Source organism: Leopardus geoffroyi, chromosome X (assembly GCF_018350155.1).
Source record: "Leopardus geoffroyi isolate Oge1 chromosome X, O.geoffroyi_Oge1_pat1.0, whole genome shotgun sequence".
Lineage (NCBI taxonomy): Eukaryota > Metazoa > Chordata > Mammalia > Carnivora > Felidae > Leopardus > Leopardus geoffroyi.
Window position 1 is genome coordinate 113443009 of NC_059343.1, and position 287240 is coordinate 113730248.

The 287240-nt window shown below is 45.8% G+C and overlaps 5 protein-coding genes and 1 non-coding gene across 17 annotated transcripts; 2 read left to right on the forward strand and 4 right to left on the reverse strand.

Moving 5' to 3' along the window:
- The first annotated feature begins 235 nt into the window (after positions 1-235).
- On the forward strand, positions 236-12230 carry CD40LG (CD40 ligand). Its single transcript, XM_045472012.1, has 5 exons — positions 236-530; positions 1925-2056; positions 6438-6492; positions 8270-8332; positions 11069-12230. The coding sequence occupies exons 1-5, from the start codon at positions 375-377 to the stop codon at positions 11443-11445; spliced, it is 783 nt and encodes a 260-aa protein (XP_045327968.1). The 5' UTR covers positions 236-374; the 3' UTR covers positions 11446-12230.
- Positions 12231-22989: 10759 nt separating this feature from the next.
- On the reverse strand, positions 22990-124535 carry ARHGEF6 (Rac/Cdc42 guanine nucleotide exchange factor 6). Of its 9 annotated transcripts, XM_045472001.1 has the most exons (22): positions 124116-124535; positions 122868-122951; positions 94410-94494; positions 91661-91782; positions 90104-90305; positions 79302-79372; positions 66603-66697; positions 63528-63623; positions 61762-61884; positions 44348-44486; positions 41747-41806; positions 39265-39411; positions 36436-36522; positions 35687-35765; positions 34937-35082; positions 33819-33944; positions 32328-32348; positions 31126-31219; positions 29757-29846; positions 27706-27805; positions 25967-26021; positions 22990-25386 (listed from the first exon to the last, which is right to left on the reverse strand). In XM_045472001.1, exons 1-22 carry the CDS (start codon positions 124278-124280, stop codon positions 25246-25248), a joined length of 2328 nt encoding a protein of 775 aa, XP_045327957.1. In that variant the 5' UTR covers positions 124281-124535; the 3' UTR covers positions 22990-25245. The 9 variants fall into 9 exon arrangements, with proteins under 9 accessions (XP_045327957.1, XP_045327958.1, XP_045327956.1 ...); XM_045472002.1 differs by lacking the exon at positions 33819-33944 and having other exon boundaries at positions 124116-124320; XM_045472000.1 differs by lacking the exon at positions 32328-32348 and having other exon boundaries at positions 124116-124319.
- Positions 124536-153739: 29204 nt separating this feature from the next.
- RBMX (RNA binding motif protein X-linked) lies at positions 153740-162807 on the reverse strand. Of its 2 annotated transcripts, XM_045472010.1 has the most exons (11): positions 162612-162807; positions 161380-161508; positions 161077-161183; positions 160426-160597; positions 159673-159825; positions 159218-159332; positions 159000-159125; positions 158830-158912; positions 156964-158191; positions 155979-156061; positions 153740-155020 (listed from the first exon to the last, which is right to left on the reverse strand). In XM_045472010.1, exons 2-9 carry the CDS (start codon positions 161486-161488, stop codon positions 157881-157883), a joined length of 1176 nt encoding a protein of 391 aa, XP_045327966.1. In that variant the 5' UTR covers positions 161489-161508; positions 162612-162807; the 3' UTR covers positions 153740-155020; positions 155979-156061; positions 156964-157880. The 2 variants fall into 2 exon arrangements, with proteins under 2 accessions (XP_045327966.1, XP_045327967.1); XM_045472011.1 differs by lacking the exon at positions 156964-158191 and having other exon boundaries at positions 162612-162782.
- On the reverse strand, positions 161262-161330 carry LOC123595551. The gene has a single exon (XR_006711239.1). It is a non-coding gene; the product is annotated as a small nucleolar RNA SNORD61 (small nucleolar RNA).
- A 24709-nt stretch (positions 162808-187516) lies between the features above and the next one.
- Positions 187517-277097, forward strand: LOC123594577 (transmembrane 9 superfamily member 2-like). Of its 3 annotated transcripts, none has more exons than XM_045471390.1 (17): positions 187517-187918; positions 197863-197930; positions 199516-199609; positions 204510-204637; positions 205313-205442; positions 221036-221163; positions 226220-226331; positions 239453-239532; positions 243386-243494; positions 244731-244859; positions 246104-246227; positions 246429-246486; positions 256147-256306; positions 258147-258295; positions 260819-260930; positions 262823-262994; positions 276381-277097. In XM_045471390.1, exons 1-17 carry the CDS (start codon positions 187841-187843, stop codon positions 276446-276448), a joined length of 1899 nt encoding a protein of 632 aa, XP_045327346.1. In that variant the 5' UTR covers positions 187517-187840; the 3' UTR covers positions 276449-277097. The 3 variants fall into 3 exon arrangements, with proteins under 3 accessions (XP_045327346.1, XP_045327345.1, XP_045327344.1); XM_045471389.1 differs by lacking the exon at positions 187517-187918 and adding an exon at positions 188069-188427 and having other exon boundaries at positions 244731-244863; positions 246108-246227; XM_045471388.1 differs by lacking the exon at positions 187517-187918 and adding an exon at positions 188069-188427.
- A 6225-nt stretch (positions 277098-283322) lies between these two features.
- Positions 283323-287199, reverse strand: GPR101 (G protein-coupled receptor 101). Its single transcript, XM_045471840.1, has one exon. The coding sequence runs from the start codon at positions 287150-287152 to the stop codon at positions 285656-285658; it is 1497 nt and encodes a 498-aa protein (XP_045327796.1). The 5' UTR covers positions 287153-287199; the 3' UTR covers positions 283323-285655.
- Between the last annotated feature and the right edge of the window lie 41 nt (positions 287200-287240).

A 287240-nucleotide genomic window follows, 5' to 3' on the forward strand; every position in this document is an offset into this window, starting at 1 on the left:
CGATAGGAAAAACACTGCCATTGTCTGTGAAGAAGCCTATGACATTTCAAGGCAAGAATGAATGTATGGAAGAAGAAACTTGTTTCTTCTTTACTAACAAAAGGGAAAGCCTGGAAGGGAATGATATGGGTAGAATTAAAAAAAAAAAAAAAAAAAAAAAGAAAAGAAAAGAAAAACCTTTACGTAACTTTTTTTTTTTTTTTTTTTTTTTTTTGCTGGGAGAGAAGACTGCGAAACACAATTTCCAGGAAGTGTGGGCTGCAACGATTGTGCGCTCTTAACTAATCCTGAGTAAGGTGGCCACTTTGACAGTGTTCTCATGCTGCTGCTGCCACCTCCTCGGTCTGAAGATCTCATTCCAACTCTAACACAGCATGATCGAAACATATAGCCAAACTGCTCCCCGCTCCGTGGCCCCTGGACCACCCGTCAGTATGAAAATTTTTATGTATTTACTTACTGTGTTTCTCATCACCCAGATGATTGGGTCAGCACTCTTTGCTGTGTATCTTCACAGAAGACTGGACAAGGTAAGACGAACCACAAGCCCTTATTAATTACGTGGGGGGGGGTCCTTACCGCCGGGCGGGTCGGTTGGGGTCCGTTCTGCCCCGATGGGCAATGGTAGGAACCCAAGTAGAGACATGGTCTTGTGGCATCACGTTCGGCACCTCGTCCTGGAGGACAAGGTGTCTTCTTCTGGTCTCTGGGCGAGAGCCTGGGCTCTGGAGTCAGACTGCTTGGGTTCAAACCGCGACTCGGCTCCCTATTGGCCCCGTGATCCCGGGCAAGTCATTTTTTATTTCTAGGCCTCAGTTTCCACATTCGAGAAATGGGGACAAGAGTAGTGTCCACCCCGCAGGTTAAGTGAATCTGGCCTTTGTAGCAAGCTTCGAACAGGCTTTGTCCTATGTGGACATTAGCTGTGGTTATTCGCTCAAGTTTTGCTTAAAAACTACACTTTTCTTCTGCTAGAGACAACTTTTGTTTTTTCATTGCCGACTAGAGGAGAGTGTGAATTTGATCTGAAACGTCCTAGTGCTTCAGAGCAGCGCAGACACGGCTAAGTCCCAGACTTTGCACACTTACGGCAAACGTGGCGTTCTCTCTATAATTCTTCAAACACTGATGGTAGCTGCCAGCCCCTCAGTCTCCCTCTGAGGGGTTTTACCTTCTTAAGCGGCTGGACTTCCAGGAACAGAACAGTGGAGCAACTTAGCAGGCGGTTTTGCATCCCGAGGGAAAAGTAACCGTTAGGATTTATCCTGTCTCCGTGTGTCTACCCACTTCCCCCGCGGGGCATTGCCGGCCGGGCCAACAAAACATCGATCATATATGAAGAGGAGAAATTTGATCAATTATCTGGCTGGTCCGAAAAGTCCGGGTGTAGGAATGGTGGGCGTTCGGCCTCCGGAGGCTGCATGTTCCCGGGGATGTTTGAATGCCCTCTGTTGGGAGGCCAGCCTAGAACTAAGGCCGTGAAGGTTACCATCAGGATAAGGAGGGGCAGGGATGGTCGAGGCCATCCACTGGGTTAGTCGAGTTTTAGCTTTCACGGCTGCGAAAAGAGGGGGGGTTCTGGGTCTGTTTGTTTGTGTTTGGCCTGGTGGGCTCTTTCAGTCAAATGCACAAACTAAAATGAAGTAGGCAAACGAGCTCAGCAGAAAACTGTTTTATAGACTGGGCTCACAGTGACCGATCATTACTGGACCAATGAGGGATAGATCATTCTAGAATATTGCTGCTTCTCAGACGTGGACAAAATGCACACTTCGTGATGGAAGTTTATTAGAATGGCTGTGATTTCTACCCGGACTTTCAGATAATATGGCGTTTTAATTGCTGCCTTTGGTTATTACACTGACAGACGTCATTAGCAGCATGTTCCAGAATTATGTTTCTCATGTCCCTTGTCCCTTCACAGATAGAAGATGAAAGGAATCTTTATGAAGATTTTGTGTTCATGAAAACATTACAGAAATGCAACAAAGGAGAGGGGGCCTTATCCTTACTGAACTGTGAGGAAATTAAAAGCCGGTTTGAAGCCTTTCTCAAGGTAAGGAGCCCAGTTGTTCGTTAAAGTGTCATCGAAACGCTTTACTGCTTTTGCTAGGTGGGGAGACGGAAACCTGGCAAGGTAAAAGTGTAGACATTTGTTTCATATACCTACATACGTAGGTGCATACATACACGTGGGTAAAGGTATCCCCCTCTCCCCCCTCCCCCCCCCCCCAAAAAAAAAAGGAAAGGAAAAATGAAGCCGAGATCCCATGTTAAAAGGGAAAGGAGAACGGGAGGGGCGCGTGTTCATAGGAATGTTCTCGAGAAGAACAAAAAGGCCTCTCCCGGGGACATTACGCGCTCTCACGGCCGCATTCGCACACATCGTGGGCTCACACATGCAGCCGCCTCTGCGAACATGACGAAGGACACCGACTTTGTCCTCCGGTATTTTCTTGTCTTTCCATCCAAACCTCGATGCCTTCTCACTGGGGACCTGGGGCCACGGTACGGTCCTGCCTTCACCACGCTAGGTGGCTACAGTGGGTACCAGGGACGTCGCAAGGCTGATGCTCTCACACTGGAAGGAATGTTTCTCCGGTGACAGAATTTCAGGCGCCACCAACGGGAGGTCTTTTCCTTTGCTCGTGGGGAGAGGTGTGGGGAAAGGGGGACGGACTTTCTCGGTGCCGCTCACACCAGACCCCACATAACACCACTTGCTGGGGAAGCCAGCCCACCCTAGGGCCGGGCAACACCTGAGACGGACAGAGGACCCAGCAGGAAATCGCTGTAGTCACTGGGGCCTCTAAAGGGTACCCCAAACAAGAAGTTTTAGAATGTCATTTACAACATGGACTCCATCATCACGGACAAGGAGTCTAGAAGCTCCTTCTCCTGAGGCAGAGCATCAGAAAGTCTTTCTGCCTGTTCTGCTCTCAGAACGCTAAGTACCCTTGGCCCTCAGCTCGCTTTGGGGCCGTGAATAGGAAGCAGCTCCCCACGTTGAAGGCAGTTTTGTGCCAATTGGGGGGGGGGGCGGTATCTAGATAAGCCAACAGGAGTTGGTTCTCGCGTATAAATAAATAATGTATAGTTTAGGGACTCCTGGGTGGCTCAGTGGGTGAAGCATCCGACTCTCGATTTCAGCTCAGGTCACGATCTCACGGTTCGTGAGTTCGAGCCCCGCATCGGGCTCTGTGCTGACAGCGTGGAGCCTGCTTAGGGTTCTCTCTCTCTCTCTCTCTCTCTCTCTCTCTCTCTCTCCCTCTCTCTCTCTGCCCCTCCCCTGCTCGCACTCACCCTCTGTGTCTCAAAATACATAAACATAAATAAATAAATAAATAAATAAATAAATAAATACATATGTACATGCTCTGCAATTCAACCCGGGAGTAAAGGGCTTACGATGCAACCTGAGCTTACGCCTGTCCTCCTGCACTGTCCCTGAGGTGGAATTTAATCCAATAGCAAAGACTCCCAAGCCTATGAAGGTGTCACCTACAGGAATCAGAACGCAGCCCAAATCTGCTGCTGGCTTTTGCGTTCTTTACGCCAACCTGGGGTTTAGATGGAGACTCCTCTTTCTCTGCCAGGCTTGGAAATGTCTTGAGTTTCTCATGACTTGAGTTTCTCTGGTTCTTCAAGGATTCTCGCCAGACCCACGGGGCATTGGGAGGTGTTGCAAAATTAAAGCCACTTTCAGAACAACAGTCAGTCATCCAACTGGCCTACTTAACGCGCTTGGCCGTGTGACCTTGGGCAAGTGACTTCACCTCCCTGGGCCTGTTTTCTCGTCTGTAAGTGAGAGGGCTGAGATTATCTGCTCTGCCGTCCTGTAATTATACGATCAGCCTTGCGTTCCCTCCAAGGCAGTGCGAGTGGCTGTTGGGTTTTCTCCTCCCTCTTTCTTACTGAGAGTTTTACAGTTCCACTGCCCATTGCTAACGGCTCTATTTTAGGTCAGATGTGTAAAACTTCCCAAGCCAGCCTCCCAGGATAGGAGCGAGGAGGACAGCCGGCTTGGCCCCTCCAGCTGCTTGCCTAAAAATCGTGACAGCTCCAAAGTCTCACATGCTAGAAAGGCAGACCTTCTCAACATGCCACCCAGGGCTCCTTGCGTGTAACAGAGGAAGCCCCTTGCCTCTCCTCCACAGGGGCGGGATCCAAGGCAGCGCCCTGTGGACCTATGATACACACAGTGGCTAGACAACGAGTCCTTTTCCAAGACCGACCCCCTTTCCAATATCCGTTCTCCCAAATTTCTCATTCTAAACAATATTTTGGAATCTTAAAAAAAATCCAACAGGTCAACCGCATAGTAACCCCAAACTGGATTTTAATATTCTTAGTGAGCGTTAACAGTCTTTCTTTCTGGGTTTCACGGTCTGACTGGTCCAGGGCAACCTAAGGCTTGATTTTGGGGGCTCCAAATCATAGGACTTGAAGGGGTCCTAGAAATCACCGGATCTAAGGGTGCCTGGGTGGCTCAGTCGGTGTCTGTCTCTTGACTTCAGCTCAGGTCTTGATCTCAGGGGCGTGAGTTCAAGCTTTGCACTGGGCTCCACGCTGAGTATAAAACCTACTTTAAAAAAAAGAAAGAAAGAAAGAAAGAAAGAAAGAAAGAAAGAAAGAAAGAAAGAAAGAAATCACCAGATGCAATGATCAAGCCAGGACTTCAGTTTTCTCCCCAGTAGTCCCTACCCAGAGGTCACCAAACTCTGGACACCTCTAGTAACAGGCAACTCATTATCTCCTGAGGCAGGGAACACCTACCTGTCACTTGGACAGGATGGGATTCAGGGTTTATGCTAGGGTACGTGGAGGCAGCATGTCGAATACTGTCATTTCACACTGAAACATACTACCCACCCCACCCCGCTAGACTGGTCAGTTCCAGGGTCGCCTGCCCACTGAGGCCTGAGACGTCTTTGAGGTGTCAAAGCATTTCCTCTTCAAGGTAAAGGTCCGCCTGTCCATCCCTGGATTTTCTGAAAGTCAACTTTAAGAAGTCTTTCAGTCGAGGTGGGGAGTGAAGCAAGGGGGAAAAAGGCTCTGGGGAGTGCAGCTGAGGGAAAGTTCACAGAAAGGCAAGGCGGGGCACATGAAAGACAAACTTTGCTGACTTCACGTTTTCACGTAGCCTAAAAGTATCTCACCCTCGATCATCACACTCCATTTTTGAAAAGACACTAAATACTCATTTGTTTACTCGCTGTCTCCCAAACATTTTCCTGTCACCGCACTTCTCAGCGCCACAATCTAGCTCAAGTGGAAAGTTAAAGCTCTGCGGGCCCCTGTGAGCATTTCGAGGCTCAGATTCCCCGCTAGGGCTCTGTGGCTTACACCCTCACATCTGGCAACCGAGCTGAGCCTACGACGAGACCCTCAACAGTACCGCCACGGATTCCTTCTGGGGAAGAACGGAAAAGGAAGGGCCCTCTAGAAAATGGGGTCCGGTGATGGGACTTTGATGCTCAGATGTCAAAATACTACCGTGTTCCTCCCTTGTATTTAGAGTCCAGAGTGATGGTGTGAGCTCAGTCGGCCTCTGAATGTGATCTCATGGTTTCTGCTCTTGGCTTCCACCCCAGACCCCTTGGGTGACCTCATGCCAGCCAGTTAAGCCCTCTAGGCCTTGTATTCAGGATCTTTAAAATGGCAGCCGTAGCCATTTTTACCTTCCTGCTTGCGTTGAGGGCTGTCCCTGTTAACTTCTTTGAGTACCTCCAGCTTTCCCCAGTTGCTAAGTGAAAAGAAACCCCTTAAGAAGTGTTGCATTTGCCTTTGAACGCTGGCATCACTGGGAGATTATCTGTGTTTCCCATCTGCTGATTACTCTAAATAAATACAGGCCAAGCAAGGCGACCAGCAACCAGAGAATTTCCTCATCCCCTTGACAGGGATAAAAAAAAAAAAAAAAAAAAAAAATGTCTGAGGGTCTTTTCATAGTCTGGAATTTCTTCCCAAGGTCGAACTTACTCTTACCATTTCCTAAGAGATTTCAGACCAATTTTATTCCAATAGACACACACCATGCTTCGTGTTTAATATTATTCTATATACTAGTTCCCAGGGTAGAAACGTCTCCCCATTCAGCATTATTTGTCAATACCTGTCAGAGGCAGGGAGGCTGGGGTCATAGGAAGGGTCAGCGCCACAGCCTCTGGTCTGGAGAGAGCACCACAGTGGAGATGAATAAGGCCCAGATTCTGCTTCCAGGTTCGCCCCTGGGCTTTCTGGGCTGTCAGCTCATCTGTCAGAGCCATGGGCTCCCGATCGGGATGATGGAATTAATGACAGGATCTAAGTCCGTGTGATAATCCTCACCAGGAACAGGCGATAAAGCAATGACAGACGCCCAATGAATGATACCTCTAAAACCCCCACGCCCGATTTCCTGTCAAAATGACCTTTTGCAATGATTCTTATTTTAGGAGATAATGCTAAACAAAGAAACGAAGAAAGAAAAAAATGTTGCAATGCAAAAAGGTAGGTTGCTCTCTACTCATTTTTATGAATACTTAAAAACTAAAAGGAAGCTTTGGGCTGATGACACTGAACAGCCCAGTTGACGAATGAGGGAACTTTTAGCCCTAAAAATAAAACAGGAATACGATGGCCAAATCGACACCTTCTCTAATGCCTGCGATTTGGGAAGGCTTTGTTTATAGGTGTCTATGGGGAAGTCATCATTTGGGAGCAGGGGCGTTCACCGCTCAGCGATAACAGGTTTTCATGGGGGACCGTGGCCAGTGGAGCATCTGGGATCGAGGAACGATACCGTGTGATGACGTTCTACTCTTCGCCCTGTTCTTGATGTCAGAACATCTCAAACATCTCAGGGGCGGAAAGGGTCTCGACTGGAAGGGTTCTCAAATGTAGCACCACCCACACGATACGCATCTCCTTCACAACGGCACTGACCATCTGTCCTCTGATCCAACATGCCTAGGCACCTTCTGTCTCATTAATCATCTGGGTCCATTTTTTTTTTTTTTTAATTTTTTTTTTTCAACGTTTATTTATTTTTGGGACAGAGAGAGACAGAGCATGAACGGGGGAGGGGCAGAGAGAGAGGGAGACACAGAATCGGAAACAGGCTCCAGGCTCTGAGCCATCAGCCCAGAGCCCGACGCGGGGCTCGAACTCACGCACCGCGAGATCGTGACCTGGCTGAAGTCGGACGCTTAACCGACTGCGCCACCCAGGCGCCCCAATCTGGGTCCATTTTTAAGTGGCTCTAATAATGATAATAAGATTGCTCTACCACTCGAGAGAAATCTTTTCTCCTCTGGAGTTGAAAGTCGTTCCTGTAATCTCCCACTCACTGGACCCAGTTCTGCTCTTGGGGGCCGTACTGAGCAAAGCAGACTTCTTCTTCTTATGCAGCAACTGTCCAGATGTTGAAAACGGCAGTCGTGGCCCTTGAGCCTTGTCTTCTCCCGGCTGAACACCCCCAGTGTCTTCCACTGTTCCTCCTATGATGATTTCTAGGGCCTTTCCTCTCCCGCCCACCTCCTTTTCTGGACACTCACAACGGGTCATCTGATTTCCACGAAGGTTTTTGTCCTCAGAATGACTGTAAGATGTGTTGAGTGGTACCATCGTGTCTGCTACTTAGAGTGAAATTTGAGGAACCAGTTCACATGAGTGCTGTCTAGCGGTCTGCAGGGAAAGGATCAACTTGACGAAACTGCTTATCTAGGTCATGCAATTTGATTCAATATTTATAAGGCACCTCCAAGGTGTCTGACATCAGGCCCATTACTGGGGTGGGGGAGGGAGGAGGAAACTTCCTCATAGTCTCTGCACTCAGGAGATCAGCACATCTGATTAAAAAGCAAGCTTTCTACACGAGAAACAACTCGAGATAGGCACAATAGTTTGGCCTGTTGCCTGACCACATCAGAAACGGCCTGGGCGCCCAGTGAGATCCCCAGCGGATGGGAGCTGTTTCCAAAAGCAAAGCTTCCAAATATGTTTCATGGAGACCAGGAGTTTAGCCAGAGTCCACGTAGGTAGAGAGGAGTCGGGTATCGAAGAGCCATTAGGGGAACAGCCTCGGTGCCAAGAGCCGGTTCAGGCGTTCAGATTCTAGAAACCAACCTGTCCCTGTGGCAGGGACTTCAGACCACTTTACCTTTCCTTTTGCGTAACCGGTTTAAGCCCGGCCTCTCTTACGTGGCTGCAGAACTAGATCCAATGGCTCTGCGGGCAGTTTCGCCTTGCTCTTGGCCTGACAGTTGGCTCTTGGTTTCAATTTCAGGCGATCAGGATCCTCGAGTTGCAGCACATGTCATAAGTGAGGCCAGCAGTAGCACAGCGTCTGGTAAGTCCAAAGCATCTGAGTCGGGCACCCGGGCGGGAGGGCGGGGATGCTGAAGCGACACGGCCTACTGGGCAGGTTCCTCTCTTCCTCTGGGGCCCAGTCTACCAACCCACCCATACACCTCTCGTCGGCCCTCCTTTGTCTTCAAAGTGAGCTCCGACGGACAGATGGGCCTTGAAGGGACAAAAGGAGGTGGGAAGCAGTCCCGATGTCCTCATTATGTTCTTGTTCAATGGCCGATTCCAAATGATGAATCGCTGGGTGGAGGGACCATTATTCTGACAACATAGAAGAGATGGCAGGGAGTGAGTGACCTCCCGACTGGGAGCATCCCTCATGCTAACTCCTGTTCACTGTGCGTAAATGGGCCTCCGGAGGTATTTCCCGCCATCTGTCAATCCCTGTATGATTAACCCCAGGCTCGCTGGGGCCAACCCTGGGGAAATTAAAAGTAAAATCGTTCTGCAAAGATCGATCGTTGCCAGGACGTTAGCTTTTCCGATGAAGTAACAACAGACGACACGCCGTAATCTTTGCCACTCTGAATGATTTTATTTCCATATGTGTTCTGCCATCATCCTGGCTCTGAGATCGTTTTCAACCAAACGTGTGCCTTGAGATAGCCAGTGCCAGAGAGTGTGTTGCATCTGACAAATGGGTGGAAATGTGCACACGGGCGTGAAACAGCACAGTGCTCCAGAACGGAGTTCGACACAGCATGTGTATGTGTGTGTGTGTGTGTGTGTGCGTGTGTGTGTGAGAGAGAGAGAGAGAGAGAGACACACCCACAAGGAGAAAGAGACAGAGGTAGAAATAGAAGACAGAGAGAGAGGAGAGGAGACACCACCTCATATCTGAGGCAGCTTGGGCGTCTCAGTGGGTGTAACCCATAAATGATTGTCGGAGATCATGATATGGAAGGAAGAGCACCGGATAGGAAGCTTTTGAACCCTGAGATTCCAGGACCGTGACTACCACTTGCTAGATGAGCTCGGGCCAGTGCCTTCACCGCTGTTTCCTGCCTCGTTGACTCACGGGGTGGCTCTCAGCCTCACATCAGCCAATGTGGAAGAAGGCTATACTGTCATGTGATCTACAAATGTAAGGTGTCGTTCCTGAGCTTACTTTACTGTGCTTTTGATGGCGGAAGAGCCGCGTGAAGCCCTTCGTTCCTACCCCTTGTTCCTACAACATTTAATAATTCTGCCAAGTAGCCATTCTCAGAAAATACACTTATGGGAAAACATCACAGGTCGATGGGTATGTCCGGGGTGGCTGTTCGCATGACACTGGCACATCCAGATCGCATGACAGCAACAGAGCCACCACCTAGAAGAGTAGCTTCCCACTGGTCTTTGTCCACCTGTTCCTAGACCCTGGCCCTTGGATATATTCCACGGCGCTCAGATTCTGCCCAAAGACCCATGATCGGTATTGGTCCTAGCGTATTTCCCCATCTGCATCCCAGGAGGTCCACAGGCGATCAGATGCCAAGACAGTAACATCCCTCACCCCACCCCGGTCCCAAAGCCGTCACTCCTGCCCGCTCATGCTGCCACAAACTTGACCTGGATCCCACAGCAAGGACAAAGATTAGGTAAAAGGGCTTAGGAAAATGATGTTGGTGGACTAAAAGATAGAGAACCCGCGCCCTTGTTTTGTCAAACGGTCCCAAAGTGAAAACCCCGTAATGAAGCGTCCTTTCTGGAGTGGTCTGGAGGGCCAAGAAATGTCAGACATTTCAGGACGCCTTTCCTGTTACCGAAGGATGAGTCTTGACAGGTTGAATCTGACACCCCGATAGACCACCAAATAGGAAATTAAAAAAAAAAAAAAAAAAAGAGCTCCAGGAAGCAAATGATCGATACTTTCACTTCTCCCCAACCCCCACAGCCGGCAGTCTAGCTCTCTGTGGGAGCTGAGATTTGAAATCGGGCGCACACACTACTTTGAACCCACTCAACATCTCAGCCGAGAAAATGGCACACTGTTGGTGGGTACTCAGGTTTCGCCACAAGAACGCAGGTACTTTCAAGTTGGTGACGCCCCACTACAATGGAAGATCAAAACACACAGTGAAATGACAGGTTTATTTTCATACTTCCTTGCCTAATTTTAGTCCTTGCTGTGGGAGGCAGGTCGGGCTTGCGACAGCACGATCAGGGAGGAAGAAATGGGGTCTCTCCCCTTGTGGGCTACGGCTGAGCTACGTGGAACGGGCAGCTCTCGGACTTGGTGAAATCCCAGGAGAGCAAGATGCCAGCGTTCCCGTTAGCAAGGGCTTTGTCTGACCGGGTTAGCGTGCGTGACTTGTGACGTGGAATTCTGAAATCACTCACCCCTTAAAGTTCACGGGCAAATCGGCTTCCAAAGCTCTAAAGGAAGAAGGAAACTCACCGCGTTCAGTGGCTGTACTTAATCCTCAGAACAAGTTTCTGAAAGACGCTGTGCTACCCAGCCCCGTGTTACAGAGGAGGAACTAAAAAGCTCAGAGAGGTTAAGTGACCTGTGCGGGCTTGCACGACGTCCGGATTGGAACCCAGCTCCGTCCGAAGCCGCTGCCGAGTTGTCAGTAGCTGCTCCGTGGACGGAGGTCCGGAAGGGTCCTCAGGAGCCCCTCTCCCCCCAGACTCTCATTCGTAGAGGAAGCCAGGGTCCCACATTAGACTCTGTGTTGTGTTAGAACGCGAACCACGTACGCGTCATCTCACCACGAATCTCCCCTCTCCATTGCAGTTCTCCAGTGGGCCCCCAAAGGCTACTACACCATAAGCAGCAACTTGGTAACCCTCGAGAATGGGAAGCAGCTGGCCGTCAAAAGACAAGGACTCTATTATATCTACGCCCAAGTCACCTTCTGCTCCAATCGGGAAGCTTCGAGTCAAGCTCCGTTTATGGCCAGCCTCTGCCTGCATTCCCCGAGTGGATCCGAGAGAGTCTTACTCAGAGCTGCAAATGCCCGCGGTTCCTCCAAACCCTGTGGGCAGCAGTCCATTCACTTGGGAGGAGTCTTCGAACTGCATCCAGGTGCTTCGGTGTTCGTGAACGTGACTGATCCGAGCCAAGTGAGCCACGGGACGGGCTTCACGTCTTTTGGCTTGCTCAAACTCTGAACACTGGCACCTTGCAGGCCGCGGCTGAGCTCATGCTGGTGGTCTTCTAGTACAGCAAAGCAGTTAAGCCCACTCCCTGTTGAACTGCCTATTTATAACCCTAGGATCCTCCTCGCGGAGAACTATTTATTATACACCCCCAGGCCTGCAGGGCTGCGACTCGCGAATCGCGGGGCCGAGCAGCCCAAGCAGGCCCCGGTCCGTCAGAGTCTATAGTCTGAAGCGGCAAGCCCCCCCCCCCCCCCACCACCCGAGGCAGACGTCCGGAGAGTCCCATGAAAAGACGAGACCATTATGCACAGATTGAGTTCAGAGTAAACGGCAGAAAATTCGTCAAGTTTAGTTTTGTGTCTTTGCGTGCAGTGTCTTTCAGTGGGTGATGTCTTTGATTACTGAAGACGTTGGTTCCGGGTTCCTATGGCCCCTACGATGGAGGGGGCAGGCTCTAGAAAGTCTGCTGCAGCAGAGAACTGAAAAACCCTGCCCCCCCCCCGCCCCGCCTCTCCCCGCCCCACACTCATTCTCTCCCTCCTCCGCCCCCCTCATCCGCACACAGTCAGGCTGTTACTACTCGGTTCTCTTATTTCAACCCTGTCCCGTCTCCACCACTGTAGGTGGGAGGAAGAGAGCAGAGGCAGCCGCTCTCAGCCTGCCCACTCCTCCTCCCGAAATGACTGTATTTAAAGGAAATCTCTCGTATCTACCTGCAGTCTCCATTGTTTCCAGAGTGAACTTGTGATTATCTTGTTATTTATTTTTTGAATAATAAAGAGCCCTTAACATTACTGCTGTGATCCAGCCCCTCGAGCCCGCCGCCACCGGGTTGGGGGCGGGGGTGGGGGGGGGGATCTTTCCGAGGGGGTCTCTTTCCGACCTTGCTGATGTTTTTGCAAACTCGGTTCTCAAACTCGGTTGCACCACAAAGTATCTCGGTGACAGCACAGTCCCCGGAGGTCTGCGATAGCCTTTGATGAATGATGTGAAGCCCGTTCAGGGAAAAGCGATCGGGGTCTTTATCTCCAGCCTGCTCTGGAAAGGCTGCAGGGGATTAAAAAGAGACTTTGTTTTTCCCTTGATTAATCACAGTTTAGCGAGGCTGGAGGTGAGGGGGAGTGCTTAGATGAGAAGCAGTTGCCTTATCTTTTGATTTTTAAGTTTTTTTCTAATGTTTATTTACTCTTGAGAGAGAGAGAGAGAGAGAGAGAGAGAGAGCATGAGCAGGGGAGGGGCAGAGCGAGAGAGGGACACAGAATCTGAAGCAGGCTCCGGGCTCTGAGCTGTCAGCACAGAGCCCGACGCGGGGCTCGAACTCACAAGCCGTGAGATCATGACCTGGGCTGAGGTCAGACGTTTAACCGACTGAGCCACCCAGGCGCCCCTGCTTTACCTTTTTAATAGCTGCCTAGGTGGTTCTACCTTAGGCGAGAGGGCCTGGAGCTGGGAACCTGGCCCTCCATCCTTCCACCGAGGCCGACAGGGCCATTCTTTGTCCCTTGCGATAGAGGGATTTTTCGCGTAAGAGACCCAGAGTGGCTGTTCTTGCTTGGCTGCGCACTTTCTTCGACAAGAGAACTTTGGTGTGAGCAGAGGTGACATGTGTTGACTCGGGGACCCACGTACCGATACGGCCACAGTGCCGTCTTGTCCCCCGGAGCCGAAGATCCTGCTTCCGCATTGTCCTCCGCGTGGGATGCTTGAAGGAGGTGGGGCAGCGGCCATGACAGCAAGCAGACGTTGCTCGTGAGGTTCCTATAGATGTCAGGCTCCCGTAGGAAGGCCAGGACCCCAGGTCCAGCTGAGAAGAGGGCTTGGCCTGGTCCAGAGAGAAAAGAGACCATACACTTTGTGCACAGCCACACTTGCCTGGCGGGGTCATGGGGGCGGGGGAGGGCGAGAGGCATCACCCCTTTGGTAGGCTTCCTCCAAAGGGAACCTACGTCCAGCCTGGACGAAACTTTTATTTTATTTTATTTTATTTTTTAATTTTTTTTTCAACGTTTATTTATTTTTGGGACAGAGAGAGACAGAGCATGAACGGGGGAGGGGCAGAGAGAGAGGGAGACACAGAATCGGAAACAGGCTCCAGGCTCTGAGCCATCAGCCCAGAGCCCGACGCGGGGCTCGAACTCCCGGACCGCGAGATCGTGACCTGGCTGAAGTCGGACGCTTAACCGACTGCGCCACCCAGGCGCCCCTGGACGAAACTTTTAGTCTTCGTATCCTCACCTCCCCGGGTTTAAACATCGCCCCTGCACGTCACCCCGCCTTCTTCTTCTTTGGGAATGGTATCTCCCCGTTATCTTGGCCTCTGGCGACCAAGTTGCTGACCACATCTGTTACCAGAAGGAATGCTCTAGATACAAAGACTACATTTTCTAGTCTATTTCTCCTGCGCTCATACCTCCTACTGCTCCCTAAAGGACACCTCCCGTAGCTCCGGCCCAGAACCTTCTTTCCCCTGAGCGTCAGCCTCACCAAGCCAACTGCCTTCACCCCCCTCAGAGTACTTCCTCATGAGATCAGCCTGTCCTTTCCAAGAACTCCAGGTCCCACCCGTTACCCTCTTCTCTTCCTGTCCCACATGCTCGCAGCAGGCCATCTCCCCCCCCCTTTGCCAGCTCATGGGTTCGAGCACCACCTTCATGCCTGTAGTCCTGACCTGCCCCCCTGGAGTCTGTCCCCAACTGCCTGCATCTCCAAATGGTGGGCCCAGGCCCCCCAGCCCAATGGGTCCAAAGGGAACTGTTGACCCCTCCCCCAACACAACGAGACACTTGCTCCCCAAGCCAGAAACCTGGCTCGACTCCTTCCCACTGTGCTCACTCCACGTCCACACCGGCATGAACACAATCAGCTCTCTTTCTGAAACAGTTCCTACGTTAATCTACTTCTTTCTTTCTTTCTTTTTTTTTTTTTAATTTTTTTTTTTCAACGTTTATTTATTTTTGGGACAGAGAGAGACGGAGCATGAACGGGGGAGGGGCAGAGAGAGAGGGAGACACAGAATCGGAAACAGGCTCCAGGCTCTGAGCCATCAGCCCAGATTAGGGGCTCGAACCCACGGACCGCGAGATCGTGACCTGGCTGAAGTCGGACGCTTAACCGACTGCGCCACCCAGGCGCCCCTAATCTACTTCTTTCTATCTCGGCTGCCACTATCCTAAGTCCGCGTCACTGTCACCTCGCTTCCGGAATGCTACACCAGGCTCCCAGCCTCCCCGCCTCCACTCTTGCTCCCTGTCATTTGACCTCCACACACAGCCAAGGTGACTTCTTGTGTGTTTTTTTGTTTTTAAGGTTTATTTACTTTTGAGAGAGACTGAGACAGAAGGCAAGTGGGTTAGGGGCAGAGAGAGAGGGAGACACGGAATCCGAAGCGGGCTCCGGGCTCTGAGCCGTCAGCACGGAGCCCGGCGCGGGGCTCGAACTCACGAGCCGTGACATCGGGACCTGAGCCGAAGTCGGCCGCTCAGCCGACTGAGCCACCCAGGCGCCCCCAAGGTGAGTTCTTAAACACAAGTCTGATTTCTCCACTCCCCTGCTTCAGCGTCTCCTGCCAATACGCCTCTCGGCGTCTTAAGTTCCAACCCTCGGTACCGCATGTGGTTTACTCTGCTTGGAACACCCCTCCCCCTCCCCCTCCCCCACCGCGCCCACAGCTCTTAGCCAAGTGGAAGACGTTCCTACTATTCTGTGAACTTTTTGAGGACCAAGACTGCGTCCTATTCACCTGTTCATGGTGACTTCAGTGTCTACCACAGGGCCTGACATAGAATCGGCCCTTTATTTATTGCATGAAGGAAAAATGAATAAATGCAGCTGCTTATCACTCGGTGAAGTAGCTCATGAAATAATTCTGGGGGTTGGGTAAAGCAAAAAAAGAAAATTTGCAATACTGTAAAAATAGTTTATGTCAACAACATTTCTATGATAAAAACGTACTCGGGGAGTAGAGAATGAGAATTATAGTGTAGATAAAAATAATCTATTTCTATGGGGCGCCTGGGGGGCTCAGTCGGTTAAGCGTCTGACTTCGGCTCAGATCATAATCTCACGGTCCGTGAGATCGAGCCCCGCGTCGGGCTCCGTGCTCACCGCTCAGAGCCTGGAGCCTGTTTCCGATTCTGTGTCTCCCTCTCTCTCTGCCCCTCCCCTGTTCATGCTCTGTCTCTCTCTGCCCCGAAAATAAATAAATGTTAAAAAAAATTAAAAATAAATAAAAATGAAAAAATAAAGAATCTGTTTTTATTATATAGTTCATGGTAGTTCGCAAAACGGTACGTGCAGTTGTTCCAAACTTGAACATTTTCAAAGTTGTTCTACTAAATGAGGACAGACATTTCTGGTCTACCTATAACATTCTGATTATAAATTATCTAACTTCATTCCATTTTTTTTTTTCTAACAAACATGTTACTTTTACATTCCCTCTAAAGGTTGGGGGAGGGAAGGCTTGAAATGACCAATGCTTTTTATTTCCAAAGAAAGAGAAAATGAGCCTAGTATGAACTATTAGGAAGCAAATGTCTACAAAACGCAGTGTGCTCCTTGTACGGGGAAATCGCAGTTAAACGAAGGCAACGGAAACGCGGAACATGAAACTAAGTACAATTTTTTTCTCTGTGAAACCTCCAGTTAAAAAAGAAAAAATTGGAGGGGAGCCTGAGTAGCGCAGACTCTTGATTTTTGGCTCGGGTCACGACCCCAGGGTTGTGGGATCGAGCCCCACATCGGGCTCCATGCGGAGCGTAGCACCTGCTTGGGATTCTCTCTCTCCCTCTTCCCCTCTCCCCGACTCTCTCTCTCACACACATTCTCTCTCTCTTTCTCTCTCAAATTAAAAAAAAAAAATGTTTTAAAGCAGAAATACTCACTGCCGTGTAATGATTGTGTCTGGAGTCAGACAGATACGGTCTCGATCTAGGCTCTGCTATTTTACTAACTTTATAACCAGGGCAAATCACTTCTCCTCTTGTGGGCCTCAGTGTCCACATCTGGAAAGTGGGGATGGTAATACCTGCTTGACAGGGTTGGTGAGGATTTAATGAGGTCGTTCCCCGAGAGCGCCCAGCAGAACCTGGAGTTGGGAACGGACCGTCATAGACAGCGGCGCTCAGGTGGGTTTCCACGCGGCCCCCAGAACACCTGCCTGCACCCAGCGGTGCAAATACACAGGAAGGCATCTTAAAATGGTTGAGATGTAGGAGACCAAGGAAAATAGGCCTTGCCAGGCAGTAGACCAAAGACCACACCCACATTGAGGGTATTTAGGAAGGTTTCTTTTTTTTTTTTACATTTTTTTTTGTTAATGTTTTTATTTATTTTTGAGACAGAGAGAGACAGAGTGTGAGCGGGAAAGGGGCAGAGAGAGAGGGAGACCCAGAATCCGAAGCAGGCTCCAGGCTCCGAGCGGTCAGCACAGAGCCCGACGCGGGGCTCGAACTCACGGACTGTGAGATCGTGACCTGAGCCAAAGTTGGACACTCTCAACCGACGGAGCCACCTGGGCGCCCCTAGGAAGGTTTCTTTTTAAAAAGACTGTAATCTGGGGCGCCCGGGTGGCTCTGTCGGCTGAGAACCTGACTTCGGCTCAGGTCACGATCTCCTCGTGAGTTCGAGTCCCGCCTCAGGCTCGCTGCTGTCAGCGCGACCCTCTGCCTCCCTGTCTCTCTCCCCTTGCCCTGCTCACACACACTCTCAAAAAATGAATAAAAAAGTCTGCGACCCTTGATTTCCAATCTAAAGGACATCAGCACGCAAATGTACCCCCTCCAGACCACACTCCTCTGAGTAACCCCAGCAGGCAATTCGGCAACTCTCAAGAACGCCAGTGAAATACACAGGGAACTTCCCACGGCCCGCTCCTGGAGCTCCTCTGAATTCTCCTGCACGCTTTCCTGTGGACTCGAGCCCCACTTGAGTCCAATAATCCGTCACAAACCCTACTCCTCTCTCCTGCACCTCTCTGCTGTGAATGTCTCGAACGCCCAGCCTTCAACTCAGATTTGATGCCCATTTCTGGTTACTGCTTCTTTTTGTTGTTGTTGTTGTTACCCATCCAGCCACCCATCCAACACTGATCGACGGTACGTGCAGTCTTCTGCACGACACGTGTGCAAGCTCCGGGAGCGGTGGCACAGTCTGGGTCCTAAAGGATGTTGGGGTGGAGGAAAGGAGCCCCCGGGGGAGAGCACGGAGCACACAAGACCGCAGAGGTGTGCGCGTGGATAAAGGGTCCGGGGGCGCGGGCAGGAGTCAGCTCACCGCGGGCGTCGTGTGCAGGGCAGTCTTGGTGTCTGGGCTGACTTCCCACGGCATCCTGCGCGACAGCGTGGCTCAGGTGGCTGGCGGGGCAAGTTGTGAGGATAGTGGCCAGGAGGCTGGGTCGCTGGCAGACCCTGCAGGCTTGGAGGACGCAGACAGCTTAGACCCCCGGTTGGCTTCCACTATAGACACTGAGGCAAGCTTTCAGTTTTCCCACCGCAATTATTTGGAACATTTACTCACTCAACACATACGGCGTAGGTACTACGGACTTGACCCTGTATCGGGCTCTGAATTTACGAACAGGAAAGGAGAGAAGCCCTCCTCTTAAGGTACGTCACGTTTGGTGTGGAAAAAGACACAAGCAAATGAAGTGGGGACACGGAAAAGGGGTGTTGGAATCTGGATTCCCTGAGGACGCAATCAATACTTGAGCTTTTTTTTTTTTTTTTTTTTTTTTTTAGAAATTATTTCAAAGTTACGGAAAAGTTGCAAAACTACTAATAAAAATACCAAGTGTATCTTTTTTCTGAACCATCTGAGGTTTTGTACATCATGGCCTCGCCCCTGAATATTGCCCCCTGAATATTTCGGCGTGTATTTTCTAAGAAGAAAGATATTCTTGTTTATAACCACAGCCCAGGTGAGCCTCAGATAACACAGGTTTTAAGTATGTGGGCACACTTACATGCAGGAAATAGGGTACAGTACTACAAACGTATTTTCTTTTCCTTAAGATTTTCTTAATAAATTCCCTTTTCTCTAGCTTACTTGGTTGTAAGAATATAGTGTATGATACATACAACATACAAAATATGTGTTGACTGTATGTTATCAATAAGGCTTCTAGTCAATAGTAGGCTGTTGGTGTCGTTTGGGGAGAGTCAAAATTATACGTGGATTTTTGTGCGGGGCAGTTGGCGACCTTGCCCCCCGTGCCGTTCAAGAGTCAACTCTACACTTCATCAACTTCCGTAAATTTAACGCTGATACTGATCTGCCATTTGTATTCCTGAAAATTCTGTTCAGTGATACAATAATGTCCTTTAATATCATTTTCCCCTTCCAGTAGTTGTTATGTCTCTTTAGTCACCTTTAATCTGGAACATTTCCACAGCCTTTCTTTGTATTTAATGACATTGACATTTCTAAATAACAATCTCTCCCCCTTTAAAACAAAAAAAGAATGTTCCAGGGGCGCCCGGGTGGCTCAGTCAGTTAAGCGACCAACTTCAGCTCAGGTCATGATCTCACAGCTTGTGAGTTCGAGCCCCGCGTCGGGCTCTGGGCTGATGGCTCAGAGCCAGGAGCCTGCTTCCGATTCTGTGTCTCCCTCTCTCTCTGCCCCACTCATTCTCTCTCTCTCTCTCTCTTTCTCTGTCTCTCAAATAAACATTAAAAAAAAAAAAGAATGTTCCTTATTTTGTCTGATGTTTCCTCATGCTTGAATTCCAGTTATGCCTTCCTGGATGGAAAACTACATACACGATGTTGTGTGCTTCTCAGGGTTCCTACCACATCTGGACGCACACAATGGCCATCAGCCTCTCATCGCTGATGTGAATTTTGATCACTCGGTGAAGGTGTTGTCCAAGGTCTCCATTCTATCGTTACCATTTTCCCCTTTGTAACTAGGAAGTAGTCCTAGAGGGAGACACTCTGAGACTACGCAAGTATCTCTCGCATCATCATCTCCCCCTTGATTTAGCATCTGACAGTCATTTTTGCCTGAATCAGTCTTTAGTACGCTGGTGGCGACGTGATGGCTTTCCCGCTCCGGTGTCCCTTGCGCGTTTACGAGTCAACACTAACCAGGGTCTGTACACAAGAGCTTGCTGTTTCTCCCCACTTATTGATTAGTATGGACTCACAGACTTTTACTGTTTCCAATGCTCTCTAATTCATTACTGTTCTTATTTTGGTGCCCAAACTTTCCTTTATGTGGCCAGTGGGAGACTCTTCAAGTTGGCCCCTGCGTCTTTGAAACATGGCTCCATCGGGTTCTTTTTTTAGCATTCTGTTACTTTCTGGCACAACAAGATGTTCCAGGCTCATCTAGTACCTTCCCTGCTTTAGCCATAGACTCAGCCATTTCTTACTGCTCCCGGGAAACATATATATATACACTAATTATATAGTGAGAGACTAAATATATATAAGAATAAACTAAGAAATACAAATATATATTTTATATACACGCACACATACAAAAGCTGTCAGAGTTAGCAAATAAAAATTCAGGAGACCCACTTATATTTGAATTTCAGGTAAACACTGAAAACCTGAGTATACATACATCCCATGCGATATTTTGGGACATGATCGCTACCAACATTATTTGTTGTACAGCTGAAACTCAAATTTTTAAAAAGTGAGTGAGCTCTACGCCCTTCGTGGGGCTTGAACTCGAGACCGCAAGATCAAGAGTCACATGCTTTACGGACTGGGCCAGCCGGGTGCCCCATCTGAAATTCAAATTTAACTGAGCACCTTGTATGTTGTCTGGCAATCGTAATACATACAGACACACATACACATGCAAAGACACGTCTATATGCACGCGTTTTACAAATTGTGAGTTCACATAGATACTCAAGCTGCCCCCTAATGGAAAGGGAAGAATTTGCTCAATGGACAGTTACGGGAAAGGGATTTTAGGAAGGACAAAAGGCATATTACAGGACTTAGGGGAAATTCGTGGAGACTAAATTTTGCTGTGTGCTGGGGAATAGCGAGAGATTAAATTTTGAAACAGATGAGTGACATACATCTTGCAGGTAATCACTCTACTGGCACGAAAGAGGACAGACTGGAGAAGGTGACACAAGAGGGAAGGAGGTGACAAGTGCCAAAAATAGGTGATGGTCAGGAGGATGGAGAGGAATTCAGAGGATACAAGAGAGTCAAAACTGGTAAGATGGATGGCTAGACTTATAAAGCATTGATGTATAAACTTATACACGGTTGATGGAGAGGACAGAGTGGAGGAGAATGCCCATTTTCCTGGCTGGGGCAACAAGGTGGCCAGGGGTGCTGTTCACTGGGATGGGAAACACTGGACGAACAGACCTGGGAATGCAAAGGAGGAGTCCAGCTTTGGATATGTTGAGTTTGAGGTGCTGAAGGACACCCAAGCTGAGACCGTCCAGCAAAAAGCTGCATCCATGGGTCTGGAACTCAGGAGAAAGATCGCGATGGGAAAATACGGATGCGGGAGTCACCTGCGTTGTGATAAATGAAGTTACAGGAGTAGACAAGGCTGTCCAGGAAGAGGCTATAGAAAGGAAGAGGAGAAGAAAAGTGTCGAGGATCAGCCAGTGTTCAAGGGACAGGCAAAGGAGGCAGAGCCAGCAAAGGAGACGGGGTTGGTCAGGTTGGATGAATGCCAGAAAAGTTGGGCTCCTGCAAGCCGAGAAGATCTATCAAGGAGGCAAGGGTCAAACACTGTGGAGAGATCAAGATAAGAGTTGAAAAGGCTTCCCTGGATTTTCCAATTAAGAGCTCAGTAGTCTGAGGGTTGATGGGGGGTGGGATGGAGGGGAGGGGAGGTGATGGGCATTGAAGAGGGCATCTTTTGGGATGAGCACCGGGTGTTGTATGGAAACCAATTTGACAATAAATTTCATATATTAAAAAAAAAAAAAAAGCTCAGTAGTGACTTCAGGAGAGTAGATGGCTGAGGCAGAAGCTTACTTAGCAGGTGCCAAGTATAGAGGAGGAAACGTGGTAGAGACGGCACGGATCCGAGAGGCAGACAGACCAGGGTTTCACGTCCCGGCTCCACACACCCCGCTATCTTGTTCAACATCTGCGCCTCTGTCCATTTGTAAGACGGGGATAACCAATACCCCATAGGGTCGCTGGGAGGCTTTTGTGAGCTTAGCCATGTAAAACACTTAGGATAGAGCCTAGCACCCGGGAGGCGCTGCGTCGTAGCTACGACTTCAGAGTAGGAAACGTAAAGTGCCAAAGGCATGGCGAGCAGAAAAGTCATACTAGGTGCCTGCAAAGTCACTGGCTACGGAAGTGAAAGTCGGGGGGCCTCCACTGGACGGATGGATTCAAGGTCATGGTTGCTGCTGCTACGGTCTCCCATGCACAAAGCTGCACCCTCTGGAAGCTGGGGTACAGAAACCAACAACACGTCCCTGGAACCACCCACATTGTATACGGAGCCTTAGCTGCAAGGGAGCCTGGGATAGGTCTTTTTTTTAAGGCTTCTGGGGAGAAACATAAGAGGGGGCACAACTCAGGAAACAGGTGTTGACGAGGATGCGGAGAAAGGGGAACCTTCGTGCGCTGCTGGTGGGAATGCAAACGGGTGCAGCCGCTCTGGAAAACGGTATGGAGGCTCCTCAAAAAATTAAAAGTAGGACTTCCCTCCGACCCAGCAGTCGCACCACTAGGTATTTCGCCAAAGGATACAAAAATGATGATTCAGAGGGGGCACAGGCGCCCCAACGTTTATAGCAGCGCTCTTGACAACAGCCAGATGTCCATCGACTGACGAATAGATGAAGAAGACGTGGTATGTATACACGGTGGAATATTACTTGGCGAGCAAAAAGAACGAACGCTTGCCACGTGCAACAACGTGGATGGAACTAGAGGGTATTCTGCTAAGTGAAGTAAGTCCGTCAGAGGAAGACAAGTACCATATGATTTCACTCATGTGGAATTTGAGAAACACAACAGATGAACATAGGGGAAGGGAAGGAAGAACAAGATAAAAACGGGAAGGGAGGCAGGCCATAAGAGACTCTTATATACAGAGAAGCAACTGAGGGTTGCTGGAGGGGTGTTGGGTGGGGAGATGGGCATGAAGGAGAGCACTTGTCGGGATGAGCACTGGGCGTTATACGGAAGCGATGAATCTCTGGGTTCTACTCCCGAAACCAATGCCACGCCGTATGTTCACTAGCTTGGACTTAAATAAAATGAAAAAAAAATTTTTTTTAAGGGGGCAGGAACAGATGCATCTGTCTTGAGGGGGAGCAAATATTTTCATCGTGACTGCTGACACCAGCATTCCAACTGTGGGCAAGACAGAGGCTACCACTGGTTGACAAAAGCCCGATCCCGGGCGGAAAATGGTGTAGACAGGTCGTAGGCTGGGGCCAGAAGGAGGGGGGCGGAGAGGTTAAGGAAGGTCCCGTCTCATGGCATGAAGTATCTCTGTAAAGTGGGGAGCAAACGTCCCCTGCCCTGAGTGGAGACACGCGGGAGGAAACTGCCACCAGCTGGTGGGGGCGGGGGGAGAAAAGGAAAGAAACACAGGACTTAGTTTATAAAGCACTGTTATTCTTGTTTATTGAAAATGTCCGTTGGAAAAGTCTTCAAAATAAAAACAAGTTAGAAAATCTGAGCTTGTGTCAGAAGGGACGCGACGGAAGAGGAGCTACAAAGCCTCTAAGGGCAGCGGTTTAATTACAGGGTGACAGGAACCCACTTATAGAGTATTGTCAACAACACAACTACGGAGACACTGCTCTCGGGCTAACATGGCTTCGTTTCCTTTATATTATTGTTTAACGTGCGAGTGTGGACATCACTCGGCGCAAGCTTCAGTACCCAGCGTACCGAGGGCCTCTCCTGAGAAGGGCTGGGTTCCAGACACATGCATAGGTACACGTCACTTTAAAATAAAGACCTTTCGCTATGCTAAGCAATCCTACACCTTATCAACTAAAGGATTTCGCAATCGCAACAATGTTCCCTAGGGGTATAGTTTGTGCCATTCACTGCAAGCCATTGGTTAACCCCCGACGGGGCGGACGCTAAGATCTGTGTGGCTGTTGTTAAGTTTCAGGTGAAGGACAGCACATCTAGACTGCTGGGCTTCCACACAGCTTCCAAAGGCGGCCGCCTGGGGTTGGCTGATGGTGGGCGGCGGGAACAGTCCGTTTCCCGTGGATGGCGTCATTTCTGCCGGGCGGCAAGCAGTCAACAGCCCCGTACTGTGTAGCTGTGGGAACTTGAGACCCCCGGTACCAAAAAAGGAAAACGGGCTTAGCAGGCTGGGGGTGTTCAAGCTTCAAGTTTGGTTTCTAGACAACACTTGCAAAACCCACATTTATAGGCACCCGTCAAACGTATCTGGAAGACAACCTTGACCGGTCCATTGGCCCTTTGCCTCTCTTTCCAGTGATCGTCCCCGCCTGCCCAAGGGCACCTGTCTTTGGGAGAGAGAGGGGCGGGTTGTGCTGCTCTGTCCCAGAGCCTCGTGCCAACGTTCGATTGTGTCGAATTCGGATGGATGCTCATTTTTGAGACACTTACAGAGGCGATCACTTGATTCGAAGGGCAACTTTGGCAAACCAGTTGCAAATACTCAGCTTCACTAGTAACCAGCGCACGACCACTGGAGGGGTCCTTTCTTTCTGGATATACAAACCGGACCAATAGCACATCTCTGCAAATGATGCTTCGAGCCCTACTCGAAGAGGCTGATGAACATACAGCTTCTCACAGCGTACCTGGGAGAGCAATACGGGGAATTAAAGCTGTCTACTAGGGCACAATATCTCCTCAATGCAGATCGTTTTGAAGGATGAGAAGTCGCGAGGCGAATACGCAGTGTGGATGAAGGAGCGGCTCACAGTCCGTATTTTTTAAAAGTAAGCAAAGCGCACACTTACTAGTTTACGCACCACTTGGTATGGTTGGCTTAAAGCACTGGGGAGACATAAACCTTATGCGGGAGGCAGAAGGTTAGGGGAGGAAACCTATCATGCGCTGGGGAAAGATGGCCAGCTCTGCTGCTGAAGGGGAAGATTGTCTAGTGCAATTTGCTAATGGGTCTGGTGTTGGCATGGATGCGTGGGGCTTCTGCCCTGTAGAGTGAAAATGTCAACCCGCACAAAAGAAATAAGGGTGCTACTGTCTTCTTGGCCCTACAGACAACACAGGGCGGTAACAACAACAACAATAATAATAATAATAACAATAAAAAGTGTGCATTGAGGGGTGGCACATGATCACCCGGGGAAGGGTGGCTGGGTCATTGGGCAAATGTGCTAGTCTTCTACTCACCCTACCCTAGTCACAGCTCGGGGAGCTTCGCCTTCATTAAATTGGGTACTGAGGGGCTTCCAGATACAAGAAAGCGTTCGAGAAAAAGTCAAGTTCACATTTACTAAGCCACGGCCAGCCACTTTGCTCTGGTAGCCAGCCGCAAAAGAGTGACCCAGGGGTAATGGCTGGTAAAGAGGCACTATGAAGTGAAGGCCATCTGAAGACCATTTAAGTCACTTGCCTACACTAGGTTTCCCTTTTCTCATCAGATGGAAAAGACTCTGGGGAGATTTCTACCACCTGTCAGAAGGATCTGTCAGAAGGAAAACAACCAACCAATAACCAACCAACCAACACTCAAGCAAACAGGGAGACAGAGAGAGAAAGCGAAGGAGAGAGAGAGAGAGAGAGAGACTGACTCCGATACAAAATGAAAACCGAAGAAGTGAGCAAACAGAGCGTTTGAAGCTGGACATTTCAAGATGTCCCGAAGGCAACATCTGCCCAGCTGCACAGTGATGGTTACGGAAGGATGGAGATCTTGCTACTGGACTCGGCCCGAATACACTCATCAGTTTGCTTCAACAGCCTCCGGACGAGCTTTTCTAGGTCCCTCCTTGATTTCAATTCTTCTTCCAGGCATTGCTTCATTCTTTTATTTTCCTGCGATGGGAAAAGACTTGTCAATTCCCAACCCAAGTGGCCCCTTCTCAGGGCTCCTCCTGCTTATCCTGTACTTTCCTTTCTCGTGCTCCTCTGTCTCACCCTGAGTTTTGTGACAACCTCCCGAGTGTTCTTCCAGTCTCTGTTCTCCCCCCTCCAGTCCATCCTTTACCCCGTCACCAGGCACGGCCAGTCCCCAAACACTGGGAAGAGTGTGCATCATGAAACAGCGGATCACATCTCTAGAGGAGCCCACAACTCAAGATTTATGGTTCTCTTTACACTTATCCACTCACGGATGACTTAGCTTTGTAAACAAAATTCTGTTTACAAATGTCCGAGAGCGTGAAAGTTATAACTAAGTTGGGGGCCCTTTTGTAAACTGCTAAATAGGTATATGAGCAATCCTGAGAAATTTAAACCCAAGACCACATGGGAAAACCAACAAGACCCACCTTGAAGGCACAAGGAAAATAAAAATCCCTACCTCATCACCTCGTCCCTGGACCTTTCCTGAGAACACCTACCAGTGCGTGGTCCTGTCCTATGAACTGAGAAAATGACTTTTATATTTCATTACCTGTTTCAGTTCTTTGACCTCATCCTTCAAGGCATAAACAGTATCGACAAGACTCCTAGAATATAAAGTTCGGAGTTTAACAGCTGGCACTGAAATACTGTTAAGCAAAACGTAACAATAAAAGCAGCTTTCTAGAAATACAGATCCTGAAAAGCAGTGGACTTTCCAGCTGGTCGGGAGACATAACCGCCAAGAACGGTCCTCGTGGGGCCCTATTTTTGTGGGTGAACAACCATCAGCACACGTGGTCATTCAAACACGATGTCATTACACCTTTTCTATACTGCCCTCCTCCTTGGCCACTAGCTTCCCAGCTGGGTGAACACAAAAGAAGAGACTAGGGCTCATCAGAAGGTTTCGATTCTTTCTCTGGGGCAGGAATGAACATCACCTAACATACAATGAGGGCCGTCATGAGGTCCTGCCTATCCTACAAGATCTGTGCCATGGCATTGCACTTTTCATCTCTCTGACCCTACATGACACAAAGTCAGAGGCATTATTTCTGGAAGATTCCATCTATTCCGAAAGAGAATTAAAGTGTCCTGGCTGAGTCAGGACAGTCACTTCCCGGCTGGCTCTGCTCCTGGACAAGAACTTTGGAGATCTGGGTTCCAGTTCTGATCCTACCACCTACCAGTCCTCCAACCTTGGGTAACCTTGGGTAACCTTGGGTACCTTGGGTAGTTTCTTTCTCCTCCTCTCCTTGTCTTAACTTTCTTCACAGACAGAATGGGGATAATAGTACATTCCCCAAAAACCTCACAAAGTTATCGTGGGGATTAATATAGCTACAACAATTATAATGACAATGATTATCATCTATTAAGTGATTACCATGTGCTAGCCTTTGTATTTATTTTTCCATTTAACCTCACAACAAACCTTACAGTAGTACTATCATACCCATTTACAGATGAGGAAACTGAGGCACAGAGAGGTAAAGAGGTTTGCACCTAGGCCATACAGCTAACATGATGCAGAATTTGGCCTTGAACCAGGGCTGTCCCCTTGAGCCCAAGTGCTTTACCATTTTGCCACATCACTTCATGTACCAGATGGAAAAACACATCGACGATGTCAAGCACTTTGAAATATGCTGTCCTAGGCAAATTTAGGCCTGACTTCAGAAATGACTCAAGTTTAAACAAACCATTTGGCTGGCCACTTTGTGTTTATTTTATGAGCCCATGGGTACTTAACCCGATTCTCGCCCGTTAGGTCACCCTCACTACCGTGCAAAGGTAGACCAGGGACATCATCTCCCTGAACCCCACCTTCCGCGCCTATAGAAGTGGTGAACATAAAGCTTATCTCACTGGGTTTCTGTAGGATTCCAAATAGGTCAAGTGTGTGAAAGTCCAGTGTTTGACTCAGTATGCATGAGAAGCATCCATCTGGGCAGGGAAATCGGTGCTGTGGCCTTCCCCAGCGCCATCTAGATTCATCTAGAGTGCTATTCTTGTGTGCCCTGAAGCACCGTACCGTATGAGGGAGCTGATCCCAGGGGCAGCCACCAAGCAGAGAGTTCTGCCCGCTTGGCCTCCCTTTCCCCCTTCCCTTTGCTGGGGGGGGGGCAGCCCTCCCACCGCTCCCAACTGCATGAGAGCAAAGAGGGCTATATTCCCAGAGAAGGACGGACCATCCTTCGGTGCAGGCTTTGCAAGAGACCCACTGCCCTGCCAGAACCTTCTTTCCGGCCCCCAGGCAGATCAGAAACAGCAGCCTGCTCTACTCACTTCTCTTCAATGATGGTCTGGCCGTTGCTCCTGGTTTCTTCAATGATGAGCTTCTCTTCCTCGGGGAGTAAGACCTGTGGAAGCGAATCTTTGCGAGCACCTACAAACAAGGATTGAGAGAGGGCGGAAAGGGGACAGTTACTGGAGGCTATTCTAGGTGTTGGCCCCTTCCACTGTTGTCATCGAGGGGTCTTTGTGGATGGCATGCTGCTGCCTTGCACCCCAGAGAGCAGTCACCCAACATTTGGTGACTACACCTTCCCGATGGAGGAAACGGCCAAATACACCGATTCAGTCTCGAAGCGGGGGGCCGGGGTGGGGTGCGTTCAGTCAGTCAAGGCCATTTTGGTCAAGGGTAGAGCGGGGGTTGGGGATTATCACATCAGCTCAAAGATGTGGGCATCCTTAGGGCTCTGCTCAGACTGCCCCGAGGCTCTGGGACAGAAGAGGTGACGGAACAGACAAGGGACCTGGCCAAACAGCTCCCCTGTATGTCCAACCTCCCCCTCACTTCCGGATCCTTCCTTTCAGAGTTCAAGCCCTTAAACTTCCGTCTCCCTGAGCCACTGGCGTCCTCTCCTCGAAGCCTAATTCCTTCAAGTCATGAGTGCTCACTGCCTCCCCTTTGCTGAGGTGGCCCTGTGTCTGCCTTCCACGGGGCCCAGCACTTGGTAGGTGCCTAATAAGGAGACAGCGGACCGACTGACTGATCGGTTAAATGCAGCAGGAAACAACAGCAGTCATTTCCAGGGAAGCACGACTTCTGGCCGGAGAGGGACAGAGGATGGGAGGTCACCATGATGCTAGACGCTTGCCACGTGTCAGGGGCAGGCTGGGCAGGAGGGGCGGAAACGTGACTCTTTAGGCCACAACACCTGCCTGCCCCTGTGACACATCTACAGACACTGTCGACATGAAGAGAGCAGGTTCGGGGAGCAGGTGAGGTCAGGTTTTGCACGAGGGAGCCTTCTTCTGGGGCCTCCCTGTCCCCCTCGCTTTCCTAGTTTTCACGACAGACATTGCTCTCCCTTTCCTTTCCTGCCTCCTTGAAACTTGTCCTCAGAGCTGGCCATGCCCAAGGATTTGTCTGTGAACTAGATGGTGTGACAGTCCTCCCTTCACCGTCAAACGTGTCAAGTTCGACATCAAACGTCTTCCTCCCACCAGCCTTAGGGACAAGTTACTCCGAAGGCATCGGTCAAGGCAACCCACCAAAGCGATCCCCTCCCCCCCCCCCCCCACCCAAGTGATTGGGCAGTGGCTGTGTTACGGAGCACTCGTGTCTTAGGCAAATGCAGACAGCAGACACCTCACTTGTGGTCCCCTGAACGCCTATAGTCACGGAAGACTCGTGTCTATGTGACTCGGTTTGGAAAAAAAAAAAAAAAAAAAAGCTCAAGGATCAATCAGAAAACATCCGCTTGCTTTCCTTTGGTGCCTGAAAGTTGCTGGGGGGAGGGGTGCGGGGAGGGGGGGGGATTACCCTCCCCCGATAGCTCCCTGTAAATTGCACACATTCCAAACAGCCCCGGCTAAGCAGCTACATTTCCAGAATTTCAGAGCAACTTTGAAACTTGAGCTTGGTGAAGCACTGTTCGCTTAAATATGCAGCTGATCGGAGATAGTATTGTGACTTCCTTTCCAAATCTGCCCATGAGAAGAGATTAGCATCAGTTCACAGGCACAGGAACTCTCTGGGTTCTTTAATTCCTAACTAGTGCTGGTGAAGGCATCTGCGTACTTCAAAGGAGAATGACTTTTTAAAAAACTTCTTTTGTTTTCATTTCTATCACCTCCAGCTTTTTTACTCTTGCGTGTCTCTTTCTCTCCGGGTGAAAAGAAAACACTGCGTAAACAAACCGCCGGGCAGCTAAAAGCCCCTTATCGGAAAGATGCAGTTCTGCTCTTCTGCTCGCTGCTCCTCGGCGCACGAAGTCACCTGCTCTCCACGCCCTGCAACCCAGCTGGGCTGCTTTTCTCTTCTTCAAAGAGGCGCCGAGCAGTAAAGAAGAAACAGGGCTCATTAGAGAAAGTGGTTTGGGGGAACCTACTTGAGCCATGGCCTTGTTGAAAGTTTGCGCTGGTGCAGTAGGCTTCGATCACTTTCAGGATCTGAGCATCTTCTTCCAGAGCAGCCGTACCTGTGAGATTGAATTACCAATGAGTTTGCAGAGACATCTACGCCCCTGGACCCTCAGAATCATGCACTGCACTCAACTGCTAGGGACTGGCCTCCCGGACCGGAAAGCTTCCTCCCCCAGTGGCTTTCTTTCCAATTTTCTTTCCTGAAGAAATGTCCTCATCACTTTGGGGCTTTTGGTTTTAAGTTTATTTTGAGAGAGAGAGAAAGAGAGAGAGAGAGTGTGTGTGTGTGTGTGTGAGAGAGAGAGAGAGAGAGAGCGAGCGAGAGCGGGGAAGGGGCACAGAGAGAGAGAGGAAGACAGAGTCCCCTCCACGTTGTCAGCACAGAGTCTGACGCGGGGCTCGAACTCACGAACCTCAAGATCACAACCTGAGCTGAAGTCGGACGCTTAACCGACTGAGCCACCCAGGCGGCCCTGGGGCTTTTACTCGACTCTTAGAGGTCGCAATGACAGCCCTAGCCTCAGTTCTCATCCGATATATACCACAACCTGCCTCTCCCTCAAACTTCAAGGCTTCCCTTCTCTAGGAAGCTTTCCCCCATAGACCTCACCCGTTTTTCCAACCAGCCAGCAGAGTCATTGATTCCCCCTCCTGCCTCTCCTCCTCCAACTCATTCTTGAAATGACTGGAGGGCGAAACCCTGCTAGCTAGCGGGCGGATGCGCACATCCCGGTGGGGGGTGGGGTGGGGTAGATGCAGAAGCTGGAGTCCAGCAGATCTTTCCAGACTGTATTTTTGGCCGGGACGCACAGATCCGTCACCCCTTGGTGATCCGTCACTTACTCCTTCATGTGTGTCCCAAAGGACCTCGTTCCCAGCCACAGAGGCAAATACATACATATCCACTGACTGACCTGACTCTGCAGCCTGACTCTGAATCCAGCTGCTTCTATGTAGCAGCTGCCCGATTCCTCGGCTAACTCAGAGAACGTCACTGAGCATTAACCTTCCGGAAGGATTTCAGCCTTCAGGTCTATTTAGTGTATCCTGGTAGAGGAAAATATCTTGGGCATCAGAAACTAAGGGAAAAAATGTATCCGTAGCAAACAGATCCCTTTAGTGGTTCTCAACCAGGTGGGGCAAAATATTCAAAACGAAATCATACAGGCGGCCGCTGACTCAAAAATCTCAGAGGTGACCAAACCCTTGAATGCATGCATTTTTTCTTCATGAAACAGGGGGTACGGAGGACAAACTGCTCTAATCATCTGCTTTCAAAAAAATCCTTCTGCTAGTTCATCCATAACCGACCTTCCAAAAGTACAAAACACGTACTTTTCCGAATCACATACTCCTCCTCCGATGGCTTTCTTTCCGTCTTTCTTTTATGAAGAAACTTCTTCATCGTTTTGGGGCTTTTACTAGACTCCTGTAAGGACAGAGGTTTGTTTAGGAATTAAAATTCTCCCCCCAAGACAAATTAAAAAGAGCAAATGAAATGAAACCGAATGGCTCTCTCTTATTTTGACAGTCCCCAAAGGGCATCAAAGTTTAATCATGTACACAATAAAAAATGGCTCCAAGAAACTCTAAAAGCTTCCATAAAACAGAGGCAGCGACACTGGCCTCTCAATCGCCATAGGGACGGGTGCCGTGTGCAGAGAAAATAGTGGGTGTAGATCCTAGGGAAACAACCGCATTCCTAACTTGGTTTATAGTCCTCGCTGATACGGTTTCCAGGGAATCAAGTAACGGTTGTAAATACTAATATGGTACATACTGCTTTTCAAGGAGCTTCAAAGCTTTTTAAATACATTTTCCTTAGCGACAGTCCCACAAAGAAGAATATTAATTTCCATTTGTCAGATGGGAAAATTAAGGGACCAAATAATTTCCCTGAACTCAGACAGAAGAGCCAAATGAGGGATGTCCTGATAAATAATTTGGCATCAGGAGCGATGGGTGTAGACCGAAGCTTAAATGTACATACAGAAAGCCGTATTTTTAATTAGCAGACAAAAGAGCCATGGGTTACTGAATTTGCTTTTGCCGGATAAGTAACCGGTGCTCATTATCGGGTATCCAAACAAAGAGATGAGAATCTCAGACCCTAGTGACCGTCTTATCCCAATGTCCCATGCAAGGTATATACGTGATGTGTGGGTCCTAATTAGTACCTTAAAATATATGGGACAAAAGCATTTAATTGCTTCCACTTAGCCACAGCGACCCACTTAGACTTGAAAACGGACATGGAAAACTCACAGGTGACAAAAAGGATCGGAAAAAACAGCGTTGACCAAAAAGACACAAGGAAAACAGGCATTTTCAAGGCGGCTAAGACAACATTTTCATGTGGATTTCACAAGAGGCTGCTTTCTGAAGAAAGTACTTACATGTCAGAACTGCATCTTCGTACTTTAGCCACCAATGAGAACAAGGGACAAAACAAGCATAAAGGAAAAGCTTCATTCATCAGGGGTGACAGCACAGCATTATGAGGCCACTGTAAGCCAAAGATATTGTTCTACCCTTACCTTTAAGATATAAGACATCCTCTAAAGTGAATATGTAAAGAAAGAGAAAATGAGCGTGAGAGGTCGATGGTTATAATGATCAAATCCATTTATCAGTCATTCTAAAACAACAGTCAAATGTTAGTGTCATCATCAATTACACAGAACATCATCATGTTTCCCGCATTAGTCTCAGATGCAATACTGTCATGCGAAAGCCCAAGGAATACAGTTCTGTGCAGAATAACAAATACTGAAAATAACTGAAATACACACTATACGGTAAGAGTATATTAATAGCTCTCTTCTCCCAGCAGAAACAACGTGATCATGCCTTAGTTTTAATGGATTAGTTCTGCGAAGGATTAAGTTAACTGGACCCTTCCAGGCTCACCTGAATTCGAACTTAGGAACTGACAATTACAAAATAGCGATCGTTAAAAAGGGGACCCAGATAACTACGATTTTCCCGGGGCGATTTCCACAGCAAACCTGTGGGACTGTTTCCTGGCCCAATTCTGAACAGAGGTACATAATAAGGATTCAGCTCCGGCATTGTTTCTCCTGTCATGCCCAGTTGAAACGATCAAAAATTCCTCCGGTGTCAATACCGCTCTATTTTTACCGCCCTCGGAGGCAACAATTAATCGAGACAGTAGCACAGTGTTTGAAATCAAAACAAACTTGAGATTGAGCTAAATCTGTGTCGCGCATCAAAACACACAGTCGACATGGCGATATATGCTGTCTTTGCTCCCTAATTCTAAGATGCGTCTCATAACCACCACGATCTTAAACCTTCACTCAGGAAGACCTGGTTAAAGAACAGTTACTTATAAATGAGGCTCTTTACCGAAAGCTGAAATGATGATTAACATCTTAGGGAAACAAAACAAAACAAAACAAAACAGCGTTTGCATGGAAAAACTAACACTCCACACAGTTACAGAAGCCAGTGACTGACATTTCCTGACTGCGACTTTCAGGAAAAAAATAGAAAGAACCTTGAAGTCCCCACACTACCCAAATATCCAATGTTGCTTAGAAGCCTCACTTGAAAAGACACTCTTTTCATTAAATTCTTTTCCCTTTCCAACTGCAGCAGAAGGTCCAGACTCTCATAGTTCAGACTTATGGCTTGGTCCCATAAGACTTTCCTGATTTGGCTTTAATAGATCAAAATGATCCAAAATGCAGAACTGGGTCTGCTTGGTCGCAAACTGAACTCCAAGGAAGTGGCTTCTGTTTAAGGTGTGTGGACATTATATACAATTATCAGGAAGGGACTGGGGAACCGAGGCAGTGCACATAAACCCTTCTGGATAAATATTTGCACAGGGACAATGGGGAAATGGAGAATTAAGAAATAAAAACATCCCCGAGTCTTACGATTCACGACTGACTGACATGTATCACCTAGCATAAATTCTAGCACATCCCCACAGAACTCTTCGGAATAAGCTGTGACATTAGCTTGACAGACACATTTTATACCATATGTAGCAAAATTACCTCTTTATAACCTAGTGCTGCTGATGGTCTAAGTGGAGGTGCGGGTCGTAGACAACTTAAACTCCACGGTTTTATAATTTGAGGAGGCTCCAAGGGTCCTCGGGGCTGTCCGGTAGAGCTAAAAGACTGGGAAAATGTCTGATGAGATGCTGGCGATCTGCCACCTGAACCCGACCTTGTGCCAACCACAGGAAAGGAAAGGTGGGAAAACAAAAGTCCAGATGATGGGGTCTCTAAGGAACGGCACAAAAGCGACTCAACATCCTACGGGCCTGTCTTCCCTCTCTCTTCTGGAATTTGATTCACTAAAGTCAGGGGTGGCTTTCCTTCATAAGAGAGGAGAGTGGAGTCAGCACTGGATGGCTTCAGTCGGGCGCTTGGCCCTCTATCAGGTGCTGAAATAGGTTATCTCAGCAGAACTGCCTACGACAAACCTTAGCGAAGCGAAGTAACTAACTAGCTGGCAATTGACAAAGCCAAGACTTGACCTCAGATCTGATGCCGGAGCCCTTGTTCTTCCCACCAGATCGCACAGTGCCTGAGACTGGAATTTTGGCATCACCGGTTGGAGTGTTAACAGCACTGCAATCTTCGCTCTCACTCAACAAGTACAGTAAAATCTCATCAATTCCAAGTCCAGGAATTCCAAATTCGTGAAGTACTTGGGCAGGTAAACTATCTGTTTTTTGACTCAGCACACAACGAATAGGAGAATAACGGCTGCTAATTAACCCGTTGGGATGAGCACTGGGTGCTGTAATGGAAACCGAGTTGACGATAAACTATATGTAATAAAAAAAAGTGAAAGAAAATAAATCTCGTTTACCGCTAAAACATCTCAGTGGGACTTCTGATTAGACAAAACTTTGCGGGCAGTTGGCAGGAGCTCCTCAACACCGTCCGACAAAGCCGCACACCTCTGCGTAAAACCTTTCATTAATTTGGATGGACCTCCCTCCACAAGTAATCAGAATTAGTGAGGTTTAACTGTACTTCAAGACCTACGAATATAGACAACCCAAAGACTAAGGGCATGCTCACTGCTTCTTGTGAGTCCTCTACAGGCAGGTGTGACGAGAGACTCAGTAGTCCCCGGACCGCACAAGTGGACAACTTACGGAATGAGCACCAGAAGAGGACGACGATGTTTTGGATAATGAGCTGCAAGAGGCAGGTCCCCTGATCAGTCTGCACAGCTGCTCCAGCCATTCCTGGAAGTCCTGGCTGTTGTTGCAATGGACCACAGTCCTCTCTACTAGGTTACCTGCATTGCCCCATTGGGAGCATTTGGAGACAAAAGACACGGAGGGCCTTGAGTTCACCTCATTCATAAACGCACGTCGAGCAACTAAGGCTGGGGTGTCTGTTTCCATGAGTGTCCACACCCTGTTGAAACCCCTGCTGAAGCAAGGCCAACATCCGATGTCGGGCTCCCTACTGGGGAACGAAGGGGGTAAGGCCCGGGGCCACCATCCCAGCGTGAGCTGCTGCGCCCTCTCGGTGCAGAGTGCAACCGTCACATGGAAATCCCACGGGCCTGGCAAAAGGGACCGTAGGCCAAAAGGTCGGGCCTTACCAGGCCTGCTCAATTTGTGCCTCTGCCTCAGTCCATTCTGTTAGTTCTAACAAGTAGCTCCGACGCAAGAAACGATTGAAACCAATGGCCACGCTGAGGCTTTTGAGTGGCCAGGAGACTTGGTTCTGTCGCCGGACCCTAATTATCCCAGAAAATGGAAGACACCTTGCTGTGGCCTGGTAAAACTTGCTCACGGACTTAGAGCAGAAAACAGTAGCTTTTACTTACTCGAATCCCACTTCATTCCAAAAAGGATTTCAAGTAGCTACTTGAAAAAGACAAGAGTGCCTACCTGTGATTTCAAATGTGTAGTCATTCCCTTCGATTTCATCTAATCTGGTCACCACGATTCCCGCGACTGGTATTTTTCCCTATCAGAAAAGGAACATTCCCATCAGTTCTGTGGTTAGATGTGCCCCGGCTTACGTCTATTAGATTTTCTGACCCTCTCGGAAATCACTGCTGATTCAGGGCTCGACATATTTCTCTGGCCTGCATGCTTCCCTGCTTTCAAATGTGATCAGACGAGAAAGCAAGGGGGCAATGTGGCTTGTGTTTTGCTAACACATCCTAAACCATACGGTCAGGCTTTACAAACAGACTTACTTGTTTTCTAACACATTTTCCGGAGAATCAGTCAACAGAGTAAAGATTCAAAAAAAATTTTTTTTTCCAGTTTCATGAACATTAGTCATTGCCAGGCCAGCTATAATAGGCAACAGTAACTTATAGCACTCCATATTTGGGGAGCGGACTGAAGGAAGTTTAATTTCCCAACGAGTGGAAGGACTTCTATCGGAACATTCGTAACCTAGCTCACAGCCAGCACGATGGACGTTCAAGATAAACTCATTACAGCAATACAAAGGTTTTCCATCTAAGGAACATCTGCTCTTATAAGCTGTATAATTACAACAAAGGGTCAGGACATTCTGCATTTTCTGGCTGGAGCTTTTAGTGCCATAGAGCAGATATTGCAACGGGATGCAAACCTGTTTTCATTCTGGGTCCTGCTGTTTGTTTTATATGAAATCTACTGACCTGATAGATAAAGCCACTCATCCGAGGACTTGCAGATAACATTATCAAGACACTTGAAAACAACATGAGGTACCGCTCCTCTTTTTCCTAAAGTGAAATGGAAAATATTAAGTGGAGGACAGAAAGTGGACGTTTTGTTTGTTAAGAATTTCTGGAGTCACGAAGGCAACAAAACATGTACAGTGACCTTTAAAAAAAGATACCCAACTTAAAAGCACAAGACTGGTTGAATTCGACTTCGAAGTGAATATAAAGCCACGGTTTTTCCTATACATAACGGTTCAATACAAATAACGTGCCTGTTTCCCAGGTATGTATGCCTGAGCAGTCCCACAGTTAATGCCCTTCCTACGCAAGCTGTAGCCAAAGCACAAGTCTCTAGGTTCACAAAATGAAAATGATTTTACTCTGAAAAGTAGCAAAACAGAAGGGGCTTTCAGGTAGGAAAGCCTGAAATAGGAAATGTATTCTGCTCTGGCATGTGTGTTAAGATCTTATCCATAAAATCACTTTTAATCAGTAAGAACATGAAAACTATCGTACTCATGTGAAACAAAGAAATAAATACCTTTTGAAAATGGCACCAAGGGACATTTTGCACATGAGGGCTTCTCTGAACTCTAGAAACAGATGCGCATGTAGTAGGTGCGAAAAAAATTACATCCAGGGGTGCCTGGGTGGCTCAGGTCACGATCTCACGGTTCGTGAGTTCGAGCCCCGCATCGGACTCTGTGCTGACAGCTCAGAGCCTGGAGCCTCCTTCGGATTCTGTGTCTCCCCGTGTCTGTCTCCCTGTCTCTGTCTCTGTCTCTCTCTCTCTCTTTCAAAAATAAACATTAAAAAAAATTTTTTTTTTAATTACATTCGGCTTCCATGTCCAGCCATGTTAGCTCCGATTATCTCCATGCCCTTCTACAGACACTTAATCTCCTCTTCCTCCTTCCAGCAGCGTCGCCTGCTTAATGAGCTTTTCCTCTTTTGCCTTTAACATCCGCACATCTCCTGTCCTAACAGGCCTTCCCGGGCCCCTGTGGCGCCTTCGATATAATACAGGCCTGCCTTGTTTTCTTGCGGTTCACTTCATTGCGCGTCACAGGTAGTCGTGTTCTTTAACAGACTGAAGGCCTGTGGCATCCCTGCGTGGAGCAGGTGTGTAAGTGCCATGCTTCCGGCAGCATTTGCTCGCTTCATGTCTGTCGTGTTAGGGTAATCGTTGCCATATTTCAAGCTTTTTCATTATTACTGTGTTTGTTATGGGGATCTGCGATCGGTGATTATGACTCACGGAAAGCTCAGACGATGCTTAGCACTTTGTAGCAATAAAGGATTTTTGATTAAGGTAGGCCCATTTGGTAGACTACATGGCACTGCACACTTAATAAACCACTGCGTAGCGTAGAGATAACTTTTATACACACCGAGAGACCGCTCTGGAACCAAACCCCCAGGATCTCCCGAGGTATGTCAGTACCCTGTTTCTCGGTATTTTATGGCCAAATGACTTGCTGCCTTCATTTTTCTCATTGATTCCTCCCTAACTGCAGCCCCACCGCTGTCTCCGAGCCATCAATAACTGCCTTCTAGCAAAATCCGATGGCTTCTTCTTGGTCTCCATACTGCTTGACCTTTGAACCTTCTGCAGCACCCACCAACCTTCCCCAGGGTATCTGCGTCTTGAATGAGATTGCTTATTAACCCAAAGTAATGAATCTCTGACAGAGACCTGCCAGGGAGTATAGGAAGATGTCTGGGGACGGGGAAGGCAATTCTAACAGCCGATAAATCAGGCCAGGTGACATAACCAACCTTCCCCCCCTCGCTGGACTGCCCCCTTCCTAAAAGACCTATTCCATCTCAGCCCTCCGTGCTTCTCTCTGGATACTTACTTCCTAGGAAGGCACATCTGTCAGGGACATCTAAATCCCTGCCTCTAACTCTGACCTCCCACCCACGTTTCTCTACTGTTTTAATGGCCACCCACAAGACATCTCCCCCTGGAGACCCACGGTCACTTGGAAGTTAACAGGTCTAAGATGGCAGCCATCATCTCCTCCAGCCCATAGGTCACTGCTTCCTATCGGCTTTCCCTCCTAAATGGGGCTCAGATTTGGCCCTGAAGTTTCATTTTCTGCCCCCGCCAGCTTCGTGGGGAAGGGGCGGGGGTACTGCTCACTTGCCAACCCAGCTGGTCCTTCTGTTTACCTGACATACGTGCCAGTCAGGTTAAGTATCATAAACACCCCTTTGCTCCCGTGTCTCTACTACTCGAGCCTCTAACAGTTCCTTGTTGCCCGCTGGGTGGATCTGAACGACTCTTTCCTGACGCCCAGCGTTCTCATAACCTGACTCTGTCTCGCTCCATGGCTTTCCCTCTCCCAACACACTTCCTCTGCTCCCGAGAGACCGGCTTCCTCGCCTTCCTGCAGCAAAAGGCCACGCTCCTGTTCTCTCCTGAGATAAGAATGACCTCTACCTCACGACATGCTCGCCTTTTCCCTTCGTGGCCCTCCTCCTCGAGTCCCCTCTCCACGGCCTCCTTGCTCTCTCCCTTCTCTGAGCTTCCGTGCAACCCACTGTGGAGGCGCACCATCTACACTGACTAGCTGGGTTCGTTTTCTGGCCACAGCCGGTGTTTTCATCTGTTTTTAAGGCACGGCTCATCGTGTGGTCTCTCCTCCTCTCTCCCACAGCACCTAGCAGAGTGTGGGGCAAAGAAGAGGCACTCGGTTTCCCGGCACGTTCGAGCAGCCTGGCCTGGACGGACGAACGAATCAAAGAAGAACAAGAAGAAAGATGGCAGCAATGGCGTTGAGCTGTGAAACCTCTTACCTCACATGTTCCGTACTGCACCATTACTTGTGACATAAACAGAACATTCCCCAAGGTTTTAATACTCTCTCCTTCCCACGCCTGAATAGGTTCAGAAAGTATCTGCAACTCCAGCTGTTTTCTCTTCCTTAGATCTTGGCACTGCCCCTAGGGAACCAAAGCAGAACACACTGGAAGAGGAATTCTTGCGAAACAGACCGAAAACAAGAGCAGAGTTAGAGGAAGCTTTGGGCTCTCAGATTTCCACAGCGTCCTGATTCCTCACCACGAATCCCATCACCAGATCCGTTCCTCACGGACAGAGAGACCCACGGCCCTGAAGCTCTAGCCTGGGGCCCCCAGAGGTTTTGCGAGGAAGGGCTACCTTTCGCCGTGCCAAAACGGCAAGACAAAATGGCAGAACGGGCTTGCCTCTCCATCACCGCAGGTGTATGAGGAGACGAGTGGCTGGCTGGGGTCCCTGCGCTAGCTCCTTTCCAGCTCGTCACCAAGCCGTTTTATTTTCCTAACACATGCTCAGTTTCCAACCAAGCGACAGCTTACTAAAGCAAACAAACACAAAATGACTCCAGGGGCTCTAGAAAAAGGGAAAACTAAATTTCTCCTGCCGCAGTGAATCAAATAGACCTTACCACAAAACAGAGGCACTGCCTATACTTTGTTTAGGGACTGGGAGTAGGTTGGTATGGAGAAAAAAATACTACATTAATTCTGTTCCTAAAAGAATTGTAAGAAAGAGATACAACTGAATTTTATGAATACAAAGTGAAAATACAAACCAGGAAACAAAATGTGGGGTATGAATACTATATCTATCTATCTATCTATCTACATATAGATAGATATAGATCACTGTTTCAGAAAATGTGAAGTCATCTTAGAATAATTTTTAACAGTATTTACACATTTGTTAAAAAATGTAACAGCATTTACTCCAAATTGAATATGAAAATAAGCATATGGTTAGTTATGTTACTGTTTCCAAATAAACGTCACAGTTCCTTGGGGGCTGTGTTTTCCATAAAATCTCTGCTGCCCCTTTCGGCTAAATGGAAACTTGAAGAAATCAGTTCACTGGACACATGTTTCTGAAGCATCTAAAGTGGGAATAAATATACTAGAACCATCAAAGCAAGCTTCACAACATGTACTACGGTCAGAAAGAAATATTGTTTTCAAAAGGAATTTTATATTCAATTTACGTAGGACAAAATAAAAGGGACCCAAATAGTAATAAATGCCATGTAAAACTGCCAAGATTAAACTGTTTGTGACCTATGACAACAAAAGGTATTTAATGTAATACCTTACTCTGGACTTCAACTTGCTGTTTACCTATGGACGCATCAGGTACTGATCTTTCAACAGCAATAAAAATGAGGTGATGGCGAATGTTGCATCACAACCTTATAGCAAGAACCGACAACTAACCATGGATCCCAATCCCTTGGAATGCTACATTAATGTCTAGAATGGTGGCACCTGGGTGGCTCACTAGGGTAAGCGTCTGCCTCTTGGTTTCAGCTCAGGTCATGATCTCACCGTTCGTGGGTTCGAGCCCACACTGACAGCCTGCTTGAGATTCTCTCTCTCTCCCTCTCTCTGCACCTCCCCTGCTTGCTTGCTCTCTCTCTCAAAATAAATACATAGACATTAAAAAAAAAGAGGGGCGCCTGGGTGGCGCAGTCTGTTAAGTGTCCGACTTCAGCCAGGTCACGATCTCGCGGTCCGGGAGTTCGAGCCCCGCGTCGGGCTCTGGGCTGATGGCTCAGAGCCTGGAGCCTGTTTCCGATTCCGTGTCTCCCTCTCTCTCTGCCCCTCCCCCGTTCATGCTCTGTCTCTCTCTGTCCCAAAAATAAAATAAACGTTGGAAAAAAAAATTAAAAAAAAAAAAGAAATGTCTAGAATGAAGCTAACCTTAATCAATCACCCAAAGTGATGCTTTGTTTTCTCCTAAAAGGCCACCAAGTGCTTTTACATCAGTGGGTTCAAGAAGACATTAACAATCATGCTCCAGATACAAGATTACAAAACAATTGCATTTTAGTAGGTTTTTTTCCTTTTAGATTTGATGAAGGATTTCTTTTTCATACGCAAAGAGTAAAACTCACACCCTTTGGCATAAATAGATGAATCCAGCACCGATGGCAATCAGTGAGTGACAAGTTGCACAGACACAAGGTGAACGACACGGGGGTAAAGACAAAGAGACAAAAGGAAACCCCCCACCTACACAACAATGCTTAATGTGGCAGAGACTTCAAATGTGAGTGCTTTATACCCTCGGCCTGGCAACCTTTCATAGGTAAGCATGATTTTTGGAAGACAAAATTAAATGAAACAATCACTGCGATACTGTCGCCAAAGCTTATTGTTTCCACTGTAAAGACCTTTGCATTGGGAAAGAGACGTTACACACAAATCACTCTTTTACGAACAACGCATACACAACGGAGAATTATAATTTGAGAGCATCACCTACCATGAGAGTTTTGAATGCTACGATTGCTTTCAGAATATCCTGATGATCTGGATGCGTATCCTAGTAAAGGAATACATTGTAAAACAATGTTAAAGGAGAACAGATCAGTGGTCGCCAGGGGTTAGGGGTGGGAGGAGGGTTGCGGCTGCAAAGAGAGAGGAAATCCGAGGGGATGACGGAACCGTTCTAGATCCCCGTTGTGGCGGTGGTAACACAAATTTAAAGATTACATAACACAACAGCACTTGAGCCTTTGGAATCTCAGCACCTCCGATTATCAGGCGAGCAAGAAATTAAGACAGCCGGTAACACATCATGGGTTTGGCAACAACACACTAGGTGCGGTTATGGGGGCCAGAGCTCTCGTTTCCCCTTTTGCTGCTATACTTGAGATAAGAAATAACCATTAGTTGGTGGGGGGGGGATCGTCAGGCCATGTTGTTAATAAGTGACCAGAGGTAGGGAGTTGCGGAAACAGAGGAGTGGTCGGAGAAAAATCAATCCAATCTCGTTTCCTAAAACGTCTCCATTTTCTTTCGGCGGGTTCAACGTGGCAGACGGGGAAAACGATTCCAAGCTTCATACCGTGTGTTCTTTTGCAAGCGAGGTTCTTCCGTGTGGTCCGCAATTCCATGGTACTTACAACCCCGAAGAGTGGACAGCTTCAAAAACTGCTTGAAGGGACGCACATCTTCGTCACTGTCCACGAAGGGAAAGGGGTGATGCTTGGGGAAGCTGTGTACCTAACATGGGGGGCACGTGGGGTGCAGCTGCGTACCTCACCTTGGGGGTATATGTACACCTAACCTTTGGAACAAGGCTGTATTCCATCTTCTCCTCAAACGGAGTGCATATTAGTGCCTCAGCCCCGAGCAGTAACAGAAACTGATGCTGCTGTTTTCTGGATTTTTGTGATAAGCAAGGAGGGGCAAACCTCAAACGGTTCCGGCAAACTGGTCGAGCTTTTGGAAAGGCATCCAGAGGTCAACACCTTCCCAAGCCCTAACTGAAATTTCACTCGGGCAGGCTTTACTCACTCACGGGCTCCCCACTGCCTCCAGCTTTCCGGCAGGTCAGATAACCTGAGAATGTGGTTTTGCTCAGAGTACATGCTTTCAATCCTTACAAATGCTGACGAGACCGGCAGTGTGCAACCTTTTTCTTTAAAGATAATCAAGCCCTTTAAAACCTCAAAACCTTTCCCCAGACACAGGAAGAGCAACTAGGGTAAATGCAGCCTCCCCCAGAGGGCCCTCCTCTCCCACCCACACCACCTCCGGCGCCCATGCTCGATGGCACAAGGACAATTCTAGAAGCTATCCCTGTTGATTGGTTTTTAGGAAAAGGATTGGGCCTCGCAATGAAATAATATTCAGTTATCAGGCCTCGGTGCAAACCTTACTATTCAGAGAAGATTATAGCTATGCCACGGCTGGGGCAAGCCAACTAGAAGTTGATAAACAAAAATGTGAGGGAACTTTGGTGTAGATCTACGATGCGTAGACAGATAAACTAATATTGGACCCGTCTATGAATCTTTAAGGAAATACCAGAATCTTCCAGTGTCATCCAGGGTCAGAAAGCTGAGTGATCACAGGGCTGTAGAGATATCGACCCCTGTCTATAGTGAAAGTGGTATTTCTATTTTCTGACGTTTTGCTCTGTTTGTCTCCCACAGTCAGGTTGGTTCATATACCGGAACAACGGAAGATCTCGGTCGATTTTGACTGAACTGCCGTCTACAGATGAAGAAAACCTAAGTCAACCGGTTAGCATGGGCTTGAGAGAAGCGGCTGGACCGAGAAGGGGAACGATCATGAATATTGAGAAGTGAAGGAGGTGGGACCTTTGGTTATAAGATGAATAAATTCTTGGGGCGCCTGGGTGGCGCAGTCGGTTAAGCGTCCGACTTCAGCCAGGTCACGATCTCGCGGTCCGTGAGTTCGAGCCCCGCGTCGGGCTCTGGGCTGATGGCTCAGAGCCTGGAGCCTGTTTCCGATTCTGTGTCTCCCTCTCTCTCTGCCCCTCCCCCGTTCATGCTCTGTCTCTCTCTGTCCCAAAAATAAATAAAAAACGTTGAAAAAAAAATTTAAAGATGAATAAATTCTGGGGATCTAATGTGCAGCGTGGTGGTCACAGTTTATACCACTGTGTCGTTTACTTGAAATTTACTGACAGTCTATCCTGAGTGTTCTTCTCATCCTCTCTGGGAGGTGATGGAGGTGTGAATTCACTTGCTCTGGGAATCATTTTACAATGTATACATATATTAAACCATCACATTGTAACACTTTCAAACTCACAATGTACCACCTAAATATACACAATTTTTATTTGTCAATCAGACCCCGGTAAAAGTGGGAAGATTCAATAAACTAAGTAAAACTTTAAAAAAAATCTCCAGGAGGGGGAAATAGAGGAATGCTCCCCCTCCCCTTATCTTGCTGCATAATGAGGAAAACTAGAAGCCCAGGGAAGCGGGAAGATTGAATCAGGTAAAATTTGCAACCCAGGCCTTTTCTGAATTCCTCGGCAAGCTTAGTCTGGAAGGAGACTGGCTGCTTCTTCCAGAGCACAGGCCCATGCGTGGCCTTCCCTTACCTCCATATGGCGTTCCAGCTCTTGCAAGAGAGTAACATACTTTTCCAGTCGCATGAACGGTTTGCTGAGGCTGGTTGTTAAAATGAGGATACCTGGGCTGGACGCACCTTGACTTTCCATAAATTGTTCCAGCTCATCGCTAGAAAAAGAACGAACGTGGCTTTGGTATTGCTTCATGTTCTATGCAAAGAATTGTCAACCAAGCATCATTTTCCTATATTTCATGCAATATAAAACCAAATAGAAGTTAGTCGCGCTAATCCAAATGCTGTCCCATTCACGTCAGTGCAAGTGGCGGAGGGGCGGACAGAGGGAGGCACAGAGCCCGACGCGGGGCTCGAACTCACGGACCGGGAGATCATGACCTGAGCCGAAGTGGGAAACTCAACCGACTGAGCCACCCAGGCGCCCCAACATACGGTTTTAAAAAGTGTTTTCTCAGTCGCCGCAAACATTCAAGTTATTGGCTGGTCAAAGGCGCAGGGTAGCGACTCACCACATGCCCCCTATCACCGGGCACCCACTCATAATGTTCAGAATCAAGATGAAAATTCGGATAGCTGCGTGTTTGTGTGACTAACCACAAAGTCACGGAGCCTAGGGTCTGAAACCAGTGCAGCAGGCGACACAGACAATTCCCATAAGGCAACAACTCGGTAAAAAGAAAAAGGCCATTCATATGTTGTGAACTGTGCCCAGGAAGCTCGTGCTTCGTCTGCCTTTTTGCACCGTCTGGATCGTCTCCTTTCCCCCGGCGTGATATTGAGGCCTGGGGCTGAAAGATCATTTTAATATTCATTTATGCAAAATAAAATTAAAGAAGGACACCCACTGCCTACCTGCCAGCCTATTCTGAAACTTCTGCTTATTACTTGGCCCCTTTTACCTCTTTGCTTGCCCGGGCGTATCCAATCAGTCTCGCGTTTATTCCTTTGCATTCCTGCTGCCACTGCCTTGCTTTGGACCTTTCTTTCATCCCATCTGGTTCACTCCACGAGCCCAACTGGTCTCCTGGCTTCCGGGCCTTTTTGCTTCCAAGCCGTCCTGCAGACCACGGCTCCAAGCCTCTTCCTTTCTCACTCAAGAACCTCTGCTTGCCTCCAAAGCCAAGCCTCAACTTTGTAGACTCCTACTGGTCCCACCAATCTTTCTCATCACCCTCGATCAGGAACCTTCTCCTACAGAATGACCTACTTCCTTGTGTTCGAGGAAACTTGGGGAGGGGGTGCATGGCAGGTCACCCCTGTTAAGAGACACCCTCCCTCCTTGGGCTTTTGTGAGTGAGAGAGAAAAGGATGGCGTTTCAGCTGATGTCCCAGGAACATGCCGTGCAGGGAAAACGGGCTGGGAGTCACTGCCTTAACGGAAGCTGGATCGCATGGGAGAGGTCACACCTGACAATCCACACCGAGTACTGTCATCGGTTGTTGCAGTCTGGCCCCCGAAGCCCCTGAGAGGAGAGAAGTACCCTGACCTGCAGTCATAAAACAGGTCTGGTCACCCTGGATCGCTTACCTAGCCTCAGCTGACTCATCTGTACAACAGAGATAAAACCCACTTCCTAGGGGCGCCTGGATGGCTCAGGCGGTTAAGCGCCCGACTGAGGCTCAGGTCATGATCTCATGGTTTGGTTCGTGAGTAACTGTTCGGTTTATGAGTTGGAGCCCCGCATCAGGCTCGCTGCTGTCAGCACAGAGCCCCCTTTGGATCCTCTGTCCCCCCTCTCTCTCTGCCCCTCCCCCACTAGCCCGCGCGCGCTCTCTCTCTCTCTCTCTCTCTCTCTCAAATAAATAAACATTTTCAACAAAAAACCAAGGGGGCCTGGGTGGCTCAGTCAGTTCAGCGTCCAACTTTCAGTGTCAGCTCAGGTCATGATCGCACAGTTCGTGAGTTTGAGCCCCGCAGTCGGGCTCTGCGCTGGCAGTGAGGAGCGGGCTTGGGATTCTCTCTCGCCCTCTCTCCCTCCACCCCTCCCCAACTCCCGCTCACGCTCTCTCTCAAAATAAAGAAAGAAACTTAAAAAAAAAAAAAAAGATAAAAACAAACAAAAAAAAAACCTACTTCCTACTAAAATTCTGAAGATTCAGTATTGGGGTTTAGAAGGCTACTGTTTCATGCTAAGATCTTTGCACACATTCATTCTTATTTAATATGGATGCCGACACTTCAAAACAGATGTTATCCTCATTTTACAGATGAGAAACCTGAGATTCAGGAAGAGAGAGTACTCCTAAGTAAGTAGCTAAGTTGGGGTTCATGCCCAGGTCTGAGGTCAGAGCCTCAAGTCTTCCCATGATGCCACACTGCCTCTGTACGGAAAAGTATTTTGTAAACTTCAGCCCGAAAATGCATCTTTATTACTATTATTACTATGCCAAGGCAAATACCTTGCTAAAATCACATCTTTAAAAACTACCATTAAGCTGTGATTTCCAGCTTAATGGAAACTCAATTGATGTTAAGTTTCCAACCAAGAGCCCAAAGTGGACAAGGAGGTTTAAAAATTCATTACATAAAAAATATAAATAGGAAAATAACTTGAATGTGGAGAATGCATCTGAGAAGAAATGTAATTTAGAGAAAATCACTTTCCTAATTTCTTTTCAATGTGGTAAACAAGTCTTTCTGTGACTACAGAATTGCCCGCATCCTCAATATTCTAACTCTAATTGATACAGGGGTTACAACAATTAAAAGCAAATGTTAGCATGTACTTTGTTATTACTTTCTGTGCAGCATTCCAACTTCTAGGCTTGCTTAATATTATAAGAGAATTAAAAATTTTTTTCCATTTAACATGAGATCATCGGCTATCAGGAAGAAATGAACATTTGATGAGTGCAACGGAAGAACAAAATGGTCTTAATAAAGCCACTGCCCATTACAATTAATAGGTCCTAAAAGGCACATTTTACTTAGCCCGATAAATTTAATGCACAAATTAATATTGTTATACAAAAATGAAACACTCAAATATATATTGTGATACCAAAGAACAAGCTGTCTTGAAAATGCAGTTTTTAACTTTATGCAGCCTATTGGAAATGTCAATGGGTTGACTTGTTTTTCAAGCTTAACATGTTCTGTACACGTGATATTATAAAACACAAGCAGTTGTCAAGGTATGGAAGCTGTTTTAGACTCAACATATAGTGTACCTCACAGAATGCATGGTGGATGGGGCTCTGGGACGTTCTGGGTTGGGCTGGAAAGCTCCAGAAAACGATCTTACCTTATAGTACCTATACAGAGCTTAACCACATCATATAAGAGTGTTTCTGTGGAATCTTTGCAGAGATTTCTACTTTGTTTTTTTTTTTTTTTTTAACATTTATTTATTTTTGAGACAGAGACAGAATGTGAGCAGGGGAGGGCCAGAGATAGAGAGGGAGACACAGAATGGAAGCAGGCTCCAGGCTCTCAGCTGTCAGCACAGAGCCCGACGTGGGGCTCGAACCCATGAACCGTGAGAACATGACCTGAGCTGAAGTCGGATGCTTCACTGACCGAGCCACCCAGGCGCCCCAGAGATCTCCCCTCCACAGCCCCCTCCTTCCCACTCCCCTTTCATGGAAATCACTCTGTTGGAGGCCCCGGGGTGGGGGTGTGGAGTCTGGCCAGCGGAAGATCCCAGGGATGCCACTCAACTGGGCTGGGTGGATCCCTATTATTCCTTTTTCATTCACCTCGTCCCACAGACCAGGCTGTCTGCTTCTTTTCTGTTCCCACCACTTTTTTTTTCTGACCAGTCTCACTTGACCCCTTCCCCGGTTCCTCAAAGACACAAACGGAACAGAAGCTACTTTCAGAATGTTCCCAACGCTCCTTGTCCCGAAGCAAACACACAACACAGTTCTTTGGGTTTTTCTCAAAGTCTTCTGTTGCTGACAACATGGTAAACAGAGGGTGAAAACTCACAAGAGGGAAAGGGCCCAGCGGTGTTTGTCGCTGCAATGGAGACAGAAGTAGGTAGGGTTCAGACCTGTCTTAGCGCTCATTCTCCCATCTCCTGGCTCTCTCTTTAAATCCGGGCCCCTCTCTCTCGTCAAAAGGATGGGAGCCACACCAGAGCGCGGGAGAGAAGTGGGTATTTTTGTAAGGGAGAGGTTAATCCCAGGAAGAAGGAAGAGCTTCAGTAATAAGCCTGAAGGGGAGAGAGAGGGGAAATCCCAAAAGACCTCAACCAGGGGATAACAAAAGACTGGGGCAGCCATTCAAATATATGTAAATATGGGGACACATCAAGGTGGGGGTCTGCCTCTATATCCAAATTCAGATAATACATTACTGCATTTTTCACCAGGTGCTAACACGCCATGAATTTTAAAGCCTTAGACCTCATGGCCCATTGTCAGGCGCATTTCTGGTATGATACTGCCACCTGCAGGCTGAAAGGGAGAAGTTCGACTGACTGGCCTGCCCAGGCTCTAGTGATTTTCCAGCGTCTGACCATCCACAGATTCGGCAGGCAAAGAACAGAAACCCACCAGAGTCCTTATTTCAGCTAACAGCTTCGTCTAAAACAGGATTTTAGACTGAAATTTCTGGAAATTTCATTCAACTACGCCTCGCCTTTACTGTGTCAGCATAAATCGCCACAAAATGCATGTAAAACAGCTGAGATTATGTTAGAACCACGTCTGGGGAAACCCCCCGAGTATTTCAATTTAATTTTCACTCCTTACATGCAAATCAAAGGTTCGATAAAAATTCCATTCTATGGGACTCCAATGAGTCCTCCATCATTTCAAGGGATAGTATAAAATTCTCAAAAAACATCACCAACCCAAAGGAAGCAAACCGGATATAATCCCCCCCCCCCCACCAAAAGTTGAGAACCTCTAAATTAACTACGTGACAAACTTTAAATCATAATGTTTGAAGGCGTTTCTATGGTTATTCATAAAATTAAATTCCTAATATGGGGAAATGCAGTCAGTAACATTTTAACACACAGTTACAACAGAAACTTCTCTGAACACTATGCTACTTGAGGCACACTGTTTCTGGAATTGCTACTCTCAGGTTAAAAGGAAAAGAATATGTGCTCATAAAAATGGTAAGCGAACATGAGGGGGATCTCTTTTTTCCATGTTTAGTTTATATTTGAGAAAGAGAGAGAGAGAGAGAGAGAGAGAGAGAGAGAGAAAGCAAGCAGGTAGGGGGCAGAGAGAGAGGAAGATACAGAATACGAACCAGGCTCCAGGCTCCAAGCTGTCAGCACAGAGCCTGACACGGGGCTCGAACTCACGAAATGTGAGATCATGACCTGAGCCGAAGTCAGACGCTTAACCAACTGAGCCACCCAGGCACCCCAGAGGGATCTCTTTTTATTGGTATTAAAAAATTGCCCTTTGGGCACCTGGGTGGCTCAGCTGGTTAAGCGTCCAATTCTTGGTTTGGGCTCAGGTCATGATCTCACAGTTCATGAGTTCAAGCCCAACGTCGGGCTCTCTGCTGTCAGCACAGAGCCTGCTTTGGATCCTCTGCCCCCCTTTCTCTGCCCCTCCCTTGCTCACACTCTCCCTCTCTCTCTCAAAAATAAACAAACATATAAAATTTAAAAAAAAAAAAGAAATTTGCCGTTTTACACACAGGATGTTTATGTATCCTTATGTTCAAGAAAAATGTCTCTGAACCATTTTTTTTTCTTTATTGAAGATGGGTGGTAAAGTATGAGAGCGTTCCTGGAAATGACAGAAACAAATCCAGGACTGCGGTCCCCTCCAGTGAGGGAGGGAGAAGCAGGAAATACGAGGGAGCACACACACAGAACTCCAGCTGCAGCTATATTTTGTTTTATAAGCCGAATGGTGGCTACCTGGATGGGATTTATTTTATCTCTGGTTTTTGTGTGCTGGAAATATTACACACCTTTTTTCTAAAAAGGAACTAGCAACTCGCAGCAGATGAATAAAGTCGAAATAAGGGGTGGTGACAACTACCTTGGTTTTGCTTTAAATTTGTTTATTTTGAGACAGAGAGAGGTGGGAGGCAGAGAAAGCGGGGGGGGGGCGGGGGCGAGAGAATCCCAGACAGGCTCTGTGCAGTCAGCACAGAGCCCAATGTGGGACTCGATCCCATGAACCATGAGATCATGACCTGAGCCGAAATCAAGAGTCGGATGCTCGACGGACTGGGCCAGCCAGGGGGGGGCCCGAAGCCAGAGACTTTGGTATTCATTACTTCACTTAACCCACAAACCTGCAAGCTGGTGGAAACTATAAAAGCAACCATTTAAGGCCTCTAGAAACTGTCCTAATGGCATAACGATAAGTGAAAAAATACGTATTCGAGAAAACATTCTTATACTCACACAGAACGGGGAGAGTTCATGGCCTCTGAGCCAGGACCTGCTCCCCTCGCCTCTCCTTCCTTCCCAGCTCAGCCTGACAGAGACCGTAGTGGCCAAGAAGACAGGTGTCCCTCTCCCCTTCGCTTCCAATCCAAGGACACCATATCTCACTAGCATATCTCATGTGCTTCAACGTTGAACTGAAAAAGCCAATTCCTGGCAAGGGTGGCTGAGAGGCCGGAGGCTTCCTTCCGTGCTCAGCACCCCCACAGACATAGGGAGGGGGCTCTACCCCAGGAGTGGCAGGCTGAAAATACCGGGGCCCCGCACCCTCACCCCCACTCACTGTTGGGCACAAGTTCTGTGCGGGGTGAGGCAAGCAGAGAAGGGCAGAGGCTAGTGCCCTGCCCAGACCACTGGCACAAAGATTCTGCCAGGGGAGGAGGGCAGCCTACAAGAACAGAGGGCTCTGGAGCTCTCCCCAAAGGAACTGGTTTTAGTTGAAAAAGAGCGTGGGGAGGGGCGCGGGGCTGGCTCCGTCGGTAGAGCATAAGACTCTTGATCTCTGGGTCATGAGTTTGAGCCCCACATTGGACACAGAGCCTACTTTAAGAAGAAAGAAAGAAAGAAAGAAAGAAAGAAAGAAAGAAAGAAAGAGGAAGAGAGAGAGAGAGGAGAAAGGAGAGAGGAGAGGCTCTTGCAAAAACAATGAAGATTTTGGTGGTGAGCAAATGAGAGGGCGCTGGCACCTTTTCTTAATTAAGAGCAAGAATGTAAACCATAGGCCACTGAGGTCACTAGACAGAACCAAGGAAAGAGACAGCTAAGAACGGTCAGAACAAACTTCAAAGACTGGTCTCAAAAACAACCCCTGCGCGAACTTAATTGGATCAGATGACAGATCAATTTACGCCCCCAGGGAATTGTCAGAAACATGAGAGCAATCAGCTGGAAATCAGTGGATCTGGCACTAAATCAGCTGGATGTGGCATTAAATTGGGGTAAACAGCTTAACAGGAAAATCAGGGAGAGATGGTCAAAGAGAACCCCGCTAAAACCACTGTCATTTCGGGGTGACTGTGTGTGCACGACCAAGGCTGTGCCCTCTGAGGCGTGACCTCAGCGGATGCACGCTGTGGGCAAAACAGACCTCACTAAGACAGTCCAGTCAAGTCACTAAACAAACAAATAAGCAAACAACAACAACAACAAAAACATCCCCCTCCAAGACGGGAGAAAAGAATCCGTATCCAGAGTTGCTAAATCTAAAATTACATAAAGTGCCTAGTTTTCAAAAAAAAAAAAAAAAATATGTACGACACTGGGGCACCTGGGTGGCTCAGTTAGTTCAGTGTCTGACTTCAGCTCAGGTCACGATCTCGAGGTTCGTGGGTTCAAGCCCCGCGCCGGGCTCTGTGGTGACAGCTCAGAGCCTGGAGCCTGCTTCGGATTCTGTCTCCCTCTCTCTCTGCCCCTCCCCTACTCATGCTCTGTCTCTCAAAATATGAATAAACGTTAACAAAAAAAAAATTTTTTTTAATGTAACACACAAAGAAAAAGGAGTGTGTGACCCATACACAGGAGATAAAAAGAGACAACAGAAATTGTGAGAGTGACAAAATGTCAGATTTTTTTTTTCAACGTTTATTTATTTTTGGGACAGAGAGAGACAGAGCATGAATGGGGGAGGGACAGAGAGAGAGGGAGACACAGAATCGGAAACAGGCTCCAGGCTCTGAGCCATCAGCCCAGAGCCCGACGCGGGGCTCGAACTCACGGACCGCGAGATCATGACCTGGCTGAAGTCGGACGCTTAACCGACTGCACCACCCAGGCGCCCCCCAAAAAAAATTTTTTTAATGTAACACACAAAGAAAAAGGAGTGTGTGACCCATACACAGGAGATAAAAAGAGACAACAGAAATTGTGAGAGTGACAAAATGTCAGATTTAACAAAGACTTCAAAGTAGCCATTATAAATGTGTTCTAAGAACAAAAGGAAACCATGCTTAAAGAATTACAAGAAGCTATAATGACAATGTCTCATCAAACAGAGAGTATCAGTAAAGAGATAGAAATTATAAAAAAAAAGAACCAAATGGAAATTCAGGCTATAAAGTACAATCATTGTGGGGCTCCTGGGTGGCTCAGTCGGTTAAGCATCCGACTTCAGCTCAGGTCACGATCTCTCAGTTTGTGAGTTTGAGCCCCACACTGGGCTCTGTGCCGACAGCTCAGAGCCTGGAGCCTGCTTCATATTCTGTATCTCCCACTCTCTCTGTCCCTCCCCCACTTGCACTCTCTCTCTCTCTCTCAAAAAAAAATAAACATTAAAAAATTTTTTTTTAAGTACAATAACTGAAATTTAAAAATTCACTAGAGGTGCTCAGTGGTAGATCTGAACTGGCAGAAGAAATCAGTGACTTTAATGATAGATTGATAGAGAATGCAATCTGAGAAAACAGAAGGGGGTTAAAAGAATAAAGAAAATTGAGGGGCGCCTGGGTGGCTCAATCGGTTGTGTCCGACTTTGGCTCGGGTCAGGATCTCGTGGTCTGTGAGTTCGAGCCCCGCGTCGGGCTCTGTGCTGACAGCTCGGAGCCTGGAGCCTGCTTCACATTCTATGCCTCCGTCTCTCTCTCTGCCCCTCCCCTGCTTGTGCATGTGTGTGTACATGTGTGTGTGTATGTGTGTGTGTGTGTGTGTGCGCGCGTTCTCTCCCTCTCTCTCTCTCCCTCTCTCTCAAAAATAAATACACATTTTTTTCTAAAAAATTAAAATGAAGGGCACCTGGGTGGCTCAGTCAGTTAAGCCTCGGACTTTGGCTCAGGTCACGATTTCGTAGTTAGTGAGTTCAAGCCCCACATCTGGCTCTGTGGTGACAGCTCAGAACCTGGAACCTGCTTCGGATTCTGTGTCTCCCTCTCTCTCTGCCCCTCCCCTGCTCTCTTTCTCAAAAATAAATAAACATTTAAAAGAAAAAAAGAAAAATGAACAAGCCCCAGAGAAATGTGGGACATCTTTAAGCACAACAACACGTGCATCATGAGAGTCCCAAAAGAGAGAATGAAGCAGAAAAATATTTGAAGAAATAATGACTGAAAACTTTCCCAAACTTGAGGAAAATGTTAATCTACACATCCAAGAAATTCAATGAATTCCAAGTAGAAAAAATGCAAAGAGATCCATATATAAATTATCGTAAAAATGCTGAGAGACAAAAGCAAAGAGAAAATCTTAAAAAGAGAAAGAGAAAAACAATTCATGGTGTGCTAGGGAACCTGAATAAGATTAACTGCTAATTTCTCACCAGAATTAATAAGGGCAAGGAGGCAGTGAAATGATATACTCAAAGTAAAGAAACAAAACTGCCCACCAAGAATTCTATATCCATCCAAACTATCTTTCAAAAATTTAGGTGGAAAAGGGGCACCTGGGTGGCTCAGTTGTTTAAGCATCTGGCTCTTGATTTCGGCTCAGGTCATGATCTCTCAGTTTGTGGGTTCGAGCCCCACATAGAGCCCTGAGTCAGACTCCATGCTGACAGCACAGTGCCTGCTCAGGATTCTCTCTCTCTCTCTCTCTCTCTCTCTCTCTCAAAATAAATAAATAAACTTAAAACAAAATTTAGGTTGAATGAAAATATCCCCCAATAAACAAAAACTGAAAGAACTCTTTGCTGGAAGACCCACCTTACAAGAAATACTAAAGTTACTTAAAATCAAGTAAATCCAGATGTAAACTCAAATCTACCTGTAAGAAGAAGAGAGATGTAAACCGACCTATCATAAAAGACAGTAAAGGGGCGCCTGGGTGGCGCAGTCGGTTAAGCGTCCGACTTCAGCCAGGTCACGATCTCGCGGCCCGTGAGTTCGAGCCCCACGTCAGGCTCTGGACTGATGGCTCAGAGCCTGGAGCCTGTTTCCGATTCTGTGTCTCCCTCTCTCTCTGCCCCTCCCCCGTTCATGCTCTCTCTCTGTCCCAAAAATAAATAAACGTTGAAAAAAAAAAAAAGTAAAAATACATACGTCTCCTTCTTCTCTTAACTAATGTAAAAACAATTGCATAAAGCCTGCAACATATAGAAATGTAATGTATTTTACAACCACAGCACAGTAACTCAAATCCACAGGAAGAAATAAACACATAGTCAACGAGAATGTTAATGTAACTGATGCTATAAATACATCCTTGCCCTCTTTTCTTCTCTCATGTTCATTATTACACATAAAATAATATTTGTAGCAATACACTATTGGGCTTGTAACTTACAGATGTAATATGTATAACAATTGTAGCCCAAAAAGGGAAGAGGAAACAGACTTATACCAGGAATCACATTCGTATATCTCACTAGAATTAACTTAGTGTGACTTATAAAGGAGATTCTGATAAGATATATTTGGAAAGCATCAGAACAACTACCAAAGAAAGAATTAAAAACAAAAACAAAAACAAAAACAAATCACTGAAGGACTTCTGGTTTCAGCTGTGACGTGTAGAGTTCGGAAGGCATCATTACTATTCTCCCAAGTAAAAAACTAATTGAAAAATCAATGACTTTTCTTAGATCTACTAGGAATTGGGATCACAGGGAAACCACCACCCCCAAATCTGGAAAGACAGGTAAATACAGAGACTTAGAACAGAGATATGTTTCCCTGAAGGACAAACCACTGGCTCCAGTAACTGGCAGAAACATTCAAATGCTAATTTTAAGAGTCTGTCGGGGCCTGGAGCCGCTTTGGATTCTGTGTCCTCCCCCAACCCCAGCACTCTCTCTGCCTCTCCCCTGCCCATGCTCTGTCTCGCTCTGCGTCTCAAAAATAAATATTAAAAAAAATTTTTTTTAAAGAGTCTAAGTGTGGACAACCTGGACAGTTAAAAAAAAAAACCCAGCAACTCAGTCTCAGGATCCAAATATTTTTGTGGGTTTTGCATCCAAGAGCCCAAGCAAGTTCTCACGGTAAAGATCAGGGGAAAATCCTCTCGTGTGCTGATCTTTACACTTCAAAGTTTGTTAAGAGGACAGATCTCATGCTACATGTTGTTTTTTTGTTTTGTTTTGTTTTGTTTTTTTTTTTTTTTTTTTTTTGGTTACCATAAAAATAAAAGAGAAAAAAATTAAGTAGAAGAGAAATAAAACTTCCCCAGGCACGCAAAAACTGAGGGCAACTATCGCCAATAGACCACCTTGGCAAAAATTGTTAAAACAAGTTCTTCGGAGAGAAGGAAAGTTGGATCTACATACAAAAGGAAGAGTGTTGGGTCGCCTGGGTGGCTCAGGTGGTTAAGCGTCCAACTCTTGACTTTGGCTCAGGTCATGATCTGACAGATTGTGGGATCGAGTCCCACATCGGGCTCTGTGCTGACAATGTGGAGCCTACTTGGGATTCTCCCCGCTCTGTCTCTGCTCTCCCCTGGCTTGGGGGAACACTCTCTTTATCTCTCAAAATAAATAAATTTTAAAAAAGGAAGAGTGTTAGAGAATAATAAATGCAGGTAAAAGAAAACCTTTTCTTCTGCTGATTCTTCGTGGATCTAATAGATAACTTTTAAAAGTAATAATAGTGACAATATATTAGGTGGTTTTACCTTATGGAAGAATAAAATGAATGAGCACAATGTTATAAGAGATGACGGAGAATTGAGAATACTCTTTTATAAAGTACCTACACCACCTATGAAATGGTAAAGTGTTATGTGAAAGTGCTGTTAGATTAGTTATAAATGGATATTATAAACTCTAAAGCACTAAAGTTTTTTTAGAAGTATAATATGCTAGGAGAGAAGATAAACTGAAATCATAGAAAACATTTAACTAAAATCAGAGAAGTCAGTAAAAGCGGGGAGGGGGGGCGGATAGTAAAGAAACAAAGAACACGTGCAATGAATAGAAAAGTTATAAACATGGTAAACGTGAATCTGACTATATCAATAAGCACTTTAAATGTAAATGGTCTAAATACACCAATTAAAAGACAGAGACTGTCAGGGTGGGTTAAACAACAAGACTCAACGGCATATTGTCTACAAGACACAGACAGAATACAAGGAAAAGGATGCAAGAGATATATCATATTAACGGTAATCAAAAAAATAGCTGGCTTCAGGGCACCTGGGTGGCTCAGTCAGTTGAGCATCCGACTTCGGCTCAGGTCATGATCTCTGGGTTTCTGAGTTCGAGCCCCACGTCGGGCTCTGTGCTGACAGCTCAGAGCCTGGAGCCTGCTTCGGATTCTGTGTCTCCTCCTCTCTGTCCCTCCCTTGCTCATGCTCTGTCTCTCTCTGTTTCTCAATAATAAATAAACGTTAAAAATTTTTTTAAAAATGCTGGATTAACTATATTAATTTCAGAAAAAGCTGATATCAGAATAAGGAAAATTATCAGGGATAAAGAGGAAGCATTACATAGAGATAAAAGGGCCAATCCCCAATAAGACAAAATAATCCTTAACATGAATACACCTAAGAAGGGAACATCAAAATACACAAGGCAAACATTGATAGAACAGACAGGAGAAATAGATAAATCCACTATTATGGTTAGAAACCTCAACATCTCTCTATCAATAAACAGATCCAGCAGATAGAAAATTAGTAAGGATATAGTTGAATGGAACAGCACCATCAATCTAGTGATCTAGTTGACATTTATAGAATACTTTATCTAATCACAGCAAAATATAAATTCTTCTCAAGCTCACATGGAACATTCACCAAGAAAGACCCGATTCTGAGACATAAAACACAGTATAACAAATTTACAAGAATAGAAATCAACAAAAGGTGCTGGGACATTAGACATACACACACAAAAGAATGAAGTTGGACCCCTACCTCATACCATATGAAAAATTAACTCAAAAATAGATTAAACCTGGGCACATAGGTGGCTCAGTCGGTTAAGCATCTGACTCTTGGTTTCAGCTGAGGTCATGACTTCAAGGTTCATGAGTTCAATCCCCACATCGGGCTCTGCGCTGACAGCTGTGGAGCCTGCTTGGGATTCTCTGTCTCTCTTTCTCTCTCGGCCCCTCCCCTGCTCACTCTCTCTTTCTCAAAATAAATAAATAAATTCTTTTAAAAATAGATTGAAGAGCTAAAGGTAAGAGATAACACTATAAAATTCTTAATCAGGCATAAATCCTCATGACTTGGATTAGGCAATAGTTTTTTTAGGTAGAACACCAAAAGTGCAAGCCACAGAAGACAAATTCGAAATTAAAACTTTTGTGATTCAAAAGACACCATCAAGAAACAAACAAAAAAGGACCCCATCAAGAAAGTGAATAGAAAATCCACAAAGTGGGAGAGAATTTCTGCAAATCATATATCTAATAAGAGGATATAAAGAAGAATATATAAAGTGTTGCAAGTCAACAATGAAAAGAGGAATAACCCAACTGAAAAATGGGCAAAGGATTTAAAAAAAATTTTTTTAATGTTTATTTATTTTTAAGAGAGAGAGACAGAGTGCAAGCAGGGGAGGGGCAGAGAGAGAGAGAGAAAAGGAGGCTCCAGGCTCCGAGCTGTCAGCGCAGAGCCCAATGCGGGGCTTGAACTCACGAACCGTGAGATCATGACCTGAGCCGAAGTTGGAAGCTTCAACGACTAAGCCACCTAGGCGCCCCCAAAATAGGCAAAGGATGGAGGTACCTGGGTGGCTCAATCGGTTAAGCGTCCGACTTCATCTCAGGCCATGATCTCAGCGTTCATGAGTTTGAGACCCGCATCGGGCTCTCTGCTGTCAGCGCAGAACCCACTTCAGATCCTCTGTCTCCCTCTCTCTCTGCCCCTCCCCCACTCACTTGCGCGCGCTCTCTCTCTCTCTCTCTCTCTCAAAAATAAGTAAACATTAAAAACGAATAAAATAGGCAAAGATCTGAATAGACATTTCCCCCAAAGAAGCTATGCAAATGGCCAAAAAGCCCATGAAAGATATTTAACAGCATCCTTCATCAGGGAAATGCAAAGCAAATCACAATGAGATATTACTTCACACCCGTCAGGATGGCTACAGTCACAAACGCTGATGATAGAAAATGGCGGGAATGAATACAAATTGGTGCAGCCACCTTGGACACCAGTCTGTCAGCTCCTCTAAAGGTGAAACATAAGTTTTCATATGACCTAGCGATTTCACGCCTGGGTGTCCACCCCAGAGAAATGAAAACATGTCCACACAAAGACTTGTAGCTAATGTTCATAGAGGCATTATTCACAATCCATATGTCCACCACCTTGAATGGAAGAATATTATGCTGTATATTGCATATAGTATATTGTATATTGTATGCTGTATATTGTGTATCTAAACAATGGAATCTTTTTTTTTTTTTTTTTTTTTTTTTTTGGTGATTTAAAAAACAAGGTACTTAGGGGCACCTGGGTGGCTCACTCGGTTGAGTGCCTGACCCTTGATTTTGGCTCAGGTCATGATCTCACGGATCCTGAGATCGAGCCCCGTGTCATTGGACTCCAACAGGGTGGAGGCGACTCTCTCTGCACCCCCCTCTCTCTCTCTGCACCCCCCACTTGCATGCTCTCTCTCTCTCTCTCTCTCTCTCAAAAATAAATAAACTTAAAAAAATAAAAATTAACAAATAAAGACCAAGGTGCTAATAAGTGCTACAACACGGATGAACCTGGAAAACATTACGAGAAGGGAAAAAAGCCAGACCCAAACGGCCCTGTGCTGTGTGATTCCACTTAAATGAAATGTCCAGAGTGCCAGCGAGTGCCTGGCAATTAGGATGGGTTTGTTTCGGGAGTGATAAAAATGGTCTCCAATTGATTGTGGGGATGGTTGCACAACTCCGAATATGCTAAGAATAATTTAACTGTATGTGAATTCAAACCCAGTAAGCCTGGTGTATAAAAAAGGAAGTGGTAATGTTTTATTTCTTAAGCTGGGTGGTGTGTACCATGGGTGTTCACTTTATTGCAATTCCTTAAATTTGCATTTAAGTTATTCTTTGTAGGTAAAATATATATCTTAACAAACATATCTGTTTAGAAGTCTGGCAGACCTGGGTTCTAATTCTGGCTCAACCGCTTAACGGCTATGGGTTCTCGGGCAGATTCCTTGACCTTCCAACGTCTTATCTGTAAAGCAGAGACGGTAATAATAGTAATTCCCTCATAGGCTCTTACATCATGTGCCTGGCACACTATCAGTGCTATTATTAGCTAATATTAGCTCTAAGGAGTTGAGCCACTTGCCTAAATAACTCAGATTCACGGCTCTGCTTTCTTTAAACTCCAACTTCCGGGTTTGCTATTCTACAAGAATTCACGACGTTGGTCAGGGAAATAAAAACTGACCTTCGAGTAGGACCCACTGAATTCTACCTTAAAAATGTCCTTACTGGGGGCGCCTGGGTGGCGCAGTCGGTTAAGCGTCCGACTTCAGCCAGGTCACGATCTCGCGGTCCGTGAGTTCGAGCCCCGCGTCGGGCTCTGGGCTGATGGCTCAGAGCCTGGAGCCTGTTTCCGATTCTGTGTCTCCCTCTCTCTCTGCCCCTCCCCCGTTCATGCTCTGTCTCTCTCTGTCCCAAAAATAAATAAACGTTCAAAAAAAAAAAAAAATTAAAAAAAAAAAAAAAAATGTCCTTACTGGGGCGCCTGGGTGGCGCAGTCAGTTAAGCGTCCGACTTCAGCCAGGTCACGATCTCGCGGTCATGAGTTCGAGCCCCGCGTCAGGCTCTGGGCTGATGGCTCAGAGCCTGGAGCCTGTTTCCGATTCTGTGTCTCCCTCTCTCTCTGCCCCTCCCCCGTTCATGCTCTGTCTCTCTCTGTCCCAAAAATAAATAAACGTTGAAAAAAAATTAAAAAAAAAATGTCCTTACTTAACGGCTCTATGAAGTCAATAACGCTCTTAACAGAGCAGGACAAAACCCAAAATTCCGCCACCTCCGAGGGTTGGTGTTGACTAGTGTTCCAGTCCGGCTCTGGGAGTTCAAGTCTGAGCCAGATTGAGAGAAGAATATTCCTTTTGGCCATGAGCAGTCTCTACAACTCCTATCCATTCTGAATCTAGTCTCCAGGTTAAGTCCTGAGAGACCCTGTGTGTCGTACTTGCTACTGTCCCCACCACATCAGATTTCTAGCACATGATTTCGAAGTTCAAACGGCATCTTTAAACCTATCGCACCTGAGTGGCTCACTTGGTCAAGCACCTGACTCTTGATCTCGGCTCAGGTCATGATCTCATGGTTCATGGGATCGAGCCCCATGCTGGGTTCTGTGCTGACAGCGCGGAGCCTGCTTGGGATTCTTCCTCTCCCTCTCTTTCTGCCCCTCCCCTCCTCGCTCGTGCGTGCTCTCTCTCTCTCTCCCAAAATAAAGAAATAAACTTACAAAAAAGAAACCCACCATACAGCGTGCTGGCCCAGATGAATGCATCAATAAATGTGTCAGGGACAGGGAGCCCGAGGGTCAGGAGGGGTAGGAGAGAGAAGCATTTATCAAGGTCCCTTGCGAGGACTCTGAAAGGAGACACTATTCTGTTATTCCCCACGAATCTGAAACAATTTCTAATCCTGTACAATTATTATCACAACCCACTGCATAAAGTACCTGCCTGGTAGTTCACACCGCTCGTGTCCTTCCGCCCTCCATGTTAGTAAATATCTGCCTTCCAGTCACAGCACTGCTTGAGATGTCCCCCACCAGACAAAGGGAAAGTGAAAACGAGATGACCCCTGGCACTTGAGCTATTTGTCAGCAACTCAGAAAAACCATTCATGGGGGCACCAAAGGATCCAAATAGAGTTTTGCTTCAGGAAGGCCTTCCCTGAGCCTCCCCTCCCCCCACACTCAGCTGATGCCATGTCGCACAGTCTCACCCCATCCTTTTCATTACCCTTTTGTCCTACAACATGTTTATGGTGTTTGATTTCACGTCTGCATTGCTCTCAAGAGTCTATGCTCTGAGGGGAGGGACTTCCTCTTCCTTGCTTACTGCTGTATCTCCACCAGCCAGTACAGGACCTTGCACATAGCAGCCGCTCGGTCATCAAAAGTTCAGCTGGCGACCTTGGACTTCCAAACGAAGCAGTCCTAGGAAAGGATCTCACCGTAAAGCAGCCTATTTGGGGAAATGGTAACAATTTACCTGTGCTGTGTGAGTACGTTGACAGCTGAAGGGTGGTTTGCGCAGTAAGCCAGATACATAGATTTAAAATGAGGCATGAGGTTCAGTAGACAGCCTCCTACTTTGTGTTGGTTTTCTGGAAACCTGTAAGTAAAAACAGATGAAACACAGAATGTAAAATAATAAACGCAATAAAGGAAGATGGTTCCGATCAAACCTGGCAACGTGCAAACCTTTGGAATTGTTTTGCCAAAATTAAAAGAGAAACTCTATTATAATCACTTCCTCCATGAAATGTAAGTTCTTGACCACCAAACACAGCACCGATACATAAGGTCAGGTACTTACCTGGAATTACGAAGTAGGATGTTTTGGGTTTTTTTTTTTTTTTTTTTTTTAAGATATTTACTCAAGGGCGCCTGGCTGCCTCAGTCGTTAAGCATCTGACTTGGCTCAGGTCGTGATTTCATGGTTCGTGAGTTCGAGGACCACATCGGGTGAGCTCGAGCTCTGCTTCGGGTGAGCCTGCCTCTCTATCTCTGCCTCTCCTGGGATTCTCTCCTTCTCTGCCTCTCGCTCACTTGTGCCTCTCTCTCTTTCTCAAAAAAGGTATTTATTCAAATTATAATATTCAAGTTTTTGGCCAGGCACACACAAAAATACTGTCGGCTAATTTATATGAAATTCAAGTACAGACACAACTAATCAACTCCAAAAATGACATATCACAAAAGAGTATTATGTAGTCTTAGTGGCCTGGTGGTCCCTAGGCAGGATGGCCTCAAGATTTTTTTAATTAATTTTTTTTAAGTTACAAGCCACCTGTTTTTATTTGTAGAAAAATCAGAAACGTGCAAGAAAGAAAAAATATTACCCAGAACCCCACCATTCAGGGATAGCTATTATAATTTTGGCATTTCCCTTGGACTTGCTCCTACCTCTTTCTCTATAAAATGGAAAACGAAGATTACAAATCTAGTCTGTGATCTGCTCGTCTCACCTGGTGACTTCTCTTCCCTCATCAACAAGCTGGATCCCTATGCGCATTGAGGATGGCTCCACAGGTCTCTTTGGTGTGGGCTCTTACCATCTTCCTTCCTGGATGACCACCCGTGTCCCAGAAAGCTCAAGAAACAGGCAATCCCTCCAGTTTCGCTATAGACGATGAAAGGTGCCAACTTCTCCAAGATACACTGCTTGGAAAATGAATCTTGCTACAGAAATATACTGCCTGATGATCATTACAGCCCATTCCATAGTTGAACACTTCAACCATCGAGCTAGCCATCAAATATGTCTTGTGGTTCACACAAAGATATACTTTCCTTTCCCCACTTCTTCAAGTTTCAACTGTTAATATAACAGATAAGATCCTGGGTGTGATTTAAAGAGAAGCAGCAGCTTGTGCAACCAAATGAGTCATCTGACTAATTTTCCATTTGCAATGTACAAAAGAAAATACCTAATCAATGTCAAAGGCATCATCCGCGGTCGATCGAGACCTTATTTGGCTCTTACACTGCCCAGGAGCAGTAAAAGCAATACAATTTTTCAGTAAAGTCAGGAACAATTTACTGCACGTAGAGCCCTGATATATACAACTAATGGTTTGGCCCTGTGAATGCCACCACCTAGCGTATTTTCTCTGTACCGGGACCGTTTCTCAGAGTTGTAACAAATGAGTAAACATAAAATGCCCTTAATCTAAGACAACAGTTAAAAGGAAAACAAAACACGCCAAGGAAGCGATGTTGCTGGCTATCTTGATGGCAATATGTGACACTTACTTTGAACATTCTTCCAAGGCTTGGCAGAGCGTCTGTTGAAATGAGCATACTTCTTCAAAGTTCCCCAATAAAGATGTAAACTCCACACTACTGAGACTGGAAAAAAAAAAAAAAAACATACATAGTTTCAGTGGCTAGAATTTAAGGATGATTCTAGTTATCTATCTCTGGTCTAGTGAGCTGATGATTTGCTAATAACTGGCAAAGGGGACAAGGGAAGCAACCCCTAGATTTTAACTTTCGCTTTTTAATTTACACCAAGTCCGTGTTCTTAAACAACTTGTAAAAGCATCTTTACTTGGGGTGCCTGGGTGGCTCAGCTGGTTAAGCGTTCGGCTCTTGGTTTCGGCCCGGGTCGTGATCCCGCGGTTTCGTGAGTTCAAGCCCAGCGTCGGGCTCTGCACTGGCAGCATGGAGCCTGCTTGGGATTCTCTCTCTCCCTCTCTTTCTGTGCCCCGCCCCCCGACGCTGTCTCTGTCTCTCTCAAAATAAGTAAATAAACTTAAAAAAAATAAAAGTGAAAGCGTCTGTCCTTGATTTTCTTATCCTGCAGTAAGAATAATGATCGTCAAGCAAACGAGGGTTTATAAAAGCCATTTAGGCATTTTACAGTGCAACGAGTGAACGAAGTACAACTGCATACTATCTAAATATCTTAATAGGCAAAATGCATCATAACGGGGGATAAACGTAAAGCATTTTGAGTCTTCTAGAGCCGCTGGGAGAGCAATCGAAGGATAGTATATATGCTCGCAGAATGCACAGGGGAAAAATCACAAAACCCAGTTTCTCCCAATTTGCAATGCTCATAAATCAACGAAAGGAAATGTTTAGGAGAGGAGGTCCAGGAGAAGAAACTAATACTGATTTGTCTGTGGAGTGGAACGGAGCAGATAAAGGCAAACGGAACAGTTTTATCCAGAGCTTCTGCGCTGTGACTTCTGTCCATTCCTCCCCTACCAGACAGTACATGATAACAGAAGCGCCAACCACACTCACCCGGCACTTAACACGGAGGCGGGCGTTTCACACATAACGCATCGTAACCTGCCCACAACTTTATGAGGTAGGGACTGTTGCCTCCGTTTTTAATTAGTTTTTTAAGTGTTTTTTTAAATTTATTTCTGAGACAGAGAGAGACAGAGCATGAGCAGGGGAGGGGCAGAGAGAGAGGGAGACCCAGAATCGGAAGCAGGCTCCAGGCTCGGAGCTGTGAGCCCAGAGCCCGAGGTGGGGCTCGAACTCACGGACTGTGAGATCATGACCTGAGCCGAAGTCGGACGCTTCACGGACTGAGCCGCCCAGGCGCCCCTGTCGCTTCCGTTTTACAGGTCAGGAAACCCAGGCACAGAGAGGTCCAGCAAATCGCCCGGAGGCACAAAGCCAGTGAAGGGTGAAGCCAGAATGCCAATCAAAACGTTCTAGCTCCAGAGTCCATGCTCTTAGACCGTTTCGGGGAGGAGGCTTTTCTGAAGACTTAAAAGGCCTTTCTTCTTCATGTATTAATACCAGGGGCGTGTTTCCCAGAGAGTCATTTTTGCTGACAAAGAAAAGGAACACCCAAACAAACGTTACCCGAAACCCCTCGGGCATAAAAAGCTGCCAGCTTCTCTGCCCCCATCGCCCTCCTGAACCACACGCTGGAAAACCCCTATGATGGGGAGTCAAAAGCAAAACCTTCAGCCAGCCAGCTTCCCTTTCCTCTTACTGTTTCCAGCTTGCTAATCAGTCACTCCTTCATTTGAAATCTCACCATCTCCCCTCCCAGGGTCACCGCCTCCGTGTCCTGCCTCTGCCTGTCACCTCCGCGAAACGGAAGGCACATGTCACTGGTGGCAGGAGGCACAGTGGGTCGAGCGTGGCCACTTCCTGGCTGTGTGATGGGTATGGCAGTAGGCCCTTCTGGGGATGGTGATTTCTTCCCGGGCGCTGGACCCAGTGATTCACTGGGGTTCCTTCCATTCAGCTCAAAGAAGCATGATTCACAGAATTCACTTCGTGCTTTACATAATAATAACAAAGGACACTTTGTTGTTGATCGCGTTTAAGCTCTTACAAAACATAGGACTATAAAATCCTTTCACGCTGGAGTAATATTCCCACAGTGCCGTGGAAAATTCCCAATTGGGAAATTCTGCCAGGCTTTACGCCTTAGCAAACATGATGTGGAAAAAAGGGAGAAAAATCGTGAAATATATGAAACATATTTCCCTGACTGAAGCCCAAAACTTTAGGCAGCTGTCCAGCAAAAGTAAACTCTTCCCGAGGAAAAAGAGGAGGCTTTTGTCCCCCATTACATGGGCCAACTGCTACATTTTCTATTTGACTTATAGATCATAATCTCCAGTAAAGGGTAATCAAGTAAGATATAAACACCAACAAATGCAGTTAGCCACTGTTTAATATGCTATTCTAGAAGCACACACACACACACCCCCAAAATGAGCGGTCGATATTTTTCTTTCACGAAGACTAAGTTTTCAATTCCAGCCTCAGACAGTCACTTCGAAGACCAGAATAAGGTTTGAATGTTTTGTTTTAAAAAAAAAAAAACAAAAAAAACAAAAAAAACAAAAAAAAAACATTTTAACATCTCTATCATTCTCTTTTTGCCTGGCTGAAATACAGGCTTGAAGTGCCCTTATGAACATTCACAAAATGCCACACTCTTTCCGCTCTCAGACCGCGGGAAAGAGTTTCTGCCCTGGCAAGAAAAGGTCACGGGGAGCACAAAACTTTCCAGTTTACATGTTTGCTGCATAGAAACACCAGCAGGCCCTCTTGGGGCGAGGTAAAACCGCATGTGTCGCTTTTAGGATGTACAAGATAAAAATTGTGACAGACAGAAATGCGGATCCGCTCATTCCTTCCACAGCCCAAAGAGACAGAAAGCCAAGCTCTCCAGCGGCAACATCTTGCGTAATTTCCGTTGCCTTGACCGTGTTTCTTGGCAACCTGTGATCTGTGGAAATTCTTCTAAAGGGCAAAATCAATTATTCAGTGACATAAGAGTAATGACTCGATGCTGACATTATCTTGCTTTATTTAGCAACGGGTTTAAAACGTAAATCTTACTTGTTATTGGCCTGCAGGGGTCTTAAGTAAGTGACAAGTAGAGACTGAAGTTCTTTAGCATAATCCTTTTCCGTGTCCAAAATGTTCTGTAACACCTATGGAGAAACAAAGGTCAGGGTCTTGTATTTGTCAGGACAGTCCCAGGTAAGAAAGAGCTTTTAACCAAATTATGAGGCTAGCACTGTAAGTGAGAAGCACAAAATCTGAATGCCCTTTGTTTCATTCTAGCAAACTACTTTAATGATTATGGTTATATTGCATAAGTCATATGAATACAATTTTTCAAAGTCACCCATAACCGGAGGGGCCTGGCCATTTACACAGTACTGTTGAGAATGCTTTTGTTTGGGTACCAATTTGACAGTAAAATATATTTAATAAGAAAAGAGAGAGAGAGAGAGAGAGAGAATGCTTTTGTGTGCTTAAATCACTGATCCTCGGGAAAGGGCTCAGTTAGCTAACAAAGGATCATTATTCCCATTTTATGGAGGAGAACGTTGAGACCAGCCACCTTAGAACGCGCAGATTCAATGTCAGGATAATTTAATGAAAATGGACGTCAAATGCCGTCAAATGTCTTTACGTTTTTGGTAAGACCTTTAGGGGACAAAAATCTGAGGCCACGGTGAATTTTTAAGTAGAGTTAAACCTAGTCTTTCAAAAAAGGTAAAAGGTGCTGGGATGAACGATTCAAAGGGAAGAGGAAGCAGGAGTGTGAGGAATTTGGCAAGGGAAACAAAGCCTACCGGTGTTATGAATTAAAACCAAATTAAACTCCTCTGGGCAAAACAACCCACGTACGGTCCACAGTCTCTCTTGCCCCACCAGTGCTAGGGGCCCGGTCCATCCCCCAGCCTCTTCCGGGGGCAGCTCCAACCTTCCCTTCAAGCTCCTCGAGACACGCAAGCTAACATTTTCGTACCTTTTCTCTCCTACCTCCTAATTCATTCAACAAACATGTACCGAACGCCTACTCTGGGCCGAATGCCGCGCGGCCTGCCGGGAGCTTCCTCTCCGTTCGCAGGGCCAGACAGCGTGAGGCGTTCTTAGCTGGGACGTGTACTCACAGGACAGTCCATGACGATCTGCCTTCGAAAGGTGGAGTGAGCAAGGCGAGCGGAGGCCCGGGCGACCGTGGGCGTTTGGGGGGACACAACCGGACTGGAGGGTGGTCGTCCGGGCTCTGCTCCCGACTGACAGCCTGGCTACAGTTTTAAGGCTTCACCCGCCTCACCTCAGATTGTGACATTTCACCTACCTCAGGGACCATTGTGAAGAGGCACTGAGACACTGGACAGGTAGGTGCTAAGTGAGCAGGAGACAGTCCCACCAACGTAAGGGGGCAAGCAAAGGTTTCTCCACGGCAGCGCTATTGACATTTCAGACCAGATAACTGTCCGCTGTGAGGGGGGGGCCCTGTGCGTTACAGCATGCCTAGCAGCATCCCTGGCCTCTACCCGAGAGATGCTAGACGCCACTACCCACCCCCTGCTCCAGCCTGGCGATGACACACGTGTCCCGGCATTGTTCAGTGTCACCGAGGGACAATACTGGCCCTAAGTCAGAATCCCTGCTTTAGAGGGAAGCCGCCCACAGGGTGGCTTCTGCAGCGAGGACTGAGGTCACACGGCCTTCTCCTCAGCCACTTCTGTCTCCTTTCAGTTCCTGTCTTCCTCAGAAACCACTGTCGAAAGGTGTTAGTGGAAACAAATCCCGGGGCCTGGAGGTTCCACTGCTCCCTGAAATTAATCCAGTGACGGGCTGGCGATGCTTTCCTCCCCCCCCCATAGAAAGTTTAGGCACCCCAAAGGAAGTCAGCAACTACCCTGAGATGAACAAAAAAAGAAAACACAACGTAAAAACATTCACGGGATGCCCTTAAGGCAGACGATATGCAGCTATAAATGTCTCTATCGAAAAATAAGCAACAGGACTTCTGGTTTCTGGGCCAGCATTTAAGGAGCTTGGAAGTCATTACTCCAGCCTAACAATCAGCAGATTAGCTGAACTAACTGGGGAAAAAAAAAAAAAAAAAAACAACTAACTCTTCTTCTCAGGGAATTGAGGTCACAGGGGACAATGCTACCCCCAGAACTGGAGAGACAGACAAGCGGACACTGAAAATCAAACTTGCTGGAGCAGAAACCCATGAGCAGAGGCCTCTGTGGAACTCAGCAGCAGGGCAGGAGAATCCAAACTGTGACCGAATTGCTGGGGGGCTCAGCGTGGCCCAGTCTGAGAGTTGAAAACCCCAGGGGGCCCAGTCACGGGACAGCCCGCCCATCTTTTGTTTTACCTCCGCTAGCCACTAGGTTGTCTCAGTGAAGGAGGAGGAAAATCTCCGTCCCACTTCAGAAGGGGAGCCATCTTGAAATACGCCACAGCATTCTGTTCATCCTAACAAGGTCTGCCCTCAAGAGAGAAACTATTTGACCAGAGCTTGATCTATCCGGTTTTTCGTCAGAGCCTAACCCACCTAGGGGAAAGGAAATACCCTATCCCAGTCCCTCTAGCCTTCCTGTCCCACCTAAGGGAGGAAAGCTGCTGAGAAGCACTGGTGAAGTTCGTAATCCAGAGACATAAACTCACCAAAAGACTGAGACCTAATCACCGGGCTCCAGAATACTGCCCCTGCCCCCCGTGCCATGCCACCATATTACTAAAGACCTATCTACTGCAGTTCCTTTCAACTAGTACCTCATGTTTGGCTCTCAACAAAAAGCAACAAGGCGTACTACAAGGCAAAAAACGCAGTTTGAAGACACAGAGAAAACATTAGAACCATGGTCAGATATGGCAGGAATGTTGGAATTAATGAGACTAGGATTTTAATATAACTATGTAACATGCTCTACTGAAAGTAGACAACATACAAGAACAGACGGGAACTGTAAGCAGAATGAGAGAAATACTTGGAATAAAAATGAAACGGTAGAGGTCCAAAACACTCTAATAGAAATGAAGAATGCCTTTGGTGGGCTCATTAGTACACTGGCCCACTAAAAAAACAATCTCTGAGGGGCTCAGTCGGTTAAGCGTCTGACTTAGGCTCAGGTCATGATCTCACAGTTCGAGCCCCGTGTCGGGCACTGTGCTGACAGCTCAGAGCCTGGAGCCTGCTTCCGATTCTGCGTCTCCCTCTCTCTCTGCTCCTCCCTGCTCATGGTCTGTCTCTCTCTGTCTCTCAAAAATTAAAAAAAAAATTTTTAATTAAAAAAAGAGTCTCTGAACTTGTGGATATGTCAACACAAGATTTCAAAACTGAAAAGCAAACAGGAAAGAAAAAAAAGACTAAAGAAAATGGAACAAGATACCAAAGATGACATATGTTTAATGAGGCTACCAGGAGAAGACAAAGAGAAAGGGACAGAAGAAATACTTGAAACAACAATGACTGAGAATTTTTCCACATTCATGTCAAACACCAAACAACAGATCCAGGAAGCTCAGAAAACACCAAGCAGGCAGATCATATTTAAACTGCAGAAAAAAACAATGATAAAGAAAAAGTCCTGAAAGAAGCCAGGGGGAAGGGTGGGGAGGGTTGGGAACAGCTTACCTAGAGAGGAGCTAAGATAAGAATTATATTCAACTTATCCTCAAAAACTATGCAAGTAAGAGAGGAGTGGAGAGAAATGTTTAAAGTGTTGAGAAAAAAAAAAAAATCTCCCCAACTTGGCACTCTGTACCTTGTGAAATTTTCCTTCAGAACTCAGGCATATAAAAATTGAGGGGATTTGTTGCCGGTAGACCTGCCTTGCAAGAAATGTTTCCCAAAAGGTTCTTCAGGAAGAAGGAAAATGCTATATAGGTCAGAGACCCAGATCTACATAAAGAAAGAAAGTACGAGAGAAGTAGTCAGTGAAGCATCTGACTATTTCAGCTCAGGTCACGATCCCAGGGTCATGGGATCAAGCCCCGCGTCAGTCACGCACTGAGTGTGGAACTTGCCTGGGATTCTCTCTCCCTCTGCCCTTCTCCCCATCTCTCTCACTTGCACACTCTCTCTCTCTCTCTAAAATAAAAAAAAAAAAATGAAATAAAATAAAAACTCGAATTTTTTGTATTCTTTTTTTTTAATGTTTATTTATTTATTTTGAGGGGGAGGAGGGGACGGGAGAGAGGGAGAGAGAGAAGCCCAAGCAGGCTCTGTGCAGCCATCACACAGCCCTCTGTGGGACTCGAACCCACAAACCACGAGATCATGACCTGAGCTGAAACCAAGAGTGGGTCGCTTAACCGACCGAGCCACCCAGGTGCCCCATCTACTTTTTTTGTATTCTTAATTGATCTAACAGATAACAGTTTGTTCAAAATAGTAACAGGAACAATGTATTCAATTATATATGCTTATCTACAAGCATATATATGATGCCTACGTATAAGTTTATGTATAAATGAAATGAATGACAGTAATGATGCCAGGGGTGGGAAGGAAGAATTAGGTATACTCTGTTATTATAAGGTGCTTGTGCTACCTGTGAAGCGGTATAGTGCTCTGTGACAATGGACCCGGATTCCTTCTAAATATATATTGCAAACTCTAGGTCGACCACCCAAAAAAGTAAAAAAAAAAAAAAAAAAAAAAAATCTACAAAGATACAAACTACCAAAACCGACTCACAAAAGAAATAGAAAATCCAGGAGCGCCTGGGTGGCTCAGTCGGTTCAGCGCCCGACTCTCGATTTAGGCTCAGGCCATGATCTCACAGTCATGAGATTAAGCCCCACGTGGAGCTCCGTGCTAGGCGTGAGGCACGCTTAAGATTCTGTCTCCTTCTGGGGTGCCTGGGTGGCTCAGTCGGTTAAGCGTCCAACTTCAGCTCAGGTCACGATCTCGCGGTCCACGAGTTCGAGCCCCGCGTCGGGCTCTGGGCTGATGGCTCAGAGCCTGGAGCCTGCTTCCGATTCTGTGCCTCCCTCTCTCTCTGCCCCTCCCCCGTTCATGCTCTGTCTCTCTCTGTCCCAAAAATAAATAAACGTTGAAAAAAAAAATTAAAAAAAAAAAAAAGACTCAAAGCACATATTTCTCATCTGTTAATGGAAACTCTTTCCGTTTTTTTCTCCCTGACCCCACGTCCTTACCCAGGATGGTCCTTCCAAACTCTAGTTTGTCCATCAGTGAAACTGCCTGCCCAGCTGGGCTGGGGTCGCCTGTGGTACCTCAGCTAATCGCTTACATAAATGCGCTGCACTCATATTCATTTTGTATTCTTAGAAATGGGGAGAACTACACCAGAATTCAGCAGCACCGTCTTTTAGTAAGTAAGAGGGAAAACATACGCAGACTGCTTCATTAACAAGATTTATTTGTCTACAGCATTTGTATCAAGGGTGGGAAAAGGCTGGTAGCGTGCCTTCCTGCTAATGTTCAGGAAGGGATGAAATCATCTAATCATCTCCTTTTGTTCACATTTTTCTAAAAAGACCGGGTCTGGATACGAGCCATCTCACATCCTCACCCTCCTTTCGAGCACTGTTGCCTAGAGCTGTGACACTACCCAAATCATCACGTCTGTTGAACATAAGAGAAACAAAAGAAAAAAAAAAAATCAAACCGAATCCGCTCACCCATTGCCCGAAGGAACTTTTTAAATTAGAAACTGCAGGCGTTATTTACCTCGTAAAATGAGGTTTTCATTTTCTTTTTTTACTTTTTTTATCTTATTTTAGAGAGAGCGTGCACTCATGTGCCCGGGGGAGACGGGAAGAGTGAGTGAGAGAGAGAGAGAGAGAGAGAGAGGGAGAGAATCTTAAGCAGGCTCTACGCTCGGAGCAGAGCCCGATGCGGGGCTCAATCCCATGACCCTGGGATCATGACCTGAGCCCCAGTCAAGAGTCGGATGCTCAATTGACGGTGCTCCACAGGCGCCCCATAAAATGTGATTCTTAACACAATTAAACAGCATTGTTTGAATCCGACCTCCCTCTCACCACTGAAACAGCGTGATTGTTTCAACGTCCTTCAAAACGCTATCATCTGGGGCTTCTTCACAAGAAATCAGTAGGATTTTGCAAGAAAGGTGCCAACTGTCCTGCTCCAATGGCTGTATTTGCCAGGTGAGGCGGCGCATTTTCTAGAAGTCCCACTCTCGCTGGACCCACCAGCCTGGGACACGCAGAAGGCAAAGGTGAGGGAAGCAGGGATAGATATCTCCCGCCGCCTTTCAGTGAGCAAAACTGAAACAAATTTCATAGCTAAACATTTCCTCCTTCAGAGCTAAACAGAAAACATATTTTAACTCCTATTGTTGAAAGTTTTGTGGGTGGCTGAATGCCGACTTTACAAAACTGAACTGACAGGGATGATCCACGATTCCTTCACTGAATAATGCAAAAAACAACAACAACAACAAAAACCCAATTGAACGGTAACGTGTTAAATAGCACTGCCCTGGCTGCGGTCTGACGAGCAGAAATGCTCACCAGGGTGGACACTTAGGATCGTTTCTCAAATTCATTTGAGCTTTTATTGCTTTTCTCAATCTCAAAAGACCAACTGATGAACTTCTGAGACTGGTTCTTTATTTTTCAGGCCACAGGGCATGTACTGTAAAGGGATAAAAAGGGAAGCAGACAGAGGAGGCTATGTGTTCCCAAACAGAAGGCCTCAGTGGTGAGTCAGAAAGCAAGGGCTTTGGCAAGCCAAACAGCAGCACAGTTTGATCGAGATGAAATCCATTCAAACTTACTAAAATAGACTGCATCCAGACATTGCCTTTGCCTCCCTGACTCTGTCTTCACAAGGGCGACGGAGTATTCTTTTGCTCAATTAACCTTTGACTAAATTCAGAGCGAGACAGATGGTAAGAAGCCATAGAAAAACAGGTGGGCTATTGATTTTCCAGTAAAATATATTTCCCACATTTCCTGGAAAGGCTTTAGAGTGAGTTCATTTTTATAACTCTTCTTCTTTTTTTTTTTTTTTTCCAAAGGGAAAGAGTCATAGAATATGAAGAAATTATTTTAAGAGGCTAAAATGCATAAACAGCCGACCCTTGAACGACACGGCTTTGAACTGCGGGTCCGCTTACTGTAAATGTCTTTTCTGTTCCTTATGATATTTACATTTTTTTTAAAGTTTATTTATTTTTTAGGGAGAGAGAGAGAGACGGAGTGTGAGCAGGGGAAGGGCAGAGAGAGAGAGAGAGAGAGAGGGAGACACAGAATCCCAAGCAGGCTCCAGGCTCCAAGCTGTCGGCCCAGAGCCCGACGCGGGGCTCGGACTCCCGCACCGTGAGATCGTGACCTGAGCTGAAGTGGGACGCTTAACCGACCGAGCCACCCGGGAACCCCCCTGTTCCTTATGATATTTTAAATAGCATTTTCTTTTCTCTAGCTAACTTCACTGTAAGAAGACAGGATGTAATACATATGACATACAAAATATGTGTTAATCAACTGTTCGTGTTAGCGGTAAGGCTTCTGGTTAAGCTCTTGGGGAGTCAAGAGTTCTACATGGATCTTCGACTGTGCAGGGGGTCAGCGCCCCTAACTCCCGAGCTGTTCAAGGGTCAACCGTATATGGATGAGGAAGACAGGAAATGGGTAGGTAAAAAAAAAAAAAAAAAAAAAAAAAAAAAGTACAGGGAATGTGGAGAAGGAATAAATGGGCAGATGTAGGGAGTAGTTCAGGCTGGTAGATTTAAAAGGGGAAGGTTCACAGAGGATTTTGAGGACAGTGAAAATACTCTGTGTGATACTATAATGATGGATACAGGCCATTATACATTCGTCCAGACCCACAGAACATACAACACCAAGAGGGAACCCCAATGTAAACGATGGACTTTGGGAGATCATGACGTGTCAGTGTAGATCCTTCGCTTGTCACAAGTTGTCACCGATTCCGGTGGGAGACGCTGGTAGCGGGTGAGGCTGTGCGTGTGTGCGGGTGGGAGGGGTACGTGAGAAATGTCTGTTCCTTCCGCTCGATTTTGCTGTGAACCCCAAACCGCTCTGTAAAATAAAGTCTTAAAAAAGAGGGCGGGGGGGGGGGGCGGATAAGCGCTAAAAAGGTAGAGAAAACTCCGGGTGGGAGCAGGTGGGTAGAGAGATGAGTAAGAGGGAAAATGGGGTAAGCAGAAGGTGGGTGGTAAGAGCAGAAATGGCAGGAGGCTTCCTGGGATTTTTATGTGAGGTCACATATTACACACTCCCCACCTTTCCCACTGCGTACGGGTTCTCCAAGGCATACCCTCTAGGCATCTGCCACAAGTTACAATGAAGTAGAAGAAAGTTAGGAGAAAAATAAATTGTGCTGGCCACTACTCATTGTACCTTCCTGTTTGGAGGTAGGGAGAGATCATCTCTCCCCCTGCAGACGGATAGGTGCTCACGCCCAGAATCGAATATTCGGATCACTGCGTGTGAATACAGCACTCCACCTTCCCGGGGGGCATTTTGACGGGCGAAGAAGACAGTGCAGTCCACTCTATGACCAGCAGGGAGGGATCGCGGGCGCGCCCACTCTTGCCCCGGGGGGGATGCGCCCATGTAGCCCCCCCTGCCTGAATTCCCTTCCAGCTCTTCTCTGCTTAGCTAAGTCTCGACACGCTTGAATCCCGCCTTCCACTGAACCTTTCCCTTTACTGGTTCTCCAACCTCAGTTTAGTGGGCAGCAGAATCAGCCGTTTCCTGGGGCGCCCGGGTGGCTCAATCGGTTGGGCATCCGACTTCGGCTCGGGTCATGATCTCACGGTCCGTGGGTTCGAGCCCGGCGTCGGGCTCTGTGCCGACAGCTCGGAGCCTGCTTCGGATTCTGGGTCTCCCTCTCCCTCTGCCCCTCCCCCACTCATGCTCTGTCTCTGTCTGTCTCTCTCTCAAAAATAAATAAACATAAAAAAAAGTACTGTTTCCTGAGATCTATGGCCAGAGATTCTGATATACAGCAAGTCCGGTATGGGGCCCGGACGTGTGCACTTTTAACAAGCTCCCCGGGGCCTTCTGAGGCAGGATCCCCCAACCACGTTTTGAGAAGCCCATCTTAGGACACTTTATAACTGCATCATTCTCTGCCACGTGGCTTCCTATCACGTCTGTCCTACGTTCCCAGTGAGACAGACCATGGGCATGAAGAGCTAAGCGCTGCGCACAGATTCAGCCTGATCGCTAAGCCACATAGATCCCTTTTCCTGTTCTTTGTTTTCTCAGTTTTACTGAGGTATGACTGACAAATAAAAAGTGTCTATGCTTGAGGTGTATAACTTGATATATTTTTGAAAGATTTTATTTTTCAGTGATCTCTACACCCGACAGGGGGCTCGAACCCACAACCCCGAGATCAAGAGTCACACGCTGCTCCGACTGAGCCAGCCAGGGGCCCCTATAACTTGGGCTTTTGATATAGGTACGCAGTGTGCAGAGATCGCCACAGTCAAGCTAATTAACACCAGCGCCTCACATCGTTACCATTTTCCTTTGTTGTTGTTGTTCTTTATTTTTAAATGCCTCCTGGCACGTCACAGCAAGTTATGAAGGGCAGAGAAAGCCAACAAGCAGCATAAGATTATTAGAAAAACAATGGATAGAAAAATGGCATGCTGTTTCTCAGTAGTGAGAGAAGTTTAACAAACGGCAGTGAATTTTGAGAACGCGGAAGGAACCACGGTCAGGGGCAGCAAAAGCCTCCTCTGGGCTGCCACGGCCCTAAAGGATCCTGAGCACCTATTCCAAGCACCAGGCCAGGAGTGGGCAAGCCTCAGTTAGACACACTGAACGTGGCTCATGGCACATGCAGGTCTGGGCTGGGTACCCAAAGCCACTTTGGTCACACTGGAGAACTTGCATCAAGGCCCGGGTGGGGCAGAAATCAGCACACGGTCCCCTGGAAACTTGAAAAGGGGGAGACAAATCTACAGACTTGCAAATTCAAGGAGTCTCTATCCTGCCCAAATTTATCGGAGGCGATTGGTTCATTTTACATGTCCACTTGACTAGGTCACAAGGTACCGAGCTTACACATTATTTGGGTATGTCTGGGAGGGTGTCTACAGATGGCATTGGTAGGTTGAGGAAAGCAGACTGCCCACCCCAGCGTGGCTGGGCATCATCCAATCTTTTGAGGGCCTGGAAAGAACAAAAAGGGAGAAGAAGGGAGAATGCGCTCCCTCTGCCTGACTTCTTGAGCTAAAAATATCAGTCTTTTCCTCCCTCAGACTAGAATTTACACCATTGGCTCTCCTGGCCCTCAGGCCTTTGGATAATTGAACTTCCAGGAATCCAGCTACAGCTCTTTGTATGCCTTGCCAAAGTCCTACGTGGAAGATGTTCACTGCAGAATTGTTTAGAGTAGTAAGGCACGAGAAGCTATGCACATGGCTTTCATATCTCAACTATTGTAAATAATGCTGCAATTAAACATAAGGGTACGTGTATCCTTTCGGATTAGTTCTTGTATTCTCTGGGTAAATACCCAGTAGTACAGCTGCTGGATTGTAAAGTAGTTCTATTTTTAACTCTTTGAGTTAAACACACACACACACACACGCACGCGCACACACACACACACACACACACACCCCATTGGAATATTATTCGGCCATAAAAAAGAATGAAAAGAATGAAATCGAGCCATTTGCAATGACACGGATGGAGTGAGAGAGCATAATGCTGAGAGAAACAAGTCAGTCAGAGAGAGACAAATGGCATACAACTGTATTCATCAAGAAACAAAACAAACGAGCAAAGGGGAACAAAATAAAAGAGAGGAAAACCAAGAAACAGACTCTCAACCATAGAGAACAAACTGACGGTTACCAGAGGGGAGGTGGGGGGGGGGGAACAGTTAAATAGGTGATGGACGCGCACAGTTAAATAGGTGATAGGAGGGCACTTGTTGTGATGAGCACGGCGTACTTTATGAAAGTGTAGAACCACTATAGTGCACACCTGAAACTAATATAACACTGTATGTTACGTAACGGGATTTTAAATACAAACTTAAAAAAATAAATAGAATCAGCAGAGGCAGAGACAGCTCCAAAGCAGTGTGATGGCATACTCCAGATGCAAAGAGAGAAGAAGCTACTGCAACGTTTTCATCCACCATTTGACTGCATACTTTCTTTAAAAATTAAATCACGGGGGCGCCTGGGTGGCGCAGTCGGTTAAGCGTCCGACTTCAGCCAGGTCACGATCTCGCGGTCCGTGAGTTCGAGCCCCGCGTCAGGCTCTGGGCTGATGGCTCAGAGCCTGGAGCCTGTTTCCGATTCTGTGTCTCCCTCTCTCTCTGCCCCTCCCCCGTTCATGCTCTGTCTCTCTCTGTCCCAAAAATAAATAAACGTTGATAAAAAAAAAAAGTTAAAAAAAAATTAAATTAAATCACGGTGGGGAGGGGGCGCCTAGGTGGCTCAGTCGGTTAAGCGCCAGACTACAGCTCGGGTCATGATCTCACGGTTCGAGAGTTCGAGCCCTGCATCAGGCTCTGTGCTGATGGCTCGGAGCCTGGAGCCTGCTTCGGATTCTGTGTCTCCCCCTCTCTCTGCCCTTCTGCCGCTCATGCTCTGACTCTCCCTCTCAAAAATCAGTAAACATTAAAAAAGAGGTTTTTTTAAATAAAAAAAAAGAAATGTAAGAAGAAAAATAGTGACAAGATTGTCCCCTATGATTATTGCCCATGTCCCCTATGAAGCTTCTTCTTGAGTTTTCATACCCACGACCACTCATGTCATCATTATGGAGCAAACTCGTGGAAGGGTGCAATTCTGACTTTTGGAACGCTACGTATAGAGATGTTGAACAAGATTATCCATGTGCAAAATGAAAGGAGTATGCAGTCCAAATGCACGTCCAATATCGGGTGAAAAGTGACACTAAGGAGCGCCTGGGTGGCTCAATCGGTTAAGCGTCCGACTCTTGATCTCGGTTCAGATCACGATCCCACGGTTCGTGAGAGCTGTGCTGATGGCACAGAGCCTGCTCGAGATTGTCTCTCTCTCTCTCTCTCTCTCTCTCTCCCCCTCTCTCTCTCTCTCAAAAGTGACACTATTTCAGACAAGAAAACTTAGAGCTTACAATGATTTGTCCTTTTCATTAGTGATCGGGCCGAGTCTGGAAAGGAGACGTGAAGGAAAGCAGAGGGAAGATTAAGGAGAATAATACAATTTTTTTTTTCTCAAATGGGAACTTATTTTGAGTACTGTATCTGTCCTATTTATAGCTAATATATTTTGACATATCTGTGTTCAAGCCAGAGTCATTCCACGCCTCCTGCTGTGCCAGAGGGCAGTCTTCCCTCCGGGCTCTCCTCAAATACAAGGTTCATAATATTTTGGAGGACACCATAATGGATTGATGGATTCGAAAATAAAATCACAGTATGCGATCACTTAAAACTAATAGCATTAGAGGAACGTGGGAACTCGCCTTCTTAATATCTGGTAAGGCTATATCTAACTGCTGGGTTTCCCCATCATGCCTACTTATGAACCAATTTCTCTTTTGGTGCCGTTTAACAGGCCTTGCTCCAAATCTTTGGGCTACCTTGGAATTTTTCAGTACGGTGGATGTAAAACTTCTAGACATCTGTAAGAGGCCTACCAGCAGAAGAGCTCCACGGTAGCACAGCTGACATTAGACCCTTGCGATACTTTACCCAGTCTCCTGTGAGCGTCACCTCAACGCATCGGTGGCTCAGCAAGTGAAAAGGTTCCATACAGAGAGTCAAGAAATTTTGTTAGTTCTGATCTGAACACTCACCACAGTATAATAGTTCTTGGTAAGTGGAGTAGTTTCGAATCCTTTGCCAGCCTTGGGGGAGAGGGGTCTCTCTGTGGAATAGACATTTAAATTATGTTAAGATCACACAGATCTAAGATGAACATTTTATAACTGAAGTCAACTCACATACTATAAATTTTGTCAAATGGAAGGATCAGTGGAAATGTACATTCCCCGACAAGTGACACTCTAATTTTACTAAACTCTAGATGGTCCAAGCTAGGGTTCTTGTCCAGACCCCTTCAATTTCCGAGAAGTTAAGGCCTAGCTAATGAATGGCAGGGCCAGACCAAGAACTTCACTCCATTCGGGCTCGTTTCTTTACTCCAGTCTGCCTCTCCACTCACCTCATTCAAAACAGATAAGCCAAATTAATGCTAACCAAATACACATATTTGTAACTTGTAAGTTACTATACAAGTATAGTATAGATATATATTACAACATAGGTAATAGCAGCCATCCTTTCTTGGGGCTCTCTACTGTGCCAAAAATAAAATAATCAGAATCTCTAACACACTGAAAACGAGCAGAAAATTCTTCTTTCTTTTATGTATCGTTTGAGTATCATGACATCGTGCTACAAAATGCTGCCTTTCTTTTACCAAGCTAATCTTACCTATTAAACTCATGACTAAGAGACATCCTAACACATTCTTTCTTAAAAAAAAAAAACAACACCTCAGGAAAATACAAGATGGCGATCATAAATGTTTAACAGTGTCACTAACACTATCGTTCCTCCCCTCATTTTCTCCTTTGCTTCATTTTGTTTTACATTCCATGTTTATCTTGCTATATTATATGCTGCTTTAAACTCTTTCTGAAGTATAGTCGAGTATATGTAAGTAACCACTTCATAAGATATCAGCACACTTGATTTTTCTTTTTAAAAAATATTTTCTAGTTTTAAATCTATTACATCCCAACCCTAAAAAATGCAAATTATAGAGAAAACATAAAAACCAATGATTAGTCAGAGTTAACCATCATCAGAGTAACATTATAAAGCATGTCTTCTCATTCTTTTTATATATGTATTTGTGAACACACACACATACACACACACACACACACACACACACAGAGGGATCTTTCTTACTTTACTTATGGTTTTGTAATTCTCCTAACAACCTTTTTAAAAATTTTTTATTTATTTACTTATTTTTAAGTGTTTTCTATTTATTTTGACAGAGAGAGAGAAAGAGAGAGAGAGCCCCAAGCAGGCTCCGTGCCATCAGCACAGAGCCCGATGCGGGGCTTGATCCCACCAACTGTGAGATCATGACCTGAACTGACATCAAGAGTCGGACGCTTAACCGACCGACCCACCCAGGTACCCCTTTAATCTTATGTTTTTATGTAAGCTCGAACCCCAGTGTGGGGCTCCAACTCATGACCCCAAGGTCAAGAGTCATATGCCCTACTGGCTGAGCCAGCCAGGCGCTCCTCTGTAATTCTATCACATTATCGCATGAATATTTTCTCATTTAACCTTGACTTTTAATTATTATTATATTTAAAATATTATCATATTAAAATAATCCTTTTATTTATTTGGCACTTAATAGCTTTTCAGACATTTTATTTGAGCCTCACGCCCCTAGCAGGCAGAGATGATTGCATTTTGCAGAGAAGCTCACTCAGGTCCAGGGAGGTGAAGTTAGTTACCTAAGGGCATGTATCTAGGACGTGGCAGGGCCAAGACTGAAGCTCAGGCGTGCCTTGGCAAGAGCCTGTGCTCCTAACCAATATGATGTCCAGAGGTAAATCTACCAAGAAGGGCTTGGTCAATGGCATTTGCAGTGATTCCTACTGGCGTTCAGAGAGGCCATCAGTTTGAGCTGGGATGCTCAGAGAAGACCTTGCTGGGCAGGAGGCACTCGATCTAGTCCTGGAGGGTGGTGAGAATTCAAACCAGGAGAGAAAACAGTAGAGAACTTTCTGGGCAGGGAAGATTCCAGAAGCACAGTTGTAGACATGGCAATGCTCAAGGCAGGACTGTTCCTGTGCCAATCAATTGTCCAGCTGGGCCTTGCTGGGTAGGGTGAAAACAAGGCAAAAAGGCAGCCCTCTGGGCCAACTGTGTCACGTCCGAGTGATGACAAGTGGGGTACAGCCAGTTGCTGGAAGCTTCACGCCATTTCAAGATCCTCCTGGATCTACCTGGTGGCTTCACAAGATTGTAAGTGGCAGAGCCAGAACTTGAAATCAAGTATTGTACCAAGCCGGCTGTGCTTCCCAGGCACCACTGTTGGACTCTTAGACTTATTTGAAATTGACAGTTACCAAATTCTTTCAGTGTTTAGAAGGCCAGTTTCCTATAACGTAGTGATAATGGTTCTACTTAGAACTCATAGCTGAGAGCACCTGGGTGGCTCAGTCGGTTCGCCCCTGACTCTTGGTTTCAGCTCAGGTCATGATCTCCCAGTTCCTCAGTTCGAGCTCCACACTGGTCTCCGTGCTAATGGTGCGGAACCTACCTGGGATCCCCTCTCTCTCCCTCTGTCTCTGCCCCTCTCCTGCTCGCTCGCTCTCAAAATAAATAAATAAATAAATAAATAAATAAATAAATAAATAAACAAACCTAAAAACATTTTTTTCTAAAAGAACGCACAATCGTTTTGTGCGACTGTAACGTAAGCCAGTAGAGATACCGGCAAGATAGGGTCAGCTTTCAAAAGCCAGGCTGAAGGGGAGGGTAAACAGTAATGGAGAGCCTGCCAAGACGGAGAAGCAGGAAGGAAAGGCCACAGGAATGGGTGATTGCAATGGAAACAAAATGTTACCTATGCGGAGTAGGACGGAGAAACATGAACCGAAAAGAAAGGACTGGCTACATGGAGGTTCCTGGGTGGCTGAACAGGATGCAAAAAAACAGCTGGTGCTTTAATAAGATCAATACCATTGTCAAACCTCTAGCAGGATTGACAGAGGCCAAAAGAAGACACGAATTACCAATATCAGGAGTGAAACAGGGGCTGTCACTACCTATCAAAAAGATGACAGGGGCACCGGGGTGGTTCAGTCGGTTTATGATCCGACTCTTGATTTCAGCTCAGGGCATGATCCCTGAGTCATGGGATTGAGCCCCGGCGGGCTCTAGGCTGCTCGTGGAGCCTGCTTAAGATTCTCCCTCTCTCTCTCTCTCTCTCTCTCTCTCTCTCTGCCCCTCTCCCCTACTCGCACTCTCTTTAAACAAAAAAAAAAAAAAAGATGATAAAGCAATACTCTGAGCAACTCTACACATATTAACTTGATAATTAGATGTGAAACGAACCAACTCTTCGGAAAACAAAAACTACCACAACTCACCCAGTATGAACTAGACCATTTGAACAGACTTAGAACTATTAGGGAAATTGAATTTCTTTTTTTTTTTTTTTTAATTTTTTTTTTCAACGTTTATTTATTTTTTTTTGGGACAGAGAGAGACAGAGCATGAACGGGGGAGGGTCAGAGAGAGGGAGACACAGAATCGGAAACAGGCTCCAGGCTCTGAGCCATCAGCCCAGAGCCCGACGCGGGGCTGGAACTCACGGACCGCGAGATCGTGACCTGGCTGAAGTCGGACGCTTCACCGACTGCGCCACCCAGGCGCCCCTGGGAAATTGAATTTCTAAACTTGAAACTCCAGAAAAAGGAATCTCCAGGCCTATATGGTTTCACTGGAGCACACTATCACACGTTTAAGGAAGAGGCAATACCAATTCTTCACAATCTCTTAGAGAAAATAAGAGGAGGGATAACCTTCCGACTCATTTTATGAAGTCACTATCACATGGACACCAAAGCCAGACAAAGATAGTATAAAAAAATGACAACTGCAGACCAATAGCCCTCACGAATATAGATGCAAAAAAACCTTAACAAAATAGTAGCAGATACAATTCCGCAACATTTTTAAAGCATTGTAGACCACGGAATCCATCCCCATGGACGCCAGGTTGGTTAAACATTCCAAAATCAATCAATGCAACCCACAATATTAACAGTCTACAAAGAAAAATCGCATGATAATACCCATCAGTGCAGAAAAAGCACCTGAGAGGGGCGCCTGGGTGGCGCAGTCGGTTAAGCGTCCGACTTCAGCCAGGTCACGATCTCCCGGTCCGGGAGTTCGAGCCCCGCGTCGGGCTCTGGGCTGATGGCTCAGAGCCTGGAACCTGTTTCCGATTCTGTGTCTCCCTCTCTCTCTGCCCCTACCCCGTTCATGCTCTGTCTCTCTCTGTCCCAAAAATAAATAAACATTGAAAAAAAAAAAATTTAACAAAAAAAAAAAAAGCACCTGAGAAAACTCAACAATCCCTCAAGGGGAAGAAACTCCCACCTCCTGTCCCCCCCGAAATAGGAATAAAGTGGAACTCCTTTAACTCAATAAAGAGTATCTACCAAACACCTGCAGCTGGAGTAGACCTACATGGCACAAGATGTAAGGCTGAGCGCGGTCCCCCTGAGATCAGGAACAAGGCAAGGTGGTCTCTCTCACCACCTCTTATTCAATTCAGTTCAGCTCAATTCAATTCAATTCGACTCAATCACTGACATCAACCAACGTCATGAAGAATTCAAATGGGTTACCTGGGATAAGATAACTCCAACAACAGCACTATCCCACAGATAAAGCCATAAGAAACCCTCCTAATCCTGATATAAAGAGCCTTTTCCAATTAACGTTTGGTTCTTTCCCCTCCCCTGCTGCTGTACAGATTCCTATTGCCTGTTGGTGGTGATGGGACAAAAAGAAATCTAGTGACAATGGGTTTCTCTGGATATGAAACATCTATGTGACATACCCAGGGGATTACAACAGGAAGTCTAAATATAAAGCTCAATCTTAGTTTTGGTTTACAATCAGCAGGAAGAGTCATTTCTTAAGCTGCCTTAATACAAATTTAATTAGCCAGCTACCTAATCTCCTCATCTGATAACTATATTTACCTGCTAATAAAAAGTCTTAGGAGGATTTAATGACCCTTTAACGGAACCAGTTGCAGAAAACAGAATTTGCTTAAAATATCTGTTCTGATCATACTTGCTTCAATATTTCCTTGGCATGGACATTTGCCAGGAAAATTTTAATGCAAAGTCCTTAGCTTTTCTCTAAGACAAAAACGAAAAAAAGATACAATTTATGGTGTTACTGATGTATTGGCAGGAATTTTTTTTTTCATGCACAAATAACACGTTAATTTACAGGTCACCACTGATTTTTAAATAAAGGACTGAAAATTGTTATCAACGGCTAATTTTCTTATTTATAATGTATCTGACTCAAACAAAGGAGCAAAGGCCCTTAATATATCCTCTGACGCTTACATAATGCCTAATTGATTCATACATATATTTTTCATGAAATAAAATCTTTGAGAAAATGTTTTTGTTCAAAAGGGTTTATTTTTCTCGTGCAACAAGAAAACGAGAGGTACGCAAGCAGGACTGGGAACAATGGCTCCACAATGTCACCACCGTCCAGGTCCCATCATTCTTGGTGAGAGGCTTTTATCATCACGGTCACCAAATCCTACCCTACCTTCAGCCTCAAGCTCATGTTGAAAGGAGCCTCGTGCGTGCGTGTGCGTGCACGAGATACTCAAAGATTCTACTTCCTCACTTCTACGGTAGTAGACTGGTGGCTTCACAGGTCCTCTGAAACCAGCCTCCTCCTGATGGGAGGGAAGAAGCTGTCCCCCAGGGCCTTGACCATAATCATCTTCTAGACAAAAGTTACAGTGGAACCTCAAACTTAACATGCCACTCCCCGAGGGCAACTTCACCAGAGCACAAAGTGCTCCTGTCCACAGCAGGCTCAAGGGAAGAAAAGCGGGCACAGCACTCCCATGGCACTGAAATCTGCAGGGTGGGGGTTTGCACAGGGCCAGGGTTGCTTTGTTCCGTTTTGAAGACAATACAAAGGCACGTGGAATACCGGCCCGAATGAAAAGTACCCCAGGCCACCACGAATGAAGGTCAGAATCGCTGACTATTCAAGTGACCTCAGCGTTACCCGCTTGACCCAAGAGTAAACGGAGATCACAGGAGTTCTTGACTTCCATGCCTGATTCAACCTCCCACACGACCCAAGAGTTTGTGTGGCCGTGGGGTTTAAAACTCTAAATGGATGGTTTCATTTCAATGAAAGACGCATTTAATCTAGGAGTCATTTTTTTAAAACTCCTTACAGACAAATCTTCCCTAAGCTTATACATCAGTATGAACTTCATGAAAAGAAATAAAACATTGCAGGGCGCCTGGGTGGCTCAGTCGGGTAAGCATCCGACTTCGGCTCAGGTCATGATCTCGCGGTTCGTGAGTTCAAGCCCCGCGTCGGGCTCTGTGTTGACAGCTCGGAGCCCGGAGCCTGCTTCAGATTCTGTGTCTCCCCTTCTCTCTGCCCCTCCCATGCTCATGCTCTGTCTCTCTGTCTCTCAATAAGTAAACATTAAAAACAAATTTTTTTTAAAGAAAGAAAATGTTGACAGGTGTATTTTCTACACCAAACATAAAATAGCACAACACTGAACTTAACGTGTCCCTCGGCAGCATCCTAAATAGGTTCCGGCCAACTTGCCACCCTGTGGAGGCAGCGAGAGGTGGTATGGGCAAGAATTCGGGTCAACAAAGACTCATCACCTCCTTCCCAACAAGACATTTTCATTACGCCGAGCTGATCTCCTCCACCACCCCAAGCTCCCTCTGCTCAGTCCTACCACGGATCCTCTGTGGCTTTGGTCCTCCCTGACCAATCACTATGGCTTGGATTGTCCTCCCCTCTCATCTGGACCTATCCACAGCCTACATGTCTCAAGCCCTACCTCCTCCACGAAGCCACTTCCAACCTCTCCAGCCACAGCACACTCTCTCTGTCCGCTGACAATCTGCTACGTATTTTTATGCTTTACCATCTACCACTTTACGGCGTCAGTTGTCAGTTTCATCTCCGGCTGTTAGCTCTGCCCCGGACTCCAAATCAATAATGGCAGCTACCTGCTGGAAATCTTCAGAACGATGACTCTCTGGTGCCTCCACTCAACATGCCCAAAGCAACTCATCATCTTCAGTGAGATCTCCCCGTCACTAGACTATAAACATGAGGACAAAACTCATGTCTTAGGTTTCTCTGCCTCACCAGTGCCGGGACAGAGCCTGATATCCCAGTCATGGCAAAGAAACCTTTGCTGGCTGGCTGGGTGCATGACGCCACATGCCCTTAAGGAGCTCACCCTCAAGCTGCACCTCTAGACTTGGAATTATCTTCACCTCCTCCCCTCTGCTCATCACAAATCATCAGCAAATTTTCCTGATTGTTTTTTAACAGTATCTACTGCATCCGCCCACTTTTTCCGCTCCACTATCACAAAAGCAGCCCGCACGGCTCTCTGGATTGCCAAGATCTCAGCAAGAGTCTCTACTGGCTTCCCCACATCCTCGTTGGTTACCCCTACCACTTCTCTGCCATCCAGCCCCCACTTGACCACTAGAAACAGCTTTCGAAACCACATACTGTCCCCTACTATCTCCTGCTTTGTGTTGACACCCTTCTTCATATAGCTCCAGCCGAAGCCCCACTCCTCTTTACGTGCCTTACCCTCAACCCAAATCACCCTACCACCCACTCCACACCTTCCTACCTCCATGCTTTAACTTACTAATGCCCTCTAACCTTCTACCTGTCAGAAGCGTCTTTTCATCCTTCAAGGCCCGATTCAAGTGCTTCCCCCTCCCGCCGAGGTTATTGTTCATAGAATCTTTTTTGTTTTTTTGCCTGCACCAATAGCATCTTGTCTAGACTTAGAGCTTTGTCTGCGTTACTTATCCCGTGCTACCCTGTTACAGTTGTCTATGTACACACCTATCTTGACCACTAGACTGTAAGGTCATTAGAGGCAGGGTCCCCGAGGACAGACTAATATAGCCCCACCACCACTACTATCAAGTATCTAACTGATGCTCAGTGAACAAGCTGAACAGAATATAATGACCTGCCCCACGGTATGCATCCATTTTACAGATACTTAGAGAGCCTAAACAAAACAGAACATCTCTGCCCTCATGGCGCTTACATTCTCATGGGAATATACAGATGGTAAGTGAGGTAAATAAGCACACGTACACTATGTTAGGTGGAGAGAAATGGTTAACAAAAAATAGAGCAGGGAAGGGGGAGAGGGGCAATGGGGATAGGGTTCCATTTTCTTGGGTGACCAGGGAAGGCCCTGCTGCAAAGCGGACAAGTAAGCAGAGACCCGAAGGAGGTGAGGGAACCAGGCATGTAGACATCCAGGGAGCGTCCTAGGCAGAGGATCAGTAAGTGAGGTAGGTGCCCTTTTGGCACAGGAAACCGGGAGCCAGTGTGGCTGAAGTGGAATGAGTGAGGGGGAGAAAGGTCAGAGAGGAGGTCAGAGGGGCAACGGGAAGCTGAATCCTGGAGGACCTTGTAGGCTAGTGAGATGACCTTGGCTTTTACTCTTTTTGAGATGGGGAGCCATTACCCAAGTTCCATTTTGAAAGAATCACTCTGGCTGCTGAGTTTAAATTCGGTTTAATTTAAGTAGCAGGCTTCCTGGCCCCAGCTGTCCAGACCTATCCTTGATGGCTGGGTAAGACGCTTCAAAGGGTTACCTAGGTGCTCCAATCAGAGCCAGAGATTGCCACGTGAGTCCTTAACTGAGCTCCAAACCAAAGAGGGTATAGAAGAAACCCTAAGGGAAGGGTCCAAAGCCCAGAACAAACAGCCCAGGGCAGTCCACAATGCAGCAGCCAGACTGTGCTACAAGGCATCTCAGCGAGGGACGTGATGATGAAGGCATGCTGTCTGTCCACTTCCGGTGTCCTCGCGACAATGCTTGGACAATGCCTTGGGGAATCCCCAGGCAAGGCGGCCAGACCTGTGGCTTTCAATCTGGGGGATGAAGACACTGAATCAACGAACAAAGCTAGAGTGAATCTGGAAAGGTGGAGACCGTAACAACCAGACCAAAGCAACTGAAAGATGTAGCGAGGGGTAAAAATCAGCTGTGAGAACCATCAAAACCAAGGAAATTCCAAGAAGGCCTGTGAAAATATTTCAGGGATCAACAGAAACATCTCCATTCCCGGTAATAAAAAAAAAAGCTAAGGGGCACCTGGTTGGCTCTGTCGGTAGAGCGTGCAAGTCTTGACCTTGGGGTTGTAAGTTCGTGCCCAATGTTGGGTGTAGACGTTACTCAAAAATAAAATCTTCTAAAAAATGCTAAGAAGTCTACACATACATATATAACTATAAATCTTTTAGTAAACATTTATTCCATCAAGGGAGGTGCCCCCTGCCTTAAACCAACACACGACACAGAAAAGCGTGCAAACCAAACTTTCTCTTAAATGCATTCGGGGAAAGCTCCTAAGAGGGGTTATCTGGGGGAGGATGCAAAGGAGAGAGGAATTTGTATCGCCTATATTATACATCTTTGTAATTTTTTAGTTTATTTACAATGAGCCTATGATTATATTAGCCGATAGTATGGGGCGCCTGGGTGGCTCAGTTGGTTGAGCGGCCGACTTCGGCTCAGGTCACGATCTCGCGGTCCGTGAGTTCGAGCCCCGCGTCAGGCTCTGTGCTGACGGCTCAGAGCCTGGAGCCTGTTTCCGATTCTGTGTCTCCCTCTCTCTCTGACCCTCCCCCGTTCATGCTCTGTCTCTCTCTGTCTCAAAAATAAATAAACGTTAAAAAACTTTAAAAATATAACTTACTTTATATTAGCCGATAGTATTAATTTTGAGTCATTAAAAAAGCAATGAAGACGTCTACGAAAGAAAAAGCACACTGAGCAGCTAACCACTCAAAGGAGCCCTTGGGTAAATATTTTGGGGAAGTGAAGAGATATAACAATGTGAATAACCGAACACTACTTTATCTGTATTGTGACATATTTTTATATATCAGGGTTTTTTTGGTGATATAGGCAGGGCCTCCTTGCTTAAATAACAAAAGGCAAGGAAGTGACCTAAGAAAGTTCTAGAAAGACTACTGAAGAATTCTTAGATTTCATTCTCCCGATATTATTACAAAAGAGGATAAGCAGTTAGCAGTACGTAAGAGTTAAGGGCAATTGTATTCAGAATCAAAGCAGCCAGACGGCTTCCTGCAGCCCTATGATTGTTATTTCTCGAACACATGTCTGAGGCATTTAGACTTAGGTCTGCTTAAAGAGCTTAGGGCTAAAAAAAGGAAGTTAGCACATGGCCTCTCTTATTATTCTTTTCTACCATGGTGATTCTTAGAGTGGCAGGAAGGGGACATAGTTAAGGTGGAACAGTTGTCTGAGCTTTGAATTCTTTAGCTTTTTTAGGTTTTTGCTGTCTTGATGTAATCGAAATGCAACTTCGTTTCAAAATATCTAATCACCGATTTTTCCCAGTTCCCTCCTACCCTAATTGTCGGCTTATAAATGCAAATACAAACAGTTTCTGTTGACCAATTAAAACTACAAGATTGTCAGTAGGGGGGCGCCTGGATGGCTCAGTCGGTTAAGCGTCCTACTTCGGCTCCGGTCATGATCTCATGGTTTGTGAGTTCGAGCCCCGCATCAGGCTCTGTGCTGACAGCTCTGAGCCTGGAGCCATGCCTTGGATTCTGTGTCTCCCTCTCTGCCCCTACCCCGCTCACGCTCTGTCTCTCTCCTTCTCTCAAAACTGAATAAACGGTAAAAAAAAAAAAAAAAAAAAAAAAAAAAAGATTGTCAGTAGGAATACAAGAGAGTACATGAGTCACGTTCCAAAAGGCTTTTGAAAGATCCACTTACCACTGGACTTAATTTCTCGGACATAATTACTAGGGAACCAGCCTGTTCTGCCATTTAATGTGCCTTCCCACCAGCCTCCTTCTTCAACTCTGGTGACATAAATGATGTCCCCTTTACAAACTGACAGTTCATCTTCATTAGTCTGCTTAAAGTTGAATCTTGCCTTTACTATCAACTGGTGGCCTCCATTTTCCATCATCTCCTGGGGAAATAAAAGCCACACCAGATTAAGCACCCATCTACATGGGGCAGGGGCACAAATGACATGAATTGAGGCAAATAACGTGGGATGCGCAAGGACGGAACCCCAGGTCCACAGCCGTCTTGAGTCTTTAACTTAGGAGTGGGGCTGGGGTGGGGGAGGGTAATAAACGGCGCAGAAGGGCATGCAACCTTTTGTGTTTACGAGAATGTGTATTTCGAAGGGGGCCATAGCTTTCATTCCCCTCTCCCCTCACCAATTGCCTAAAGATACTTGCTAAGTGTGCCAGGAAACAAAGTAGAGTGATAAACTATTCCACCCTGCCTCTCCCCAACACCCAGACACGGTCTTACATAATTATAGGGCCAAGATTAAGTACTAATCTACACATAAAATCTGCCTCCCACCTCTCAATGGCTAAGAATATCTTAAATTGGCTGATTTAGTCATATGCAAACATCAAATATCCCGTAGATACCCAAGGCGGAGTTGTTAACCTGTCACGGGCCCCTTTGAGAAGCTGATGCGCACAGGGCTCTTTACCTAAACCACCCGTAAGTTCCTGCACAGGAGGTTTGCACACAATTTGAGAGGGTCCAAGGGGGCGCGGAACCGTAGTGTTCATCAGCTCCCCAACGGGAGCCGGGAGCCGTGATCTCAAAAGGTTAAGGGTAGCGTTCATCAGCTCCCCAAACGGAGCCGTGATCTCAAAAGGTTAAGCGCTTTGGAAGTAATTAAAGTCTTTGGAAGTTACAGCTCCTGATGGCTTAAAGCGAGTGGGTGGCTTTTGACAAGGAATAAAGGTCTCCAAAGAGCCAGCCGAGGGTGAGGCGGTTCCTCCCAAATAAAAGCTCCTATTAAGACCAAATGCAGAGCTAACTGGGCTACCCCACGAGGGGAGTTCATCATCACAGGCTCAATAGGAAGGCACAGAGAAAAAGCAAATGACGGTAACGATGATGATGGCAAGTAATGCATATTGATTGTCTGTTATGTGCCAGGCACTATCTAGTTCTCCTAATAAGCCAGAGGTAGAGGAAATGCCAGCAAGCTGCCATCAGGAAGCCGTTCTAACGACTTCCATTTGCACGGCATTCCCCGCTAAACGAGTCACTCGGTCCCAGGAAGGGAAAGAACTCTGGGACCTCAGCCCCGATTTTCTGACCCTCTGCCCCACATGCCTTTGATGCGCGCCAGCGGGCCAGCCCGAACTGGCGCTAGGTTTCAAGTAGTTTCACCGGCGACGCCCCAAACGCACAGGACGGCTATCTCGCCACACGGGGAGATGAAACCAGGATATCGATTTCATTTGACAGACTGTGAAACAGGCAAGGGGAGTTGGCTTCTATACTTACCACTGCCTTTGACTGCCTCTGCAGCCCTGGAGCTGTGCTAACAACTGCTCCCTGTGGGCTTGTCTGAGAACTATTAGCACTAAGAGAAGAGGAACGTCCACATGGTCTTTCTGAGAGCTGATCTGTGAAAAGAGGAAAAGGCAAGATAAAGGGAGCCACTCATGTCAGAAGCACGTCTAGAACATAACACAGTCTTTCACGGGACATTAGCACGGGCGCCCTGGCCGCAATCCTCACGGTTACCATTCGGAACGTGCCAAGTGAATTTCCTCCCCCCGCCTCCCATTTTGGTGGCCAACTTCTTCATAGCCTTACTGGCCATCGCTGTCCAGTAGAATGAAAAACAGCGACAGAGCCACATTTTCTCTTAACCCATTTCCCTACGGCTCTCCCCTCTTGAACCGGTTGAGACAGTACGCCCTGTTATCCAAGGCAGAACTATATTGGGTACCAAACAGCTGTTTGTGGCTCTTATTACTTTGAAATATTTCAAACTTCTCTCTTTGTGTTTTGGCCCTTAACTGGGTGGTTCTTGTCTTCCTCATATGCGGTAACATGTGTAGCGTATGTAATGTAAATTCTCACAGAAACTGGGGGTGCGGCGGTGGGGGGGGGGGCGGTGGGCGAGGCGAAGGAGAATCGGAGACAGAGTGTGTCTGGGAAAGATGCGATCTTCAAAAATTACACTCGAGAATCTTCTCTTCCTTGAAACCTTGTGAAATTCGATCAGACCAGCGCTGAGCTGGGTGTTTTCCGTACGCTGGCTTCTCGACAAATTCAAATGAGGGCTTTTTTCCTCTCCGTTTATTTTTAAAAGACATAAACTGCAAAAGTCTAAAGCCCAAACATTCCCTAGGCGACAAGCTCAGTATCCAAGTAATTTCCTTGATGCTGTGGGTTTTAACTTTCACCTCCTTGTATTTTATAAATATCCGCGGCAAGGGAAGAGACTATAAAACTTGCTAGCAGAGTTTGGCAAAGGAACGTATAATTTGGATGGCATAATGCTAGAATGATACGATCCTCCCTGCCTAGCACTGGCTAGTTGTCATATGTCTTAAATATAGTTACTCGAATTAGCTGTACTTCTGCTACACGCCTTTGCAATAGCTCAAAAGCCTCCTTTTTTTTCCCAAATAGCAAAAGAACAACTCTAGAGAAGTATTTTTACATTTATTGCTATTATGTACAGCTCTTTTGACTAAAACTATAATTACTTGATAGCTTCCTAGATGCTCCATTCCATTTGGCAACTCGACTATATTGTCTGCTCTCGTGCGCTAATTGTTTCACGTGGGTAAGTTGAGTCTCCCTAAATAGATGGTAATTTTCTCAGGGGCGGGGACCATATCTTACACTTCCTTGGTAGCACCTGGCGGTGCTGGGCGCACAGCCTGTGGACTCTCCAACAGTCTGAGCACCAAGACCTATGTTTGGGGGGCGGTCAGTCCGATGTGGGTTTGAACCCCAGCTCTGCCACTTACTTCCCGGTTGGGCAACTGTGGGCCGGACTTCCCTTATCTGTAATACGGACCTAATAATAATACCTACCCCCAGGGTCATTTCAAAGAGGAGACCACCGATGATTCTTAGAATTGCTTAGACCCGTGGTGAGGGCTCAGTGCATCTCAACTATGCTTATTCCCACCCAGCTGTAGGAAAGATGCTGTCTCACAGGAGTAAAGTTATACTCCAAGGCTATGGGGCGTTTTCTTCACATTTGCTAGGATTTATAGTTAATGCCTCCAATGTGGTGGGTATTAAACATTTAAATAAAAAATATTCTTTTCACTCACTACGACCCTGAGGTTTCGTTTCCAGGGCAAGGTTACTGACAAGTTCTTTTTTTTCTTTTTAAAGTATGTGGATTTCTTTTTTTTTTTTTTTTTTATGTTTATTTGATTTTTTGAGAGAGAGATTGACAGAGTGTGAGCAGGGGAGAGGCAGAGAGACAGAGGAAGACACAGAATCCGAAACAGGCTCCAGGCTCTGAGCTATCAGCACAGAGCCCGATGCAGGGCTCGAACCCACGAACTGTGAGATCATGACCTGAGCTGAAGTCGGGCGCTCAACCGACTGAGCCACCCAGGCGCCCCACTGACAACTCCTTTTACGTGGACAGACACATACAAAAATCTATGAGAAAAACATGGCTCTAATGGGGAAGTAACTGCTATCTTCTGTAAACTTTATGAAAAGGGGAACTCATCTTTTCCTTTTCATTTTCTGTCTTGTTGTTCTCAGTTGCGTATTCTATAGCTTTGGACGAAATAGTTCCTTGGTTCTTATCATTATATGAAGGCCATTACAATAACATCTGTGATAGATGTGTTTAAATCCTAAACTCTGAACAGTTAAAAGGGGCGCCTGGGCGGTGCAGTCGGTTAAGCGTCCAGCTCTTGGTTTCAGCTCAGGTCATGATCTCACAGTTCATGGGTTCGAGCCCTGCATGGGGCTCAGTGCTGGCAGTGCAGAGCCTGCTTGGGATTCTCTCTCTCTCTCTCTCTGTCTCTCTCCCTCTCTCTCTGCCCCTACCCTGCTCACTCTCTATCCACCCCACCTCAAAATAAATAAGTAAACATTTAAAAAAAAAAAAAAAAGCATTTGACACCCACTGGGGTTGACTTGCAGGGAGGGGAGAGATGTGCACCGATCGAACAATCGTGGCCAAAGTTGGCTCCTAGGGGAATGAGACGCCCGTGGATCCAAACGTGTCACGCACAACTCACAAATCGCAAACCCAGCTCACCTTCTGTTGCTTTGTTGACAGCTAAAAGCGTGCTCAGAACCTTGGAGAAATTGACCCCTGCATAAAGGTCATCAGGATCAAACACCTATGAGAAAGGAAATTGAAACTGTCAGACGCCGTTAAGGGTTCAACTCAGCAAACCAACCTATCGAAAAGGCCACTCCCTCCAGCTCTCAGGAGAAAACGATGTAAAAGCCAAGAGCCAAACCTCCGTAGAGCCTTGCGAGAAGTGAAAGCGGCAGCTGAGCCGCCTAATGACATGTGGCAGGGCCCTCGGTGAGTCAGAGCGAAGCAGTGCTGGGAAATGAGAGCCGAGCCGAGAAGCTGAGCCCATCAGCAGACGCGCGCTCTGGCCCTGAGCGTGTCAATGCTCGGCCCCGTTACCGGAGCCCCGTAGGCACCTGTTACAGTTCGTGCCCGCCACCTACACAACGCCCTTCCAGCCCACGAAGAAGGTGCTGGAGCCCTTCTGACACGTTGCCACCTGCACAGTTCAATCGCTGGGCTCAGGAGGGCCACTGGGGCATGCTGTCTCTTCCTCTGCTGTCCTCCCTGCTGCCACCCACCGGGTCCCAACGGCCTGGGATCCCAGCTCCGTGGTCACTCAAACTTTTCCAGGTGGGTCTTTTGCTCCCAGCCTTGGTTCCTGGTTTCTGCCGTTTGACCTCGCCCCTCTCAGCTCATCCTCGTGGATTTGAACCTGTGCCGGCTCTTCCTGGCCTCAGGTGACTTTTCCAGACGTGCCCTCTGGCCTTCCTAGTACTCCGCAAGTGTCAGCAACAAAACATGAAATAAATACGGTATTTCACTTCGCCTTCGTTCTGGTATGCCACCGTCCCTGGTGAAGACTCCTATCGGTTGTTGTCTTAAATACAAATTAATTGTTGATTTGTAAATGTCTTCAATGTATTAAAATGCACATAGAATTCTTCTAGTCTCATATATGAATAGTTGAAGCTAGCAATATTCTCAAACACAGGCACAATCTATTCATCTGCCAGCCAGCCCACAATGTAGATATACATATCTATAGGTAACCAGATGCCCAGGTTCTGGATGCAAGTTCACCTTCTAAAAGCATTTCATTCTTTGGGGCGCCTGGGTGACTCAGTCGGTTAAGCCTCCGACTTTGCCTCAGGTCACGATCTCACAGCTCATGAGTTCGAGCCCTGCATCCGGCTCTGTGCTGACAGCTCAGAGCCTGGAGCCCGCTTCAGGTTCTGTGTCTCCCCCTCTCTCTGCCCCTCCCCTGCTGGCACCCTGTCTCTCTCTCTCTCATTCTCTCAAAAAATAAACATTAAAAAAATTAAAAATAAAATAAATAAAATCATTTCATTCCAGGCGGGTTAGAAGTCTGAATCTTCTTTTCCCAGATGCAGTGACAAGAATAAAATGTACCTTTTCATGTGGGCCGTCCCATTAGATGGAGCCATGTGTTTCATTCCTAATCTGCGTGTTTTCTGAAAGCCATGTCAAGGCAAAATTTTACCTTCTTTGTGTACATATTCTCCAAGACCTAAACTCTGTCTCTAGAATGAAGGTACATAGTACCCATTTTTTTCGGGGGGGCGGGGGGCATCAATATAGATAATATATGCAAATGTGAACCTATAAAAGTCTGTGTATTCTGGGATTGACGAGGATACTGTTCATTTAATCAATGGATGTTTCACATTCAAACTTAATATGCCTGAAGAGCCCAATCACATCTAAAAATGACGCACTAGGGACGCCTGGGGGCTCAGTCGGTTGAGCATCTGACTCTTGATTTCGGCTCAGGTCGTGATCTCACGGTTTGTGAGGTCGGGCTCCGTGCTGGCTGTGGATCCTGCTTGAGTTTCTCTCTCTCCCTCTCTCTCTGCCCCTCCCCTGCTCATGCTCTCTCTCTAAAAAAAAAAAAAAAAAAAAAAAATGACACACTCATTCTACTTTTAGTAAAGGGGTAATCCCAATTATTACTAAAGAGTCAAATGACAGTACGATCCAAATATGTCTCTGAATCCCACAATATGAAATTCAAAGTTGTCCAGGAATAAAGGGGTAGGCACTCTGTTTTAGTCTGCCAAAGCCTGGGTGAACAAGATACAACAGACCCTGGAGAGCGTATCTAGTATCCCAGAGGATTCCAGATTCACTGAATCTCCCTTAGAGCACGTCGGTGGGGAAGTCTTAAGGGCACGGGTGCCACGATGGTAACCAAGCCAAAAGGTCATTTGTTTTTAGCCTCTAATTCCTAACGGGAGCGCGAATACGTGTGCGCGTGTGGATGCGGGTGCTGGGGAGGTGTGGTGGGGATGAGCAGCCTAAAATAAAAACCACCAGTAAATATTAGTAGGATGAGACATGAGAGCCACAGCTGTGAGAAAAACGTCCCCCCTTTCCTTTTCTGTTGCTCCCTGATCCAGGTGAATTGACTGCCTACGTGCGGCAGATACTGGGCCACATCAAGGGCACTTGACTGAGATTAAGACAAATAACCCGATCAGAAAATGAAACACGCATCCACAAGAGTCACCGCCTGTGCTTGTGGGAAGCTGCCGGGACTCTACAGGGTTTCCTTTTTAGAAAACCCCCATATGCTAGAGTTTACCCACGGACACTGTTTTTCTCCCTGCAAGCCTATTCTGTAGCAGCAGCAACTACACAGGAAGGAGCTGGAAGAGGCCTCTAGGGAGTAGCAGAGACAGCAGAGCCTAAGAGTTATGATTTCAGAGCAGTTGGAAGATTAAATATAGCCAGGAACACCCTCCACCGCACCACACCCTTCCAAACCTCAAACTGCATGCTATTAAAAATTCCGCCCCAGACTTTTCTTCCGCGCACCGAGATGGGTCCCTTACTAAAATGGAAACACTGGGAGGGAGCCTAACGCTTTCAGCTGTTAGCAGTCTTGTAGACCTTAATGGAAATGACAGGCATGAGACCAAGTTTAGAGCTGATGGTGTGGAAAACGTAAAGACATTAGCGCCCAACTTGGGAAAAAGCGAGAGAGAACGGCCGGACGGACGTGGAGAGGGTAGGGGAGAACGAGGAGAACTGGACCGCAGTACGGGGCCGCTTGCCTGGGAGCGATCCCAACCATTTACACACACAAAATGGAGAGCCAATTCCCCTTTTCTGTCCGCAGAGCCCCGGGGCTTGTTAAAGGAAACGCACATTTGCACATTTACGGCGTTGGTGCTTTTCCGGGAAGCCGTGATGTTACTACTCCCCGTCTGCTACTCCGCGTGAGCCCGAGTCCCGGATTAGCTGAACTTGCTCTATACCATTTGGGTCCAGAAATTAGCTGGTTAGTCGGCAGTTGGGTCTGTGAGGGTCGGATGAACGGCAGGATTCCTTCCCTCCATCTACCACGACTGTGATGCAGACAAGAAAGGGCGGCTTCTGGAACTACTGCGAGATGCTTTCAAGGTCCTGCCTCCTGCAACGGGGAGGGGGGGGGGGGGCGAGGTTCAAGGACAACAACGACGGACGTTTACTCTACTCTGGGTAAGCAACAGGAGAGACCGAGATTAAACCTCATGAAAGATGTTCTTTTAAGTGCCGCTGACCCTTGAACAACACAGGTTTGAACTGTGCGGGTCCACTTACACGTGGGCTTTTTTCGATACGGTACAGTACTGTAAAAGTATCTGCTCTTCCTTATGAGTTCTTTTTTTTTTTTTAATGTTGATTTATTTTTGAAAGAGACCGAGAGAGAGCAGGCGGGGGAGGGGCAGAGAGGGAAGGAGACCGAGGATCCGAAGCGGGCTCTGCGCAGCAAGCACCGAGCCGGATGCGGGGCTTGAACTCATGAACCGTGAGATCATGACCTGAGGCGAAGTCGGAGGCTCCACCGCTGAGCCACCCCCGCGCCCCTCTTCTTTATGACTCGGTAACAACATTCTCTAGCTGACTTCATTGTAAGAATGCAGTATATAATACATCTAACATGCAAACTGTGTGTTAATGGACTGTTGGTGTTATCAGTAAGGCTTCGGGTCAATGTACATAAGGTCAATTTACATAAGGCCCAACACGACATCAGCGACTGAAATCAGACAAGGCATTTAATTTGTAAATGTTTCCTCGCATTTTTCCATTTCGGATATCCACAATGACCGCACAATTTCTTTTCCGTCCACTAAACACCAGGTGTTAATTCTGGACTGTTGGGCATCTGGCAGTATAAACCACGCAGACATGTAATATTTTCATGGTTTTACAAGTAGACCCTGTGGGGACAGTTTTCACTTTCAATCGGCACGCCGTTCGATGACGTTTTCCCAAAATCGACCAGCGCAAGGAAGCACATGAGAAGAAAATCTCCAAGCCCCCCTCCGCCCCCCCCCCCCCCCCGCTCTATTCCCTCACTAATCTTACAGGCACACTGTACTGATTTACTGAGCCCTTGCGACACGCCGACACCGTGCCTGGAGATATTTATATGTCTCCATTCACTGCACACGATTCTCCCAGCAAGCCCATAACGTGGGCACGTTTATTTCCCCCATTTTACAGATGAGCAGACTGAGACTCAGAGCGGTTGCATCACCGAGCAAGAGAGTGATGGAACCAATGCAGATACACGAGAGAGAGCTCTGGGGGACATCTGAGCCCTGTCTGCATACTTCCCACTGTCACGAGGCACTAGAAAGAAGAGGAAGAAATCTGTGGGTTTGTACCCAAAAAGAAATCCCTGCCTGCTGTCAACACAAGTTCGTTACAACCGCTACGATGACTAATTCGACTAATCGTGGCAAGGAGAAAACGTCCCACAGGACCAGACTGTCTCCGCAGGGGCTGTGCCACATTCCCGTGCTGGCCTTCTCCTTTCAAGCCCCGACCCGGTAGGCACCGGCTCATGTTTGCCGGAAGCGGGGAAGGGCTGCACTGAGCCACTCGCTATGTGTTCATCTGGTTCCACCTTGCGAGCCGCTGTCCATATTTGTGAGGTGTTGCTTGCGCGGGGGTTCAGCCCGGGGTTACAGGGCAAACCTAAACTACTCCTTGGCACCTCGCTCTAACCACCTGACATAACCAGTGACAGCTCCGGCCACGTCCTCGTTAAGAGAAGAAGCCACACCATAGAACAGGGTGTCGGAACAGGGTAACGTCTCCAGTGTCATGAGGCTTCAGTACCCCTCAATCGACTTCCATTTAAAGTTAATTTAGGGGGCGCCTGGGCGGCTCAGTCGGTGGAGCGTCCGACTCTTGGTTTCGGCTCAGGTCACGATCTCACGGTTTGGGGGTTCGAGCCCCACATCCACCAGTGCAGAACCTGCTTGGGATTCTCTCTCTCTCCCTCTCTGCCACCCCCCTCCCCCCACTCATGCTCACGTGCTCTCTCTCTCTCTCTCTCTCAAAATAAAGAAATAAACTTAAAAAACAAATGAAGTTCATTTAGGGTCTGGAGTGATCCCAATAGGCTCCATCACTCAACTGTTAAAATCTAATCAATTAAAAAGCAAGTGATTCAGTGGAACCACATGGACACAGCTTCTGTTTCGGGCCCGTTAAAAAAAAAAAAAAAAAAAAAAACAGACTCCAAATGTTTTAAGAACATTCCATCTCTCCCTTGTTCCTACCGCGTAAAATCTGAAATGCACTTAGCCCGTCTTGAATCACAGCCTCCAGTTCTCACCGCTGAGCGCGCTGCCTCTGTTGACCCCTGAACTTTGGAGGAAATGTCATTACGCGGTGCAACAGAGCAAAGCAAATCCGAGCCGCTTAGTCGTATCTCACGGGGTGGCACCGCTCCCGGCTCCGTGAACCCGGGATGCTTCCGCACGGCTCCTCCTGAAAGCACTCGCAAAGTCAGCAACAATGCCACTTTTCTGCGGCTCTGTTTCCCACGAGGGACGTGAGCGACGTCTTTCACCAAACCAGCACAGCGAAAGGCTCGCCGGCCCATGATCTGAATAGGGGACTCTCAGGGGCAGCACCTCGGCCGTGTCCCCGAGGTCCAGAATCTGCTCTTCAATTCTCATGGCTCTGGAGAATGGACTCACGCGAACCAAGTTCGCCCAAGGCCAATGCATAACGCCAAAAGGCCAACCTGCATAGTTCTGCTAAAAGAAAGAAACCATTAAGAAGATTGGATACTGCCATTTTATGGCCAGCGTATCACTCTCTCCCGAGAGAGAGAAATCCGCATGAGAAGCCAAATCAGAAATAGAAATTTGTTGGGTAGTACAGCATCTAAGCAGAGGGGTTCTGGGAGATCACAGGCTAATGCCACTACCTGTTTACAAGTGGACTTGTTCAAACTGTCATTAAAAAAAGAAATGACCGATTTGGGGCACCTGGGTGGCTCAGTCGGTTCAGCGTCCAACTCTTGATTTGGGCTTGGGTCATGATCTCACGGCTGATAGGCTCGAATGCCGTGCGTGCTGCCTGCTTCGGATTCTGTGTCTCCCTCTCTCTCTGCCCCTCCCCGGCTCACTCTGTGTCTCTCTCTCTCAAAATAAATAAAACTAAAACTGTTAAAAAATAAAAAATAAAAGACGCCCTACTTATAAACTCTGGCTCTAGCTTTGACCATCTACGTCCTTGCGTCTCTGTGGATTTGTGTGGCGTCGTTCTCCAGAACTAATGTGGGCTTCTCGATTGCCTGGACCTTAGAGAGTTCAGAGCCAGGAAGTTCCGCTGCATAGAGCTCCCGTGACAGGAGCGAAGACCTGAGTGCGACCCCCTCGTTGCTCACGTCTCGTCACAACATCACCAAATCCTGATGGCCGCTTCAGAATCGCCAACACCTCATGGCCTCCGATCTTCCTTGTTAGCCCTCCTCCAGGGGAAAAGACCCTTTTGCTCCCCAACAGGGAGTTATCATCAATCGACGACTAAGTGTTCGGGAAGGAGGGGGATGCCTGAGGAATGATCTAGGCATCTTGGCCGGGATGGTCACAGGATTAAGAAGAGAAAGAGACAATAAAGGGCTTTGGATAATTGCCCCAAGAAGAGAGTAGGCATCAGCGGAAGGGAAAGATGAAATCTCTCTTGTTAACAGGGCTTGCCAAGCCGAGGACAGGAAGCAGGGCGCCCAGAACCAGCTGCTGTTCAGCCAGACGCCATCGCGGCCCGCCCCGCCACCCCTCCTGCACTCCCGTCACCAGAGTCTTTGCAGGAGCCGCACTGGCTGCCGCTTCTGAGGGGCGGGGCGGACGGGTGATTCCTCAGCTGCTAGAAGCATCTGGGTGCCAGACCTGGGGGTGTCCTCCCCAAGCTCCTCACCCCCACCCCTCCGGAGAAGGGGACTTATTTCCTAGCGTTCCAAATTGGAATGCGGAACACATTTTCCCAGAGACACAGGGTGAATTCTATAGTTCGGCCGCACTTATTAAATAGGCTGTTGTGGGCCAGCCAGAAAACATAATCCCTGCGTAGAACCTGGTTTCTAGGGGGGGAAAAAAAAATGTCTTCCGGGTTCCTAACAATAACTTGCAAATCAACCTTCGGAAAAGAGCCCGCTTTACGGTGAAGAATGCCTGGACGTGTGGTCCCAGACGAGCGTCCACATCCTTCATACTTTCTCCTTGTCCTCGCACGTCAAGGATGAACGATGACTCCAGACACCCCGAGCACTACACCTGTTTCCACGCTGCCCGTAACGAGAGAATCGAGGGATACAACAGGAAGGTGAGAAGAGCCTCGGAAAGTCTAACGGTCGACCAGTCCTGGCTGTTCGGCGGGCCAGGCAGTTGAGGAGGAGACGCACGTGTGAAGACAGGGCTTCTGCAGCCCCAGCTGGCCTAGGAGTCCGCTCGGGTTCAGGGTGGGAGCCCTGCAGCCCAGCAGAATCCACGGCTTCACCACGAGTCCCAGGCACCGGAGACACTGGCGTCAGATGCACCCCACACGGAGATTAGGCAGGGAGGAGCACCGCGGACAAAGGAACCACGGCGCGGTGGCTTTACACGCCCTGGCCTGCTCATCCGCTGCCTTCCCCCAAAGTCCCACATCCGCTTACCCTCGGGCTTCCGTCTTCTGAACTGCCACAGCCTTCCGGTCCGTACGGGCGCTGTACAGTTCAGCCCTCAACCAGCTACCGCTGTAACATTCTCTGTTTATTCGGTGGGCGTTAAGATCACGTCTGCGTTTCCAACTAGAAGGCGGGCTCTTGGGAGTCCAAACTGCCCCACAGACGCGGCCCGGTATCCAACGCATGTGAGACGCTCGATAAGGGATCATTCATCGGCCGATCGACAGGGAGTGCTGGCAGAGACACTTAAACACAAACGATGCCTCGAGTGTGAGCCCCATGAAGCCAGGGCTTAAAAAAACGTTTTCACTTCTGTATCCTCGGGGTCTAGAAGAGTGCCTGTCACGCAGCAGGCGCTTAATACGTATTTGATGAATTCACAAGGGTTGAGAAGCTCTTGCCAATCGATGATTAATCCCAGCTGAAGAAACAGCATTGCCGAAATTACGGTAAAGTTAAAAAAAAAAAAAAAGCATACGATTAAATATAAAAAGTCAGGGGGCACCGAGGGGGACTCAGTCGGTTAAGCGTCCGACTTCGGCTCAGGTCACGATCTCACGGTTCGTGGGTTCGAGCCCCGTGTTGGGCTCTGTGCTGACAGCTCGGAGCCGGGAGCCTGCTTCGGATTCTGTGTCTCCCTCTCTCTCTACACCACCCTTGCTTGCACACTGTCTCTCTCTGCGGCTCTAAAATGTATAAACGTTAACAAATTTTTTTTTTTTTTTTAAAAAGACAGATGATTGTATTGAGGAGGGCACCTTTTGGGATGAGCACTGGGTGTTGTATGGAAACCAATTTGACAATAAATTTCATATATTGAAAAAAAATAAAAAATAAAAAAAAATAAAAAGATGATTAAGGAAGAAAAACTCAACTCCCACGTGACTTGCCAGGAAACACGTATCGGCCAAAATAACATACACCCGTATCTGTCTGCAAAATTAAGCCCTGCGACTGTGAGGTGACCTACGTACTTCAAATTCCATGCTTGTGGATTTCACTGAGTTTCTGTGCCCAGTCTGGGCAGAGTCTGCAATGGCTGGCCTGTCCCAGTACCGGGGCCTTTTGGTCTCCCCACAAAGCACCAGGACCTACGAAGCAGACAGCAGGGAAGCACCAAAGAGCTGAGGGGTTTTACCACTTCGACGGCGGTTGGCTCTATCGTTTGAACTGTTTCATTGTCAATGGCTTAAATGACAAACACCATAAGCCACACTCACCTGTTTCACACCTCGCTCTAAAACGGGCTCTGCCGAAGGAACTCAGGAGAAGCAAGAAGGGGTGACAGATGGAAAGCCTCCGATCCACACCCCCGAAGACCCCCTTCCACCAGCTCATCAGGGTAGGAAGGATGTTGTGCCAAAGAGATTACCGTCTTCTTCATTGAGAGATCACCCCCCACAACATCCTCGGCAAAGACTTTTGGCACCCCCCGCGCACGGCCACATGCGAGTCACATTTTCAAAAGTAGGTCCTTTTCAGAGATGCCCCATCAATGCCCAATTTCCTCCACCCGATCCCAAGCAAGATGTCCACGTGGGATACAATCCACGCACGGCAAGGTGGGTGTTTGCGAGCTCTCATAGCAGACACATGATGCAATGGTGCTTTCCACGAACACCCAGGTCTCTCAGCCTGACGGAACCCCGCCTGCAAGTGCCATTTCGTCTCAAGCCCGTCATTTCTCACCGTGGTCTCCTCCTTTGCCCCAGAATTCTTCACGTTCTTCACCGTGCCTCTCTCTGACAGGTGCACGTCTCCTGATGGAAAACTTCCCTCACCCATTTGGTTTGGTTTTCTTTTTAGTTTATTCATTTTGAGAGAGAGAGAGAGAGAGAGAGAGAGAGAGAGACAGCAAGTGACCCGCTATTTCAAGACCCGAGGCAAAGTCAGACGCTGAACTGACTGAGCCACCCAGGCACCCCTCCTCAACCATTTGAATCCCCCTTGTCCTTTGGGGCCCGAACAACGTCACTCCCGTCCACAGGGTCTGCCCCAAACACAGCACCTCAGGCTACAATGGGCTTCTTCTTCTGAACTCTGTATTATGTTCTAGACCCTGGAATCACTAAGCTGGATACCTCGGCATACACGGCAATCCGCTGTTAAATGCGGCGAGTTCCCACAATGCCAGGCATAGCACCCACCCTAGAGACAGTGAACGAGTACTTGCAGATCATTAGTCTTTGCTTTTCCACCTAAAAGCTAAACAGGTATTTCTTCCACCAGAAACACCTGCCCTTTTGGTATGCCTTCCCCCGAAGGAAAGACAGAGAAAAGGTTTTTTTTTTTTTTTTTTTTTTTTTTTTTCTCCTGGCAGAACTTGATAAATCGGGGCTTATTTATTTTCCATCGCTTGGTAAAACAGATTCTTCTCCTTGAAGACGGTGATTCAGAGAAGGGAAGAACGTTGAAGGAAGCGAAGGTAGCGCCTGGGATCACATTCCAGAATCAAAGTTACCGAGTCCTAATGCGTGCAAGCGTCACGCCTTGAAAACCCAATGAAATCAAGAGAGTTTGGGTAACGTAAGAAATAAGAGGCGAGCGGAGGACTGGAAAAGCAGAAAAGGTCTTCCCTTCGACATGATGGGACCTAACTCGCCTACCATTAACTGTCTTTTCTTTTTTTCTTTTTAATTTTTGAAAACCACGAAACAGGTAGTCCAGCTTGGCAGAAAGAAGTTGAGTAGGTACTGTATTAGAAGAGACTCAGCTTTCTCCTTACCCTTACTTACACTCACCAAAGAGTCATTTCTCCGAATAAAAGTCAACTCCTGAAATTGTACACACAGACTCTTAGATACACAAGCTATCTAAAACAAACTTTACAAACATGCATCTGGTCATTCTCCATTGGACAAATACTTACCGAGCCCCTGGGAGACGCCAGGCACTAAGAGAGACATTTGTTGTAGGATGAAAACAAAAAGGATAGAATGTAAAATGTAGCAAATAAAGAAGCCACCCATGTATGGGCTCACCAACCACGAAAGCATGGTTTTCCATCCCGTTGTCTTTCCTGAAAAGTCATTTTTCGATCCCAAATCAAGATTTTCCCCAATCCATAACACATTCCCAAACATCAGCATGTCTTCAAGGAATGCTATCACAACATTTGTGCCCCCGAAGAAGTGGTTACATTTCTTTTGTTGGTAAAATACTGGCTGGCAGACGCTTCTCACAAATTATTGGTAAATATCCTGTTTGCTGGAGACCTAGCCATAAACAATAGACGAAGGGGCACCTGTGTGGCTCAGTCAGTTAAACGTCCGCCTTGGGCTCAGGTCATGATCTCCCGGTCCGTGAGTTCGAGCCCCGCGTCGGGCTCTGTGCTGACAGCTCAGAGCCTGGAGCCTGCTTCGGATTCTGTGTCTCCCTCTCTCTCTGCCCCTTCCCCGCTCCCGCTCTGTCTCTCTCTCTCTCTCTCTCTCTCTCTCAAAAATAAACATTTTTAAAAAATAGACGAATTACAAGATGAAATGTTCAGGCCTGCTTCCCAGGCTGGGCTCTTCATAAAAGATGCTAAGAGCTTAACGCCTTAAAGATGCCTTGTAAAATGATGTCCGCACTTCCAAGGGTAGAGAAACGTGTCTGCTATTGTCCAGGGTGAGACAAGCCCTTAATAACCGTGTCACTCACTGCTTTGCAAAGTGCTGTTTCCACCTTTCCCTTAATTTAATCCTTCCTTTTCCCTGTTGCCCTTTTCAATCCCTCAACTGATACGGCTGATCTCTGTAATAATATTCAAGTTCCCAAGAAAGTATAAAGCTGGGATTTGACTCTATTTGTCTAAGCAGAACTTAATTAGGAAGGTAGATCTTCTGCCAGAAGGCAAATAGAAATGATGGGTGGCTCTGTGTTCTCTCGGATGAGCCAGCTCTCTGAACCCACACACCCCTCTGTGTGGTGGGGTCCAGTCTGCCGGGGCCTGCCTGAGCCCGGGGCTAAGCAGACAGATGTCTGGCGCCCTAAGTCTTTCTTCCAGATGAAATGCAGATATGGAGCAGCTTCTGAACCGGGTGGACATCTATCCCCTCTAAAAAGTGGGTAAGCAGAGGCCCTGAAAAACTAGCAAGTGCCCTCACCCTTCTTCATTTGCAATTCAAAGGCCAGACCTTGTGCATCTTTTACTAGGAACTCCAAAGTCATCACCCCTCACACTGATCCCTGGGGGCTCCCGCTCCGGGATAGCATATGACCAGATTAGGAGGGGGCTGGAGTAGGGGATAGCTGGCCTACATTGTGTGGTTTTAGTAAAGAGCTATATTGTGTTCTGTTGCCCCCCGAAACGGCCTGGATTACAATCAACGTTAAAACCAAATTAGAGGGGCGCCTGAGTGGCTCAGTCAGTTGAGTGTCCGACTCTTGATTTTGGCTCAACTCATGATTCCAGGGTGTGGGATCAAGCCCTTTCCCTCCACAGGGTCTCAGCGTGAAGCCTGCTTGAGATTCCCTCTCTCTCTCTCTCTCTTTCTCGCTCTCTCCCTCTGCCCCTCCCCTACTTGTACTCTCTCTCTCTTTCTAAAATAAAAAAAAATTTTTTTAATTTGAGTGAGATTTAAAACAAGATAACTTGTATATCTCCCGTCAGAAAGATCCAATTGATCAAATTTTCTAACAAAACACATTCCTTTTGGTATTATCAATATATATTCAACCCAGGGGCGCCTGGGTGGCTCAGTCGGCCAAGCATCGGACTTCGGCTCAGGTCATGATCTCACAGCTGGAGTTCAAGCCCCGCATCGGGCTCTGTGCTGACAGCTCAGAGCCTGGAGCCTGCTTTGGATACTGTCTCCCTCTCTCTCTGCCCCTCTCCCACTCATGCCATGTCTCTGTCTCTCAAAAATAAACATTTAAAAAAAAATTTTTTTTTTAATATATATATTCAACCCAATTCAGAAATGACATGCTTCCTTTTTAAGTACTGCCTACCGTGGTTTTTTGTATAGAGGCAATTGGTTTTGATTTCCCCCCTCGACTACGCCCAATTCATCAGCTTTATTACTTATTTCCCAGGGGCAAGGGAAAATGTTTTTTGTCAGTCGTCACCAAACATAGAAAGCCATTTGTCGGGGCGCCTGGGTGGCGCAGTCGGTTAAGCGTCCGACTTCAGCCGGGTCACGATCTCGCGGTCCGTGAGTTCGAGCCCCACGTCAGGCTCTGGGCTGATGGCTCAGAGCCTGGAGCCTGTTTCCGATTCTGTGTCTCCCTCTCTCTCTGCCCCTCCCCCGTTCATGCTCTGTCTCTCTCTGTCCCAAAAATAAATTAAAAAACGTTGAAAAAAAAAATTAAAAAAAAAAAAAAAGAAAGCCATTTGTCGAATCGTTTAACTAAAACAACAAGCAAAAAACAAAAACAAAACAAGCATCTTGCTCTGGAGTGTATTTTTATTTTTTTAAACCTTTTTTAAAAATTATTATATTTTATTTTATTTTTGAGACAGAGAGAGACAGAGCAGGAGCAGGGGAGGGGCAGAGAGAGAGAGGGAGACACGGAATCCGAGGCAGGCTCCAGGCTCCGAGCTGTCGGCACGGAGCCCGACACGGGGCTCGAACTCACAGACTGTGAGATCAGGACCTGAGCTGAAGTCGGACGCCTAACCGACTGAGCCACCCCGGCGCCCCTGGAGTGTATTTTTAAGTTTCAAGCTACTGTAATTAAGAAATGAATATGTTGGTCTTAAAAGACACAAAAGTTAAACTATCTCCTCCAGGTAATCAACGCGAGAAACTGAAAATATTCCTTTTTCACATTCTTCTAGCTCATGCCTAGACTAGAAAAGAGTGAAAAGCGTTCCTGATTTTTCGATTCCAAGAGGAATCCGTCCAAACGGTTTCTATTCCTCGCACACAAAATGGCGGCTGAGGAAGTTCCTGTGGCCAACAACTGAATAATTCGTAGTCTCTGAAGAATTCGGTGGTTTTGTCTTCTCCAAGTCCTCCGTGGAATGAGAGCCCCACACACATTTCTAGTCCTGAGTTCTTACAAAGGAAACCATATACGAATTGTCTTCAGCAGTTAAAACTTGGCCACGCTAAGCATCGAGAACAACAGTAAGACAACCAGCCAGAGACCTTAACGTGAACTTTCATAACCAGTTCATAAAACTCTTAAGATTGCACATAAATTGACAGAAATGACAGTTAACGTTTCCAACCTCTGCTCCGGGGACATCACTGAGCCACGATATCACAGAAATTTCAACCGCCTTCATGTAGCCTTCCGAATAAAATACGTAAACAAATTAAATAGGACATAGGAATAATTTTAAACACACTTCAACACACTCTCATCTAAATTCAAATTGTTGTCTGTGATGTGAGGCACAGAGAATTTCAAGTACAAGTGAAAAGAAGGAGCACTTCAATTAGTGAATGAACGATATTAATAACGGTCAAAGGACTGATGTCTGCTGGTAAAGACAAGGAGGGCTGCCACTATTCATCCAAAGTTTCCAGAAAATGCTCAACTTTGTTTTGCCTTCAGAAGAGGGCTGTGAAGTATTAGAAAATATGTGGAGATTTTACCATCCACTTTACTTTTAAAAAATGTTCTTTTCCAGGGGCGTCTGGCTGGTTCAGTCAGTCAAGCATCTGACTTTTGGTTTGGGCTCAGGTCAGAATCTTGCAGTTTGTGGGTTGGAGCCCCACATCGTGCTCTGTGCTGACAGTGCAGAGCCTGCTTGGTACTCTCTCTCTCTCCGTCTCCCTCTCTCTCAAGATAAATTAAAAAAAAAAAACCTTTAAAAAAGGTTTTTTTTTCCCAAAATCACGCGGTCTCTGTCCAATAAATCATGGAACGAAGGAACAAGATGGCTGGATTTTGTTTTCCTGTTTTAAGCTTCCTCCCTGTTTAAATTCTCAAAGTAACTGGTGTAAAAGCTCAGAAATCTAGGAGACGCTATCATTTTACAGAGGCCACAGTCTACCCCTGCCTGTGTCCCAGTTGGGTTTTTTGTTTGTTTTTACTTTTTTTTTTTGTTTATTTATTTTGAGAGAGGGAAAGAGAGAGAGAGAGAGAGAGCATGAGCAGGGAAGGGGCAGAGAGAGAGAGAGAGGGAGAGAGAGAATCCCAAGAAGGTTCCACAATGTCAGCGCAGAGCCCAACGCAGGGTTCGATACCAAGAACTGTGAGATCATAACCTGAGCTGAAATCGAGATTCGGAAGCTTAACCGACTGAGCCACCCAGGCGCCCCTGTATCCAAGTTGTTTTTAATGTTAAGATTTCCAAAGAAGATCTTCTCTCTAAAGCATGACTCACTTCTTAATAGACTTTGCTTAACACAGCTAAAGACTTAAGCAAAAAAAAATTTTTTTTTGATAACACGATGTTATCATCTGCAAATAATCGTCTACTGGGGGGGGGGGTTGCCTGACCCCACGCCAAAAGGCCCCGGGTGGTTATGTATTTGGGGGTCTGCTCTTTTTAGAGTTTTCCTGGCTCCTTCCCTGACGCGCGGTTGACTTCATTGCCTCCATGTGGTACATGGACGTGAACTTTCTCTACCCCTGCCGGTACGTCTAGTCCCCAGCAGCCCCCCCCCCCTTCTCCCTTTATCACGACCTTCTATCCAGATGCTGTTCCCCAGTTTACAAAGTGCTTCCACAAACCTTATCTCATCTAATCTAATTTTCTATTTCTAATCCGTTTAGGGATGAGCAACCAGATGACCCATAATGCCAACGAGCTCAGTTAGATAAGTAAAAGTCATCAGGCTCCGAGTGAGATCCTGAAGCAGTCTCCCAGGAATAGAGTGCGTAAGCCTTAAGGCAACGATGCGGTATCTCTCTGCAGCCCAGACTTTCCCTCACCGTTCAGTCATTCTATTGATCACTCACTTCATAAACAGTTCCTGAGTACCTGCTCCGCGTACCTGTTAAACTGAGGGCTGGGATTCTAAGAATGATCAAACCCAGGTTCCTGCCTTCGAGCAGCACCAAGACTAGGAGAGAGATCGACGTGTCCACAGTTCCCCATAGTGAGAATGGCCCATCAGCATTAAGACAGCTTGGCCCAGGGGCGCCTGGGTGGCTCAGTCCGTTAAGCATCTGACTCTTGGTTTCAGCTCAGGCCGTGATCTCACAGTGGGTGAGTTCGAGCCCCAGGTCGGGTTCTGAGCTGTCAGGGCAGAGCCTGCTTGCGATTCTCTGTCTCCCTCTCCCTCTCTCTCTCTCTCTCTTCCCCTCACCCACTCGCGCTCCTCTCTCTGTCAAATAAATAAACATTTTTTTGAGTGAAAAAAAAGATAGCTTGGCACAAAGGATTACGAGAACGGGAATGATAGTTCCCCAATCCGGCAGAGAAGATTTTCCAGAAGCTCTCAAGCTGCGGAAGAAGCTTGGCATGTCTTTCTTTATGGTTCTCAGCTGAGTGACGGACCCTGGAGGTTGCTAGACTGAACTCTAGACACACCACGGAAATGGTTCTCAAATCTGGCTGCACATTGGAACGGCTGGCGGGACCTCTCGAAACAAAATAATTACAAGACACGGTGCCTTTGGGAAACTGTCGGGCGGTACCTACTCAAGCGATGACCCAGCTGTGCCATCCGTAGGTACAAACCCCACAGAAACGCGTACCAGAAGACATGCCCAAGGCCAGCACTGTCACAGCAACCAAAACCTGGATACCACCATCAACAGGTGAACGGATAAACCAACCATGGGACGTCCACATGATGGGACAGTACCAGCGATGAAAAGAACGAGCCACTAGTATCCATAACGTGGGTGACTTGTACAAATGTTACCCTGAGTGAAAGAAACCTTATATAAACGAGTGCACGCTGTATAATTCCACTCATATAATGTGCCAAAGCAGAAAAAAAAAAAAATGTATCTATTGTCTTAGAAGTCAGGGCCGTGGGGCCCACTGGTAAGGGGTGGTGACTGGGAAGGGGCACTGAAGGTGGTTTCTGGGTGCTGATAATGTTGTGTTTCTTTTTTTTTTTTTTAATTTTTTTTATGTTTATTTATGTTCAAGAGAGAGAGAGAGAGAGTCAGAAGGTGAGTGGGGGGAGGGGCAGAGAGAGAGGGGGACACTGAATCCGAAGCAGGCTCCAGGCTCCGAGCTGTCAGCACAGAGCCCCGAGGTGGGGCTCGAACCCACGGACTGCGAGATCATGATGTGAGCTGAAGTCGGACGCCTAACCCACTGAGCCACCCAGGCGCCCCAATGTTGTGTTTCTTAATTGGTGTGCTGATTACACGGATGTGTTCAATTCGTAAAGATTCGTCAAACTGTATACTTAGGATTTGTGCGGTTTCCTGAACTCATGTAATATTTCAATACCAAATTTATTTAAACGTTAGAAAAAAAAAAAAAAAAGAAGAAATACCTAGGCCTGGGCCTCACCGCAGGCCAATTAAGCTCAGCGGGGGGGGGGGGGGGGGGGGGTTGGGGGGACCACAATGTCTGTATTTTGTAGAAGCACCCAGGTGGCTCTGATGTCTGGCCATATCTGAAAGCCAAGCAGCTTGGTGTTCCTATATTTATCAATAGCTCCTTTGTGGGGACAGCCTGGCACATGGCAAAGGGAATGAGCCCTGGAGTAAGGCCCATCAGCAGCGCCGTTCTGATTGGCGCATTTGCCCGGATCATCCCCAAACCTCAGTTTCCTCCACTGTGTAATGGGCACAACACCACCTCCCTGCCAGGACTGTCGGGAGGATTAAACAAGGTAATATGCCTAAAGTACCTAGCACAGTACCTAGAACACAGTAGGTGCTTCAGAAGCGGTAGGCACTCCACTCCTTTTCCTCCTTTGCATCTTAAGTTCCTAAGCACGGTGATGAGCGGGCCGCTGTAAAGGAACCAAATTCGCGCTCTCCAATTTCTCCTCCTGAATGAGTTTCTTTGTAAAGACTGAAGTAATATTATACTTGGACTGATGACGTCAAACAAATAGTGGACATTTCCGGGCCCTGGTTTGCTGACTCTATTCAGCACCTGCTGTCCCCAAAGATGCATGGGGAGGACAAAGACAGCAGATACATACAACAACCACAGACCCCCCTTTGGAAAGCTTTACTCCTGTCCTCACCCTTAAGCACAGCGCCAGCCCTGTGCGAGCAAAGACAAGGCCAAGATGTGAGTTGGCAGAAAGAATCGAAAAAATGAGTAGCTCAAAAGACGTACCATCCATGAAATGTGCCAAATGAAACACTTTTGTATAAGAGTGTTTTAGGGGTGCCTGGGTGGCTCAGTCAGTTAAGCATCTGACTCTTGGTTTCGGCTCAGGTCATGATCTCCCGGTTCGTGGGTTCGAGCCCCACATCAGGCTCTGCGCTGACAGCACGGAGCCTGCCTGAGATTCTCTCTCTCTCTCCCTCTCTCTCTCTCTCTCTCTCTCTCGCTACCCCTCTTCTGCTCTCTCTGCCTCTCAAAATAAATAAACTTAAAAAAAATTTTTTTTTTAGCTTTAAAATGTCCTCTATTAGTAAAAACAAACCAAACAAACTCCTGGGTAGAGAGCAGAAGACCTATATTGGAGCTTTAACGCTACCACGGGTAAGCTGTCTGTATGACTTCGGTGAACTAACTTTTCCGTTTCTCCGGCAAATGAAAAGTAATGCCACCTCTCCTACACGCTTTTACAAGGGCATGGCGAGTTTCAGATAAGGTTAAGTACAAGACATTCTGAAAAATTAAGCAGCAAAGAAACCCAAGCTGAGAATCCAAGCTGCAAATTTCACTTTGTTCCAAACTCCAATCACCAACCACCACCACCCCCGGAGACTGAGAACTCTCTGATATGAACTGCTCCAAGCACACACCCAGAGCCTGGAGCCGGCTTATGTAAGAGTGAACTGCGGTACCGCCTGGCATGTAGCATAATACTTTGCTTCAGAGAAATCCTTGGAAATGCCTCAGCTGAAGTACAAGGGCAGGCCCTGGCCTTACGTTTTGGAGAGAGGTGCCCTCAGTCACAGAACACCAGGACCGTGGCTGGAGCAAATGATGTCATCCCAGCTCCCCTTACCGTGGTCAATGTCAAAATTAAGATAGGAAGTTCAAGGACAAATTGTGGGCTTTCCAGGCAAATAGAAGTTAGAAAGGCAGTTGGCACCTTAGGATCTCACAGTTTAAACTGTTAATACTTTGCAGAACCTCAACCGAAATCTACCCGTTTCGGTGATGGTTTTTAGGTTATATAAAGCTTTTTATTCACAAAAAGCTAAGTAGCCGCATAGACAAATATATTCCCGTATTCTATTTTTATTCCCGCTACACGTTAGGAAAAGAAAAACAAATCATGTGAGTCACCCCTGTAGCCCCAAACAATAACAAACCAAAAAATGAAAACAAGGTTTTTGAAGAGACAGAGATAAACTTGAAGGCTCTCCACTCGAGAGCTAAGAAACGAAATAGCTCAAATACCTGTTGGGTTCCTAAATGACTGGAAAATGAAAACTCGAAATTAACTACGGGCACGTTGGTACACCTTGTAGAGTACAGCCACAAACCCTTCCTGCGACAGACCTGTGTACTCGACGCCAAAGATATCCCCAAACGTGCGGATGCCCGGGACTGAGGGGGTGGGGAGGGGGAGGCATCAAATTAGTATCGAAAATAGTGCTGTTGACTCCCGCCCTGGTTGGGGTTGGGGGGTGGGGGGGAGAAGGACTCCCGTCCGCCGCAAACCCGGCGGCCAGGGCCGGACAACTCGCCCCTAAGTTTGGCGCGTCCTCGCTCCGCGCCCTCGGCCCCCCGCCCCCCCCCCCCCACTCCCGGCCCCCGGGATCCCAGGGCACCGCCAGGCCCTGGCCCAGCACCGACCCCGCGGCCGGAGCTGCGAGCCACGGCAGGGGGAGGAAGGGCGGCTCCTCCGCAACCCCGGTCCTGCGGCACCACCCCGGCCCTCGCGCTCTCCCCTTCCCCTGACCCCTAGCCCCCAGGCAGGTCACCTGGCTCGGCCGCTGCCCGCTGCTCCTCCCGCTGCTCGCTCGCTCGCTCCGGCCGCGCCGCCGTCGCCGCCGCCGCCGCCTCCTGGAAGCGGCTCGCCCTCGCGAGTCACGGGGCCGGCGAGCGGGCGGGCGAGCCCGTGCCAAGGCTGCGGGAACCGCGCGCCCCGGCCGGAGCTGGGACCCTGCGCTGAGCGCGGCCGCCACCCGGGCGAAACTGGAGAGCTGGGGCTCGGCTCGCCCGGGCGGGGAGGGGCGGCTGCAACTTTGCTCCCGAACGCGGGCGAGGAGGGGGCGCCCGTCTCCAAACTCCGTGCCGCGCCCGCCACCTCTCCAGCCGAAGGATTTTCTTTATGCCTTTTTTTTTTTTTTTTTTTTTTTTTTTAAGATCTAAAGGGAAGCCAGATTCTCGCCCTCAAGTTCTTGCTTCCAGGGCCGTGCGGCTCGGCGGGCGGAGGAGCGCGGTGCCGAGCGGGGTGCGGGAGACGCTCCCGCCGGGTGCGCTGGCGGCGAGCCGGGCCGGGGCGCGCGGGGCGGCGGGGCGGCGGGGCGGGCGGGAGCGGCTTCCCGGGGACCCCGCTCGGCCGCCGCGCGCTGGCCCCTCCGGCCCGGAGCCGGAGCCGGGCAGGGAGAGCGGCCTGGAGGGACCGGGCCGGCGGCGGGGAAGCGGTGACCCGGACCTGGATCGCCGAAGTAGGAACTGGAAGTGACAGCGGCAGGGCAGAGCAGCCGCCGCCGCCGCCGCCGCCGCCGCCGCCGCCGCCGCCGCCGCCGCCCGGGTAGCCGTGGCAGCGGCAGAAGCCGCGGCGAAGCGGCGGCAGCATGCGCAGTGTGGCCGCCGCCTGCTCCGGCCGAGCCCGGGGCCCGCTGGCGCCCGGCCTGCCGCGGGCCACCGCCGGGGCCTCGGGCGGGAGTCCCGGCCTCCCGGACGCGCCCTTCCCGGTGGCCTTGCTTCCTCCTGCACCCCCGGACCCGACCAGGAACCCCCCACCCCCGCCCCCCAGCGCCGTGCGGAGCCGCTGAGACCGCCAGAAAGCAAGCGCTCTCCGGCGGCCCTCGGCATCCGTCCCTTCCCCAACTCTCCTGGATGCCCTTCCCGGGCTCTCTGATAACAGGACCCAAGTCGAATGGTCCCTCCGGGAGAGCCTCACCACGTTCGTGGGGGCGGGGGGGGGGGGGTATTTACCGCCTTCCTCGAAGTCTTTTTACAGAAAGACAATGCAGTCCGTAAAAGATGAGGCTGGCCAGAGCCCTGTCAGTTCCTGTAACTCATGGAAATTCCATTAGGAGTGTCAGATTTGCTCAACAGACCAAAAAAGAAAAACTTACCAAAATCCTCCTTAGTCTTCCCACTGGCACAAACTGAGCAGCTAAATATACAAAGCTTTGCCGGGCAGAAACTCCTGGAATTGGGCCAGTTAAAAACAGAGTGTCCAACAGTTAGACGTTACCAGTCCCTACTCTAGTCTCCTCTTTCACAGATGAGTCAACCGAGGCCTAGGGGAGGGGACTCTGACTTCACAGCGATGGCAGACTGGGGCTTGAGGGAGGGTCTGATACCCATTACAGCTATTGGTTAGTCGCGTGACCTCATGCCTCACTCCTCCAAGATGGTTTTGCTCTCCTAGAGCTGGAGCGCTCTTAGGGGAGAGCCAGCCTTGACTCTTGGTCATCAGTGGACCTGCCTTCCTTCCAGAACTGCCTCCCTCTCCCCGCAGAGCAGCCCCTGGGAAATGGCAAATCGTCCATCCCACAGGCCCCACTTTGGGGACGGCACCCAGGCTGTTCCAGTGACAAGGCAGATGGAGTGACTCAGGGAGACAGGAGGCAGTGAGGGGGTGGGGGCAAAGAAAAACCATACTGATACCAGCTGGTACTGGAAAGAGAAGGAGAGAGAGAAGAAAGAAGGGAGGGAGAGAGAGAGAGAGAGAAAGACGCACTAAGGGAGCCACAGATACATTCAATGAAATCCCTCATGAACAAAACATCTCTTTATAAAAGTAGGCTTGGGGGCGCCTGGCTGGCTCACTCAGTGGAGCGTGCAACTCTTGATCGCGGGGTCGTGAGCTCCAGCCCCACGTTGGGTGTGGAGCCTACTTAAAAAAATAAAAAATAAATAAAAGTAGAGTTGGCCCAGGAGCAAAATAGGAGATAGCAGGGTAAACCTGGCGATGGGTTGGTAATAAGGTGGGCTGGGGACAAAGCAGGAGTACGGGGGGCGGGGGGGGGGGGGATGAGGCCAGGAGGAAATCACAGAGGCCGTAGCCAAGAACAGCCCAGAGAGGTATCAATCACTCAGGCCACTCTCAAATGATCGGAACAACTGTATCTGTCCCTACACCTCCCAAGTTCAAAGGCAGAATGAAAATAAAACTACCATCGCTAGAATAGTGTTGTCAAAGGACTTCCTGGTCGCATTAGTGACACTCTACCTAGACATCAGGGTTTTTCCATGCGCTCTAGAACATTTTCTCTTGAGGCCTGAGTGTCCTCCCTGCCTTCTCCATTTCTATAAAAAAGATCTAATTGGTTCACAGGAAAGGAAATACAAATGGACCATAAAAGGGTCAGAAGATGCCCAAACTCACCAGGAATCATGAAATTCAAATTACAGCAGTAAATCAAATACCATTTTTCACCCAACATTTGAGCAAACATTGAAGATAAATAATACCCAGTGCTGCCAAGGGCATGAGGAAGAAGGCACTTCCTACTCTACTGGTGGGGGTATAACTTCACAGGGCGTTTTTCTAGGGATTTGAGAACAGCTATCAAATTTGACACAGTAATTCCATTTCTGTGAAGAAAGACGTTTCAAGAATAATCACAGATGTACACAAATCTATCTCTATGTGCACATACTACAACGTGACCCACTGGGATTTATCCCAGCAATGCAAGATGGAACTAACATATGAAAATCAATCAGAGTAATACAACATATCAATATAATAAACCAACGGTCACCTTAACAGATACAGAAAAAGCATTTGACAAAATCCGGCACCGTTTCATGACAAAACAAAAGACAAAACAAAAAACAAAACTCAAAAAAAAAAACTCAAAAAACTAAGAATAGAAGGGGAACTCCTTCAACCTGATACAGGGCATCGATGAAAAACCCACAGCTAACATCCTACTTAGTGATGAAAGACTGAAAGCTTCCCCCTAAGATTAAGAACAACACCAGGCTGTCCGCTTTAATCACTTCTATTCAACGTTGTTCTGAAGGTTCTAACCAGGCAAATTAGGCAAGAAAATGAAGTAAAAGGCATCCAGATTGGTAAAGGAGGAAGTAAAACTATCTGTGTGCGCAGATGACATAATCTTGTACAGGAAAACCACAAGGAATCCAAAAAACTATTCAAACTAATAAATAAGTTACACAAAGTTGAAGGATACAAGATCGATATGCAAAAGCCAATTGCATTTCTACACGCTTGCAGTGAGCAATCCAAATATGAAATTAAGAAAACAATTCCATTTACAACAGCATCGAAAGGAATCAAATACTTTGGAATAGATTGGACCACGGAGGTACAACACGTGCACACTAGAAACTACAGAACAATGTTGAATGACATGTTAAAAGGCCCAAATAAGTGGAAAGACATCCTGTGTCCATGGATCGCAAGACTTAATATTGTTAATGTGGCAATACTCCCAAAGCCATCTACAGATTGTACACAATCCCTATCAAAATGCCAGCTGGGTTGTTGGGTTTTTTGGGGGTTTTTTTGTTTTGTTTTGTTTTTTCACAAATGGACAAGCTGATCCTAAAATCCATATGGGCACACGAGGGATCCAGAATAGCCAAAATGATTTGGAAAATGGAGAACAAATTTGGAAGGCTCATGCTTTCCGATTTGAAAACTTACTACACAGCTACATTAATCGAGTGGGGGAAGGAATGGTCTTTTCAACAAATAGTGTTTCAGAGAATACGGTTGGACCCCTACCTCACACCATATACAAAAAGTAACTCAAAACGAATCGAAGACCTAAAGGCAAGAGCTTAAACTATAACACTCTTAGAAGAAAACATAAGGGTAAATCTTTACGACCTCGCATCAGGCAATGATTTTTAAAAAATTTTTTTTTTTTCAACGTTTATTTATTTTTGGGACAGAGAGAGATAGAGCATGAACGGGGGAGGGTCAGAGAGAGGGAGACACAGAATCGGAAGCAGGCTCCAGGCTCTGAGCTGCCAGCACAGAGCCCGACGCGGGGCTCGAACTCACGGACCGCGAGATCGTGACCTGGCTGAAGTCGGACGCTTAACCGACTGCGCCACCCAGGCGCCCCAGTCAATGATTTTTTAGATACGACACCCAAAACGCAAGCAACAACAACAAAATAGATCAATTTGACTTTGTCGAATTTTTTAGGGAATCGTTTCTTTAATGTTTATTTATTTATTTTGAGGGGCGGGGAGGGAGGGCCAGAGAGAGAGGGAGAGAGAATCCCAAGCAGGTTCTGTGCAGGCCTGAACTCAAAAACCATGACGTCATGACCTGAGCAAAAATCAAGAGTCAGACACTTAACTGACTGAGCCCATCCAGGTGCCCCTGACTTCATCAAACTTAAAAAAACTTGTGTGTTTCAAAAGATACCATCGGGGTGCCTGGCTGGCTCAGTTGGAAGACCCTGCGAGCCTGGATCTCAGGGTCATGAGTTTAAGCCCCACGTTGGGGATGGAGAGTCCCTAAATAAACAAAACTTGAAAAAACAGATACTATCAAAGTTAGGAGGTGCTTCAGCGAGTGCTTTGTTTTTCAGATGTCTCAGCAAACCTCCCTGACCACTTACCAGCTGTGCGATCTTCTAGACACCCTCGGACACTACCGCCATATGAGCACACAACGACGGAGGTCCCTTGGAGAGGCCCGCTGGACCCCTGGAGATTCAGAAGGCAGCAACTCTTTAATGGGGCCACCATGCCCCACAGCCAGCACTCGAACTGTCATTCTGCTGTATCTCTGGCTTCATTTTTCTGCATTTCCCAGCTGACCATTTCAAACTGGCACTCTCTCTTTTGATAAATAATAATGTGTTCTGGGCAACAGTCAAGCCCTACTCTCCTTGCGTTTTGTACATTTACAGCTTTGTGGCATTAATCAAAATCTATTGAGTATGTCCTATACTAGGCACTGTTGCTAGGTAAGGTAGGCCTGAGAGATACTGTAGCTGAAGCGACGAGAGATGGAAACAACTTAAATGTCCATGGATGGATGGATGGATAAAAAAGATGTGGTATGTATACACAATCAAGTATTATTCAGCCACGACAAAGGAGCGTATCTTGCCACCTGTGACAACACGGATGGCCCCTGGGCACATTACGCTAAGTTAGAGAAGTCACAGAAAGACAAGTAGTGTGTGACCTCACTTACACGTGGAATCTAAAAAAGTCAAACTCGAAAAACTGGGAGTAAAATGGTAGTTACCATGGGATGGGGAGGTGGGGGGATGAAAAGCGATATGGTTTAAGGTACGAACTTGGGGTGCCTGGGTGGCTCGGTCGGTTAAGCGTCCGACTTCAGCTCAGGTCATGATCTCCCGGTTCGTGGGTTCGAGCCCCGCGTCGGGCTCTGTGCTGACCGCTCGGAGCCTGGAGCCCGCTTCGGATTCTTTCTCTCTCTGTCTGTCCCCCCTCCCCATCTGTCTCTCAAAATAAAATAAATAAGCATTTAAAAAAAAAAAAGAAAGATTTGTATCCGAAGTGGGTGAAAATAGTTTAAGCATTGGTACTTACAGGAGTAAGCTTTATTTATCAGAAAAATCCACTTTTGTGAAACGACTCATTCTCCAACAATGCCGGCTAGACCCAGGAGGTGTTTCTGTATCATCTAGTATTCTTAGAACTGCAAAGCAGCTCAGGATACCTTCTGGCAGCTTCATAGTGCAGAAATCATTGGCAACCTCACCATGTTTTTATTTGTCAAATAAAAAAGAAAATACCACGATCTGTTCCGTAGAAGACACTATTCTATAAGACACATACAGTCGTCCCAGGCTCCACTTACCTCAAAAACCATACACACACACGTGCCCGTGCATACATACGCAGCTAAAATTGGGCAACGGGGACACCTGGAACACGATCTTCTGAGACAAGCGTAGCCTGATGCTGTGGCTAGCTTTAGGAAAAAAATCCTGAAGCAAGCCAAGTTTTATCTGGGGCAAAGCGACTTGCATTACTACTAATAATGATAGCTAACACTTGGAGGATAGTTACTATGTACGAGGCACTCCTCTGGGGACATGAATTCATTGACATCTTACACTGGTCCTATGAGATGTGTGCTGCTATCCTTCCCATTTTACAGGTGGGCAGACTAAGGCGTAGTCAAGTCACATGCCCAAAGCCACAAAGCTACTAGTAAGAAGAGAACTGAGATTTGGACCCAAGCAATCCAGCATCGGAGGGCATGATCAACCCACTACTAATAATTCTCCACAAATAACACTGCTAATACATGTCTATACTTCTTATGTCCCTGGTTCTCTGCTGAGGACTATACATACATTACCTCACAGATCTTTTTCAGGTTGGAGCTCTTAGTTCTAAATTATTATGTAGTATCTCATTTAATCCTTAAAACAACCCCTATGAAGTAGTAATTATTGTGTCTGTTGTACAGATCAAAATACTGAGGCACATACCCAAAGGGGGGAAAAGCACAAATTCAAAAAGATATGCACCCATATGTTTGTTGCAGCATTATTTACAATAGTTAAGATATGGGAGCCACCCAAGTGGCCACTGATAGAAGAATGGACACAGATGTGTATATAAACCATTAAAAAAAGAATGGGGGTGCCTGGGTGGCTCAGTGGCTCAGTCAGTTAAATGCTCGACTCTTGATTTTTGGCTCAGGTAATGATCTCAGGGTTCGTGAGTTCAAGCCCCACATCGGCTGCTTGGGAGTCTCTCCCTCTCTCTCTGCCCCTCCCCTGCTCGTGCTCTCTCTCTCTCTCTCTCTCTCTCTCTCTCTCTCAAAATAAAAAAATAAACATTTTATTAAAAAAAAAAAAAAAAGAACGAAATCTCGCCATTTGTGACAACACGGATGGACCCAGAGGGCATTATGCTAAGTGAAATAAGTCAAGACAAAGAAAGACCATCATCGTGTTATTTCAGCGATAACGTGGAATCTAAGACACAAAACAAACAAAGCAGAAACCGACAAATGCAGAGAACAAACCGGTGGTTGCCAGAAGGAAGGGAACTGGGGGGCTGGGTAAAAGAGGTGAAGGCGGTCCAGAGGCACAAACTTCCAGTTATAAAATAAGTAAGTCACGAGGATGGAAAGTACACCATGGGGAATATAGTCAATAATGAGATAGTAACGTTGTATGGTGTCGAACAGTAGCTATACTTATAGTGATGAGCGCTGTGTCATATACAGAATTGGCAAATCACCACGTTGTACGCCTGAAACAAATACAATATGATATGGCGACTGTACCTCTATTTTCAAAATTACAATCTTTTTTAAATGAATGTATAAGACTTCAGCATCATTTGAATGTACTATAATTTATTGATTTGACTACTCCCCTATTGCTAGATACTGACGTTTCCCTGGTTTTTGCTTCTGCACATAAAGACGTGATACACACACACACACACACACACACACACACACACACACACACACATTGAGGAACAGAAAAGTGAAGTCATTCAACACTCAAGCAAAGTATCACCTCCTTTCCAGCAACGCCCCCATATGTACCGTAAGGATCCATATAACATAACACAATGCGATGTAATTTCATATACAATTTCTACCACAGGCCCACGTTCTCTCAGCTCTCCAAGGCTTCTGTTCTAAAGGGTTAATGGGAGGGGCGCCCGGGTGGCTCGGTCGGTTTAAGGGTCCGACTTTTGATTTCGTCTCAGGTCATGATCTCACGGTTCATGGGATCAAGCCCCGAGCTGGGCTCTGTGCTGAGCAGGAAGCCTGCTTTGGGATTCTCTCTCTCCCTTTCTCTCTGTCCCTCCCCCACTCACACTCTTTCTGCCTCTCTCAAAATAAACATTTTTTTTTAAATGCCCTTAAAGTGTTAATGGGAAAAAGTGACAATATACTTTCCTCTCTTCCCAGCTCAGGGGGATTATGGTCAAGGCTTGGATGCTGTATTAAAAGATAATCCTATTCCGGGGTGCCGGGGTGGCTCGGTCGGCTGAGCGTCCTACTCTTGATTTCGGCTCCAGGCATGATCTCGCGGTTCGTGAGTTCGAGCCCGGCGCTGTCAGCACAGAACCTGCTTGGGATTCCCCGTCCCTCTCTCTGCCCCTCCCCTCCTCTCTCTCAGAATAAATAAATAAACTTGAAAACAGACACCCTATTTAAAAAAAAAAAAATATATATATATATATATCTATCACATTCCGAGTTTTAGATTTTGTTTTCCTTTGCTTCGGAACTGGTTTCTGGAAAAGACAGACTGACGAGCCACCACTGCAGACCACCAATCTTAACCACGGTCTCCCTAAAGCGCTACCTCTGTTCAAGAGTCAAAATCAACCAAGCGCTTTTAGTACAACAGCATCTTCCTTAGCAGGGCCTGGGCGGGCTTACCTCCACCTGAAGGGTTGCACATCCTTTCAGGAAGTCACTGATGTTGTTGAGGCAGTCAGCTTCGGTTTGCGGCTCCAAACAGAACTAGGGAAACACAGTCAAATGTCACTTGGATGCTGTCATCCCGTGCCAAGCACGCCACATTCCTCATTTGCTGATAATCCGAGAGGTAGGCTTTTTAAGGCAGGGGCAACACCGCTGTCAATCCAGGAAGAGAAACGACCACCGGAGGAAGTGATGTAAAAGTCTAAACGGTCGGTCCCGTTTCAAATGTCACTAAACCCCTAGTCCCAAACCATCTATCTCTGCGTGCAAACTTTCTTCGCCTTCTGCCAAAGTGTGGCGATAGCGAATTAGATCCAGGCTGTTTTTTGAGCTTGGTTCTTGCTTTTAATCTAAAATTATACTTTCCCCTTGGCCGTTTGCAACATTTGGTCATAGTTCTGTGTGTTTTACCACCATGTCAGCAGTGGTTTTCAAGTTTCAGAAAACTTCTGAGTCAATCAGTTGGCTCACTAAAAATGCAAACTGGTTCAAGGAGGCAAAAGAAGTCACGTTACGCTCATGGTCATGTTCCCTGCCAACCTAAAGAAAGTGACAGGAGGACTTGACCTCTAAACTCACTTAAAGTGCCTACTTTAGAAATTAGCCATCCTCGTGATCATGGGTTCCCAACATTAAAACTTTTGGAGTTTAGAGGAGAGTAAGGTTAGTTTCGCTTTGAACGCATGTTGCATTCAAAACCTATATTTGGTTTCTATTGTTTTACCAAAGCTTTCCTGACATTTTGGATTATTTCTCCCGGTTGCTAAATAGCCTCTGTTTCAATGGATATTTTCTTTCTTTGAGAAGAAAATCGCCATGGATTTTAGTCAAACTGTCAATAAACACCATTAGTATCTGCTCTAAGTCATGCCATGATTACACAGACTCACATAGACCCCAAGTTCAAAAGATACCTTTGATACACAGGGAGGTACCACATGGATCTCTATGACAGAGCAAATGATAGCAGTATTTTTTCCTTGTCCCCTGGCACCAAAGGTGTATCAGTTGTATTATATTTGCGGGCCCATCGTTAAAGGAGAATATTTCACTTTCAGAGTTTTTCAAAGTAGAAAAACAACAAGACAGAATGCCAAACTCTTAGCGATTAAAAGTAGGAGAGTCCCTGGCAATAGAACACCTCCAGAGTTACATTATTACCGCTCTCTGGCGGTAAGCAATGCCAAAGAGCCTTTCTCTTACCTTTTCTAGAGAGCCAGGCCTAAGTCTGTTGATCAGTTTGCACAGCACTACCCCATTTTTCAGCGAAGACTTCAAGAACTCCTCCGGATCACAGATGGTCTTTTTGGGGGAATCTAAAACCCCCAAGGATATAAGCCATGTCACGATTTGCTCTTCTGGGTTCATTGCTGAGGACTGTCTGCTCTGAACAGCTCTCTGGGGCAGCTGCAAAGACTAAAGCCACATCCGCGATTGCATCTGCTACTGTCTTCCGTTTTTATGAGTTCTCTGCTGGTGCTTGCAGAGCAAAGCATTTAAACAACTTTTCTTAGATAACGGGGGAGCCCACTCAACTTATGGGATCTTAAAGCCACAGAGATCACACGTAAAAGATGCAGAAATCGAATGCATAAAAATCCTGGAGAACGCTGGGCTTCTTTTTCAAAACCTGCAAAACAAATTCACTAGGATTAAAAAGAAGAAGAAACACACGCAAACACCGCCCCTCCCCCCCCCCCAAAAAAAACCCCACAGTGCAAGAAGCTGTAAGGGAAGGAAGTGAAGGAGAGAGTAGGAAGCAAGTGCTCTCGGAAAACAGAAAGGACCTTGGAAATGAGACACCCAAGGGCCAGTCTGGGAGAACACTGTCAATAAATAGTCTAGCCCCGGTGAAAATCTGGCCTCTGTCAGGAGGAAGATGCCAACTGGCTCTTAGGTCAGACAGATCTGAGCCTCGTGGGGAAGGTAGGCTGAGAAAACGTGCCAAGTGAATGAAGACTGTGCCTGCTGTCAGCCATCACGGTGTATACGCAGAGGCTAGAAGAATGGCATTTTCCTTTGCAGCCAAAAAAGCTATGTTTAGGGAAATAGGCTAAGGATAACATCTGACATCCTGTTTACTTGCATTCTTTGGCGATTCCTTTTCTGGACCTGGTTCCACTACACAATGCAGCCGCAGTACCCTTAGCAAAGGCTCAGACACAGTCCCATAAGTGGGTCCAAAACACTTGAAAACAGAACTTTGGAGAACAAAAGAGCCCTTGTCCTCTGTCTATACTACAGTCTGGAAAGTGCACGCTTCCCCCAACAAGAAACACTTTGCATTAAAAATCCTGCTCTGACTGTTTCCGATTCTGTGTCTCCCTCTCTCTCTGCCCCTACCCCGTTCATGCTCTGTCTCTCTCTGTCCCAAAAATAAATAAACATTGAAAAAAAAAATTAAAAAAAAAAAAATCCTGCTCTGAGAAGAGAAAAAAAAAAAAACTGGTGTATAACAGACCTTGTTACCCTCGAACATTGTCACCACCCAGTTGAAATAGTCATAGAATTGGGAAACTTACGATAAGGCCAGTGTGAAGAGCATAGTCTTTTTTTTTTTTTTTTTTTTTTATTAAACATAACTTATCGTCACATTGGTTTCCAGACAACACCCAGTGCTCATCCCAACGGGTGCCCTCCTCCATGCCCATCACCCACCTTCCCCTCGCCCCCACCCCCCCATCTAGCACAGCCTTAAACTAGCCAATGCACGGTACTCCCCATCAGTCACCACCCCTCCTCACACAGAGGATCTTCCTAAGCTTCCGAATCCTTCTCAGCACAGCTTTAGACATCTACCACCAAATAACCGGCTTAGATGAGGTTCAAAACTTCCCCTTCTTGCCCCGTCCTAACACTTAACCACGCTTTACTATTATTACTTTTTGATACGTCTCCCCCACCAGAACGCAACCTCCCTAGAGCAGAGAGAGGTCTTGTCCGTCTGGTTTAACACCGTTCTCAGCAGCGCCAGGGGCACAGATGTTCCAAAATGAATGAATGAATGAATGAATGAATGCGCACATATGTCTTAAGACAAACATGTTTTTTTTTTTCCTGGCCAATGATTTTTACTTTTGAGATATAATTGACACGTAATAAATCGCACATATTTAAGATGTACGATATAACGAATTGTGACATACGTATATACCTGTGATAGAACCCCACACACACACTCACACAATCCAGATAAAACTTTCCATCACCCCCAGATGTGCCCTTGTGCCATTTCAATCCCCTCTTCCCCCCCCTTCCCTTCCCATCTGCTTTCAGTCCCTGTACATTAGTTTGCATTTTCTGGAATCACATATAAATGGAAGCATACAGTATGGTACTTCCTTTTTTTGTTGTTAAGTATATTTATTTATTTATTTTGCGAGAGAGAGAGAGAGAGAGAGAGAGAGAGAGAGAGCGTGTGAGTGAGGGAGGGGCAGAGAGAGAGGGAGAGAGAGAATCCCAAGCAGGCTCCACGCTGTCAGCACACAGAGCCTGATGTGGGGCTTGATCCCACAACCACTAGATCATGACCTGGGCTGAAATCGGAAGTTGGACGCTCAACCGGCTGACCCACCCAGGCACCCCTGTGGTACTTCCTTTTACCTGGCTTCTTTCACTCAGCAGTATCATTTTCAGATTCATTCATGTTGTTTTGTCTAATAATAGTTTTAAAAGAAGGATTTGACCTCCAAATGTTTGATCTGATGTAATCATACTTAGAAGCAAAATACGTACAGTCAATCAAAAGTTTTTTTTTTTTATTTTTTTTAACGTTTATTTTTGAGAAGAGACAGACAGAGCATGAGTAGGGGAGGAGAGAGAAAGAGGGAGACACAGAATCCGAAATGGGTACCAGGCTCCGAGTTGTCAGCACAGAGCCCGACGCGGGGCTTGAACCCACGGACCGCGAGATCATGACCCGAGCTGAAGTCTGACGCTTAACCGAGCCACCCAGGTGCCCCCCGTCAAAAGTTTTAAGTGACGGGGTGCCTGGGTGGCTCAGTCGGTTAAGTGTCTGACCCTTGGTATCGGCTCGGGTCATGATCTCACGGTCCGTGAGTTCGAGCCCCGCATCAGGCTCTGTGCTGACATCTCAGAGCCCGGAGCCTGCTTCAGATTCTGTGTCTCCCTCTCTCTCTCTGCCTCTCCCCCACTTGTGCTCTCTCAAAAATGAATAAACGTTAAAAAACTTTTTTTTTTAATAAAAAAAAGATCTGCAGGAAGTAAGGTCAGTGTTAACATCTGCTGGGTACCAGTTATACTGTTTACTTTTACACGTTTGAAACGTTCATAATTGATGTTTAAATTTTTGGATCTACCTGGGCACTTCAAAAACAGAGTTGGGAGCCGGAGTCCCCAGTACCCTGCTTCAGAAGATCTGCCCTAAGGCACCGGAATCTAAATTACTAAACACCCCACTTGATTCTGACACAGGTACACCAAGGTCACACTTGGAGACACAAGTGGGTTTATAACCTTCCACTCTGCCCCAATTTCCGCCAACACCTGGGTCACGACCACCCGGTTCCTTGACTTTCCCTACTTGCGATTGATGGGTTACCTCCAGCCCTTCTGTGAAAACGGACCTGGGCCTTTACATCATTTTTACTTTGCCAGCTGGCACGAGAGGAAGTTTTATCGGTAGCGGTAGCCGGTGACAGACATTGCAGAAGAAGGGGTTTTACTTCCTGTTTCCTGTGTGCTCGCTCCACAAGCTCTTGCCGGGTTTCCAGCTTTCCGAGTGCTCCCCTTCTGCATCCGAGTGCTCCCCTTCTATGACACTGGCTCCCTCCAGTGCTCCAGTGCACAGTGGGGAGCAGGTTCTCCTGGCAGCCAATTTGGCGGGGGGGGGGGCGGTTTCTAAAGCAAGATGCCTTTGGTGAGACACCTCCCCCATGAATAGGAAACAAGCACCGTAAAGGGCACATTTTCAGCAAGTTCGAGAGGGCAGATGTCCAGCAAGTTCCATCGACTCAGCCCCATGGCAGCTTCTATAACAAGGCCTGGATTTCAGCTGCCTATTTTTTTAGAGTTCCCTTTCCTTCTTACTAGCCAATCCCTCATTACTCCAATCCCCTATTACTGTTCACAGTCCTGTTCAAATCTTGCTGTGGTTTCTCTGTCCTGATTGGACCCAGACTGACACGCCTCTTCATCTTCAATGAACACTCTTCCGTGTTAGCCAACCGCTTGTACTTTGTCATCACAGATTTCTCCGCTTCCTAAATCGTGAATTCAAACATCACCTGTCTCTAACCACAACCTACCGTCTTTCCAGCTGCTTGTTTGGTTTCTCCCACTACAATTAGCCCCTAACCTTGTAGGGGCCTTCAAAGCACTGTTTTCCAAAATGATTATACCATTTCAATAATCAGGGTCTGATTGCCCATTGCTCCACATCACAGCTAATACTTGATATTTCCAACGTTTTTTTATGTTCGTGGCTGTGAAATTTACTTTTCTATGATTACTAATAAGGTTAAAGCATTTTATCATATGTTGATTGATAATGTTCGTGGCTGTGAAATTTACTTTTCTATGATTACTAATAAGGTTAAAGCATTTTATCATATGTTGATTGATAATATTTCCTCTTCTGTCAAATACTTGCTCATTGCCATTATCCACTTTTGTACTGGGTTGTCTGTTATTACTGTCTTGTAAAAGTTTGTTATACATAATGGATACTAAACCAATGCTAATTGTATGTGTTTGTACATAGCTTCTTCTTTTTTGAGTTTATTTATTTATTTTGAGAGAGAAAGAGAGAGAGAGGGAGACAGAATCCCAAGGAGGCCCCGCTCTATCAGCGCAGAGCCTGACATGGGGTTCGAACCCACGAACTGTGAGATCGTGACCTGAGCTGAAGTCGGACGCTCAACCGACTGAGCCACCCAGGGGCCCCTGTGTATATCTTCCTGTACTCTTGTCTTTCTTCGTGGTGTAACATGTAGTGTATTTTAGGAAACAGAAGCTCTTGATTTTTAAAAATAAGATACTTTATCTCAGTCTCGGGTGAAATAAATCCAGAATTGGGCAGCCCAAGGCCAGCATGCAGCTTCACAGTCACGAGAGACCCAAGACTCTGCTCTCTCACTACCTCACCGTCCTTAACTTCCCACCTCATAGTTCAAAACGACTGTTTATGTGAACGTGGACCAGACAATGATTTCTTAGATATCAGACCAAGGCCACAAGCAACAAAAGAAAAGTTGGTCTTCATCAAAATTGAAAATGTTGCGCTTCAAAGGACACCATCAAGAAAGTGAAAAGACGGGGCGCCTGGGTGGCGCAGTCGGTTAAGCGTCCGACTTCAGCCAGGCCACGATCTCGCGGTCCGTGAGTTCGAGCCCCGCGTCGGGCTCTGGGCTGATGGCTCAGAGCCTGGAGCCTGTTTCTGATTCTGTGTCTCCCTCTCTCTCTGCCCCTCCCCTGTTCATGCTCTGTCTCTCTCTGTCCCAAAAATAAATAAACGTTGGAAAAAAAAATTAAAAAAAAAAAAAAAAAAAAAAAAAGTGAAAAGACAACTCCAGAATGAGAGAAAACGTTTGCAGTCATATATCTCATTAGGGACTTGTATGCAGAATATATAAAGAACGCTTATAACTCAATAATAAAAAGACAAATAACTAAAAATAGGCAAATTATCTGAATAAACGTTTCTCCAAAAGAGATACACGAACAGCTAATAAGCTCAAGAAAAGATGCTCAAAATCATTAGCATTCAGCGAAATGCAAATCAAAACTGCAGTGAGGGGCACCTGGGTGGCTCAGTCGGTTCAGCATCAGACTCTTGGTTTTGGCTCGGGTCATGATCTCACGGTTCCTGAGTTCCAGCCCCACCTTGGGTGAGCTCAAGCCCCGCTTCAGGCTCCTTGCTGACAGCTTGGTGCCTGGGTAGGATTCTCTCTCACTCCCTCTCTCTCTGTCCCTCGCTCACTCATGACCTCTCTCTCTCAAAAATAAATACATAAATAAATTAATTAATTTTTAAAACCCCCCAATGACATTGAACTTCATACCCATTAGGATAGCCATAATCAAAAAGATCGTGGGGCACCTGGCTGGCTCAGTCAGAAGAGTATGTGACTCTTGATCTCGGGGTCATAAGTTCGAGCCCCACGCTGGGTGTAAAGATTACTAAAAAGAGAAATTTGGGGGGGGCACCTGAGTGGTTCAGTTAAGCTGCGGACTCTTGATTTCAGCTCAGGTCACGATCTCGAGGTTCATGGGATCCAGCCCCGCGTCCGGCTCCGCACTGGCAGTGCACAGAGCCTGCTTCTGATTCTCTGTCCCTCTCTCTCTGCCCCTCCCCCACTCATGCTCCCTCTCTCTCAATAATAAATGAATAACCGTAAACAATGTTTTAAAAGGAACCCCAAACACGTGAAGTTTAAAAAAAAAATTTTTTAATTAAAAAAAAAACAAAAACAAAAAACCTGAAACGATAGGCGTGCCTGAGTGGCTCAGTTGGTTAAGTGTCCAACTCTTGATTTCAGCTCAGGTCATGACCCCGTGGTTCAGGAGATCAAGCCCCACGTCGGGCTCCGTGCTGACAGTGTGGAGCCTGCTTGGGGTTCTCTCTCTCCCCCTCTCTCTGCCCCTCCCTTGCTTGTGCTCTCTCTTTTTCTCGAAATGAATAAACTCAAAAAACTAAAAAATAAAATTTAAAAACCTGAATCGACAGACAATAACTCGTGTTGGTAAGGATGTGGAGAAATTAGAACCCTCATACATTGTTGGTGGGAATGTCAAATAGCTGAGCTGCTGTGGTAAACAGTTTTGCAGTGCCTCACAACGTTGACACAGTCACAATATGACCCAGCAACTCCTCTCTGAGAAAAATAAAAACGTGTGTGCGCCTACGAACTTGTACACAAATAATCGCAGCAGTATTATTCATAATAAGCAAAAAGTTTAAACAACCCAAATATCCATCACTTGATGAATGGATAAGTAACGTTGCAATCAAATATTACTCATGACAATGAATGAATAAGCCTTGAAAACACTGTACTAACTGCCGGGAGCCAGACACAAAAGGTCACACGTTGTGTGATTCCACTTATACGGAATGGTCAGTAGAGGCAAGTCCGAATGGACAGAAAGTAGGACAGCAGTTGTCCGGGACTGGGGTGGGGGGCAGAGAGGAAATTGGGAGTGACTGCTAAGGGATATGAGGGTTTCTTTGGGGAAGAGGTGAAGAAAATGTTAATGTTGTAAACTTGATTTGGTGATGGTTGCACAACTCTGAATATGCTGGAAGCCATTAAACTGTATGCTTAGAATAAGTGAGTTATATACTCTCTGAATTATGTGTCAATAAAGCTGTTATTTTTTAAAATTTTTTAATGTTTATTTATTCATTTTGAGAGAGAGAAAGAGCACGAGCAGGGGAGGTGCAGAGAGAGAGAGAGAGAGAGAGAGAATCCCAAGCTGTCAGTGGAGCCTGATGTGGGGCTCGAACTCACGAACGGTGAGATCATGACCTGAGCCAAAATCAAGAGTGAGATGCTCAACCGACTGAGCCACCCAGGCGGCCCCAAAGCATTATTTTTTATTTTTTTTAAGTCTACTTATTTATTTTGAAAGAGAGAGAGAACACACACGAGCGAGCAGGGGAGGGGCAGAGAGAGAGAGAGAGAGAGAGAGAGAGAGAGAGAGAGAGAGAGAATCCCAAGCAGCCTCTGTGCTCACAGCAACTCAGGGCTCAGTCTCACAAACCGTGAGATCATGACCTGAGCCGAAACCAAAAATCGGACGCTTAACCAACTGAGCCGCCCAGGTGCCCCAAAGCTATTATTTTTTTTTAAAGGCAATTGTGAGTTAAAAAAAAAAAAATAGGCTGCTTGAACTCCAACCATGTCTGCATTTCAGCCACCAGGAAGAAAGAAGGGGAAATTAAAACGATACACACACACACACACACACACACACACACACACACACACCATTTACTAGGAAAAATTTATAACATACTGGAAAATTGAAAGAATAGTATGATGACCTCCTTTGTACCCAGCATCCAAATTTAATAATTAGCAACATTCTGCCATATTTCACTTGCCTCCATAGGTGCAGTGGCTATATTTTTAAAAATAAACTATGTTGGGGCGCCTGGGTGGCGCAGTGGGTTAAGCGTCCGACTTCAGCCAGGTCACGATCTCGCGGTCCGTGAGTTCGAGCCCCGCGTCGGGCTCTGGGCTGATGGCTCAGAGCCTGGAGCCTGTTTCCGATTCTGTGTCTCCCTCTCTCTCTGCCCCTCCCCCGTTCATGCTCTGTCTCTCTCTGTCCCAAAAATAAATAAACGTTGAAAAAAAAAAATTAAAAAAAAATAAATAAATAAAAAATAAACTATGTGCAAATACACCGAAGGCATCATATCACTTCAGCCTCTCCTAAAATTAAGGGCATTTTCAATGTAACCAAAGGTCTATTATCACAACTAAGAAAATTAACAGTAGTTCACGAATGCCTTCTAATTTTCAGTCCATATTAAGATTTCTCCACGTGTCCCTAAAAATGTCTTTTAGAGATTTTTTTTTCCCCAAAGCAGCATCCAATCAATCTGCCCTTCTTTGGGGTCGTAGTACTGAATTCGTTTTGAGGCAAAACAATCTGAGTGACCCTCGAGGTCTTCATCCCTTGTTTCCCTGCTTGTTGTCTCAGTATTTGGAAAGAGCTCATTCGTATACTTGGTCCAGTTTACTAGTTGTTTATGTTAGGGGAAAAAGTCCATACCACATAATCTTTTATGGGTAGAAGCAGACATTGGCTTAGTCTACTTTTTTTGCAATATGCATTTATTTTTGAGAGAGCGCAAGTGGGGGAGGGACAGAAGGAGGGGAACAGAATATCCAAAGCCAAGGGGATCCAAGCCAAAGGAGGGGAACAGAAGATCCAAAGATCCAAGTTCGACGTGGGGCTCGAACTCACAAACCGCGAGATCGTGATCTGAGCTGAGGACGGATGCTCAACCGACTGAGCCACCCGGTGCCCGAAGTCTACTTTTAATTATTCTTCCACAGCATGCGACAAATGAGACCCAATACAGTTCATCGTTGTTACGAGGGCTCTTTAGATAGTCAGAATATTGACCTTTTGGTTGTTTATGTTTTAAATTTCGGCTCAGGTCATGATCTCACAGCTCATGGGTTCGAGCCCCACGTCAGGCTCCGCGCTGTCTCTGCACTGGCAGCCCAGAGCCTGCTCGCGATTCTCTCTCTCTCCCTCTCTCTCTGCCCCTTCCCTGCTCGCTGTCTGCCTCAAAAATATATATATATTTAAAAATTTAAAAAAAAAAAAACAATCTCTCTCAACACTCAACAGTTAAAAAAAAATCCAATAGAAAATGGGCAAAAGACACACACAGATATTTCATGAAATAGAATACATAGATGATAAATAAACGCACGGAAAGATGATCAGTATCATTGGGCAATGAAAATTAAAACCACAGTCAGAGATCACTGCACACATATCAGAAGAGCTAGAATAAAAAACATTGACAACACCAAATGCTGCCGAGGATGCAGAGAAACTAGATCCTAACTCATACGTTGCCGGCGGGAAGGTAAAAGTGTTTATAACCGCTCCAGAAAGTAGTTTGCAGTTTTTCACTGAACTAAACAGGTTATTGCCATACAACCCAGCAATTGCACCCTCGGGCATTATCTAGGGATATCAGATCTGACTTCTGCACTTTGTATCTGTAGATGCCAGCTTTCTGTTGGTCTGTTAATTCAATGTTTGGCTTTTCTGCATCGACCTTCCAATCAAACCAGTTAACGAAACACTCCTGTGTTAGATTTAGAGCTTGAGTATGTATGTAGACGCATACCAGCCACGTCTACTTTGCTATGATCAAGAATTACTAAGAAAGACGGCCCCGCTTGTACTGTGCCAATTATCAGATTGCTGGATTTATAAACCCAGATCATGTCCATACCAAGAGCGCAGAAGGAAAAGGCAGTGTAACAACGCTCGTCTTCTTAGTAAATGTGATTTTTAAAATAATTTTTTAATGTTTGTTTATTTTTTGAGAGAGAGAGACAGAGAGACAGAGACACAGAATCCGAAGCAGGCTCCAGGCTCCGAGCTGTCAGCACAGGGCCCGATGCGGGGCTCGAACCCACAGACCGTGAGATCATGACCTGAGCCGAAGTCAGACGCTTAACCGACTGAGCCACCCAGGCGCCCCAGTAAATGTTATATGGGTGATCAGCAGCATTTGAAAGTGTCCCTTTCAGGGGTGCCTGGCTGGCTCAGTCAGAGGAGCATGCAACTCTTGAGCTCGGGGTTGAGGGTTCAGGCCCCACGCTGGGTGTACAGATTACTTAAAAATAAAACCTTAGGGGCGCCTGGGTGGCTTCGGCGTCTGACTCTTGATTTCGGCTCAGGTCACGATCCCATGGTTCGAAGCGCGAGCTCCACGTCGGGTTCTGCGCTGACAGTGTGGAGCCTGCTTGGGATTCCCTCTCTGTCTCTGTTTCCCTCTCTCTCAAAACAAATAAATAAACTTAAAAATTAAATTAAATTAAAAAAAAAAAGAAAAAGACAATGCACAGACCCGCCAAAAAACTAAGTTCAAAGGGAGAGCCCCTGCTTGCTTCCAGAGGCCACTTTAATTTTTAATAAGGCTCTAGGTCATTTTAACCTGGTAGATTGCTGAAGCTTGGCCAAGGAGTTTGACGCATTTGATCTGCATATCCAGAGGACTGAGGCTTACAGGAACCTGCAAACGTCAGCAAACAATTCCTGGACAACAAGAGAAATAAAATGACGTCCTCTGTCCCACTCAATACGCTGCAGGATCCCCAAAGTGGGAGTTACGTGCATTAAAAGAGCCTTTGCCACTGTCTGCAACATCAGCTTTTCAAGTGGGAAAAAATTCAGGCCACCTAAAGGCCATACATACCATAATGAGACAAAATCGCTTACCTTCTGCAAGCATTAGTTCCATGAAATCCAACTGCCACCAGGCTCCTGGTAAAAAATCTGGTTAGGGAGATCTTTCTGGGCTTAGCTTGGGAGTGGCCTGGAAAGAATTCTGCTGATAGGGCTGCCTGGGTGGCTCAGTCGGTTAAGTGTCTGACTCTTGGTTTCGATTCAGGTCATGATCTCACAGCTCTTGAGTTTGAGCCCCATGTGGGGCTCTGTGCTGCCAGCTCGGAGCCTGGAGCCTGCTTCGGATTCTGTGTCTCCCGCTCTCTGTGCCCCTCACCTGCTTGCAATCTCTCTCTCTCTCTCTCTCTCTCTCTCTCAAAATAAATAAACATTAAATTTAACAAAATTATTTTAGTTTTTTTTTAAATATTTATTTATTTTTGAGAGAAACAGAGACAGAATGCGAGTGGGTTAGGGGCAGAGAGAGAGGGAGACCCAGAATCTGAAACAAGCTCCAGGCTCCAAGCTGTCAGCACAGAGCCCGACGCGGGGCTCGAACTCACGAGCCGTGAGATCATGACCTGAGCTGACGTCGGACGCCCAACCGACCGAGCCACCCGGGCGCCCCTTAACAAAATTATTTTTAAAAGAAGTGTTGTCAGGTAATTCCCAGTCAAATTCAGCTTCTTTCTCAATCCGTTTGCCCCTTTCCCTTGGTAAAGTACATGATTTATTTTGCCCATTTTTTTTTTAGTCAACACAAGTTTCTTACTGTAGGAAGTTATCCACGAGATATTGTTTTCCGTGAGATATGCTTTCGCTCAACAAAGTAAAAATGCTCTATTTTTTTTTTTTTTTTCAGTCGCGCTGTTGCACGACCGACACCAAAGACAGATCTGGTATTAGTAGATTTTATACGTCTGTTCTAAGTCCAGAACTAAAAATGGCAGCTGTAGTGTAACTAACTGGTATTAACTTGTCGGCCTTGCGCAGGTTCAATTCCAGACCCAACATGAGTTTCCGGGGCCGTATGTTAAGTCATCGCAGCAGAGGAGGCCTTAAGCGGGCCGCTTTTAGCCACAGCACCTTACCCATTGGTAAATACTATTACATCTGCATTTGGAACAAGAACATCATATAAATCAGGTCAGAGTTTTCAAAATTTGGACGCCTCAAAGCTGGGAGAGAGCTGGCAGCTTCAGTTGTCCAGAAGTCTCTTCAGATTCTAGGCACCACACGAGAAGGTCTGGTGGATTATCATGCAATTGTTTCATCCGAGGTTTTACACACTCTGCCAAGCCTGGAATCCACTGTCTACGGTATTGTGCTGGTCTCAAAATTGTCTAAGTTTTTTTTTTTTCTTTTAGGAGGCTGTTTGAGCTACAAAATGGGTGGCCTCCTAGACTGTCACACTCTGTGGCTTACGGCTGACAACAGACGCCTTAAATATTCCACCTCAGATAAGCAATACTGAGACTTGTCTAGTGAGGCCTTATGCCCTTGTAAAGCAAAGAAGGAGAACCAAGCCAATGCATCAACCAGTTTTCCATTGTTCTTTGGCTTCTAAGGCTGCCAGCAAACCATCTACATTTTGAAAATCGTTGATCCCTCCTAGTGGAACAAATTTCTCTAAGTTTTCCTGTCAATGATGAGAAAAAACAGGAGGGAGTCTCAAAACCCTTGAGGAATTCTTTGTCATAAATCCCAGACTCCCCCATAAGCAAAAGCAAACAAGATTTCGGATCCACCTGCTACTGGAACAGAAAGAGGAAGGAAGGGAAGGAGGAAGGAAAGAAAGAAGGGAGGGAGGGAAGAAGGGAGGCAGGAAGGAAGGAAGGGAGGGAAGCAGGGAAGAAGGAAGGAAGGAAGGAATGGAGGGAGGGAGGGAGGGAGGGAGGGAGGAAGGGAGGGAGGGAGGGAGGGAGGGATGTGAGCCAGGACTGTAGGCCTGACCCACAGGTATCTAATGAGATGACTCATAAAACATTGTGTCCTAGGGGCAAGATATAAGAACAGCCAACAAGGGTATTGCTTTATATGTGTATAAATATATATAAATATATTTATTTAATAAAAATTAGATAAGCAGATGTCTGAGGTGGCTATAGTTGAATGTTTGTGTCCCCCTCAAAATCCATATGTTGAAACCTAATCCCCAATGTGAGGGTATTTGGAGGGGGGGGGGCCTTATAAAAAGAAGCCCAGAGAGCTCCTTCGCCCCTCCTGTCATATGAAGTTAGAGTGAAAAGATGGCTGCCTGTGAACCAGGAAGCAGATTACAACAGACAATGAATCTGCCATCACCTTGATCTTGGATTTCCCAGCCTCCAGAACCATGAGAAATAAATGTTTAGTTTATAAGCCACCCGGTCTCTCGTGTTTTGTTCCAGACGCCCAAACAGACTAAAACAGAAGTCAACTGCCCCAATGGGAAGTCACACCCCCATTCCAGAACTAAGCCAGTTTGCAGACCCCAGAACCCATAAGTAAAGGAGAGGCCAGGTTCCCATGAGGAAGCACGGTACAACATGACAAATGTATTGGTAGCAATTTCCCCCGTCCTTCTCCAAAAGCATCTGTGACCGTTTACTCAGATAGCCAGGGAAAGGAGAATATACACAGAGCTTTTGAGGTCTCCTGGAACCAGGAAGTGAAGGAGACACTGATACTGAGCCCAAAGTGGATAGAGAGAGGGTTTACAGTGGTCAGGTAATAATAAGGAGGATAAGGAGTATTGGCTCAGGTCTCACAGTAGGTCCAGTGGTCATTTACGTGGCTCCCAGATGAATAATGGATGAATATATTAGCAGTTACCAGAATCCTTATATATCAGCTCATTGATCTACAGATTAAGAGCTATCATAATAGGAAAGGTCCTGTGGAAGCCCCCGAAACCTTTCCCCTCACAAAAAGTCCCCCAATGACCAAGAGAGTAAATAAAAACCAGTATCACATCCCTGGGCAGGGGTGGCAGGAATGGCAAAAATTAGTGTCACCCTTAAAACATACAATGATGCAAGAGTCACGGTCCCCATCACATCCCCATTTTATCAGTCTGGCATCTGCCCAATAACAGTCCCAGTAATGGAGCGCCTGGGGGGCTCAGGTGGTTGGGTGTCCAACTCTTGATTTCGGCTCAGGGCATGACCTCAGGGTCGTGAGATCAAGCCCCGTGTAGGGCTCAGTGCCGGGCTGGGTGTGGAGCCTGCTTAGGATTCTCTCTCTCCCTCTTCCTCTCTCTCTCTCAAAAAAAAAAAAAAAAAAAAAAATAATAATAATACTCCCAATTACATTTACTGAGCTGGATGTGGTATCTTTACTAGAGCAGATTAACACAGCCTCTGGCAAGTGGCAGGTGGCTACAGATTTGGGAAAATATACTCTTCCATACCCACCAGGAAGAAAAATCAAAAACAGTTTCCAATCGCATGGAACAGACACCAATATATATTCACAATCTTACCCCAGGGCTATGTAATTTCTCTTGTTCTCTCTCATAATAAAGCACAAAGGTACCTAAGCCATCTGGATATTTCATAGAACACCATAATGATCCCTCAGATTGATGGTATCATGTTAATTCGATCTGATGAGTAAAAAAGCAAAAGTACCCTGGATGCTCTAAGACATATGCACTCTAGAGAGTCAGAGATAAACCCCACAAAGATTCAGGCACAGATAAGCCACATGAGTGAAGTTTTTAGAGATCTAGGGTCTGGGGAAGGCTGAGGCATTTGCTCCAAAGTGATTTTGAACTTTGAATCTCCTACCTCTAAGAAAGAATATAAAAGTGGACCTCTTCGGGTCTGGAAGCAGCACGTTCCAATGCTTGGGAACACTGCACCGGTCCATGTAGTGAGCGGCGTAGAAGGCAACTTGTTTGGAACGAGGCCCAGAGCAAGAAAGGGCTCTGTAGCAAGTTCAAGCTGTAGTAAATGCAAACCTGCCACTTTGGTCATATGATCCAGAAAGATCCATAATACTTGAGGGATCTGGGGGGTGGGGGTTACGTTTATGTATTTATTTTTTTCAGTAATCTCTACACCCAACGTGGGGCTTGAACTCAAGAGTTGCATGCTCTTCCGACTGAGCCAGCCCGGTGCCCCAAAAGGTATCTGTGGCTTAAAAAAAATGCTGACAGGGGCACCTGGGTGGCTGAGTCGGTTAAGCATCCCACTTCAGCTCAGGTCATGATCTCGCGGTTCGTGAGTTCAAGCCCCGCGTTGGGCTCTGGGCAGACAGCTCGGAGCCTGGAGCCTGCTTCGGATTCTGTGTCTGCCTCTCTCTCTCTGCCCCTCCCCTGCTCATGCTCGGTCTCTCTCTGTCTCAAAAATAAATAAAACATTTAAAACACTTAAAAATAAATAAATAAATAGATAAATACTGGCAAGCCCAAAAAGGAGCAGGGCAATGCAGATCCTCAGGGTTCTGGGGCAAGGCCAGGCCATCCAGAAGCAGAGAACTATGTATCATTTGAAAAGGAGCTCCTGACATGCCAAGGGCCCTGGTAGAGATCTGAGCACCGACCTTGGGACATCAAGTGACATCATGTTCCCAGAACTGCCCATCACTAGCTGGGTTCTGTGAGATCTACCCAGTTTGGACAGACCCAACAGCAATCCATTGGAAGATAAAGTGATACATGTAGCAGGATGAGGCTCAAGCAGGCCCAGGGGACACAAGCAAGCTGCAGGAACAGGTGGTCCCGACACCTATGTCACCTGCCACTGTTGTGCTGGTACCTCTCCCTCGACTCACACCTATGGGCATATGGACCGTCTGACGTAAAAAGGAAAGAGCTCAAACTTGGCTCATGGTTGGGTAGGCTCAGTCTGGGCACAGGCTGAAGATGTGCATCCCACCCCCCTCCCCATGGCCACACGCGAGGATTTCTATGAAAGACACGAGCAGAGCTTTCGGTGGTATCCTTGGTGTGGGGTATACTTGGTCATCCACCTTGTGCGGAAGAAGCGTCCTGGGGTTACAACACGTATTGGTTCATGGCCACAGGGAATGGTTAGCTTGGTTGGTCGGGGGCTTCAAAGGGAAAGATGGGAAGATTGGGGTCAGGGAGGTCTGAGGAAGAGGCATACGGGTGGACTTAGGGGAATGGGCACAACGTGACGGGTTTTGTCTTTTCACGTTAACACCCACCAGAGAGCAGAAGCAGCACTAAATGGCCAGGGAGACATGAAGACCTGGCCGGTTGGTATCGGCCACAGCGGCAGAGATAGAGGCTACGCACGGGCCCAACAGCACCGTCTTCCTCTTGCAGAGCTGATCTACACATGGCCGCGGCCAAATATCTGACCTTCCAGCAACAGAGACCAACACTAAGTCCCCAAAATGGCACCATCCCTTGAGGATAGCAACGAGTTGCTTGGTCCCAAGATGATTATATTTGACCCCATCCCGTTGGAAAGGTCAGTGGTTCCTTCCGACAGAGACTGACCCGTGTGCCAAGTATGGACTTGCCTTACCTGCCCACAAAGAAGGCTTCAGCTGGCACCACTATCTACGGGTTCGCGGAACATCTGATCTATCAACATACACCAAATTTCTAGTCCTCAACTCACAATTCAGCATGTCGGTCCTCCTCCCGTGGGGAGTAAGTGAGGGGCACAGAAGCCTGGAGTGTTACCTCAGTAGATGTCCCTCAACCTGAAAACTGGGGGAATACGTGACCCGCCTTGTCCCAGGGTGGGTTTCCCGGCAGCAGATGCGGAGATGAGAATTCCCGTACGTGCAATTAATTTAAAGAAGTGCTCCCAGGAGAACCTGATACGAGAATGGAGGAAGCAGAACAAGAAAGGGGAAGAAGCTAAACCCGTGGGTAATTTCTGGCAGCATCTTGCGGAAGGTGGTCGCTTCGGCATGATCCAATAGGGGAGCTCTGAGTGTCAACTCTGCCTTGCCTGATGCAGGTGGCGAGGAAGAGGGGTGTGCAAGGGTGAATGTGAACTCACGCGCACGATCAGCCCTCTGCGTGCACGAGCCAAGCAGCTCCAGCGGGCCTCACAGACACCCCCACAAGTGTGTCTTTACCGGGGCATCCCTTAGCCCCCGTCCAGTTGCCACATAAAACGAACCATCACAGGTACCCTGTGGGTTGGAGCAATTAACACGTACCTTCTAAGTTCTCAAACGTAGGAGCGGCCGGTTGTTCCTGACACTCCCTTTTGTATCCTTTCAGGGTCTGGAGATTCCGTACTGATTTCCCTGTTTGGCTCCCGATATTGGTAGTTGTGTCTTCTCTTGTGATCAGTCAAACTTGTTAGAGGTTTATCGAGGTTATTGATTTTTTACAAGAATCACGCCTAACATCACTTATTTCTCTACTGTTTTCCCTTTTTCAGTGTCAGTGCTTTCTGTTCAGATTTCTATTAGCTCCTTCCTTCTTCGGTTTCATTTTGCTTTCTGTTTTCTGGCTGCTTAAAGAAGGAAACTTAGGTTATGGATTTGGGAACTTTCCTCTTTTCTAACGTAAACAGCATTTGGTGTTAAAAAGTTCCCTGTCGTGGGATTGTAGAGTGGTTGTAGCCACTGTGGAAAAGCATTTTGTATTAACTCAAAATGGGAAAAAACTGGTTACTATATGATCAGATACTATATGATCTGGGTGTCTAATACCCAGGAGAACCGAAAACACGTTCACACAAAAAGCGGCACAGGAATATTCACAGCCGCACTATTCACGATAACCAAAAAAGGCGCAAACTACTCAAACGTCCAACCGGTTGTTGAATGGATAAACGAAATGCGTTATATCCAAACAATATAATTATTACTTGATTCATAAAAGGAACGAAGCACTGGGGCGTCTGGGTGGCTCAGTTGGCTGAGGGTCCGACTCTTGATTTTGGCTCAGGTCATGATCCCGGGGTTATGGGATGGAGTCCCACGTCCGGCTCCACACTGAGTGCTTGAGACCCTCTCTCTCCCCCACTTTGTGCCCCTCTCCCCCACTCACTCTCTCTTTCTCTAAAATCGAAAGGAACGAAGCACTAACACATGCTACAACAGGGATGAACTTTGAAAACATGTCAAGTGATGGGGCGCCTGGGTGGCGCAGTCGGTTAAGCGTCCGACTTCAGCCAGGTCACGATCTCGCGGTCCGTGAGTTCGAGCCCCGCGTCGGGCTCTGGGCTGATGGCTCAGAGCCTGGAGCCTGTTTCCGATTCTGTGTCTCCCTCTCTCTCTGCCCCTCCCCGTTCATGCTCTGTCTCTCTCTGTCCCCAAAATAAATAAACGTTGAAAAAAAAAAATTAAAAAAAAAAAAAAAGAAAACATGTCAAGTGAAAGAACCCAGTCACAAAAAGCCACATATCGTAAGATTTCATTTACATGCAAGAAAACGCAAACCCATAGAAACAGAAAGCAGATTATTTATTTCTAGGGGCAGGGAGGAACAGAAGGAATGGGAAGTAACTGCAAACAGTTACAGGACTTTTGGGGTGATGAAAATAAATTAGTGGTGATGGTTGCACAACCCTGAATATACTCAAAACCACGGAACTGTAAAGGATAAATTATATCTCAATGAGGCTACTATATAAAAAACATTTCCCCTCCAGCACCGCTTTACATGAGTCCCACATATTTTGATATGTTGGATTTTCATTTTCATTTAATTCTAGGTATTTTAAAAATTTCCTTTGAGACTGTCTCTTTGATCCACGGATTGTATAACAGGGCTAAAGTTTTATTTCCAAATGTTCATTGATTTCCCTGCTGCATTTCTGTTGCTGATTTTTTTTTAAGTTTATTTATTTTGAGACAGAGAGAGAGAGAACACGTGCAAGTAGGGGAGGGGCAGAGAGAGAGGAAGAGAGTCGAGAACCCCAAGCAGACTCCGCACTGCCAGTGTGGAGTCGGATGCGGGGCTTGAACCCACAGACCGTGAGATCATGACCTGAGTCGAAACCAAGTGTCAGACGCTCAACTGACGCAGCCACCCAGGCGCCCCTCTGTTACTGATTGCTAATTTGGTTCCATTACAGTTAGAGAACGTACTCAATGTAGTAGGCAGAACAATGGCTCCCCACAAAGATGCCCATGCCTTGATCCTCAGCCCCTGTGAATATGTTATGTTACATGGAAAAGAGCTAAGGCTGCAGATGGAATTAAAGTTCCTAATCAGTTTACCTAAAATTGGGAGAGAATTCTAGATCATCCACATAGGCCCAATCTAACCACATGAGTCCTTAAAAGTAGAAGTGGGGAGCCGAAAAGCTCAGAGGGACGCAAGACGATGAGGACTCAACCTCCCTTTACTGACTCTGAAGATGAAGGGGGATATAAACCAAAAAACCAAATGGGTAGCCTCTAGAAGCTGGAAACTTGCCTCAGTTTACAGCCCGCAAGTAACATGGACGTCAGTTCTATAACCCACAAGGAAATAAAATCTGCCAACAAGCCAAACGAGCAAGGAAAGGGATCTTCCTGGTTGTGTCATTATCGTTTGTCCAGTTGTACAATTGTTTACGGTGGGAAAGTAGGTTTCGGACCAATTACTCCATCATCATCACAAGTGGAAGTTGCTTAGTTTACTCTTCTGTGTGCTATATTTCAATGTTATTAATGTTTTTAAAAAGTTAAAGGAAGGTTAGTACCACATACAGCTAGAACCACAAAGGGGGCTTACCCCTCAGAAATAAAGGTTTAGGTCATACCACCAAGTAAATAGCACCCTTAACAGAGGTAAAAGGGAATATAAAGTGGATCTTTAAAAAAAAAAATGTTTAATGTTTATTTATTTTTGAGAGAGAGAGAGAGAGAGAGAGAGACAGGGACAGAGACAGAGTGAGCAGGGGAGGGGCAGAGACAGAGGGAGACACAGAGTCCAAAGCAGGCTGCAGGCTCTGAGCTGTCAGCACAAAGCCCCATGAGGGGCTCGAACTCATGAACGGCGAGATCATGACCTGAGCCGAAGTTGGATGCTCGACAGACTGAGCCACCCAGGTGCCCCAAAATGGATCTTTTAGAAAGAACATTATACAGACCAATATGGTCTTGTGACCAGTTACCAAAACAAGTGTTGTAGATTACATTCGAATTTTGCCCCCTGCTCTGTAACATTCTTGTTTCCTCCCAGTACTTTACATAGAATATTTGGAGATAGGGGTGCCTGACTGGCTCAGTCGGTGGAGCATGCGACTCTGGATCTTGGGGTTGTGAGTTTGAGCCCCACGTTGGATGTACAGATTATTTAAAAATTAAATCTTTAAGGGGCACCAGGGTGGCTCAGTCAGTTAAGCATCCAACTCTTGACTTTGGTTCAGGCCATGATCTTATGGTTTGTGAGCTCGAGCCCCGCATCGGGCTCTGTGCTGACAGCACGGAGTCTGCTTGGGATTCTCTCTCTCTGCCCCTCCCCCACTCATGCTCACTCTCTCTCTCCCTCTCTCAAAATAAATAAATAAAACTTCAAAAATAATAAATAAAACATAAAATCTTTAAAAAGGAAGAATGTTTGGAGATAAATTTAACACGTTTAATACATATATTAGAGAATATGAGATCGGTTCCCAGAGATTCTGCACTTAGGAGCTGAATGTGATTATTCACAAACTTTGGGGTCTTTCTTTGGGGTGGCCGTGAAGCAGTACATTCGCGGGATATATGTGAAATAAAGTGTGGTAGGCAGATACATTTCTGGAAGCATTGGTCTGAGGAGTAAAGTATATTCATTCATCCGACACACATTTGTTGACCTCCTACTGTGCCAGGCACTTTTTTAGGCTTTGGGGGAGACATCAATAAACCAAACAGGTGAAGTTCTCTGATCTCATGGAGATTATATTCTAACAGGGGAAGACAGAAAAGAAACAATGGATACAGTAAACAGGTAAATTATATGGTATGTATGGAAGGAATAAGCATTACTGGGGGGAGGGACGAGAGCAGGGTAACAGTTCAGGCATGCTGGGAGTGGGGTGAGACGGGATGGACAGATGGAGTATTAAATAGGACAGTCAAGGTAGGCCTCATGGAGGGCATGGGTGAGATGTGAACACAGACTTGAGGGAGGGGAAGGAGGGAGTCAAATGAACACCTAGGATAAGTAGTGGGTCAGAAGCCCAATCAGGCCCTGCCGGGGCGAGGGGGGGCAGGGAAGGTAACACGTAAGACTAAAATCAAGGTGTGGGCCGGGGTGTTCTCTGGAGCTTCTGGGGGAAGAATCTGCTTTCAAGCTCACTTAGGCTGACGGCAGAATTTAGTTCCTTCCCTTTGTTGGCTGACAGCCTGGAGCTGCTCTCAGTTTCTAGAGGCTACCTTTATTCCTTGACACGCAGCCCTCTTTCCATTTGTGAGCAAGCAAGAACACAAGAAATCCTTCTCGTGCTCTAATCTCTGACTTCCTCTTGGGGCAACCTGGGTGGCTCAGTCGGTTAAGGATCTGACTTCGGCTCAGGTCATGATCTCACGGTTTGGGAGTTTGAGCCCACGTCAGGCTCTGTGCTGACAGCTCAGAGTCTGGAGCCTGCTTCCGATTCTGTGTCTCCTTCTCTCTCTACCCCTCCCCTGCTTGTGCTCTCTCAAAAATAAAGAAATGTAAACAAGAATTTTGAAAACAATCTCTGACTTCCTCTTTTGCTACCCGAGACCATCCTTGTTCTTAAAGAGCTCCCATAATTACAATGGGCCTACCCAGATAATCTCCCTTCTGATTAACTCAAAGTCAAGTGATTAGTAACCTTAATTATATCTGCAAAATCCTTTACCTTTTTTCTAATTTGTTTTTTGTTTCTGTTTTTGTTTTTAGTAATCTCTATCCCTAACGTGGGACTTGAACTCATAACCCCAAGATGGAGAGTCGCATACTCTTCCAACTGAGCCAGCCAGGTGCCCCTCCCTTTTACCTTCTACATAATACTATCATGACTATGACATATCCTATCCACAGCCCCGAGGATTAGGGAGAGAAATCTGGGGAGCCACTTTGGAATTCTGCCCACCAGAGACACAAAAAGCAGTAGAAAACCTGAAAAGACCTGTATCTACTCAAGAAATTAAATCTAAAACAACAAAAATTAATAAACAAAAAGCACAATCAGACCTATAAATACAGAGAACAAACTGATGGCTGCCCGAGGGGAGGGGGTGAGAAGCTGAGCAAAATGGGTGAAGGGGAGTGGGAGGTACAGGCTTCCAGTTATGGAACGAATGACTCATGGGAGTAAAGGGCACAGCATAAGGAATATAGTCAATGATACTGTAACAGCAATACCTACACCTGTGGTAAACATAGCATAATATATAAACTTGTCCAACCACTAAGTTATGCACCTGAAACTAATGTAACACTGTGGGTCAACTACACTCAAATAAACGTAATTTTTAAAAATAATTTAAAATTTGGGGCGCCTGGGTGGCTTGGTCAGTTAAGCGTCCGACTTCAACTCAGGTCATGATCTCACAGTCTGTGGGTTCGAGCCCCGCATCGGGCTCTGTGCTAACAGCTCGGAGCCTGGAGCCTGCTTCCCATTCTGTGTCTCCCTCTCTCTCTGCTCCTCCCCTGCTCACACGCTGTCTCTCTCTCAAAAACAAATAAAGATCAAAAAAAAAAAGTATAAAAAATTTTTTAAATAAATTTGCAATAAAAAAAAAACACTCTTCCCACAGAGAGAATTCCATGCCCAGAAGATTTCATTCGTGACTTCTATCAGACATTTAAGAAAAAGACAATACCAATCCTAAACACGCTCTTTCAGAAAACAGAGGAAGCATTTTTGAATTCATTTTATGAGGCGAGCATTACCCTTCATACCAATTATTGATTTATTGCCTCTCAGCTCCAAATTCACTTTTTGCCTGCTCTGTGAAAATGAATCTGAACCCTTTAAATATTTTCCTTTTGTCAGCTGGCATAACATTATGTACAAGAAAAACTTGTTTCCTGTTACTTACTACTCTCAATAACTCTGGCCACCAAACGTGGGGTTTTCCCCCACATTGACCCATTGTCTGACAACAGCTGGGTGGCCTACAATTCGATTCTATCTGGAGTTAGCATCGGATTCTACAAGTGAAGGGTTCAGTCCCACAAGGCTGCCCTACTTTAGATGCCAATCACAAGTGTGTCTATAGATTGATAAGTTGCTAGAACGGCTCACAGAACTCAGGAAGAGCTTTACTATTTACTCATGTGTTATAAAGGATACGACTCAGGAACAGCCAACCTGAAGAGACGCATAGGGCCAGGGACGAAGAAGGGACTGAAAAACATCCATGCCCTCTGGCAGGGCACGCCCCCTCCCTAGCAACTGCGTGGGTTCACCAGCCAGGAGCTCTCCAAATTGATGGTTTCCGTAGGCAGGTAGGACTGATAAAATCATTGGCCACTGGTGATTGGCTCATCCTCTTCCCAAGGTCAAGGGGGTGGAGCCGAAAGTTCCAAACCTCCACAATCACGTGGCCAGTTCCTCTGACAACCAGCCCCACCCCTCTTAGGGACTTTCCAAAAGCAAATTTAACGGAATGCCTAAGTGGCTCAGTTGGGTTAAAGGCCTGGCTTGGTTTTAGCTCAGGTCATGATCTCATGGTTCATGGGTTCAAGCCCTGTGTCGGGCTCCATGCTGATGGTGTGGAACCTGCTTGGGATTCTCTTTCTGTGCCCCTCCCCTGCTCAATCTCTCTCTCTAAATAAACTTTAAAAAGAAAAAAAAGTAAACTTAACAAACTTGGGTGTGGCTGAAAGGGGCTTTTTAGGAATAAACAAAAGGCATTCTCTTCTCCTTTATCATTATGGAGCTATTTCAGGAACTGGGGACAAAATCCAAATAGAACAAAAGATGAACCTCTACCTTTATCACTGCAGAGTTGAAAGACCAAAAGAGGTCTTTTTTGTTTGTTTTAAAATTTATCTCTTTTGAAAGAGAGAATGTGCAAGTGGGGAAGGGGCAAAGAAAGAGGGAGAGGGTCCGAAGCAGGGATCAAACTCATGAACCGCGAGATCATGAACTAAGTCCTGACACAACCAACTGAGCCACCCAGGCACCCCCAAAAGATGTATTTCTTAATGTATCACAATACATTAGGTTTTGTCGGTAAAGGCCATTAAAGAGACACTTGTAGGAAGAAAAAGGGTTTTTGCTTCCCGGTTCAGGTATGCTTCCTTGGAAGGCTCTTATAGGAAGGATGTGCTTCTCCAGCTTGGGCAACTCCTCAGGTCTGGCTCCTGCAGTGAGGGTGGGTTTCTCCAGCCTCAGGCCCTTAACTGTGCTCAGAGCCTGTCCAGGGTCCGGGTCCTGCAGTATTCAAGTCGCAGTGGCTTCCCCAGAAAGCCTCCCAGGCAGTTTTAGAGCCAGGTACCTCTGGTGAGACCGGAGAACCACCTTCTCCAGTACCCTGGAAAATCGTTCTAGTAAGTTCTGTAGGTTGGGGGCAGGGAGACGGACCCCCATTCCATAGGCCACAGCCATGCCTCTCCAACATGGTGTAGAGATTGGCCCTGGGGTGCTGGCAGGGCTCTTCTTTGATCACTGCTCTTGGCAGGAGTGGGGGGGGGGGAAGGAGAGGTTCCTGCAGTACTCACTCCGTCTCAGCCTTAGGAGTAGCGGTTATCACGTATACTGTATGTTGTTGCATGTTCTATTACATCGGTATTCTTTTAAGAGCTGTTTTCTTAGTAATCCCTTATTTTCCTCTCCATGTTAAACTTTCTATAAACCTTCCCTGTTCAAACTACTGTGTGACTTCTGATTGGACCTAAACATAGACTGCATTAACCTAGCGATAGACCCTGGAGTGGCAACTGGAAATGGACCCGGCAAAAACAGGATTTGGGGGACTGGTCTGTTCATGCCTTTGGGCTTTATTGCAGTTTCTGCCACACGGGAAATGGGATGCTAGTAACCCATGCAGGCAGGAGCATCACGATGAACTAGTAAGAAGTGCCAACCGAACCACGTGCTCCGAGTGCCCAAATGCTTGCTGCTTAACCTTTATACCAGTAAGATGACCAGAAAGACCGTAGCGTTGGGTGGAGTCTTTGGAGTTCACGTGAAAGCTTCTGAAGAAGCAATTACAAGCCCAAGTCCGGTAACTCTCAGCTCAAGTCAGTCTGGGAATCAAAGAGCTTCCGTAACTAGGGTCAAATCTCAGCCTGCTCTAGGCAGCCAGGTATACACTACAACCCAGGAAGGAATGGCTTGCACACCAAACTGGCAAGTGGATAGACAAACTATGGGGGATGCACACCATTAAATACTATACTTAGAAGCAGCGGACACGATGGATGCTGGGTACATGTCCAAAACACGGTGATGAGAAGTTACGAAGGGATATTTAAATACCGTAGCGTTTAAGTCAATTAAAAATACATGCATATAAAACATCGATATCCATTAAATGCATTAGATGTTTCCCACTGGGGAGGGGCAGATGGTGAATGGGAATAGGAATGGGAATAAAATGTGAAAATAAAATGAGAAGGGCCCTGTATGGATTAATCACCATAGTGTCCCCCAAACAAACAGACGACTAGGACTCAGAAAAAAAAAGGAAGAACCTTGGCTTATAATAGGGACTTCCAGTCCTTGACAAGATTCTACCATAAGGCGCTGGGCTCCCTCCCCCAAATCCGGCCCGGATGAGGACACACAACAGGAAAATTGACAGATGATGATGAAGTCTACCACTTAGGCGGCATTTTCTATGTGCCCAGCACTATTAACTCATTTAATCCTCGCGCTAGGAGACGGATACTATGAGCTCCACTTTACAGGTGAGAGAACAAGTACAGAGAGGTTCAATAAATTGCTTGAGGCCACACAAACGGTAATGCTGGAGTTCCAAGTCCAATTCTAGATAGTCTAGATAAAAGTGAGAAACACCTAGAGACTGGAGAAGGTACGTCTCCAGCAGGGATGGAGGTCAGGAGAGCGTGGCCTAAAATAGAACAGAGGCAGGCACCACAGAGAGGCCAGAGAAGAAATCTCTAACTGTGCCTTTCTTCTCCCCCAACATTACTCTGGAAAGATCATTCTCCTCCCCATCACCATGGAAAGACAAAGAACAGCGCTTCCGAGCCACCCGGAGATGGGTTACATCAAGGCGGCACTGAAGCCGCTGCCGTGGGGGGCAGACCTCGTGTGCAAACACGGGGCCAATCACCACACACCCGTATGGCGAAACCCCAACCTTATGTATTAAACCAGTAAATACCCCCTACGCCCTCAAGGTAGGAACTTGGCCAAGATTTCCTTGAGGTATCTGACTAGCCCAAGAGCAAAGCCTTTTAAAGGCGCTGGCCTCAGGGGTTCCCCAACGAACAGCCCCACAGTGAAGCTCAGCTCAGCGTTGAAAAGCCCCCGGAGCTTACAACTTCATCCCCTACCCCTTATAGTCAGGAGCACAAAACCAAAAACCTCCATTTGTTTAAGAAAGCCTCGAACAGGGGCACCTGGGTGGCTCGGTCAGTTGAGCTTCCGGTCAGTTGAGCTTCCAACTCTTGATTTCAGCTCAGGTCATGATCTCAGGGTCCTGAGACTGAGCCCCACGTTGGGCTGAGCGTGGAGCCTGCTTGGGATTCTCTCTCCCTCTCTCTGCCCCTCCCTTGCTCGCTCTTGCAAAATAAAAATAACAGAAAACCTCTAACATAAGATGGTTTGAAGTAAAAAACAAAAACAAAAACCCAGCAACAATAACTTCAAGGAAGAAAAACATCCTACACACACACAAAAAAGAATTTATCTTTAGTCAGCTTACGATACATACTGACAAAAATTAAGATCAGACACGTTACTAAAAAACACATAGTAATGGGGCCAGTGTATACAATGTTCCTACAAAGACAGAGGCAGTAATCCAATGGAAAAGTAGTCTTTTCAACACACATTAGAATAAATGGTATTCCTGGGGCGCCTGGGGAGCCTGGGTGGCTCAGTCGGTTAAGCATCGGACTTCGGCTCAGGTCATGATCTCGTGGTTTGTGAGTTCGAGCCCCGCGTGGGGCTCTGTGCTGACAGCTCGGAGCCTGGAGCCTGCTTCAGATTCTGTGTCTCCCTCTCATTCTGCCCCTCCCCCTTGCGCTCTCTCTCTCTCTCTCAAAAATAAATAAATATTAAAAAAATAATAAATAAAAGATTAAATGGTATTCCTGTTTTTTAAGAATTTCAACTCTTGCCTCCCCAAAGGAAAAGAAACCCAACTCAAAATGAATTATACACCTAACAAAGTTAAAACTACCAGACTGTAAAACATATGCACCAACGTTCATCTCTTCGTTTTGACAAATGCACCAAAACGATGTAAGATATTGAAATCAGGGCAGCCTGACTGCCGGATATATAGGAGCTCTACCCTATCTTTGCAACTTTTCTGTAAATTTAAAATGATCCCAAAATAAAGTTCATTTTTTTTAAAAAAGCACTCCGCATTAGTCATCAGGGAAATGCAAATTAAAATCTCAATGTTATACCACCTCGCCCACCCACTAAAATGGGTAAGAGGAAATAGACCAACAGCGGCAAATGCTGGAAAAGCAACGAGAACGCTCATAAATTGCTAGGAGGGCATCAAATGGTACTCTGGGAACACTATTCAGCAGTTTAAAAATTAAACATATATAGTCCACTGTATTACTCATCAATCCCTCTCCAAAATTTATCCAAAAGAAACGAAACTATATGCTGAAGACTTACACATTACTCACAGCAACATTATTCCTAACAGTCCAAAGCTAGAACTCCAGATGTCCATCAACAGAACAGGTAAACTACATATACAATGGGGTTCTCTGCACCAAAAAGGAATTCATACAAACTACATAGAGGAATCTCAAAAACATGCTGAAAGCAACTAGACACAAAAAGTACGTTGCGGAAGCATTTAACTTATATGCAGTCCTAAATATGCAAATATATCGTACAATAGAAACCAGATTAATGCTGTTTCTCTGGGCATGGGAGAAGAGATACTGACTGGTAAGGGACACGCAAAAACTTCCTGGACTGGAAAATATTGCATCTTGATGAATAGGTAAACAGTCTTTTTCAAGACTGAACACAAGATCTGTGTGCATTTCACCGTAAATTATAGATTTTTAAATACAAACGGTACTCCTTCATCAGGGATATACAAATTTAAACAAGATGAAATGCACCCACCAGGATGGCTACATTTAAAAGCACCAAATACAGGGGCGCCTGGGTGCCTCAGTCAGTTCAGCGTCCGACTTCCGCTCAGGTCACGATCACACGGTTCGTGGGTTTGAGCCCTGTGTCCAGCTCTGTGCTGACAGCTCTGGAGCCTGGAGCCTGCTTTGGATTCTTTGTCTCCCTTTCTCTCTGCCCCTTCCCCACTCGTGCTCTCTCAAAAATAAACAAATGTTAAAAAAAATCTTCACAAAAGGGGCACCAAATACGGATACGGGCAATGTTGATGGCAAGTAAAACATGTTTGGGAAAACATCTGGCAATTCCCTATGAGAGGAAGGATCTACCCTACAATCCAATTCCACATTCCATCTCCTTGTGTACAGACTTAAATATTAGAATGTTTTCCATCTCCTTGTGTACAGACTTAAATATTAGAATGTTCACAGCAACTTGTTTTCACCTCATTGTGTACACAGACTTAAATGTTAGAACATTCACAGCAACTTCATTACTAGCCAAGAGCTGAAAAAGGCCCAGGTCTCCATCAACAGGCAAACTGTACCATGCTTCTTCTACTTGGCAATAAAAAGGGAACTGATACACTTGCAGAATCTTAAAGCATTTTGTTTAAAAAAAGTTAAGAAAAAAAAAAGCTTTGCGCAAGGTTCCACTTTTATGATTGCATTTATTCTAGAACAGACAAAACTAGTCTCCATCTTTGAGGAATGATGGCAATTGTCTGCAGCAAGTCACAAGGTAACTTGGCCTGGGTGATAGCAATGTTCTCCATCTTGATAGTGTGGACTTTTGCTAAATTACACATACTTAAAACAATCCAAATTAAAATTTTAAAACTCATCTTCAAAATCTGTAAATATTGAGGTCACTGTTTTTTAGGGAAGCGCACAGATGTGTGCAACTTAGCAATTGATGGGAAGGCCTAGTTCCTCTAGAAGTGGTGTGGAGCTAATTTATTTACAGGTCAATACTTAGGGCTTTTTCTGCCATCCTAATGCTCAACTAACCTTACTTTCCCACGCAATGATTTCTGTTCAACTGACTATATAACCCAAATCCACATTTTAGGTGCAGACGAATTTAAGGGGGACCCAGAAAACAGAGACTGCCCCAGTGGTCTGGCCCATGTCTCAAATCTAAATGTCAGATGTCTAAATGCACGCACAGAAAACCTAAAATATCAAACAATCCAACTTAGCTTTACCTCCCCCTTTACCCTAGAATATAGGACCTTGTAGCCAGCCAATCGTGCCTTTCCACACCTCGAAATACTCTATGAAACTCACTCATGCCCCAAACCCCACTGGGAGCAGTGCCTGTTTGAGGTACTACACTCCAAACCATGGGTGGCCTTCCTTTGAATAAAGGACACAGGTGAGCAGTGCAGGAGTCAGAAATACACAGAACAGTAGACAAAAACAGAGAAAGCGGTCAATACAGAAGCACGTTAATCAAATGGCGCTGTGTTTAAGAACATCGCTGAAGATCCCCACTGGGATTCGCTACCAAACTGAGCCAATGGACCTGTGCCTCCCCCCAAGAGTTAAGCAGTAAAATCCAGAGTATACCTTCTAGTCTTTTAGCTTCTGGTTCTTTGGTGTCACTGCCTATGTAGGGGTAGAAATTAAATGGGCTCACCTCATTTACCTTGATACCTACACCGGAAGCTCACTCCCCTAATAAAAGCAGCCTAGTCACAGAAGAGGCCACCTTGGGGACTATGTTCCAAGGCAACCGCTCAAGATGGACACAAGGAGGTCATATGGAAAAGCCTAAATTCCTTATTACAAAAGAATAAAGAACCCAGGGGCCACAACATATGCATGTTAAGTTTTATTAAGTTTCAAATACAAAACATTCCAAAGAGAAAAGTGATCTAGGATACCTAAGTTCTGTATTCAACTACCAGTTCAACAAAACATTTTGTCATTGTTTCTTTTACAACCAGTATAAAGCCAGAAGACTCAAGATGGATTCTTTTCCCAACGGGAGAATTAAGTCTGCTGGGTCAGTAAACTATTTGCCAACAGCTGAATGGTCATTTGGGTATGCTTAATTTCGACTTCATATTAATGATCACTATGTTTAATTTCTATGTTCTACACTATTTTCCAGATACCTAAATAAAATCTCCAGAGCCCAAGTCATCAGAAGCATAATCCCACGTACTTTACATCATAGGATTGAGGAAGACAGCTATGTAAGTGTCAACAGCTATTTAAATTTGGTCAATACCCTCATGGTCTGGGATTAGAAAAGCCTGTCCGAGGAGGGTTAGAATTTTGGGGTTATTTCCCACAATGACAAAGATCAAAGATGATAGCGCTGATTTTACGATGAAGAAAAAAAATCTTAGGAGTTGAGTTGGTTTTTCTAACCCAACGACTCAAATCTGTTTCCTTTGGAAACATTAGCTTTTTTATACTACCAGCTCTGGTCTCCAACACAATCGGTTTGTTTCCAAGACAGGTGGTGGGGGTAAAAGCAGGCTTACCAAACAATAGTTTAAAAAAAAAAAAAAAAAAAAAAAAAAAAAAAAGCCAAGCGGCCCAATTTTGTTTCCAGTTTTTAAAGTGTGCTTTCAATCATTTTAGCTGTTTCCAGTTACTCTAAGTTTCCAGACACTACTCCCTTGGTTTTCTGACTAAACCCCACTTCGGGATAAACTGCACCAAAATGTTCCACTTGCTGAAAAAAATCAAACAGTTTACTGGATAAAGAGTTACCACTTATGCCTTTCATTTTTCTACTTCAACTTTCTGACAGTAGTCATCAGCCAGTTCTAAACTGCAGAGTCGTCCCCCAGGACTTTAACAGAATGAAAGCCAAACTTGTCAAATCCACGTGAAGAACCGCAAGAACTTCCTACCTCCACTTACCAATTTCCTTAAATGCTCCCCTTTATCTGGTCAATTACTTTTTTGAAGTAACTACCACTCCCTAGTTAAGAGTGCTAATCAACACTGGTGCCTTCCTTCCTCAGATCCACAGGAACCCTCGAAGGCAAAAACTCTATTGCCTGCACCAAACCAATTCTGAGGAGTACTGCTTATGCAACTGTTGTGCCTTATCGACAATCAGCATTCTTCTGCTTCAACAACTCTGTAAAATGAAAAGCATGTGATCAGGTCACAAGATAATTGTTTTATACTGGAAATTACTCCCCTCTTACCCATTCCCTAAACACATACTTTGTAACTGGCAACATTTCCTTTAAGCTGCAAGCTCCAAGATGCAACCGTAAATACTAATTCCTTTATCACTTTGGGAATATTAAAACCATGTCACCATTATGCCGGTAACATTACTCGTAAGTGGAACTTAGAAGCAGCTGCATCTGTTCTCCCTTTAGACCATCTGTACTGTGGCTGAGGCGGCACGAATAAAAAGGGCGTCCTCTTACAAAATTCACAGGACCAAGTATGAACCTCGTGGAAGTGGAAGTCGTGGAAGTCCGTGCACCTACCAAAGCACTAACTGTACAGCTCCAGTCAACAACTGCTTAAGGAGACTAGATTAGCAAGCTTTGTAATACACTCAGAAGTAACTAACACAGGGCATGAAGAGGTACCAACTTCCAGTCGTAAATAACATGAAAAGTACAGCACAACGTGGCGGGGAGGGGAGCTAAGGGGCACCTGATTGGCTCAGTTAAGCATCTGGACTTTGGCTCAGGTCACGAGCTCATGGTTTGAGATCGAGCCCCCATGTCTGGCTCTGCGCTGAGAGCGCGGAGGCTGCTTGGGATTCTCCCTCCGTTTGCACACACGCTTGCTTGCAAACTTAAAAAAAAAAAAAAAGAAAAAAAAGAAAAGCTAAGATCACTTGACTGAGCCACTAAGGGCAACCTACCTGTTTAACCTCACCCTCCATTCTAATGGATAACTTAACGCGCCAGGTGTAAAATACATTACAGCACTTTAACTTTATCCTCCTCACCCACGTTAGGTTATCCTACCCCTATCCTACCCCGTAGGGAGAACTTACAACTATCACAGCTATGCAAACAGGCAAAGCTACAGAATTTGTATCTATAAAGGCCATGGGTTTTGAAACTTACCTTAGCATTTGATTTCTCTTGCTGTGAGGTTTATGTAGTGTGAATAAATCAGCACTCCAACCATAAGGACCAAAATCCTCAACCTGTAAAAATTAAATAGGTAAACTAGTTATCTCTCTTAAAGGAAATTCTTCAACACTTGCCTACAACTGCTCTTTTCCAGAAAGAAAAGGCAAGTTCAGACTTGCAGCTTAACGTATTTCATGTTCTACTAATTCTCTTAAGTGGTGGAAGATTCACTGGCTTGGGATGGACTGGAATGGCTTAAAATGGTTAAGTCGCATGGCTTATGGATTCTCATTCTGTTCCAATGGTGCACTGCCATGTTAAATCCATAAGTTGAACGGACAAAACTTATTTGAAGGAATAAGTGCATTGTAAGGATTTTTAGTTGGAGGTCTTCAAGTTTACTATATTCAAGAGCATCTTTTTCAACTTCATGGCTGGACCTGGGTCATGCTGCCTCAGGTTTTGCTTTTTAAAGACCACTTTGCAATAGATTTTCTCCATACAGTGTAGTTCCATAGAACTAAAAACAAGTCAGGCATCCAACTAAATGTCAAGTTTGCAATGGCTTACAGGGGCAAGAGTGGGACCCCAAACTTAAGCCATTTCCTATATTGACTAAAAGGCTATTTTGAAAAATGTTAAAACATACGAAGCATGTTTAAAGGTCTTCATCAAAAATACTTTAAAAAAAAAAAAAAAAAAGGCACCCCCTCCCAAGCCCCAGATCGCTATTGGTAAACAACAGCTGTATTATTAAGGCCTTTAAGTGTCACACATGCTTTTAAAAAAAAAAAAATCCATGTGTTGAATTTGGAGAACTTCTAATATGCTATCGAACACTTTGCTTTTCCAAAAGTTTTTTTTTTAATCTAGAAAGCATTTCCATTGCCATGAGGTACAGTATGTCTCACTGTACTAGGAGGAAGGTAAGTGTTCAATCTCGACTTAGACGGAAAAACTAGTTTGCTTTGCTTACCATCTTTGCTGTTTCACAGGCATTTGATGCTTTAAATCTGATGTGGAATGCTGATAGATTCACTTTTTAGAAGTCATAAGCCTTTGAGAAGTTGGAGATAACTTCATTGCTTATCTATTTTCTCCTTTGCAATCAAGCTGTTCCTTAAAAGTGAGACACTACAGAGTTGCAAAAATTTGAAACAGTAAGAGCAAGCACCGTTTGCAGCTTCATGGTTGGTTTTGGCCAAACTTTTTATTTAGTATTCTGTAGTTGCTTAACACACACTTAAATGGTCTTATTGGGGGAGGGGGAAGGGGAGGTTCTTGTAGATTCCCAAGGAAATGTCAGAAAGGCAAAATATGGCCAGCATTATCCATTTGCTTTTTTGGATTTACTGGGTGAATAGCACTTTCCTTACATAAAAGCATCTGATCTCAGGTTTTTCATACTGAGAACATGGAGATTTCAGTTTGAAGACACTCTGAAATCCTAAGAGTAGCATATCCCGACCACCCTCTAATAGCTAGCTTGTTTGTATAGGCAGAAGAATTCCACCTCTCCATTTTAGATGGCTAGATGTTTGTGGAAGGTCCTAGAATTGCTTGCCTCATTTACTGGGAAAAATCAAGATATAGGAAGTGACCTTTAGGGACACTTTTACTTGGAAAATTACAACACTAGTACACAAGTCAAGTCTTAAACACATTTAACATTTGCTTACTGAAAGCAATGTCATAAAGTCAAATAAGATTAACAGATTTTACTTTTTTCCCTCACAAGAACATAAAAATCATGGAAGGGGAACTTAACAGGAAATTTAAAAAAGGTAACACAATTTTTCCTTTTAGTAGTCCTTGGGTAGTTATGACAGAAAAGGTTCCACTGTTTTGTTTGTTTCTTTGAACGGGGATTTTGGTCCAAAGTTTTGTTTGCTTTTAATATCTGCTTCTGCCTCCCCCTCTATCAGATCGGCTTCCTCCACGGCCACCACCTCTTGGTGCTCCGCGGCTTGAACTGCTGTAGGAATCACGTGGAGGAGGGTACCCCCTTTCCATAGAAGGGGGAAGCCCTCTTTCTTGTCTGCCAACCCGATCACGACCACTTGAGTAGAGATCACTTCGGCTGCTTGAGTAACTGTCTCGACTTCCACCATATCCGTCACGTGAGCTGCTGTAATCATCATAGCGACTGCTTCCACCATAAGATGGCGGGGGCCCTCGTGTAGGTGGAGCACTACGTGAGTTACCTGCAGGGTCAATGGTCAGGTAATATGGCAACACTATAAATTGTATATATACAACATTTAAATCTGAATTTACAGAATTCTTGTATTAAACGTTTACTTTCTTAACTGGAAGGTTTTAACCTCTGCCATTGCTGGCCATTAACAGGGATTTGCTCATCTGCTGAGATACGGAAATGGATGGGTTTTAATGTTTGTTTGCAAAGACTGAAGACGGTGTGTATTTCAAGAGGATATTCCAGACAGCTTGTTATTTTAGAGAAGACACTCAGACACTTTCCAGTGATAAGTTGCAATTTTGAACTGTAGACTTTCCTTCATATTGCAATGGTAAACATTTGATCTTGTTAATAAAATTTTTAAATTGTATTTTCACTGTTGGGGGAAAACACATAAGGCTGCCAATTTAAGCAAGCAAAATCCCCTCCAAAGCAAGCAAACAGCCTCAAAAAAAAAAAAAAGAAAAACTTAGAAAAAACAAAAGCCCTTCACAAAACTAGGAAAAGCCCAGCTGATAAAGTTACCCCTTAAAAGCAAGCAAATATCCCTTAAAAAGCAAGCACCACACAGCCTAATAAAGTGGCTCATGAACCTAAAAACTCAAGCTGGTGATACTCGAAGACCCTCAACCAGTATCTTACCATAACTCTCATATGAATCTCTGTAGGAGCCTCCACTCGGATGATCTGAATAGTCACGATCACGACCATAGCCATCTCTATCACTGAAGAGAAAAACTCGTAAGCCACAGGGTAGCAATATTCAGAGCAATTTTATTTACAAGCTGTCGCAGGCTGCAGTATCACTTTACCTATAGCCTCTTGATGGGTAGTCATCACGTGAACTGGAATGACCATAGTCACGGTAAGTATAATCTCTCGGGGGTGGTGCATAATCTCTTGTATCACGAGAACTTGGGTAATCTCTGCTTGAATAGCTACAAAAACAAAAATTAACTCGGTTCACACTTTTGGCAAGTTCTCCCTTCAACCGAAATTATGGAGACAAACTACTACACTTGTCTGTTACCTGTCTTTAGTAGAATATCCGTCATCTCTTGGGGACAAATAAACATCTCTACGAGAGGGCAGGGGTTCCCTTCGAGGTGGGCCTCCATAACTGTCTCTTCCACGTGACACAGGAGCTTAAGACAAAATAACCATTTTTAGAAATACATCCGAAGTGGGAAGCTTCGGTGAATGTGAATTTCCACCCAGATAATGAAAGCAGGGCAGTTCACTCAGATAGGACAGAGGGTATGGAACTCAAAGAGTTTCTTCCCTAAAACCCCCTTGTTCACAACTCAAGTCTTTTCAGTGCATGTTAACTTCATGTACCTACAGCACCCCTAGTCCACGAGTCCCTTTCACAAGCATCTTTTATATTGAAGATTTTTATTTTAAACCATCATTTTTTTAAATCCCTTGTCAACCACGTGCAGGTCATGGTGGCAGAATGGATCATTCTATAAATCCAGCATTTACCTCTTCCTCCCATTCCACTGCTACTGCGAACTGGTCCTGAAGGGGCTGATCTTTTAGGAGGAGGGCCGCCACTTCTTGGTGGAGGTCCTCTTTTTACTGGAAGTGGTCCCCTGGAAGAACTCATGTTAAAATTCATGGAATAACCACCATCATCTACATTAAAATAAAAAAGAAAAACCTGTTAATCGTCGTAATAATCAGTAGGAAGCTGTACAAGTTCTTTTTTGCTCTATCAAGAATGACCATTTTCTGCTCAGTTGGGGAGTCTTGTTTTCGTTTTCACTTCTACAAGACTACTAAGCAGAAGGGAGTCTATCTAGACCAACCAAAAAACGGTAGCCTTTAAATTGCTTCGAAGAAAAAACACGAATGGTTTCATTTTTATATACTTAAAGTGAAGGCCTAGATCAAAATTTTTCTGTGAAGTCTTCTGCAATTTTTCCCCCCACAAACTACCTAGTTCTGGTGCCCATTTTCATATTTAAATTAGCTCTATGCCCAATGTGGGGCTCAAACTCACAACCCCAGAGATCTGGGGCTTTGAGCCAGCTAGTTACCCCACCCACTGTTTTTTTAAACACAAACTTATAATGACTTCTAGGTGTCTTAAGTCTCATGGACTTCAATATACGCATCAAGTGTTCTCAGTATCAGGTGGAGTCTTTACACAAGGACTTAACCAGCGCACACACTGGCGTGAGGTCTGCAGTTCCCAAATTCCACACCAAGCCTGAGGCAGACCCAAGTCATTACCCATGTGCCCTCCACGTGAGGGAGGTCCCCTGGTTCCTCCACTTCCTCCTCTTCCGCCCCTAAGACCTCTTGGGGGGCCTCTGCTTCTTGGGGGTGGAGGTGGTCCACGTCTGCCACTTTCAAATGACGGTTTAGTGGCTTGTTCTACCTTGATGGCTTTTCCATCTAAGGACTAAATAATATCAAAATGTAATTCCATCAACATTTAAAGAAAACCTGCAGATCCCTTCACTATGCAACGTGACGCCAACGCACCCTTCAAAATAAAGTTTGTAGGTAAATTTTGCTCAATAAAAATACAGGGTCGTTTTTCCATTGAACTTTTTGAGAATGCTACGGAGGAGTTGAACCCAAACATAAGGTCCGTTGCACTACTGATCAATAAAACATAAAACGCCAGTCAAGTTGTTAACAAACTGATAACCGAAAAGCCAAGTTTTCAAGTAGAGGACAGAGTCATGCAACATTCTGAACTGAGACACTTTCAGAGCATAATCCCTAACTTTGCAAATTGTGAATTCACAAATGGCTAAGATCAGATGCATCTAGAAAGGTATACACTCAAACACAACTCAAGAGCTACCCTCGACCAGATTTCAAGAACACTGTGCCAGTTTATGCACTAGAAACGGGATCATTGTGCAATCTCACCTTTCCGTTCATGTCTCTGGCTGCATCCTTAGCATCTGCTGGGCTTTCAAAGGTGACAAAAGCAAATCCTCTCGATTTGTTGGTTTCGCGATCTTTCATCAACAGAACTAAAACACAGTTTTGGGGGGGGGGGGGAAGCGTTACTCTAGTTCAAATGAAATAACCAAAGCTAGTCTATAAAATGCAAGCTCAGAACTTCTTAGAGGACAAAATGTATCATGTCAGACGATCAACGTAATCAAATTCATCACAGCTTACATTTTTAATTATTCACAGCTCCGCGTATGCCTTCAGAGAACTCACCTTCCACTATTCGTCCATATTTGCCAAATACGGCTTCAAGGGCTTTTTCATTTGTTTCTGTATTGAGGCCACCAATGAAAAGCTTTCCTGGGCGATCTGCTTCAACCATTTTTTCCCCCTGGTGAGAGTCTGTTGAAAAAGAACAGTATTACCTCCCTAGAAAAAGTTCAAGCTTATGGGACACATGTATTTATTGGCACATCTTTCTTGTTATACTATAAAATCATCATTCCTTAAAAACTGAAAGCACCAAAAAGCATTCTCTTCTTCCAAGCGTCAGCAGGAAACCCACTTAAGTAGTTTAGTGATAGCGCAGTTTGCATTAGACCAGTTAAAAGGCCCAAGTTAACTTATGCCTCCATCCTTAACCCACCTTGGCAATTTTAATCAACTACTCAACGTTTGAAAAAGCAGTTCTAGTTTTAATCCTACACGTGTTGCCTTTTAAGGATTCAACGATCACATCCAAATTACCCTGATGGTTTTTTTTTTAAGCGTGTAGCCTCATTCAAGGTCACAGGCCAGTCGGAGGACCTCTTCCAAGAACTTTGTCTTTCCTCGTTAGGATTCCCTAGTAAACCTAAGCAGAAATCTCAAGTTTGAGCCAAGTTATACCTCCCCTTCTCCACCAGCCCCTGCCCCGCCGAAAAGGTTTAAAAATAAAAAAAGGTTTCGGCATCGTTTCATAATAACGGAAGGTGGAAGCGCGCATCGTACCACTCAGCACTCCATGACTGCAGCAGAATCCAATTAAAACCCGTCATTAAAAAGCGCGTGGAAAACACAAAATGGCGACACTTGGATTCAACCCAGAAAAGCCTACACCGGCCAGGGGAGTAACTTTCGCTATCGGCAGTGGCTGGGAAAATCCGAAGGGCTTCCTCTCCAAGGCCGCCAATGAACAAGGACCCGCGTAAAAGTGCACGTGCCCGTCCGTAGCGCCAGCGCCATCCCAATGCAGGTACCGCGGTGGCGCGGTCGGCCCTCGTCCCGTTCCCACCCCGGCCTCCGCCGCCACCCCCGCAGGCGACAGCCAAACTTTCTCGAGAGGCACCCGGCCGAACGGAGCCCCCACGTCCGTTTTCCCCGGACACGCTCAGCCTCATCAAAATAGGTCGGCACCTCTCGGTTCTTAAAATGGCGCCCGCCACCCCCATCTCCGGGGAGATAATCCCAAGTTCTAACGTGGCAGGAACGTAGGCGCAACGGGCGAAGGGCAGGGGAACACGTACCGGAGGGGTGACGACGGTTCCAAGCTCCTACGAGCTCGCCGGCAGGGGCTTCGTAGCAGCCCAGCACGAGGGAGGGCCGCTGGCTCCGAGAACGGAAGAGGGAAGCCGCTAGCACTACTGCGCAACGAGGGCGAACAAAGGAGACAGCAAACTTTATACTGCCCGGGAACGAGGCTGAAGGACCCGGATGGAAACCGAGCTTAGAATTTGAAACGCTATGGGAGGGGGAGAGGTTCCCAGCCTCCCCATTGGCTGTCTTCTCTGTCATTCGCTCTTCGCTCCTCCCCTTTCCCCGGGCCCCTCCGCGTTTGGGCCGGCGCCCGTTTCTAACCGTTTCCCCAGCCCCCACCCGTGCTCCACGAACCCGCGTTTTTGCTTTCCGCTAAAATGGTTCACGGGCTGCCTTTGATACCGAGCTGAAATTTATTGCGTGTTCTAGGGGGCCGGGCACCGTGCTAAACTTTACAACCATTAACTCGTTTAATTCTCAGAACAACGTGATGAAGGTAGATACTCCTAACTGCTGATTTTACATAAATGGGAAACAAAGAAGTTTAGATAATAAAATAGATCTTCCCCAAATATCTGCAACAAGAATTGCCGGTGAATGGGGACAATTCTGAGAAATAAATGTCACTTGGGGAAAAAGAAGTACAAAACGACAGACTGATCGTTCCTTCATATAGAACAATTACTGAACACCTACTAATAAATGGCAGGCTCTGGGCTTGGCTGTCAGCATACAACCCAGAACAAGGGAGACAAGGGCAAGGCACTTACTTCAAAGGTGAAGCTCCCAAATTTGGCAGATAAAAATACAGGATGCCCAGTTAAGTTTGAATTTCAGAGAATTTTTTTCAGTATGCGTATATCCCAAAATCATATACCAAAAACTTCTTCGAGGTGTATCTTTAATTCAAGTTTAACCAGGCATTGTGTATTTTATCTGCGGTAGTCTCCTGGTGGGGGATTACAGAAATTAAAATTGTTCTAATTTATTTGAAAAAGAAACAAATCTGAATACAATTAACAAAACAGTTACCTATTGTGGTTGGGGCCAAGGAGGAAGCAAACTAGGTGCTTTGGTGGACAATACATGGGAGACCAAATTTGATATTAGATGTCCCATCAGATCTGAATGGAGAAAAGAAACCAGCCATGGGAGAGCTTTTCAAGAAAAGCAAGCAGTTAAGTGCAAACTGGAAGAAAAGAGCGTGCACCAGCAAGGGGACAGAAAGAGATCCAGGGTGACAGGAATTGAAGGGGCATAAAGAGAGAACCGAGTTAGAGGTAGGCAGAATCTTCGAACCCATTAAGATCGCAGGGGGTTTGAGTGCGGAAGAAGGGGCCCCACTGGGGGCGTGCGAACAGACCTTGAGAGAGAGCACGGGGACTTGAATTAAGGTGCTGGCAGTGGAGAGAGGGAGGCAGGTGTGTGTAGCAGGTAGCATAGAATTTGTTAAAGAATCAGATGGAAAGGGGGTGGGATTGAGGTGACTGAAGTCACTACGGAGGACTAGGTATCTGGCATAAATGGGGGGGTGGCCACTTACCAAAATGGTTGCAGACGAGTAAATTTGGGCTGGGGGGGGGGGGTCGGGCGGTGGAGAAAGCTGACGTCCAGAGTAAGGATCAGGGCTAAATTGTCGCTTTACAAATGATAATACAAGCCATCCGAATGAATGAGACCACCAAAGAAGAGAACAATGGGAAAAGAAGGCCCAGGATCACACAGTATTAACTACAAAATACATACTGTATATGAAGAGAAATAACTGTATAGGCTGAAATGTCACTAGTTCATCTTGGTGGGGGTAGGGTCTGTTGACAATTGTGACTTGACTTCTTCCCAGTTACAATTACTCTGCTTACAGGTGCATGATGGTATATGCCAGGCAGGTGGTAGTCAATGATGTTCAGGTCACGGGTGAAAGCCCCAAGGAGTTTTGGAACCAGTTCTGAATTACTGACATGACTGGAGGGAATAGTAGTCAGTAGGGTTACAATATGAGTTCTTTTATTTCCTAGCCAAATGATGACAAATAAAGCAAAAGTTCTGTCCGTTTGCCTTCAGAATGAGTTATGTAAATTACTTGCTGTGGTGATAGTTGGGAATTGGCCAGGTTGGCAAAAACCACTTAAACGCCCGGCTCAGCAAGCAGTCTGCACCCCCAGAAGGAACCAGGAGAAATCCCTCCCCCCCTGGATTGGCAGGCACTGTCTTTTCTCTGTCTCAAATCCAGACCGAGCACGACAGCGCCTTCCCCGAGGCTCTGATTCTCAGCCAGGCCTCCCCCAGCCCAGGGCAGAACAAGGCCAACTCTACAATAAATGTCCCTGTCCCCCTCGGTCTCAAGAGGGAAATGTGCATCTCTGTGAACCAGATCGGTCTGGTCTTTGCAATTAGTGCCCAGGGAGTGTGGAGGTGGCGGAACAGGACTTCCGAGGACAAGAAGCCAGAGCGGGGGTGGCGGCGGGGGTGGGGGGGGGAGTGGGGAGGGGGGCGCTCGTTGAGGGAATGGCAGGAGGGCATCAGTATGGCTGTAGTGCAAGCCAGGACTGAGAGGACAAAAGAAGAAGCTGGACACGGGGAGCGCAGGGCCTACTGACGAGATCCAGGTGGCCATGAAGAGGGGAGCCTTTTTTAAGAGGTGGAGCAAGGTAATCAGATTTCATATTAAAGAGATCACTGTGGCTGCAGTCTGGAGACTATATTGGGGGAGGGAGGAGCCGGAAGCAGAGGATTGCTGATGTAATCCTGGAGAGGGGAGGTGGGCCTGGCGAGTGTGAGAATCTGGCCAACGACAGTCCTAGAAGCAGGTCTCACGCTGCCCAAAGGGAATCTCTGAAACCCATCCCTCCCCCTCACGGATCCTCTAGATTTTTCCCTTGGCTTCTTTCTTTCTTTCGACTTCCTCCTTTGGATTATCAATAAATAGAGTTATAGGTTCTCTTTACTCTAATTTGTCCCTCCAGATGCCATCTCAATGACTGGCTGACAGACTGAGACGGTATCCGGTGCATAGCAAGTACTTAATGAATACTGGTGGCCTTGTCTCAAATCTCAGTTTGCCTGCAAAGGGTTCACACTTTACTAAAACAAACAACAACAACAGCGCAGCACTCCATTCAGTGTTAAAAGCTTCAAGCAATGAAATGATTAAGAGAGAACCCTAACTTAATTCAAGAAAACGTTTTTAAGAAGGAAACTTGGGTCATCAAACTAAGGATCACTCTGAGACGACTAAAGTGGGACTTCTGGCAGCCCTGCATTTTTACACGAAGGGCAAATGTAAGGTCGCTCTGCACCCAGTTATGCCTGTTTTCCCAACTACAGAAAGATATCCTGCCACGAGTTCTAAAAATGTCTGTTATCTGGTGTCAAGCAAGAAAAAGGAAGGGAGGGAAGAATTTTATGTGATTAAAGGTTGGGAGACGTTCCAGTCCACTGAAAGTAGCCACTCTCCGGAAGATGGCCTTCTTCGCGACAATAAGTGAAAAATAAAAACTTTCTCAACCAGTGTATAGCTCTGATATCGCTATACGCTGGCTGAATGAGTGAAGGTCAAATTCCACCGGACCTTTCTTTTCTTTTTTTTCTTTTTACATTTATTTATTTTTGAGAAACAGTGAGACAAAGCGTGAGCGGGGGAGGGGCAGAGAGAGAAGGAGACACAGGATCTGAAGCAGGCTCCAGGCTCTGGGCAAGGGGTCAGCACAGAGCGTGACGTGGGGCTCGAACCCACAAACTGTGAGATCATGACCCCAGCCGAAATCAAGAGTTGGATGCTTAAACGACTGAGCCACTCCGGTGTCCCAGGAGATAATGAGTTTTAACTAAACTTAATACTTGATTCAAAGGAGGTAAGGTATGTCTTAAGAAACATTTCAAATGAGGGGGTGGGGGAATGGTGGGTTTTGCAATAAATTGTGTTAGGACAATTAGCCATTGGAAGGGGGGAGGGGAATTTGGATTCATGCCACACTTTTTAGTTCCAGATAAATTCCAACTCAAGGACTGAAATGTAGAACCGCTGAAGTAGGAGAAAAATGGGTAGGCGCTTTTATAATCTTGTCAGGCAGACCATCCGTGCATTCATTTTATTCCCTTAGCAAGTACTTGTTCAAATACGGTGCCTACTCTGCGCCAGCCCTGTTTCAGTGCTGGGAATACACCAGCGAACAAAAAGATAAGAGTTCCCGCCTAACTGGAGCTAACATTTTAGTTACAGGGGGGAGGTACAGTAAACAATCTAAATAAATAAATAAATGACACAGTACGTTTGAACTTGAAAACTGCTGTGCAAGAAACAGTGTACATAGTAAGGAGGGAGGGTCCAGAGTATGGAATGGAAGGGTGCCACCTTGAAAGAGCGGATCCGAATTGGCTTCACTGAGGTAACATTTGAAACAAAGATACAGGAGGAAGTAAACCGTGTGGATATCCTGGGGGAAAGTAGGCCAGAAAGACCAAAGCCTACCTGCCATGTTCTAAGAACAGCGAGGAGGCCGGTATAGCTCAAACGGGGTGAGGAAACACAAGAGTGGTAGGAGAGGATGAGAAGTAGCAGAGGGGCCGGATCATGTAGATCTTTCTAGACCATGGAAAAGCCTTTTTTTTTTTTTTAATGTTTATCTTTGAGAGAGAGAGAGACAGCGTGAGCGGGGAAGGGGCAGAGAGAGAGGGAGACACAGATTCCCAAGCAGGCTCTGAGAGACTAAGAGAAAAATTACCAGGTGTACTCACAACTGCAAAGAAAAGACCCCCCCCTCCCCCCGCTGTTCCCGAAACCAGCCAGGCCGTGCCCGGTTGTGGTCTGACCTAAAGGCGGGAACCAATCAAGTTCTGCTGAGTGGTTTGAAAAAAAGGCGGGAACCAATCAAGTTCTGCTGAGTGTTCAAATTTAAATGTCAACCAATAACAGCTCTGTAACCGCGAAAAATCCCTAACTTGTTTGTGCCTGTCTATAAAAGAAGCTGTAAGATCCTCGCTCGGGGCCTCTTAGCGTCACCGGCAACAAGTGTGCAGAGGACCGGGTTCGAACCTGCAATAAACGACCCTTGCCGCTTGGCTTTGACTCTGGACTCTGGTGGTCTGTTTTCGGGGGGTCTCTCGAATCGGGGCATATCATTTGGGGGCTCGTCCGGGATCCCCCCAAGCCCACCAGACCCCAAGTCAACGGGTCGTCCCTGAGACCAATCAGTAAGTGAGCCGGCTCTGTCCGTTTCTGTTTGTTCGTTTCTGGCTCTCCCGTGCGGGATCTGTATCGGGGACTGACACAGCCCTGGTGGACGCGCTATAGGGCAGTAAGTCGGGTCCAGTAGGAGACGTCCACTGGCACCCGTCTGGGGCACCTTTTTGGGCCCGTCGGAATTCTTCTGTTCGGCTGACTGGCACCTGTCTGGGGCACCTTTTTGGGCCCATTGGAATTCTTCTGTCTGGGTGACAGACACCCGAAACGCGCTAGCGATCTAAGTGTTGTGTTCTCTATTCTACAACCTTTAAGTGTTAAACCCCTTCTCTTTCGCAGGTGACCTGGCCTGGCCCAGCCAGAAATCCTCATAACTTTACTGTTTCTCCTTTTAATCCTTTCCTCCACCTCCAGGATACAGATGGGCCAATCTCAAAGCATTCCCCTTTCTCTCCTCGTTGCTAACTTCAGGGATGTTAGAACCAGAGGACAGAATTTGAGTCTAGACATCCGCAGGGGAAAATTAATAACCCTCTGCTGCTCCGAATGGCCAACCTTTGGCGTTGGATGGCCAACCGAAGGACCTTTTTGCCTCCCCATAATCGCTAAGGTGAAGTCAAAGATTTTTCTACCGGGTCACAAGGGGCACGCGGATCAGATTCCCTACATTCTTGTATGGCGGAATTTAGTGGAAAATCCACCCCCTTGGTTGGCCCCCTTCCTATCCTCGGGAACGTGTAAGGTCCTTGCCATGCGGCCTGCAGATCCCCCAAAATCAAGGACGCCAGCCACGCCCTTGTATCCCATATTACCCGATAGTCAGGACCTACTATCCCTAGACCCTCCACCCTATCATTCCCCTCCCCTCGTACCCCAGGCCCTGCCCGCAGCAGCCGCCCCACCAGTCACCCCGCTAGTCGCCCCCCTAGGGGAACTGGGAGGACGGGAAGTGGCAGCTGCGCCGGAACCAGGAGGACGGGAGGCAGCAGCCGCGCCGAGCCCCATTGAAAATGTAACCAACCACGAGGGGCCAGCAGGTCATACCCGCGGGCACACCCAGCGGGAGCCAAACCCTCGCCTCCCTGACTCCACTGTGGCCCTACCCCTGTGGGAAATAGGACCCCCAGATGAAACAGACAACCCCCGACTCCAGTATTGGCCCTTTTCCACCAGTGAGCTTTACAACTGGAAAACACAGAACGCTCGATTCTCTGATAACCCTAAAGACCTAATAGCTCTTTTAGACAGTGTCATGTTCACCCACCAGCCCACCTGGGACGACTGTCAGCAGCTCCTCCGCATCCTGTTCACTACAGAGGAGCGAGAGAGGATCCAATTAGAAGCAAGAAAGCTGGTTCCTGGAGACGACGAGGGTCCATGAAGATGTATGGCCCAAATTAAAAGAACTTTATGAGACTGGACCCCCGCCTATTCCTCATCAATTCCGACCTGGGGATTGGGTCCTCCGTCAAACGTCATCGGCAGGAGACTCTGGAACCCAGGTGGAAAGGACCCTTCCAGGTCATTCTGACAATGCCTACGGCCATCAAAGTGGACGGAATTGCCACCTGGATCCATTACACCCACGCCAAACCGGTGGACCCGTTCTCAGACCTCATCGGACCTTCAAAGACAACCTGGACTGTTGATCGGACTAAGGACAATCCTTTAAAATTGACCCTACGCCGCCAACGGACTGAGCCGTAACTATGGTACTTGCCCTCCTCTTGATTGTTCTGCAAATTCTGTCTGTAAATCCAAACCCCCCCACCCCCTATAATTTGACATGGGAAACTACTAACTTAGAGACTCATGAAATCTACAACAAAACCCTAGGAACTGCCCCATTAAATACCTGGTGGCCAGATTTATATTTTAATTTAGAAAAAGTTAGTCCATTAGAAGAAACGGAAGGAGGTAAATGGAGGCAACTGCAAAGGAGGGTATCAATACGTAGAAATGGATTTTATGCATGTCCGGGATTTAGGACGGGGGCGATGAGGCGCACATGTGGAGGGCTTGAAACCCTCTATTGCGCAGCCTGGAGTTGCGTCACCTCCAATGATGGGGAATGGAAGTGGGAAGTAAAACCCCAATTTATTGAAATGTCCTATGTCCAACCATGTACCCGCACCAGGTATGATGAAAACTGTAACCTTATTCGTGTAAGATTTACAGAGAAGGGGAAAAAGGACAGGCAGTGGGTCTCAGGACTCACTTGGGGACTCTACTTATATCAACGTCCCCTCGTTGGGACTGCCATTCAAATAAAATTAAAAGTCTCCCCTCTTGTACAACCAGTGGGGCCAAATCAGGTATTGAAAAAAACAAACAAACAAACAAACAAACAGATAAGCTTATCCCCGGGCAGATCTCCACTACTCCCTCCAGCAGGACCCCCATCCTTACCCCAGGAGGAAAAGCACAAGCTGTCCGAGAAAATCAGAACCCAGAAGGCATAGACTCCCTATGGAAATTGCTAACAGCAGCATATGAGGCCTTAAACCGATCGGACCCTGAGACCACAAGGGCCTGCTGGCTATGTTATGATATAAACCCCCCCTTCTACGAAGCCATAGGTCTAGCTGCCCCTTTTTCACAATCAGGAGAAGAGTCGCCAGCAGCTTGCAAGTGGAATCGAAAGGGCCCCGGCCTCACACTGCAAGCGGTCACTGGCAATGGGACTTGTATAGGAAAGGTCCCCTCTAGCCACATCCAGCTCTGTGCCCCGACTAATTACTCTATAGATGAATCTAAATGGATAATTCCAGCTCCTGACAGTTGGTGGATTTGTTCTAAGACAGGGCTCACCCCATGTGTTAGCAGAAATGTTTTTAATTCGTCAACTGAATATTGTATCATGGTATTAGTATTTCCAAAGGTTATTTACCACCGAGAAAATGTTGTATATGATCTGTGGACAGAAGGGACGGAAGCAAGAGAGTCGATAAGAACAAAACGGGAACCCTTTACAGCCATAACCTTGGCCACCTTATTTGGCCTCGGTACCATAGGGGCAGGAACAGGGATCTCATCACTAGCCATCCAGCACCGGGGGTTCAATAGCCTAAGGGCAGCCATTGATGAGGATATAACCAGACTTGAGGACTCAATCTCGCACCTCGAAAAATCTCTGACCTCCCTTTCTGAAGTGGTCCTACAGAACCGAAGGGGGCTAGATCTAGTCTTCCTCCAACAGGGAGGTTTACGTGCAGCCTTAAAAGAAGAATGTTGTTTTTATGCTGACCACACCGGAGTAGTCCGAGAGTCCATGGCTAAAGTTAGAGAAGGCCTGGCCGAACGGAAGCGTGAACGAGAACAACAACAAGGCTGGTTTGAGTCTTGGTTCAATCAGTCCCCATGGCTAGCCACCCTGCTTTCTGCTCTAGCTGGGCCCCTTATACTCCTCCTTCTCCTCACCTTCGGGCCTTATATTATTAATAAACTAGTTGCCTTTATCAAAGACCGAGTTAACACCATCCAACTGATGGTCCTTAGGACCCAATACCAACCTATCATTACCGAAACATTTGAGTCAGACACATAAGATCCAAGATTGGCTCTTAAGGCACCAAAGAAAGGGGGGAATGAGAGACTAAGAGAAAAATTTCCAGGTGTACTCACAACTGCAAAGAAAAGACCTCCCCCACCCCCGCCATTCCCGAAACCAGCCAGGGCGTGCCCGGTTGTGGTCTGACCTAAAGGCGGGAACCAATCAAGTTCTGCTGAGTGGTTTGAAAAAAAGGCGGGAACCAATCAAGTTCTGCTGAGTGTTCAAATTTAAATGTCAACCAATAACAGCTCTGTAACCGCGAAAAATCCCTAACTCGTTTGTGCCTGTCTATAAAAGAAGCTGTAAGATCCTCGCTCGGGGCCTCTTAGCGTCACCGGCAACGAGTGCGCGGAGGACTGGGTTCGAACCTGCAATAAATGACCCTCGCCGCTTGGCTTTGACTCTGGACTCTGGTGGTTTGTTTTCGGGGGGTCTCTCGAATCGGGGCATATCAGCTCCAGGCTCTGAGCTGGCAGCACAGAGCCCGATGTGGGACTCAAATGCACGATGTGGGGCCTGAACTCACAAACTGGGAGATCATGACCCGAGCCGGGAAGTCGGACGCCCAACCGGCTGAGCCACCCAGACGCCCCGGGAAAAGACTTTACCTTTGTTGGGAAGGAAACATAATTTTCCTTCTAGCCTGCTAAATTCTTGGCTGAGGACATGCCCCCTCACCCCATAATAAAAGATGAACAGGAGAAAAACAAGTTTAGTAACACGGATACCTCCTATAGGCATGGGAAAGACCAGGAAATCTGAATTATTCTCTCAAAAGGTCCTAGCCTTCGTTTTAGGTACCGTCTTCCGCTAACAAGAAAAAAAAGGTTGGGGATTGGGGAGTCAGTTACAGGATGTTAGCAAAAATGCATAATAAACAGAGTAAGGTTGTTATGCAGATTGAAGTCATTGCCTTCTCCACTGATAAGAGTTTCTAGAGATTTAGTGTCATCCTTCCCAGTACAAAGAGGGAGAGCCCTTAAAAAATGTAGGTTCCCGGGGCGCCTGGGTGGCACAGTCGGTTAAGCGTCCGACTTCAGCCAGGTCATGATCTCGCGGTCCGTGAGTTCGAGCCCCGCGTCGGGCTCTGGGCTGATGGCTCAGAGCCTGGAGCCTGTTTCCGATTCTGTGTCTCCCTCTCTCTCTGCCCCTCCCCCGTTCATGCTCTGTCTCTCTCTGTCCCCAAAATAAATAAAAACGTTGAAAAAAAAAAATTAAAAAAAAAATGTAGGTTCCCTTCAAAATGTTAATGTGTCCTGCAAAAAGGCCACTTCTACTTGCGTTTTTAGAGCTTCTCCTGTGAAGTTTTTAAAAATAATTACATTAGGGGCGCCTGGGTGGCTCAGTGGGCTAAGCGTCCGACTTCGGCTCGGGTCGTGATCTCACGGTTTGTGAGTTCGAGCCCCGAGTCGGGCTCTGTGCTGACAGCTCAGGGCCTGGAGCCTGCTTCGGATTCTGTGTCTCCCTCTCTCTCTGCCTCTCCCCAACTTGTGCTCTGTCTGTCTCTCTCTCAAAAATAAATAAAATGTAAAATAAATAAATAAATAATAAAAAATAATTACATTAAAATCATCCTTTTGCCAAAGAGGCACAGGAAACTCTGCTCCTTCACCTTTTACTGGGGTTGAAATCGGGAGGCGCTCGAGGGCCTTGAGCAGAGAAGAATGTTCTCATCATACCTCATTACAGAATCTCATTGGCCGCTCTGTCCAGGATACAGTGTCTGGAGACCTAGGAGAAGACTATTGTGGTAGTGCCTTGGATGGAGGGAAGAGCAGTGGAGGTGGTGAGAAATTGTTACATTCTGGATGCATTTAAAAAAATTTTTTTTAAATGTTTGTCTTTGAGAGAGAGAGAGGGCACGAGTAGGGGGAGGCAGAGAGAAAAGGAGACACAGAATCTGAAGCAAGCTCCAGGCTCTGAGCTGATACACACTATGCATTGGGCACCAAGGTTGGGACTTGTACGATTGAGGAGGAAAAATTTTCTCTGTTCTTTGTTTGTTTGTTTGTTTTCTCTGGCTGGTCTAAGAATTAAATTGACATGAAACAGATTAAGAGGAGAAAATCTGGGCCACCTTGGGACACCCAAGAGTCAGTTAAGTGTCTGACTCTTGATTTCGGATCAGGTCATGATCTCGTGGTTTGTGAGTTTAAGCCCTGCATCAGGCTCTGTGCTGACAAGGTGGAACCTGCCTGGGATTCTGTTTCTCTCTCCCTCTCTCTCTGCCTCTCCCCTGCTCTCTCAAAATAAGCTTATAAAAAGCTTATAAATAAGCTTTAAAAAATGCCAATTTGCAGACTCCACCTCCAGACCTACAGAATGACAAACTCTGGTGGGGGGAGGGCAGCAGCCTGTGTTTGGACCAGCTCTCCAGGGAACTCTGCTGTACAATCAAGTTCGGGGAAGCAATGCAGAGGAGGAATAATGGCTCTTCTCATCCAAGGCCAGTCCTTCTATCTTTGCCTTAGACAATGTCCTCCCCTGCTTTCTTGGGAATTTTATGTCATTAATTCTTTTTTTCTTGTGCTCATTCAACCACTCCTTCTCAACTGGAACTTTCTCCTGCACGTTAAAACATGCTCAAGCCTTTCTCATACAGAAAAACGACTCTGCGGCACCTGGCTGGCTGAGTCGGTGGAGAATGCAACTCTTGATCTCAGGGTTGTGAGTTCAAGCCCCACCTGGAGTGAAGAGCTTACTTTAAAAAAAAAAAAAAAAAAAAGGAACGCTCCCCTCCCCTCGGTCTCAATATTTCATCTCCTTCTGGCTACCACGTGATAGTTTTCCTCGCTTCCACAGCCAAACATCTTGAAAGAGTTGAGCGTGTGGGACAGTGGTCTCATGAGATGCCCAGTGCTGGTGGGAAGGCAAATTGGTACAGTCATTTGGGAGGGCAGTTTGGTAGTAGCTATTAAAATATCAGTGCACCTGGGTGGCTCAGTCGGTTCAGCGTCTGACTTCAGCTCAGGTCATGATCTCATGAACCGTGAGTTCGAGCCCCACTTTGAACGAAGCCGGCTTCAGATCCTCTGTCCCCTACCTCTCTGTCCCTCCCACTCCCCCCCTAAAATACATAAATAAATAAATCTTAAAAAATATATCAAAAGCACAAGCAGTGTCAACTAACATTTAAATGAGGGGCGCCTGGGTGGCTCAGTCGGTTGAGCGTCCGACTTCGACTCAGGTCACGATCTCGTGTTCTGGGAGTTCGAGCCCCGCGTCGGGCTCTGGGCTGATGGCTCGGAGCCTGGAGCCTGCTTCCGATTCTGTGTCTCCCGCTCTCTCTGCCCCTCCCCCGTTCATGCTCTCTCTCTCTCTGTCTCAAAAATAAATAAACGTTAAAAAAAAATTTTTTTTTAAATAAAATTTAAATGAACATACCGTTCTTGTTGCCTTCAATGCCCAGGCCAGTGTGTCTAAGGCAGTTTTGTGTGCAGAATTGTTAGTAACTGGGGAGAAAGGTGGAAACAACTTAAACGATTGCCAATAGAGGAATGCCAAATAATGATATACTCGTAGTATGTAATACCTGTAACGTATTTGTTAAAACACTGAAGTACATCGTTCTATACATGTTATACATATGTAAACTAGGTACACGTAAAATATTCATGAGTATATGTGTGTATGTTTATGTGTAAACTAGGCTATATGTGTAACCCCAACATGTTAATACATACAAAAAGGCCAGGAAGGACACACCAAGCAAATAATAATGGTTACTTCTGGAAGACGGAGGATGTGGTGACAGCGGTCGGAGGATTTCAGTGCTCTCTGCGATGTTTCAATTGTTTTTAATGTTTATTTTTGAGAGAGAGACATAGTGTGAGTGGGGGAGGGGCAGAGAGAGAGAGAGGGGGAGACACAGAATCTAAGGCAGCCTCCAGGCTCCAAGCTGTCAGCACAGAGCCCGACGCGGGGCTTAAACCCACAAACTGTGAGATCATGACCCGAGCCAAAGTCAGACCCTTAACCAACTGAGTCACGCAGGCGCCCCCCATCATTGGCTTTTTCGACAACACACATTATGTCCTCTATACTTTTCTTTGAGAATCTAATCGCAAACTTCCAAACTTGCTTTTGTTTTTAAGTCTATTTGTTTATTTTGAGAGAAAGAGAGCACCAGCAGACGAGGGGCAGAGAGAGAGGGAGCCTTCAAAGCAGGCTCCAGGCTCTGAGTTCAAACCCACAAACCGTGAGATCATGACCTGAGCTGAAATCAGATGCTTAACTGACTGAGCCACCCAGATGCCCCTATAGGAGAAATACATTTATGTATTAGTTATGCAATTAAAAGCTAATCAAATAATAGAGTTGTCTATACCAACTACCTTCATTTCACTACCTGTTATTCAACTCTGAATCTGCTCTAATTTGGCTTTTATCCCAATAATTTCCCCTCACATAGCTCTCTCTCATGTCACCAATGACATCTGTGTCACCAAATCAAAAAGATAAGATGTCGGCATGCCTGGCTGACCCAGTCAGAAGAGCATGTGACTCTTGATCTCAGGGTTGTAAGTTCGAGCCTCGCGTTGGGTGTAGTGATTCCTTAAAAATAAAATCTCTCTTTTTTTTTTTTTGAGGGGCTCTTGGGTGACTCAGTGCTTTAAGCGTCCGACTTCAACTCAGGTTTGTGAGTTCGAGCCCAGCGTCGGGCTCTGTGCTGACAGCTCAGAGCCTGGAGCCTGCTTTGGATTCTTGTGTCTCCCTCTCTCTCTGCCCCTCCCCCGCTTGTGCTCTGTCTCTCTCTCAAAAATAAACATTGAAAAAAAAAATAAAATCCGTTTTAAAAAAAAGATAAGATGCTCTGTGCTATTTTACTTGGCTTTTTTTGTTGTTGCCGCTCTTGACCACTTTCTCCTTGAAATACTCTCTTCCCTTGGCTTCCAAGCCCTTTTATATTTAACATCACATAGTTCTGGTTCCCCCCCCCCCCCCACCTCCCTGCCTGCTACTTCTCTAGCAACTCTGTAGCTTATCACGCGCCTAAACCACAAATTGTTGACATTTTTCAAAGACTGGCCATCCATTCTCTACTGCTCTCGCTCTGTAGTCTCCCAGGATGTGACTTCTTCTATCATCCAAAAGCCACCAATTCCCAAATTTGTATCTCCATCCCAGAGCTGTAGATAGCGCTGCGTGCTTGATATCTCCGTTTGTAACCCTCAGCGTGTCCTCAGCTATAACGGTTCCAAAAACACCCCTCCCGATCTCTCTCTGTCACCCCTAAACTTGGTCCTCTTCCAATGCCATGTCTCAGTGAGTGGCTGCACCATAAGGCCACGGGTGCAACTCACACTTCCCTCTCCGTCCACCCCCAGTGTGATCCATCAATCACCAAATCCTATCAGTTTTCACTCCTAAATAGCTCATTATATCCATGGTCAACACTAGTGTAATGCTCTAGTTGAGAGGTTATCAAAGTTTGGTTTGAGAACGCTGGAGGGGATCTGGAGACGCTTCTCGTGCATTCACGAGATGAAAAAATGTGCATAGTAACACCAAGATATCACGTGCCTTTTTCACTCTTATTCTTTCTTGAATATGCAGCAGTCCAGAGGCTATGTGACATGCGATGTCACAACAAATTGAATGCAGAAACAAGTAGGGGCATCCGGCTGTCTTCTATGAAGCCAGACATTAAAAATATCTGCAAAAATGACATGCTTGTTTGCAATGCTTATTTGCAACAATACCACGCTTCTTGCTACTCTCTTTTGTTTTAGAGGATACAGGTGTTTTTAAGAACCAATAGACAATAGGGGCGCCTGGGTGGCTCAGTCGGTTCAGCGTCCGACTTCAGCTCAGGTCATGATCTTGCAATCCGTGAGTTCGAGCCCTGTGTCAGGCTCTGTGCTGACAGCTCAGAGCCTGGAGCCTGCTTTGGATTCTGTATCTCCCTCTCTCTGCCCCTCCCCTGCTCATGCTCTGTCTCTCTCTGTCTCAAAAAAAAAAAAAAAAAAAAAAAAAAGCAGTAAAAAAAAGAACCAAGAGACAATAGAACAAACAATTCTAATATTTGTATTAACCATAAAAGTCCCAGAATAGCCAAAGCAATCCCGAGAAAGAACAAAGCTGGAGGCCTTGTGTGCCTTGATATCAAACTATACTACAAAGCTACAGTAATCAAAACAGTATGGGGTTGGCAAGAAACCTGACTCTTAGATTAATGGAACAAAGTTGGGCCCAGAAATAAGCCCACATACATGTGGTCCATCAATTTATGACAAGGGAGCCAAGGATATACAATGAAGTAAAGACAGTGTTTTCATTAAATGATGTTGGGAAAACTGAACAGCCACATACAAAAGAATCAAAGTGGAATGCTACTTTAGATCATATGCAAAAAATTAACTCCAAATGGATTAAAGATAAGAATGTAAGATCGGAAACCATGAAACTCCTAGACGAAAACACAGGCAACGAGTTCCTTGGCATTGGTCTTGGCAATGATTTTTTTGGATCTGACACCAGAAACAAAGGCAACAAAAGCAAAAATAAACAAACATGACTAAATCAAACTAAAATGCTTCTGAAAAACAAAAGAAACCATCAACAGAATGAAAAGGAAACCTACTGAATGAGAGAAAATATCTGCAAATCATATATCTCATAAGCTAATATTCAAAATATATAAAGAACTCATGCAGCTCAATAGCAAAAACACATAAAACAAAAAAACAACAACAAAATAATCTGATTAAAAATGGGCAGAAAACTTGAATAATTATTTTCCAAAGAAGACATACAAATAGGCAACAGACACGTGAAAAGATGCTCAATATCACTCATCATCAGGGAAATGCAAGTCAAAACCACAGCGAGATATCATCTTACACCGGTTAGAATGGCTACTACCAAAAGGATGAGAAATATTAAGTGTGGGCAAGGATATGGAGAAAAGAGAATGCTTGCACACTGCTAATGGGAATGTAAATTGATGCAGCCACTGCGGAAAACAGTATGGAGGTCCCTCAAAAAATCAAAAATAGGGGCACCTGCGTGGCTCAGTGGGTTAAGCGTCTAACTCTTGATTTCAGCTCAGGTCATGATCTCATGGTTCGTAAATTTGAGCCCCACGCGGGGCTCTGTGCTGACAAGGCGGAGCCTGCTTGGGGTTCTCTTTCTCCCTCTCTCTGCCCCTACCCTGCTTGTGTTCTCCCTCTTTCTCAAAAATAAATAAACTTAAAAAAAATTAAAAATAGAATGACCACGTAATCTAGCAATTCCATTTCTAGATATTTATCCAAAGAAAATGAAAAGACTAATTTGAAAAGATATAGCTCCCCCCACCAATGTTGATTGCAGCATTATTTACAGTAGCCAAGATACAAAAGCAACCCAAATATCCTTCAACGGATGAATGGATAAAGAAAATGTGGCATAATATATACAACGGAATATCATTTAGCCGTAGTAAAGAAGGAAATCTTGCCATTTGTAACAGCATGGATCGACCTTGAGGGCATTACACTAAGCAAAATAAGTCAAACAGAAAAGACAAATACCAGGGCCCCTGGGTGGCTCAGTTGGCTAAGTGTCTGACTCTTGCTTTCGGGTCAGGTCATGATCTCTCAGTTCGTGAAATCGAGTTCCACATCTGGCTCCGCACTGTCAACATGGAACCGGCTTGGGATTCTCTCTCTCCCTCTCTCTCTCTCTGCCCATCCCCTGCTCCCATGCTTGCTTTCTCTGTCTCTGTCTCTGTCTCTGTCTCTGTCTCTCTCTCACAAAATAAATAAATAAACTTAAAAAAAGAAAATACAAAGACCATACCATCTCATTTATACGTGGAATGCAAAACAAAAAAACCAAACACCAGAAACGCATAGCAACAAAAAAGCGAGCTCACAAATACAAAGAACGTATTAGTGGTTGTCAGCGGTTGGGAGGTGGGGGTGGGAAAACGGGTGAAGGGGGTTAAAAAGTACAAATTTCTAGTACCAAAGTCATGGGGATGTAACTTACAGCATGCTGACTATAGTTAATACCATGTTGTATATTTGAAAGTTGCTAAGAGTAAATCTTCAAGGTTTTCATCACAAGAAAGAAAATTTTGTAACTCTGTTATGGTGATGGATGTTAACTAGATTTATGGTGGTGATCGTTTTGCAATGGTTCCTGCTATACAGGGATATACATGTCCGTTCATAACAAGTTGCTGTTGGTGCAGAAATATATTTCACAGTCGGAAACTCTATAGTCCCAAGGGAAAAACTAAAACTCTTCCCTCTCGCTGTATCAGAGTATATAAATTCCGAGGATAGTTACTCAAATGGGAAACATAAGCCTCAGAGTGTAAAGCCTGTGAGGTCGAGCTACTTTGAATGGCTGTCTTGCTATAGGAAAGTGCTAAGTGTGTATACAAGGGGAAGGGCCAGAGTTAGCAATTGACGAATGGGGGCGGGGCAGACAGGACCTTACCACAGTGTGAAAGCGACAAACCAGAGGTATACATAGGGTGCAGTGGGAACACATTCAAGGGACACTTGCCCCAACTCTGTGCATGTGTGTGTGTTGGAGGGGGTGGAACATGTATAGTGTTGCGGGGGGGGGGGGGGGGGGCTGTCAGGAAACATGTGCTGGGCAAAGTAACTTCCAAATTATGAGCTGAAATATAGGATCAAGATTTCAGCCAAGCAAAAGGTAGGAGAGGGGTTGAGTGCTCGCCGAGCATTCTAGACCAATGAGCAGCAAGGCTCAATTTGTTCCCAGGCGAGGGGCTAGGGAGAGTGGCCTCTTCACATAACTAAAAGCAATTCTCTGGAGCAGAATCAGAGTGATTGTGGGAATGGAGCCCCATTCCCCCTCCCTCCTCCCCAATTTTGATGCTGGAGAGGTAGGTGTTGGGGGCTGGGGGTTAGGTAGAGCAGGCCTCACTAAGCAAAATTTGGACTTAATCCTTAGGGCAATGAGGCGTCAGTAGGAGAGTGTTTCAACTTTTTATTTTGAGATAATTTTAGATTTACAGACGTATTGCAGAAATAGTACACAGAGGTCTCATATACCCTTCACCGAGCTTCACTTACTGCGAACATCTTACATAATTATGGTACAATGATCAAAGGAGCAAAGGAAGAAATCGACATCAGCACAATGGCATTACGTAAACTACGACCGTAATTGGATTTCATCAATTTTCTCATTAGTGTCCCTTTTCTGTGCCAGGATCCAATCTAGGCCCCCACATTACATTGATCTGTGCAGCGAAAAAAATTGTACTTTTTATTTATTTAAAGGAATGTCTACACCCAATGTGGGGCTTCAACTCATGACCCTGAGATCAAGAGGGATCCCACTGAGACAGACACCCCTGTGCAGCAAAGGCTTTTAAGGAGGAGTGTGAAACGGATAGATTTACACTATCAGTTTCAAGGAAGCCTATTCAGATTTGGGGGAACTGGGAAGCAAAACGTGATTCAAGGCAGGAGGCCCGAGGGGTAAGTTAGACTGACTTCTGTCAGCACCCTGTGAAAGGTCTGATGTGGCTTCTGAAGCTGACACCCTGGCCGACCATGGCATACTAGTTTTCTTTTTTTTTTTTTTTAACTTTTATTTTAAAGTTTATTTATTTATTTTGGGGGTGAGGAGCAGAGAGAGGGGGAGAGAGAGAATGCCAATCTGCTGTCAGCACAGAGCCTAAAGTGGGGCTCGATCTCATGAACCATGAGATCATGACCTGAGTCAAGATCAAGAGTTGTATGCTTAGGGGCACCTGGGTGGCTCTGTCGGTTAAGCCTCCGACTTCAACTTCAGGTCATGAGCTCTTGGGTCGTGGGTTCAAGCCCCACGTTGGGCTCTGTGCTGACAGCTCAGAGCCTGGAGCCTGCTTCAGGTTCTGTGTCTCCCTCTCTCTCAGACCCCTCCCCCACTCATGGCTCTCTCTCAAAACTAAAAAATAAACATTAAAAAAATTAAATGATAATAAAAAAGAGTCGGACGCTTAACCAACTGAGCCACCCAGGTGCCCCTAGTTCTTTTTCTGATGTTCCAATATGCTGATTTAGAAATGAGGCTTAAACAGAACATGACTTCACCGGATTACAGTGCTCTTTGGTTGCACTACTTAATTTTGGTATGTATACGTTGAACTGGCAAGATGGGAACTGTCACTTGGCCTGGAGCCATCAGCCCAGAGCCCGACGCGGGGCTCGAACTCACGGACTGCGAGATCGTGACCTGGCTGAAGTCGGACACTTAACCGACTGCGCCACCCAGGCGCCCCTCTTTTTTTTTTTTAATAATGTTTTTAAATGTTTATTTTTGGGAGAGAAACTGAGGCAGAGTGCGAGCAGGGGAGGGACAGACAGAGAGAGAGAGAGGAGACACAGAACCTGAAGCAGGCTCCAGGCTCTGAGATAGTTAACCCACTGAGCCACGTGCCCCTTGGATATCTTTAACTCCACATGGTTAGAACTATGGAGAAAAAAATTACCTATTAAAAACCAACTATTACAGACCTAGTAGTTGTATTCATCTGTTTTACATATTTTCTTTACTGCACTCTGCAGCACCCACTTTTATGAAGTGCCATTATTGTGTTTCTCTCCTTTCACAAAGTTGTTTGAGTGACACTACGTATCACAAATTTCATGGTTAAATTTCGCTACGCACCGTTGTCAAAGATAGCTCCTCCGAAGGCCCATATGCTTCACTCAATCTTTTACTTGCTTGTTTCATACTTGATGTAGCTGGAAATTCGACAGCTACATCATAAAATGAGTTTCTTTTTTTTAAGTTTATTTTGAGAGAGACAGAGATAGCACAAGTGGGGGAGGGGCAGAGAGAGAGAGGGAGAGAGAGAATCCCAAGCAGGCTCCCCCATGCCAGCACAGAGCCCCACTCAGGGCTCGCACTCACGAAACCACAGATCATGACCTGAGCCCAAACCAAGAGTTGGACGCTTAACCTACTGAGCCACCCAGGAGCCCTGAGTTTGTTTCTTTTTTATTACCACTTTGCATTTCCTTTTCATACCCTTAGGTTTCAAAACTAAATTAGGTACCAGGGGACCTGCTTCCTGGCCCTGACTTGGTCATTTGTTAGCTGTGTGACCTTGGACAAGCAAACTAACTTCTCTTGGCCTCAGTTATCTCACATAAATGGGTACTATCCTGTTATCTACATTTGCTCTCATCTTTTTTTTTTTTTTTGTAAGATCTTATTTTTTAAGTAATCTCTACATACAACAGGGGGCTCAAACTCATGATCCCAAGATCAAGAGTTGCGCAGTCTACTGACTGAGCCAGCCAGGCACCCCTACTGTCATCTTTTGGTCGCATCCTCTTTTGACTTTTATGTGAGGTAACATAGATACAAATCCCAACAACAGTGTAAGTTACATGCCATTCATTCATCCATCTTTTAATTTATTCTGAATCAATGTGTTGTCCTTATGGGCGAGCAAACTGCTACCCCCAAATGTGTGTTTTTGGCATGTGGATTATTTTAGGCTGATTATTTTTAAGAAACACAAGACTTGGGAAGTTTTTCTTTTCTTTTCTTCTTTAAAAACTTTTTTAAAAAGTGTATTTGTTTATTTACGTAATCTCTATGCCCAACATGGGGCTGGAACTCATGACCTCTAGATCATGAGTCACATGCTCTTCTGAATGAGCCAGCCCAGTGCCCCAGGAATTTTTTCTTTTCTTTTCTTTCTTTCTTTCTTTCTTTTTTTTTTTTACCTTCCCCTTAACTGCCTAAAAGAATTTAGATAGAGGACCTGTTCCAGAAAGAGAGCTATCATGACAGATAACTACAGTATAACATAATCTAGGCGTGGCAGACAAAGGAATTTAGCAAAATCTGTTAAAATTCTTCTCTGTGTCCCATTGTTTCTGTATAGCCCAGCAAACATTTGTTTACGAAATATTTGCTCATTTTCATCTTCTTGCGAATTGCCTGCCTTGCTTTTGAAGCCCCAGATCCTTACCCCTTCTCCTTATTCCAGAATGACATATATACTTCATTTTCCCTGTCTTTGGAATTTCTCATGCTTTTGTGGGTTCCCCATATGTATGTAATTAAATTAGATTGTCTCCTGCTAATCTGTCTTATGTCAGTGTAATTCTTTGAGTAGTCAAAAGAACTTTAAAGGGTAGAGAAAAAAATTTCTTCTCCAACATACTCTTCCCAAGTGCCTGAGTCTATGTTAGGAATATGAAGACAAGAAAAAGATCTTGTACTTGAGACACTTACTTCCAGTAGAGGAAGAGAGATCAGTAAGCAAATAAAATGAATAATGTATTCTTCACTTTCCACCAAAATACTCCTAATGGCACAGGAGGGAAAACCCACGTCTCCCTGGAGTTTGGGGCATAGCCTACATTACAAAATTAATTTCTTTGGGGCATCTGGGTGGCTTAGTCAGTGAAGCATCCGACTTTGGCTCAGGTCATGATGCCATGGTTCGTGGGTTCGAGCCCCATGTTGGGCTCTGTGCTGACAGCTCAGAGCCTGGAACCTGCTTTGGATTCTGGGCCTCCCTCTTTCTCTGCCCCACTCCCATTTGTGCTCTCTCTCTCTCTCTCTCAAATATAACATTAAAAAAAAGAAATTAATTTCTTTGACTTTTATCTTTTTAGAAAAGTTTGTATCTAAATTCCAATTAAAATACAGTGTCCTATTAATTTCATATGTGCAATATAGTGATTCAACACTTTCACACACCATCCAGGGCTCATCACATGCACAAGTGCATTCCTTAATCCCCATCACCCATTTAATCCACATCCCCCCCACCTCCCTTCTTATAACAATTAGTTTGTCCTCTATAGTTAAGTGTCTGTTTCTTGGTTTGTGTCTGTCTCTCTCTTGAATTTTATCTTTTTTTTTTTTTTCAACGTTTATTTATTTTTGGGACAGAGAGAGACAGAGCATGAACGGGGGAGGGGCAGAGAGAGAGGGAGACACAGAATCGGAAACAGGCTCCAGGCTCTGAGCCATCAGCCCAGAGCCCGACGCGGGGCTCGAACTCACGGACCGCGACATCGTGACCTGGCTGAAGTCGGACGCTTAACCGACTGCACCACCCAGGCGCCCCGAATTTTATCTTTTTAAAAAATGTTTATTGGGGCGCCTGGGTGGCTCAGTTGGTTAAGCATCTGACTTGGGTTCAGGTCATGATCTCGTGGTTCGTGAGTTCGAGCCTGGAGTCAGGCTCTGTGTTGAGAAGTCAGAGCCTGGAGCCTGGAGCCTGTTTCAGATTCTGTGTCTCCCTCTCTCTCTGCCCCTTCCCCACCTGCACTCTGTCTTTTTCTCAAAAATAAATAAACAATTAAAAAAATTTTTTTAAATGTTTATTTATTTTTGAGAGAGAGAGAGAGTGCAAGCAGGGGAGGGTCAGAGAGAGAGGAGGGGGGACAGAGGATCCAAAGAAGGCTCTGTTCTGACAGCAGCAAGCACATGCTCGGCTCAAACCCACAAAATGTGAGATCATCACCTGAGCTGAAGTCAGATGTGGAACTGACTGAACCACCCAGGTCCCCTTGAATTTTGTCTTTTAAAAGCTTTGCAAATTTTGCATTCCACACCACAATATAGCCCCATTTATTTTGCTGTTACTTTTTTTTTTTTAAATACATCATCCTAACAAGTGGGGTTTATTCTGGAAATACGTGGCTGATTCAATATTTGAATATCAGTGTAATACATCATATTAATAGTATTTTTTTTAACATTTATTTATTACTGAGAGACAGAGAGAGACAGAACACGAGCATGGGAGGGGCAGAATGAGAGGGAGACACAGAATCCGAAGCAGGCTCCAGGCTCTGAGCTGTCAGGACAGAGCCGGACGTGGGGCTCGAACTCACAAACCATGAGATCATGACCTGAGCCGAAGTCGGAGGCTTAATGGACTGATCCACCCAGGCGCTCCTCATATTAATAGTTTTCATAAGAAACACTGCCAAGGGGTGCCTGGGTGGCTCAGTGGGTTAAGCATCTGACTCTTGATTTCCACTCAGGTCATGTTATCATAGTTCATTGGATCCAGCCCTGAGTCAGGCTCTGTGCTGACAGTGCAGGGCCTGCTTGGGATTCTCTCTCCCTCTGTCTCTGCCCCTCACCTGCTTGTTCTCTCTCTCTCTCTCTCTCTCTCTCTCAAAATAAAATAAACTTAAAAATAAAAGAAACACTGCCCCCCAAATTGGGTAAAATTCAGTATCCAGTCGTGGTAAAAACTCTCAGCAAACTAGGAAAGAGAAAGGAACTTTCTTAACCCGATAAAGGACAAGTATAAAAAGCCTATTGCTGATGTCACACTTCATGGTTAAAGACAGAATGCTTTCTCCTTAAGATGGCAAACAGGGTAACGATGTCTCCTCTCACTTATACTCCATATCCTATTGGAAATAGTATTTCCTATTTCCTTGGTGCGACAAGGCAAGAAAAAAAAAGGCATACGAATTGGAAAGGAAGAAATAAAACTGTCCCTATTTATAGGTGGCAGTCAGGCCCCACTCTGCAAGAGTTCTTCAAACTGGGGGAGGGGGAGCCTTGGCGTTGGGCAAAGCCAGGCCTCCCTAGTGATTAGCTTGCTCAAGACTGCCCAGGGGCTTCTGCATTTGGGGGGCGGGGTGGGGGACAAGAAGACGACTCCTAGAGCTCAGAGAATCCACCGGAGTGAACCGCCTCCATTTCAGGCCCAGCAGGTGGGTGGAGCTGGTGACAGTCACACACTGGGGACACCAGGAGGGGCTGTATCTTGTAGCTGAGAACGGGGAAGTGGCCTTTGGTGACGCTCCACTTCTTAACAGACACGGCCCCGGCCGGGAGCTTTAATGGAAGGCCTCAATGCCACGGTTGGAGTTGTACGTGAAGAAGGTGATGGTGGGAAAAAAGGATCGCGAACACGCTCACCGCGGCTCTTTGCTGCTTATCCGTCTCTGGCGCCTGCGGAGGGGCGGGGGGCCGGCGGCCCGTAGGTGACCTGGGTGGCACACCCGCCCCGGGGAGCGCCGTCGCGCCCACGGTCCCCTCGCTCGCCGAGCCGCCCACGGCTCGCTCAGCAGGGCGCCCAGTCCCGCAGCCATCCCGGCTCCGCAGGGCCCTAGGGCAGCCGCCAGTCTCCCGCGCCCAGGCCTCGGAGGCTGGCCGGGCCTCCCATTTACGCGAACACGTACACTTGTCATCCAAGGCTGATCGGAGAGGGACGGTAACGCAGTGGTGAACGTAAGCTTTGTATTCAAGCTCTGGTGACTTCTAACCGTGCCCGCCCTACCGCTCCCTACCTTCCCTTTCCCGTTCCTCTGCACAAATGGTGTCCTTTTCCGATGACCTTATCCTGTTCTCCACATCTTTGCAAGGGCTTCTCCGGCCCGCGTGCTCAAGTCCGGTCTTTCCACTCTCCCAACGCCCCGAATTCTGATCCTTGGTACATTTTCTCCTTCAACCGTTCCTGCCTCTCTGGTCCAAGAGTTAACTCGCCAAATTCTACATGCCTCTGCTAACGGCCAGCTCGCTGCCTTTGTTCTGCCTCCAATAGTCGCCTGCCAATCGGCAGAGGACAGACCTCTCCCAAGCGAGGGAAGTTGGACAGAATGGCGAGGCGCACTCGTCTCTGCATAAACAAGTGACCTCTTGTTCTCCAAAGCTCTTGAGAGACAAGGAGGAAAAAAAGGATCAGCTCTTCTACTGTCCTGGGATGTTGTCCAACAGAAATAGAATGCGAGTGAACCCATACTAGGGTCCAACCACTATGTGTGCACCTGAAATTAATATAACATTTTGTCAACCATACTTCAATAAAAAATTTAGGATACGCCCGTCTGACATTCTCTAGGATGTGATTATTGTGGTTTTCTTTCTTCAAGTGATTTTTATCTTGAGGTTTTTCAAATGATCAATGAATCATAATATAATAAACGTACTCTGCTTAAGTCATGTATGTGAAATAAAACTTGTATCTCCCGGGTAGAAATGATGGCACAACTTATTTCACATTGAGTGACACATGTATCATCAGAGACAACATAAAAATATTAAACAGCTTAACTGGCTAGTTTGTATCACTGAATGGCTTTTTGGGGTCTGCTGTATTTTTTTTTTGCGGCATTTATGTTAAAATTGCTTTAACAAAAAAATATGACGCGAGCCACGTCACTGTAAATATTCTATGTTCTAGCAGCCACACTTTATTTTTAAAAAATGTTTTATTTAACGCAATAGACCCAAAATATTGTCATTTCGACCTGCAATCAATATACGAATGCAGAGGTTTGCACTCCTTTTTCCAGGCAGTCTCTGATATTGGGTGTGCATTTGACACTTATGGAACATCCATTTCGGACTGGCTGCATTTCTAGCGCCTAATACCCATCATCCTGTACGGTCTGGCCCCGGAATTCCCCCCCTTTCCCTCTTTTTGTCCCCTCACCTCGCAGGAAGAAGTGAAGATGATGGGGGGCGGTAACACTGCTACTTTGGGGCCGAGGCAAACTCGGGGAGGACGCAAGACCCTGTGATGTGACGTTGAGATGCTGACAGACCTCTCAGCCAGACTTCCCTGTCCCCCTCCCCCGCACCGCGAGACAGCACCAAAGGCAGCTCTCGAGGTACAGCCAACCGCTGGAAAGTGCCGGGCTGCGGGTGGGGGGATGGGGGGATGGGGGACGCGGCGGGGAGGGGGGTGGAAGGCGCAGCGGGGACCCGCACGCATGCGTATTGAATGGGCTCACAACCACTGCCTGGCGCCCTAGCAACGGGTTCCAAGCCGCTGTCTCGCCTGAATAAGTGGCCTTCCCAGGAGTTCTCGTCCAACCAGCCGGTCTAGGCTCCTCCCGGTCCACGGTTCTTCCTTATCATTCCCGCTTCTCCCTTCCACTGGTTCAATCTCGCCTTCTGGTGTGTGTTCCCGAGCCCTGAGGCGGTTCCTAAAATGAGTACTCGTTTCCGCAAGGGAACCAACCCCTGGCGCCTCAGGCTCGCCCGGCCCGGGCTGAGGTGGCTGCTGGGGCTGGGGCTGTTCCTGGGGCTTCAGGCTTCCCGCAGCGCAGCTTTCTACCTCCCCGGGTTGGCTCCAGTTAACTTCTGCGAGGCATCCCGAGAGACTGCAACCTGCAAGGTGAGGACCCCTGGGAGGCAGTGAGATGTGAGGGGAAGGCTTTGGGTTGGGGTATTGGGCACACCAGGGGAGACCATGGTCGTGAGCTCTTGGACTCGGACCCGGAACGCCAAAGCCCTGTCCATAGGTGTGTCTCAACGTCCCAGTCTCTGAGCCTCGCACTTGGGAGTATCTGGACCTTTCTTTTTCCCGGATTCTATTTCCCTCCCTTTTGGCTCCTGCCCCGTGCTGTGCCTTCGTCCAACTCCCGCTCAGCTCCTTCTCCCTCATAGCTCCTCCTTTCCCCCCTTTCCCTCAGCTCCCTCCCTTTTATCTCAGCTTTCCTCTTCTCTTCACTCTGGGCTCTGCTCCTCCCTTCCCACCTTTCCTGATAGCCTCCCTGTCCATCCAGGCCCTGCCCTTCCCCTTTCTCTCTCCTGTAGGCCCCGCCCCTCAACTTATCTCCCCACTCTAGGCCCCGCCCAACCACCCAGGCCCCGTCCCGCCCCTTTCCTCTCCCTTCTAGGCCCTGCCCCTCCGCGTTCCTCTCCCCTCAAGGCCCTGCCTCTCGCCCTTATTCTACCCTCTAGACCTCGCCCTTCCGACAAGGCCCCGCCCCTACACCGAGACTCGGTCCCTCGACTTTTATCTCTTGTCTAGGCACCATCCCTCCCCTTTCCTCTTGCCTCTATGACCCTCCACTCTGCGTGCCTCTCCCTTCTGGGCCCTCCCCACCCCATTCCTCTCACTTTAATGCCCCACCCCTCCCCTTTCTTCTCCCCTTTGTGCTCCGCCCCTCCTATTTCCTCTCCCATCTAGGCCCCGCCCTTCCACGCAGGCCCGGCCCCTCCGCTTTCCTCTTGTCTCTAGGCCCCGCCCCTTCAAGCACGCCCCTCCCACCCACATTTTTTCTCCCCTCTAGGGTCGCCCCTCCCCTTTCCCTTTTCCTCTAGGCCCCTCCATTTCATGCAGTCCCCGCCCCTCCGCATTCCTCACCCCTCTAGGCCCCGCCCCTGCAACCAGGCTCCACCCATTATCTTTCTTCTCCACTCTTGGCCACGCCCTTCAATCAGGCCACGCCCCTCAAGCCCGCCCCACCCGTCCAGTTTTTTCTCCCCTCTAGGACTGGCCCCTCAACTTTCCTCTCCCTTCAGTGTTCCCGTCCTCTCCCCAGGCCCCTCCCCTCCCCTCCCTTCCCCTCCTCTCCCCTCTCGAGGCCCAGGCCCTCCACTTTCCTCTCCACTCTGGGCCCTGTCCTTCCACTAACGCCCCGTCCCTCCACCCAGGCCAGCCTGGCCACTTTCATCTACCCTCTAGGCCCTAGCCCTCTTTTCTCTCCCCTCTAGGCCTGCCTCTCCAACCAGGCCCCGCCCTTCCACTTTCTTCTCCACTCTAGGCCCCTCCACTCCCTGGTCTTGTCTTCTCTAGGCCCTGCCCCTCCACACTGGCCCCACATTTCCCCTCCCCTCTAGGCCCCACCCCTCCACGTTCCTCTACTCTCTAGTCCCTCCAACCACGCCCTGCCCGTCCAGTTTTTTCTCCCCTCTAGGACTCGCCCCTCAACTTTCTTCTCCCCTCAGTGTTCCCATCCTCCAGCCCCCTCCCCTCCCTTTTCCTCTCCTCTCTAGGCCCAGGCCCTCCACTTTCCTCTCCACTCTGGGCCACGCCCTTCCACTATGACCCCGCCCCTTCACCCAGGCCTACCTGGCCACTTTCACCTACCCTCTAGGTCGTGACCCTCTAGGTCGTGACCCTCTTTTCTCTCCCCTTAGGACCAGCCCCTCCTCTTCTACTCTCTAGGCTCTGGCCCTCCACTTTCCTCACCCCTCTAGGCCCCGCTTCTCCATCCGGGCCCTCCCCTCCCCTTTCCTCTCCTCTCTATGCCCCACTCCTCTCATTTCCTCTCAAGATTCCCAGCCTCCACTCAGGCCGCTCCCCTCCCCTTTCCTATCTTCTCTAGGGCATGCCCCTCCACTTTCCTCTCCACTGTGTAGGCCCCGCAACTCCCTTTTCCTCTCCCCTCTAGGCCCTGCCCTTCCACGCAGGCCCTGCCCCTCCGTGTTCCTCTCCCCTCTGGTACTCACCCCTCCAACTACGACCTGCCCCTCGAACCTGTCTGTCCAATTTTTTCTACCCTGTAGGACCCGCCCCTCAACTCTCCTCTCCCCTCTGTGAACCTATCCTCCACCCAGGCCCCTCCCCTCCCCTTTCCTCTCCTGTCTAGGGCCTGGCCCTCCACTTGCCTCTCCACTCTAGGCTCCACCCCTCTCCCCTCTAGGCCCGCCCCTCCAACCAGGCCGAGTCTATCGACTTTCTTCTCCCTTCTAGGCCCCACCCTTCCACATCACTCTCCCCTCTAGTACCTGCCCCTAGAACCGCGACCTGTCTGTCCACTTTTTTCCACCCTCTAGGACTGTCCCTCAACTTTCCTCTCTCCTCCCAGGAGCCTCCCCCCGCCTCTCCTCTCTTGTCTAGGCCCTGGCCCTCCACTTTCCTCTCAACTCTAGGCCCTGCCCCTCCCCTTTCCTGTCCCCTGTAGGCCCCTCCACTCCCCTTTTCTCTCGATCTAGGCCCCGCCCTTTCAAGGTCCTCTCCCCTCTTGGCCACGCCCCTCCAACCAGACCTCGCCCAACCATTCTGCTCCCCTCTAGGCCCCGCCCTTCCACCCAGGCCCCACCCCTCCACCTTCCTCTCCCCTCTAGGCTCCGCCCTTCCAACCATGCCCCACCCATCCAGTTTTTTCTCTCCTGTAGGACCAGCTTTTCAACTTTCCTGTTTATGTCCCCATTTTCCACCCAGGCCCCTCACCTCCTCTTTCCTCTTCCCTCTAGGCCCCACCCCTCCCCTTTCCTCTCTCCTCTAGACCCAACCTCTCCCCTTTCCTTTCCTTTAGGCCCCTCCTCCTCCTTTTCCTCTCTTCTCTAGGCCCTGCCCTTCCACGGAGAACTGTTCTTCCAAGTTCCTCTCCCCTCTACCTCCCTCTATGTCCCGCCCCTCACCTCCCCTTATCTTTCCCCTATGGCCCTGCCTCTCCACCCAGGCCCCTCTCCTCCCCTTTCCCCTTCCCTCTAAGCCCTACCCCTCCCCTTTTCTCTCTCCTCTGTGCCCAGGCCCTCTCCTTTTCTTTCCCCTCTAGGCCCTTCCACTCCCAGGTCTTGTCCCCTCTAGGCCCCTCCCCTCCACACTGGCCTCCCCCTTCCCCTTTCCCCTCCTATCTAGGCCCTGCCCTTCCACTCAGTCCCCATCCCTCCGGGTTCCTCACCCCTCTAAGCCCTGCCCCTCCAGCCAGGCCCTGCCCATCCACTTTCTTCTCCCCTCTAGGCCCTGCCCCGAGTTCCTATTCCTTGTAAGCCCTGCCCCTCCAACCATCCCCCATCCTCCCCTCTAGGACCCACCCTTCAACTCTCCTCTCCCCTATCTACATCCTCCACCCAGGCCCCTCCCCTCCTCTTTCCTCTCCTCTCTAGGACCCGGCCCTCCACTTTCCTACCACTCTAGGCCCCGCCCTCCCCTTTCCTCTCCCCTGTAGGCTCCTCCAGTCCCCTTTCCTCTCCCTTGTAGGCCCCGCCCCTCTGCTTTGGTCTCCTCTCTAGGCCCTTCCACTCCCCTTTCCTCTCCCCTCTAAGCCCCGACCTTCCATGCAGGCCCCACCCCTCCGCGTTCCTCACTTCTCTAGGCCCCGCCCCTTCAACCAGGCCCCGCCTGACCACTTTCTTGTCCCCTCTAGACCCCGCCCCTCAGCTTTCCTCTCTCCCCCTTATGTCCCCATCCTCCACCCAGTCCCCTCCCCTTCCCTTTCCTGTCTTCTGTAGGCCCTGGCCCTCCACTTTCCTCTGCAATCTGGGCCCCACCGTTCCACCAAGGCCATGCCCCTCCACCCAGGCAACTTTCCTCTTCCCTCAAGGCCCTGCTTTCCCCCCCCCCCCCCCCCGGCCCCGCCCCTCCCCTTTCCTCTCTTCCCTTGGATTCACCCCTCACCTTTATTCTACCCTCTAGTCTATGCTCCTCCCCTTTCCTCTCCCCTCTAAGAGGCGACCCTCTCCTTTATTCTACCCTGTAGGCCCCGCCTTTCCCCTTTTTCCTACCCTCCAGGCCCCTCCCTTCTACCCAGGCCCCGCCCCTCCATGTTCCTCTCCCCTCTAGGCTTGGCCCCTCCACTCAGGCACCTCCCCTCCCAATTCCTACCTCTCTGTGCTCCCCCCCTCCCCTATAGACCCTGCCACTCCATCCAGGCCCCATCCCCTCCCTTCTCCCTCTAGGCCCCAATGCTCCCTTCCCACCGCTCCCGTCTGGGTCCCACGCCTCCCACCTAACTGCACCCCACCCTCTTTCTCTTCCCTCTTGCCTGGCTGTCTTCTCTTAGTTCCTCTGCTTCCTCCTTTCTAGGCTACTTCTCCACTGCCCTTCTGGGCTCCTCCTGGGCCTCCTCCCTCTCCCTCCTCCCTATTGGCTGCTCCTCCTCCTCTGTGGGGCTCCTCTGCTTTCCCCCTCCTTGGCTCCTCCCTCTCCCTCTCCCTCTCCCTATTCCTTTTCCCTATCTCTGAGCTCAGTGGGTGGCACAGATCTCTTGCAGGTTTTTGGGTTCAAGTCCTGCCTGGGGCTCTGTGGTGACAGCTCAGGGCCTGGAGCCTGCTTCAGATTCTGTCTCTCTGTCTCTCTCTCTCTCTCTCTCTGCTCCTCCCCTACCCAGGATCTGCCGCTCTTTCTCTCTCTCTCTCAAAAATAAATAAACATTAGAAAAGGACTTATTTTTCTGACTCCTAGTTGCCTGATCTAGTGTATGAGGGAGTGTTCTGGCATACCACAAGGGCACTGGGAAGCTCAGAACAGTGCTGGGTGTGGTTTGACTACATTCTTAACCAACTTGAAAGTTCCGGGGTTTTCTAAAGGCCAGTTGTAGGTGCAGCAAGTTTGCTCTTAAAACTTGGAATTTGCCTTTTCCTGCGAGAAGTATTGATAGTAATTTCCTACAGAAATGGCCTTTAGGGGCACCTGGGTGGCTCAGTTGGTTAAGCGTCCGACTCTTGATTTCGGTTCAGGTCATGATCTCACAGTGCATGAGTTCAAGCCCCACATCGGGCTCTGCGCTGACGGTGCAGAGCCTGCTTGGAATTCGCTCTCTCCCCCCTCGCTCTGCCCCTACCACGCTTGCTCCCTCTCTCTCTCTCAAAATAAATAAGCTTAAAAAAAAAAAAAAGAAATGGCCTTTAAAAAATATTTTTATGTCTGCTTTCTCTCTGGTGATACCTCATCTTGGCTCTCTATTTCAGCAGGCTTCCTAGCAAAGAAACATCTTTAATCATAACAAATATCTGGAGTGTCTTTTCTGTGAGCTCTTTTCTTTTTAGGCTGTTACTTGTCTCCCTAATGTGTTCTACTTTTTATTCTGAGATTTTGCCTTCTGTCTTTTGGCGAATCTCTCATTTCTAGGTTCAACACTCCAAACTTCCTTCACTTGCTAGTGTCCAGCCCCTTGATTTTTTAAAAATTTTTAAAATTTTTATTTATTTTTGAGAGAGAGAGAGAGCAAGCACGAGCAGGGGAGGGGCAGAGGAGAAGCGAGACAGGGGAAGGGGAGACCCATGAACTGCGAAATCATGACTTGAGCCAAAGTCAGCCGCTTAACCAACAGCTACCCAGGTGCCCCAAGCCCCTTGATTTTTTAAAAAAGTTTATTTGTTTATTTTGAGACACACACACACACACACACACACACACACACACACACTCACATGAGAGCTGGGGAGAGGCAGAGAGAGAGGACGAGAGAGACAATTCCAAGCAGGTTCTGTGCTTTCAGTGTGGAGCCTGACATGGGGCTCGAACTCACGAACCATGAGATTGTGACCTGAGTCAATACCAAGAGCCTGATGCTTAATGAACTGAGCCAGCCAGGCGCCTGTTGATTTTTTTTTTTTTTTTTTTGGTTTAAAAATTTTTACTATTACAAAAGCAATAGCAGACAAGCAAAAAAAAAAAAAAAAAAAAAAAAAAAAGAAAGAAAAGCATTTATAATAACTATAGAATTACTACTTCTGGTATCTTAGTATGTATTCCAGGGGCATCTGCCTGGCTCAGTTGGAAGAGTTCGTGACTCTTTTCAACGTTTATTTATTTTTGGGACAGAGGGAGACAGAGCATGAACGGGGGAGGGTCAGAGAGAGAGGGAGACACAGAATCGGAAACAGGCTCCAGGCTCCGAGCCATCAGCCCAGAGCCCGACGCGGGGCTCGAACTCACGGACCGCGAGATCGTGACCTGGCTGAAGTCGGACGCTTAACCGACTGCGCCACCCAGGCGCCCCCATGTTTATTTATTTTTGAGAGAGAGAGACAGAATGCCAGCAGGGGAGGGGCAGAGAGAAAGGGAGACGAGATCTGAAGCAGGCTGCAGACTCCGAGCTGGCAGCACAGAGCCCAATGCGGGGCTCGAACTCACAAATCATGACATCATGACCTGAGGTGAAGTCACTCCACAGACTGAGCCACCCAGGTCCCCTGCCACATGTTTATTTTTAGTAATATGCATTTGGTGTTCCTTGGTGCCTTTCCATGTCTTAATAGCTCATTTCTTTTCAGTTTTGAATCATATCCCACTGTCTGAAGGTACCACAGTTCGTTTATATATTCACCTACTAAAGGACCTCCTGGTTACTTCCATGTTTTGGCAATGATGAATAAAGCCGCTCTAGACATCGTGTAGGTTTTTGTGTGGACGTAAGTTTTCAGCTCCTCTGGGCAAATACCAAAGAGTATCATTGCTGGATCGCACACTAAGGATATGTTTAGTTTTGTAAGAAATTGCCAAGCTGTCTTCCAAAGCGGTTGTACCATTTTGCATTCCCACTAGCAATGAATGAGAGTCCACCTGCATTGTTTACCAACATCAAATCATAGTATCCATGTTATTTTGTAACCCGCACTTTTGTATTAACTCCCATCTTTCCATATGAACACATTTTTAGGGGCACCTGGGTGGCTCAGTCGGTTAAGCGTCGCTTAGGTCACGACCTCACAACTCGTGAGTTTGAGCCCCGCCTAGCGCTCTGCGCTGACAGTGAGGAGCCTGCCTGGGATTCTCTCTCTCTCCCTCTCTCTCTCTGCCCCTCCCCCGCTCGCGCACAAGAGCGTGCGCGCGCGCTCTCTCTCTCTGTCAACAAATAAATATTTAAAAAAATAAAAAACTGGGGCGCCTGGGTGGCTCAGTCGGTTAAGCGTCCGGCTTCGGCTCAGGTCATGATCTCGCAGTTTGCGGGTTCAAGCCCCGCATCGGGCTCTGTGCTGACAGTTCAGAGCCTGGAGCCTGCTTCAGATTCTGCGTCTCCTCCTCTTCTGTGCCCCTCCCACACTCATGTTCTGTCTCTCAATAATAAATAAACGTTAAAATAAAAAATAAAATAAAATAAAAAAATAAAAAACTGATTTGTGGACACTTTTAAATTAGGAAATGGGTCCCTTGTCTGTGACATCGTTTTCCTGTTAGTTGCCTCTTGGTTTTGCTTCTTGTGTTTTGTTTTTGTTTCTGTTTTTTTGCCATTTCGAAAAATTGACTTCTAATTTATCAAAAGAAACTTTTAGGGTAGCTCAGTCAGTTAAGCAGCCGACTTCAGCTCAGGTCATGATTGCATGGTCCCTGGGTTCAAGCCCTACATCTGTACTGTCAGTGTAGAACCTGCCTGGGTTCTCTCTTTCCCTCTCTCTGCCCCTCCCTGACTCATGCTGTCTCTCAAAATAAATAAATAAATAAATAAATAAAACACTTTTTTGGGGTCTGAGTTTTGTGCCCTGTTTCAAAAGGTTTTAACTAAGCCAGCTGAGATTCTAACGTAATTCTCCCCTGGTTTCTTTTATTACTTTCACGGTTTAAATTGTAACACATAAAATTGATATTTCCTGGTGTAATGTATGAGGTAAGCATCCAACTTACCTTTTCTTTCCCTCAATCACTGAACAGTTGTCTCAACCCCATTATAGAATAATTTGTCTTTTTTCCACTTGATCTGAGAAACTATTAAGGTTCTTTGAAATACATTAAGCTCCAAATATGCATTTTAAAATATAGTTCAAATCTTATGTACGTTGTGTTTTGGGATTCTAGATAAGAAGTATTATCCTTAATTATCTGCTGTCCTTTTAGAAACTTTTGCCTGTTCACCTTCGCAAAACTATGATTGATAAATGTTGCTATTGCGAACTGCCTGATTAGATTTCAATTAAGTGAAGATACGATGCCCTTACGGAGTTATAGTAAGGCTTGTATTTGTTCCCAAACTTGATTTTCTACATCCTTTTATTACAAAAAATCTAACCATATGGTAAAGATGATAGCGGATGTTCATATTTTTTTTAAAAAGCAGTTTACGGAATTTTGAATAAAATGATTACCCAAGTTCTGCTGTTCTAGTGGTTTTAAAAATCCTGTCTTGTAAATGATCAGGAACGCAGCTGAGGTCCAGGAAAGTAAGAAGTATCCTCTGAAAAGCCAGGATAGATGTCCTAATATTCATGTACTAACTCTCAAGCTCTTTAACAAATCTGCTGATTTATTCCACAAATTGAGGGCTTGCTTTCTAGCAGATGGGGGGGGGGGTGGGGAGAAGGGAGAAGAGGCATCACGACAACTGACAGTTGAAAAGAAAGACATAAAGTCTTTACCAAGAAGTTTCAGTTCTTTGGTAGGGGTGAGGAATGTGGGTATTAGGAGTGTGGGTAACACCAATGGCAATTTGGCTTTGGAGCCAATGGTTCTCACTTCAGATACTGAGTAAGTCACGGAGTCAAAGCTGGCACAAGGATTAAAGTTCAAAGTGACCCTGAACCATCAGGGAAAGTTACATTGTGATCATCACGTTCTGTTTAAGATAGGAAAGAGTGAAGTGTATTTTAGAATGATTCTTATAAAAGTGGTTAAAATAATACAACAGGTAGCTTTCCGACACGGGGCTTGAACTCATGAAACTGAGATCATGACCTGAGCCGAAATCAAGAGTCAGATGTTTAACCGGCTGAGCCGCCCAGGTGCCCCCCTCCTTTAGAGAAAATAAGTATCTCATTTTCTTAACCTGAATTCCATGGACTCCAAGGGTCCTATGAAGCCTCTTAAAACAGAGCCGTGACTTTGGTGAATACGTGTGCTTTTCCGGGGGGAGGGGCTATGGCTTTCATCAAGTTCTCAAAGGGTTCTATAATTAAAAAGGGTTAAGATGGCCGAGGTATCTGAAAAATTTATGTAGTCAGAGAATCCAATGATTCCAGCCAAATGAAATGTTATGAATTTATAGCTACACTATGTTAAAAATTTATAACACTGTACTAAGTTATAAATTTATAATTGCACAGTTATAAATTGATGGGAGCAATAGACCCCATTACCTTTCAGTTACTTCATTATGTATTTTGCAAGTGCTACCTTATTTTATCTTGTATTATTAACGAGTGTTTTCTTTCTGTTTTGTAGTCCACAGTAGCACTGTTTGTAAATAGATTGGACTCCGTGGAATCTGTCCTACCTTATGAATACAATACGTAAGTTATAAGTATTATAATTATGTCTGATATAATTGATATAATTGTGGTTATATCACAATTATGATATTATTGTGTTAAAATGTGTTAAAAAGATTTTTTAACGTTTATTTTTGAGAGACAGGGAGAGACAGAGCATGAGAGGGAGAGGGGCAGAGAGGGAGGGAGACACAGAATCCGAAGCAGGTTCCAGGCTCTGAGCTGTCAGCACAGAGCCCGATGCGGGGCTCGAACTCACGAACTGTGAGATCATGACCTGAGCCGAAGTCAGACACTTAACCGACGGAGCCATCTAGGCGCCCTAGAATGTGTTAAAAAGTTTTTAATGATAGTGAATGAAAGCCCTGGATATATTAAAGATTTCTGGTGCTAATTTTGTAATAAAGGTAACAGGAACGAAATGATTAGAATATAGAGATTTCAATGTGAGACAAGTGTTTAAAAATTTAAGAAGTTGCCATATTTGATTTTTCTAAGAAAAGCAAATTATAAATTTACTACCTTTTGAAGTTACAAAAATCTTCACAGATTTGTAATGTATTTCTAAAACATAGGCTAGTTCGGTTTATCCTAAGGTACTTAATGAATGCACCTGCTTAGTTTAATAGTGAGCATGTATCACATAATCAAGGTTAAGATCAGTCATTTGAGAATAACAACAAATGATGTACTTAAAAAAAATTTTTTTAATGTTTATTTATTTTTGAGAGAGACGGACAGAGCACGAGCAGGGGAGGGGCAGAGAAAGAGGGAGACACAGGATCCGAAGCAGGCTCCAGGCTCTGAAATGTCAGCACACAGCCCGCCCGACCTGGGGCTCGAACTCACAAACTGTGGGATCGTGACCTGAGCCGAAGTCAGATGCTCAACCTACTGAGCCACCCATGCGCCCCACAAATGATGTACTTTTTAGAAAAATAATTGTAAGTCCCTTTGATATTGCTTTATTTCCACTAATTAAACAGAGGTAAAATCAGGTCTAATTTTTCATTAAAATACCAAGCTAAATGTTAAATGTTAGTATAAGCATTTTAAATATTACACAAACCCACCAACTGATTTTATCTTCTACCATTTTATATTCGATTTTGTATATTCACATTTACTTAAAGGTAGTTGTAATTCTTTTCATGTAGTAACCATTTGATCTGTGAGTGAATTTGTGGGCATATATTTGAGGAGGGGTTTTGTTGTTTCAGTTTTCCTTTGATCAGAACCGATAATTGCAGTTTCTAGATGTCTCAGGTTAGAATTACTACACATTTTAAGCTATTGTTTGCTTATTTTTATGTAATTTGAAGTTTAGCCCTGAAAATACCATTCGTTTTTTTTTTTTAAGATTGTCATTACCTACATTACAGAAGTCAAGAGCAGTAACGTGAGCATTTTAAATAATGAATTCATAGCTATAAACGATTAAATAATTTAAAAAGGAATCTACAATGAAGTCTATAAATCATAATTAGACACCTCTGGGTCATGTTTTTAGAAGCATCTACCATTAACAGTGGAGACGCTAGACAGATTACAAAGATGGGTTTCTTTGCTGATTTTTTTTTTTATCTTACCTGAGCTTCTCTTCTAGCTTTGACTTCTGTAAAGACTCTGAAGAGGGAAATCCTTCTGCAAATCTTGGACAAGTGCTATTTGGAGAACGAATATCATCATCTCCTTATAAGGTTATTCAACGGATCTTCTTATTAAATATTATTTCAAAGTGAATCTTTTCAAAACTGGGTGCTTAAAATTGTAGCAAAGAGTCTTTGTTTTATTTATTTATTATCATTATTTTTTTTTTAGTAATCTCTATACCCAAAGTGGGACTCAAACTTTACAACCCAAGATCTAGAGTTGTGGGCTCCTCTGACTGAGCCAGCCAGGCGCCCCGAAGAGTCTTTGTTTGATATATTTTTCATTTTTTAATGTTTATTTATTTTTGAGAGAGAGAGAGACGGAGCGCAAGTGGGGGAGGGGCAGAGAGAGAGGGAGACACAGAATCTGAAGCAGGCTTCAGGCAGGCTCTGAGCTGTCAGCACACAGCCAGATGCGGGGCTCGAACTCATGCACCATGAGATCATGACCTGAGCTGGAGTCAGATGCTTAACTGACTGGGCCACCCAGGCCATCCCTAAAGAGTCTTTGTTTTAAAAGGAGGTCGGGAAAAAGGAAAGGAGATAGAATGTGGTGTTGCCAGAAGAATGCATTTAATATGTGCTGTTCAAACTGTCTGAGGTTCCACATAAAGGTTTTGTCTTTCAGGTTTTACTTTTGCTTTGTAAAGGAAAGAAGCTTAATTTATGGTTCCTGCATATTTTGGGTAGGGTGATATAAGCAGATGTAATTGGACTGTCGTTCTCTATTGATTTTGCCTTCAATATCTTAATAATATTGGGATAGAGTAAGGATCTTTTCATAAGCAGTTAGGATTATGAAGGCATTAACTTTTTCCTTCCTTCTTTCCAAATTCATTGAAATATACTTGAAGTACAGTAAACTGTGTGTATTGAAAGTGTGTAGTTTGGCCAATTTTATTTTTCTTTAATTAATAAAGTTCATTTATTTATTTTGAGAGAGAGAGAAAGAAAGTGCATGTGTGAGTGGGGGAGGGAGAGAGAGAGGGAGAGAGAGAATCCCAAGCAGGCTCAATGCTGTCAGTGCAGAGCCTGATGTAGGGCTCAATCTCAGGAACCGTGAGATCATGACCTGAGCCGAAATCAAGAGCTGGACATTTAATCAACTGAGCCACCGAGGTGCCCCAATTGTAATATATGTAGACGCTTGTGAAACCATCAGGCATTAGTTTCTTTTAAAACTTTTTAGTTTGAAATGATTATAGATTCACAGGAAGCTACAAAAAAATCTTGAACAAGGAGGTCTTGGTACCTTTGCCCAGATTTGCCCAACGGTAACATTTCCTGTTTTTAAAGTTTACTCATGTATTATTTCTGAGAGAGAGACAGAATGCAAGCGGGGGGAAGGGCAAGGGGGGGGGGGAAGTCACAGAATCCGAAGCAGGCTCCAGGCTCTGAGCTGTCAGCACAGAGCCCAACGCGGGGCTCGAACCCACCAACCGTGAGATTGTGACCTGAGCCGAAGCCAGACGCTTAACCGACTGAGCCACCTGGGCACCCCTCTTTTCAAGTCCTTTAATTTATTGCTTTGATTCCAGTGTAATTAATGTACGGTGTTACATTAATTTCACGTGTACAATATAGTGATTCAGCAATTTTATACATTACCCAGTGCTCATCGCGATAAATCGTTCTCCATACCCATCATCTGTTTCACCCATCCCCCCACCCACCTCCAGTCCTCTCTGTTTCTACCATGTTATTGCAATGAGGTTACACAAGTGGAATCATGCTGCCTGCAACCTTCTTGGGATCGGCTTCGTTTTCTGTCAGCATCATCCCCTTGACATCCACGTGGGTTGTGTGCATTCACAGTAGTACTGCATGGTGTGGATATTCCGGTTTGACTATTTACCCCGTTGAAGGACACTCAGATTGTTTCTCTAGCGTCCGACTGTGATGAGTAAGACTGCCGTGAACATTTAGGTGGAGGTTTTTTTGTGTGCGGCTGGGTTTTCATTTTTCCGGGGTAAACATCCAAGAGCGTAACTGCCGGGTAATGTGAGAGTGGCGTGCTTAATTTTGCAAGAAACCGCCTTTTTCCAAAGTGGCCATACCATTTACGTTCCGACCAGCAAAGTCGGAGTGACGGCGTTTCTCTGCGTCTTTGCCAGCATTTGGTGTTGTCATGACAAAAATCGTTCTTGAAGTATAGTTGACACACAAGGTGTTGTCATTTTTTATTTTAACCACTCCGATAGGTGAGTTTCGCCGTAGCTTTCATTTGCATTTTCCTAGCGCCTAATGATGTTGAACACCTTTTCATGTGGGCGTTTACTATCTGTATATGCTCTTCAGTGAGATGTCTCCTCTTGGACCCATTTTCTATTTGAATTGGTTGTTCCTTTACTATGGAGTTTGCAGAATTCCTTATATATTCCGGGTGTGATTCCTTTGGTGCAACAGTAGTTCGCAAATTGTTTCTCCCAGTCTGCAGCCTGTGTTTTTATCATCTACTTTTAAAAAAGATTTTATTTTTAAGTAATCTCTACACCCAATGTGGGGCTTGAACTCACAACCCCAAGATGGAAAGTCAGATGCTGTACTGACTGAGCCAGCCAGGTGCCCCTTCTTTTCTTTTAAAGCCTATTTATTTATTTATTTATTTATTTATTTATTTATTTATTTATTTAATGTTTGTTTATTTTTAAGGCTCTTTTTTTTTTTTCAACGTTTATTTATTTTTGGGACAGAGAGAGACAGAGCATGAACGGGGGAGGGGCAGAGAGAGAGGGAGACACAGAATCGGAAACAGGCTCCAGGCTCTGAGCCATCAGCCCAGGCTCGAACTCACGGACCGCGAGATCGTGACCTGGCTGAAGTCGGACGCTTAACCGACTGCGCCACCCAGGCGCCCCTAATGTTTATTTATTTTTGAGAGAGAGAGAGCACGAGTGGAGGAGGGGCAGAGAGAGAGGGAGACACAGAATTCAAAACAGGCTCCAGGCTCTCAGCTGTTAGCACAGAGCCCAACATGGGGCTCAAACTCATAAACTTTGAGATCATGATGTGAGCTGAAGTCAGACGCTCAGCCAACTGAGCCACCTAGGCACCCCGATTTATTTATATTTTAGAGAGAGGGTGCGAGCAAGAATGGGAGGGACAGAGGGAGGAACAAAGGGAAAGAGAGAGAGAGAGAGAGACAGAAAGAGAGAGAATCCCAAGCGGACTCTACACGTGGAGCCTGACTCGGGTTTCAATCTCATGAGTGTGCTGTCATGACCTGAGCCAAAATCAAGAGTTGACTCTTGACCAACTGAGCCCCCCAGGTTCCCCTATTTGTTTATTTTTAAGTAATCTCTATACCCAACATGAGGCTTGAACTCATGACTGAGATCAAGAGTTGCATACTCTTCCAACTGAGCCAGCCAGGCACCCTTATGTTTTCGTCAAAAAAATTTTTTTAACGTTTTTAATCATTTTTTTTAGAGAGATTGAGTGAGCAGGAGGGGGACAGAGGGAGGGGGAGACACAGAATCCGAAGCAGGTTCCAGGCTCTGAGCTGTCAGCACAGAGCCCGACGCGGGGCTCAAACTCACGAACCGTGATATCATGACCTGAGCTGAACTCGGATGCTTAACCGACTGAGCCCTCAGGCACTCCTCACCTTCTTAACAGAGTTTTTCACAGAGCAAACTTTGTTAACTTTTTATGAGGTCCAGTAGTCAAGTTTTCTTTTTATGGGTTGTGTTTTTGGTGTCAGGTCGAAGGAGATGTGATACAGCCTTTAGGTCTTGAAGATTTTCTTTCACGTTTTCTTCTAAAAGTTTCATAATTACTTTATATATTTAAGTCTGTTCTATTTGAGTTATTTTGTATGAGGTATGAGATTGGGTTGAAATTCCTTCTCCTTCTCCTTCTCCTTCTCCTTCTCCTTCTCCTTCTCCTTCTCCTTCTCCTTCTCCTTCTTCTTCCTCCTGTGCCTGTAGATGTCCAATTGCTTCAGCACCTGCCGTTGAAAAGACTATCCTTCCTCCACTGAATTGCTTTTGGACCTTTGTCAAAAAAAATCACATGGACATAGTTATGTAGATCTATTTCTGGGCTCTTTGCTGGTCTCTTCCTTTGGTCTCTGTGTCAGGCATTAGCTTTTTGACAATTAGAGTTGCCCAACATACACTTGTGGCATACCACTGTCCTCATGGAAAAGTGAACTTTTTCAAGAAATGGTGTCCCTTGGAATGAAGAAACAAACATGACCGTATTAAAAAGAAAGAAAAGCATGAGAGTGTTCTCTGCAGCTGCCAGTAGGGAACTTTGGGATTAATCTTCGTGTGCTTCCAGGATATGAGGTGCTTAAATATAACACTTTTCATAGTTTATTCTTGCTCCTGATTTCCTGATTAATAACATTGGCACTTTACCCTGAGAATCCCTCATAGCTAGACTTTGTAAACAAGAGGCTTCATATGAAAAATATCAGATATTTTGTTATCACTTTTTTGGGATCAGCTCCACTGAGAGTTTCACATACCAAATAATTCACCCACTTCAAGTGGCCAGTTATTTGTTAAGTAAGCTCTACACCCCAGGTGAGGCTTGAACTCATGGCTCTGAGATGAAGAGTTGCATGTTCTGTTGACTGAGCCAGCCAGGCACCCCTTAAAGTGTCCACTTCAATGTTTTTAGTATATTGAGAGAGTTGTGTGACCATGATTACAATCACTTCTGTTACCACTTTTAAGTGAAGGGTTCTATATGAGAGTTACTGAAGAAGGCAAATTGGTCTTAGTCGTGAAAGCATATTGTGTGTGTGTGTGTGTGTGTGTGTGTGTGTGGTGTAATCATTTCAGGTATAAATCGAAAGTTAAAGGAGATAGTGTTGAGGATGATGGCACACTGAAGTCTCTGAAGGAAAGGTTTATCTGTAAGATAAATTGCCTATTTTGCGACCCTTGATTTATAAAACTTAGTCAAATCTTTTAATCTTTTAATTCTTTCTCAACAGTTTCCTTTTAACAGGACAGGAACATGCATAAAAGTTTGTGTAAAATCCTATGATACAGCAAATGATGACCAGGAGAAAAAGCTGGCCTTTTTGAGGAAAGGAATACGACTGAATTATCAGCATCACTGGTAGGTTTGGCAAATGAGAGGACATGATTTAAGTTTTCAAGTCCTTTCAGAAGTAGTTTTTTTAAAAAAAGGAAGTAGGTTTTTAAAAAATTTTTTAAGTTTACTTTGAGAGACACAGGGACAGCACGAGAAGGGGGGTGCAGAGAGAGAGAGGGAGAGAGAGAATCCCAAGCAGCTTCTACACCGTGAGCACAGAGCCAACACAGGGCTTGAGCCCACGTGAGATCATGACTTGAGCTGAAACAAAGAGTTGGATGCCTGGGTGACTGAGCCACACCCAGGTGCCCCTAAAAAAAAGTAGTAGTTTTTTTAAATTTTTAAAAAATGTTTATTTATTTTTGAAGGAGAGAGAGACAGAGTGTGAGTGGGGGACGGGCAGAGAGAGAGGGAGACACAGAATCCGAAGCGGGCTCCAGGCTCCGAGCTGTCAGCACAGAGCCCGACGCAGGGCTCGAACGCACAAACCGCGAGATCATGACCTGAGCCGAAGTCGGACGCTTAACTGACTGAACCACCGAGGTGCCCCAAAAGTAGTTTTAATAGGTCCTTGAAACTGTATGCTATTTTTTGTAACTTTGATTAAAAACTTGAACTTAAATCCATGCAAGATGATGTTGGTATTGCTTGGTGTGAAACGCTTGTCAAAACTTTTATTGTTAAAATATTTGTATTTAGGATTATTGACAATATGCCTGTAACATGGTGCCGTAATACAGGGGATGGAACAAAGTGCTGCACACCAGGATTTCCGATAGGATGTTTTATTACCAAAAGTGGCGAATCGAAACATGCCTGCCTTATCCATGTAAGTGTTGAGAACTTACTTAGAAATATAAGAATACTGCTTCACTTAATAATTTGCTTTCTAGGATAGTCCCTTACAAACATTAATGGGACACCTACCATCTTCTAGGTTTTGTGCTAGGTGTTGGGAATACAAACTCAAGTAGACGTGGTCTTTGTCCTCTAGAAGTTCACAGTCCTGACTAAGGAGATAGACCTGTAGACGGATCAATACAACAGAATGTTCTATGATAGGAGACTGAGAGACAAGGAGGATATAATGGAGGGAGTGAAAATGTATTTGTGAAATAAATGGGTGGGTGAGCATTTCTAGGAGGGAAATCAGTGTGATCAAGAACTTGGAAGTCTGGGGGCACCTGGGTGGTTCAGTTGGTTGAGCATCTGACTTCAGCTCAGGCCATGATCTCTCGGTTTGTGGGTTCAAGGCCCGCGTCGGGCTCTGTGCTGACAGCTCAGAGCCTGGAGCCTGCTTCAGATTCCGTGTCTCCCTCTTTCTGCTCCTCTCCTGCTTATACTCTGTCCCTCTCTCTCTCTCAAAAATAAATAAACATAAAAAAAAATTAAAAAAAATAACTTGGAAGTCTGAAACAGGATGCTATGATTGGGGGACTGTGAGTAGTTGAGCATGTCTGTGGCATAAGGTTTAGGGTTTGGGAGGTGTGGCTAGAGATGATGCTGAAAAGGTGGCTGGGCAGAAGCTGGGTCGTGGAGGGAGGTCCTGTGTGCGATATTACTTCCTACAGTGCCTGATTTAATCCTTAGAACAGCCCTGTTGCTAGGACCCTACTGCTGCCATTTTATAGGTGATGAAACTCAGTCTCTGAGAGGTTAAGTGACATGACTAGAGGCATACAGCTTGTTAAGTGCAGAAGTAGGAATCCAGCTCAGAGCTTTTTAGCTTGGAAGTCCCGATCTCACGGTCGGCCTTGTGGCTCTCCAGCAGTCTCCACTGGGCCCCAGGGTAACAGGAGTGTCTTCAGACTGCTGTGGAGACTAATGAAGAGGCTTGAATAGCCGCAAAATAGCTCAGCCAGGACAGCACTGTTTTAATTTATTTTACGTGTCAAGACTCGATGTGGGCCAGCGATGGGGACAAAGGGGAAGAGAGAAGGAAGAATATAGGATGACTGCCCAGTTTCTTGCTTGGTTGTCTAACTGATGGTACTCTTTTTTTGTTTTTTTTTTTAATTTGTTTTTTATTTTCTAAAATTTACACCCAAATTAGTTAGCATATAGTGCAACAATGATTTCAGGAGTAGATTCCTTAATGCCCCTTATCCATTTAGCCCATCCCCCTCCCACAATCCCTCCAGTAACCCTCAGTTTGTTCTCCATATTTAAGAGTCTCTTCTGTTTTGTCCCCTTCCCTTTTTTTATATTATTTTTGCTTCCCTTCCCTTATGTTCATCTTTTTTGTCTCTTAAAGTCTTCATCTGAGTGAAGTCATATGATATTTGTCTTTCTCTGACTGACTAATGTCACTTAGCATAATACCCTCCCGTTCCATCCACGTAGTTGCAAATGGCAAGATTTCATTCTTTTCGATTGCCGAGTAATACTCCATTGTGTATATATACCGTATCTTCTTTATCCATTCATCCATCGATGGACATTTGGGCTCTTTCCATACTTTGGCTATTGTTGACAGTGCTGCCATAAACATGGGGGTGCATGTGTCCCTTCGAAACAGCACACCTGTATCCCGTGGCTAAATGCCTAGTAGTGCAATGGCTGGGTCGTTGGGTAGTTCTATTTTTAGTTTTTTGAGGAACCTCCATCCTGTTTTCCAGAGTGGCCGCACCAGCTTGCATTCCCACCAACAATGCAAAAGAGATCCTCTTTCTCCGAATCCTCGCCAACATCTGTTGTTGGCCTGAGTTGTGAATGTTAGTCATTCTGACAGATGTGAGATGGTATCTCATTGTGGTTTTGATTTGTATTTCCCTGATGATGAGTGATGTTGAGCACTTTTTCATGTGTCGGTTGGCCATCGGGATGTTTTCCTTGGAGAAGTGTCTATTCATGTCTTTTGCCCATCTCTTCACTGGATTATTTGTTCTTTGGGTGTTGAGTTTGCTAAGTTCTTTATAGATTTTGGATATTAGCCCTTTATCTGATATGTCATTTGCAAATATTTTCTCCCATTCTGTCTGTTGCCTTTTAGTTTTGCTGATTGTTTCCTTCACGGTGCAGAAGATTTTTATTTTGATGAGGTCCCAGTAGTTCATTTTTGCTTTTGTTTCCCTCGCCTCCGGAGACATGTTGAGGAAGAAGTTGCTGCGGCCAAGATCAAAGAGGTTTTTGTCTGCTTTCTCCTCGAGGATTTTGGTGGCTTCCTGTCTTACGTTTAGGTCTTTCATCCATCTCGAGCTTATTTTTGTGTCTGGTGTAAGAAAGTGGTCCAGGTTCATTCTTCTGCGTGTCGCTGTCCAGTTTTCCCAGCACCACTTGCTGAAGAGACTGTCTTTATTCCATCGGATATTCTTTCCTGCCTTGTCAAAGATTAGATGGCCATACGTTTGTGGGTCCATTTCTGGGTTCTCTATTCTGTTCCATTGATCTGAGTGTCTGTTCTTGTGCCAATACCATACTGTCTTGATGATTACAGCTTTGTAGTATAGCTTGAAGTCTGGGATTGTGATGCCTCCTGCTTTGGTTTTCTTTTTCAAGATCTCTTTGGCTATTTGGGGTCTTTTCTGGTTCCATACACATGTTAGGATTATTTGTTCTAGCTCTGTGAAGCATGCTGGTGTTACTTTGATAGGGATTGCATTGAATATGTAGATTGCTTTGGGTAGTATTGCCATTCTAACAATATTTGTTCTTCCTATCCCGGAGCATGGAATCTTTTTCCATTTTTTGGTGTCTTCTTCAATTTCTTTCATAAGCTTTCTATAGTTTTCAGTGTATAGATTTTTCACCTCTTTGGTTAGATTTATTCCTAGGTATTTTATGGTTTTTTGTGCAACTGTAAATGGGATCGATTCCTTGATTTCTCTGTCACTTCATTGTTGGTGTATAGGAATGCAATCGATTTCTGTGCATTGATTTTATATCCTGCCACTTTGCTGAATTCATGGACCAATTCTAGCAGTTTTTTGGTGGAATCTTTTGGATTTTCCATATAGAGTATCATGTCATCTGTGAAGAGTGAAAGTTTGACCTCCTCCTGGCTGATTTGGATGCCTTTTATTTCTTTGTATTGTCTGATTGCAGAGGCTAAGACTTCCAATACTATGTTGAATCCCTGTCTTGTTCCTGACCTTAGGGGGAAAGCTCTCAGTTTTTCCCCATTGAGGATGATATTAGCATTGGGTTGTTCATATATGGCTTTTATGATCTCGAGGTATGCTCCTTCTATGCCTACTTTCTTGAGGGTTTTTTTTTTTTTAATTTTTTTAAAAATTTTTTTTAAATTTATTTTGAGACAGAGAGAGACAGAGCATGAACGGGGGAGGGTCAGAGAGAGGGAGACACAGAATCTGAAACAGGCTCCAGGCTCTGAGCTGTCAGCACAGAGCCTGATGCGGGGCTTGAACTCACGGACCGCGAGATCACGACCTGAGCCGAAGTCGGACGCTGAACCGACTGAGCCACCCAGGCGCCCCTTGAGGGTTTTTATCAAGAAAGGATGCTGTATTTTGTTAAATGCTTTCTCTGCATCTATTGAGAGGATCATATGGTTGTTGTCCTTTCTTTTATCGATGTGATGAATCACGTTAATTGTTTTGCGGATATTGAACCAGCCCTGCATCTCAGGTATAAATCCTGCTTGGTTGTGGTGAATAATTTTTTTAATGTATTGTTGGATCCAGTTGGCTCATATCTTGTTGAGGATTTTTGCATCCATATTCCTCAGGGAAATTGGGCTATAGTTCTCCTTTTTAGTGGGGTCTCTGTCTGGTTTTGGAATCAAGGTAATGCTGGCTTCATAGAGAAAGTTTGGGAGTTTTCTATTTTTTGGAACATTTCTATTTTTTGGAACAGTTTTAAGAGAATAGGCGTTAACTCTTCCTTAAATGTTTGATAGAATTCCCCTGGAAAGCCATCTGGCCCTGGACTCTTGTTTTTTGGCAGATTTTTGATTACTAATTCAGTTTCCTTACTGGTTATGGGTCTGTTCAAATTTTCTATTTCTTCCTGTTTCAGTGTTGGTAGTGTATATGTTTCTAGGAATTTGTCCATTTCTTCCAGATTACCCATTTTATTGGCATATAATTGCTCATAATATTCTCTTATTATTGTTTTTATTTCTGCTGTGTTGGTTATGATCTCTCCTCTTTCATTCTTGATTTTATTTATTTGGGTCCTTTCCTTTTTCTTTTTGATCAAACTGGCTAGTGGTTTATCAATTTTGTTAATTCTGTCAAAGAACCAGCTTCCGGTTTCATTAATCTGTTCTACTGTGTTTTTGGTTTCAATAGCATTAATTTCTGCTCTAATCTTTATACTTCCTGTCTTCTGCTGGTTTTGGGTTTTATTTGCTGTTCTTTTTTCCAGCTTCTTAAGGCATAAGGTTAGGTTGTGTATCTGAGATCTTTCTTCCTTCTTTAGGAAGGCCTGGATTGCTATATACTTTCCTCTTATGACCGCCTTTGCTGCATCCCAGAGGTTTTGGGTTGTGGTGTTATCATTTGCATTGACTTCCATATACTTTTTAATTTCCTCTTTAACTGCTTGGTTAGCCCATTCATTCTTTAGTAGGATGTTCTTCAGTCTCCAAGTATTTGTTACCTTTCCAATTTTTTTCTTGTGGTTGATTTCGAGTTTCATAGCGTTGTGGTCTGAAAATAGGCACGGTATGATCTCGATCTTTTTGTACTTACTTAGGGCTGATTTGGGTCCCAGTATATGGCCTATTCTGGAGAACGTTCCATGTGCACTGGAGAAGAATGTATATTCTGCTGCTTTAGGATGAAATGTTCTGAATATATTTGTTAAGTCGATCTGGTCCAGTGTGTCATTCCAAGCCACTGTTTCCTTGTTGATTTTCTGATTAGATGATCTGTCCATTGCTGTGAGTGGGGTGTTGAAGTCTCCTACTATCATGGTATTACTATCGATGAGTTTCTTTATGTTTGTGATTAATTGATTTATATATTTGGGTGCTGCCACATTTGGCGCATAAATGTTTACAATTGTTAGGTCTTCTTGGTGGATAGACCCCTTGATTATGATATAATGCCCTTCTGTATCTCTTGATACAGTCTTTATTTTAAAGTCTAGATTGTCTGATATAAGTATGGCTACTCCGGCTTTCTTTTGTTGACCATGAGCATGATAGATTGTTCTCCATCCCCTTATTTTGAATCTGAAGGTGTCTTTAGGTCTAAAGTGGGTCTCTTGTAAACAGCATATAGATGGATCTTGTTTTCTTATCCATTCTGTTACCCTATATCTTTTGATTGGAGAATTTAGTCCATTGATGTTTAGAGTGAGTACTGAAAGACATGAATTTATTGCCATTATGATGCTTGTAGAGTTGGAGTTTCTGGTGGTGTTCTCTGGTCCTTTCTAATCTTTGTTGCCTTTGGTATTTATTTATTTATTTATTTATTTATTTATTTATTTATATTTTCATCTTTTCTCCCTTCAGAAAGTCCCCCTTAAAATTTCTTGCAGGGCTGGTTTAGTGGTCACAAACTCCTTTGATTTTTGTTTGTCTGGGAAACTTTTTTTCTCTCCTTCTATTTTGAATGACAGCCTTGCTGAATAAAGAATTCTTGGCTGCATATTTTCCTGATTCAGCACACTGAATATATCCCGCCACTCCTTTCTGGCCTGCCAAGTTTCTGTGGATAGGTCTGCTGCAAACCTGATCTGTCTTCCCTTGTAAGTTAAGGACTTTTTTCCCTTGCTGCTTTCATGATTCTCTCCTTGCCTGAGTATTTTGTGAATTTGACTATGATATGCCTTGTTGATGGTCGGTTTTTGTTGAGTCTAATGGGGGTCCTCTGTGCTTCCTGGATTTTGATGTCTGTGTCTTTCCCCAGGTTAGGAAAGTTTTCTGCTACGATTTGCTCACATAACCCTTCTACCCCTATTTCTCTCTCTTCCTCCTCTGGGACCCCTATGATTCTGATGTTCCTTTTTAATGAGTCACTGATTTCTCTAATTCTTAAATCGTGCTCTTTTGCCTTCATCTCCCTCTTTTTTTCTGCTTCATTATTCTCTGTAAGTTTGTCCTCTGTATCGCTGATTCTCTGTTCTGCCTCATCCGCCCTTGCCGCCATGGCATCCATCCGTGATTGCAGCTCAGTTATAGCATTTTTCATTTCATTCTGGCTATTTTTTACTTCTTTTATCTCTGCAGAAAGGGATTCTAATCTATTTTGGACCCCGGCTTGTATTCTTACCGTGATTCTAAATTCTGGTTCAGGCATCTTGCTTGTATCTATGTTGGTTAAATCCCTGGCTGTCGTTTCTACGTGCTCTTTCTTTTGGGGTGAATTCCTTCATTTTGTCATTTTGAAGGGAGAAAAGGAATTAATGAGGTAGAAAAATTGAAATTAAAAAAATTAAAATTAAAAATTACGCACACACACACACATACAAATTGAATAGATGATGCTAGATCCTAGTTGTATTTTGGTCTGGGTGTTGAAAGTGGTTTGACAGATTAGAGAAAATAAAAGGGGGGAAGAAAAAAAAGGAAATCTTTTGAGAATTTGGAAACATGAATACACTGAGGTAGACTAAAATGAGATGATGCAGGTAAAATTGAATTTGAAAAAATATACACAAAAGTAAAGACTAGAGAGAAATTAAAGAAAAATATTTTTAATAAAAATTAAAAACAAATATGAATTTTTTCTTTTTCTGTATTTAAGAAAAAAGAAACGAAAAAGAGAAAAAAGATAAAAAAAGAAAAAAGAAATCGTTTGAAAATTTGAAAAAGTGAATACACTGTATTAGACTAAAATAAAATGATGGAAGTAAATAGAATTTGAAAAAGTTTACATAAAAGCGAAAAATATAGCAACAAAAATTAAAGAAAAGTATTTTTAAAAGAAATTGAAAGTAAAAATGAAGTTTTCTCTTTCTGCATTCAAGCAAAAGAAAAGAAAAAAAAGGAAATTGTTTGAAAATTTGAAAAGGTGAATACACTGAAATAGACTAAAATAAAATGATGGAAGTAAAATAGAATCTGAAAAAATTTACACAAAAGGAAAAAATATAGTAATAAAAATTAAAGAAAAATATTTTTAATAAAAATTGAAAATAAAAATGCATTTTTTCTCTTTCTGTATTCAAGAAAAAGAAAAGAATTGTGAAAGAGAAAGAGCAAAAAGAAAAAAAAGAAAGAAATATGAATAGATGAACCTAACAGATTAAAGTAGGACTGAAATTGCTTTGTTTTCCCTTAGATGTTAGTGTATGTAGCACTTTATAGTCCATAAACTAAGCCCGCAGTGAGACTTGTGTTCTTGAGAGCCAGGTTGGCCCAGGTGGGCGGGGCTCAGTGTAATGGCTCCACTCTCCACTAGATGGCGCTGCTAGCCTACTGGGGTGGATGGTTGCAGTGCTCGTAGGTGCCTATGCGCATGCGCGGGAGCGGTGAAAATGGCGCCACCCAGCCTCCCTGTCTGTTCTCCCGGCTCAGCAATCATGCACCCGTCCTCCGTCTTCAGCTCTCGTCCACTCCCCGCTTTTTCACTCTCCGTCACCAGGCCCCAGGCAGTGCCTCTCTCCGAAGTTCTGTCTCAGATGCGGCTGTGTTCCCCGGCCCCTTACTTCCGAAGGACTTCGGCTTTGACCCGTTCTGCCCCTCTGCGGGAGGGTCTCACAGAGCAAAGGCCGAATGAGCAATGGCCGAATGTCGGCTGCACCCAGGAAGGCGGGCGGGACCCCGCTGCTGCCAGAGCCCGGAGACTGTGGCCAGGTGCCAGCCCGCCCCAGAAAGTCCGCGAGACAGTGTAGCAGCGGCGTCTCGGGGATGATGGAAAATCACAACATACACCTGGCACCAGGCTTCCCCCTCAACGACCCTGTTCCAGCACCAGCGAATGTGGCCGTTTTCTGGGGTCTGCCGGGATCAGGTGGCTTCAGCAGTCTACCAAATATCCTTCCAGGGGTGGAACCGCTTCTCCCTGTGTGGCCCGAGAACCTCCCGGAGCCCACCCTGCTCCTGGGGATTCGCCCTTCCCACCAGAGCACCGTCAGGTATCGAACTGCAGAGTTGCAGCCTTTGCTTTCCCCTTGTTTATGGTCTTAATGGAATTTAAGCCCTCTCCTTTCTCTTTTCTCCCTTTTTAGCTCAGTCCCTGCGGCTGTTTCCAATTTTCCACTTTCTCTCCAGCTGCTTTTGGGGAGGGGTGCTGTTCCCGTATTCTCCCCCCCTCCCCAGTCTCCGTCCTCTCTCCGCCCACAAAAGCAGTTCCCTACCTTTTGCGGCTTCTCGCTCCCCAAATTCACCTCTCCGCGCCGCGTACCTGCTGAATTCTGTGGTTCAGGTTGTGCAGATGGTTGTTTTATCCTCCAGTCAGTTTTCTAGGTGTGTAGGATGGTTTAGTGTTGGCCTGGCTGTATTTCATGGGCACGAGACGCACAAAAAACTTCCATGCTCTAACTGATGATACTGTCAACTGTTTCTTTCCAGAGAAGAGGGCAGGTGCTTCCTAAATTTCAGTCATTTGTACACCATCTTGGTTATTTTTGCCAGATCTGAGGCACCTGTGTTATTTATCTATTTAAATTTAAAAAAATTTTTTTAATGTTTATTTTTTTGAGAGAGAAAGAGAGACAGAGTGCCTGGCTAGCTCAGTTGGTAGAGCATTTAACTTTTAATCTCAAGGTTGTGAGTTCGATCCCCACATTGGTGTTGAGATTACTAAAGATAATTAACCTCAAAAAAATTTAAATAGCGGCACCTGGGTGGCCCAGTCTGCTAGGCATCCGACTTCGGCTCGGGTCATGATCGCATGGCTCATGGGTTCGAGTCCCACGTCGGGCTCTGTGCTGAAAGCTGAAAGCCTGGAGCCTGCTTCGGATTCTGGGTCTCCCTCTCTCTCTGCCCCTCCCCTGCTCATACTCTGTTTCTCTCTAGCCCCATTATTTATCTATCTTTAAAAAAATGTTTATTTATTGGGACACCTGGGTGGCTTGGTCAGTTGAGTGTCTGACTTCAGCTCAGGTCATGATCGCCTGGTTTGTGAGTTTGAGCCCCACCTCGGGCTTGTGCTGTCAGAGGGGAGCCCACTTCTGATCCTCTGCCCCACTCTCTCTCTGTGCCTCTCCTTCAGGCCCGCTTTCTCTTTCAAAAATAAACATGTTTAATTTATTTTGAGAGAGAGGGAATCCCAAACGGGCTCCATGCTGTCGCTGCAGAGCCGAAAGCAGGGGCTGGATCCCACAAACCGTGAGATCATGACCTGAACCAAAGTTAAGAGTTGGACACTTAACCACCTGAGCCACCCATGCACCCCCTTCTCCCCCTCACATGCATAGCTTCCCCCGGGATCAATATCACTCACCCAGTTTACGGTAGGGTTCATTCTAGGTTGTACATTTTGTGGGTTTGGACCAATGTGTGATGACATGTGTCCACTGTTACGGTATCATACCCAGTAGTTTCACTGCCCTACAAATCGCCTGCCTTCTGCTTTCTGCCTATTCTCGGGTAATGGCTGTCTAGCGCCCTCTACTGACGAAACTTCTTTCGGCACCAGCTTGCAAAGGGAAACTAAAGGGCCTGGATGATTTTCACAGAGACCAAAGGGAATGGATTTGGAGATGAGGGGCAAAAAGACAAGGACTGGCACACTTTATACGCGTGTACTCATCAATACTGTGATGAAAGAGAGCCCTCTGCGTACCTCCAGAAATCTCTGGGTAGCTCTCTTCTCTCTGGTTTTCTGCCCCACACCATCTAGCCCCTCGGTGTCCCTGGACTGTGAACTTGTTGTCTTCAATTCGGGGAGCCTGCAGGGCGCTGCTTGGGGCCCCTTTCCTTGCACCACAGCCTGGGAACTCTCTCTGGGAAGTAAGCTTGATGCAGTAGTAGGGCTCAGCGTATTCGTTGCCTTTCTCTTGGTGATCACTCTCTTAATGTTCTTGGTTGTCTGAGATTCAAAAACTGTTGTTTTCATACACTTTATTACCCATTTTGGTTTTAGTTGTTTAAAGTGAAAGCGTAAGCAGTGCCTGGGTGGCTCAGTTGGTTACAAGTCCGACTTGGGCTCAGTTCATGATCTCATGGTTTGTGAGTTTGAGCCCCACGTCGGGCTCTGTGCTGACAGCTCGGAGCCTGGAGCCTGCTTCCGATTCTGTGTCTCCCTTTCTCTCCGCCCCTCCCCCGTTCACACTCTGTAACTTGGCCCTTCCTTTCTTTTTAATTTTTCAGAAACTCTTTATTTTCTTCAAAATTTTTAAGTAGTTTCCACATCCAACATGGGGCTTGAACTCACAACCCTGAGATTAAGAGTCCCATGCTCTACTGACTGGGCCAGCCAGGCACCCCAGAGCCTTTTTGTTTTAGATGTGTCTCTTATATACAAGGTATTGTTGAGTTTTGCTCTGTGGTAACTTCTGAAAGCCCCTTTCCTCTTAATAGGTGAGTTAAGACGTTTGGTCTCAGTTCTGTTGTATTATTTTATGCCTTGTAAATTATTTTTATATCCCACATTTTATTGATTCTAAAACTCTATTTTCCCATATTTTAACATTTATGAAATTAGGATGCGTCTCTTTCAGATGATGGGTTGTCAAAGTTTAATTGGCAATGTTTTTTCCTAGCAGCACATAAAATAATGATGTTTTATAATTGGTGGCATTTGGGTTCTGTGAAGTATGATTAAAAATTTTTTTTAATGTTCATCTTTGAGAGACGGAGGGACAGAGCTTTAGCTGGGGGAGGGGCATAGAGAGAGAGGGAGACGGAATCCGAAGCAGGCTCCAGGTTCTGAGCTGTCAGCACAGAGTCCGATGCGAGGCTCGAACTCACCAACTGTGAGATCATGACCTGAGCCAAAGTCGGATGCCCAACTGACTGAGCCACCAAGATGCCCTGTAGTGTGATTTAAGTAGGCTCCATGCCGACATGGAGCCCAATGTGGGGCTTGAACTCACAACCCCGAATCAAGACCTGAGCTGAGATCAAGAGTTGGATGCTTAACTGACTGAGCCACCCAGGTGCCCCTGGATTGGTGCCTTTTATCAGTTCTGGAATTCTCAGCCATTGTCAGAACTTTTCTTCTGTCCTTTTCAGACTCCGATTAAACCTAGGTTAAAAGTTTTTATTTTCTCCTCTGTGTCTCTTAACCTTCCTTCTGTATTTTCCATTTTTTCCTGTGCCGTGTTCTTCTGCCCTATCTTCTCGTCTATAAATTTTCTTCCTCACTTGTTTCTTCTCTTATAAACACAAACATTGAGTGCACTTGTGATGAGCACTGGGTGTTGTATGTAAGTGATGAATTACTAAGTTATTTCATCCGTAAACAAACCTCAAAAATACTGAAAAAAAAAATAAACATAGGCATTGACTTTTTTTTTTTTGAGTGACAGGGAGTGCAAGTGAGCGAGGGGCAGAGGGAGAGAGAGAGAGAAGCGGGGCTCACCCGAAGCAGGGTTCGTGTTTGCCCTAAGCAGGGCTTGTGCTCACCTGAACATAGGGATTGAATATTTAATTTCAGTAATCATCTGTCTCATTTCTGCAAAAATTTTTAAAAGTTTTTATTTATGTATTTATTTTGAGAGAGAGAGAGTGTGCATGCAAGCAGGGGAGGGGCAGAGAGAGAGGGAGAGAGTATCTCAAGGAGGCTCCTCACGGTCGGCGTGGAGTCCTACATGGGGCCTCCCATGAACCCTGAGATCATGACCTGAGCCAAAGTCAGACATTTAACCAACGGAGCTACCCAGGCTGAGCTGTCAGCACAGAGCCTGACGAGGGGTTCGAGATCATGACCTGAGCTGAAGTCAGAAGGCTCAACAGACTCACCCACCCAGGTGCCCCAACATACACATAGTTCTCAACAATTGTTTGTGGCGTTTCTTTGAGCCCTGGGGTCAAAGTACTTTCCTCCAGAGAGGATTTTCAATGACTTCTTCCAGGGGTTTTTGGGAAATACCAGTCTGGGGCCGCCTGAAAGCAAATTCACGACTTGACTTTCCTGGGGCCACTTCGGTGATGGGACTCCAAACTGCATATATATGTTAGGGCTGGCCTGTGGCCACAACTGTTCAAGGACAGTTCCCCCACTGCCTTTTCTGTTTAGCACCAGGCCATCTTCCCTGTAGTCCTTTGGGGGAGGAGAAAAAGCTTGCTTCCTGTTCGTCTTTACCCTGAGGGTATTGGTTTTGAGCAGAGTGGGTGGTCTCAGAGCCTTCTTGCCTGGGAGGGCCCTCCTCGAGTTCTCTGCTCTTTATTCCAGGAGGCTACCCAAACTGTCTTTCCAAGTTTGCCCAGGTCAGATGTCCCCAGGGCAAGAGCACCATCAATGCTCCCTCACAGAGGTTACCTCTCTGGCTTCCTGCTTTAGAATTTGACATGGCAGTTCTTTACTTTCTTGTCAGCTCACGTTTTGTTTTTGTTTTTAATTTAAAAGACTTTACTTTGGGGACTCCTGGGTGGCTCAGTCGGTTAAGCATCCGACTTTGGCTCAGGTCATGATCTCACCGTTCACCAGTTCATGCCCCGCATTAGGTGAGCTGGAGTCCCACTTCTCTCTCTCTCTCCCTCCCCCTTCCTCTCTGCCCCCATGGGATTCTCTCTCTCTCTCTCTCTCTCTCTCTCTCTGCCCTCCTTCACTTTGCCCTCTCTTTCTCTCAAAAAAAAAAAAAAAAAAAAGAAAAATTCATTTCCTGTTATGTGAAAAGAAAGAAAAAGAAAACTAAGGCGAACAAAGACTGACCTACAGAGGATTATATGGGGCAAAATCTGAATTGCATCCCAATGGTTTTTGATCCAAATTCTCGTCTCTTTGCAATATACCAAACTACCTCTTGCATTTTTTGACCCCCTGTAGGATATTAGTTCTTAGGACACAGTTAAGAAGTGCCTGGCACATAGTAGATGTTCAAAAATATTTTGCTGAGGGGCGCCTGGGTGGCGCAGTCGGTTAAGCGTCCGACTTCAGCCAGGTCATGATCTCGCGGTCCGTGAGTTCGAGCCCCGCGTCGGGCTCTGGGCTGATGGCTCGGAGCCTAGAGCCTGTTTCCGATTCTGTGTCTCCCTCTCTCTCTGCCCCTCCCCCGTTCATGCTCTGTCTCTCTCTGTCCCCAAAATAAATAAACGTTGAAAAAAAAAAGTTTAAAAAAAAAATATTTTGCTGAATGGACGAATGGATGAATGAAGCAAAGTTCCCAGCCTTGTGATCTGCTGGGGAACACAGTTGACTAGGGGATGTAAACGTGTGAGTACACTGACTACAATTTGATGTGGTCAGTGACTGGCATACGAGCCCAGTGCTATGAGAGCACAGCATAAAGAATTCTTTGTGGTCGTTTACCTGGTTAGACGTAGAGGCTGTGGCGGCAGATGAGGCTGGAGAGAGACGCAGGATCCAGATCCTTAAGGGCCTTGTTACCACTTTACCCATCACATTGGACCCTTTTGTGTCCCAGAGTGGTGGAGATGCTGTTCCTGGGGTGATTTAATCCTCACAGCACCCACTAAGATAAGTGCTGTTATCGGGCGCCTGGGTGGGTGGTTCAGTCAGCTAAGTGTTCTGCTCTTCATTTGGGCTCAGGTCATCATCTCATGGTCCATGAGATTGAGCCCTGCGCTGAGTGCAGAGTCTGCTTGGGATTCTCTCTCTCTCCCCCTCTCTCTCTGCCCCTCCCCCACTCACTCTCTATGTCTAAAATAAAAAAGGTAAGTACTGTTACGATTTCTGCGCCATAGGTGTAGAAACCGAGACACCGAGGGGTTAAGCGACTTGGTCACACAGGCTGGCGGATGCCGTACCCGAGCTTTCCACCTTAGGCGGTTTGACTGTGGAGTCCACATCCTTAACCACTGTGCTGTGCTGCTTGTGCCGCTTCTGTTAGTACAGATCATGAACATCCAATACCGATACACGGTATCGCTCCGTCCTAGTGCATGCAAATCTGTTAGCTGCATTTTATTGCTCTATATGGTTATTCCGTGTTTTATTTCACTGTCCTGATGGTCTTGTTTTCTAGTTTCTAGTTCTTTGCAATAACGGACAGCATTGCCGTGAGCAGTACTTATTCTCCACCCCAAGCTGATTGTGATACTCCCCCACAGGGGCACTCTTTTTTTTTTTTTTAATATTTTAAAAAGTTTATTCATTTATGTTGAGAGAGAGAGAGAGAGAGGGAGGGAGGGAGTGTGCACAAGCAGGGGAGGGGCAGAGAGAAGGAGAGACAGAATCCCAAGCAGGCTTTGCGCCATCAGCACAGAGCCCGATGCGGGGCTCGAACCCACGAACTGTGAGATCATGACCTGAGCCAAGATCAAGAGTCAGACGCTCAACGGTCTGAGCCACCCAGTCGCCCAGCCCCAGTAGGATCACTCTTACCCTCTATCATCACTGTACTAAAGGATCTCTAAAGTTCCTTCAGGCCCGTCACTCTCAGTTCTGGGATTTGCAGAGCCATGATTCTTAATCTAGGAGTTCTGCGTGTTGCAGATTACTCAATATGGTAATTGACAAGGTTCATTTGGACTCATTTTCTGAAGATTGAAGGGCCTGGGTGATGTAACAGCTAGTATTTATTCAAGGCTTCCTATGCTAAGCACTTCACTAAGTACTTTACATACATGATTCTATGTAGTCCTCAACAGTTCTATGAGCAATCTTATTTTTTTAATTAAAAAAACATTTTTAAGTCATCTCTATAACCATCATGGGGCTCAAACTCATGATCCTGAAATCAGGAGTCACATACTGTACCGACTGAGCCAGCCAGGTGTCCCTATTGTCCCCGTTTTTAAAAAGAGGAGGGGTGCCTGGGGAGCTCAGTCTGTTGAACATCCGACTCTTGATTTCGGCTCAGGTTATGATCCCATGGTTTGTGGGATCAAGTCCTGCATGGGGCTCTGTGCTGACAGCATGGAGCCTGCTTGGGTTTCTCTCCTCCTCTCTCTGCCAGTCCACTACACGGGCATACTCTCTCTCTCAAAATAAATAAACATTAAAAAAATTCTTAAAAAAATTAAAAGAAGAAACTGAGGGTCCAAGAGGTTAAATGACTTGTTTATGGTCATGCAGCTAGTAACCAGCTGTTTGATTGCAAAGCTCATATTGCCAAGCCCTTCGTTTGCTAGGGCTGCTCTAAAAACACACTACAAAATTGGGAGCCCAAACCAACAGAAATTCATTGTCTCACAGTTCTGGAGACTAGAAGTTCAAGATCAAGGCGTCAGCAGCGTTGGTTCCTTCCGAGGGTTCTGAGGGAGAACTGGTGGTTGCCAGAGGGGAGGGGTTGGGGGATGGGCAAAAATAAATGAAGGGGATTACGAGGTACAAGCTTCCAGGTATAAAAAAAAAGTAAGTTATGGAGATGAAAAACAGAGAGAATATAGTCAACAATATTATAGTGTATCTCATTTTTAATCCATGGCCAGATTTTATATTTTTTAGTTTTTCAGAAAACTTGAAGCTTCTTTAAAATTTCTTTATCTTTTTGCAGCCTGAATTCAACAAAAGTAATATTTACTTCCTCTTCAACCACGTTGATATTACTATTGCATACCACGAGGACAGTGGAAGAAATGGGGGTTTTGCGAGATTGGTTTCTGCTAGACTTGAGCCCCAAAGGTAATTAGAGAGTATCTTTTTTAATTAGCTCCATTAATTTAAAAATTAATTCAGAATCTGGAAGTTCCCAACTAGAATTCTCATTTTTAGGATACATGTGTGATGTCACCTCAGACATACAATCTGAAAAATCAAATAGGCAATTTATTCCCTTCTGCCTGTAGTTAGCGTTTGAATACCATGTGATGTGAGAAATAATTGACAGATCTGGAAGGGAACAGACCTACTGAGGGCATCCTTACTCTCTTCTTTACTTGCTGCCCTATGATAAAGAGCTTAGATTTCAATTTGTGCTTCTTCAGAGGACAGGTCTATTACTGGAGTCTATTAGGCAGGTATCACCTGAGTATAAGGAAGAATCTACTAACAATTAGAGTTCTCTAACTCTAATTAAATAAGCAATCCCAAGAATTAATGAGTACTGTATCCCTGGATGTTACAGAAAGAGCCTAGATGACCCAGGTGTTGGAGAGTTCATAAGTAGTCATCCAGCATAGTGTCTGGTCCCTAGTAAGTAAGTGCTCAATGAATTGTAAAGGACATTGGGTAACAGACTCGACAGGCGACCTTTAATGTTCCGACTCTAAGATCCTATAGGATAAATTAGTACTCTTCCATTAAGACAGGTAGAGAGGGGAATATGGCACACAATGTATGAAATCATGGTCCATTATGGGAAAAATATGCAAAACCTGAAATATTAAGATGAGGAAGTTGTCCCTTGAAACTTCCGTGAAGTATATTAAAGGAGGCACATGTGGTATAATTTTCTGAACACGGAGCAAGGAATTAGGAAATTTGGATTTTTAGTCTCATCTGTCCTGGTTCCATTTTGGAAGTAAACCCTAAGTTTGTAGAAATGAGTCGGACTTCATTATTTTTAAGGCTACTACCCTATCTTACTTTAGCCACGGCTGTTCCATCTGTCACAGATGATGCTCAAAGAGAAAGAGTAGAGAATGTATCGTGCCAAGCTTTTGACCATGGGTAGGTTAACTTGATCTGTCATAGGCTTAATTTCCTCATCTGTGAAAGGAGAGGGCTGAATTAGGAGTTTTTCACACGGCCCCTGATGTATCAAACCCTGGAAATTTTTATTGGCGTGTATTTTTCTGGGGAAAAGGATCAGGGCGTATTTTTTGAACAATAGGGAATAAACATAGCTACCAAGAGAGGCCAGGAAATACTCATCATTGTCAAGGGCAATCACCCATGCTTTTTTTGTGTGTATGTCACTTCTGATATCTGGCAACAGAATTTTAGGACTGTGAGGCCTATCTCAGGATGGCTGCTCATATTCAACGTCATTAGGTAGTAAACATACAAAGTAGGATCATCCAGGAAGAAGCTAGTCTCATCAGCTATATGAAAATCAAACTTAAGGCTTTACAGTTGTACCTCATATTCTCAGACTCAGAGTAAAAAGCCAAGAAAATGGTTTTTTAGAGTAGCATGTATCTAGTCATTGTAAAGGTCATTTTTGTGGGCCTCTTGAGAACGAGGACTGTGTTATAATTAATTTTTTTTAGAATTAGACAATCTGTTCAAGGCCATAGCAGTGAGTTAGGCCTAATGGTGTTCTAAGCCTACCATCTTGTGTTGTCTTTTAGGTACTGTACCCAGCTAATTTGCCTGATGGTTACCATGGTTGATTGTTCCTTTTTCCTAGAATCACTTGCTTAATTTGGCTTTGAGAATACCATACTTCACTGGTTTTCTCCTGTCTCACTAGTTGCTTATCAGTCGTCTCCTCATGTCTCCAACATCTCAATATTGGAGGGTCCTGGGACTGCGTCTTTGAACTTTTTTTCTTCTTTATATATACTTACACATTGGCAATCTCACCCTGTCTCCTGGTGTTAGAGCCCACATTGACTCTTTGATCTGTAGACTTGTATATGCAGCTGTCTACTTGACAGGTTCATTTGGATGTCTAGTAGGCACTTCAAATTTAACACGGCCAGAAATGAACTTCTAATCTTTCCTCCAACCTGTTTTTCCTAGTGACTTCTCCATCTCAGTAAATGGCAACGACATCCTTCCAATTTCTCGGGCCCCCAAACTATGGCCACGCCCTTGACTCCTCTTTATTATTCTTCATTCATACCCTATATCCATGCCAACCTTTGGCAGATAACGTGGCTCTCTTCTTTAAATATATTCAGGATCCACCACCAGTTCTCATCACCTCCTCCACTATCATCTGGTCCAAGACATCATTATTCCTCAAGTGAATTAGGGCAAAACCCTCGCTGGTCTCCCTGGTGCCACCCTTGACTTCCAGCAGTCTCTTCTCAATACAGCTTGCAGAGTATTCCTTTTGAAATGTCAGCTCATGTCAGCCTTCTGCTCAGAATCTTCCAGTGACTTCCCATCTCACTTAGAGTAAAAGCCAGTTTTGAAAATGGCCTACAAGGCCTTATACAGCCCACACGCAAGGCCAGTGGTTTAAAATAGGGCTTTTACATTGATTAGAGATCTTTTTTTTTTTTAATATGAAATTTGTTGTCAAATTGGTTTCCATACAACACCCAGTGCTCATCCCCACAGGTGCCCTTCTCCATGCCCATCACCCACTTTTCCCTCCCTCCCCCCCCCACATCAACCCTCAGTTTATTCTCAGGTTTTAAGAGTCTCTTATGGTTTGGCTCCCTCTCTCTCTAACTATTTTTTCCCCTTCCCCTCCTCCATGGTCTCCTGTCTTTCTCAGGATCCACATAAGAGTGAAACATATGGTATCTGTCTTTCTCTGACTTATTTCACTCAGCATAACACTCTCCAGTTCCATCCACGTTGCTACAAAAGGCCAGATTTCACTCTTTCTCATTGCCGAGTAGTATTCCATTGTGTATATAAACCACATCTCCTTTATCCATTCATCAGTTGATGGACATTTAGGCTCTTTCCATAATTTGGCTATTGTTGACAGTGCTGCTGTAAACATCGGGGTCCATGTGCCCCTATGCATCAGCACTCCTGGATCCCTTGGGTAAATTCCTAGCAGTTCTGTTGCTGGGTCATAGGGTAGATCTACTTTTAATTTTTTGAGGAACCTCCACGCTGTTTTCCAGAGCGGCTGCACCAGTTTGCATTCCCATGATTAGAGATCTTAATACAATTTTTGCCGCATAATCTCATTGATGTGAAATGCAGATATTTCATGTGCTGGGTTCAAGGCCCAGACTTAAACAGGGAACCTTGATATGCATTATCGTGCAGTCATTGAATTTTTTTTCTGTAGATGTTGTTTGTCGGTAGCCTTAACAATGATCATTTTTTTTTTTAATTTTTTTTTCAACGTTTATTTATTTTTGGGACAGAGAGAGACAGAGCATGAACAGGGGAGGGGCAGAGAGAGAGGGAGACACAGAATCGGAAACAGGCTCCAGGCTCTGAGCCATCAGCCCAGAGCCTGATGCGGGGCTCGAACTCGCGGACCGCAAGATCATGACCTGGCTGAAGTCGGACGCTTAACCGACTGCGCCACCCAGGCACCCCAACAATGATCATTTTTAAAATTCATAGCTGTTTCACAATACAATTTGGCTTTCAATGAATTCACCCTCCAAACACTTAGTAAGGACATATCATATGTCAGACACTAGGGTGACAAAAAATGAATGGGAAGAGGTGCACATGAATGGCATCCGCAATTGTGAGTGAATGGCGTTATTGCACACGTACTTGTAGAAATAACAGTCCCACAAGGATTGCATATTATTCTTTAAACAGAAGCCAAGCGATAAATTGTATGTTGAGCAAATAATTCAAAAGGGAAGCATCACTGTTTCTCCTTTTGATTTTTCCATCTCCTCTTTATTCCTCTTTTATTTTTTGTTTGATATTGGAGTCTCTTTATTCTTTTTCTTAAAGATTTTATTTTTAAGTAATCTTTACACCCAATATGGGCCTCGAATTTACAACCCGGAGATCCAGAATCACGTACTCTACCGACTGAGCCAGCCACGTGCCCCATGAGAAGGTTCTTAGCGACACATTTTCTCTTGCTATCTGAAAGTAGAGCGTTCCTCTGAAAGCTTTTGGAAGTCGAAATGTCAAAAGCGAAGAAGCAATTGCCATTCATTTATACGGAAAATTTTGTGAGCATTTCCAGACTCCCCAAATCCCCTTTCTTAGGCTTTTCTGATACCTTAAGGCACATCTTGCTAATGGATGCACAAAATAAGCCAAGATAAAGCGCAGATGCTCACAGTTCAGAGCTCTGGGGGCTTGATGTCGAAATGTCGAGTGTAGTTCCCCAGGAAGGAGCTGGGCGGCGCCACTCTCGCTACTGGGTGGGAGGGGAACTGCCTCTCTAATGGCTCCCTGCAACACCAACACTGAATGCTCTTTTTGATTTTTCAGAAAAGTGAAAATCCTCTTCGGATTTCTTTCACTTAGTGAAAACAGGTACTAATGGAGGTCTTTCGTAAAAGCGAAGTGGCATAAAGTGAGCTTTGGAAAAGCGGGGGATACCTGTTTGATGTGTTGGGCAGTATATTGACTCTTATTTGAGTGTTAGGGACATTTAGAAACAAGGCTATTTTTTTTTTTTAAGTAGGCTTCATGCCCAGCAGGCTTGAACTCATGCCCCTGAGATCAAGACCCGAGCTGAGATCAAGAGTCGGACGCTTAAGCAACTGAGCCACCCTGGTGCCCCAAAACAAAAGTATTTAAAATCATAAAGTTTTGGGGCACCTGGGTAACTCAGTCGGTTAACCATCCAGCTTCAGCTCAGGTCATGATCTCACACTCCGTGAGTTCGAGCCCCGCGTCAGACTCTGTGCTTAGCAGCTCAGAGCCTGGAGCCTACTTCGGATTCTGTGTCTCCCTCTCTCTCTGCCCCTCCCCTGCTCATGCTCTGTCTCTCTCTGTCTCAAAAATAAATAAAAAACATTAAACAAATAAAATCATAAAGTTTTAAATACTAATTATAATTAAAGGCAAATTTTTTCAACCTGCTACTGTTACATTCCTGAATAGCCATGAATCGGAAATTTACAACGGTGGTTTGGTATAAAAATTACTTTCTCTTCCTTCCCCCCCTCTTTCTTAGCTATAAGCATTCAGGTGAAGGCCGCCTAGCCTGTAACGGACCCCCTATGGAAATTCCTGAAGAACATACAGAGAAGTTTAATGTAACCTACACTTACTCTGTGCAATTTGAAGTAAGTATTCCACGCCATCATCTTACTTTTGTTCCAAATCAGGTACATAACTATCATATACTTCATTAATATTAAAGCCTTAATTTTGATCATCAGGGTTGTATAACCCAGCCAAAAGCCCGAGAAAGTAGGTAAGTTCTTTACATGCAAACCGTTCAGAGGACCATCCTTAAAAAATGTCTGTATTAAATCTACCACATTTCAGGTACCGTGTCAGGTAATTTACTTTCTCCTACTTCCTCAGAGGTTTGAAGGAAGTACGTGGGAAACCGGAGAGGTGTTGCCTGGGCTTGGCAGGTTGCTCAAGTGGGACCTGAAAGGAAGAGTATGTTGTGGAAGAGACAGAGGATAGGATATGTAGTGAGAAGAGCATCCATATTGGGCTCAGACTGACCTGTGGTTCAAATTGAGGCTTGGCCACTTACTGGCCACGTGAGCTTAGGTAAGTCGTGGGATCTCAGGCTCGATTTCTTCTCTGGTCATTTGTTCCTCGTTTTCAGAATATATAAAGACCTTAGCATTGCACAGAATGGGTCCTCAACATATGGCCTTCGTTATTGTTTCTACACATTTAATTCTTCTTTTGTAAGTAGCTATTTTTATGAAGTGGTGTGTATCTTCAGTGGCCAGACAGACGTACAGACTGACTATTAACAGTCTGGTGAATAATCTAACAGCTCTCTGATGCCCGTGTTTCCCAAAGGTTTTTCTGGAAACTGGTTGCTTCACATTTTATTTATTTTTGCTTTATATTTTCTTTTCTTCATATTTATTTTAAGTTCATTTATTTTGACAGAGAGAGGGAGGGGCAGAATCCCAAGCAGGCTCAGCAGGGCTCGGCGTGGCCTCAAACTCACGATCTGTGAGATCACGAACGGAGCCAAGATCAAGAGTCAGACGCTCAACCGACTGAGTCACCCAGGCGCCCCTTATTTTTGCTTTGTGTTTTTTTTTTTTTTCAACGTTTATTTATTTTTTTTGGGACAGAGAGAGACAGAGCATGAACGGGGGAGGGGCAGAGAGAGAGGGAGACACAGAATCGGAAACAGGCTCCAGGCTCTGAGCCATCAGCCCAGAGCCCGACGCGGGGCTCGAACTCACGGACCGCGAGATCGTGACCTGGCTGAAGTCGGGCGCTTAACCGACTGCGCCACCCAGGCGCCCCTTGCTTTGTGTTTTAAAGGGTGTTAGGTGAGAAAAGGGTCCTGCGATGAGGTTACTTTGGAGAATGCTAGGTCAAGCAATGTTAAAACAATGCATTGAGAGTGTTCATTATGTTAAAAAACACTGAATTTTCAAAAGATAATTATAATACTTAGCATTTCATAGACCATGGCAGAACTCATGGGGATATAATGTTCTTTAGAATATACAAGGGAAACACTGCACGTGGTGCCAAAAAATATACGACTTTGTACAAATGAGATATTTACATGTGCTGTTTTCACTTCATGTGTATGTCATGGTTGTCTTTCCGTGTCAGTAGAGTCACATCCTTTTTATTTTTTAATTTTTAAAGATTTTTTTTGATTAGAAAAATTTCTTTATTGTTTATTCCTTTTTTGAGAGAGAGACACACACAGAGCATGAGCGGGGGGCGGGCAGAGAGAGAGGGAGACACAGAATCTGAAGCAAGGTCCAGGCTCTGAGCTGTCAGCGCAGAGCCCGACGCGGGCCTCGAACTCACGAACTGAGATCATGACCTGAGCCAAAGTTGGATGCTTAACTGACTGAGCTACCAGGTGCCCCTATTTTTGAATTTTTAATATTTATTTTTCAACGTTTATTTATTTTTGGGACAGAGAGAGACAGAGCATGAACGGGGGAGGGGCAGAGAGAGAGGGAGACACAGAATCGGAAACAGGCTCCAGGCTCTGAGCCATCAGCCCAGAGCCTGACGCGGGGCTCGAACTCGCAGACCGCGAGATCGTGACCTGGCTGAAGTCGGACGCTTAACCGACTGCGCCACCCAGGCGCCCCAATATTTATTTTTATTTTAGAGAGAGTGCATCAGTCAGGGAGAGGGGTAGAGGGAGACAGAGAGAGAGCGAGAGAGCGAGAGAGAGAGAGAGAGAGAGAGAGCGAATCTTAAGCAGGCTCCATGCTCAGTGCGGAGCCCATGTGGGGGCTCAATCCCACGACCCTGGGATCATGAGCTGAGCTAAAAATGAAGAGTCAGATACTCAGCCGACTGAGCCACCCAGGCGCCCCAGAGTCCCATCCTTTTTTTAATTTTTATTAAAAAAATTTTTTAATGTTTATTTTTACACAGAGAGAGAGAGAGAGAGAGAGAGAGAGAGAATGAGTGGGGAGGGGCAGAAAGAGAGGGAGACACAGAATCCGAAGCAGGCTCCAGGCTCTGAGCTGTCGGCACAGAGCCCGATGTGGGGCTTGAACCCACAAAAGGTGAGATCATGACCCGAGCTGAAGTCGGACACCCAACCGACTGAGCCACCCAGGCGCCCCCCCCAGCCTTTTTTTAATTTGCTGCATACTACATTTAATGTGTAGGCCATGATTGACTTATTTAGTGCTCCATTGAGAAAAACAACCCAAATGTCTAATTTTTAATTTAGAAACGGTGGTTTAATGAACATTCTTATGTTTCTTCTTGTGTGATTATTTCCTAAAGTTCAATTCCCAGCACCAGGATTATGTAGGTAAAAGGGTGTGCAGATTTCGAGAACACATTGCCAAATTCTTGTCCAGAGAAGTTGCTGGGCCCGAGGATGTGCTGTTTCCTCACATACTCAGCAGTGCTAGGTTTTTGTCAATATTTGAAAATTTTGCTTCAGAGTTTTATTTTATTTATTTATTTTTTAACATTTATTTATTTATTTTGAGAGAGGCAGCAAGAGTGCGAGTGGGGAAGGGGCAGAGAGAGAGGGAGGCAGAGAATCCCAAGCAGGCTCTGCACTGTCAGCACGGAATCCCATGCGGGACTCGAACTCACAAAACCGTGAGATCATAACCTGAGCCCTGACCAAGAGCCGTCCTGTGCTTCCGAATTTTAATTCTGTGACTATACCAAAGGGAGATCGATTCATATTAAGCAAACCCCTAAGGGTCCAATGTATAAATCAGAATACCGATTTATTAATTTACATGGAAAAATATGAGCGCCAGGGACCACACCATTCATGTTAGCTGGTTAGCACATCTGCCTGTGATAACGATATATGAGAAAGCAAATAGAAATAGAATAGCATAAATAGGAAGTTTGTTGGTGAGCCTAGGACCCCAGAGCAAAAGGAAGTGGGGATTAAAACATGATATTCATGGCCCTCTAGTCTTCTGCTTGCCCATGGACCAGATGTTTATATTCATGGGCTGGGTACTCTTAGTCCTGGACAGTATTACAGGTGTTTCATCGAAAGATTAACTTGGGGGCTTTCCTTTTATAGGGAAAGCCTTTTAAGACTATATAGATTTATGCATTTCTCTTTTTATTTTTTTTAAGGCAATATCTCATATTTTTGAGTCGGCTTTGATCATACTCGATTTGGTGTAAATGACTTATTTCTTAAAGCTTTAGATGTGCTTTCCTGAGACCAAGCCCTAATCACATTATTGGGGATTAGGTCTCAAATTTCTTCAAACATTTACAAATTGTGCTCAGCTTGTGTCATTTCTATACATGACCTGCCAGCCATTACAACATGATTTTTTCCTAATCTCAGTCTGAAAGCAATCGCATCTTAGGGCTGCCTTGCTTTTGTCCCTATGTATCACCTATGTGGTTATATCCATTTTATAAATGAGGCTACTGAAGCCCAGTGAGGTGGGGTAATTTTCTCAGGATCATTGCTGGCGGGAGGTGCAAGTGATATTCAAACTGTCTGGCCCCCAAACTCATAGCTTTTCTGCTATACCATTCTGGCTTTCTGTATTAAAGGTCTATTATATCTTCTGTCCACAGAGTTACTCTAAAGAAAATGAGAAATGTTTATATTAGAAATACGTGTGTGTGCTTTGGATCATCTGGCTAGAGGTCAGGATTACTTGAGCCTACATCCTGTGGTTTACGCAAAGTACAATCGGTGAAAACAGGCAATTTACTAGTCCAATATGGTCAGCCTTCTGATCTCTGGATGAAATACAGAAGTGTAATCTGGGGGCAGGAATGGAATACACCCTGAAGAAATTAAAGTAACCTTTCTCTAATGATTGAGAACATTATTAAAAGTCTAAGTTATTATCAGAAGTTGATCAGGGGCACCTGGGTGGCTCAGTCGGTTGGGCGTCCGACCTCAGCTCAGGTCATGATCGGTCTCATGGTCAGTGAGTTTGAGCCCCGCGATGGGCTCTGTGCTGACAACTCGGAGCCTGGAGCCTGCTTCAAATTCTTTGTCTTCTCTCTCTGCCCCTCCTCTGCTCACATGCTCTCTCTCTCTGTCTCTCTCAAGAATAATAAATAAACATTAAAAAAATTAAAAGAAGATGATCAAAGAACTGAAGCCCTTCTACATTTTTATCACTTATTCGTCAGCTATACACATTTAAATGTAGTGGCACGCCTGGCTGGCTCAGTCAGTAGAGCCTGCAATTCTTGATCTCAGGGTGGTGAGTTCAAGCCTTGCTTTGGGCATGGAGCGTACTTAAATTAAAAAAAAAAAATTTAAATGTAGGAACCTTTATGCATACAGTAAAAGCCAAGGGAACGCACATCTAAATTGAAGTTCAGATTCACACCGGGAGCCTCCATGGTATGGAGCTAGTGGACTGTCTGCCTGTCAGGAATCAACTGTGGCTACCGACCGAGCTGAAGCTCAAGTTCAGATGCAGCTGTACCAAATGGGGGAATTTGGGGAAGTCACGTTATTTGGGGTTAGAGCTCAATCCCTTGTTCCTTAACACGCCTACTCTTGGAAGCTTTTCCAGAAGAGGGAATTCTTAAAATTTTTTTTTTTCAACGTTTATTTATTTTGGGGACAGAGAGAGACAGAGCATGAACGGGGGAGGGGCAGAGAGAGAGGGAGACACAGAATCGGAAACAGGCTCCAGGCTCCGAGCCATCAGCCCAGAGCCCGACGCGGGGCTCGAACTCACGGACCGCGAGATTGTGACCTGGCTGAAGTCGGACGCTTAACCGACTGCGCCACCCAGGCGCCCCCAGAAGAGGGAATTCTTTCCCTCTCCTTGAAACTAACTTAGGGTTCTTAGGAGGCCCTTGGCCTCAATAAGTGGCATGATGCAAAGGCCCAGACGCGCCTGAGTTTGAAAACTGGTGCTGACGTTTATTAGCTGTGTGAACTTCCTCATCTGTAAAATGGGGATAAAATCATCACCTCCAGTGATTATTCTGGGGTATGTGAGCTCACATAAAACGTTTAGCACCGTGCCTAGCCTGTAGTTGGCACACAATGCCGCCATAGTCTGTATCTGAACACCAGCGCGTTGCCGTTGTAGGCGGGGGCGAGCGTAAGGAAGCGTGCGGTTACACATCTCTGGTGCTGTTCATTTTATGGTCTTGAGTTGAAAAATGCTTTCTGAACCCGGTGATAATGATGCACATCAACCCTTCCCAAAGTGCACTCCCTAGAACACGAGTCAGACAAGTTTGGAAAATGCTGCTTTCTACTACTTCCTTTCTGAGCTTCCCAAAGCACATGAGTAAAATGTTTAAAAGCCTCCTAATGAAGAAATCTTTTGACTGAGTCTAACTCAGCATTTTGCAACCACACTGGACTCTGGAGTACTCTTGTGGAGTAAAATCTATATTGCATCGTGGCTCCCACTTGGGGTGTCTCAAGTGTCCATGGTGGTTGCATCTTAGAGTAGCTCACAAAATCTTATTGAAACCACAACAGAGCTTGAGTTTTCCGCCGACAAATAAGAAGCAAACCTTCATATGTTGGTAACTGTGATATAAAAGAACTGAAATCACATTATAGCGTTTGAAGGATTTTGTTAGTTAGCTGGGTTGATATCATTATTTATTGAATTGCTTCAGTGGTGATAACTACTTGAAGTGGAAATTGAACATGAATTTGAAAATCACTATTTTTCTTTTTTTTTTTTTTTAATTTTTTTTTCAACGTTTATTTATTTTTGGGACAGAGAGAGACAGAGCATGAACGGGGGAGGGGCAGAGAGAGAGGGAGACACAGAATCGGAAACAGGCTCCAGGCTCTGAGCCATCAGCCCAGAGCCCGACGCGGGGCTCAAACTCACGGACCGCGAGATCGTGACCTGGCTGAAGTCGGACGCTTAACCGACTGCGCCACCCAGGCGCCCCGAAAATCACTATTTTTCAACCTCCAATTAAGTAATTGATTCAGGCCGATAGTATCAATGGATGTTAAAATCGGAGATGAACGAGCGTTAGGAAAGCTGGTTGTTCTCACAGTGGGAGAGTGTCACCCCACGCAAGACTTGCTAATTGCAAATGGGAAAATATAAAAATAAGTGAGTGGATAAGGAAGTAAATGAACACGAGTTCGTATCAGTATCTCTGACCATAATGCAGCACTACAGCGTTCGGGCTAGCCCTCTCCCCTTGCTGACTGCTAACTTCTTTCTCTGATGCTGAGAAATATGGCCCCCATCTTCTATAATGTGTTGATTTGTTTTTTTTTTTTTTAAATCTTTTTGGTGTTTATTTATTTGTGTGTGTGTGAGAGAGAGACACAGAGTGCGAGTGGGAGAGGGGCATAGAGAGAGAGAGAGAGAGAGGGAGACACAGAATCTGAAGCAGGCTCCAGGCTCCAAGCTGTTAGCACAGAGTCCGATGCGGGGCTCGAACCCATGAACCGTGAGACTGTGACCTGAGCCGAAGTTGGACGCTCAACCAACTGAGCCACCCAGGCACTCCTGATTTATTTGTTCAGTCCTAGCATACATGTAGTGTCAAAACTGATAACCCATACCCCTGTGAGAGATTAATTAATTAATTAATTAATTTATAAATGGGAAATTCTGATACTGATTTTTTAAAATATATTTTTAATGTTTATTTTTGAGAGAGGGAGACAGAGCGCAAGCAGGGGAGGGACAGAGACAGAGGGAGACAGAGTCAGAAGCAGGCTCCGGGTTCTGAGCGGTCAGCACAGAACCCGAAGCGGGGCTCGAACTCACTGACCATGAGATCACGACCTGAGCCAAAGTCAGATGCTTATATGGCTGAGCCACCCAGGGGCGCCGAGAGACAAATTTATTAACTGCAATACAGTGTATCTATAGCACTCATTTTAGTAAAGAAATACCTTGTGGTTTTTGTTTTTTTTTTTAATCTTTGAAAGCCAGCACATATTTCACACAGCTCATCTCACTTAGGACTAGCCACATTTCAGGTGCTGGATAGCCACATGTGACTAGGGGCCACTACCTTGGCAAAGATCTAGACCTCCCTGCTTCCTGGGAATTTCCCCTCGGGTCCACGCTTCCGCGTGTTTCCCCCCCCTTCCTGCTGCTTCTCACTCTCCGTACAGAAAATCTCACCAGGTCTCGTGACACGGATGGATTCCAGGCCCTTGGCTGGATGAACTACACTGTCTCACCCCGTGCGGACTGCGGAAGGCTTCCATGTACCTCTGGCACACGGGGTCGTTCTCGGGGTCAGTGGGGGAGGGGCAGGCACAATCCTGACGCAGGGACGGGGCAGGGAGATATGGACAGGAAGCCACACCCCATGCATACGTCAAACCACTTACAGATGTCAGGACCATGCAGCAGCTGGGGCCCTCGACCACCTGAGACCTCCTTGAACCTCCTCGACAGCCACCTGCAAACTGCTGTTTGGAAGCAGAGCTCACGGTCATCGGTGAGGTTGTGGGCCTCAGCCCCTGGTCAGGCAGCTACTGGCTACAGAAAGGTCCAGAGGCGGTATAGTGTTTAGTTACAATTCTTTTCGGGTTTTTAATTAAGCGTCTTGTGGGGCACCTGGGTGGCTCAGTCGGTTGAGCGTCTGTCTCTTGATTTTGGCTCGGGTCAGGATCCCAGGGTCGTGAGATCGAGCCCTGCTTCAGGCTCCACCTGAGCTTGGAGCTTGCTTAAGAGTCTCGCTCCCGCTGCCCCTCCCCCACACTAGTTCACGTGCTCTCTTTCTCTCTCTCTCTCTCTCTCTAAAAAAAAGAAAGCATCTTGTGTATTTTATGTTTTCAGAAAATGATTCATGTTCCCAAATGGGTATACAGTTTGGAGTTTATATAACAAATATGTTGAGAAGTTTTTTTTTTTTTTAATTTTTTTTTTCAACGTTTATTTACTTTTGGGACAGAGAGAGACAGAGCATGAACGGGGGAGGGGCAGAGAGAGAGGGAGACACAGAATCGGAAACAGGCCAGAAGTGTTTGAAGGATGGGTCATAAAGATTAATATCTGAGTGAAGACCTTTTATTCATGCATTTATATGACAGATATTTGTCGAGTGCCTACTATATGCCTAGCCTGGGAATTTTTATTAAGTAACTTCTTTACCTTCATTTTTCACAATAGTCCTCTGAAAGCAGGTACTGTTTTAAAACTCCACTTTATAGAAAAGAAAACCGAGGGGCACGTGGGCGGCTCAGTCGGCTGAGCATCCAACTCTTGGTTTCAGCTCAGGTCACAGTCTCACAGTTCGTGAGATCGAGCCCCGCATGGGGCTCTGTGCCGACAGCGCGGAGCCTGCTTGGGATTCTCTCTCTCTCCCCTCTCTCTGCCCTTCCCCCACTCTCGCTCTCCCAAAATAAAGAAATAAACTTAAAAAGAAATAAAAACGGAGACCCGTAGAGGGAAAGCCACTTGCCAAATGGCTTTTACAAATGTAAAGGATTATAAACCAAGATTAGTTTGACTAGAGAGTCCAGGCTCTTGACGCAGCCTCTATAATACATGGTGTGAGTTTAAAATGGGAAGGAATTATGGCAGGTGAATTGGCCAAGAAGGCTTTATAAGAGAGGAGTGTGAGGCATTGTGGGAAGGCCAATGGACTGAGTTAAGAGACCTAGATTTTAGGCATTTGGAGAGGAGCTAGGGTAGGGCTTTCTGGGTAAGAGTGTACATGGGAACAGTACCTATGGGGAAGAGTGAACAAAAGTCCAATTGAAAGAAAATTGTCTTCATTTGCTTATTCATTCATCAGATGATAGTAAATGCATTTTATATGCCAGGGATTAGGTGCTGGGGTCCCTAAAGGCCAAAAAGATTCAGTTTGACACCTCAGACTTTAATCGTTTATATAGTATTGGTAGGAAGTTTAGAAAGATAGACTTGGGCCAGATTTTGAATGGCCTTGAATGCCAGGCTACGTATTACTAATCACAATACTTTTATTTCAGAAACTTACCGTTTTTATACCACGAACCAAAGGTTTTGTGGCTTCATTCTAATCACATTACTCTTAGCTATGTATGTGACTTACATAAGCTTCATTTGTGGGTTGGCCTGGGATCCTAGCCACATTTATAGCATTGGGTTTTTGTTCCCCCTCCAAAGCATATTCTTGATTTGTAGGCAGCATGGGCCAGTAACTGAATTGAGAAGCAGAGAATTTTGGTGCTGGCTTGCCTCAAGCTCATACTGTGACCTTGAGCAAGTTCGTTTTGCTCTCTGAACGTCAGTTTCCCCTGTAATAAAATGAGAGAGTTGAAATGGATCAGTAGTTCTCAACCCTATCAGACTGATGTCCTCTTTTTTTTTTTTTAATTTAGAGAGAGAGAGAGCATGAGTGGGGGAGAGGGGCAGAGGGAGTGATGAGAGAGAGAGAGAGAGAGAGAGAGAGAGAGAGAGAATCAGAATCTTAAGCAGGCTCCATGCTCAGTGTGGAGCCCGACATGGGACTCGATCCCAGGATCCTGGGATCATGACCTGAGAGTGGAACTCAAGATCCCGACACTCCACTGTCTGGGCCACCCAGGCGCCCTGATGTCTTATTTTAATATCAAATGTTTTCTCTGTCTCCCTTTACTATTGTAAATTCATATTTATAGACACTAGATGATTGAACCTGTCTGTACGCCTAGTTTCAATAAACATCAGTATAACATCCTAACTATAATATAAAAGAAAAAAAGTAATTTTTAAGAAAATAGCATGTATTTCAGTACATATTTCAGTCCCCGTCAGATGCATGCACCAATGTGTTTAATCACTGTAAATGTCAGGGCTGTGAATGCAGATGAATATGAGAATATCGTCTATTGGTAGCTCAAGTACCACATCTTTCCGAGAGAGGGCATGATTTTCTGAGATGTTGATCAACTCAGTTCTGTGTTGTGCTCGTCTCCCAGGGAAGTGCCGTGTGGGTCCCGCCTTCTCTGCTGCTTAATCCCTGAAGTATCCCCTACGCATCCTCATCATGCCCCTTAGGGGGTGCTGCTCCCTCTGTTGCAATCACCTGGACCAGAAGAAACCCCAGCTGTCTGCCCATTTCATTCTTTGAGTCCCTGCGTGAATATTCTTTGAGTGACATCCATCGTGGGGTCCTGCGTCAGGATTCAAGAAGTCTGGTTTTGTTTCTACTTTTGCGGCTCGTGCCTCCGGTAGTAAACACGAAGGACTTGTTTACCTGCTGTGGTTTTGTGAGAACTGCCATGTAAAGAAGCGGAATAGCTCATTAGTGTTCGGGGGATTGAGGAAGTAGGTTTCACCACTTACTTACCTTTCTGCGTTTGTCATTTTGCTCTCAAATGTGCCTTAGGAGTTTTAAATCGTTCCTTATTTTCTTAGGGCAGAGTACCACGTGTTATGGTCTGTTATTGCCAGCAGATGGCGATGTTTGGTGCAAAAACTGTCAGGCTTACCAGCTGCAGATTTTTCTAGGCTCTCTTAGTATTTAAAATTCAAACTTCATGGTGCATATGGGAAAGTATCTCTCCTTTTTGAAAGACCCGATATGAATTAACTTGCTTAAGGCAATGGGTAGGCTGGTGAAGAGAAGCCTGTAATTCAAATTTTTACAAATTAAGTCACATTTGATGACAGGCCCAGTATTTTAGTAGAACAGCTAAGATGTATGTTTTTATGCAGTGAGTAGTTGATCTCTTGATTTATCTGTAAATTCTGATTTCCTATTTATAGGTTTTAAGTGATAATTTATTTTGAAACAGTTTCAGACCACAGAAGGATTGCCAGAACAATACAAAGAGCTCCCCCAGTCCCTTTAATCAGAACCCCCCAATTGTTAATATTTTACCTCATTTGCTCCATGGTCCACCCTTCTCTCTGTGTCCATTATCATTAGTCTTTCTCTGAATCTTTTGAGAGCTAGATGTTCTATCGCCCCTAAACGCTCCAGAGTCCCCCAGACAAGATCATTTTCCTACTAGAATAGCATACAACTAGCATATAACTCTGCAAATCAGGAATCTGTATTGCTATCACATTACCATCCCGTCCACATGCATCCATTCAAATGTTGCCAGCTGGCCAACAATGTCACTTTTTCCCTTTGTGGTTTGAGGTCCTGTCTAGGAGTATGTGTTGTTTAGTTTGTGGTCTCCAATCCAGACCCGTTCTTTAGTCTTTCTCTGTCTTTTACATCCTTAAAATTTTTATAGAGTACAGACCTTACAATCTGCAGGATGACCAGCAAACTGGGTCTGGTGGTTCTTATTTAAAAAAAAATTTAAAAAAAAAACTTTTTTTATGTTTATTTATTTTTGAGAGACAGAGCACAGTGGGGGAGGGGCAGAGAGAGAAGGAGACCCAGAATCTGAAGCAGGTTCCAGGCTCCGAGCTGTCGGCACAGAGTGCGACGTGGGGCTCGAACCCACAAACTGTGAGATCATGACCTGAGCCGGAGTCGGACGCTTAACTGACTGAGCCACCCAGGCACCCCCTGTCTGATGGTTCTTTATGACAAGGCTCGGGCTGTGCGTTCTTGGCAGGGATCGCACCACAGACTCTGATGCTGCATACATCAGGAAGTACGTGATGTCAACCTGCCCCATCACTGGTAATGTTAACCAGGATCACCTAGTCATCAGGTTTTAACTAAAATCCATCATTGAATTAAAACCCAATTAAAATCTATCATTTGGGTTTTTTTTAAGTGGCATACTTTAGGGGCACCTGGCTGGCTCCGTCAGTAGAGCGTTATCTCTTGATCTCAGGGTCATGAGTTCAAGCCCCATGTTGAGTGTGGAGCCTACTTAAGAAAAAAGTAGGGAAAAAAGCAGTGTATGTTAATTTTTCTCCATACTCCAACTCTAAACTTCGGGAAAAACACCTAACATCCAGTTTTAAATAATAAGTCATTTCAAACATTACTTAGTCAATTTGTACCAGCATTTTCCTTTTGCTAAAAGCATGTTATTGATTTGAGCGGTGATTACACTGTATTAATGGTGTAAGTGTTTATTGGGGATTCCCAGTTCCGAACTTCATCTATTGGGGATATTTTGTAAGAAACCTACTGACAGTTTGAGGTTGATCACATGTCACAGAAACAGCTTGACTGGTAATTGTATTTTCTTTCTTTTTTTAAGTTTATTTATTTTGAGAGAGAGAGAGAGAGAGAACAGGGCTGGGGCAGAGAGAAGAGGGAGAGGGGAAGAGAGAAAAGGACAGAGAGAATCCTAAGCAGGCTGCATGCTGTGAACACAGAGCCTGACTCCAGGCTCGATCCCACAAACCGTGAGATCATGACCTGAGCCAAAATTAAGAGCCGAATGCTTAACTGACTGAGCCACCCAAGCACCCCAGTCATTGTATTTTCTTATGGTTTATTCAGTATTGAAAACTACAAACCTTAAAAACAAAGCATCTTTTATAAACTTGTTGCTACGACATCTCAAAATACTTAACATATAAAAACGTAGGGGCACCTGGCTGGCTCAGTCAGAAGGGCATGCGACTCTTGATCTTGGGGTGGTGAGTTCGAACCCCATGTTGGGTATAGAGATTACATAAATAAGTAAACAAACAAATACTGAGTCTGGTTTTTTTTTAAAGGTGCTATTTCTGGTGAACAGTGGCAAGCTACAAGTACTTTCTTCCTAGTTCCTTCCTGAAATGAAGAAGAATATCACTTAATAAAAATAAGATAAAAATGCCAGGACACATCTTACTATTCCAGGAAGTTAGTAGTAAAGAAAAGGCAAAAATGTATGCAGAATAACTTTCTGTCTGTTTTAGGATTATAACCAGCAAAAGTCACTAGAAGTTTGGTCATATAACTGTCTATTTTTGTTTGTTAGGAAAACAAAAGCATCAAGTGGGCATCTAGGTGGGACTACATCTTGGATTGCATGCCTCATACCAACATTCAGTGGTTGAGGTAAGTACTTTATTTTTATTTTTTATGTTTAAGTTTATTTTCTTTAGTAACCTCTGCCCAACATGGGGCTCGAACTCAGCATGCTGAGGTCAAGGGTCGCATGCTCTTCTGACTGAGCCAGCCAGGTGCTTCTAGGTAACTACTTTATTTTATTTATTTATTTATTTATTTATTTATTTATTTATTTATTTATTTTTAAATGTTTATTTTTGCGAGAGAGAGACAGACAGACAGACAGAGAGACAGAGAGTGAGTAGGGGAGGGACAGAGAGACAGAGGCAGAATCTGAAGCAAGCTCCAGGCTCTGAGCTGTCAGCACAGAGCCCAACGCAGGGCTCAAACTCACGAGCCATGAGATCATGACCTGATCCAAAGTCGGACGCTTAACCCACCGAGCCACCCAGGCGCCCCCCCCCCACCAGGTGAGTACTTTATAAAACAAAGAGTAGGTAGCTTCAGTAGGAGAAATGTAAATATATATTTGTATTAAATATACATATATATATATCTTATATATATATCTTATATCTTATATATATGTACATATATATATATATATATATATATATCTTAAAGTTTAAGAGAGAGAGCAGGGGAGGGGCAGAGAGAGAGAGAGGGAGAGAAGCAGAGGGAAAATTCTGGGCTGAAAGCAAGGAGCCGGACGCGGAGCTCGAACCCATGAGTGGTGAGATCTATATACCTATGTGTTTTAAAAAGCTATTTTGTTACCGGAGATGATCTTGAGTGACACCTTTTCCTCCCTGTGGCTGGTTTCCCCTCTCCTTCCTCGCACACACCTCTCCACGTGCACAAAGAAAGAGAAAAAGGAAGACGGGCCTTAAATACACGCCTGCGTACGCCCGAAGGGAAGAGCGGCTTGAGGTGTCTGAGAGGTGCCTTGCAGCCTGCAAAGAGCACGGGGGGCGCAAAGTGGGCAGGGTGTGACTGCGGAAGGGGACACCGCGCGCGAGGTGAGAGGAAAACACAGTAGAGACTTGTGCTCCTGGGTTCAGAAAGTCTGAGGAAGAGGGCCAGGAGGAAGGTGGAGGCCTTACATGTGAGACACCAAGACCTTTCAAGGGGCCCTTCGTTCCCTCAGCGGGGCGGGTGACAGAGAGGACCGTGTGGGGGACAAGGTGTGTGGGGGAGGGGCTGCTCATGCCACTGGTGTGCTTCCTCGTCCCTGCGAGGCGGCCAGACGCCCTGTTGGGCTCTGGGACAGCGTGAGGGAGGCAGACGGACTTCTGCTCCCGCGAGGCTTTATGTTCGGGCGGATGCAGAGGACACGCGCTTGATCGCTCGGGAACCTTCAACAGGGCCAAACCGCAGAGGTGGAAGTTTCAGCCTGAAATGGAGGGAGGAACCAGCTGAGAACGTGACGATTGGGCGTGACTGTGGCCAAGTGCTGAGGGAGGTCGGGGGGTAGGTCAGTTTGGGGTGGAAGAAGACTATGAAAGTAAAAATGAAAGTGAGGGAAGGTGTGGTTCCGAGTATGGTCTCTTGAGGTGATGACCCTCCTTATATACCCATTGCCTTTTAAGTGAGAATAACACCCCCCGCTCCTGTGTTTCTAGACTTATTCCTTCGTGTCTTCCTGCTCTCCCCCCTCCTCCTCTGCCTCCTCCTCCTCCTCCTCATTATTATGATCATATAGTAGCTTTTCCAGAGTCTTCTGTTTGGGCAACTGTCCAGGTCCCATTTTGTCACATCCCCAGAAGTCTCTTCAGGTAAAATTTATTTAAATGGTTTCTCCAAAGGGATTGGGAGACCAAAGGGCCTCCAGATACACTGTGGGGGCTAATCTCTAGTAGTATTCGTATTTATAGCATAATAAGGAATGTACTTTGTTTCAGCCATGATCTAATTCACTTACCACATTAACAGACGTTTTAGACATCAGTCATCTTTAAAATTTTTTTAATGTTTATTTTTGAGGGAGAGAGAGAAAGCATGAGCAGGAGAGGGGCAGAAAGAGGGGGAGAGAAAATCTCAAGCACACTCCACGTTGTCGGCTCAGAGCCCCACATGGGGCTCAAACCCACGAACCGTGAGATCATGACCTGAGCTGAAACCAAGAGTCAGACGCCTAACCGAATGAGCCACCCAGGCGCCCCTAAAAGTTTTTATTTATTTATTTATTTTGAGAGGGACGCCTGGGTGGCTCAGTTGATTAAGCGTCCGACTTCAGCTCAGGTCATGATCTCGTGGTCTGTGGGTTTGAGCCCCACGTCGGGCTCTGTGCTGACAGCTCAGAGGCTGGAGCTTGCTTTGGATTCTATGTCTCCCTCTCTCTCTCTGCTCCTTCCCCACTCATGCTCTCTCTGTCTCTCAAAAATGAAATAATGTAAAAAATTTATTTATTTTCAGCATGAGAGTATGCACACGCAAGCAGGGGAGGGGTCGAGAGAGTGGGAGACAGAGAATCCCAAGCAGGCTCCGCACTGTCAGCACAGAGCCCGGCTCAGGGCTCGAACTCACGAACCGTGAGACCATGACCTGAGCTGAAGTCGGACGCTCAACCGACTGAGCCACCCAGGCGCCCCTCCTATGCTGTACCTTTTATCCCTGTGACTTACTCATTCCATAGCTGGAAGGCCGCACCTCCCACCCCCTGCACTCATCTTGCCCATCCCCCCACACCCCCTCCCCTTTGGCAGCCACAAGTGACTTATTTGTTTTATAACTGGAACTTTGCACCTCTTAATCTCCTTCATCTATTTTGCCCATCCCCCCATACTACCTCCTCTCTGGCAACCATAGACATCAATCATCTTATTGGCATCTTTTTTTAAATTTATTTTTGAGAGACAGGGAGAGTACAAGCGGGGGAGGGGCAGAGAGAGAGGGAGGGAGACAGAGGATCTGAAATGGGCTCCACGCTGACAGTAGAGAGCCTGATGTGGGGCTCAAACTCACGGACTGTGAGATCATGACCTGAGGGAAAGTCAGATGCTTAACTGACTGAGCCACCCAGGCTCCTCCTTATTGGCATCTTTCTAGAACAGTGTTGGTCTTTTCAGATTCTGGTGAAGCTTCGTTGATGTGTTCGGGTTTGGCTGGGTGGTGGGATGGCAGAAGGGATTGGTTTTGATTTGGGAATAATTTTGAAGTTTAAATTTTAGAAACAGTAAGAGCTGGGAAGTACAGTGACCATGGGGTCATTACCCTGAAGCTCATAAAAAGACCACAACCTTGGTCTCTCAGTTAAGAAGTCAGTCAGCCATTAGTTCAACCTTGATTCCTGGACTTTCATTCTCAGTTCCATGCTCTGGAATTGAGTTTCTGTTAATTGATCTTATTTAATTCTTCTTGCTTCTTTTTGGGAATGTACCCTTAAAAAATTCTAAAATCACCTTAAGAATAATGTTGCTTATATTGCTTTATTTGGTTTTGTTTGTTTCTTTTTAGTGTTTATTTTTGAGACAGAGAGAGACAGAGCATGAGCGGGGAGGGGCAGAGAGAGAGGGAGGCACAGAATCCGAAGAAGGTTCCGAGCTGTCAGCACAGAGCCCGACATGGGGCTTGACTTCACGAACCGTGAGATCATGACCTGAGCTGAAGTCGGACTTAACAGACTGAGCCACCCAGGCACCCCTATATTGCTTTATTTGTAATACAGTTTTGTGGATTATGTGTATTAATACATAATATCAATATATTGTGTATTATAATATATTAAGTTCATTTAATATACTGATGTATTCAGCTTTTGATCTAAGTTTAACCTTGGAAAAGTGGTCAACATGATGATAATTTGAATGCCTTTCTTTTATATGTACCCACATTTTCTTCTCACTGTTTAAATAAGGAACTTGAGGTTTAACTTCTCTTTTTTCTTCTTTAAATTTTCTAGTATTATGAATTCCTTTGTTATCATTCTCTTCTTATCTGGCATGGTGGCTATAATTATAATGAGGACTCTTCATAGAGATATTATCAGATACAATGAGATGAGTTCTTCTGTAAGTAAAAATGCACATATTTGATTCAGCAAATATTTGAATGCCTACTCTGTCCACTTGTCAATGTTATATTTTTACTTAGGGCATATAATACCTCGAATACAGCACATTTCGACGTCTAGCAATTTAGCCTATTATACCAAATCAGAAAGTATAGAGTTGGGTAGGTTCTATCAGAAAGTATAGAGTTGGGTATGCTCTGTGAAAGTAGAAGTCAGTTTATTAGAGAGGTATTTGTTACCCACTCTGGTTCTATTCCTTTTCATATGTTTCTGAACTTTTAAAGTATTATTTAATGTTTCCATTAATTTGGAGTATGAGATAAATGTATCAAACATTGCAAAATGTTATAATTTGGGTTAAATTTAGTTAAAAAAATCTTTTTTAACATTTATTCATTTTTTGAGAGAGAGTGAGACACAGAGTGTGAGCGGGGGAGGGGCAGAGAGAGAGGGAGACACAGAATCTGAAGCAGGCTCCAGGCTCTGAGCTGTCAGCACAGAGCCCGATGCGGGGCCTGAACTCACAAACTGTGAGATCATGACCTGAGCCGAAGTCAGACGCTTAACCGATTGAGCCACCCAGGCACCCCTCTTTTTTTTTAATAAATTTTTTTTGAGGTTAAATTTAGTTTTATCTCATTTATACTGTTTTGACTCTTATAATCATCTGTGTATTGGTGAATTTTAGATTTCTTTTTTTTTTTAAAAAAGAGAATCCTTTGTTTATCTTTTCTTTTTAAGGTTTATTTATTTTTGACAAAGAGAGTGCAAGCGGGGGTGGGGTCAGAGAGAGGGGGAACAGAGGATCTGAAGCGGGCTCCACACTAACAGCACAGAGCCTGGTGCGGGGCTCGAACTCACACACCATGAGATCATGACCTGAGCCGAAATCAGACGCTCAACCAAGTGAGCCACGCAGGTGCCCCGAATTTTAAATTTCTATAAAAATTGGCCGAATTCCTTCTGTATATTAAATCATTTCACTTTCTTCATGCAATTAAGCCAGGTGTGTTCCTTATATGAGGAACACATTCCCTCTAATGCAAAACTTAGAGTAAGGGAGTGCCTCATTTGGATGGCAGGATCACCTACCTTCCAGAGGGCTACTGTATCCAGAATGAGCCATTGGCTTCCAGTTAGTCTGTCTTTAGAGGAAAATTCATTTCCGTCTAACTTTCAGAGTTCTGGTAACTTTCTGCCACAGTGTGTTTACCAAAGATTTTCTCATGTGCAGGAAGACGCCCAGGAGGACTTTGGTTGGAAGCTGCTTCATGGGGATGTATTCAGACCACCAAGGAGTAGAATGTTGCTGTCAGTTTTCCTGGGCCAAGGAACACAAGTTTTGATCATGACGTTTATCACCTTAACGTAAGTAGGCTCAGATCGATATGCGTCATCTTAAACATTCTTAGTGAACTGTTGCCGTATGTTAGATTTTGATCCGCGTGTACAAAAGGGCCTTGAAAATACCCTAAAGTTTAAGAAAATGTATGTTTTATGGTACTTACAATTCTATCTTCTCAAATTCAGGATAGGAGTCTGAATATGTTCCTGTCTCCGGGACCTTTCATGGCTTCTTCAGTTGTGAATAATTTATTGCGCTGTCCAATACACAAAGTCCTTGCTTTGCAAAAGAGAAGCTTTCTTGAAAATCAGCATGTGGGTAGAATCATATTTTAAGTGGACTAAGGGAATTCATAACTAAACACTAGCATTTTGAAATGCTGTGGCAAGCCTAAGTGCTGGTCTTTAAACGTATGAACAGAATGGCATCTTAGGAGGCTCACAATGGCTGTTGAACCCTGGCTGCCTTCACGTATAAAGTAAAAATGGAGCCTGTCAATTTTTGATGGCCAGAGTGGTGATTTTCATAAACAAGGCTGCTATAAAAAAAAAAAAAAAAAAAGGCTTGTTAGGTGTTTCAGATGTCAGTGCTAACTTCAAAATTCAGCTTTCAAGATTGTATTTTCCTGAGACCAAGTCTCGCTTTGATTAAAAAAAATTTTTTTAATGTTTATTTTTGAGAGAGAGAGAGAGAGAGAGAGAATAGGGGAGGGGCAGAGGGAGAGAGGGAGACACAAAATCTGAGGCAGGCTCCAGGCTCTGAGCTGTCAGCACAGAGCCTGACATGGGGCTCGAACTCATAAACTATGAGATCATGACCTGAGCCAAAGTCGGATGCTTAACCGACTGAGCCACCCAGGTGCCCCACTGCTTTGATCTTTTTTTTATTCTTCCCCTTGAATACAAGGAAGCAGAAGGAAATTTTTGTGGGAAAATGATTTTCTGTTTACGGAATGATACTAGAGTAGGGGGGATTGTTTATTTAATTTTGATTTAAATGGTGAGGTAAAGACTAAATCCAACTTGGAAACTGAACTTCACTTGCCTTGTCTTGAAAATCACACCTTTTCATTAAGATAAAATTGTCATTAGTTAAGTGAATAACATTCATTCACAGTGTCACTTAAGATCTCACATGACAGAATATCCTTGTGTGCTGTTACACATAATATGTCTTAATCAGTGGGTCTTTAATTTATTACAAAGTCTTGTGTGCTTCTGAGGCTATGATCGTAACTGGTTTGATATTTCTTTTTTGTGCCTTTAGTTCTGGCCTGCCTTGGTTTTCTATCCCCCTCCAACCGAGGCGCTTTAATGACCTGTGCCGTTGTGCTCTGGGTCCTTCTGGGAACCCCTGCCGGATATGTGTCTGCAAGAATGTATAAGAGTAAGCATTACATCTGCTCTCATTCCAGTAAGTTCATGTGTTCAGTGTAGAAATTAAAAGGCCGTAAAACACAACATTTGAGAATCGCATGGGGCATTTTAGCCGACCCATCCAAAGGTACTTGTGTCCTGGTCATAAAGTAGGTCTAAAGTGGACTGAATCAAGTTGCGACAGTAACTCTTCTGTCTTTTCCTTCCTCAGCACTTAAAGGTGTTAAATGGAAGACAAACTTTTTGCTGACGGCACTATTATGTCCTGGGTGAGCATTGCACGTTCTCCGTTCTCTATGCAATTACACTCTTCCTTAGACTTCGTCTTGGAGAAATCATCGTAGGCGATAATGAAGGGTCGAAGGGAGAGGAGTTTTCTGTAGCGGCAGCATTCTCTCTTTGTACAGCGTAGCCTCGAGTGCAAAGAGAGAGCCAGGGTGCTGCTGTATTGAATTTTGATCTTCGGTCTTGGAGCACATTTCATAAATGCTCATCTCAGTTATACATCTTGCATTATATACCATATTAGAATGACAATTTAGGCACCACCTGTGTTAGTCCCCTTGTCGCTGCCTTCTGTGATTCTTTCTTCCCGTCTCCCCTAGTGACTGCAGTGTCATTAGTGATTGCAGTTCGGGGGTAGAGTCATTGTCCAAGGGGGAGTGGGCAGGGCCGCACAGTGGCTGTGTGAGTAGCGCCGTCATCCCCCTAGTTACAGACGTGCGGGCTTGGTGGCCAAGCCGGGGAGCAAGTGTTCAAGGTCACGTGGGATGTCGGTAATAGAGCGCTATATATAACCGAATGTCCCCCCTGCATCCCATCCTGGGATCTTTCCACAGAACCTTGCTGATGAAGTGCTGACTCACTTAGGGTTTCATCTCCTTAGCTCGGGCTGCCCTACCAAAATCCATAGACTGGAGGGGCGCCTGGGTGGCTCAGGCGGTCGGGCATCTGACTTCGGTTCAGGACATGATCTCAGTTTGTGAGCTCGAGCCCTGCGTCCGGCTCTGTGGGCTCTGTGCCGCCGGCTCAGAGCCCGGAGCTTGCTTTGGATTCTGTGTCTCCTTCTTTCTCTGCTCCTCCCCGACCTGTGCTGTCTCTGTCTTTCAAAAATAAATAAATGTAAAAAAAATCCCATAGAGTGGGGGGAGGGGGCTGAAACAAAACAATACACATTTGATTTCTCATAGTTCTGGAGGCGGAAATGTTGGAGATCAGGGCACCAACAGGGTTGGGTCCTGGTGAGAAGTCTCTTCCTAGCTCGTTGACGACTGCAGTCTTGCTGTTTCCCCACATGGCAGACAGAGACAGTAAACTCTCTAGTGTCTCCTCTCATAAAGGCACTAATCCCATCATGAAGGCCTCATCTAAGCTTAATCACCTCCCAAAGGCCCCACCCCCAAATACCATTACCTTGTGGATCAGTGCTTCAATATATGAATTTGGGGAGGGGGACACAACTCAGTCCATAGCACGTTTCATTTCTCATATTCTTTCCTTGATGTTATGAAGGAAAGGTCTTTTTAAAAAAGGTTTATTTATTTTGAGAGAGAGAGACAGACAGACGGACAGACAGCACACGTGGGGGAGGGGCAGAGAGAGAGGGGGAGAGACAGTCCCAAGCAGGGTCTGCACTGTCAGCCAGGAGCCTGATGCCGGGCTCGATCCCACAAACCACGAGATCATGACCTGAGCTGAAATCAAGAGTCAGATGCTTAAACGACTGAACCACTCAGGCTCCCCACCTCCCCCCCCCCACTTTTTTTGTTTTTTAAGGAAAAACTAGTGGATTCTATCTTAATTGTCATGTACTTTAGTTCCTATTTGATTTTTTTTTAACGTTTATTTATTTTTGTGACAGAGAGAGACAGAGCATGAACAGGGGAGGAGCAGAGAGAGAGGGAGACACAGAATCTGAAACAGGCTCCAGGCTCTGAGCTGTCAGCACAGAGCCCGACTCGGGGCTCGAACTCACGGACCGTGAGATCATGACCTGAGCCGAAGTCGGACGCTTAACCGACCGAGCCACCCAGGCACCCCCTTTAGTTCCTATTTGTTACCAAATTCCCATGTCCTTGATGCTAGAAGTATGTCCCCATAGTGGAAGAGGTCCTATAATGAAAGTTATACATAGTAAACTCAGTTACATTATATGCTGATTGGTGGCAAAGGGAGAGCAAAATGCTTTAACAATGCTCTGTGGCTGTGCATGATGCCGTGAATGAGGCAACGCAGTGATAGATTCTGTAGACCCATAACCTTTTATCTCCATGTGGCTTGTTTTCCTTGAAACTCCAGGGAAAAAGAGATCATCGAGAGGATTGAACATTACGAGTTTGCACATCAAATACAGGAACCTCAGAATTTTTGACTTATTTAAAGTAAGGGCAGTGCAGTCCCCTCCCCCTCCCCACCTTGACTAGAGCCATCTGCTTTTCCTGTAACTGTTTTCAAGGGAACTAGAATGGGTGGTCTTCTCTGAGGTGAATGCTTTATTACATTTCTGTAAGAAAGCAATGTCCTTGACAATATTTCAGCTATTTGTTGCTTCAAGTTCAAGACTCAAATGAATCCCACACTGGATAAATTTGGCAGCAAAGTGCCATTGTGCAAGTGTCATTATACTGGGTTGTACTACAAGGGGCATCACATGCAGGAACCAGTCCACAAACCGTCCGCTGTTCTCTGCTTTAGTCCGTTACTCTTTCGGTACACCCAGCGTGGTCTTTTTGGTTATGTTTTGCTTTCGTTCTTACCCTATTTAAGGCATTATCCTAGGCACTGTAGAGGAAATTAAATACAAATTGTCTCTGAAACTGTGTCTTCGTGGCTTAAGAGGACTAATACTGGCCCAGCGTTCATCACACAGATGTTACATCTTACTGTAAAAAGAAGTTACATCATGGAAATAGACAATGTAAGGGGCGCCCGGGGGGCTCAGTCAGTGAAGTGTCCGACTTCGGCTCAGGTCATGATCTCACGGTCCGTGCGTTCGAGCCCCGCGTCAGGCTCTGTGCTGGCAGCTCGGAGCCTGCTTCGGATTCCGTGTCTCCCTCTCTCTCTGCCCCTCCCCTGCTCCTGCTCTGTTTCTCTCTGTCTCAAAAATAAATAAAAACGTTAAAAAAATTTTAAAAAAAGAAAATGTAAAAGAGTTAGAATATATCATATCGCTAAGCTTGATGAGCCAAATTGAACAATCAATGTCTGAGAAAAGCATTAGCATTCCCAATGTGCTATGAGCTGTTCTCATCATGTTTTCCGTGAGATTGACTGTGAAGCATGTTTTACACAGAGAAATTCAAAAATTCGAGTAGAAATCCATAATTACATGGTTCAGGTTTACATGGACTTTGAGATGACGCGGTGTCAAGACACAGTTTTGTCAAAGTAAAAAAAAAAAAAAATGTTTTTGATTTGAAAAGCAACTGGGAACAGTGGTTGTGTCCTGGGTGGGTTTTCGGGGGGCTGGGGGACAGGAATGTGAAGGAGACTATTTGTATTAGATTTACTTTTCGCTCTTTTTTTCCCCACCTTTTTGCATCATGTACCATATGCACGTGTTACCTATTTTAAGTAATTTCATTATGAACAACAGTAACACCAACTCAGAACCATATATTAAAGGGGAGAGGTAGTGCTAGAAGCTAACGGCACAGGCTTTAGAGTCGGACACACACACGCGCGTGTGCACGCACACACACGTACCCTATACTGCAAACGTATAGAGTGGTTCATTTCCCAATTCTACCTCCTCCTAGTTACCGGGCCTTGAGCACATTGTGAATAACGCTGTGATGAACGTAGGCGTGCACGTACCTCTTTGAGATCTTTGTCTTCTGTTCCGTTGCGTAGATATTTTCTGCGGTGCCATTTCTGTTCCCTTGTCATCTATTTTACCATTTTTTTTTTGAGTTATTCTCTTAGTGGTTACCTTACAGATTACAATTAGTGTCCCAATTTACACCAATCTAGTTCGGATGAATCCCAGCTTAATTTCAATATTAGACAAAACTTTGCTCCTATCAAGCTCCTTTCTCACCTCCCTTCTTCGTGCTGACACTGCCATACAAATTACGTCTTAATACTTTGTATGCTCGTCAGCACAGATTTGAAATTATTGCGCTACACAGGTGTCTTTTAAATTCGGCAAAAAAAGAGCTTCAGATAATATTTACTAATCATGGCCTGTTGGGCAAGCGATGTTACCTCTCTAATCCTGGGTTTCCTCATGGGTCATATGGGAATAATGGTATCCCTTTCCTCCTGGTTGAGCTGTGAGGATTAAACGGGATAACGTATGTACCGCATTTGGAACAGCGCCTTGCACACACTAAGTGCTCAGTGAATGGTAGCTGTGGTTATTAGCAACCCTTCTGCTATCATGCCTTTGCTCATGCTGTCCCGTCTTTCTGTGTTGTTCCACCTTTTTGTAATCACTTCTTTCCAACCCTCCGATGCCAGATTTCTATTCATTGTTTTAAGCCCCAGCTCAAATGCCACCATTTCCATGTTTGAAATTGTACAGTGTCTCTCACCATCGCTATACTACTTATCACAGTGTTCCTTAGATTACAGTTATTTGTGATACGTCTTATTCTGCATTCTAACGTTCATGAGGGTGAGTATGAGGTCTTATTCATTTCTGTATCTTTCACAGTGTGTAACCAGGTGGCTTGTACAGAGTATAAGTGCCTCATATGGAATAAGTACTCAGTAAATAATCACTGTCTGATTGAATCAAGTGAATAATTTAAAAGCGCAAAACAGATTCAGTTTCCTAGTTCTGTTAGTAGAACTAAATGCAATTAAAATTTTTTTAATTTTTTAAATTTTATTTTAGAGAGAGAGTATGAGTGGGGGAGAGGGACAGAAGGGGAGAGAGAGAGCATCTTAAGCAGGCTCCACACTCAGTGGAGAGCCCAGTGAGGGGCTCGATCCCATGACCCTGGGATCATGACCTGAGCCGAAATGAGGAGTCGGACGCTCAACTGACTGAGCCACCCAGGCACCCCTGAATGCAGTTTTAAAGCAGTAAACAGGCATGATACAAAGGATATATTTCCCTCAAGTGGTTTAAGGGCCCTCTTAGGTCGATGGGAGAGAAAATCGTAAGGTACTGGCATTCTTATTTCTTAGAAAGTAGTAGGTTGAAAGAGAAGTTCAGTGCCTCGCAGTGTATATAAATGTGTGAGTAGCTGATACAGTGGCATAAATGGGCAGTGTAAAACTGGCTTCAAATTTATTATTTAAAAAAAAATCAGGCTTTACATTTAAGAGGAGAAGCATTTAGACTAATGAACATTTATGCTCCCTACAAGAAATTGAAGAAAGTAAGATTATGAAACTATATACGTTTCCTTCATGTAACCCCAAAAGTGGTAGGAAGGGAAAAGAAGAGGCAGCATAGTTTGATGGTCATGCACCCAAACTTAACAATTAGAAGAAGCAAGTCTGAATTCCAGCACTTAATATTAGGCAGTCAGTATTAGCTAAGTGACTTTGGGGAAGTCCTATCCCCTTCCTGATTGTCCATTTCCTTGCCTGTGATGCCTGTGTCACAGAGTCGTTCAGAGAAATAAATAAACTAATGGATTGTGAAATTGTTTTGTGAGCTCTAAAGTATTTTTGGTCACTCTTTTCTTCTGTGTTCCTACTGCTCTGTGTTTATCATCTGCTATAGCATTTTCCGTGTTGTGTTGTAATTTATTTGTTTATCTCTGTCCCCCGCTAGACTGAGCTTTGCAGAGCAAAGATTTTTATTTATCTTTGAACACCAGGGCCTAACACATAGGTACTCAATAAATGTTTGATGAGTGTGTGAATAAATGTTTCAGGTAGGAGATGAACCCAGATGACCTCTCAAGTTTCCTTTTAGTTTTGCTGTTTAAGATTCCATGAAAAGGTCTAGAAATAATTAGAGACCAACAAAGGAAGAACTATTTAGAATATAAAAACTTGAAACTGAAGGGCAGTTACAGAATTGTTAAACACATATTAACATTCTAGAATGTACTTTCAAAAGGGAAATCGTTGAGACAGGTTAATTGAGTTTATGTATAAGAAGGGAGGTTATGATTTGTCAAGTGAGAAGTAATTTTTCCTGGCCATGGAATGATAACGGCTGAAATGAATCTCTCAAAAGCTAGGAAATTTGGCAGAGGAATACCATGGCTAAACAAACTCATTAGAGCAGAAAGGTATTAAGAAACATTTGAAGAAGTAAGGTTAAATCATGGGAAACCAGCCTCCCTTATTAAGATGCCAGAAACCAATGAGACCTAAGGTGGAGGTTTACCGTGGTTGTATTTGTTGTTGTTTGAAAGGGTTCAAAACCACAGCTCCAGCAGGGGCAAAGTATGAGCCTGGAAAAAGCACAATGTCCCTACCTACATAGATTTAGTACGCAGAAGAGATTGTACACACAAGGCGGGGGTGGGGGGGGGGAGGGGAGGCAGAAATAGTAAAATGAAGGAGCAAATGGCTGAAGTCGGTTTATCATGAGAGATGAGGAACATCCAAAAAAAAAAAAAAAAAAAAAAAAAAGATCCCGAATCAGAAATTGGAAGGCAACATTAAATCCTAGAATTGGAATGGACCTTGAGAACACTTCCAACTACAGGACTAAACCAGAGATTCCCTCGACGGGAGACCTCAAAGCCTTACCTGGTGCCTCATAATGTGGATGTTACCATGTTCCCTCTCTCTGGTCTTTGACTAAATGTCTGGGGGAAGAGAAGATACACCCGATTGGTGGTGGGGGGAGGTCCCCACCATAGAGGCTTTAGTATAGCATAGTGGGATGGAAACAGCTTGCCCTTAAAGAATCACACACACACGTGAATTCGAATCCTAGCTCTGCCTCTTATCAGCTGTCTGTCTGACCTTGAGGAATTATTTAATATCCCTAAAAGACATTAAGAACTCTGTCTAGGGGCGCCTGGGTGGCTCAGTCAGTTAAGCATCCGACTTCAGCTCCGATCATGACCTCACGGTATGTGAGTTCGAGCCCCGCATCAGGCTCTATGCTGACAGCCTGGAGCCTGTTTCCGATTCTGTGTCTCCCTCTCTCTCTGACCCTCCCCCACTCACACTCTGTCTCTGTCTCTCTCTCGAGACTAAACATTAAAAAAAAATTAAAAAAGAACTCTGTCTATTCAAGTAACTCCTATTTTGCACACGCCTGGGTTGTCTATCTAATTTTCCTTTCTTTCGTTTTTTTCTTTTCAATTTTTTTCTTTTTCCTCCAGTTTTGTTGAGAAACAATCGACATACATCGCAGTTCAATTTACATATATTGTGAAATGAGTCCCACAAAGGGTTCGTCTCACGTCCGTCATCTCACGTAGATACAATAAAAAGAAAAGTAAGGGAAAAGAAGGAAAACAAATCTCTCCTTGTGATGATGAGAACTCTTGAGGATTTACTCTCTTAGCTTCCCTGTCACACGGCCGGCCGTGTTAGCTGTAGTCATCACATTGTACATCACGTCCCCAGGACGTACTTATCTTCTAACCGGAAGTTTGACCACCTTCCTCCAATCCGTGCCTCCACCCTGGCCCCAGAAACCACAAGTGTGATTTTCTTCTTCTAGGAGTTTGGTTTGCTTTTGTTTGCGTTTTAGATTCCACGTGTAAGGAAGATCATACAGTGTTTGTCTTTCTCTGACTTATTTCAGTCAGCGTAATGCCTTCAAGGTCCATCCATGTTGTGGCAAATGGTAGGATTTCCTCACTTTTTAGGCCGAATAATATGCTAATGTATATGTGCACCACACCTTCTTTATCCACTCATCCTTCGATGGGCACTTAGGGTGTCTTCATTTCTTCTTCTCTTCCCCCCCCCCCCGCCCTTATCCTCCTTCTGACGTGGGACTCAGCCCACGAGCCTTGAGATCATGACCTGAGCCGTTACCAAGAGTCGGACGCTTAACCAACTGAGCTACCCAGGCACCCCTAACGCTGCTTTCTAAGACATATCATTAGCTTTATATCCCAACCCTTTTACTGAGGTTTTAATTCTCCTTGTCATATTTCTAATTCCTCTTGCTTCATGGTTGCAGTGCCTCCTCTAATCTCTCCAAGGATGTCAGTCACAGATTTTCCTTTGTAAAATTTTCTTCTGAGCTTCAGGGACCTTCTCTGAGAGACTAGACCTCCAGTCTTCTGCTGGGGTCAGGAAGGGAAGTTCCTTGGCTCTGCAGAGTCGGGAGGGAGCCGGCAACCCTGTCAGTGTCTTAGGCTGACTTCCCACCAGTCCTGGTTTTAGCCACTCCTTACCCCCCACCTCCAGAGGAACCTGGCGCTACAAATCCCTGAGCCTTTGTTGGAGCTCCTTGGTGTCAGCGGAGTTGCCTCTCAGCTTTCCCTACGGACGACTCGGGATCCCAGGTCTCCCTGTTCTACTAACTCAGTTACTACTTGTCCTTCTGCTGTCTGGTTTACAAAATTGGTTGCTTCTCTCCTGTGTCCCCCACCCTTGTGTATTCATACCCTTTTAAAGTTCTTTTACCATAATTTTATCAGAGTTTTGAGGAGGCAGCAGAGCCAAAGGTGTGATTTCCCTGTACCATCTTTGACCAAACCTCTTAATTCTTCATGTGTTTCATATCCATCACTTAGGTTTTAACCATCACCACACTATACTGTTTCTTACCACTTCTTATCTAGTCTCCTGGTCTCTAGTTTCTCTTCCTTTAGGTCTGTCCTTTGCCATGCTGTGGACTCCTCTGCCGGGAAGACTGTATTATGTACCTCACAGCTTTGAGCGTAAAAACCCTCCGGCCGCTTCTGGACGTCCGCATTCCTTACCCTGCCATTCAAAGCCTTCCACAATCTAGCCTCTGCCCACCTTTTCAACCTCATGTTTTAGGCTTTCAGAAACACTCACATCCATATGGTTGCCCATACTCACCTGTAGCACTGAGCCAACTTGTCTGGAACAAATAGGGGCATGACAACTGGGCTTGCCTGGTGATTTATCCAGTAGATTCAGCAGCTGACCTGTTGATTTTGAGCGATTGACTTAAAGCTCTTGCTTTAAGTGAACATTTATTGGATTTGAGGCTTGTAGCCTATTTCAGTCTAGGATTCTAAAATCTGTCTTTAGGGGCACCTGAGTGGCTCGGTTGGTTAAGTGTTTGACCCTTGATTTCTGCTCAGGTCATGATCTGTTTGACCCTTGATTTCTGCTCAGGTCATGATCTAGCAGGTTTCGTGAGCTCAAGTCCTACATCGGGCTCTGCACGGGCAGCTCGGAGCCTGCTTGGGATTCTCTCTCTCCCTCTCTTTCTCTCTGCACCGCCCCCCCCCCCCCCAGGGTCTTTGTCTCTCTCTCAAATAAAAACTTCGCAAAATTAAAAAAAATCTGTTCTTATTATGCATTTTCTTTTTTTTTAAGTTTATTTATTTATTTATTTTGAGAGAGAGCACGCAAACGGGTGAGGGGCAGAGAGAATCCCAAGCAGGCTCCGCACTGTCAGCGCAGAGCCTGATGCCAGACTCCATCCCACGAACCGCGAGATGAGATCATGACCTGAGTCGAAACCAAGAGTCGGACGCTTAACTGACTGAGCCACCCAGGCGCCCCTAGTCTATGCATTGTCTTTATTGTGTTCGCTCTATTGCATATTGAGTTTTTTCCGTGGCATATTACTCCCCATCTCATTTATTTTCTGGACTCTGGGGGTGCAAAGATGTGTAGGATGTGGAAATGATGTCCTATAATGAACTGCTATCTTATTATATGGTATTGGGTTTAAGTCCCAGCTCAATGACTGGTTTCCCACAGTGAGATTTACTATTCTTTTAGGGTATAGCCTTATAATTTATTATATCCTTCTCACCAAAAGAACGTTCTGATATTCACCTCAAGTATGAGTTTAACATTTTCATGAAAGCATATTGCTTCCTGATGACTCTTTTTCTCCCCAGTGTCGTCTTTGCCGACCTCTTTTTTATGAACGTGATTCTTTGGGTGGAAGGTTCATCGGCTGCCATCTCCTTTGGTACTCTGATAGGGATTCTTGCAATGTGGTGTGGAATTTCAGTACCCCTAACATTTGTGGGTGCGTACTTTGGAGCCAAGAAAAAGGTAAATTTCTAAAATACTGCTTTTGACCATTGACTGATGTCTGAAATAATACCTCAACGTGTATATTACTATACATGGAATGTGAAATGTACCATTGGAGAAAACTGCGAAGAATAATCCTATTTATTTATTTCTTCATTTATTTAAATGTTTATTTATTTTTGAGAGAGAGAGAGAGAGAGAGCATGAGCAGGGGAGGGGCAGAGAGAGAGGGAGACACAGAATCCGAAGCAGGCTCCAGGCTCTGAGCTGTCAGCACAGAGCCTGACACAAGGCTTGAACCACAGACCGTGAGATCATGACCTTAGCCGAAGTTGGACGCCTAACTGACTGAGCCACCTCAGCACTCCTAGAATACTCCTTTTTTAAAATATTTTATTTTTAAGTAATCTATATACCCAGCATGGGGCTCGAACTCACAACCCCAGGATCAAGAGTCACACATTCTTCTGACTGAGCCAGCCAGGCATCCTGGGATAATCATTCCAGAATCAAAGATTTAAAAATTAACAAAAATGGAACCCAGTAACCCTTTAAAAGATGTTATTTAAAGTACTCCCCACTTTATAGGTTGTTTAAATTTCTGTCTCTGTTGGAGAAAATTAAAAGGATATATAGTAGTATGAAGGCTGACTTTAACCGAGTCAGAAAAGTATACAGGGGGGGAAGAAAGCTAAGGTACAGTCTGAAAATGGAACTGATGGGGCGCCTGGGTGGCGCAGTCGGTTAAGCGTCCGACTTCAGCCAGGTCAAGATCTCGCGGTCCGTGAGTTCGAGCCCCGCGTCGGGCTCTGGGCTGATGGCTCAGAGCCTGGAGCCTGTTTCCGATTCTGTGTCTCCCTCTCTCTCTGCCCCTCCCCCGTTCATGCTCTGTCTCTCTCTGTCCCAAAAATAAATAAACGTTGAAAAAAAAAATTGAAAATGGAACTGTTGAGTTTATAGATTTGAAGTTAGCTTATTCTACATACAGGGCAAAGGAGCAGGATACTGAAAAGACTACTCTGCAAAAGGAATGTATAAAGACATAGTGTGAGTTTGCACACTGTGTGCAAAGGGAGAAATCAGACAACACAAAACGGAAGCTGGAGGTCCACACAGAGCAGAAAAGAAGAAAAAATGTCTGAAAACTACCGACAGATTTTAAGGGAAGTGCGTGAGACAAATTCTGAGACGACTTTTTGACATGTATTACTTCATATTGGAATAGGCACCACTAAATCTTGTCCAGTCTCTCCCTTGAAACTGACAGGAAATGGTAAACATCCTTGTTGCCTAGCTGTGTGCTTTCTCGTGTGGTGGCCACTGGCCACGTGTGATTTTTGAGGGCCTGAAATGTGGCTACTTCCAAACTGGTATGTGCTGTGAGGAAGTGGAAAATCCACAGTGGATTGCAGACAGAACAACAGCAGCCAAATAGAAAACATCTATTGACTACTTCTTTTTTTAAACAGTTTTTTTTTGATGTGTATTTATTTTTGAGAGAGAGAGAGAGAGAGCGTTGGAGAGACTGAGCCTCCCAGGTGCCCCTACTGAGTCCTTCTTATAGCAATGACACACGCAACTGAGAACATTTGTTAGATCCGATGAAATGGATTCACAAATTAATTCCACCTGTTTCTTTTTACTCTTTAAAATGCGGCTTCTAAAAAATTTAAAACTGCCTATGTGGCTTGCATTATCTTTGTATAGCACAGTGTTGGTCTAGCCTCTGCCCACATGAGTGCTCTGGGAAGTGTTCTGCGTCCAGTTCCGATTCAGGATTCTGTCTTGTGATTATATGTCTATAAATTCACTTCAATTTCATGTCATTCTGATTTTCACTTGATTTCTCTTCGAGCAGTTTAGGTTTCCAGTTTGCACGAACCAGATTCCCCGTCACATTCCTCAGCAGAGTTTTTTTATGAAACCACTGTTTGGCATCACGATCGGTGGCATTTTACCTTTTGGCTGTGTTTTCATTCAACTCTTTCTCATTCTGAACAGTATTTGGTGAGTACGGTATCGTCACAACCTCAAAACATCTTAATTGTTGATAAATGAAGTTTCCTATATTTCAAGGAGGTTAGAGTCTGGGTATGGCAAAACTTCATTTGCCTCTGGTTTTATCCAGGAAATAGCCCTCTGACCCCTGGGGTGGGGGGGACTTCCTAGGGAACTGAGACTTAATTCACAAGTTTTTAAAGACAGTTTTTGATGGAAATTTCTACGCAGGTTTCCTTTTTTAAAAGCAGTAACCTCTTTTTAAGCCTTTCCAGATGACTTACAAAGTTGGCTCACACCACACTTCTCCGAGCCTTCGCAGGGGGTGGGGCGGGGGGCGGGGGGTGTCCCTTGGAAGGAAGCACCTAAAGACCGGAAGAGGCAGCCGTGATGTGTATCTCTTTTCCATACCGACCTTCCATGCAAGAGTTCAGAGTTCCTCTGCTAAAAATACTTTGAAGACTTACAGCTTCAAAGACTTAGTTTGAGCTGTAAGTCATGTTTTTCGGCTCTCCTTTCTGTCAACTGTTAGTTCTGGTGTCAGGATGCCTGCTCTTTCCTCACCGCTTTCCTCGTTTTATCTGCTGCTTTGAATCTGTTGGGGTTTAAGAATTCTGATAGCTGGGGCTCCTGGGTGGCTCAGTCGGTTAAGCGTTCGGCTTTGGCTCAGGTCAGGTCATGATCTCACAGTTTGCAAGTTCGAGCCCTGTGTCGGGCTCTGTGCTGACAGCTCAGAGCCTGGAGCCTGGTTCGGATTCTGTCTCCCTCTCTGCCCCGCTCACGCTCTGTCTCTCTCTCTCTCTCAAAAATAAATAAACATTAAAAAAAAATCTCTAAAAAAAAAATTCTGATAACCAAGGGCGCCTGGGTGGCTCAGTCTGTTGAGTGACCGACTTCGGTTCAGGTCATGATCTCACGGTCCGTGGGTTTGAGCCCCACGACAGGCTCTGTGCTGACAGCTCAGAGCCTGGAGCCTGCTTTGGATTCTGTCTTTCCCTTTCTCTCTGCCCTCTCCTGCTCATGCTCTGTCTCTGTCTCTCTCAAAAATAAATACATATTAAAAAAAAATTTTTTTAAAGAATTCTGGTAACCAAGACAGAAACGCACGTAAGGTGAGAACCCAGGCTTTCCAAAGTGCGACAGTTTTTACTTGCAAAGCTCCAGGTCCGTGACAGCTATTTCAGTTTCTCCCAGTCCCTTTTTCCTTAATTCCTGATTCTTGACTGCATTCTGGTTTCAGGAGCTGGGCAAGTGGGGTGTCGCTGCAGAGGGAGTTTTGGACATGGGGCAAAGGCCCCATAAAATCAAATGGAGTAGCCAGCTGTGTGTATTTCTAACACTTTCATCCCAAAGCAGTCTTTCAGACAAAGCTTTCAAGTCCTCAAAAGTGAGGTTTAATCATGCACATTAATTGCTCACTTTTTAAACAGCATTGTGGCAAATTGGTTTAAAAGATAAGCAGTAAAATCTGTTACCTTGTCAGCAACGAAATATTTAACATGCTGCAAAATAGATTATGTAACTGTATTTTCCAGATGTTTTTGATGGGATAATTTTAAAGTGAAAACTAAAAGCTTCTTTGGACAAGTTAACTTTTGTTTCAATGAAAAAGAGGGTGCTTGCTGTGTACAACATTGGATATACTTATTATCTATATACATCATGCTCCCCAACCCCCATTCTTCGTCCTTGCAACCAGGTATATACTCTACACGAGATTTAAAAAAATTTTTAACGCTTATTTATTTTCGAGAGAGAGAGAGAGAGAGGCAGGCAGAGAGCAAGCGAGCAGGGGAAGGGCAGAGAGAGAAGGAGACACAGAATATGAAGCAGGCTCCAGGCTCTGAGCTGTCAGCAAAGAGCCCGCTGCGGGCCTTGAACCCATGGACTGCAAGATCATTTCCTGAGCCGAAGTCAGATGCCCAACCGACTGAGCTACCCAGGTGCCCCTGACTCTGTGGGGTTTTTTTGGTTGTATAATGTATTTGCTGATATTTATGGCATTTATAACCTTCCATTGCTAAAAAGAAAGCATGGCTTAAAGTGTGTGTGAAGAGGGGCGCCTGCGTGGCTCAGTCAGTTAAGCGTCCGACTCTTGATTTTGGATCAGGTCATGATTGCAGGGTCGTGCGATCGAGCCCTGTGTCAGGCTAAGCCTGCTTATGATTCTGTCTCTCTCTCCCTCTGCCCCTCTCCACCGCTTGCTTTCTGTCTCTCTCTAAAAAAACAAAACAACCATAAAATGTACATGAAGAAAATGATAGAGATACTGATGGTTCTTTGGTGAAAACTGAATTGCACGAGCAGAGGAATAGGGGTAAGTAGGAACACAGATTCGTACTGGAGGAGATCAGGCCAAACTCTGAAGCCACATTGGTCGGTCAGGGAATGGTTTTTGGATGTTGGATGGATCGATGAAGGTCTGGAGTGAATCTCTCAGGTTAGACAAACGTGACCGTCTCTTGTATTCATTTGGAATGGTCTTTCTGTGTATTGTGAAGTTAATTTTAAGGCTATCATTTTTATTTTCAGGTCTCATCAAATGTACTTCATGTTTGGCTTCCTTTTCTTGGTCTTTATAATTCTCCTGATTACCTGCTCAGAAGCTGCGGTTCTGCTGTGTTATTTCTACTTGTGTGCTGAGGTAAAGACGTAAGAAACGAATGCATCTTCTCCTTCCCAAACTCGCACTATTGGAAGTGGAAGCCCGTGTGGAGAAAGGAATTGAAGCACATGTTAACTACCTGGTTTCTACAACTTGGGATCAGTTTCATATTGTGTTTTCCTGATGACACATGTTGATTTTGATGCAGCTTCGATGGAAAGTTAATGTTACTTTGATGGAAAATCTAAACAGAAAGCAATTTTTCTCCGGCTAGTTACTATAATTGCTGCATAATATTCCGTTAACATAGAAAAAAGCAGGGAACTGATTTGATATTTAGACATACAAAAGATCTGGCTCAATTGGTGTTTTGTTGTTGTTTTTTTTTTTGACAATTAAAGTTTTCACAGCTTGGGCCAGGATTTCATTTTATGGGTTTGAGATTGCTGCCAAAGGCCTTTTCTCTTACTTTTGGTTACCATGGGCAGAAGTAGTTTTGTTTACCCCACGGTACCCCCACTTTGTTTCTGATGTCCTTCTGGGTAACTAAGGTGGTAGTGAACATTATTTTCTTAAATCCCCTAAATCCCTCTTGTTTTGGTAGTTAAATGTGACTCTCTAAACGTAACAATAGAGAGTTTTGGGAATGAGGATCATATACATGATGTTCTTAGAGCATTTTCTTCTTGAGCTACAAGTATAAGGGTGAAAAAATTAGAATTTTGTATATATTATACTCAGCTCCTCAGTTCTACGGTGTGTTTTTTGTCACAGAAAACCCGCAACAATCGTGAATGAAGTATGTACTCACAGGCAGATGATGTGTATATTTCTGTTTCTTAGAAGTGTTTTGAAGGCCCCCAAGACCACCCACATGTCTGGTGGTTCACTGGAAAGACTCGTGGGACTCAGCATACAGATGTACGCCTGGCTAGGGCTTAATATAGCCAGAGGACACACAACAGGATCAGCAAGGGGAAAAGACACGGGTGGAACCTGGAGAAATCCACGTCTAGTCTTCCTGTGCTTTTTCTTTTCCGTGAGGGGACACACCAATTACGTTCCCTTTTTCAGCGATAAAAAATGTAGTCACATATGTGCAATGTTTCTGCCCAGGGAAGCCCATTAGAGACGTCACATCCAAGGTTTTTACTGGGAGCTGGTCACATAGGCACCCTCTGCCTAGCAATTACAACAATTCCAGACCCCCAAAAGGAAAGCATGTGTTCACCATAAATCACACTGTTTGTACGGCCTAGGTATAGCCAACATGTCTTATCAGTCAGGGGATGATTAAATGCCGAATTCTCAGATAGAAGCCGAGGGCCAACCTTGCAAGCAGGCCCTTCTAAAGATAGCAACTTCAGACCTGCTATGTTAACTCTTTTCTGCACTGTAGGTTCCCTTGGCCCTTGACCACAGTGCCTTTACAGTAAAATGAGCGTCAGTTGGAGCCGTGGGGAAGGGTGAGGCAAACCTGTGTATTGACCTCAGTCATGCCCCCATGGGTCCTAAATTCAGCTGGGTGAGACAAATCCCATTCACCATAAAGCTCTATATGCAGTTTCTGTACTAACCTTTGTCTGTCTGGCCCGAAACATCAATTCAGGCCCAGCTCCTGCCAGTAAATTGAAGCTGACCCGAAAGCCTTCCAAGGCTGAGGCAGTGTCATGACAGAAAGGATGTGTGCGTTACAAGTACGGTCCCCGAGGGCACACGTGGTCCCCCTGGAAACAGGGAGTTTATCAATGTTAAGGCACCCCCAGCAGAATGTACATTAGTCCGACGGTTTCTTATAAAACTTCCCCTTGGATTTCTTCTCATCCATAATCTAATGGAGCCTGTTTCATGTGGTTTGTTATCACAATAATTGCTAACCCGTTTAGAGTTAGGTTTCACCTCAAGTGACTTTTTTCTACTTCTTTTTGCAGGATTATCACTGGTGGTGGAGAGCCTTTTTCACTAGCAGTTTTACAGCTGTTTATCTTCTGATGTATACAGTCCATTACTTCTTCGTCAAACTTCACATCACAGGCACGGCAAGCGCCATTTTGTATTTTGGGTACACGATGGTCACAGTCCTGATTTTCTTCCTTTTCACAGGTAACCACAGAATGACTTCATGCATTTCACACTCTCTGAAGAGACTTGGAGGTAGCCATAATGTGATAAGCATCAATTAACGACTAATGGAAGGAATAGGGAACAAAGTCATCATGTTCATTTTTATGCTTTGGGGATAAAAGATTGTAAAGCCTGGGGAACCGGAGGGACCTGATGTACTTAGCTTCAAGATTGTCCCTTGTGAATGTTTCTAAACAGTAGGGATGTGTTCCAAAGCACATAAAGGGTTATGTGTAATCACCTTTGAATAGCCTCCAAGCATAAAAATGAACTGACTTGAATAACTTTTAAATTAGCAAAAGTAGATGAAGCAAATGTGTGGCCATATAAGCAATTAGATGTGAGGGACAAGATGTATACTCCCCAGGATTACTCATTTGGGGTTGTTATTTGGGTTCAAGATGTGACAGCAGCCTTTCTGTAGATGAGGGCTTGTTGAAGTACGTGACAAAATGGAGTGGTTTATAAAATGATCCGGTTAAGGAAATTATGAGGTCAGAGAGCTTGGAACCCTTTTCAGTACAAGTGAGGCAGTGTTCCATCTCTATCTGCCTCACGTTTTTAAAAAAAGAGTTTATTATTTTATATTTTATTTTTTGAGATGTTATTTTTAAGTAATCTCGATACCCAATGTGGGGCTTGAACTCACAACCCCGAGGTCAAGCGTCACAAGCTCTTGGGGCGCCTGGGTGGCTCAGTCACTTGGGCTTCTGACTTCGTCTCAGGTTATGATCTCGTGGTTTGTGGGTTCTAGTCATCAGTGTGTCCACTATACTGACAGCTTGGAGCCCCGAGCCTGTTTCGGATTCTGTGTTTCCCTCTCTCTGTCCCTCCCCCACTTGCGCTCTGTCTCTCTCTCTCAAAAGTGAATAAACATTAAAAAAATTAAAAAAAAGTCGCATGCTCTTATGACTGAGCCAACCAGGCACCCATCTACCTGCTTCACTTAAAAAAAAAAAAATGTTGTACTTATTTTTGAGAGAGAGAGAGAGAGAGCGAGCACAAGCAGGGGAGGAGCAGAGGGAGAGGGGGACAGAGGATCCAAAGCAGGCTCCATGCTGACAGCAGCAAGCCCGATGTGGGACTGGAACTCACAAACTGTGAGATCATGACCTGAGCCGGTCGGGTGCTCGTCAACCGACTGAGCCATCCGGGCACCCCATACTTTTTCTTCATTTTTAAGTTCTAGTTTTAGCTCAAGTCACAGGTCATTTTGACAAATTTTAAGTTACTGTCTTGGATTTTAAGTCTCAGATTCAACAAATGTGTAAAAATCCACAGTGGAAACTTGTCACAAATCCAAGCCGAGAGGGGCGCCTGGGTGGCTCAGTTGGTTAAGTGTCCAATTCTTGGTTTCGGCTCAGGTCGTGATCTCACAGTTCATGGGATCGAGCCCCATGACAGGCTCTGTGCTGATAGCCTGGAGCCTGCTTGGGATTCTCTCTCTCTCTCTCTCTCTCTCTCTCTCTCTCTCTCTCTGCCTCTCTCCTGTGTGCGTGTGCACTCTCTCTCTCTCTGTAAAAAGAAATAAACTTAAAAAAAAAAAAAAGAAATCAAAGCCCTGAGACAGGTGTAAATGTCACCGGAGAAACCAAGGCATCTCGGTGGCGGCTCCTTTTTGATACCGTATTACCCGTGAGCTGCCGGTCTCAACTCCTCGGTACACAGAAGGCTGTGCAGACTTCCTCTCGTCTCTCAGCCACTGGACATTCTACACCCCTCGTGTCTTCTGTTTTGGATTTCTCCCCCAGGGACTGACTGGCTTGTATATTTGCGTGATATGGAGTTGGCTGTGTTGAGCACGGTAATTTCAGGCTTCTGTTTTCTTCATTACCTAGCACTTTGACTCCGGTTGCTTTTTTTCTGGAAGCCTCGTATTACAACAGCTTCTTTCCGAAGGTAGGTGGAATCCCGGATGGTCACACTGCGGGCAGAAATCTTCTCCCATTGGTTGGCTCCACCGTTTGCGGTGTCGTCTGTCACCCTCCCCCCGAATTCTGACTCGTGAAGGTTCCCGGTGATCCCTTGCCAGATCCAGTGGCCTTTCTCTAGCCTTCACCCTCCTGGGCTTCTGCAGCTCACTCCCCAACACCTATTGTGTGGAAGTCTCTCAGTGTGATTTGTGTCATGTTCCCTGTGCCCCTCTGGGCTTTCTTTTGCTTCCCTTCCCCTATCGTGTCACCTACCTCTAGCCTTTATCCAAGCTTCAGTCTTCAGCATTTCAGTCTCCTCTTTGTACCGCCTCCCTGGCGGAGCCCGTTGGGTCCCGTGGCTTTGTTTACCTGCTCGATGCCGACAGCTCCCGAGTCAGGAATTCTTAACGTAGCCCTTTCGTGCCCGATAGCCGATTAAACTTCCCTAGTCGTGCTTCTTCGGACGTTTCTTATCTTTGTTCATTCTGCCCAACTCTTGCTTTTGGTCTTGGTCGAGGCCTTTGTTCCCTGATGCGAGAATTGCTCCGACAGCCTCCTATTCAGTTGGCTGGACCCAAGTCTCTTCTTTCTAGCCCACTCCGCACACTACCTGATGGTGAACTTCTGTCGTTTTTTTCCATTATATTAATGCAATTCGGTCCAAGATTAATATGTCAACACATATTTATAGAATGCTTACACTGCACAAGACACTATGCCGGGTGCTGGGGACATAGGGGTGAAGAAGACATAGGGGTCCCATGTTTTTGTGGACCTTATATTCTAATGCAGGGAGACAAGCAATTATCAGTTGGATGAGCTTCATGAAAGAAATGATGTTAAAGAAGAGGTGGGTGGTCAACTGTTCCAAGCAGAGGTGACAGTGTGTTCAGAAGTCTTGACATAGGAAGGAATTTGACATCTTCAAAGAACACAGAGAAGCTTAGGATGGCATTAGAGGGAGGGGGGGCTCTGGGAGACAATAGTGATGTTAGAGAGGTAAGGAGGGGTCAGATCTTACAAGGGTCTTAGAAACTATATTAAAGAATTTAGATCTTATTAGAGGAGCCATAGGAAGGTCAGGGAGTTTAAACAAGGGACTAATGTGATTGTATCATTCTTCTAATTAAATGTTTATTTTTGAGAGAGAGAGAGAAAGAGCGACCAGGGGAGGGGCAGAGAGAGAGGGAGACAGAGGATCTGAAGCAGGCTCCGTGCTGACAGCAGAGAGCCTGATGAGGGGCTTGAATTCATGAACCGTGAGATCACGACCTGAGCCGAAGCCGGACACTCAACCGACTGAGCCACCCAGGCGCCCGTCATTCTTCTAATTAGAAAACTTTAATAGTGACGTATGTCCTTGTCTATCAAGGGTAAACTGACCTTGGGGGTTGGGCCCCTGTTCTGCCTACTCAGTGTATTTTCTAAGCCTCCTCCAGACTGTTTGAGCACGGAATTGGAATCTCCTTGAGAACAGGGACTATGTCTTATGCCTATTTTGTATCCTTCATTGTGCAAAGCACATGTTTCTTCTTGACTTGTGTAGAGTGTGAAAGAGAGGAGATACCATTATGGCGTCATGTTTCCATATCTTTTTTAAAAATTACATCATAGGTATGAGAAACCTCCCAGGTAAATTCTGGTTATCGTTCGTATCAGAAAAAACATTAGTAAAATTATGAAGTGTGTTTTTGACGTCTGTTTTCTAGAATTGTTTTTTAAGAATCCCTGTCTGCTCACAGACCTGTAAATGGCATCTCCTTACATTTCATCATCATATAGTTTTTTCCTGTTGAATTGCTTTTATTTTTTCATTATCATTGTATTTTGAGGTTCACGGCAGGAAGCAGGTCTTATTGTCTATGTTCATGTTGTTTCACTTTTGAGGAAGGCATCCTCAATTAAATCATTAGTCTTGAGAATATAGATGTACACAAGAGTACGGTTATTAATTGCTGATTACTCTTTCTTGCTGCAGACACATGCTTCTGAAAGTGATTTTTTTATTAAAAAAATTTGTTTCTAATGTTTATTTATTTTTGACAGAGAGAGAGAGAGACAGAACGTGAGCAGGGGAGGGGCAGAGACAGAGGGAGACACAGACTCCGAAGCAGGCTCCAGGCTCAGGGCTGGCAGCACAGAGCCTGACGCGGGGCTCGAACTCACAAACCGCGAGATCATGACCCGAGCGGAAGTCGGATGCTCAACCGACTGAGCCACCCAGGCGCCCCTGAAAGTGATTTTTTTTTCAATGGCAACTTGGAAATTAGCAGTGTCCACTCGTGGTAAAAAATGCTGAGGAGTTTCACACTTATTTAGAATAATTATGCATTCATCCGAAGCTATTCCTTGCGATCACCACATTTATCTTTGGTATTTGGATTCATCTGTGTCATCACAACAGAAGGCTAGGACTTCACAGCTGTCATCTTTTAATATTGAGTATTGTGACTCTAGGGAAGACTCTTTATACACTAAGTCTATTTCCATGTTGCTACAAATCCTTTATTTTTATTTATTTATGTATTTATTATTTTATGTTATTTATTTTTTAATTTTTTAAACATGTTTATTTGTTTTTGAGAAAGAGAGAGACAGTGTGAGCAAGGGAGGGGGGCAGAGGGAGGGAGACACAGAATCGGAAGCAGGCTCCAGGCCCTGAGCTGATGCGGGGCTCAAACTCACAAACCGTGAGATCATGACCTGAGCTGAAGTCAGATGCTTAACTGACTGAGCCACCCAGGTGCCCCTATTATTTTAATTTTAATTAATTAATTAATTAATTAATTTTTTTATTTTAAAGTTTATTTATTTTTGAGACAGAGAGAGACAGAGCATGAATGGGGGAGGGGCAGAGAGAGAGGGAGACACAGAATCGGAAACAGGCTCCAGGCTCTGAGCCATCAGCCCAGAGCCCGACGCGGGGCTCGAACTCACGGACCGCGAGATCGTGACCTGGCTGAAGTCGGACGCTTAACCGACTCAGCCACCCAGGCGCCCCTATTATTTTAATTTTTAAAGTGTTTTATTTATTTTTGAGAGAATGCAAGCAGGGGAGGGGCAGGGAGGGGGGGACAGAGGATCCAAAGTGGTCTCCGTGCTGACAGCAGTGAGCCCGACGTAGGTCTTGAACTCATGAACTGTGAGATTATGACCTGAGCCAAACTTAGGCCCTCAACCGACTGAGCCACCCAGGTGCCCCTTTATTTATCTTTTAAAAATGTATTTATTTAAGTAATCTCTACACCCAACATGGGCCTCAAACTCATGACCCTGAGATCAAGAGTCACACAGTCTACTGACTGAGCCAGCCAGGCACCCCAAATAAGTTAAAGGCTTAAGAAAATGAATTGAAATAATAGATTTTTATATTGATAGGAAGGACAGAAGATCACAATAACTAATTAAGATCTAACCTTAGGATTCCTTCTCTAAAAGTCTATAGTGCTATGTTGTATTATAATGTATAGCCTAATGTAAACCTGGCTTCCATGGATATTGGGTAGTAAATGAAATATTTTATGTGATGATGTATATTTTAGGCAAGCAATGAAAAATGCTTTCATTTAGCCACAATCTATTATTCAGCCATTGAGAGCAGTGGTTCTCAACTAGGGGTGAATTTGCCCCTAGGGAACATTTAGCAATATCTGGAGACTTTTTTTTTTAGTTTTTTAAAAATGTTTATTTATTTTTGAGAGAGAGAGAGAGAGAGAGAGAGAGAGAGAGAGAGAGAGAGAGAGAAGGAGACAGAGCCAGTGGGGGAGGGGCAGTGAGAGAGCGAGGGAGACACAGAATCTGAAGCAGGCTCCAGGCTCTGAGCTGTCAGCGCAGAGCCCGACGTGAGGCTTGAACTCACCAATTGCGAGATCATGACCTGAGCCGAAGTCAGATGCTTCACCGACTGAGCCACCCAGGTGCCCCTGGAGACATTTTTGATTGTCATGACTGGGAGGTTGGTAGTGACATCTAGTGGGTGGGGCCAGGGATTCTGCTAACCATCCTACTATGTGCAGACCAGCCCTCTACCACAAAGAATTATCTGGCCCCAAATGCCCAACAGTGCCACCGTTAAGAAACCCTGGTCTAGAGTTGAACTATTTCTGAACCTCACTTTTACCTGGGAGTTGATGCTGTTTTCAAAAGACAATTTTGATCGTCTCAGGAATCAAGATTATGTTTAGAATCTGAGACTCCGAACCGCCAATCACTGTGCAGTGTTGAAGCCAGTGTGGTACAAGGAGCGTTTGAGACCCAGAAGAAGTGTCAGCCAGGTGCAGAGTGCCTTTCTGGTGGCTTTCTCACTAAGTGTCTGTGCTTTGAATATATTTCTATTCATTAAAAGAGCCTCACAGTGCTCAATATGTTTTGAGAGTTTCTATTGTGTAATAGTTTATCAGTGTAAGATGAAATACCCTGAAGGAAAAGTCCAATTACCTTAACACACAAATGTTAGCTCTAGTGGGCCTTTTGTGTTTTACGACACCAAGTTGTCTCTGCCTTATTAAAGTTTTCGGCTCTAAAGGCCAAAAAATCAAAAAAAGGGATAAAGACGTATTAATGCTAATTGTTAACCGACAAACAAATATTTATTAAGCTTCTATGGGCTTGGCAGTGTGCTAATAGGGAATACGGAAACACAGATCTGAGACCATTTATTTTTTGTTGAGTTGACTATGTACCAACTGTTTGCATATATTTATCTCACTTAATTTTCACCTAATTGTCTAATTATCATGACATGTTAGGTCATGTAACTCCCATTGTATGGGTGAGGAAACTGAGACCCAGAGAGATTAAGTGACTTGTTCAAAGTCACTCAGCTAGTACGCGTTGGAGCTATGATTCAGTCAAACCCAGGTTGGTCTGACTCCAAGGCTCATTCTCTTAAATACAACTCTGCATGTCCTCCTCAAGAGAGAGACTCTCCTTGGGTGGAGGCCAAACCAACAACGGAAGAATGCCCACGGACTCTTCTCTGTGGTCCTCTGTTTGACCAGGTAGATTGCTCTTAATCGGGAGAGCTGATCGGCACACGTAAGACGATACCATATCACCCTTGGGAATCCATGATGAAAACAGAGTATCTCAAGTGTCTCCCATGCCCTTTCGACCCTTCTTTCAAAAAAATAGAGGCACAAAAAACAAAACAAAAAAAAAAAAATAGAGGCACATTCTTCTAGTTTTTCCTCTGGAATAGTCTCATTACTTCTTCAGTCCCAGCTCATCTTGATTTCAACTTACATTTATGGCCCTAAATGCTAAGTGCTGTAGAAATGAGCAGGACAGAGTCCCGTCGATTCTCAAGAATATTGAAAACTTCCGGCTCCCATTGTTTTTCCCAGCGCAAGTGGTTGCTGGCCTCCTCCTCCAGCTCTGGGCCCCTAGTAGCCGGTATTCCTCTAGTTTGGAAGGGAAGCGTTCCTTTTCCCCGGAGGGAAGCAGAATCTGCATTCTCTGGCGTTCTCATATTGTGTATTTTACATTCTCTGGCATCTCATACCTGAACTGATGTCTACTCCCTCCACCCCAAGCTTTTTGCGTCCAACTGGTGCTTATTCTTCGAGGTCTTTCTGCACAAAGCAGTTCATGGTCACCTCAACCTGTATCGATCTCCCTAACCTGGGACAATCGGACAGGGTTGGCTTTGAACTCCAGCTGTATTGCTCATTGGCTGGGTGTTGTGAGGCAAGTCAACGGGCTGTCTGAGCCTCTCTTTCCTCGCAGAGTGGGGAAAATCCTGGTACTTCCCTCGGAGACGTCAACTCAATCTGATCGCACATGTAAGGACTTAACCCAGAGCCGAGCATGTAAGTATTTAGGACACGGCAGATATGCTCATCATTATTAGCATTATTATCATCATTATTGTCATGAACTACAAGTTTGGTCGTCTCATTCTCTGGCTTATGTGCCTTCATTGGCTCCCAGGCGCCTGCCTGATCAAATCCAAACTTCTTAACTCACCATTCCCTATTTGGCTCTCACCTACTTTTTCTCCTATATGCTGTCTTTGGTGTTCCCTTAATTCGTACTTTTTTTTTTAATTTTTGAAAAATATGTTCAAAGTTTATTTATTTATTTTTAAGTAATCTCTCTTCCCGACATGGGGCTCAAACTCACGACCCCAAGATCGAATCGTGTGTGCTTCTGACTGAGCCAGCCAGGCTCCCCAATGTTCCTTTCATTCTTTGATGACACATCCTTAATGTCCTAATTCTTCTGCCATGGTTCTCACTGTTCCTTAACACTGCTGGGGTTTAATTGTTCCAGGCCTTTATGGGTACTTTTTGCTGTCTCGAATAGCTGTCTCCCATCCTCCAATGCCCCTGAGTCCTGCTTTAGAGTACCTTCTCTGTGATGCCCTCTCCAAATTCTTGCCATTCATTCAAGAAGTATATATTGAATACCTACTGTGCGTCAGTCCTTAGAGGCCGGGACTGTAGCTGTGAGCAAAACTCTATATAACAGGATAAAAATCTCTACCCTCGTGGAGCTTACATTGCTATGCAGTTCATTCAAACGGTTCAGTTTAACAAACGAGTGTCGTCTGCCTACAACGTGTTCAGCACTATGCTAAGCACTGGGGGTACAAAACTGAGCAAGGCTTAACCCCTAGCCTCACGGCTACAGTCTGGAGAGAGAAGACCTCCAAATAGATCATTTCCATGCATTGTGGCAAGGAGCCTAGTAGAGTGAAGCCCAGGGTTTTGTGAAAGCCCCGAACAGGGCCTCCCAGCTCAGGCATAGGTGGTGGGGGGAGCGAAGGAGATCAGAAAAAATTTTGCTGGAGAAAGTGATAGAGTGGAGTCTTGAGGGAAGACTGAGTTTCAACAGGGTGAAGGGGGAACTGACAGGCTGAGCAAGGCATGGTATGTGGAGATCTATAGGTAACTTTGGGCTGCCGGAGTTTGAAATGTAAGACATGGGTGGGGCGCCTGGGTGGCTCAGTCGGTTGAGCATCCAACTTCGGCTCAGGTCATGATCTCGCGGTCTGTGGGTTCGAGCCCCGCGTCGGGCTGTATGCTGACAGCTCAGAGCCTGGAGCCTGCTTCGGATTCTGTGTCTCCCTCTGTCTCTGACCCTCCCCTGCTCATGCTCTGTCTCTCTCGCTCTCTCTCTGTCAAAAATAAATAAACATTAAAAAAAAAAAAAGAAATTTAAGACATGGGATGGCAAGTGGCAAGAACAAGTCCTAAAGAAGTAGGGTAGGGCCCAGTCCTGGAGGGCTTCGTGTGCCAGCCCTAAGGAGTTGGAATTTTTATATCCAGTCGTCGTTTTCAACTGTGGGTGTGCATCCCATTCATTTGTGAAAATTATTTAAAACCAATATAGGGGCGCCTGGGTGGCGCAGTCGGTTAAGCGTCCGACTTCAGCCAGGTCACGATCTCGCGGTCCGTGACGGCTCAGAGCCTGGAGCCTGTTTCCGATTCTGTGTCTCCCTCTCTCTCTGCCCCTCACCCCGTTCATGCTCTGTCTCTCTCTGTCCCAAAAAAATAAATAAAAGTTGAAAAAAAATTAAAAAAAAAAAAAACAAAAACAAACCAATATATCTGATGCCCATGGCCCATCGCACAGCCCTGAATCAGAATCCTTGCTGATGTTTATTTTTAACAGCTTAAAAGGTTTCTCCTACACTCAAGAGTTTGAGTGCTTCTGCTATGGGAAACAATGTAAGGTTTTAAGTAGAGGCATGGTAATCAAAATTGTGCTTTGGAAATCTCACTGTCACTCTGACAGGGTGGAAGATAGATTTGAGAGGGAGAGAGAGAGAGAGAGAAAGAGAGAGATTGGAGGTAGAGGCAAGCCGAGAGAGTTTTCTAGATGAGAGACGAAAAGGATGTGGCTGGAGGCCCAGTCGCTGTGCAGTTGGGCAGACGGATGGAGGGGGTGATTCCAAAGGTCATAAGTAGTTGGAATTGGCAGGTCTTGGTGATGTGGATCCACAAGATGTGGATGCAAATGAAGAAGGATTTAACGTGTTGTCTATGTAAGTAGAGATAGGAGTGTGTAGACATCACCTGAGATCAGTCCCTACGAGAGCCCTTGTCTGTCCTTCCCATTGGCCAGCAAGGGCCAGGCCCGGGGAGAGTGCTTCATGAATACTGAATCAAACATGGCTGAAGGGAGTCACGACCCTCAAGACTCTCTTCTCCAAACAAGCTTTCTCTTCATTCCTTCGTGCAACGCACGGCCTTAGTTCCAACTTCAGGAAAAGCTTTCGTCTGCATGGTTTACTCAGTGCTGCACATTCTTAAATTAATGTGTATTGGAATTTAGCGCCCACCGTGGCTGTGGGAAGACCCTTTAAAGATTGGTTATATTGAGTAGAATGTGCTAGAACTGCAATTAGGGAAAAGACAAGGGGAAAAATGGGCTTCTCTGCTTGTCTTGGAGTGCCTCATCAAGATTCTGTGGTGAGATTGTCTTTTTCTTATGTATCCCCCGACCTCACGATAAAAGGTTATGAAGCTTAGAAAGAAACCGGGACATTTCTCGTATTGCGTTAGTACTTCCTCTGACCTGAGACAGAGACACCGAAGTGATCGTTCTCTCCTTTTTTGGCCCATCTCTGTTTTTCTACCTTCAAATTGTGCTGCACGCAATTGAGTTGTAGAAAAAAAAATATTTTAATTTCTCCAGATCCTTTTAAGTTATTTTTTCAATTGTGTGGCTCAATGACCTTCAGAAGAGAAATTTCCCCACCTCTCTCTCTTTTTTTTTTTTTTTTAATTTTTTTTTTCAACGTTTATTTATTTTTGGGACAGAGAGAGACAGAGCATGAACGGGGGAGGGTCAGAGAGAGGGAGACACAGAATCGGAAACAGGCTCCAGGCTCTGAGCCATCAGCCCAGAGCCCGACGCGGGGCTCGAACTCACGGACCGCGAGATCGTGACCTGGCTGAAGTCGGACGCTTAACCGACTGCGCCACCCAGGCGCCCCATCCCCACCTCTCTTTATACTTAATTATGTTTGCTTACATATAATGAAGGAAGGTAGGAAGGCAGGCAGGCTAGTCCAGAGGTTCTTTTTTAAAAAATGTCTTTTAATGTTTATTTATTTTTGAGAAAGAGAGAGAGCACGAGCAGGGGAGGGGCAGAGAGAGCGGGAGACACAGAATCCGAAGCAGGCTCCGGGCTCTGAGCTGTCAGTACAGAGCCCGACGCGGGGCTTGAACTCATGAACCGTGAGATCATGACCTGAGCCGAAGTCAGATGCTTCACGGACGGAGCCACCCAGGCGCCCCGCTAGTCCACAGGTTCTGAAACCCTGGTTGCATGTTAGAATCACCTGGGGAGGTTTTAAAACTCTTGATACTTAGATTGCCTCCCAGATCAATTAAATCAGAATCTCTGGGGGTTGTGACCCAGGCATTAGTAGTTGTTAAATCTCCCTAGATGATTCCAGGGTACAGGCAATCTTGAGTCCTACTACACTAGTCAAATAAGCCCCATGTGACCATATTTTTCAATATGAACCTATTTTTCAAATCAGAACATGAACGGCAGCTGTAATTTCTTGTAATTTCTACTCTGACGGGCACGCTCATGTATCTTACCTTTTTCTCTCAGGTCAAGCCTGTTATTTGGGTGGGAATATAACTCCTTTTCACTTAGGAGGAGCAGGAGAGATGGGTAGCTTGTTCTATATCATATAGCTAAGTGCCTGCCTGACTCCGAAGTCAGCTGACTGAGCTCAGTCGCCTATCAGAACAGCGTGAGGGTTGCTGGATATTTGTGTTTCGGGTAGGAGACAATTTGGGTATTGTAGGTAGAGCATCAAAAAGTTGAAAATTCATAGACATTTCCGTAGTTTATGGGGATAATATGCAGCAAATTGAAGTCAGGAATGTCTTAGATTCGGAGGCATGTGTTAGCTACACATTGCCGTCTCCTGAACCCTCAAAGTTGCTGGATTCAGAAGAGGAAGCTTAAAGTAGTAGGTAGATTTGTGTCACTCCGGAGCCCATGGTCTTAGTCACTGTACCATACTGACTGCTGAAAAGGAGCTTTGAAGGGAGGGAGGGAAGTGGCATGATAGTGTATTGGATGGGAAGTTATTCTGACCTTGGAGAATGGCAAAGAAAAAGGGACCAAACCCTGCCTAATGCTTTCTGTGGTTAAGATGTTTTCCGAGACAATTGAATTGTCTTGGGGTGCCCCATTAGATTCTAGGATCTGGGAAAGAGAACTGTTCGAGTTCTCTTTGATTGAGTCGTTGAACCTTAGTATCTGAGAATTGCTTTTATAACACGAACATCAACGAAATCCTATGGTAAAGAAAAATTTGCCCAGAATTGTATCACTGTAAATATAAAGGTATTTTCTTTTGTCCACGCTCTGCTCTATCTGGTCCTTGGGTTTAAGTGTATATACCGTGTCCACACTGGTGAGTTAAGGTCTGGCTTACCTAACACCATATTACAGAGATTGCCCCATGCTGCTTTAAATTTGTCATTTCTTAAAATGTTTCATTTTGAGAGAGTGAGCAAGCAGGGATAGGGCAGAAAGAGAGGGAGAGAGAGAATCGCAAGCAGGCTCCGTGTTGTTATCACAAAGCCCAAGGCAGGACTTGATCTCACAAACCAGGAGATTATGACCTGAGCGACCATCAAGAGTGGGACGCTTAACCAACTGAGCCACCCAGGCACTTTTGACGACTGTCTTGTTTCATTGAGCACTTAGTCCAGCATTGAGCTAAGTCACCTATTTGGGGGCATTTGGTTTGTTTTTCATTTTTCAATATCATAAATCATAGTATTATGAATGCCATTTTTGGATGTAATTTTTTTTTTCCTTCTATGGGGTCATTTCTTTTAGATAAATCCCCAGAAATGGGATATTTCTCAAGTTTAATAAGACAAAACTTTGATTTATAAAACTAATATAGGGGCGCCTGGATGGCTCAGTTGATTGGGCGTCTGACTTCGGCTCAGGTCATGATCACACACTCTGTGAGTTCGAGTCCCACGTCGGGCTCTGTGCTGACAGCTCGGAGCCTGGATGGAGCCTGCTGTGGATTCTGTGTCTCCCTCCCTCTCTTCCCCTAACCCACTCGCATTCTGTCTCTGTCTCTCTCAAAAATAAAGAAACGTTAAAAAAAAAAAAACCAATATATGTCCAGGGTATGCAAGTAAATAATAGATTATTGCCACTTTTGTTACATAGAATGATAAGTTATTTACATTTTCTAAATCGAAGCAAGATCTACCAAGTTTATTATATTAGGAACAAGCCTTGGACCTCTTTGTATCCTTTTTGAAATAGAGAACTTCAGCTACTCCAGCCCTTCTGCTCATCCTCTTTGCTCGGCAAGAGAGCCTGGTGATTTTTTTTATTTGATAAGGTACGAGTCTTGAGACTTAGAGAATCAGTGGCCCACCTCAAAACTGACATGCTTTGATTTGCTATAGTGTCTGGTTAACAAGGATCTGTTTTCATTTTCTTTCAGGGACAGTTGGGTTTTTTTCCTGCTTTTGGTTTATTATTAAAATCTACAGTGTGGTGAAAGTGGATTAAAGAACGCACCCAGGGGCTTCCAGGCACATCGCAGTGGCTTTGGAATATATACATCTGTATCTAAATGAACATCTATAAATAGATATCACTTAAAAATCTCATTGTCTGGCTTCCGTTTGTATGACACAAAATACCGAGTGTGTGGAAAAAACAGGTTGGGAAACAGGTTTATTCAAAGTCAGACCGTTCTGAAAAGATAGCATAAAAAAGGTTTAATTGAAAGCAATTAGAGCAAGGGAGGCACATTTCCTTACACAATGAAAGGTGAGCACACTGGCTTTTCAGATGAAATGTTTTTTTTTTTTTTTCCTTTTTCCTTTTTCTTCCTCATTTTGTATACGCCATCAGAACTATTGTCAAATAAATGTTAAATAAAACGTGAATGTTTCTAACGTCAGTGAATTGGACAAACTGTATTCCATTCTTGTAGTTGATCATTTTGTCTATCTATCTATCTATCTATCTATCTATCTCTATGCCCATTGTGGGGTTTGAACTCAGGACCAAGAGTCACGTGCTCTACTGACTAAGCCAGCCAGGTGTCCCTGGATGACCATTTTAAAAATGCACATTGGTTTAGCATATAAAGTTTATGAAATACCAGATACCGCTGTCATATTCCTCAATTAAATCTGCACATTTCTGGTTATTGGTTGTCTTTTTCTGTTTGCTGTCCTTTGGAGGTTGAGAATGTTCAAGTTTGACTTAGCTGTGCGTAGATTAAAAATCTTGGGACTCAATTTTCTTGGATTTATTTGCTTTGACTAAACAATAGTCCGGTGTCATAACTCCCCAAATGTCAGGAATTTGTGTGGCAAATATTCTCCCAGCTTGTCGTTTTGGGGATGCAGTCATGAAAATCATACATTTCCTGTGATAAATTTTATTGATAATTATTGGCCTTATTGGGGAAAACTTTTGAAAACAACGTACACATATGCTTCAATTCATGAACATTCTCAAAGCCGTCCTTAAGCTGAGGAGTACTTGTTTGTGTGTGTGTGTGTGGGGGGGGGGAGGATCAAAGAAGTCGGGTTACCCTTGAAGGGGAGATTGAAATTCAGAAGGACAGGGTCAGAGAGTTGCATTCTGAAGGAGAGTTGGGGGGACGTGGAACTCGACTGGTTTCCTCACGGAGGGAGGTAATTCCCGAACCACTAGGATGCCTTTGTCTACATTGAAGGATCAGGGCTCTGATTGGTGGCAAATAGGCCTGGGACCTGGAGCTGGCCGGTGAGAGAGGAGGGAGTGGCTACGCAAGGTCAGAGGTGTCTCTTAACAGTGGAATTTTCAGATCCTCTCGACTTTCTTCCATTCAGTCTCAGAATCATAGGCTGAGCCCTGTGAGAAGTGCGGTTATGAGATTCATTGGAACCAATTCCATTCTCCTCTAAATACTTTGAACTAAGCAGTTGTTATAGTGAGCTTCGGGGGACTCTTCTCCCGCCGGGTTGGCTGCCTGATAGTTTTATTTAAGCTCACAAGCCCTCCTACTTGCATTAATGGTAGTAGTTTGCTCCAAAGGCAAATTTATTAAAAGAATGAGATCTTGCCATTTGTTACGCATGGATGGAGCTAGAGGGTATTATGCTAAGTGAAGTAAGTCAGACAGAGGAAGACAAATACCATAGGCTTTCACTCATACGTGGAATCTAAAAACCAAAACAAAACAAATGCACAAATAAAACAGAAACAGACTCATGGATGCGAGAACAAACTGGTGGTTGCCAGAGGGTAGGGGTGTGGGGGGATGGGCAAAGTAGGCAAAGGGGATGAAGAGGTACGCACTTCCAGTTATAAAATAAGTCACGGAGCTGAAAAGTGCAGCAAAGAGCATGCCATCAATAATATCGTAATAATGTTGTGTGGTGACCGACGGTGACTGTACCCACCGTGGTGAGCGGTGAGTAACGTATAGAGTCGTTGAGTCACTACGTCGTACACCTGAAACTAATTTAACATTCTAAGTCAACTATGCTTCGATAATAAGGGCTAAAAAGACAAAGAAAGGCAAATTTATTTTTGCAGCAGGAAAAAGTCGCCGCCTAGACATGGCATTCACAGGTTAAGGTGAAGGTAGCCACATGCCGTTCTCATGGCAGCCATCTGTGAACATCTTGAAATACAATGTGTCAGTCAGTATTTAGCTTGATTTTGGAGTGAAAACTGGAGAAGGGCTCTTCACTTTGATTGAAACGGAGATGAATAGTTCCCTGAGCCTCTGCGTGTGGGCCCTGAATGCCACTCGGGAAGCACGAGGCACGCGATTCCTTGAGCTACTGCTGATGAAATGACAGAAGAGCTACGAGTAGGTCAAGCACGTCAGCTCCAGACAAACTCGCGGGCTCTTAAGTTTTAGACATATTTGACTCTTTCATCCGTGTCCCGTGTGTACATATTTCATGGTTGGCGTTCGAGGTGTCACCGTTTTCTCACCCTGGGGTTCCAGGGAATATGCACTTGCCCTCTTGTCCCCCAGACCTTGGTGAGCCGCGGTGGCTGTGACGGGATTGGGCCCAGGGAGGTGTCCTAGTCCTGACTAGCGGGGCACCGGGGGGGTCAGGAGCCCAGTGGGGGGGTGGCCTGGGTGCTGGGCAGTACTGTTTCCTGAAAATGAAGGCTATTCCCTGCCCCGCCCCGCCCCCACCCCCCAACCTCATTGCCTTGGGAATAAAGACGGGCACTGGTAGCCCCACAGGCCACCCGCTCTTTCTCACTCTGCCCACCCCACCCTCACTTTGACATCCTTTTCACTCATAGAGGGCTAGGCACCCGCCCCTCTTCCGCCAAGCCCATCAGGACGGCTCCCCCGTCCCATTGCGTACTTCTTATATCGGGATAGCACAATGGGAAATCTCAGAGCCCCCGTCTTTCATTCCGTGTAATGCAGTTAGTTCATCCCGCGTCTTCCCTTGCAGCGAAAGAGGAGGCACGAACAGCTGGTTGTGTGTCTCCCTCGCTGTCTTCCCACATAATGACCAGATATGCACAGTAAAATTAGACTTTATTTAGCATATTTAAGAAGAATACCAAGGACAGATTAACAGCACCTATTTAAGAAACACAAACATTACTCAATAATAATTAGTTAAGCCACAAACATCAAACTCTCTGCCTTCCCCAAGCAGGAGTCCGTTATTCCTGTCCAGCAAAAAAAAAAAAAAAAAAAAAAAAAAAAAATGCATTGTAACCATTTTAGAAACGATCCAAATTAAGCCAACCAATATATGAAACCTTGTCCTTGGGCAGAGTCTCTGAGACACTGGCGCGTGTAACAGTATTGATTTATGAATTTGGGGTGTGACGGGGTTTCTCTTCTTGCCGGGTGAGGAGGACAAAGCCCCACCCCTTTTGTGCACCTGAAGGTAAGTTGTGCCAATGGGAACCCGGCCCCAGGATTGCAGTTTGGCAATCCTTTGAAAAGGCACTTCTAAATGACAAATTTTGGGGGGGGGGGAAAGGAAAAGGAACGTTTTAAATTCAAGATTTAAAACACTAAGGAGAACTGTTTGTTGACTGAATGAAGATTTCTATTGTTTTCAGTCTCAAAGTAGCACATACAATTTGGTATTAAAGGCAGTTTGAGAAATTATTCAGTGAGGGTGTCCATATATACACAGTTTTCTAGTTGTAATATTTTTGTTCTTAAAATATAATAAACTCATGGTTCTCTCTTCGTCTGATGCAAACGCTGTCGCTACACGATTGTGATCTTCTCAAACACCTTAGCTGTGACCCCTGGAGGAGTCCCACTAATTTATTTACCCACCCGTGCTCTGTCTTCTCTCTCAGGTGATCGACCAAAGGAAAAAACCCGAGCAGCCTTTTTCTGGTTTGGGCGCTGCTCTAGGGGGCAGGGAGGGGTGCGATATAGACCTGCTAAATGCAAATCCTGTCGGCTCACAGTATTTTTTTTTTTTTTTTTTAAATCCTGCTAACAGGACTCCAACAGCCTATCCGGGGGTCTTTGCTCTTTGAGGGGGAAAGGATTGTCTTCTCGGATTCTGCATTCTATACGTTCAACTCGTGGACGCCAGGCATACCGGTGCCAAGAGCGTCGTGGAGAACTGCCAGCGGGGACTTCAGCCGAGATGATTAATTCGCATTAGTGACCAATTGTACGAGAATGAGTTCTCACCTGTCAGAGACTCTACCAGGGGCTTGAGGAATTAAAGGCACCGTTACCTGCTACCCCACCTTGGAGCCATGTTATACAGCCTGTAGTATACACTTTAAAAATGAAATTTTACAAACGAATGTACTACGTTCTACTTCAGAAACGGACCAAGGTGTGGGTCACACAGAGAATTCCGCATGCACTTGATTAACGTTACATGTACATCTACCCATTTTTGAGGATGACACTATCTACGAACACACAAGATCTAATATCTAGCACCTTATCTCCAAGAACACTGGTACCATATATACAGTTACAGCTTACAATTCGGAGAACTACTACAGGGAGAAATACACCACCGAAACGGACAAAAATATCAAATTTTTAACATCAGAGTTGTAACACGGATGAAGCGGGGGTGGGGGGTGGGGTGGTGGAATCCACTCAACTTTAAAGCACCGAACCGAAACCAGTCTCGTTTTTGGAATAAGGGAGATCCGGTAATGAACCCTCAGACACGGCGAGCCTCTGGCCAGCGTGGAAATGATGCGGTCTCCTCTTGGTGTGTGTGTGCTTTGAGATCGAAGAGCTTTGGGAGGTGACGGTGGGAACGTCTGACTCCCGTTGGCAACCTTTGTTTACCTCGGGGGTGCCTACTCTACTTACCAAAGAGCGGTGAACTTGCCGGTGACGCGGCAATCAGTGGTCAAGTTCTGCAGATTGTGGCTTTCCTACTTCTGCCTCCGGCCAGTCTTGTTGCTTTTAGCAGAAGACTGCTGCCAGCAGGCAGGACACTGGCCGTAGAGGAAGAGAGCGTTTGGAAGTAACTGGAAAGAATTTATGACAAGGGCTTCCGTTCTTTCTACGTTTTCGGCGGCGGCCTGTCTCCTTATGCCTAAGCTGGGAGGGGCTTCGAGGGGGGTCAAGAGCACCTGTCCGGCCCGCAGAAAACGAGAGGGACAGAGATAAGGAGGGACAGGGTTAAAAGCCATGACTGACCAGCTTTTCTCTCCTTATCTTGGTAACTGGCTGGCAGCCAACTGTTCCTTTAATCTTTCGTCTGCTCTAGGAGGAAAAGACGTTTTGCTTTGGAGAAGCCTCTCCTGACCGCATGGGTTTTGTCTTAAAGAGCAATACAGCAAAAAAAACATGACGAGGGGAAAACACTTCTTTTGATTTTTTTTGTCCTCAAAATGTGGGGGAAGGCTTCCTCCCAACCACCTCGGAGGCTTCGATTTGGGGGCTCTCCAACTACCAGGTGATACAGGATTCTTCTCTTCCAAATGGTGTATCTCAGACATTTTTAAGAGCATCTTGGCAAAGTCTAAGAGAGAACGCCTAGTTTAATCTCGTACGTTATTCTTTAAGGTGGTACGAAAACAAAACCTTCTGAAGTAACTTCAGCTCGATTGGCTAATTACGTATCAAGTAAGGCAACGTCAGGCACCTTGTAATTTTATCGGTAAGGGATTTTTTAGTGTTCTGTGGGTTTTTTTTTTTTTTTTTCTGAAATAAGTGGACGGTGGTCCACAGGATTGAATGCGCCCCCGAAGATGGGTGGTAGTGGGTGCTTTTTTGGGTAAGAAACAAGGTGCCTACCTCCTGAATGATAAAATGGCCCTTTTCCTTACATCGGATTTGAAGTTGATATCCCGTCATCACTAAATCATACTGGACGGAAACATGCCGTTAACTGCTGGCCACTCCTATCCTTCACTTCTCTCCTTCCCTGCTTCCTCGGGCCCCCGGGGTCCCTTGGAGAATGTGCCAGCTCTGGGTGCCGGAGGAGGAGGGGACGCATGGGAGGGGGTGAGCCCACGGAGCGTCCTCAGGGGCCAGCGCGTCCTCAGGGGCCAGCAAGGCAAGGGGGAGGGGGAGTGAGGCAGGTGGAGGCAGGGGTGTGATGGGCAAGAGGGAGGCAGGGAGCTGGCAGTGCAGAGGACTTCCCAGCAGCTGCCGTCGGCGGTGCCTTCGAGAAGATGGACCCTTGCATCATAGAAGCCCTGGGCTTGTTCCTTATTACCGCCTTCCCAAACTTGTTGAAATGGGTACGTTAGCGAGAGCACCTGCGGCTCCTTGGCAAAACTAGATGCTTTATTATTTTTAAATAAGGAAATCATTAAGTTGGAAATCACATCATTTCAAAGTCTGGTTCGTCTGGCCCCTGTACTTTAATGGGATTTTTACTGCACATATGAAGTGGCCTTGGCAAAAGAATACATCCTTTAAAAACATTTAGGGAGAGCTATTGCACATGAGGATGTGTGAGGCTAATGATGGGTTTTTTGTGTGTGCTTCCAGAGTTTTAAATGACAAAAGAGTATGTGCAGTAAAACCTCATTAAGTTGATAGTGTTTTATTCGAAATGGCACAAAATTTGAAGCAGTTGCTATCTCGAGCTAACTAGAGGCCCCATTGTTCATTAAGCAGAAAATGTCAGCCAAGCAGAGTGCTCTCGATTCGAAGGTCCTCTTTTCCAGTCTAGTTTCAAAAGGTTTTCACCTTTGAAAAATCCAATTTGCCGTAAGAACAGACAGTGACTAAAACAGGGAAGAGAGGAACTCTGAGAAGGAAGTTGGCGAGTCCTGGCGCCCTGGAGAATGTTGTGTGTGCTGTTAAATGAACTTACCACGCTCGTTCAGGTTGTGGTTCCATTCTGATTATGATTTTGGCAAACAATTTTCTCTGATACACTTGGAAGGGGGTGAGCTTTAAAAATAAAACGAGAAGTTCAGTTTCAACATAATATTTGGGGACACTTACGTTTGAAAGCCTGTCTCCTACCCAGGTAAGCATTTCTACCCAAAGGACAGGCCGGAGCTGTTTGGAACTCTTGACCGTGACAGACCTCCGAGGCGATACCCCTCCCCCCATAACAGGGTCGCCCACACAGGCTATTTCCGCACTCAGATATCCTTTGAGGACGGGGCAGTGTGAGAATGTGGCAATGAACGGGTGTCATAAATTGACGACTCTTAATTCGCTTCATACATTTTGGTAGAAAAATGAACGACAGCGCGAGGGTAAACAGCAGCCCGCGTGTCTTGTCTCAATTGCCACACACTCCAGGTTAATGGGGTTGGAATTAGTTAAGTTTATCGTGGTCATACTGAGTTGACAGGCCAGCTTAATACTGTTTGCATCAATCCCGGCTCCTTTCCTAAATCCTGAACATGGCAAGCCCAAATCTCCAGGCAGACTTATTCACAGCTCAAATAACGCTGCTGTTTACCTCTCCCCCTTGAGAAGCTCAGGTTGGGATCTGTGAGGAGGAAGAGATAAAGAAAATTATCAGTGAGCCGGGCATTTACATGGCTGAAGTTTGAGTTCTAATACAGACACGGTAACCACACGAGAATGAGGCTAAACTCTGAATGTGGCCGTCTTTATATACAACCGTCCGATGAACATTTTTCAACCAAATCCTCCCACCTGTGCCTCCACCCATATTAACATTGGATTTCTGCATGAACAGTTGACTGGCCACCAGTCGGCTTTAATTTGACCTTCAGGACGATCAAAAACACTCTCTTGACCGTTTTGGGGGCCCATGTTATTTGGTCATGTCGACGTGGTCTGGGCCCCCAGGAACACACAGGGATCTCCTGACCCGGAGTGATTTCAGGGTCGGAGATGGAGATGTGAAAAGCCCTCCCTCTGCACTGACCCTGGGGATAATTTAGATATTGTAACGGTCTTCCCAAAGCAATTACATTTCAATAGCAATAATCGAGACACGTCTGACCCGAATGCTTTGAAACTAGGGTTGCTTGAAATAGGTCGGATGCTTGCTAGGTATTGAGAAACCATCCTCTCTGCTATTTCTGACTCTCTTGTGTTTCTCTTCCACATCTGCGGGGAGCTTAAGGGCTTTAAGGGAGAGCCACAGGTGGAAAAAACCCATGGGTGTGCCTGGAGGAAGAAAAATGTTTATTCTGCCTCGCTTGCTCCCCACGTGGAGGTCACGTTTCTTGTCTATGATCCCCTTGACACAAAAGAGATTTCTAATGGGCACGTCACTCTCGATCGGGAGTGTGAGTCTGAGAAACTTTTGGCCACTCCTAGTTACATTTCTTTTTTTTTTTTTTTTTTTCTGGAAAAATCTGTTTGACCGAAAAGGCCTCTGGGACTGGCAGAGGAGATGTGGCAGATTCTGATGGGCACCCCAATTCGACCACAAGAGGAACATTACAAAGTAGTGGCGTGATTCCTGTCCCACTGTGGCTCAAATAGGAGACAGAACAAACACCGTTTTAGTGTCAACTGACAATTTTCCATGCGTAGGGAATGACCTTGGTCCCAGCCCATGCACAAACCCAGGGTTTTACAGAAAAAGAAAAAAGCCAACTGTTTAGCCTCATGGACGTGTGTTATTTCTCTAACTGTTCCCCAGGACCGGCTTCCCGTTTCAAACATGCCCTAATATTCTCTTCCACTTCTCTGGGTCCCTTGAGAGGATCTGGGAACCTTCTTCGTATCTTCCACACACGACGCCCTTTGTCCTAGGTTCCAAAACAGTCTTTGCACCGGACTGTGGGTCTCTTCAGTTTACAACACTGATCAGTCAGTCAGGTTCTGCTTCTTGGGCTCCAGGAACGATTTGGTCCACTGCTTTTCTTTCGGTCGAACCTAGGCTGTAGCTCTCACCCATAATCTCTTGACCCGAGGGCCTAAAAGTCCCCAGGTTCACAGGCGTCATCTTCCTCTTCCTTTTCCCTCAGAGCAAAAGCTGGGACGTTGTAGCTCTGGGCAGACAGATCCAGGACCAAAGTGGATAGCCCTTGCTGCCTTAAGAAATTTAGAGCCTAATAATTTGGGGCGGGGGGCGGGGAGGGGGCGAGAAATTTCAGTCAGAATCCTCAAGTCCGTGCTTTGAGGGGCACACTTTGAAGGGAAAGCTCCAGTTCCTACCTCCTCCATGTATTTAGCTGTCTGTCTGTCTATCTCGTGGTGAGAAGGACGTGTGCAACACCTTGGCCTGAAATGGTACAGGTTGGCGTGAGTGGGGCTGTGGGGGGTCCGTGTGAAACAAAGCCGCTCCCGTTTTCCGCACTGTGGACAGTTCAAGCTTCGCCTTCCGGCTAGCTTCAAGGCAAAGTGGCGGAGTCGTGCGAAGGGACGGTCTTGCCTTCGGTCCCTCCCTCTGTGCCGGCTTCTGTTCCCGGCAGGTCCGGGTGGCTGTCTTCTTTCGGGGGCTTTTCCTTGCAGAAGAACTTCTTCAGCATATCCTGGATTTCCTTCTTGATGGTCTTGTGCATGTAGCCGTAGATGTAGGGGTGCATGCAGCACTGCAGGAAGAAAAGCCAGATTATTATGGTGACCACCCACTGGGGCACCTTGGTTTGGACGTCCACCCACACGGCCAGAACCGCCAGAAAGCAGTAGGGCCCCAGGGAGAGCACGTAGGAGAAGACGATGAGGAAGATCACTTTCGCAGCCTTGCACTGGTAGCACCTGGGCACAGGGGGGTCGCCGGTGCTGTTTCGACGACTGGGCGGGAGGCTCTCCGGGATGTTCACTGCCTCGACATCCTCCTCGCTGAAGTTGAGGTCATCCTCACCGAACTCCGCGTCATCTTCACCCAGGTCGATGTTGCACTGGCTGACCTCCACGCGGCCCTTGTCCGCCGCCTTCACGCCGCCGGCGGGTTGGGGGCCACCGTCCCGGCCCTCTGAGCCGCCTTCGCTGGCCACCGAGCCGCCGTCCCGGACCTCCTCGCTGCCCGCGGCCGCCACCCTACCCGCACTGGCCTCCGCGCTCTCTTCCTCGGCCTGCACGCCGCCCGCCTCGGCCTTGGCCTCACCTCCGTCCTGGCGCCGGGACGCAGCCCTCCTCTCTCCCTCTTCGTCCTCGTTCTCCACGCGATCCTGGGCCCGAACCTCCAAGCTGTGGCTCCTGACGTTGTACAGCAGGGCATGCTGCCGCCGGGCGGCACCGAACACCACGGAGTAGCAGGCAATCATGACGACCAGCGGCAGGATGATGAAGGACACCACGCTGAGGATGGTGTAGCTGGGGCTGGCCCCCCAGATCATGGAGCAGAGGGCGTTGCGCTGGTCAAAGGCAGCCTGGCCCCAGCCGTAGAGAGGGGGGGTGCTCTGCAGGATGGCCACGATCCAGGTGCCATAGAGGAGCATGTAGCCCCGGCGGGGGGTCATCTTAGCGGGGTAGGAGAGAGGGTGGATGATGGACAGGTAGCGGTCCACGGACACCACCACGATGGTGTTGACACTGGCGAAGGCGAACAGGTGAGTGAGGCTCACCAGCGCGGTGCAGAAGTGGCTGTTGAGGGGCCAGAAGAGAGGCACGGAGGTGGCCACCACCCAGGGGGCCACGAGCGAAATCTGCAGCAGGTCAGTGACCAGGAGGTTGAAGATGAAGCGGTTGGCGACCTGCAGCAGCTGCGGCTTGCGCTGCAACACGAGCGCCAGCACGATGTTGCCGACGAAAGAGGCGGCGAGGAACACGAGCAGCACGCTCGAGCGGATGATGCCGTGGGCCAGGCTGATGGGCATTTTGGACAGGGGCACGCACGTGTGGCTGCTGTTGCTTTCGCGCGTGCTGTTGGTGCAGGTGGACGTCATGGCGACAGAGGGCGGGCGGCGGAGGCGCGCCGGGGACCGCACTCAGTGCCTGTGCCGGGGACCAAAGAAAACACGCGGGCCGGGTTAG

Coding starts and splice junctions, on each gene's coding strand:
- ARHGEF6 (XM_045472001.1), bottom strand. CDS start 124,280: ATGAACCCAGAAGAGCAAATCGTGACATGGCTTATATCCTTGGGGGTT. Junction 61,885..63,527: donor GCCTTGGAAGAATGTTCAAA/GTAAGTGTCACA, acceptor TTTTACTTACAG/GTTTCCAGAAAACCAACACA. Junction 39,412..41,746: donor TAGCATTCAAAACTCTCATG/GTAGGTGATGCT, acceptor TTGGTTCCCTAG/GGGCAGTGCCAAGATCTAAG.
- GPR101 (XM_045471840.1), bottom strand. CDS start 287,152: ATGACGTCCACCTGCACCAACAGCACGCGCGAAAGCAACAGCAGCCAC.
- RBMX (XM_045472010.1), bottom strand. CDS start 161,488: ATGGTTGAAGCAGATCGCCCAGGAAAGCTTTTCATTGGTGGCCTCAAT. Junction 160,598..161,076: donor CCAGAGACATGAACGGAAAG/GTGAGATTGCAC, acceptor GATATTATTTAG/TCCTTAGATGGAAAAGCCAT. Junction 158,192..158,829: donor AGATTCATATGAGAGTTATG/GTAAGATACTGG, acceptor TTGACCCTGCAG/GTAACTCACGTAGTGCTCCA.
- CD40LG (XM_045472012.1), top strand. CDS start 375: ATGATCGAAACATATAGCCAAACTGCTCCCCGCTCCGTGGCCCCTGGA. Junction 531..1,924: donor TTCACAGAAGACTGGACAAG/GTAAGACGAACC, acceptor GTCCCTTCACAG/ATAGAAGATGAAAGGAATCT. Junction 8,333..11,068: donor CAGCAGTAGCACAGCGTCTG/GTAAGTCCAAAG, acceptor TCTCCATTGCAG/TTCTCCAGTGGGCCCCCAAA.
- LOC123594577 (XM_045471389.1), top strand. CDS start 188,242: ATGAGTACTCGTTTCCGCAAGGGAACCAACCCCTGGCGCCTCAGGCTC. Junction 204,638..205,312: donor CTGAATTATCAGCATCACTG/GTAGGTTTGGCA, acceptor ATTTGTATTTAG/GATTATTGACAATATGCCTG. Junction 205,443..221,035: donor AACATGCCTGCCTTATCCAT/GTAAGTGTTGAG, acceptor ATCTTTTTGCAG/CCTGAATTCAACAAAAGTAA.